The sequence below is a fragment of the Hesperophylax consimilis genome, chromosome 17, assembly GCF_061612785.1.
Source record: "Hesperophylax consimilis isolate HC1 chromosome 17, BYU_Hcon_1.0, whole genome shotgun sequence".
Lineage (NCBI taxonomy): Eukaryota > Metazoa > Arthropoda > Insecta > Trichoptera > Limnephilidae > Hesperophylax > Hesperophylax consimilis.
In genome coordinates, this window is record NC_142852.1 from 32071141 (window position 1) to 32333013 (window position 261873).

At 34.9% G+C, this 261873-nt stretch overlaps 3 protein-coding genes, 1 long non-coding RNA gene and 1 pseudogene across 8 annotated transcripts; 4 read left to right on the forward strand and 1 right to left on the reverse strand.

The window, feature by feature from the left end:
* Positions 1 to 7962: 7962 nt before the first annotated feature.
* LOC149416434 (uncharacterized) lies at positions 7963 to 191375 on the forward strand. Of its 5 annotated transcripts, XR_016303542.1 has the most exons (22): positions 7963 to 8059; positions 18861 to 20660; positions 42096 to 42170; positions 43802 to 43966; positions 44872 to 44941; positions 121577 to 121680; positions 122429 to 122614; positions 149472 to 149641; positions 150823 to 150917; positions 151971 to 152122; positions 153081 to 153180; positions 164408 to 164554; positions 165358 to 165475; positions 166306 to 166390; positions 171633 to 171768; positions 174971 to 175108; positions 176237 to 176316; positions 178274 to 178414; positions 180424 to 180597; positions 181816 to 181927; positions 183462 to 186502; positions 186571 to 191375. XR_016303542.1 is itself a non-coding variant. In XM_089641675.1 (21 exons), the coding sequence occupies exons 2-21, from the start codon at positions 19509 to 19511 to the stop codon at positions 183545 to 183547; spliced, it is 3477 nt and encodes a 1158-aa protein (XP_089497801.1). In that variant the 5' UTR covers positions 7963 to 8059; positions 18861 to 19508; the 3' UTR covers positions 183548 to 191375. The 5 variants fall into 5 exon arrangements, 4 of the variants coding, with proteins under 4 accessions (XP_089497801.1, XP_089497799.1, XP_089497802.1 ...); XM_089641675.1 differs by having other exon boundaries at positions 176237 to 176317; positions 178284 to 178414; positions 183462 to 191375; XM_089641673.1 differs by having other exon boundaries at positions 183462 to 191375.
* On the forward strand, positions 63991 to 65652 carry LOC149416435 (uncharacterized). The gene is made up of 4 exons (XR_016303543.1): positions 63991 to 64058; positions 64581 to 64720; positions 64998 to 65144; positions 65324 to 65652. It is a non-coding gene; the product is annotated as an uncharacterized LOC149416435 (long non-coding RNA).
* A 28238-nt stretch (positions 191376 to 219613) lies between the features above and the next one.
* LOC149416436 (uncharacterized) lies at positions 219614 to 221550 on the forward strand. Its single transcript, XM_089642151.1, has one exon. It carries the CDS (start codon positions 219738 to 219740, stop codon positions 220701 to 220703), a length of 966 nt encoding a protein of 321 aa, XP_089498277.1. The 5' UTR covers positions 219614 to 219737; the 3' UTR covers positions 220704 to 221550.
* An 18496-nt stretch (positions 221551 to 240046) lies between these two features.
* LOC149416437 (uncharacterized) lies at positions 240047 to 241500 on the forward strand. Its single transcript, XM_089642152.1, has 2 exons — positions 240047 to 240101; positions 240315 to 241500. The coding sequence occupies exon 2, from the start codon at positions 240363 to 240365 to the stop codon at positions 241425 to 241427; it is 1065 nt and encodes a 354-aa protein (XP_089498278.1). The 5' UTR covers positions 240047 to 240101; positions 240315 to 240362; the 3' UTR covers positions 241428 to 241500.
* Positions 241501 to 252437: 10937 nt separating this feature from the next.
* Positions 252438 to 261286, reverse strand: LOC149416438 (ubiquitin carboxyl-terminal hydrolase isozyme L3 pseudogene; annotated as a pseudogene).
* Positions 261287 to 261873: the final 587 nt, after the last annotated feature.

Sequence of the window (261873 nt, forward strand, 5' to 3'; positions counted from 1 at the left end):
GATAAGAAAACCTTTAATTTCTCTAAAGCACATTTTTTGGTATTCATAATGTACACCAATCCGTTATAAAGATTAATCAAAATAGTGAATTGGCATTAAGCTTCGCCGAGAAGAATTCTTCTTCTTCAGAATTCTTCAGAGAATATGAACAATTCATCAAATTTCAACGTTAATTTCTGGGTTCTGTGAAAGTCCTAATTAAGTTTTGATACTATATCATTATTGGCTAGTTGCTTGACAGAACTAAAATGAAAACAGAACTTTAAAAAAATCTTTCGCAGAACTTGAAAATGAACGTTGAAATTTGATAAATAGTTCAAATTAATTTTTCCAGGTAGATTACAAACGAACGGGCCCGTGTTCTATTGCCTACTTTACCTTATGGCCAGTCCGCCTCTGGTTACTTAGTGTTTTCATGATCTTTGAACCTGACTGTTTTTATTGTTTTGCGACGTTCAGAAGTTCAGATTGCTTAGTGAGGAATTGTAAATTCCGGAGACAAGAAAATACAAGTATAGAATATTTTGTTCGACGTACTTTGTGGCCAAGCGGTTAAGGTCTTAGACACATTACGCTATATTGTACATATTATATGTTGGGCTGACACACTACGGTATAATCTTACTCACGAGAGGGGGGCAGATCAATTGGGGAACTGCCGCGGAGTATCATTTCTTTGTATGGGATTTGTCACATTTGACAGATGACAGCCGTATAATTACGGCGCTACTTAAATAGTTCTGACCCATAAATAAACCACACACTTCTGACCCGTTCTCCTGCCGTAGGTAGGTAGGAAACTCCTCTAATGTCATCCCATTAGAGAGAAACGCGTATATGTTCGCGTGGGTGTACGCGATTGCCACCAAAAGTTGATAAAATGCATTGTCATCGGCAAAGATTCCATCTGCCGAGTTACAGCTCGATCGGATGTCAAATTGATGTCAAAAGATGTGTCATTCAAATAGTTATTATTAGATACTATTTTTCAGAAAAAAAATTCCAAACATGGAATGTATCTGGAATATCAAAAAGATAAATGTTTTTTGTATAAATTTGCATCGCATTTTCCTATCAATTTGCTCAGCTAAAATTTGTTCATACAAATGGGGCAAAACAGGAAACTTTACTAAATTGGGCGAGACCGCTCTAAAAGCCACCTGCAGGGCCTAGCAGCAAAAACCAGCTTTTTAATTGATAGTTACAATTATTGTTCTAAATGAGACAGAGCGCGTGTCGCGTTAGGCTTATACCCAGTGGTTACATGTCCATGTTTACTACAAACATCCTCAGGAATCTCTGTACAAAATCCTAGGGTACAATACACCCTGATGAGTACCCGGAGTTGCTAGGGGTTATTCTTAAGAGATAGACATATACCGCTGAGGACTTTTCTGTAGGCCTTTTTAAGATATACAATTTCGTAGTACATTATATTGATGTATCTCATAAGGTTTAGCCAGCGTTAGCAATGTAAGCGCCCTAAAAATATTTTTTACGACTTTATTACAAAACATCGAGTTTTCTCTACTTTCTTTAAATATAATTTACATGACGTATTATAACGGGTTTTCTAATAAGAGGTGTTATTTTGATATTCAATCGTAAAAGATCCATGGTTTCGTTGCTGGTGTGGCACGTAGCGCCGTCTTGTTGAAAGTAAACGTTGTCCAGATCAATACCATCCAATTCCGGCCATAAAAAATCATTAATCATCTCTCGATAGCGCAATCCATTCACCGTAACTGTTGCTCCAGCCTCATTTTGGAAAAGGTAAGGTCCAATGACTCTGCCGAACCATAATCCGCACCAAACAGTCACACGTTGAGGATAGAGAGGCTTTTCAACAATAACTCTTGGGTTTTCCGAGCCCCAGATGCGAAAATTTTGCTTGTTGACGAAGCCACCGAGGTGGAAATGGGCCTCATCACTCAAGATGATTTGCATTTGATTCACTCAAGTGAATTTTAATAATTTTAATGCGTTGTTGAAGCGTGTATCGTTCCATTTTTATTAATGGCGTAGTTTCTACGTGTCAAATGTCAAAAAATGACAGCTTCAAAAGTAACATCTACCGAAATAGCGGGCTATTCAAAATAACACCTCTTATTGGAAAACCCTGTACATATATATAAACCTCCCAAAAGAATTTCTCTAAATGATAGTGAAAACCCCATAAAAATCCGTTGCATAATTTAGAAGAACTAAGCGCACAAACAGACAGACGCGGATAGTCACTTTATTTTTTTAATATTTAGAGATTAAACGTAATTTTAGTATTATTCCACTATTAAACAATATGATTCTAAGTTTGAGTATGTTGAAAGGCTAAAACTAATGGAGAGGAGAAGGAGATGGGCTAGAGGATGGTGGAAAAATACCTGGCTATTCAGATAAGCGGAAAATTTTGCTTGTGTTGTGATGGAGGACTTAGCCAGCCAAGGAATTGAAAACACACCCAAACGCAATTTCAACTCATTATTTTATTTTTTTGCTATTGGTGTTACCATGTTTTTAGATAATGTTAATAAAAAAAAATGTCGGCACTACGTTACATCAATAACACTGAATAATCACACCGAACATAGATAACGCTTAGATAACATTTAGATAAATAATACCTTGATAAGATTAGGTCACACAGAGCGTTTAATTTGTTATCTATGTTATTATTACATACGACGCGCCATTGACAACAAAATTATTATTTATTATGACATAAAGTATTTTTATCTGAAATACAAAAGGATGCCAATAGACAAATAGTTCTGTAAAATATTATTGTTGTAGATCTTGCGTCAGGGTAATTTGTTCGTCATTTTAAACAGCTAGTGTACTTCTCATACAAATCGTCGTGTTTCCCTTACTGACATGGCGAGAAATATGATCTAAGCGGTGTTACAAAGAGAAAACATGACACTTTATATTCAAATCTAGAAGTTAACCACAGAATAATCAAAATGTACACTTATATGCAACCAAAATTTACCGATGTAATTTGAGAAAAAAAATGAAATGACAGTAACGTTCATATTGAGATTTTTTTTGTAAGCAAACGCGTTAATTTTTGTAATTTAAGTGATTAAATTATTTAAGTCGTTAAATTATTTAGGCGGGTATATTATTGGGTGGTTAAATTAATTAGATGGTTAAATTATTTAAGTGATAAATTATTTAAGTTGTTAAATTATTTAAGTGGTTAAATTATTTAGGTGGTTAAATTATTTAAGTGGTTAAATTATTTAGGCTGTTAAATTATTTAAGTGGTTAAATTATTTAGGCGGGTATATTATTTGGGTGGTTAAATTAATTAGATCGTTAAATTATTTAAGTGGTTAAATTATTTAAGTGGTTAAATTATTTAGGTGGTTAAATTATTAAGGCGATTAAATTATTTGGGTGGTTATATTATTTGGGTGGTTAAATTATTTAAGTGGTGAAATTTTTTACGCGGTTAAATTATTTGGGTGGTTAAATTACTTAGGTGGTTAAATTATTTCATTGGTTAAATTATTTAAGTGGTTAAATTATTAAGGCGGGTAAATTATTTGGGTGGTTTAATTACATAGGTGGTTAAATTATTTAATTGGTTAAAGTATTTAAGTGGTTAAATTATTTAAGTGGTTAAATTATTTAAGTGGTTAAATTATTAAGTGGTTAAATTATTTAGATGGTTAAATTATTTAAGTGGTTAAATTATTTAGGTAGTTAAATTATTTAGATGGTTATATTATTTAAGTGGTTAAATTAATTAATTGGTTAAATTATTTAAACTAAAAAAGATATCGATATTCTGTCAAAAAAATTCTTTTCCTCCGTGGTAGAAGGGTAAGGCTCTCGACTAGCAAGCTGGAGGTCGCGGGTTCAATTCCCGGCATGAGCAATTAAATTTTATTCACGTTCTACGTTTTAGGCACGTTCCAGAGTGGGAGATACTCATATGAAACGTTGCTTGAAATGGCTTTGGCTGTGTATTTCTCCACCTTCCTCTTCCCCATCTCCTTCCGCTGACCACTAACTTCAGCCTCGTAGCATACTCCAATTGGGGATATCATAGTCTCACTGAATCCAGACAAATATTATGACAAATGATTTTTTCAAATTCTGACAGGAAAACGATTTAAAAATTTGATCATTATTTCTCTTAGCGTGATCGACTGCGGCGAAGCAATTTCAATCTTATTGCTACCAACGCATTTATACCGTGGTCACGTTAGAATTTTAATGTAATTTTAGAATAAGCATCTAGATTTAGTAAAAAATATCACCTTTTTTCAAAACGGAACGTTTTATATGGACTCAAAAACCCTAAAATATTAATAGCTAGCCATCGTGCATCCGGCGTTGCTGTGGGTTATCCTCAAGAGATAGACATATACCATTAAGGACTTTTCTGTAGGCCTTTTTATGACCTACAATTCCGTTGTACACTATTTTAATGTATCTCATAAGGTTTAGCCAGCGTTAGCAATATAAGCATGCGAAAAAAATATTTTTTTCGACTTGATGACAAAACATCGACTTTTCTCTACTATCTGTAAATATGATGCGCATGTATCATATATATAATCCTTCGGGAAGAAATTCTCTAAATGATAGTGAAAACTCTATTAAAATCCAGTGCGTAGTTTAGAAGAACTAAGCGCACAAACAGACAGACGCGTATAACGACTTTATTGTATAATATTTAGAGAGATGCCGCTAGAGGCGCTGGTATAGTATATTGTGATACTTAAATTTCTTTCAATGGCGGCAAATTGAATATAATTTAGTACTAGGTGTCGGTGTTTTTGCGTTTTCTAATTTATATTTTGATAAAAATATATTTTAAAAGTGTCCCAAAAAGAAGTTTATGGTTTTTGCAGTTCACAAATATAATAATTACAAACAACAAAAACACTTCCGTTTCAGGATGCCAAAAAACCTTGACATGTTAATTTTACTGTGGGAATTGAATTGAATTAATAATCAATAATTAATTAATCCCTAATAAAGCGAACAAATAGAATTATTGATAATAATTATAATTATGCTAAGCAAAACAGTGAAATCTACAAATAAGAAATTTAAGAAAAATTCAAGCTTAATGCTAAATCACTATTTTGATTAATCTTTAAAACGAATTGGTGTACATTATGAATACCAAAAATATGCTTTAGATAAATTGAAGGTTTTCCTATCGTTTCGCTTGAGTAGAATACAAATAATAAAATAAATTACTCAATAAAAAATATAAATGTAAACTACTAAAAAAGCCATTTTTAAATAGAAATGTATGAACGCGTAAAGGAAACAACTTTTTAAAAATACAGTATTATAGCTAAGATTATCTGTGACAGTTTCACTTGATTAACTTTTTTGCTTTCTTATAAAATTATTTACAAAATAAATAAAAAACAGTTTTTGGCTTGAAATCGAACGTTTCTAGACTCCGTTTGTCAAGCGATTTTAATGCCTATTACCTACGATATAAGGTATGCCAAGAATATACACATTTTTGGCTTGTAGCTTCCTCTTAAGGCACACAATTCATGCCGCTAGGCGGCGCTAGTGTAGCATGTTGCCGTCGGAATATATGGGAAAATAAGAGTTATTATTAATACTTTACTAACGCACTTTTTGGGAGCTTTTTACTTGTGAATAATAAAAATGATATATTAATACTGTACATATTTATTATGCATACTAAACTGTCTCAGTAACAATATTTTGTATTTGTTGAGTGATAAATTAAAGATGTCTACTGACTCGGTATAATATTTCACTTCATAAGTATTCTGGGCGGTGAGGAATACATATGGTAGTTAGTCCCAGAATTTCTGCACTGAAATAAATCCTGACTTCTAGTGTTACGTTCTGGAATCCAAAAGCTTATCACTGCAAGCAATTGTGGTTCATTTAGAATTTTATATAGAAATACCAAGTCAGTGAAAATCCTTCTGTCAGACAATTTGAGTCGACTTAAGATTCTAATAACGTAGGTTTGCTCGACGCTCTCTCACATTCTAATTATTTATGATGAACGTATTACTAAAATCATAATTCATATTTAAGAATAAAATAAACAGGACCTTACCATTAATCCTTCAGGCCTCGGAAGGACATTACTGGCCACAAACATCATATTCCTTTATAGCTTCTGAAGAACAGATCTGACTGGAGCGTCAATACATTATAAAATTATTTTCATCTTTTTTTCTATAATGCTTAGAAATTTTATTTGTCCGTCATTAGAAAGATAAATAATTATTCTTCACGGTTTGTATCAAATATTTATACATTATTTCATGGTTGAATTTTAAAAAAATGTCAAAGTGCATAATTACGAATTGGCGGAATTTTTTCAGTAACAGTTTAAATTTAAAAAAATATTTAATTTTTTTTATTGTTTGAACGGCATAAAAAGTGAAATCACAGTTTTATTACTGATTAACTACACAAAAGAAATATGTTTTATAAATATCGAATTCTTTCAAAATTATGGACGTTCCGCGTCAAAATGTCCTGGTAAGTTTTTTTGTTAACATTTTCACGTTTGATATTAAAAATGCATTGTTTATAAAGATCAATGTTTTTTTCAAATGAAAACATTTGAAAGATAATTTAATTTAGTTTCTAAAATAGTATTTCTTTTAATGACAACTTCAAAAATAAGTAAAATGTAGCACATTTTGAGTAACTCGGGAGTTTACAATATTTTATGCAAAACGGTTTTAAAATTTTATAATTCGAACTCGGTAAGCACAAGAATTGATTTTTCTAGACGATGAATTAGTAACTATCCCTGTAGAAAAATTTGAGAATTTAGTAATACGTTCATCTCATATATAATAAAACAAAGTCCCTATCCGGGTCTGTCTATTTGTGCGCTTAGTTCTTCTAAAATACGGAACGGATTTTGATGGGGTTTTCACTAACATTTAGAGAATTTCGTCCGGAAGGTTTATAGACAAAATACAAGTTTATTATATTTATAGAAAGTAGAGAATAGTCGATGTTTTGAAATAAAAGTCGTTAAAAATATAATGTCGGGCGCTTTACATTGCTAACGCTGGCTAAACCTTATGAGATACATCAAAATAATGTACTACGGAATTTTATATCTTAAACACACCTACAGAAAAGTTCTCCATGGTATATGTCTATCTCCTAAGGAAAACCCACAGTAACGCCGGGTATAACTCAGCTAGTCCGAAATAATTAAAATAAATCTCATGAAAAGATCGATTTTATAGGCCTGCTAAGGCAAAGTCGACCGTAGGTCCGTCAATTATGCCGGGTCGTGCGCCGAATATTGTTTTTACACAACTTCATCATTTTATTTTAAAGATTTTCTAGGGCAAATTCAACCGCAGTTCTATCCAATACATTAGGGCTGCGCGATGCATATTTTTGTGCACGGCCACTTCACTTAAGTCGTTAAGATTCTGGCTTCATTTTAGGGTATTGTCTCGTGTTGCATAATATTCATTTCATTTAAAAGTGTTGCAGTTCATAAAAAATGCCCATTTTAAAACTTAGAAAACGTAAACATGTTTTTAGAATTCTTTCAATAGCTTGTACATGAATATTATAATGTGGGTTCCAGACGGGAGATTTGTACTCAAGTTGACTTCGAACAAAGGCAAAATATAAAGTTTAATATTTGTCATAGGTTATTTGATATCAGTCCTTAAAATGGAGCGAGTTTGACATACTTTTATGTATTATGCAGACGATCGCAATTGGAACTAAAACTGCGATCGTCTGCATTTTTTAATTTGCCTAGACTTTTGAAATAAAATCCCTAAAAACATTGAAAATTGGTTTTAAATTTGCCTATTTATATTTTATTATTTTACGTTGGCAATACCGGCCGAATGTTCCGTCTCTCTATCTGGGATAGCTCCGTCTCGCTCTACCTAGTGACGTCTCGATCCGCTGTACGATGTACACCGCAATGAAGTTAGTCGCGATTCGTCAGTCAAAGTAGAATTTTCATGAATATCGTCGTCCCGCGGATGCGCAATTACGCGTAAATATTGTGAAATAAGTGATCAGTGACGACTGTAATGGCTAGGTAAATGTTCAATCTACGTTTTGTGACAGTTTCACGCCTTGTAATGGCGTAAAATCAGTGAAATTTGTGATTGAATGTTGTGACATTTTTGGGGTTAATGTTAATCTGACATACTCCAAAGGTATGTTGGATCCGCTGTCATGGCCCGCATTTCAAACGATTCAGTTGTTAAATTATGTGAATTTCGTTCTAGAAAATGGATTCAAAGCGTCACGCTCGTGTGGTTAATATAAAAGTGAATTGTCGGCGAAAAAAGCTGCTCGAATGAAAATACTATTACGTTTCTGTTTGGATAATTTGCGATACTAATTTTAGAGTTTCTTTGCAAACAAAGAGATCTTTGTTTGCTTCCAGAAGCTATGTTTTGACATTCAAGACAAACTTTAAAATGACCGATAAACATAGACATATGAATATTAGTCATATGTCTGTGCCGATAAACCTTTAATACCTCCACAATGATGTCATTTTGTTCTGTTTTATCTGCAATTAAATACAGCTGTTCTGATGCAGTATTTTTGGTTAGCAAAAAGTTGCAAAAACCGTTGGTATTTACGATCAGTTTACGCCCTGGTTAAAGACGCCTATTCAGATTCTCAACCTTCATCTACATCATCTCCTTTCTTTCCCTTCAGCATTAAAATATACCATCACATTTGGCGATGGTTCTATGATAACTCATAGAAGCATCCCCAATATCATTTTTAAAAGTATGTTGAATTGTCATTTTGATAAGTTATCCGGTAACCTTTGGGGATATCGTAGCAATTATCACATTATATGGGTATGTTGTGAGGTTGTAGAGAATGGAGAAGCGAAAGAGGATGGTTAGAAAGTATTCGATTCTGAATAATACCGCTCGGAGATGGATATATGAAGGTTTTGTTGACATTATTGTCGTTTATCTACTATTGAATGCATCAGAATGATACATTATAAATACATGAAACGTTTTGATGTTATTTCTGAAACGCTATTTCAATACGAATATTGAAAAATATTATAATATTTTTTTTTCGCGGTCAACGCTCCCGGCCAGTTTTCCTGTTGTAGCAGAATCCAACTTGACTCAAATTTGACTAAATTACAGCTAACCATATCGCCGTTTCTCCTCTGGGGTAGGCAGAGAGGATACATCGCAACTAGCTTCATCATTGACTCATTGTCTCATAAATACTTATAATACCCATCTCCTCATTCCTTCGTGTCACGTTTTTTTGCCACGGTTAGTTAGTTACGCACATACGCCTCAAAGATCTCATTTCTACAGTATTCAAACTACAAGGGTTGGAATCAGCGCTCCATTATGAACTGATTATCACAGACTTGTTATTTATTTTCTATTAACACAGATACGTCTAAGAGATGTGATCGTTTTAGAAATAGATTTTTATTAACTTGTTTACGTTGTAAATGTATTTTAAATAACCTATACAATATAATTTATTATTAGCGTCAAATTTATACGCAATTAAATTTAATTCGGTCGCACTTTTGAAGCTATTGTGTATCTTGTTATGAACAAAGAACGTGTTTTGAACACGGTGAAACAATGCCAAAATGATACATTTATTATTATTTTAATGTGAATACAATACAAGAGTCCCAACACTCTGTAGCCAGTGAGACTATGGCATCCTCAATAAGGAACTTGAGTGAAAAATATCATGGCTAAAGGCCCCGTAGTAAGCGTTCAAACGGTTTAAAAGATAGATATGTAAATACGAATGCGCTAATGCGAAAATTGTGAAAATATTTAATAAAACACGACTCGTTTGAATTACAGCAAAAATCTCTCGACAAATGCTTTAGTTGCATTTAAAGATACGCTGTGAATTTTTTCATGCCTATAACATATCAAATAACAGAACAAAACGTGTTTTTAATAATAATTTTCGGAGCTTAATCTGCGATTTTTTTGTATCGAGGGAATTTTATATAAGTTTCGGCATAACAAATATTTTTTTTAGAATTAAACTTGAAGGTTTAAAGATAAACTTGTTATAAATCGGTATAAATTGGGAATGCTGGACTTAATGGGTAGAACACAGTATCTTCTTTGAGTATCTCAAGAATGATGATGTGTTTTTATTTATGACGGCATAATTACACTTTCCTGATGCATGCGAACACAGCACATGTTCTGCTAGTGAGGTGTTCACAAAACTTGTGTAAACTATATGTAAATAAAAAAGGTCAACAAACGCTGATTTTGAATATACAGGGTGTCCGGGAAATAAAGCGCACAAACTTCGGGACGTGATTCTATACGATAATCTGGCAAGAATTTCAGAATAATTCAAATTTTGACCCTACGTAGTCCAGTATTTGCATAAATTTTTGTGCCTATTCTCTAAAAACAATCCTTAAATATCACATCACTCTTTGGAAAGCATCTTGCTATCCAGATCTGGTCACGAAACACGCCCAAAGCCATTTCAAGCAATGTTTTGATTCTGAACGATTGTTTTTAGAAAGCAAAATCAGCAGTTCCTAGTGGAATTTTGACCGATTAATGCAATTAGTGACTAGATCTGATTAGCCAGGTAATTCACAACTTTCCGTAGATTGTGGATGCCATATTATGACACAAACAATTTAAATACTCATTTTGCATACATACAAAAACCTTTGTCTTTTTTTGTTTTTAATTATTATCGATATATAATTAAAGCATTCAGAAAGTTATTTCAAATTACTTTTGCCGTGTTTGGTGACCAGTTCTAAATAAGTCGGATAATTCTTACCCTCTTCTTCTTTTTCTTCTTCTTTTCGAAGCCATCGTCCATCCAAACAGTTGGGACTCTTGTATTCATATAAAAAAATAACGTTTTGATTTATTTATTTATTAAAGATAACCAAACAAAATTTTATAACTTAATTGCCTCAGTAACAATATTTTGTTACTAAACTGCCTCGGTAACAATCTTTTGTGACCATACTGCCTCGGTAACAATCTTTTGTGACCATACTGCCTCGGTAACAATCTCTTGTGACTAAACTGCCTCAGTAACAATATTTCATATTTTTTAAGTGACAAATTAAAGATCAAATATGATTTAAGATTTTGACAGCCAAAAGTATTTTTGTTATTTGTTTTTGGGGTGTTATGCCGTGTTGCGCTAACTCTTTTAGCCAACGTTGCTTGCCAACTCCAACTTTAGCTGTCCGAAACATTGGCTAAAGAAGGAGTTAGCGCAACACGGCATAACACCCCAAAAACAAATAACAAAAATAAATTAAAGATGTTCATTAGTATTCTGACCAATGAGGAATATATATTATGGTAGTTAGTCCCATAATTCTGCACTGGAATAAATCCCAACTTCTAGTATCACGTATTGGAAAGCTTATCGATGCAATGCAAGCATGTCTGGTCTTGTATTTTTAAAACAAACTTCGATTTAAAAACAGGTTTTATAGCGTTAAAAATATGTTTACGTATTAAATATTAGTATCTTCCTCTAACTGTTTAATGTTTTTTAAAATGGTTGGTCAACTTTGGACTTTGTTTTGAAGAGTTTTTTTACCGTTTGACAAGTGTGTTCAGTGTAGTATCATTTTTAGAATAAATTAAATATTAAATATTATAAATGCCTTGTACGTGCCAGTGTGACTTTTTCAAAATTGTAACTGTTTTCTTTAGGAAGATTTTGTTGGTTAGGTTGCGTTATGTTTCTCTAGGTTATGTTTCTGTTGGTTTAGGTAACTTTATAATGGTTAGGTTATTTTTGTGTATGTTAATTTATGTTAGTATTGGTTAGGTTATGCTTGTGTAAGGTTAGGATATGTTTAGGTTATGTTATATTTCTGTAAGGTTAGGATATGTTTGGGTTATGTAATGCTTGTGAAAGGTTAGTATATGTTTTTGTAAGGTTAATATATGTTAGTGTAAATTTATGATATGTTTGTGTAAAGTTTTAGTATGTTTGTGTAAGGTTAATATACGCTTAGGCTGTGAAATATTTGTGTAAGGTTAGGATATTTTTGTGGAAGCTTAGGATATGTTTGTGTTATGTAAGGTTTGTGAAAGGTTAGGATATGTTTTAGTAAGGTTAATATATGTTAGTGTAAACTCAGGATACGTTTGTGTAAGGTTATGATATGTTTGTGTAAAGTTTTAGTATGTTTGTGTAAGTTTAATACATGCTTAGGTTATAAAATATATTTGTGTAAGGTTAGGATATTTTTTGTAAGTTTAGGATATGTTTGGGTTATGTAATGTTTGTGAAAGGTTAGGATATGTTTTTGTAAGGTTAATATATCTTTGTGTAAAATTTGGATATGTTTGTGTGGTTCGGATAAGTTTGTGTAAATTTTGAGTATGTTTGTGTAAGGTTAATATACACTTAGGTTATGTAATAATTGTGTAAGGTGCTATGTTTAGGCTATGTGATATTTGTGTAAGGTTATGATATGTTGGTGTAACGTTAGGATATGTTTGTAGTGAGAATAGACGTTTAGTAATCTTTAAAAAAAGTTGGTCTGTCTGTTTGCCTCTTGGAGGTTCTGCGCAGTCGTTAAAATAGTGAACGGATTTAACTCGTGCAAAGCCGGGTGGTAACTATTTATAAATAGTATATTTTAACATAAATTTAATCGTTAATTATTTTATTCAACATATGCAGCCAACTACCTACCTACGTCTTAAGTTTTGGATTATAACCATGGTAATTGAGATCAACGGCCCATAACGGGTTCTAGGTACCAACACTAGCAGAGTCTGATTCAAATTGACTCGTTCATGCCATGCGTGGGTTTCCATCGCTAAATATACGTCGATTCAGACAAGTAACATCTATAATACCGAAATGAAAGAAATCCGATGTCGCCAGTTTTTTTAAAAGGTCGTTTGACTCCTGGGCCCCAGATAGGTCAATGAAATTGTTTATCCATTTAGTAAGGAAAATTGACTGAATGCTGTGCATTTTTCAAGCCCCGATAAAAGTAATTTCTCTTACGGTCTGTGTCATTTTTGACAGGAAGGGTTTTTAAAAGAAGGATAGACTTTTTATGTTAGTTTTGTTGTTTGTTAATGTTAGGTTTGTTTATTTATTGCATCTCACTATACATAACACACTCGAGTATCTAATTCACTTGATGGTGCCATGTCTTCCTAGGGCGTCCCCGACTTCTGCTACCATTCGCATTTGCATCATATATTCTTCTTACACTCCTTTCTTCGCTCACTCTTTCTTCATACATGGTTTTACCACACATACGCCTCAGGGATCACATTTGTACAGCATTCAGTCTACTTTGATCCTTCCTCTGCCAGTTCCCCGCCTCACTGCCATACATCAGAGTAGGTTCCAGCATCCGTTGTGGACTGCTACATATAATGCTGACAGCAACTACGTTCAGTCCTCCATGAATGGAGTTACCTGCATTTCCAATATCTCTGTCAGCCTTCCCATCTCTCTAGAACATACTTCCTAAATACACAAACTCATCCACCTGCGACAAGTATTCCTCAGCAACAACTATATTGCACACTGTTTTCGTACTCTCTCTTTCAAACACCATTACTTTAGACTTACTTACATTCAACATTAACTCATTCTTCATGCATACTTCGTTCATACTAGACACGAGAGACTGTAGAACTTCCATTCTGAAATCAGCACTGCATCAGACTGCATTCACTGGGCCAGCTATATTATATTGTTAAGAATTAGTTCAACTTATCTTCAATGTCCTCTTTTGTCACTGTTCACATTCAGGAATGTCATAAATCTTATTTCTATAGCAATACTATTACCAACTATAACATGTTCTCTACCAGTTTCGCGTTGCACAGTGGGCTGAAAATCGCCTTTCATAGACATAGAGACTTGAATTTTCAAGGGTATTTTTTTTGGCTAGAAATGGATTCTGCTGATAATTTCTATGCTATAAAATTTCGTACGAAGCAATTGCGTGTACAAATGAAGGAGTTATCATTTTTTAAAGAAAAATTTGTATGGCACTGACATTAAAAATGAGGCTATCTCTGGAATCATAAGGTTGGCCATTATATCCTTACACACAGATATACTACTATTTATTTGTATTTTTTTGACATACTTCGTATTATGGCGCAACTTGCGATTTTTTTTTTTAAATCCTCAAAGTTGAAAAAAAAACTTTTTTATGTTGATGATTCATTTTAATGCTTAAATGCTTTTAGGCTTGCAGTGTAAATAAAATATTCTAAACTAGACAAAGCATACTCATATGTAAAGCATTTAAGCATTAAAATGAATCATCAACATAAAAAAGTTTTTTTTTCAACTTTGAGGATTTAAAAAAAAAAAATCACAAGTTGCGCCACAATACGAAGTATGTTAAAAAAATACAAATTAATAGTAGTATATCTGTGTGTAAGGATATAATGGTCAATCTTATGATTCCAGAGATAGCCTCATTTTTAATGTCAATGCCATACAAATTTTTCTTAAAAACATGATAACTCCTTCATTTGTACACGCAATTGCTTCATACGAAATTTTATAGCATAGTAATGATCAGCAGAATCCATTTCTAGCCAAAAAAAATACCCTTGAAAATTCAAGTCTCTATGTCTATGAAAGGCGTTTTTCAGCCCACTGTGCGTTGCTTTTAACCGTTGGCCTCCCTCAAATCATCTTCTGTGTTCAAAGAGAAGATATTATCTTTTGTTTTCTATCTCACAAGCAGTACTAAAACACCCCAAAATGCAATAATAAATACAGCAAACTTGATCTGTCCCCTAAACAGGTTCCTCCCACGCCCGATCTGAGTAGCATTGCCTCACAAGAGACAAAGGAACGAGCAGAAATCCACTAGAAATGAGATATTAAATAACCTTGGAAAATTCCCGGTGACCTACATTCAAATTGTCCAACTTTTGTGTCATTTTGTGTGAAATCCGCGCGAAATTTTGGCGCACTATTTCAGAAGGACCTCTGATGTGTTTGAAAGATTCATCCGGCACGTTTTTCAATGCTAGCTCTTATTTTTGATGCATTCATAATTTATATAAATAAAACTGGAAATGTTTGTTCGTTCGTGTGTTTTTATATTCCTACATTATTTAGATGTCACCTGTGACAGGTAAAAACATTATTTTTTTAAACGTTTTTTTTTTTCGTAAAACTTTTTTCACTATTGTTTCTCTATCTGCACAGACCCACTGAGCAACAGCAACGCGTGGCGGGTTACAGCTTGTCTTTACATATAACCTCTCTTGTTTATTTTATAGATAAACGACATGAACCGTGTTATTAGTAATTCTTGTTTCCTATTTTACGCTGATGACATGAAATTATATAAATGTATTAGCTCCATAAATGATTGCGACCAATTGCAAGAAGACCTTGGTAAAATTGAGGAATATTGCAAAAACAATCAACTATATCTAAACATAGATAAATGTAATATTATTACTTTTACACGAAAAAAACATTCAATTTATTATACTTACAAACTAAACCATGTACCCCTACAACGAGTAGAAACAATGAGAGATCTTGGAGTAATACTAGATTCTAAAATGTTATTTAGGGATCATATTGAAAATATTCTAAAAAAAGCTTATAAGCAATTGGGTTTCATTATTCGCATTACAAAGCCTTTTACGGTAGCACACACCCTAATTCTGTTATATATGTCATATGTACGGTCACAACTAGAATTCGCCTCAGTAATTTGGAATCCTCAATATCAAACATATTTTGATCGTATTGAAAATATTCAGAACAAATTTATGAAACACCCATAGACATATGAATATTAGTAGACCTGCCCTAAGTGATTAAAAGCGTATTATCCCCACTCCCCATACCGGTTCCATTGGAGCCGGCTGTGCTCGCGTATGGCCTCAAGTGAAATTTGAAAACGTGACGTCATCATTCTTGTGCGAACTATGGTCGAGGCATCATCGGTTCATTTTACGAAATAACACGGCAAAATGTTGACTTGTACTATGAAAACTTGTAAAAATAGATGTGAAAAAGAGAACAAACCCAATTGTCGTATTACATTCCATATATAAGCATTATTTTACTTTATTTTAAGCATATTCACATCGTATAATATAGATCAGTTTTAGAAACATATACTATCACATCGAGAAACGTCTGGACGCGAAACACAAAGCTGGTTGGTTGCTGGGAAGTAAATTATGAACATTTATAAAAGTGTCTTAACTAAATACTTAAACGAAATATTCGACTCTCAAAATAGAACCGAATTTTTTTGCCGAATTTGGACTTCGCAAATTTGTTCATAAAGTGGCGAGTAATTTGCGCTCCCATGTAAAAATGTCTTTTCATTCAAAAGCAGGTTTTACTTTTAAGAAGTAAATGGTGATATTATAATGCGAAATGCCTATTTACTGTCAGATTGATTTATTGACGAATCACAGTCAGCCTTACTCCCTTCGTTCTTCAACAGTTGATTTTACCCCTCGCCATTATCTTCTCGTCTATTAATTCCTATGTCTGTGGAAACACCTATCGTATCGTTTTAGTGACCATCGATTTGTCCCTGTCACTTTATATAAACGCAGAAAAATTTCTGATGCAGATGCATTATTCTTACACAAAATCGTGAACTGCCTTGTTGATTCATCATATCTGTTAGAAAGGATTGCATTTCGTTGCCCCAAGCAAAACACCAGATCGAATGATTTATTTAGAATACCACGTTGTAAATCCAAATACGCGCAAAACTCTGTAATAGTACGTATCTGTGAAACTCACAATGCCTCTAGAGATGTAGACATGTTCAACCATAACTTGATATCATATAAAATTCAGCTTAATAAATTAATTAATTAAAATACTTTTATTTTATTCGATTTTTTTTTGTTGTGAAAATTACATTATCGTATTGAATAGTAGATACAGCTATGCGAAAAGTTGTATTTTTTTCTAATTTTTTTAAATTTTATGTATTTCTTTATTATGTTTTTTTTTTTGGCATTTAATATGTTTTGTAGATAAAAAATACTAAATCAACATTTAACTCAATGGAACTTAATTGGTCTAGAACATGTTATGAATGTTTATTGCTATAATTTTTTTACTGTACGACTGTTTGCTTCCCAAATAAAAAGAAATTAAAAAAAAATTAAAAAAATCAGCTTGCGTATGTTTGTGCTCGCAAAATTCGAAAAGTAGTCCACCGATATCGTTGAAAATTTCATAGTTTGTTCTTATTATATATCTTATATCCAGGAGTATTTAGAGAGCTGTTTGACTCGTGGAAGAAGTCGGGGATGCCCGAGGAATACTTAAAGTATTATCCCTACAGTGGAATGATATACGTAGTCTAATAAAAGTAAAAAAAAAAATAGTCTAATGGTTTAAGCCGTGTTTGGTGACCAGATCTGAATAGCCAGGTGCTTCCCTCCCCGCTATCTTCAGCCTCACAATATACCCTATTGGGGATGTCATATTGTTGGGAGCAATTTACTCTTGTTGCGGTGTTCACATTAAAAAAACAAACAAACAAAGAAAATTAGCCTTTAAAAGTATATTTTTTAAACACCCACGCTTTAGAAATCAAATTGACGTTGAAAAACTTGTCCCGTATGAACTTGGACGAGAAAATCGTTTTATTTTGTATTTCTATTTTTGACCGCCTCCTGCATTACACAGTTCAATTTGCAGCAAATTCAGACTGAATGTATTCACCGGTTGCATTCTGGAACGTCTCAACGTTCCAAACGTTCGATATTCAAATTCAAATAAATTATTAGTTTCAATATTGGAACGTTTTTGAAATGTATAGTGTAATTTTGTAGTTGAAAGCCTCGTCAAAGTTTAAAACTATTCTTTTGAAATTAGAACGTTTTTAAAAATTTATTGTGTTATTTTCGTGAGTCATAATTGAAAATCTCGTCGAATTTAATATTATTTGTTCGAAATTAGAACGTTTATTACTTTTATTGTGTTATTTTCGTGAGTCACAGTTGAAAATCTCGTCGAATTCAATATTAATCGTTCGATATTAGAACGTTTATTTTAATTTATTATTTTTGTGAGTTAAAAATCTTGTCGAATTCAATATTAATCGTTCGAAATTAGAACGTTTATTTTAATTTATTATTTTTGTGAGTTAAAAATCTTGTCGAATTCAATATTATTCGTTCGAAATTAGAACGTTTATTTTCATTTATTATTTTTGTGAGTTAAAAACCTCGTCGAATTCAACATTATTCGTTCGAAATTAGAACGTTTATTTTAAATTATTATTTTTGCCAGTTAAAAGTGCAACAGTTATCTTTGTGGTCGGAGTTATCGCTTGCGTAGTTCTTTTTGTTTACAATAATCGATAAATTGAAAAAAATGTTTATTTCGCTAATTCCTTATTTTGGCCGCCTGCAAAGTTGAGCGTGTCGAACTATATTTTCGTATTAGTCACAGTTGAACGTCTCGTTGTTCCAAATTTACGAATTCAAAATTAAAATTAATTCAAAGTTATTCCTTACGTACTTAGTTTTTTTTTGTGTTAAGCATTTTTTCAATTATTTTTGATAAGTTGAATTTATTTCTGTCTGTGCAGATAGAGAAACAATAGCGCGTTTTGCTTTTACGTCCAACAGATGGCGCTGTTTAAAAAAAAAGCATTTATAAAAACTGTATACAATTGGGTGAAACATTTAGTTATAATTTGACATTATTTAGTAGTCGAGTGGTCCAAAGATGTGGTTCCCACTGCAGTATTTTATTTTATACCAGGTTATTTGTCTTTATTCAAAACAATATTACCTACAAACAAATTGAAGGTAGTATGTATTTTCATTAAAGTAGCGTTTTATTCATTTTAATTACAGTTAAAAAAATAAAAAGTATATTTTTCTGAAATCATAATAACTTTATAAAAGTGTAAATTCAACAAGTGTAATCAAAGAAACTGAAGTGGTTTAAAAAGAATTCATTTTTATTGAATTTATAATTTTTTTTTGTAATGTTCTTAAAAAAAGTTAGAATGAAAGTTTTGACTTACTTCAGTGTGGAACGTTTTGAAAATATTTCCAAAATGGAGTCGTCGTGATGACATTTTTTCAAAATGGATCTCGATGTGAATATTGAATGCTGTATTTGACCGGAGTTGTAATCAGTTATTGAACAATAGTTTAGTGTTTTTTCAACGGTGCTATTTTAAAGTATTTCGTTTCAATTCGTTCTTTCCGAATGTTAACGAAGTGACCCGATTGAACTCTGAAACTGTTTGTGAAGTTTTGAATATTTGAATATATAAAACAGTTTTGCAATTCAAATCGAAAAGCAATACATTTACACCAAAGGATCTCATTAAATAGACTTAAGTTTAAGCCAATTTGAACTTATTGTGTAATATAATAGCATTTTTGCTAATTTGAAGACAAAACAACGAATATTCGTAATACTGCTAAACAAGACTGCAAAAACCAAGAATTGGTTGTGATTTTTTAATATAATTTTAAATAGAAAAAGCAAAGATGATTGCTTTAAAAAAACTCTACGGTGAAGAGCTGTTAAGGCTAGCATTGATGCTGTCTCTATTGCGAGCTGGACCAGACCAGTATCTAAGAGATGAAGCAAGAATATTAGCAGAAGGTTTGGTCAATGGTACAGATTGGGCGCCAGAAATGGCAAGCATCCACACAAGAACGAGATTCCTCCATCCAAAATCTCTGGATTCCATCTTATTGGACTATGAAAGAGACGTGTTTGAAGAACTGCATACTCTTGGCAGATGGGGTAACGCAGGAGCTACCAGAGAAGCTGTTCAGGCGTATTTACTTAACGGGGTGGAGAATAACAATGGACAAGCTGCAGCCAACATAGAACAAAACAACGCTGACGATCAAATGGCACACTACCAACTCTTGGCCAACAATCAATTAGAGAACGAAGATGTTGAAGAGTTTGTAACAATAAAGACAGAGGAACAGAACGAAGAAGAAGACGAAAGCGTCGATTCAAACGTTTCACGAATGCATGCAACACGAAACCCTGATACTACGATAACTCTTTCAGCATCTTTTATAAGAAATCTGACAAGCATCCAAGGACCTTTGTTGGAAGAAGACTCGGCTCAATCAGTTCCTTTCGACGTGTCGCAATTCTTCTCAAACCCGACTGTGATTAAACGCGAAATAAAGACAGAGGAGAATTCCACCAGTGTAACAGCACCAATCAAAACCGGCACGTTTTTGGACAATCGACCAACAACCAAAGCAGAAGACTTTGCCGACGACAATGCGATTGACGATTATATACCTTTTTACATGCAAGGCGGTGGGGACTCCATCACAGACCAGAACCTTGCTGACTTGGAGGATTTTGCTGAAACTGCCGAAACCTTGGAAGAGTTTAAAAGAAACATCCAGTTTCTGGACGTTAAGCAAAGCCAAGAAAACCTCGACAGATACCTGATTGAAAACACTGACTTAGACCTTGACGAAGTTAATGGGTGCTGTTTCGTAAAGCGTGAAAGAGCAAGCACTAGTTTCACTTCTGTCGGTAGTTCGAGCGGTGTTAGTGATGAAGCTTACGCGTCTTCTTCCTGCTCCAATGAAACACACACACGTGACATCAAGTGCGAAAGAGACGAAGGGCTTTACAGCGGAGACGAACTCACTCAAGAGGTAAGTTTTATTTTCGTTGTGTTGTAGAAATTTTGCCATTTTTTGTTGGTTTTCCTCGCGGTTTTGTTGCATGGAAAAAAACAATGTTATTTTGAGACGATAATCTCCATGCACTTTATAAGCTGATAACTTATTTAGATTTATTTTAGGGACTCCGTAAAATTTGAATAATAGTTATATTACCGGTTAGTGGCTGAGTTGGCATCGCGTTTGGGTCCCACCCAGGAGTTGTGCGGTCAATTACTCTGCTGGCTAAGTACTCCATTACGACACAAGCATTTTTTTTCGCTTACTGTTGTTAGCAGATTTTTAAATTTTGTCGGGTTTTTCTTAACCCGGGAATGTTTGTCATTTATAAAAAAAATTTATATATTTTTTTCAAAACTGTTGCTGTCATTGTCGCTGTTATCCCCCAAATACTGACAGAAATTTACAACTGCACCTTGAGCTGATTATCTCTAAATAGTATAAAATAAAGTCGTTATCTGCGTCTGTCTGTTTGTGCGCTTAGTTCTTCTAAACTACACAACCTATTTTGATAGGGTTTTCACTATCATTTAGAGAATTTCTTCCGGATCTTTTATATACACGGTGTCCGGAAACTCGTAGTACAAGCGGGAAACTGGAGAATCTACACCACATGGGGAACCCAAATAAACATAAAGTTTTTTGATTTGAGCATTTTCACAAAAAAAAACAAAAAATAATATTTTTCGGCTATTTTAGGGTTAAAGTTTTTTCTGGTGTTTAGGGTTGAACAACAGATGTTTTAACCCTGCAGAGCAGAAATATTTTTATGATTACACCGGATTAAATGAAGGGTGATTTCAAAATAATGCTTCAAATCCGAGTTTCTTCATTTGTTTTACTTTCAAATAGTTTTAATTAGTTGGGTACTTTGATCTTCAGTAATAATTTATAAGAATTTGATTAAAAAAAAAATCAACTTCTAACTCGATTTACTCGATAACGAAAGCTCAAATCAAAAAAATATAGACTACAAAATCGACTCCAAATGTGATGTAGATTCACCAGTTTCCCGCTTGTACTACGAGTTTCCGGACACCCTGTATATAATACATTTATATTATCTTTATATAAAAAAGATGAAACGATGTTTTGTATTCGAAGTCGTAAAAAAATATTTTAGGACGCTTACATTGCGAACGCTGGCTAAACCTTATGAGATACATCAAAATAATGTACTACGGAATTGTATATCTTAAAAAGGCCTACAGAAAAGTCCAAGATAGTATATGTCTATCTCTTAAGAATAACCCCTAGCAACGCCGGTAACACGACAGTATTATATAAAAAAATGTTTTCACTAGTGTCAAAATCCAGTTTGGAAATAGGGATATACGTTTGTATGGAAAAAAACGCCGCCCGCGTTTCCTGTTAATTTGCATTCTCTATTTTAAAAAACATTTCTTATCAGTTTAATTAAAACAAGGAACTACTATTTCAGACTTCGGAAAAGGAAAAAAATAATTTTAATAGCTATTTCTTTCAGTTTAACCTGGAGGTTTCAAAGTGGTCTATATGGACCACCAGGGGTCGATATCGGCTTGCTGGGGTCAATGTCAGCGAGAAAAAAAATTGGGGCTCCACGAGATTCAAATGGAGGTACATACGAGCGGACCCCCATTTACATCAAGTCAACATTTAGGAGTTACGCAAATGACACAATAGACCTAACACAAATATAATAGACTGAGAAATTACTTAATTGATATTTGTATTTTTATATTTCGTAAAGTTGTTAATTGAGGTATATAAATAGAGTCTACGTTCCTTTTCTCGTCAGAATTAATATATTCCTGCAAAACATTGCACATCGGAAAAAAACGTCCAGGGTAATAATGACGTTCAACATTTAAATGCACTTCACACAGACTTCAAAACTAAGTTTGAGGACATTTTTTACTATGGAAATGCAACAACAAGAAGAACTGACCGGAATAAGCGCTAACAAAGAACTTAAGGGCAGTTCTGTAGAGCCAGCTACAGAAAGAAATTCCCGTTGCTTATCCTGCTTCATTTTCATTTGGTGTAATACCTCACAAGGGTGCCCCTGTCTGCACAGTGTAAAGACAGAGGAACTATACCGCCACCCGGTTGTTGGGCAGGCAAGGGAAGGGAATATTTTTACTAAAAAAATAAATGATTATCACATGGGACGTTAATAGTTTTAGGAAAATTCAATATTCGGCAAGTGGTCTACGGGGCAAAAAAGTTTGGGAACCTGTGGTCTAGATACATAAAAATGACCCCCTCCCATTTGCCCATCTCATAAAGCACAATTTTGATACTTCTTGATGAAATTTTGCACGCTTGACGTTCAAAATAAGAGGAAAAATACTCTGTAGGCACATCAGATTTCGAAAAACTTATTTTGTAATAATTGTCTATAAAATAAAATAACCTTAGTCTATTTTTTTGCTCCTTTTTAGGAAATTAACGTTCTTTAAAGAATATAACATCTGTTTGTCTCCAAATCAGGAATATTTTAAATAACCTCTCAAACCAAAATCAACGTTTAAACCAGTGGTTTCCAATAAGTGAGTTTCTCAAAGAACTTCAAATTGTTGTAACCATAGATAAATTAGACAAAATTTCTTAGGACGGGTTGTTTCGGAGAATTTGAACAATTCTTCAAATTTCATAGTTAATTTTTCAAGTTCTATGTAAGATTTTTTCCAGTTCTGTTATTATTTAAGTTCTGTCAAGCAACTAGCCTATAATGATATAATAACATAACTTGAATAGGACTTTTAAAACCAGAAAATAAACGCTGAAATTTCATGAATTGTCCAAATTCTGAGAAACAACCCGTCCTTAATTTTCAAGCTCTGCAAAAGTTCTTTTCAAGTTCTGTTATTATTTCAGTTCTGTCAAGTAATTGGCCTATAATGATGTATTAACAGAACTCTAATACGACTTTCACAGAACCCGTAAATGAAGGTTTAAATTTGATGAATTGTCCATCCTTCGACAAATCGGCCATTTTTTGCCATTTTTGCGGTCCTCTTTAAACGCCGATTCTCGGCCCGTTTCTGCTTTTGTACAAATTGTGATGAGCAGTCAAGCGTATCAGTATTGCTGTTATGCCTGTAAGCTTATAAAAATTTGATCAAAAGCTGTAAAGGGCCGAGAATCGGTGTCTGAAGGGGGCCGTTTAAATATTTAAAAAAATAAATGCATACCATTGTGGAAACATTCTAATACCAAATTAACTTTTTACTGCTTCATGAAAACAGGCAGCATTTTTGCTTTATATTTTGCTGAAATGTTTTATTATAAGGAATTTTGTGAATATATTGTTTTTATTTAAAGTTAGGTTAGGTTAGGTTAATTGAATTTTGGAGCCACCTCTTAGCTGGAGCCCCAAAATACCTGATTAAGCTATTTGATTATGTGTCAAGGATGGCGTTCTCTAATGCAGAGACGCAATGTAGACACGCCGAGTCTGTTCTACAAGTATTTCAATGTGGCTTGCTCGAAGAAGCTAGCAGCATTGGTCCTTTGTGCGCGCTTCACGTACGCGAAACTCAACGGAAACGAACAGAACACCCGTTCAAAGTTTATGACGGCTTCAATGCATGTTTAAGAGGACGCTACAAGCCAAGAATGTGTATATTCTTGGTATACCTTATATTGTAGGTAATAGGCATTAAAATCGCTTGACAAAAGGAGTCTAGAAACGTTCAATTTCAAGCAAAAAACTGGTTTTTATTTATTTTGTAAATAATATTATAAGAATGCAAAAAAGTTAATCAAGTGAAACTGTCACAGATAATCTTAGCTATAACACTGTATTTTTTTAAAGTTGTTTTCTGTGCGCGTTCATACATTTCTATTGGAATTTTTTTTTTTTTTTCAGTATGTTACATTTATATTTTTTATTGATTAATTTATTATTTTATTTGTATTCTACTCAAACGAAACGATAAGAAAACCTTCAATTTATCTAAAGCATATTTTTTGGTATTCATAATGTACCCCAATTCGTTATAAAAATTAATCAAAATAGTGATTTAGCATCAAGCTTCGCCTTAAGTCGGCTCGTATGTTGAACGAGTTACTTGCATCTGTTATTCCTCCTTCAAACAATCCGGGCCTCTTCAAGACCTCAACCCGCCTCACAAAGCTGCCCAACCGAGTAGCACTCATGTGAGAAGAAATAAAAATATTTTTTTAAAATATTTAAAGTTTGGTAGGACCCTTAAAGGTATGCGAGTCATCTTACTGCGATGTTTGAACACCCCTGTTAAAAACCATTTCGTCTTGGTGGCCCTCTGCGCAAAATGTTGACGAGGTATTCGCTCCATGTAAGTACAGGTCAAATTGCGCCGCAGGCGAACTGGCGCATCTGGTCGGGAAGGCCTTATAAGTATGGGGATTCAATTTATTATTCTCGACAGCCCTTTTAAAGAATGTAGCATGTGGGTCATTGATTTTAGTTTCTATAATATTTTTACTTTCGATTATCCATATATGACTCCGTGGTTGAGTGATTACGAATCCAAAGATCGAGGGTTCAAATACTGGCGAACGCAAGTTTAGCATAGCCAACAATTTTCCATCTCTAAATTGTATAAAATAAAGTGGCTACCCGTGTCTGCCTGTTTGTGCGCTTAGTTCTTCTAAACTACGCAACGGATTTTGATACGGTTTTCACTATCATTTAGAAAATTTCTTCCGGAAGGGTTATATATATAATACATATATATTATACTTTTAGAAAGTAGAGAAAATTCGATGTTTTGTAATCAAGTCGTAAAAAATATATATTTTCGGGCGCTTACATTGCTAACGCTGGCTAAACCTTATGAGATACATCAAAATAATGTGATATGGAATTGTATATCTTAAAAAGGACTACAAAAAAGTCCTTGACGTTATATGTCTATCTCTTAAGGATAACCCCTGGCAACGCCGGGTACACGTCAGCTGGTATGATAATATTATGTATTTTTTTCGAGAGACGTTTTTGATGAACACCGTTAGTAAACTTGAAAAAACATCGTTCAAAAATTTTAATGAAACATTTTTTCTGATTTTGCCATTTAGAAAATTACCCAAGAATATATCAAACCACAGACAATCGAGGTATGTAAGTTTTGTAATACAGTATATTAGCACCAAGTTCCAGAGACGTAGATAATTTCAGAATTGCCCTGGCGATATACAGACCACAATTTAGAATCGAAACGTTGATTGAAATGGCTTTAGCAATGTTTGTAGACCAGATATGAATAGCCAGGTAGGTACGTACTTCCTCACCTTTGTCTTTTACGTCTTCCCCTCCACTAATTCAGCCTCAAAATATACCCTAATATAATTTTCATTTTGAGAGGCGGGTGTGGGTACCGCCGCCCCGGGAACCATTTATTAGGTCACCCCAAGTGATTAGCTATGTTTGGTGACTTAGCAGGGGTGCCAGGGTTCATGGATCGAGGGGAGACTGGTTAAAAAAGACCTCCAGCGGAACTCTCTCGATGGATTCATACTTCCGTCACTCTTGGACACATTGACACCAGATTTCTCTCTCAACTTCCTTTAGAACGACCCCCCACACAGCATCTCCAAAGATGAAACATGCTCTGAGTAATTTTTTTTCCCCAGGACCTTCTATGTACTGTGTGAGCTGTTGTAAAAAAAAATCACCCCAATTGAGGTTTCCATAGTCTCACTGGTTCCAGACGGTTGGGAGCAGTTGGGACTCTTGGTTTTGCTTTAATAAATTTAAATCTACGGTTTATCGTCACACCGTGCGCCGGTATTTTTGGCAGGCTCGCTACAGCAATCCGAAATAACGTTGCCCACACAGCATCTCCAAAGATGAAACATGCTCTGAGTATTTTTTTTTCCCCAGGACCTTCTTTGTACTGTGTGAGCTGTTGTAAAAGAAATCACTCCGATTGGGGATGCCATAGTCTCACTGGCTCCAGACGGTTGGGAGCAGTTGGGACTCTTGGTTTTGCTTTAATAAATTTAAATCTACGTTTTATCGTCACACCGTGCGCCGGTATTTTTGGCAGGCTCGCTACAGCAATCCGAAATAACGTTAATTATTATGCACAAACGCGCAAGGTGGGCGAGATGCGACGCTCGTACCGGTGCAGGCGTTGAACTTGGGTAGGACGCCCCGACCCCCACGGCGTCGTAGAGTCAAACAAGTCGGTGACTCCTCGAGACGGTTGGTGTTGGACGCGTGGGATATAGGACACAGCGATGCATTCACCCAGAGGGTCAGTGGATTCAGGAGTGACGATCGTCAATCATTCGAGAGTCACGGTTGGAGAGGTCAAAGGGTCTCCTTCTCCCGATCCGGCAGCCACGCTGCTGGTGGGCAGACGCAAACCTCCCCCCATGAACCAGGTCACCAGGTTTAGTTTGCCACTTGGGGTGACCTATGGCAGAGATGCTAGGCTTTTTCCTTCATTCACTGTCATACATCGTCTCATAAATGCAATAATACCGACTCTTTACGTGACCTGACTCGTTCGTTGTCGTTCATGTTGTCGTTCTCCGAGTTCTTCTACATTCATTCAAAACAAGAAATGTCTTTTAGGCGTAATTTTCCACGTACATCTTAATCCATAATGATGTTTTTTTCTCCGAATTTTTATATGAATCACACCTGCGTTCATCGAAGTATTGTAAACACTGCCAGAAAAATACTGAAAAAATAAGGAAAAATACAAAATAAAACATTTAACATTACTCGACCTTGCCTCTGCTAGAAATAGCGTTCTTGTACGACGCTCTCCGCTCGTTGCACGTAGAGTCGAAACGTCACTAGAGCTGGTCAAAAATATCTGTAAAAAAAAAAAAGGTAATCTAATGCTGCGAAATTGTGGGAAAGGAACGAAGCAACGGGAAATGGTGCGAAACGCCGCTTTGCTGTTGCTTCGTTCCTTTCTCATAAATCGAGACATGCGAAATGTATTCGCGGCATTACATGCACAACCTAACCTAACAAAAACTAAAATGAGTGTTTTATTTTATTTTTATTTAAACGCCCAAAGGGGTTTTACTTATAATAATGTATATCGTTATTTTTTAATTATACAGATTACATTTAAAAAAATCAGTGTTGACAAAATACAGATTACATAAAATACAAATAGTTACATAGAGTACAAATAAGTGAGACGAAATATAGAAAATCTGCCAAAATCCTCCAAATCAAGCAAAATGATAATAAGAAAGTATAACAATAGTTTAGTTAAAAATAGTTCACACATTCTCCGTTTAAAGTTTGCCAAGTTCAAATTATGGTCAAATACATTTATATTGTTTGAGTATTTGTTACCAAGACTGTGTAAACGTTGTATTGGAGAGTGAAAACTATAGTTGGAATGAGATGTATGTATGTAAAATGTTGATTGTTATATTTTACCCAGCCTAACCTGACTTAATCTAAACCTTACACAAACTAACCTAACCTAAACCATCCTTTCATAATTATACTAAACCTAACCCAACCTGACATTACCTTGCTCGACGATATTATTGTATTTGTTCCTCGTTAAAAATTGCGAAGTTGTCAAGATGAAAACTGCCAATTTTTCAATAAAATAATATTACTTAATTTCAAATATAGAATAATATATTATGCTACTATATATATATATATATAGCTGTAGTGTACCCGGCGTTGCTAGGGGTTATCCTTAGGAGATAGACATGTACCACCCTGGACTTTTCTGTAGGCCTGTTTAAGATATACAATTCCGTAGTACATTATTTTGTTGTATCTCATAAGGTTTAGCCAGCATTAGCAATGTAAGCGTCCGAAAAAAATATTTTTTACGACTTTATTTTGTACTGTTTTGAGATATCAATCTTATTTTTATGATCATCTTATGTATTTTGCCTGTGTTGGTTAATTTCCCTTATTTATTCTCAATATTTTGACATTCTCAGGCACCTATAAAAGATTCCATAATTCCAATACTAGGACAAATCATTTCCCGTTTTAGTTACTTTATCAGTTTTGCTAAAAAATGCGCACGAGAAGAGAAAATGAGATTCATTTATTTATTAGATACTTAAAACTACAATTACAGAATAATTAATTGCATTCGAATACGTGCGTGTTTTCATATACCTATATTATAAAGGTGTCACCTGTGACATGTAAAAGCACGTTTTTTTTTTAATCTGTTGGACGTAAAATAATACACGCTATTGTTTCTCTATCCGCCCAGACAAACTGAGCCACTGCAACGCGTGGCGGGGTACAGCTAGTTGGATAATAAATAGTCTGTAAACAAATGTAATAAATAAATAAAATAATTGAGGTTGGGCCCTTTTAAGAGTCCTAATATCCGGAGAGTATGTTTGAGACGATGTATGAATGTGAGTGAAACAAGTGTGTGTGCAAAGACAAAGTTACGTTTAGTTAAAATTGTAAAGTAATAATTTTTTGCTTATATAAAATTCATATTATTTTTGACCAGCTTTTGAAAATTTCCGATCCTCTGTGCGCTTAGCGCGATCTCTCTTTCACTCTGTTCGTATTTAAAAATAAACGAATTTCGGCTCGTGTTGAGTTGTGTGGGGTCAGTTACCCGTAGAACAGACAATGTCAGGGGCACAATTGAGATTTATCGAGCGGCGTGGGTGATTTAGGTGGTGACGTATCATTGTTTTTATGCCGTGTTTTTAATAATGTCGTGTGACAGGTATTAAAAAATACGTCACGCGGTTTTAAATGTTGCGTAAATAGATGCGAATTTGTAACTTTTCGCCGTTTCTTCGCAGGGCTGGACAGAAAATATAGAAGCCAAACAACTGGCACACTCTTTGCTTCAATTACATTCATACGTCGTCTCATACATACAAGTCTATAGGTACCTAATATGTCAATCAAGGCAACGGACTATAATACCATCAGATTGTTTCTCCCCAGTGGGAGACAGAATGGAAGGAGCGCTATACAACTAGGTCTTGGCCTTGACATACACTCCTTGCTTGGTTCTTAATAAATTAGCAATACTCATTTTTGTCCTTGCGGAGATGATTGCGAGCAGTTGGTAATCTCGTACAGCATATTGTAGCTTCTTAAGAGGAAGCTACAAGTCAAATATATGTATATTCTTCGTATACCTTATATTGTAGGTAATAGGCATTAAAATCGCTTGACAAACGGAGTCTAGAAAAGTTCGATTTCAAACACAAAACTGGTTTTTATTTATTTTGTTAATAATTTTATAAGAAAGCAAAAAAAGTTAATCAAGTGAAACTGTCACAGATAATCTTAGCTATAATACTGTATTTTTTAAACGTTGTTTCCTTTACACGTTCATACATTTCTATTGAAAAGATGTTTTTTTTAGGAGTTAACATTTAAACGTTTTATTGAGTAATTTATTTATTTTATTTGTATTATACTCAAGCGAAACGACAGTAAAACCTTCAATTTATCTAAAGCATATTTTTTGGTATTCATAATGTACACCAATTGGTTATAAAGATTAATCAAATTAGTGATTTAGCATTAAGCTTCGCCTTAACCCTTTCACACCCGCATTATTGTTTCCACATATATAAAATATGATAATACTTCAGAAAATGATGTGAAAATTATTAGTATTTAATTTTTTTAAATTATTCTATGTTAATTTGGCTTATTATTGGACGTCAGACGGTAATTTTTATATAGTAAGGTAAAATAAACAGTACAAAAATAATACAAATAACTGTTTCATGTCAAAAATGCACATTTACAATGTAGTGATAATCTCTAAGGCTTGAAACAAGTAACATTTTAACTAAAATTCATTCAGAAATAAAGAAAAAATCTAGGATAATAATAAAATTCGCCATACTAGTCGAAAATATGTCCAGTGTTAATTTCAATGAACATTAAAATTCATTTACGATTTTCTTGCAAATGACTGTGAACAGTGAATTGTACTGATGTTATTATAATAGAACATATCTTTATGCGTTAAAATATTTGTAATTCGAGTAGAAAATATTGATATCTCACCTTAAATGAAGTAATCAATGACGGATGAAATTCGATGAAACTCACAATCAGCAGATGTTAGAATATTTATCGTTTTTGTGGCGGAAATAAGGATTTTAAGTGAGCGAAAAAAATAGACGCAACATAAAAGATTACAAGCTATAAGAAAACAAAAACATGGCTTTTCTAAATCGCTACCGTTACGGTAAAAAAAATCACAAAGTTCGTGTTAATTTGAATTAACACTGGGGATGAAAGGGTTAATTCTTGAAAAATATTCTTTTCATCTGCCCTAGGCGAATTTTGAGTCAAGCCTGGCCTGTGCTCGATTTGGTAATTGCCCCTGGGAGAATTTATAATACGAAATCATATCATTCCGTTTATCGGCTTAGCCAGTCATTGGGCGAAAGTTCACCTACCTGTCTAGACTGCAATGTCAAGGAACGTCCTTGCCCAAATGTGGGGTGGGGGGAGATATAATAGGAATAACCCACCTTCAATATATTGGGAGATCTTTGTTGAGTGTTTGCTGTAAAAGACAATTGTTTGTAATAGTACTACTAGGAGATACAGTAGGAATAACCCACCTTTAATATGTTGGGAGATCTTTGTTGACTGTTTGCTGTAAAAGACAATTGTTTGTAATATTACTACTAGTACCGGCGGTAGTTGGCCGGGTTGGAGCGGTCACTAGGAGATACAGTAGGAATAACCCACCTTCAATATATTGGGAGATCTTTGTTCACTGTTTGCTGTAGAAGACAATTGTTTGTAATAGTACTACTAGGAGATACAGTAGGAACACCCACCTTCAATATATTGTGATATCTTTGTTGACTGTTTGCTTTACAAGACAATTATTTGTAATATTACTACTAGGAGATACAGTAGGAATAACCCACCTTCAATATATTGGGATATCTTTATTGACTGTTTGCTGTGGAAGACAATTGATTGTACTAGTACTACTAGCTTTTTTTACATTAGCTTCCATACAGGAGGCCCTGTATGGAAGTACCTAAAAACTGATAATTAAATACCATTATTGTATAGACACTTATTACCATTATTGTAACAAGAGTGTTCCTCGGGCGTTCTCGACTTTGCCTACCATTCAATTAATCTAGTAGCCACATTGTTGCTGTTGAAACTTTACATTATATCGTTTTTAATTCAACCACTTTTTCTACCTTCGAACCACTGTCTAAACACTATTGACACTTATAAAAATAAACTTTTATATTTTTAGCGAAAACAGTCCGGCAGTTTTTGATTCTATAGGTGACAAACAAAGAAACAGTAATTTTTATTTATATGATAGCTACGGTATCCGACTTCGCTCAGGGAACATTCCAGATCATTCCCGAACATTCTACAGCATTCCAGAATGTTCCTGGATGTTCTGGAATGTTCTAGAAACTTCCAGCCCTTATATCTTCAAAAGTACACCCTTCAGGTTGAATAGGGAACCTTCTTCATGGATGGGGGATAGCGGGCTACCACACCATATAACTCACTTGATCGTACCATATCATTTATCTATTGAACACTTCTTGTATCTTCCAGAATGCGACTATTACATATTGCTCAGTAAAATTTAACCTTCTGGCCAGTTCTCACAATTCGTATTTTTAAAGATAGTGTAGCTTCCCACATTTGCAGATTCGACCCTACAATAAAACAATTCATTGGCCTGGTATTTTTATAAACATATTGCCTTGTTTGTATCATTTATGATTTAAGAATTAGTGACATTTTACTGCAAGCAGCGGCAGCTTTCAAATAGGGCTGTTCGCTTTATATTTTATGATCACCCTAGTTAAACCATTATGCCTAAAAATATTTGCCAATACCTTTCCCACCCCTGTCCCATAGTAATAAAAACCCCAAATAAAGTTTCATGTCCCTTAAAATAATCCCTTTAAAATATTTGTATTGTTTAAGTCACGTTTGTATCATTAAGAATAGTTTAGTGCATTTTATTTTATGTTAAGAATGTTGTTTGCCAACGAGCGGGTGGAACATCTTTATTTTTGTAAAACGTCCTTCAGAATTTAGTTTAAATACAGATACCTCCCAGAAAAAGGACAGTATTAGAGTATTGCTATAACGGGTAGGTACAGACGTACCTACGGAGGAGCGAGTGTTGCTATAACTGGTAGGTACATGCGTACCTAGGCAGTCAGCCGTGAGATAATTACTAGGTTTATGTAAACCTAGGGAAAACTGAAGAATAGAGGAAACTAGACCTTTATTTCTTTCAGTTTAAGTTTTAGCAGAGGAAAATAAGATCCTCTGCAATTATATTGTGAATTAATAAATTTATTTGTCAAGAAGAAGAAGTGTTTTCCTGCATTCCATCTGACGGCGTGTTCTCGTACCACGATAGCAGAAACATATGGTCCTTCGAGCCGCATCGGGAACAGCAGTATCATGGAAGCGGGACAACACACAAAGACGTCATCTGTCTGCGGCAGCAAGGCGGGAACCAGCAGGAGCTGGAGGGAGGCTCAAATAAAAGCTTCAGCAACCAAGGTGCACATCACGAGACAAAAAGCCCGCCTACTTACGGAGATGGCCGAAGCAAAGATGGCTGCTTCCGAAGCAAAGATGGCTGCAGCAATGTCAATATTGGAAGCAGAGGAGCAACATGCGGCGCTCGTTTTAGAAGCTGCATCAAGGACTTCGCAACGGACTCTCGAGGATAGAGTCAATGACTGGGTGGACCAGTCACATCACAGTTCATCATCAGAACTTGAAGATCACGATGAACAGCCTCTTCGAGTTCAAATGGAGCAGCAACAGGAACTGCTCAATGATGGGCGGTTATCACTACAACCGCCCACAAGAACTGCACAGCAACAGCCCTTGGCAGGGCAAACTCTCCCGTCGCAAATGGAGCCTCGGGTAGAGCAGGCTCATCCGCTGCAATTGGAACAGCGGTTGGAGCAGCACAAGGGTGGGCGGTACGCATTACTCCCACCAAAAGGATCATCAGAGCAGCAGCCCTTGGCAGGGCAGACTCTCCCATCGCAATTGGAGCCTCGGACAGAGCAGGCTCTTCCGCTGCACTTGGGACAGCGGTTGGAGCAGCAGCAGCAGCGCGGGCGGTACGAGCTACTCCCACACAGAGGAACATCACATCAGCAGCCCTTGGTAGGGCAATCTCTTCAGCTGCAGTCGACGCAGCATCAGCAGCCAAGCAGTAGCTGCTGGGAGCTGCCTACATCAGAGCAGCCATTCAACTTAGCAGCGCATCGCGACGGGCAACAGTGGCCAGAGTCGGAGGGCCGATTACAGGGACCAACACCTGCTATAACTGAAGACCGTCTCGCGGAATCAATTGGTAAGGCAATGTCTTTATATAATACCAGGCCCAAAGTTAATGATCTTCCCACATTTAACGGCAATCCAATTGAATGGATTGCGTTCAAATTAATATTCCATCATACCGCAGACTTCTTAAAAGTATCTGACAGCGAAAATTTATATAGATTACAAAAAACGTTAAAAGGAGAGACGCGTGACGCGGTTTCTTCCCTTCTTATAATTTTTGGCGCAAAATCATCACCTTGTTCGGCGCAATTCGTAAAAAATAAAAACGCGGATCAATTTTTATCTCAGTATCCCCAGGCCGTCAAAGCGATAAAAACAAAACATTACATGGACGACTATTTAGATAGTGTAAATTCATTAGAAAGTGCGAAGAAATTAATACAAGATATTACATACATACATGCTCAAGGCGGGTTTAAGGGTGGAGGTGAATGCGAAATTACCTACTACAATCATTTAGTCATAAGATATACATTTTTTACGGAATTTCTAGTTTTAAGACATTACCTACTACACAATTTTTAGTCATAAGATTTACATTTTTTACGGAATTTCTAGTTTTAAGACATTACCTACTACACAATTTTTAGTCATAAGATTTACATTTTTTACGGAATTTCTAGTTTTAAGACATTACCTACTACACAATTTTTAGTCATAAGATTTACATATTCCACGGAATTTCTAGTTTTAAGAGTAGCATAAATATTTGTATTTCAGATATTTTAATAAATTTAACTGGTAATTTTCGTAGACAAGCAGTAGGTACCTAATAAAGATAACAGTCGCATTCTTTGCCTATTTTGTGAAGTACCTTCACGGGAGGAGGTATGTATCTTCCAGAATGCGACTATTACATATTGCTCAGTAAAATTTAACCTTCTGGCCAGTTCTCACAATTCGTATTTTTAAAGATAGTGTAGCTTCCCACATTTGCAGATTCGACCCTACAATAAAACAATTCATTGGCCTGGTATTTTTATAAACATATTGCCTTGTTTGTATCATTTATGATTTAAGAATTAGTGACATTTTACTGCAAGCAGCGGCAGCTTTCAAATAGGGCTGTTCGCTTTATATTTTATGATCACCCTAGTTAAACCATTATGCCTAAAAATATTTGCCAATACCTTTCCCACCCCTGTCCCATAGTAATAAAAACCCCAAATAAAGTTTCATGTCCCTTAAAATAATCCCTTTAAAATATTTGTATTGTTTAAGTCACGTTTGTATCATTAAGAATAGTTTAGTGCATTTTATTTTATGTTAAGAATGTTGTTTGCCAACGAGCGGGTGGAACATCTTTATTTTTGTAAAACGTCCTTCAGAATTTAGTTTAAATACAGATACCTCCCAGAAAAAGGACAGTATTAGAGTATTGCTATAACGGGTAGGTACAGACGTACCTACGGAGGAGCGAGTGTTGCTATAACTGGTAGGTACATGCGTACCTAGGCAGTCAGCCGTGAGATAATTACTAGGTTTATGTAAACCTAGGGAAAACTGAAGAATAGAGGAAACTAGACCTTTATTTCTTTCAGTTTAAGTTTTAGCAGAGGAAAATAAGATCCTCTGCAATTATATTGTGAATTAATAAATTTATTTGTCAAGAAGAAGAAGTGTTTTCCTGCATTCCATCTGACGGCGTGTTCTCGTACCACGATAGCAGAAACACTTCTTTTATAATATACTAGCTGACGTTTACCCGGCGTTGCTAGGGGTTATCCTTAAGAGATAGACATATATCATTAAGGAATTTTCTGTAGGCCTTTTTTCGATATACAATTCCATAGTACATTATTTTGATGCATCTCGTAAGGTTTAGCCAGCGTTAGCCATGTAGTCCTCGAAAAAGTATTTTTACGACTTGATTATAAAACATCGACTTTTCTCTACTTTCGCTAAATACAATATGCATGTTTTATATATGTAAACCTTCTAGAAGAAATTCTCTAAATGATGGTGAAAACCCTATCAAAATCCGTTGCGTAGTTTAGAAGAACTAAGCGCACAAACAGACGTACGCGGATAGCGACTTGATTATTAGATGTGATGTAGGTTATTTTTTTTTTGTGCTTCTTAGAAGGAAGGAACGTTTTATTGAAGCCTGAATAATATTCATCTTTTACAAGGGCGTTACAGACAGTATCTACAACTCTTGTGAATGATCCTAGAGTATTATATAAATGCGATGTACATGTAGATAATCGGCAAACTAATCGTATTATTACGTAATTTTCCAACTAGCATTACAAGTTTTTCAATAGCCGCTCAATTGACGGTCATTTGAAAAAACTGGTTTGTCACGGACCTGTCAAATGTTTTATTAAATTAAATATAAAAATATTCCATTCGTTTGATTTAATTGCTTGACTGCTAACTGTTGAACGATGGTATGACCAGTATATTGTATCATTGGCATATCATTGTTTCAGAAGGTTTTTTTTTTTTATAGTGAATACCTCACAAGAGTCCCAACTGCTCCCGTCTGGAGCCAGTGAGACTATGGCATCCCCAATTGGGGGATGTTGTGAGGCTGAAGGTAAGTGGGGAAGGGAAAGAGGAAGGTGGGGAAGTACCTGGCTACTCAGATCTAGTCACTAAACACGGCTAAAGCCATTTGGAGCAACGTTTCAATTCTTAATGGTGGTCTTACACCAGGGCGATACTGGTAGTATCTTCCACGACATGAAAGAAAAGTGAAGGAAAAAAAAAACCCATAACGTAAACTCGACCATCTGGACAAATCGGCAATATTTCCGGGCAATTATGATTATGCGTTGTTTCACAGATTTTGAACAATTCATTAAAGTTTATTTTCACGTTCTGTTATTATTTCAGTTACGTGAAGCATCTGGCCCATAATGATATAGCGACAGAACTTGAATAGAACTTTAACCGAACTTGATATTTGACGAATTGTTTAAATTCTGCGAACAACCTGCCCTTGATTATTGATGTCGGCCGTTACTTGGGATTTGATCCTGACGTCCTGGGAAGACCCGAAACGCATCGAGCATGACAAATTACAGAGATTGATATCCACAAAACCTCATTAATATTAATATAGATGACGTGGGGCAGCTTAATCGTTCTTGGTATCCGTTACTAGATGGCTACACCAAAACTAAACGCCGAAAACCATATTAAATTTTCTAATTATCATAAAACTCGATATCGCTGCTACATACATAAATACACACTCGCACACATCTGCCCTGATGATGGCCAATGTAACGCTGTCTGAAACGTTGGTTAATGATGGAGGAAGCGCAACACGGCATAATAACCCAAAAATGAATCACGTTCATACCATCATGCCTGGGTAGGCAGAGAGTACCTACCGCCAAACAACTCCGTCTTGGCACACACTTCTTGCCTCATTCACATTCATACATCGTCTCATACATACTCTTCATTCTGTCTCTTGGCATGGCTAGACTCAAGTATCCTGTTCACTTGATCGTGCCATGTCTTCCATTTACATTTGCGTCATATATTCTCCTTGCACTCCTTTCTTCGCTCATTCTCTCTTCATACGTGGTTTTTACCACACATACGCCTCAGGGCTCTCATTTGTACAGCATTCAGTCTACTTTCATTCGTCCTCTGCCAGTTCCACGCTCACTGCCACACATCAGGGTAGGTACCAGCACTCCATTGTGGACTGCTGCATATAATGGTGACACCAACTGCGTTCAGTCCTCCATGAATGGAGTTACCTGCATTTCCCCTTGTTTCAATACCTCTGTCAGCCTTCCCATCTCTCTAGAACATACTTCCTAAATACACAAACTCATCCACCTGCTCCAAGTATTCCTCAGCAACAACTATATTGCACACTGTTTTCGTACTCTCTCTTTCAAACACCATTACTTTAAACATACTTACACTCATCATCAACTCATTGACACACGCGTCAGAACTATTTTCATCCTTCCATTACATGCCATAACATAACCTAATATTTTTATCATAATCTCTTTTGACACTGTTTCTTTTTTTATCCTGTTACCATGCCAGAAGTAAAATCAATAAAAATTAGCTGTGAAATTTTATTGAATTTTTTCCAACTAGGAAAATACAGGTTAATTGATTACAACAGCATTTCTGGGGCCTAGGAGCCTAAAGGTATTATAATGCGAATTGGCGATGTCCGATTTCTTTCAATGTTTAAAAGATTTTGGCGATTCTTTTCTCTGTACAGAAGAGTCCTCAATTTTCTCTATTTATGTGAAATTTGATTTGAACACAAAATTATTAAAAGGAAATTATACCTAGTGATGTATGTACGTAGTATTTAACACATTTAGTAAGAAAATCTCCCCTTTATAGTCGTATAAAACATATTAGATAATACTTATTGCAAGCAAAATCGTTCGTTTACAGACATTTTTTTGTAATTTTATTAATATAGCAAAGACGCTATTTTTGTGCGTCTCTGCTATCGTAAAGCTTTCAGCCGCATTCAACAGATGACACTGGTGTTATTAAACTAAATTCGTCTTCAATGAAAGGTTCGCGTCTTGGGTGTATTGCTTATTTATTCTGTCAATAGATGCCGGTAGTGATATTTGGTGCAACATTATACATTTTATTTTGTAATGTAAATACTGTACAATAGTCTCAACTGTCCGAAATGTGATATTTCGCCAGGGTTTTGATGGAAATGTGGGGATATCTAGCATTTGTTATCAATTTTATTGATTTCTCAATGGAGATATAAAAAAAATAAAAATTGTTATAATAATGTACTTGTAACATGAAATAGATAACATATTTCTGACTGATTAGTGAAGTCTCTGTCTTATATTTTTTACCTGTGATACTTTAAGCATTTTTTTTTTTTAATTTTCTTGGAAACATTTTTTTTTTCAAAAAATGTATTCGTTGAAGATAATTTTCAGAAATGTATTTATGTAATGTATACGCCTCTGGGATCTCATTTCTATAGCATTCAGTACATGTGGAACTAGCATCATTGTGTTGACATTAGTGTTGACTTAGTGATAAATCACTATTTTGATTAATCTTTATAACGAATTGGTGTACATTATGAATACCAAACAATATGCTTTAGATAAATTGAAGGTTTTCTTATCGTTTCGCTTGAGTATAATACAAATAAAATAATAAATTACTCAATAAAAAATATAAATGTAAACTACTAAAAAAATATGTTTCCAATAGAAATGTATGAACGCATAAACGAAACAACTTTAAAAAAATACAGTATTATAGCTAAGATTATCTGTGACAGTTTCACTTGATTAACTTTTTTGCTTTCTTATAAAATTATTTACAAAATAAATAAAAACAAGTTTTGTGCTTGAAATCGAACGTTTCTAGACTCCGTTTGTCAAGCGATTTGAATGCCTATTACCCACAGTATAAGGTATACCAAGAATATACACATTTTTGGCTTGTAGCTTCCTGTTAATGAAAAAGAAAGCGGTCGCGGGTCACTTGGCTTGTTTAAAATGGGGTCGCGACACGAAAAAAGTTGAGAACCACTGAATAGAATAGCCCCTATCATCACAATATCAGTAGAAGGTATATCCCGTCACGAGGGGAGATATACCCATTGTAACTTTGAACATAGAAGCTCAATGATTGGCTGGATACATTGATGGTATATATTATTCATTTTTTTTATATTGCTAGGGGAAAAACCACCACAATATATTTTTATATTTGAGGGTGCATTTTGTATTGGAAGCGGGTAACTAACTAACTCTAACCATTTCTCCGCAGGGGTAGGCAGAGGATAGACTGCCACACCCTTATTGCTTCATCCACATTCATATTCTAATGAAAATATATACTTTAACTGTCTAATTAAAATTGCGCTATGTAATCTTATTTTTTAATTTTCCGTATAAACAAATATTGTTTTAGAAACTACATAAAATTATATTTCCAGTGTATTCATTTAAAATAAACATTACTATTTCTAAATAATAAAATTTTAATATGAAACGTTAAAAATGTTCTCAAAAACGCACATTTTTACATAATTTTTTTACTCCAATCATAGAAAAATGGAAAAAAACCTCGATATTTAGAAAACACATTCGTTTTGTTTTGAAGAATTTTTAAGAAAATTGTAACTTTACTATTATTATCTCAATCATATAACAAAAAAATAAGCAATATTTTTAAAAGTAAAACCGATTGTTACGATAGCGGCGCCAAATATGAATAATTGATTTTGACTATTAATGGATTCCAGTATTTTGAGGCAAACTGGAAAGAATTGTTATTTATTTTTCTAATGTAAAATTATGTATTTTTTTCATTAAGAGGAAGCTACAAGCCAAAAATGTGTACATTCTTGGTATACCTTATATTGTAGGTAATAGGCATTAAAATCGCTTGACAAACGGATTCTAAAAACGTACGATTTCAAGCACAAACCTGGTTTTTATTTATTTTGTAAATAATTTTATAAGAAAGCAAAAAAGTTAATCAAGTGAAACTGTCACAGATGATCTTAGCTATAATACTGTATTTTTAAAAAGTTTTTTCCTTTACGCGTTCATAAATTTCTATTGAAAAAAAAAATTTAGTACTTTACATTTATAAATTTTTTATTGAGTAATTTATTATTTTATTTGTATTCTACTCAAGCGAAATGATAGGAAAACCTTCAATTTATCTATAGCATATTTTTTGGTATTCATAATGTACACCAATTCGTTATAAATATTAATCAAAATAGTGATTTAGCATTAAGCTTATTAAGGTAGATAAATTTTGGAAAATTATAGCAAGCGCTCGCATAACACGTTTTGCAAACTTGGAATAATTTGCCAAAAGTCGTTCCAGTGGATAATATGATTACATTTTATGATGGAGGGAGAGAGATAGCGAAACGGCGTCTATAAAAGTAGGTACTGAATTGCTTTCAGTATCCCCATGGCAACATTAATAACGTTTTTAAGGTGATACCTCAGTTCCAACTGCTTCCAATTATCTGGGGCCAGTGAGACTATGGCATCCCCAATTGGGGTATGTTGTGAGGCTGAAAGTGGTGGGGAAAGCAAGGAGATGGGGAGGATGAAGGTGGGAAAGTATCTGGCTATTCAGATCTGGTCACCAAACGCAGCTAAAGCCATTTAAAACAAAGTTTCAATTCTGAAGGGTCTTATACCACGTATACTATATTTATTTATTTGTAAGAAACAAACAGCTTTTATATAATATACAATGATAGATATAAATATAAAAGTTAACTGAAGTCAAGCCACAGAAGTGTCTTATGTTAAAGTTCATTGGAAATGAAGTTTTAATATCTTTAAATTAATTTGGTGTTAAAGGAAGGGGAGAGGAAGAGGAAAATAGGAAGAGGATAGGAGATGCTGCCGATACATTCCATACTCTCATCGTACGCATTACTTCATATCGATATTTCTTTAGGTTATTACCAAAAATGTCAATGCTGTAAAATTTAGTATTATATTGTGCACATATACGAGGAATTGGGGAATTTTTTCGAATGTTTGTTCTACAAGAGGGTAGATAAAATAAATCAGATTGTCGGGTTGATCTAGACGGAATATGAAGATTTATTAAATTGGTAAGTTCTGGTGAGTCCAGACCATTATTTAGGATTTTAAACAATAAGATTTGATCAAAAATTAGACGTCGTGTTTGGAGGGAGTAAAAATTATGAAATTTAATGGATTCGGTATAATTTATATACATTGTGAAATAACACAAATTAATCAAATATTAATAAATTTACTTGCGCACCCCGGTATTTGACCCGCTTTCTGGTCGAGAGCGTTACCCGTCGACCACAGAGTCCCTCAGAATATTACTGATCTTTTTCGATTCAACAGCAATTCTTGTGTGCCCATTTTTCGGTGTTTTTTTGTCTTAGTCACAAAATTGATAAAGTTATTTATAATAATTATAATAGGTAGGTACCTATATATATTATTTATACGAGTCACAACTACTCCCAATCTTCTAGAGCCAGTGAGACTATGATATCCCCGATTAGGGTAGGTTTGTTATGGGGCTGAAGTTAGAGGGATTCGCCATGTTGCATATTTGTGCAAACACATTTATTCCTGTGATATTAATATATTTTGTATCCTTTGTTGCAGGACATGGACCTTATCGAGGTTCTCTGGAAGCAGGATGTGGACATGGGATTCTGTCTGGACAAACCAGTGGCTCCGGTAAGATATATATATATATTTTTTAAAATATTAACTCCACACAGGAGGCCCTGAAGAAAATAATTTCCCTCAGGGCCTATGTCATCTTTGGGGATGCTGTGTGGAGGGTCTTTTTGTGGAGAGGAAGGAGTGAACATGGGTCTTGAAGAGTCCCATGTTGTAGGAGGGAGGAAACACAGAGGCCGGCAGTTCGTTCCACAGCCGAGCTGTTGAACTTAAGAACGAATCGTAGAAGCGACCCGTTCTCATGTGACAAATGTCAACCGTGTACAAATGTTGGGCGCGCGTTTGGCGTGTATCCCGACTACGCACCGGTGCCGAAGGGATCAATGACGCTAGTTCCTCAGAGCATCTTCCATTGTAATACCGATAGAACAAGGACAGCATACCTACCTGACGCCTGTGCTCTAAAGATTGCAGTCCGTTTGTTAAGATTGGGGAATCTATCAAACGGACCGCCCGTTTTTGCACAGAGTCAAGGGTTTTTTTCAGGTATTTAGGGGCTCCGGACCAGAGATGGCTGCCAAATTCGACAGTAGGGCGCACTTGCGATTTGTACAGGGTCAGCAGTTGTGTACTATTAAAGTATCTGCGGGCCCTGTACAGTACGCCCAGCTTCTGAGAGGCCAGCTTTACTCTGGCTTCGATGGAGCCCCCATACCTGAGCTGGTCACTTATAGTTACACCAAGCATATCAATGGAAGGCCTGTTCGGAAGATTGCTTCCGTTGAAGAAGACTAGATTATCATTTGGATATAATAGATAACCCTTTACTATAAAGTAACCCCTAAAGCCTCTGATATTTTGCAATGCGAACTGTCAAAATGCCAACTCCACACTCTCAGGAAAATAATTTCCCTTTTGGGGTGATGTGTGGACGGTCTGTTTTGAGGAGAGGAAGAAGTGAGCATGAAGAGATCTAACTTCACCGGTCGGTGTTGACATCGCGTTTGGGTCCCACCCATTCGTAGTGTGTTCAATTCCTCTGCTGGCTAAGTCCTCCATCACGACACTAGGAACATTTTCCGCTTACTGTAGTGGTAGTAGGAGATAGATTTAACACGATTATAATAAATCATCCGTACGCATTTTTATCAGTGCAGAGGCTGTCAAATCGTTCCACAGCTGCACTGTTGAACTCACGAACGAGTCGTAAATGCGACCCGTTCTCTGTGACATATGTCAACCATGTACATATGTACCGGTGAGAAAGGGATCAATGACGCCAGTTCCTCGAAGTATCTTCCATTGTAATATCGGTAGTCAGCTTACCCACCTTACCAAAGATTGCATTCCGTTTGTTAAGATAGGGGAACCTATTGAATTAAGTATTTTTTCCCAAGAAGTCCCTTACAGGTGTGGAAGCACCTGCAGCCCAACACGAAAACAGGTAATTTTTTCTCTGTGTTTCCTCCCTCCTACAATAAGGATGTTCACTCCTTCCCTCCTCCAAAAGACCCTTCAGACAGCGTTCCCAAAGATGAAATAGGCCTTGTAAAGATTAAATTAGGCTGTGAGAGCTACTTATCCTATGCGTGAAGGACCATATTTTACGAGACGCGAGAATCCAGGCTTATCTCTGGAAGATAATAATGATTTGTACTGATTACTCTGTATGTTTTGTTGTGCAGGTCGATCCCACCAAGTGCGTTCTGCCTTCCACGCAGTCCTTTGGCTCCTCCGTATCGCCCCTGCAGACCCCGTGTACCCTGACCACGCTGGGCAAGGCTGATATGGATGAGATAGACCGTCTCAAGGACGAGCTGAAGCTGGAGTGCGAGGCCAAGGCCGGAAAGGTAAGGCACATTACACCACTACTTCATTGTTTCACTTCATCAGGTCGAACCATATATCCCATTACATCACTGCTTCATTGTTTCACTTCATCAGGTCTGCCCGTAGATCCCATTACATCACTGCTTCATTGTTTCAATTCAACAGGTCTACCCATAGATCTCATGACGTTACTGCTTCATTGTTTCGCTTCATCAGGTCTACCCGTAGATCCCATTACATCTTCGCTTCTTTGTTTCAATTCATTAGGTTGACCCTTATAGATTACATTACATAACCACTTCATATTTTCACTTCATCAGGTCGAACCATATAGATCCCATTTTATCACTACTTCATTGTTTCAATTCATCAGGTGGACCCATATAATATTTGGCTAATTTATATAGCGCCGTTTTCGTGAGAAATCACCTCAAGGGCGCTGTTCTATTACATCACTGCTTCACTGTTTCACTTCATCAGGTCGACCCGTAGATCTCATTACATCACTGCTTCATTGTTTTAATTCATCAGGTCGACCCATATATCCCATTTCATCATTGCTTCTTTGTTTCACCCCGTCATGTCAGGTGGATTCACAGATCCCATTTTATCACTACTTCATTGTTTCAATTCATTAGGTCGACCCATATAGATCCCATTACTTCTTGTTTAAGTTCACTAGGTTGATCAATTGATCCAATCGTACTAGTCCCAGGTACTAGGTCGTTCGTAACTTCTAGTATCTTCTGTTTCCTTCGCTTTGATAGGAGACGCGTGAGAAAGAAGAGGACGATCAGTCTAGTATACACCACTACTTTAATTATTTCACTTCATCAGGTGGATCCCATGACAATCAATTGAGCTAATTTATAAAAAGTACCCGTTTTCTTATGATTCTGTTTTTCTCATGTGCTACGCCGAGCAGCCCACATCTTCAGATGACGTCACAGAAGACCCCTGGGCTGGGCTGGACTACACCGTAGACACCGAAACCGGTGAGTAATTCCTCTATTAAAACTGTGATTTGCTGTGTGAAACGTGTACCTTTTTTAGATCACCAACGACAAGTCTCTATACCTGTTTGGGACTTTTAGCACTTCTAAGGTTTTCCCGTTTATTTTTCATATTTTATGACATCCTATCGAGCTGAAACTCGTCAGATAGACTCGTTGTCGACGACAATGCATTATATCAACTTTTGGTGGCAATCACGAAAACATTTACGCATTTATCTGAAATAGGATGACAATCAATATCAACAGTCAATATATGAAATAAATTTCGGTCCTATCCAATTGGGATTTGGCTCAGTTGTTAGCGCGGACTCCAGTCCCAGGAATGTTTAATCCTCAAACAAAACAAAAATATATTAATACAAATAGATTTATTATAGTCAAAATGGGTTGATTTTTATAACTAGGACAATCATTATACAGGGTGTCTATTATAAGTCCACATCACTGATTCCTCGACGCAGCAGTGGAAACCAGACGCATTTGTCTATTCGGCTACGATTTACTATGCATAAGATGTTTTACAAGAGTGGGTTTCTTGTCCCATGTTAACTGTCAAAGCAATTTTTGATTTTGAAAAGAGAACAATTGCAATTTACATCTTTTGACAGCTGCATGACATGCTCAAACGCATGATTCGTGATATTTGCATTCTGCGAAGATGTATTTTTGTGCAGTTTTCGAAACGTTGCAACTCCGAATGATATTTCAGTCGAAACTGCATAGGTAATGCAACCAATGACAGGCGGAATTAACCGTTAAGGCGATGCACTACTTAGTAATTTAAAATCATGTGTTTTTGGTTTGAAAATTTGGTCGCCTAGAAATGTTTCAGATGCTTTAATTAAATACTGCGAGTAGAATACATCTCTTGGCCTTTGAAATAATCGAGTATTTTTTAGATAAGTCTTTTTATAAGCCCAGAAAAAAAATAATGTATTGGCCTATGAAAACTGCTTTAAAGTTTAAAATCTCCTACTTACGAACCCATTTTCGGTTATGGTTTTATTTTATAATGTGGCAAATTAAGTTATTTATAAAATTATCGAAAAAAAAATTAAATATTTATGCCTGAACATCCACAAAATAAAATAAAAGGCACTTTTTTGCCATGTTTTTTTCTTTCATAAATCAACACAGGTGGATGGTGTTAAGCGGGAATTTAAACCTTATCGCCATCTACGTAAGGTGTGTTATTGATAGCGGCTCGTTTCAAAATATTACACGACGTAGTGCATCGCCTTAAACTATTCATAAATCTACTGACAGCCCCCGTGGTTGAGTGGTTTTAAATTCACTACGAATCGAGAGGTAGCATTATTATATTTGCGGCTCGTTCCGGAGTGGTAGATACTTGAAACGGCTTTAGCCAACGTATTTGACGACCAGATCTGAATAACTAAATATTTTCCCATCTCCTTCCCTCCCAACTACCTTCAGACCAGGGGCGCATATAAGGGGAGGATTATGGGAGGGCTTAGAGGGTTCAACCCCTCCCCCAACGGCCTCAGTATTGCGTAGGAAAAAAAAGAGATTAGTACTCTTTCATTACATTTCTGGAAAATACAACTATATTATTTGTAATTGCGATTAAAAACGGGATTTCATAGGCAGGATTGAGACCGTGTACGAATGTTGGGCGCGCGTTTAGCGTGTTTTCTGATTATGCGTCAGAAGGAATCAATGACTCTAGTTCCTCGAAACATCTTCTATTCAAATACAGGTCGAACAGGGACAGCTTTCCCACAAGGCCTGTGCTCTAAACATTGTATTCCGTTTAGGGCCATCTATAAAACTGTTCATTTTGTTGCGTGATTATCTCACAAGAGTCCCAAATAGTCGAAGTCAGTGGGATTACGGATTTTCCCATTATTAGGGTAATTAGATATACTGTGAGGTTTGATGTAAGTAAGGTTGGTAATTACCTATCCAGTATCTATCTCCCTACCCTGATGTATTGCAGTGAGGCATGGAGAGTACACTTCATGCTGTTCAAATGAGATCCCTCAGGCGTACGTGTGCTGCAACCACGTATGATCTTGTGAGAAATGTGGAGATTCTTAAATAATGCAAGCGCAATGGGTAAAATCAGATAGTTTGGACATGTAGAGCAAATTAACGAAGAATGGAGTGCGACGAGAATAGTTATATGACACGAATGTGAGTGGCAGAAATAATCGGACACGATCAAGGCACGATCAAGGAACGATCAAGGTACGATCAAGGCACGATCAAGGCACGATCAAGGTACGATCAAAGCACGATCAAGACACGATCAAGTGAACTAAATACTTGAGTCGGATTATATCAAATAACAGAAGAGTATGTTTGAGCCGATGTATAAATGAAATGCGACTGACGCAACGATTGTGGCTGTCCATCCTATCTGCCTACCTCTGCAGACAAACGGCGTGATGGTTAGGACGTGTTGTCTCAAAGGATTTGACTAAATCGTCAAATTTTTAAGGTTAAAATACAAGTTCTATTCCAGTTCTGTTATTATTATTACATCATGGGCCGGTGGTTTCACAGAACACGGAGAAAAATGAGCATCGCCAATTTATTAAGAATCTCTTCAAATTATTGGAAATCCGGATAAAAACGGGATTGCAGGCCCTTGATGAATGAATGAATTTAAAGATATCCTTATAAACTTTTTAGTAAATTACGAATATATTTGCAGTACGACGAAAATTATTTCTATCGTCATGATATATTATCAAAGCAAATCGATAAGACATTCTTCAATTACTTATAAGGCCTGTTAATTATTAATAAGGCCTGTTAATTATTAATAAGGCCTGTTTATTTTCAATAAGGCCTGTTAATTACTAATAAGGCCTGTTAAATATTAATAAGTTCTGTTAATATATCGATGACTCTCCGTGCACCATCTGTTATTTAAATCACATTTTACAGCAAATAGGAAATAACTGTCGGTCCTACCCAATCAGGATTTGGAGCAATTGTTAGCGCGGTTGACTCTAGTCTCTTTAAGGATTAAGGCACAAACAAAAATAAAACATTTTTGATTTTATGTTTTAAAAGTTCATAGTAGTTTTAAAACAAGTCCCTGGGGAGAGGAAGATTCAATTCTCAGTCAACCTAACAAAAATAGTCTTTGAAATTGAATTTTTGAAAATATTTGATTCAGTTGAAACCCGTCCTCTGACGGGCGGGGAAACCTACCTATCACAACCCAGTCGCCACTCCATGTACCTTCCATCTTCCGACAACCCGTACCTACATTGGATGCCCACCTACTTATGTTAGGTTGGGTTCGTATCGACGATTCCACAAAAGTAGATGGGGTAATATTTTCGCCCAGTCATTGCGCGGCGACCCTCCTTTGTTTTCCGTGCTTTGTTCTCCCCTGGCGGCTGCTTCTCAAACTAAACAGTCCCCGGAGAGGCAGGCAGAGAAAAAGGAACTCAAGTGAAAAATTAAAAATTAATATGGCTGTAAAAAAAAATTATCTCTAAATAATATAAATTAAAGTTGCTATCCGCGTCTGTATGTTTGTGCGCTTAGTTCTTCTAAACTACGCAACTGATTTTGATATGGTTTTCACTATCATTTAAAGAATTTATTTTTGGATGTTTATATGTATAGAACATGGATATTATACTTTTAGAAAGTAGAGAAAAGTCGATGTTTTGTAATCAAGTCGTAAAAAAATTTCGTGCGCTTACATCGCTAACGCTGGCTAAACCTTATGAGATACATTAAAATAATGTACTACGGAATTGTAGGTCATAAAAAGGTCTACCAAAAAGTCTAAGATGGTATATGTCTATCTCTTAAGGATAACCCCTAGTAACGCCGGGTACACATCCGTGCGTATATAGATCGATAAATTCCGATTCTGAATATATATGTCAAATTTAAAATCCATTAAAACACGGAGAAAAGTGAGTGTTTCTGATTTATTGAAATCCGGTTAAAAACGGGACTTTTATTTTTATTTATTTATTCATAGATGTACATATATATTACAATACATTTCAAAATGATCCTTTGTCTGTCCAACTGGGAATGATACCCGTTTCAGGACAGCCAAATTGTATATTCAGTTCATAATATTTTTAACAAGGAAATAGTAAAAAGGTACAGTGAGATATGTTCTATCAAATATTTAAGATGAGACTGAATTGATAGGTTTCCTAATAAACTTACATTGTGTTATCGCGAACGCATGTTCATAAAAATTCAAATATTTTCGCATTTCTTCACAGTATATTAATAAGGGAAAACGCATGTGCATGAACACGTATTCTGGTATATTTGAAATGTACTACAGATATAACAGGAAACGGCCTGCAAGCTAGAAACGTTCGATTTCAAGAAAAAAACAATTTGTAAATAATTTTATAAGAAAGCAAAAAACTTGATCAAGTGAAACTGTCACAGATAATCTTAGCTAACGGGTTTTCCAATAAGAGGTGTTATTTTGGTATTCAATCGTAAAAGATCAATGGTTTCGTTGCTTGTGTGGCACAAAGCGCCGTCTTGTTGAAAGTAAACGTTATCCAGATCGATACCATCCAATTCCGGCCATAAAAAATCATTGATCATCTCTCGATAGCGCAATCCATTCACCGTAACTGTTGCTCCAGCCTCATTTTCGAAAAAGTAAGGTCCAATGACTACGCCGGACCATAAACCGCACCAAACAGTCACACGTTGAGGATAGAGAGGCTTTTCAACAATAACTCTTTGGTTTTCTGAGCCCCAGATGCGACAATTTTGCTTGTTGACGAAGCCACCGAGGTGGAAATGGGCCTCATCACCCAAGATGATTTACATTTGATTCACTCAAGTGAATTTTAATAATTTCAATGCGTTGTTGAAGCGTGTATCGTTCCATTTTTATTAATGGCGTAGTTTCTACTTGTCAAATGTGAAAAAATGACAGCTTCAAAAGTAACATCTACCGAAATAGCGGGCTATTCAAAAGAACACCTCTTATTGGAAAACCCTGTATAATAGTGTATTTTTTTAAAGTTGTTTCCTTTACGCGTTCATACATTTCTATTGAAAAAAAATATTTTTTAGTAGTTCACATTTATATTTTTTATTGAGTTATTTATTTTTTTATTTGTATTCTACTCAAGCGAAACGATAAGAAATCCTTCAATTTAACCAAAGCATATTTTTTGGTTTTCACAATGTACACCAATTCGTTATAAAGATTAATCAAAATACTGATTTGGCATTAACCTTAATTAATTCTATGAAACAATTGCCTCTTAGCTACAACAGTGACTTTAATTTGTCGTTCGCGCGCCCAGGTCTGAACTGTAATCGAATTTATCTTAATACCAAGTACCTACTTGCATGTCGGACGAACGTAGCTGTAACCAACAACACAAAAAACGTTATTCGAATTGTATGATTTACACTTTCCGCCCCACGTTTGCAGTATCGCTGTAATCCCCCTTCCAGAGAGGCATTATTAACTTGCCCCGCCCTTGCCCGGGAAATCGACGCGGTTCCCTCGCCGGTCTCACGATTCGCTGTAATGTTGCCGGCTATAGTACCTACTTAGCCAGTTACCGAAGGGTTCCAAAGTGGCATTAATCTTGACATACGGGTACTTTAGGTATCGCCCTGTTGGAATCTCTCTCTCTCTGGTTTCAATCCTGGGATTGGTTTGCAGCAATTTCATCTAATCTCCTCTTCCATTCTTCCCTGTCTTGTGCGGCTCTTTTGACTTGTGCATATGATGAGCAGCGCACGTCCACCAGCAGGTCCTCCAGGTACTCTCGGCGTGGGCGTCCCCTAGAGTTGGTCCCCTCGGTCATACCCTCCATTACGACATGCAAGAGGTCTTCTTGTCGTATAACATGGCCGATCCATCTTGCACGCCTTTCGGACAAGGTCCTGAGCAGGTGCCTTCCTCCTTCGATTCTTTGGAGAACCTCCTCATTTGTAACATGGTCTCTCCAGGAAATTCCTAACAGTCTTCTATAGGACCACATCTCAAAAGCCTCTAGTCTCCGTTTATCTCTTTCGGATAGGCACCATGTTTCGCAGCCGGACATCAAGATACTCCATACATAGGTCAATGTTGGAATACCTGCTTTTAATAACTATTTGTGAAATAGCGTCACTTTTATATCAATAATAGCTTACACCATTCATATATAGGTGAAAAACTGCTACAAATTTTGCAAAATTTCGTAAATTATGTCATATATTTTCCAGCAAACGTCGTATTCTCTTCTTTTTTTTATAGTAAGTTTCGGATTTTCTTGAAAATGTTCTGTAATCCCGTTTTTACGAGGAAGCTACAAGCCATAAATGTGTATATTCTTGGTATACCTTATATTGTAGGTAATAGGCATTCAAATCGCTTGACAAACGGAGTCTAGAAACGTTCGATTTCAAGCACAAAACTGGTTTTTATTTATTTTGTAAATAATTTTGTAAGAAAGCAAAAAAGTTAACCAAGTGAAACTGTCATAGATAATCTTAGCTATAATAATGTATTTTTAAAAATTTGTTTCCACATACATTTCTATTGAAAACCTTTTTTTTTAGTAGTTTACAATAATATTTTTTATTGAGTAATTTATTTTTTATTTGTATTCTACTCAAGCGAAACGATATCAAAACCTTCAATTTATCTAAAGCATATTTTTTGGTATTCATAATGTACACCAATTCGCTATAAAGATTAATCAAAATAGTGATTAAGCATTAAGCTTCGCCTTAAACGGTATTATCGATAATTTTAAGAGATTCTTAATAAATTAGCTACAGTCTGTTTTCTCCGTGTATTTCAACTCCCACTTCACCACAATCTGCCCTGATGATGGACACTGCAATGCTGTCCGAAACGCTGGCTAAATAAGGAGGAAGCGCAACACGGCACAATAACCCAACATTTAATCAACTGAAATAATAACAGAACTTGAAAATGAACTTTGAAATGTAATGAATTCTTCAAATGCTTATTTATTAAAATCCGGTTAAAAACGGGACTGCAATATATCGGAACAAGTTTTCATGCAACTGCGTTTGTCCTGATAATATACATTGAAGAAATGCGAACATATTAGAATTTTTATGAACACGTGTTCCGAAATCGCGATAACACAATCATGTTATATTAGGGTACATCGAATACTTATATTATGTAATTAATAACCTACTATATTGTGTAATTATATTATGTAATTGTTATATTATGTAATTCGTGTATCTTTTTTTACTAATAAAAAAAAACTAAAAAAAAAAAAAAAAAAAAAAATGTTTTACTGAAAGTTAATTATCAAACCTGTCAATTCATTCGTTAAGGGCCTGCAATCCCGTTTTTAACCAGTTTTATCAGTAATTTAAAGAGATTCTTAATAAATTAGCCATACCCAATTCACCACAATCTGCCCTGTAGATGGACACTGTGATGCTGTGCGAAACGTAGGGTCAAGAAGTAGGAAGCGCAACACGGCACAATAACCCAAAATTTAATCACGATAATAATACATTTGTCTCCATCATCGTGATAAGACTTTTACTCCAGAATTTTGCTTCGTATTCATAATATTGTTGTTATTATTTACGTTGGGTTTCCATAGAGAAGTATTTGAGGTATTGATTTTGTCTATGGCATGACATGGTTAAATTATATTAACCATCATCGTGATTGGATGTTTTCAATTCACATCTAGCCGTATACTCCGTTGTCATCGTGACATTTTTTTCGGCCAATCTCGTCTGTCTAGTTGCAAAAGATTTGATTGAAGTTTTAGAAGAAGTTGTTGACTAAACTGTCTGACAGTTGATGGGATAGTTATTTCGAGTTCAATAGTGGTAGATTTTACTCTACTTTCAACAAATATAATATACATGCATTATGTATATAAACCTTCCGAAAGAAATTCACTAAATAATAGTTAAAACCATATGAAATTCCGTTGCGTAGTTTAGAAGATCTAAGCGCACAGACATGCGCGTATAGTGACTTCGTTTTATACTATTAATAGTTTAAAGATAAGGCCGGATTGTTCCACAGAATTTGAACAGTTCATGTGATACTGTTATATTCGAGTTCTGTGAAAGTTATTTTCCATGTAGATAAACGGAGAAAATGAATATTGCTATTTTTTTTTTTAAATCGCTTCAAATTATTGGTACGTTCATACAAGTGTTCCGACATCGTGATACTAAAAGTTTTGTTAAAAGGAAACTTGTTAATTTATTCATTCATTAGGGGTTCTGCAATCCTGTTTTTATCCGGATTTCGAATAATTTGAAGAGATACATCGTGTTCTATAAAACAACGGGTCCATGATGAAATAATAACAGAACTGGAATAGAACTTCTATTTTAACCTTGAAAATTTTACGATTTATTCAAATTCTGTGAGACAACACGTCCTAATCATCACGCCGTTTATCTGCAGGGGTAGGCAGATAAGATGAACAGCCACACTCGTTGCGTCAGTCGCATTTTATTTATACATCGTCTTAATCGTGCGTTGATCGTGCCTTGATCGTTCCTTGATCGTGTCTTGATCGTTCCTTGATCGTGCCTTGATCGTGTCTTGATCGTACCTTGATCGTGCCTTGATCATGTCCGATTATTTCTGCCATTTACATTCGCGTCATATAACTATTCTCGTTTCACTCTACATGTCCAAACTCTCTGATTTTACTCATTACGCTTGCATTATTTAAGAATCTTCACATTTCTCACAAGATCATACATGGTTTTAGCACTCATACGCCTCAGGGATCTGTTTTGAACAGCATGAAGTCTACTTTCCATGCCTCACTGCCATACATCAGGGTAGGTAGGTAGACAGTGGATAGGTAATTCCTAACCTTACTTACATTAAACCTCATACTTACCCTAATAATCGGAAAACTGTAATCCCACTGACTTCGAACATTTGGGACTCGTGTGAGATAATCACGCAACAAAATGAACAGTTTTATAGATTGCCATAAACGGAATACAATCTTTAGAGCACAGGCTGGTGAGAATGCTGTTCTTGTTCTACGTGTATTTCAATGGAAGATGCTCCGAGGAACTAGCGTCATCGATTCCTCCGGCACCGAAGCATAAAACACGCCAAACGCGTGCCCAAAATTTGTCGTTGTTGAGTTCACATGTTCACACCTTCCTCTCCTCAAAAAGACCCTCCACACAGCATCCCTTATAATGTAAATTATTAGCCTCACGACCTCCTGTGTGGAGTTAAATTAATTCCATAATTTTTCACTGGTTTTATTATAATAATAGGTATCTCTAGATATAACAAAGTCTCTATTCGCGTCTGTCTGTTTGTGCGCTTAGTCCTTCTAAACTATGCAACGGATTTTGATAGGTTCTTCATTATCGATTAGAGAATTTCTTCCGGAAGGTTTACATATATAATACATGCATATTATATTTATATAAAGTAGAGAAATGTCGATGTTTTGTAATCAAGTCGTAAAAAATATTTTTTTATGGCGCTTAATTGCTAACGCTGGCTAAACCTTATGAGATACATCAAAATAATGTACTACGGAATTATATATATTAAAAAGGCCTACATAAAAGTCTAGGATGGTATATGTCTATCTCTTAAGGATGTCCCCTAACAACGCCGGGTACACTACAGCTAGTATGAAAACAAATAATTGAACTAGGCACTTTCAAGTACATAAGCGTTAAAATTTAATCATTTCGTCTTCATCTTTATAAATATCAAATTGTATTATTCACGTTCATTATTCATTTTTCACCCAGCATGCCTTTCCAAGAATACAATAACATTTTGAAAATAAATCTAGAACAAAAATGAAATATGGTTTAATATCGAAAAATGCCTACATTATGAAAACGTCTGGGATTTTATTAATGGCTCTGCTGGGGTATTTTGTTATTTTCCAAATTGTTACAAGTCATGCAAGGGTGTTCTTAGTTTTAACGACTTGGTTTTTGTGTAACATTTTTATTTTTTAATTTGATTAAATTCCCAAGGCCTCTGGCATATTCTGTCAGAATTTCAGAATATTTCCTCTTTGTAAGAACAAAATCCAAATAAATATTTCTGAACTTATCAGAAAACTAAAAATTGTTTTAATGCTAAATCACTATTTTAATAAATCTTTGTAACGAATTGGTGTACATTATGTATACAACAAAATATGCTTTAGATAAATTGAAGGTTTTACTATCGCATCGCTTGAGTAGAATACAAATAAAATAATATATTACTCAATAAAAAATATAATTGTAAACTATTAAAAAAAATATTTTTTCAATAGAAATGTATGAACGCGTAAAGGAAACAATTTTTTAAAAATACAGTATTATATCTAAGATTATCTGTGACAGTTTCACTTGATTAACTTTTTTGCTCTCTTATAAAATTATTTACAAAATAAATAAAAATCAGTTTTGTGCTTGAAATCGAACGTTTCTAGACTCCTTTTGTCTAGCGATTTTAATGCCTATTACCTACAATATAAGGTATACCTAGAATATACATATTGCTAATGTCTTTCTCGGATGTCTCTGATTTCTTCTATCATTAACTATTGTAGGTATACCTCAAGGTTTCATTGAGGTGTACATTTTAATTTTTCTATGATTAACTTCTTGATTTGAATATAAAGCGTGGTATTTTGTTTTTCTCACCATGCCAGTGAGAGAGACATCACGATTTCTACGCGATCATATGAGCTGTTCACAAAAGTGAAAAAATTAGCCTGAGATGTCAAGGTTTTAAGGATATCTAAATAGTATAAAATATAGTCGCTTTCTGCGTCTGTCTGTTTGTGCGCTTAGTTCTTCTAAACTACGCACCAGATTTTGATAAGGTTTTCACTATCATTTAGAGATTTTCTTTCGAAAGGTTTCCATATATAATTCATGTATATTATATTTATATAAAGTAGAGAAAAATCGATGTTTTGTAATACAGTCGTAAATTTTTTTTATTGCGCTTACTTTGCTAACGCTGGCTAAACCTTATGAGATACATCAAAATAACGTACTACGGAATTGTTTATCTTAAAAAGGCCTATAGAAAAGTCCTCAATGATATATGTCTATCTCTTAAGGATAACTCCCAGAAACGCCGGGTGCACGACAGAAAATTATTTTATATATTTTGCTAGCCGTTTGACCTTTGTGACCAGGTCTGAATAGCCAGGCACCGATACCTGGATCCTCACAGCGTCTTACCACACATTTCCAGTAGATCCACATCGTTGGAAGCAGTTGGGACTCTTGTGCGATAATCACATAAAAAAGGCGCAACATTCAAAGTTTCAAAAGAATTATATTGAAAGATATTTTTTTGAAAAATGATCTTATTTGTCGCGCATGCGTACAGCTTGCAACTGTGACGTCTCAATCCCCAGGGGAATAGAGGCATAACTCCTCACAATCGTCACGGAATCGAACCCTTGCCTTTGTGTACATAAGTCCGCACAATAAAAGTATGACGAGGTAAAAATATTTCATGCACATTCTATACTGTAGAATTGCTTTTATTATTGGAGACTTTGAATTGGAGTTTTATTATATGGGATTTAATTTATGATGTTTAAATTTGGTTTGGGAATTTTGAAAAATTAATTAATCATATTTATCAGGGACGTACGTGTGTTTTCAACTAAGCTGTTATTTTTTTTAACCTCCAGCGTTTTAGGGTCGTATATGACCGGACGTCCATATTAAAAAAAAAAAAAATAGTAAGAAAACTATAGTTATTTCCAGTTTGCCTCAAGTATTTTTATACTGGAATCAAAATGAATAATTCATGTTTATATCGTAACAATCGGTTTAACATTAAAAATTATGTTTTGTTATATGAACGTGATAAAGGTGAAGGTACAGTTTTCTTACAAATTCTCCCAACAAAATGAACGTGTTTTAGGAATATCGAGTTCTCTCACTTTTTCTATGATTGGAGTAAAAATTTAAGTTAAAATGTGGTTATCGTTTTTGACAACATTTTTCACTTTGTTGTTAAAATTTTATTATTTAGAAATAGTAATGTTTATTTTAAATACATACACCGGAAAGATAATTTTATGTAGTTTCTAAAACAGTATTTGTTTTTACGGAAAATTAAAAATAAGGTGTATATGGCGCATTTGAAATACACAGAAAACATTGCAAACTGTACAAAATTGATGGAAGTTCTGAAAGGTTAACTTTCGGCCTTACTAGATATTAAAATTTTGCAATAGATAGAGTATTCTATATATTATAATTCAATCGAAGTTTTAAGGCTATCCACTTCGACGTGTGAATTAAAATGTTTTCCCAAAGAATAGAAAGAATTCAAAAAAAAATTTTAAACACATAAATTATAAAATAAACTTACACTTCTCAAATTATACCGAATCCATTAAATTTCATAATTTTAACTCCCTCCAAACACGACGTGTAATTTTTGATCAAATCTTATTGTTTAAAATCCTAAATAATGGTCTGGACTCACCAGAACTTACCAATTTAATAAATCTTCATATTCCGTCTAGATCAACCCGACAATCTGATTTATTTTATCTACCCTCGTGTAGAACAAACATTCGAAAAAATTCCCCGATTCCTCGTATATGTGCACAATATAATACAAAATTTTACAACATTGAAATTTTTGGTAATAACCTAAAGAAATATCGATATGAAGTAATGCGTACGATCGATTATTAATATGAGAGTATGAAATGTATCGGCAGCATCTCCTATCCTCTTCCTATTTTCCTCTTCCTCTCCCCTTCCTTTAACACCAAATTAATTTTAAGATATTACTACTTCATTTCCAATGAACTTTAGCATAAGAAACTTCTGTGGCTTGACTTCAGTTAATTTGTATATTTATATCTATCATTGTATATTATGTAAAAGCTGTTTGTTTCTTACAAATAAATAAATAAATAATATAGGAAATATATTACTGTTATTATCTTAATAACTGAATTAAGTAATGATTGAATAGTACGCCACTGCGTTCCAGGATCAAACAGGCAGATATTGGTAGAACTTTAAACGGAAATGTAGTAATAAAAAAACGTGGCGACAGATGTACCTATCTGTAACAATTTTGGCCTTACAGAATTTTGACTCTTAGAAGTTGATGACGTATTAACGCCACACAGGATGGCTTATTTCATATTTGGGGATGCTGTGTGGAGGTGAAAGGACGTGGTTAAAAAGAGTCTTGAAGATACCAATATCGTAGGAGGGAGGAAATGCAGGACGAGTGGTATAAATGAAATGTTTTCGTGCTGGAAAAAAATGAGCAATGTAAATTTATTAATATAAAAATCTCTTCATTATTGGTAATCCTGTTTAAAACTGGACTGCAAGCCGCTTACTGATAAAGTGTTGGTAAATTCGTAATAATATCGAAACACGTGTTTGAACATCGTGACAAAACATTGGTATTTTACTTAAAGTTTCTCACGATATATAAATCAATTCATTCGTTAATTGCGTGCAGTCCCGTTTTTAACAGGAATACAATTTTTTTTCCTGTGGTACAGCGAAGCGCCGGCAAGGCAGAGGTCCTGGGCTCAATTCCTATTTGCGACTGTTTCTTTTTCTGTTTCAAATCTTCCTTTCAGAGTTGCTAATAATGTCTTCAACGTTAAATATTACTATTAGAGGTTTTACTCATTCTGTTACACCAAAAATATTAATAATCTCTTAAAAATAATATTAATTCGCAGGTAGAAAAGCAAAAGACACGTGTTTTTCAATCGAAAAACTTTATTTCTGCAAATTACACATTTTAAATACATCCCGATGTTTTTTTGTCTATCATTATTTACCTCTTGTTCAATCTCGCTTTCGCACTACTCAAAAGAACCGGCAAAAGGGCCACGAAAAAGACACAAGTCATGTTGGCCGAAACGCAGTCGAAACAGCGGTGGATATTATAGGTAGATACTATAAATTCACGTTTCTGACTTGGTGTCGAACCCGCAGACAGTGACTTGTAAATATTTTTTACCTATCGGCCATGACTAGCAAATAGTATTTATCTATAGGAACAGAAACCCCTGGAAAATATTGTAGAATCGATACATTTTTATTGATTACTGGCTGTGCTTCGCCACGCGTTGCTGTGGCTCGGTCTGTGTGTGCAGATAGAGAAACAATAGCACGTGTTGCTTTTTACGTTCAATAGATGGCACTGTTTTTTAAAAAAAAGCATCTTTTTACCTGTCACAGGTGTATTTTGGATGATTTGTATGGCGCCGTTTTTGTGCAAAATCACCTCAAGGGCGCTGTACAAATATATAATACATTTCTACAATGATCTATATTATTAATAACTATTTATGGAGATAATATACAGTAGCATACTTACCTGGTAGGTCACTTGAGATTAACATTTAATTAACATTATCTAATTGTTTATAGGCGAAATTTAGATACAGGATTTAGGACATAATTGGATATAACTGGACTTTCTCTCAGGAATGGTATCTATATTTAATTTAAGGCTATGACAGTTTAAAAAGGTAAGTTTTTAGTTTAGATCTGAATTCTGTTGGACTTGTTATCGATCTTAGTTCCGGAGGGAGTTTATTCCAAGCCTTCGGCCCAGATACTCCGAAAGCGCGATCACCAAACTTAGTATTTGGCTTGCGCTTAGGTTCTATCAGTCTGCCTACAGCTGATGATGTTGCTGATCTAAGAGTTGACTGCCTCAGACCAGTGTTTTCCGGGACGCATAGTTCAGAGATGTAGTGTGGGGCCATTTCATTGATTATTTAAACACCATCCAGCACAATTTGTACTGGATTCTTTCAGGGCACTTGAGCCAGTGAAGGTTACGAAGGTGTTCTGAAATGTGCGAATATTTAGAAACCCCGGTTATGAGAATGCAAAGTTGTGTCAAAATTTCAAAGCAATCGGCGAAGAACTTTCGGAGATTTAAGATGTTGAACAAACGTAGAGTCCCAGAGTTGAAGATACTACCAGTATCGCCATGGTGTAAGACCACCATTCAGAATTGAAAAGTTGCTCCAAACGGCTTTAGCCGTGTTTAGTGACTAGATCTGAATAGCCAGGCACTTCCCCACCTTCCTCTTTCCCTTCCCCACTTACCTTCAGCCTCACAACATCCCCCAATTGGGGATGCCATAGTCTCACTGGCTCCAGACGGGAGCAGTTGGGACTCTTGTGAGGTATTCACTATAAAAAATAAAAAAAAACGACATTTTTATTTTTACAGGTAGATTTTATTAATTACTATACAGGGTGTATCGGCACGTACCCGACAAACTTTAACCAGCTATTCCTTAGCACATTTGGAGTAAAAAATGTTATGGGCACTTTGCTGTCCGGTAACATTTTTTTCTTTTAAAAACAAAAAATAAATAAAATTTCCACACCCCGTTACTGCCCCCAGTATAGGGGTAAAGTACTTGGCAACGCCGCGCTACTGTCATCTCTTTCACACGTATTCTGTCTCAAGTCCCGTGTGGGCTGTTATAAGCAAGTGTGTCGAAAACCATCTTCGCTCTTTCCTACACACTAAATAATAATAGTTAAAAATGAGACGAATGATGCCATACCATTGTTATTGTAAAAGCGCGCCAATACGTAAATATACAACGAAACTCGAATAAGAATTGCCAGGTGGGTTTTTTAATCGCTTTAATCTGACTTCAAACAATAATTAAACACGTAAAAATTTATTAAAATATTTCCAAGTATTATTTAATATAATATTACAGTACAGTACTTTGAACCTTCGCAATAAATTTATTTGATTTTAAGTTTAGTTTGTAGAACTCCATTTCAATTTAGAGATTTTTTTAAATTTTTAATAGTCTTATTATTAAATTTATAAAAACAGTGTGTTTATAAACAAGTTCTGCTAGTTGTAATTATTATTACGCGTGACAGCTGTTTCACCTTCTGACGGCATTATCAAACTGTGGTGAAGCCACTTACAGACGACGTAAGTGATAACTTTCTATTTTTATTATCCTGGCTTTATTGATTTCCGAGTAAATTGTCGTAAATTATTATTTGCTAATTCCTATTATTGCATTGTTTAAAATTTCACTTAATGTCGTTGGTATTTCCAACTGATGACACAGGGGTTTATTTCCCTGAATAATTAAGTATTTTGGGGTCTAATTATCATGCATTTCATTACATCCGATATATCTACACAATTTTTATGTTGAATTGGGGAAAGTTTTATGGCTAAGGGAAGGAGTGGAAGGTGAGGAAGTACCTGGATATTCAGATCTGGTCACCAAATACGGCTAGTCATTTCAAGCAACGTTTAAATTCTGAATTAATTAATCAATTACGAAAAAGCGTGGGGTTAAGAATATTTTTTTAAATTATAGTTGTAATATATTGTCGAGTTTTTAAAAAATTTGCGATGTTTTAAATAAAATTTAATAATTATTATGTAAATTACTTAGCAATCTGGCAGCATTCATTTGCCAGATGTGTGAGTGTGTTGCGCAGCAGTTTTATATGAACCGTTTTTTGATTCATCAGGATTGTTTTTAAAACTATACATTCTTTGTACCTTCAAATTAGTGGAAATAAACTTAAGTGTGTCAAGCTGCTCGTTATGTTCCGGTAATTCTGGAAGGCTTTTAACATAAGCAATAATATTCATAAATCACATTCCGCGAAGTTGTAAATAACTAAATTTATTAAAAAATATACGTTGTAGGATAGCCTAGCAAGTAACATTTTGACAGAGCACTTACGGTGATTTAAAAAACAACGGCGCTGTTCAAATAATCCAATTATTATTATTGATAAGTACCTAAGTGAGGAAAATTGTTTTTAAAAGTGCTCAGAATTATTGGACTTCGATTATAAATTCAGGAAACCTACCAATTAGTTTCTTAGTTTCAAAATTAGACTATTTAATACGTGAAACGCGTAAGAGGTGAAACCAGAGCATTCCAGAGGTGAAACAATTTAGGTACAAAAATAAAACTGATGTGTACAATACAAGAAGACAATCAGTGATTCGCATACGAAAAATGTGAATTATCATTATTGTTAAATAAAATATTTATTTTCTGGTACTGGATTATGTAATACGGGCTTCGTTCGCAGCGACACGCGAGTTGAGTTGCGACGTTGCTTTCAAACTTTGACAAAGGATAAAACAGTGGTGACATGTGGTGAAAATATGTTTAATTAATTTTTTATTAAAAAAAAACGTTACCGGACAGCAAAGTGCCCATAACATTTTTTACTCCAAATGTGCTAAGGAATAGCTGGTTAAAGTTTGTCGGGTTAGTGCCGATACACCCTGTATAATTGAAGTATAATTCTTTCACCAAATACAAAAACCTTGTCTCTGTATGGTGAGGAAGGGTTATTTTTGTTTTACATTATAATACTGCGTGACACGTAAACATTGTATATTTATTGTAAAAAATACAAATTTTAAATTTACAAAAAAAAACTGGAATCGAACACAGGATCTCTTGTATTACCGAAATTGGCGTCTTAAGAGGAAGCTACAAGCCAAAATTGTGTGTATTCTTGGTATTCCTTATATTGTAGGTAGGTAATATGCATTAAAATCGCTTGACAAACGGAGTCTAGAAACGTTCGATTTCAAGCACAAAACTGGTTTTTATTTATTTTGTAAATAATTTTATAAGAAAGCAAAAAAGTTAATCAAGTGAAACTGTCACACATAATCTTAGCTATAATACTGTATTTTTTAAAAGTTGTTTCCTTTACGCGTTCATTCATTTCTATTGAAAAAATATTTTTTTTAGTAGTTTACAATTATATTTTTTATTGAGTAATTTATATATTTATTTGTATTCTACTCAAGCGAAACGATAGGAAAACCTTCAATTTATCTAAAGCATATTTTTTGGTATTCATAATGTACACCAAATCGTTATAAAGATTAATAAAAACAGTGATTTAGCATTAAGCTTCGCCTTAATTAGATAAATTAGCAATAGTCAATACCGCCGTATGCACACTTAAAATTCTTCGACATACTTAAATGTCACTGTCTCAATCTTTCAAATGGCAGCGTCTCTTTCTACGCAAGGAACGTGAGCTATTTCGCATGGATTATTCACGAGAATGACAGGGTCTCGCTCTCTCCGTATGGAGGCGTCCCTCTCGCACACCCCCCCTTTAAGAAAAACGCTCCCCCTTTAACGTATTGGGCGTATAACGACGTTTTCAAGGGGTGTTTGGTTTTCAGCCATTTTGGTGAAATACACACCATGAATTATTTGTACTTGTTCTTATGAGGTAATAACGACTCTCCACAATGATGGCAGGGCACCTAATTAAAAAGGTTCACTTGATCGTGCCATGTCTACACTCGGGCGTCCCCGTCACATTCTACCATTTAAACGGAGAAAACTAACTGATATATTAAAATTTTGGTCAAATTCTTCGTATTCCTGTTAAAAACGGGACTGACGGCAAAACGCGAATTTTGTTTTATTAGGATGTCGAAATTTTAACATTGTGGCATTTCGACATTATACACTGAAAAAAATGAGTTAGCTAAAGTGTTAAGCTAATTGAAGTTGTGTAACCATCGCCTAAACTTGAGCTACTAGTACCAAACTACTTTATGTGCAGATACCGTCGTTGTTTAGTAAAATGTGCTTGAGCTATTACAACCAAACTTTAATAATAGCATACTAAAGGCTTACTTACCTAAACAAAATAATCGGTTTGGTTAATTAAGCTAAAGTAATTTACTAAACCTATTTCACTTTAGTAACTCAAGTTTATGTGTTACTTCCCAAAGTATTTAGCTAAATTTAACTAAACATCTAGTTTGGTTAAATGTTGTGTTCTTATAGCCAAACTTAGGTTGGAATATCTAAATTTGGTATTTTTACATAACAATTAGTTGCTTTGCACAAACTTGAGCTAATGCAACAAAACTTTAGTTAAATTTCCCGAACTTTGGTAGATCTTATCGTTATCGCTAGCGGATACCGCGATCACGAGTTGTTTATTTACGACGCAGTTGTCCGTTCGCCACAGTTCGCACCATACTTGAATTGACGTTTGTTGCTAGTGATAATGGCAAACAAAACCGTGGAGGATTATTTAATTTCTTGGAATCTGGAAGCTTACATAGAAACATTTAAAGGTGAGTTTTTTGTTCATTTTTTTATTGATCTAGAATTTAGATCATGGAACTATGATATATTTTACGATAATATCCATTCTTTTTGATTTAGAAACTGGCACCTTCATTATTCACGACTCAAGTATGCAATAGATTTAGTAGATTTGTATTTATTATGTACCTAGTTTGAAGAGTGCGTGTGGACGCTACAACCAGATTATGTCAGGAGTCATGACACAGGTTACAGAGAATGGTATATAAAAAAATAATAATAATTGGATGACTTGTATAGCGCTGTTTTTGTGCAAAATCACATCAAGGGCGCCTTTATTTCTTTGTTCGTTTCTGCCAGTATTATTTTGTATTTAACGAATGTTGTTTGAAACTGCAGTATTTTCTAAGTTACAGTTTTACCCTAGCCTAGCCTAGCCTGTATAAATATACATTTTTTTAATGAATAATTTTCATTCCTTTTAAAAATAATTTTTTATTTTCTTATTTGAAAATTTTTGTATTTTCTCGTCGTTTTATTCTTTATTTCAGAACAAGCCATAGACTCAAAAACACTCCTGATAATATCTGAAGATGATATTAAAGAATTGATTCCGACTGTAGGGCACCGGGCACTGTTTACAGCACACATTAATGCGCTCAAGTATGTTATTAATCCACCTGTCATAAGTGTAAGTTTTTAAATTTTAATTCATCATTGCTGCTTACAATATGTCATCATTACTGCTTTTTAAAAGCAGTAATGATGACATATTGTATACCTAGGCTAACCATTTGGAAATAGTTGTACCAGACGCGATTTTGATACAAAAATAATAGTATTTAAAATAATAATTCCTGTAATTAATGAATAAATCGACTGCCGGGGGGTCAAGCAATTCCAAAGGGATAAAAACAAAGCTTGACCCCTTCTTTCGCCTTTGTGTACATATCTGCTTTTTGTTTCAGATTGAAGATATACCTTCAAATTCCAAACAAACAACGCCCATATATTATTAACACGATGAATTCGTTGAAAATGACATTTCCTTGTTGGAAAATATAAACAAATCACAAAGAATAACGCAAGAAGCTTTTGAAGAGCAAATTTCGAATGTAAGTTAAATAATTTTAGTAGGTTTCAGATACCTAAGTAACATAGGTTAATTGTTTTATACATTCCGATATGTGTATTTTAGTAGTGGCAGCGTAGAATAGCCGTCCTGTGACTGATATTATGATGATTATAGAAGTGGTTATTAGTTATTTAATCAATATGCAATTTTGTTTTCTAGGACATCATCTCCTATCAATCAATGAAGGGCAAGAACTTTTAATGCAGTTTGAGTCAAAGGGTCTGTTGGAAAATTCTGCCAGACTGTGCAGTACTATTATAAGTAAGGAATTGCAGGGTAATCCAGATAGATCCATTACAAGCAAGAGATTTTATGAATTTGCTTTTCAAATCACCAAAGTCTTTAATAAAGAAAGCGCAGCTGTGTATTTCACCCCATATGTGTGTTTTGGGCCTACCCAAAAAATTGCTGCTAAAGGTAAATTACTAGACACATACAGGCAGCGCCGAAAAGAATTTGCCAAATCAGGACACAAACAATTTTTACTATATTTAAGAAAAAATTATAATAAAAAATGATAATATAAGTGTGTGTATGATCAAACATGTTTTCTTTTTTGAGGCTTTGCTGGTAGCTGGAAACAATAGAGACGATTCTTAACAAAATATCTTTTATATGAATGAGGTTTTTAATAAGTACATTCTAGTCTTACAAAACATAATATTTATTTATTTAGGTTTCATCTCTCAAAAGGGTTGTAATAAACTACCTGCAACTCAAAGTATTTAACCCATGATTCTGAATTATGGGTATAATCGTTCGAGTTGATGGTGGTTACATTTACACCCTGTATTGTTTTCAGCTAAACTGCAAAGCTGCACTTCCTATTTAATATAGATAATCTAACCAAAAAGCTAAGCGACAGTACCTAAAGCTAGCTAGCAGTAGAGAGGTAAAACACCTATATCGGTAGGGCTATTCCAACCGAAGTTTAGTTAATCAACCTAACCATTTTGTAATATTAACTAAATAATAAGGTTACTACATCTAAACAGTTATGTTTTTCTAACCAAACACTACAAAATGGTTTAGGTATAAAATTTTTAGTTTAGGTAACACAACTAAACACAGAAAGCTGTCTCAACTGATTAGTTTAGCTAGAATATCTGAATCGTTAAGCTGTCATAAATACAGTTTAGGTAACACAACTAAACACAAAGCTGTCTCAACCGATTAGTTTAGCTAGAATATCTGAATCGTTAAGCTGTCATAAATACAGTTTAGGTAACATAACTAAACACAAAGCTGACTCAACCGATTAGTTTAGCTAGAATATCTGAATCGTTAAGCTGTCATAAATACAGTTTAGGTAACACAACTAAACACAGAAAGCTGTCTCAACCGATTAGTTTAGCTAGAATATCTGAATCGTTAAGCTGTCATAAATAAACTGCTGTTTAGCAAACAGTAGCTAAAAGTTCGGCAGTCACCACAGCAACTAAACTGTTTAGTAGATAATTACTGAAAATGTAGTAAATAGTACCTAAACATTTCTTTCAGTGTATTTATATTATCTCACTTCAAGAGAAACCTGCGAAACTAAGCGAATCTAAAAGGGATCCAAATGATAATCTAGTCTCCTTCAACGGAAGCAATCTTCCGAACAGGCCTTCCATTGATATGCTTGGTGTAACTATAAGTGACCAGCTCAGGTACGGGGGCTCCATCGAAGCCAGAGTAAAGTTGGCCTCTCAGAAGCTGGGCGTACTGTACAGGGCCCGCAGATACTTTAATAGTACACAACTGCTGACCCTGTACAAATCGCAAGTGCGCCCTACTGTCGAATTTGGCAGCCATCTCTGGTCCGGAGCCCCTAAATACCTGAAAAAACCCTTGACTCTGTGCAAAAACGGGCGGTCCGTTTGATAGATTCCCCAATCTTAACAAACGGACTGCAATCTTTAGAGCACAGGCGTCAGGTAGGTATGCTGTCCTTGTTCTATCGGTATTACAATGGAAGATGCTCTGAGGAACTAGCGTCATTGATCCCTTCGGCACCGGTGCGTAGTCGGGATACACGCCAAACGCGCGCCCAACATTTGTACACGGTTGACATTTGTCACATGAGAACGGGTCGCTTCTACGATTCGTTCTTAAGTTCAACAGCTCGGCTGTGGAACGAACTGCCGGCCTCTGTGTTTCCTCCCTCCTACAACATGGGACTCTTCAAGACCCATGTTCACTCCTTCCTCTCCACAAAAAGACCCTCCACACAGCATCCCCAAAGATGACATAGGCCCTGAGGGAAATTAATTTCTTCAGGGCCTCCTGTGTGGAGTTAATATATATAAAAATAAAAAAAATCTTTAATGAGGACGGCGGAACACGTGTTCGTACAAATTTTAATATTGTTGCCTTTCGTCGTTATATTTTTCAGGAAAATAACACCTGCATGAAAACGTGTTCCTTCTTTATAATTAATATTTTATTTTAGTTTGTGATTATGGCGCTCATTGTTAAATCTGAAGTTGAATAATGGTGTTTGGTACGCACTTGGTACTGACAGGTACATATATACTATATAGTCGACACGGGCTCATTCTGGGCCACTCTACTTTGAAGTTAATTGTCTTCTTGTAAAAGTCCACATGGCAAACTTTGCCCGGTGGCTAAGAGGTTATACACTTGACTCTGGATTCTAAGTGCTCACACCCAAAACAAACATTTCGTATTACTCATCATTAATTATTTGCTAGATGTACACCGTCTCTCTGTCTGTGCTGATACTGTACATCCAACACATAGCGGTGTTTTAAAAAAAGCATGTTTTTACCTGTCACAGGTGACATCTATATAATATAGATATATAAAAAACATACGCGTATTCGAATGTAACGTTGTGCCAAAATTTCAAAGCAATCGATGAAGACTTTCGGAGAATCAAGATTTTGAACAAACGATCATTAACATTTTTATTTATATTAATGTATGACAAATCAACAACGAATTTTATTGTGTTTACATTATAACAAAAATATATTAATACAAAACAAAAACCACACGGAGAAGTATGATCCTGTTAAAAAAGTGATAAGATGCCAATTTCCTGATAATATTAGTCATTCAGAATATATCGAGAACTCGCGTTATTTTTCTAACTAAATCACGACGAAATGCGACAATATCAGTCGTCAGTATTTTTATGAACACTTAATAAAACATTCGCTTTTAACTGATACTTTGTTAGGAACTCTGTCAATTCGTTCGTTGAAGGCCTGCAGTCCCGTTTTTAACAGTAAAACTAATAATTTGACCAGATTTTATATCAGTAAGTTATCTCCGTCCCAATATGCCAGAAAAACCTTTTTTCGATTATTGAAAACAATATTAGCGATTCCCAAATGAAAATTTGAAAGAAAAATCAGAAAAAGATACGGTCACATCTAGAACTTGAACCCAGGACCCTTGACTTGCCGGGGCACTGCTCTACCAACTGAGCTAATGGGACCCTATCTCCTTCGGTCATATTTAACTGTATCATACTTCGTTATTATCTTTTGTCTGTTATTAATTTTTAATAACTTCTTGACACTCGAACCACCATTTAAGGCGAAGCTTAAGGCGATGCCATACGTAGTAATTCAAAATCATGTGTTTTTGGTTTGAAAATTTGGTCGCCTAGAAATGTTTCAGGTGCTTTAATTAAATACTGTCTACTATTGTCTACTATTACTACGTCTAATATTTTAAATTGAGCCGCTATCAATAACAACCCTTACGTAGATGGCGATAAGGTTTAAATTCCCGCTTAACACCATCCGCCTGTTTTGATTTATGCAAGAAAAAAACATGGCCAAAAAGTGCCTTTTATTTTATTTTGTGGATGTTCAGGCATAAATATTTTTTTTTCGATCATTTTATAAATAACTTAATTTGCCACATTATACAATAAAATCATAACCGAAAATGGGTTCGTAAAGTAGGAGATTTCGAACTTTAAAGCAGTTTTCATAGGCCTTTTCATTATTTTTTTCTGGGCTTATAAAAACACTTATCTAAAAAATACTCGATTATTTCAAAGGCCAAGATGTATTCTACTCGCAGTATTTAATTAAAGCATCTGAAACATTTCTAGGCGACCAAATTTTCAAACCAAAAACACATGATTTTGCATTACTACGTAGTGCATCGCCTTAAATGAAGTAATCGATGACGGCTAAAATTCGTTGAAACTCACAATCAGCAGATGTCAAAATATAATTATCGGTTTTGTGGCGGGAATAAGGATTTTAAGTGAGCGAAAAAAATAGACGCCACAGAAAAGATTACAAGCTACAAGAAAACAAAAACATGAATTTTCTAAATCGCTACCGTTACGTTAAAAAAAAATCATAATCTTCGTGTTAATTTGAATTAACACTGGGGCTGAAAGGGTTAAACCAGGCTGTAATAATCATTTCAAGCAACGTTCCGATTGCTAAAATATAAAAATTCAGAACCAACTAAACTTGTTTAGTGAGCTTCCTCTTATCCATCTCCCTTAGTGTCACAGACTCTAAAAATTGAGACTCTTAGTTAGATATCGACATGAAAAATTAACTGTTTTTTTTTTAAAATTTTTATTCAAGGGCCAGATGTATTGTACACGTGTAACGCCGGGTATAGATAAAAATTAATAATTAATCATTTGACTCCCTGGAGAGTTTTCCCAACCGTTGCCACATAGGACATCTCTTTCTAACACAAGCAAGCCACCATCGTTCCTGTCTCTATCGCACGCTTTTCTACGTTAAATGTTTCGCCTCTCTCTCTCTTACGCACACGAAATAATACAACAACGTACCATCTCTTTCTAACTCACATCGCTAGCATCACAATGAAAAGAGAATTAGACATACGTTACAATTATTATTCGTTTCTTTCTTGCACATAACTTCGTCTCACTCTCTCCGTTAAAACGTATGTCCATTTTTTAGCAAGTAAGCATTATAGCAACCCTCGTAGACTAGTATTTCTGCCTCGTTCTAACGTTTAAGTTTGTCTCTTTCTAGCGTAGTTTAATTCGATATCTACCTAGGTGGGTACTTGCGCCGACTATTTCCGCAGTATTTATTTCAAAACTGATTACTATCAGTATCGCCCTAGCAAACATACACCCTACATAATGATTGAAAAACGATTATAGATATTATTAGATAGGTATTTACTTGCGCAGACAAAGCAGTCCCAATTTCGAAAAATGACTAACAAAATACCTTTCTGTTAAAATATTATATTGCAGGTAGGCACTTTATCGCATGATGTCTGAATTAACGCACCATCAGTTCCAATTTTTAAAATAACACTTAAATTCAAAGCGAATCTTATTTAAAGAGTTCATTGATCCAGCGTTTCGCACACTGAGAAAACTCAATTACATAAAACATTGCTAATTTATCAAAAATCTGGTCAAATTCTTCGTATTTCTGTTATAAAGGGGACTGTAGAACAACACGAATTTGCTGTGACACGTGTTCATAAAAAATATATCTATATATATTTTCGCATTGTGTATTATCAGTACCAAGGCAGGTGCATAAACACATGTTCCGATATATTTTCAATGTATTAAAAGTTTATTAGGAATCGGCATGCTATCCTGTTTTTTACAGGATTTTTAATAAATCAGCAATAATCACTTTTCTCCGTGTAGCATTTTTTAAATCTTTGTTACGTATAGATTAAGGTAAAAATATAACGCCATATTAAATGTGGTAGGTAGGTACTGCAATAGAGTGACATATTTAACTTTGCAGTCGTCGGGCGAGGATTCTAACAAAGATATTTCTCCCAGCTGGACAGGAACTCGTAAAATTCATTCTGTCTCATTTATTATTACGGTGAGTTATATATGATTTAAACAGTGTTAAAAAGAGAAAATACTACGCTTTGTATTTGCATTTTAAAGTTTGCAATAAACGCTATCGAAAAAAATTGAACAATCTTTCGGCAATTGAAAAATGAAAATACTGATATTTTCTTTAATAAATATTTTTATATGAAACGAAAAAAATGTAAAAAAGTGACAGTAACTTTTATATAACCTTTGTCTAATTAAACATGTTTTTTAGTTTCGTGTCGAGTTGTAATTACAGTTTAAACGATAAAAACCATCGGTAAAAGTGACTTTAAAAACTTTATCGATGTTTGCGTTTAAAATTTTAATATTTTTAATTGTATTTGCCGATTTGTAATACTAAAATCTGGTGGAGTTTTAAATCTGCTTTCAAAATCGGTATTTAATTTTGGTATACATTAAAAAACAGCGAATCTATTTCAAAATTAACGTCTTCGAAAATATGTCTAAATAATTTTCAAATCCCATAATTTTTAAATGGTAATTGAAGAGAATTTCACTGTAGTTACAAGTGTAGTTAATCCACACCTGCCTTTTGCCTCCTAGGCCCTAGACTGTTAGATTGACATGGTTTTAGCTCACAGTTATCTCATTTGTAATCCATTGTGGACTGCTGGCTTCGCTTCTTTAGACAATCAGGTACTAAACAATCGCAAAACGGCGCTATATAAATTTAACCAGTGTTATTAAACCATCTCTCTGCCGTAAATCTTCCTTTATACCAGTGTTTCTCAATGTGTGGGAGGCACGCCTCACTGCTGGCAATTTGAAACCCTTGATAAGGCAACACACAAATTAATCAAGTATTTATTATAAATTAGGAATTCCAATCGAAGATCTTAAATGGACTAGATAAACTTAAGGTAAAGCTTAATGCCAAATCACTACTTTGATTAATCTTTATAACGAATTGGTGTACATTATGAAAACCAAAAAATATGCTTTAATTAAATTGAAGGTTTTCCTATCGTTTCACTTGAGTAGAATACAAATAAAAAAATAAATTACTCAATAAAAAATATAAATGCAAACTACTACAAAAAATATATTTTCAGTAGAAATGTATGAACGCGTAAAGGAAACAGCTTTTAAAAAATACAGTATTATAGCTAAGATTATCTGTGACAGTTTCACTTGATTAATTTTTTTGCTTTCTTATAAAATTATTTACAAAATAAATAATAACCAGTTTTGTGCTTGAAATCGAACGTTTCTAGACTCCGTTTGTTAAGTTATTTTAATGCCTATTACCTACAATATAAGGTATAACAAGAATATACATATATTGGCTTGTAGCTTCCTCTAAACCGGCGGATTTCTCGGAGAAAAATCTTGTAAAATTATTCGTTTTCCTGTTAAAAATGGGACTGCATTAACGAATGATTTGATATATATCATAAGAAATTATCAGTAAAGTGCAAATATGTTATGGGGAAGTCGGAACACGTGTTCAAATTAATAATAGTTTCGTATCGCGTCCATTATACAGGTCGGGCAAAAATAATCACTCTATTGGAAAACGCTATAACTTTTGCAAATGGCGCCAATTGTCAATTCGGTTTTGACATTTGTGAAGTAAACAAACGCAGAATACAAATCGACAAGACATGAATCGGTTTACTCCGCAAGAACGCGAAATAACAAGCAGTTCCAAAATTTATCAAAAAAAAATTACAGCAAAAGAACATCGGGTGATTACTTTTGCCCCACCCTATATTTATTCGTACACCTGCACGAACACGTGTTCAGATGTATTCTGAGTGACATTCATTTGTATTTTGATAAAAGCCGTACTCATTTTTTCACTTGTGAATTTGACGAGCATTATCGCCTTGCGCGATCAAGTGAATCAGATACTCGAGTCGGGCCATGTCGAGAGTCAGAATAATAGTAGAGTATATATGAGACGATGTATGAATGTGAATGAGGCAAGGATTGAGTGGTGTGACCGAGTTGTTTGGCGGTCTGTCCTCTCTGCCTACCCCTGCTGGGAAACGGCGTGATGGTTAGTTAGTTAATGTACCTACGCGTGAGACACGACTGACTGTCGTTTGGTTTCACGTCATGGTCTCACGTCATGAACCTGGGCACTCCTGCTTAGTCACCAAACGTAGAGAACCACTCGGGATGACCTATGACAGAGGTGTTGGTCATCAAATGAATGGTTACCGGGGAGGCGGCACCTATACCCGCCCTCCAAAATGATTGGGTTGCATTGTGATTTTTGAAGTGGAGCTATTAGAGAAATGGGTACATCGAAAATAAGGTTGAGAACCTCTGCTCTATATTGTCTATGCTTACATACTTTAATATTGCCTACTATAGCTTTAGCTATGTACGTCTAGTGGCATATCTACACGGTACACACTCACGCGTCGTGTGAGCTGACATTGACTAATGACTCGCTCTCTGATTGGCTCTCCCACTGCGTAGCCGTTCCTAATTCAAATTATTCCACATACAGGATGCTCTTAAAAACGCCCAGACTTTTATTATGACGATTAATAATAATTTTTAACCATATATAGTTTTAAAATGTGCATTTCGCCTTCAATTCACATTCTGTTTAAAAAAATCGTTAAATTGAAAATATTTGATCAATTTCGTCAGAAGTAGTCGGGTATACCCAGAGTGGTAGATAATTTTAGTATTGCTTTAAATGCCTTCAATCGTGTTTGGTAACCAGATCTGAATAGTCAGGTAGGTACTTCTCTACCTCCCTCTTCCCCACTTCCCCGTTTCACTGGCCCCTGACCTGTCTTGGAATTTTTAATTTCAAAGGGTAAAAAGGTAGTTTTTTTTTACAAAATTTGTGGGAATTCGTACATTTTGGTCAGTGGCCAACTGATGTATCTATCTGGCTATAGCACTGTATATCAGTATTCTTTAGTAATTGCATCACTAGGCCTGTATTGCCAGGTCTCCTACCAGAGAGAGCAACGTGACGGACGTAAATCTCTCTCATAGCGAACATAAATCGGGCCTGTACGTCAGTTGCAGTTTAAGCTTCGCTTGAGAGATATTTACGTCAAGCTGTTCTCTGGTAGGAGCTATGGCAGGATAGATAAGTGTTGGGAAGTGAGTTAGCTAAGAGTTTCACAGATGCACTCATAGAGGGCAGTGCAAAGAGCTTGCTTGGAAGTCCGCAAGATGGCAGCTAGTAGTCAGTAGTCGCCAGGGCCAGACAAACATGGTGTTTGCAGATCTCATTTAGCCAGCTCCTAGTTAGGTCGACTATCGAGTCACCATTGTAATACGCCAAGTATTGAATAAATCCCTGATTTTATGTAAATAACACAGCAATTAGCCTAGTATAATCTCAATACTAAAAAAATACTGACATAGGTACTGGCTTTATATTTAATGAGTGTCGCTATTTTTTTATCATTTAATTTCAGTTTTGTGGGAAATATTTTTGTAAGAACTATCATTAAATAATATTGTTTAGGCAAAAAGGTTAGAAAATAAAACTTATAACAAGAAAATTTCCCCCCTCCGCACGACGAATAGCGGTTGCGCCTGTTTTAACCCCAATTAATTTTTCTGATTTGGGGAGTTTTTATGAAATTTGGGGAGATTTTATGCAATTTGGGAAGTTTTTATGAAATTTGGGGAGATTTTATGCTATTTAGGGAGTTTTTATGAAATTTTTGGAGTTTTTATGAAATTTGTTATGAGTTTTGGCGACTAAGCTAGGGAGATGTATTTTTTCGGCATACCATCATACTCGTTGTATTAAAACTCCAGTAAAGTTGAAGGTACCTTTGCCGATTGTGTTTATATTTGACTGTAACCCCTCGAAATAAAATAGGACATGCTGTATGTATGTTAAAATACATAAGTATACAGTATGTACCTAACTGGTCCCCTCACCACCACCCGGTACCCACATCCCCAGTCCCCCTAGGGGCGTGCAGAGAGGGGGGTCCTCATTATTATTCCGAGGGGGCCCGCCATTGGATTAATGATAATTAATCATTTTTTTATATATTGTTAATCCATTTTGGTATTTTTCTTTCTTTAGACTTTTTAAAGGGGCAAGCGAAGCCACTCCCATGTTTTACTGAATTCTTTTATATCTTTAGATATATAATAATTATATATCTTTTTAACTATCTTTTATTTATTTATTTTTCTTAATATATAATAATAACGTATCACTGTGTTTAAACACGCTAATCTCTTAGATCGCCTAACCGATTTCAATGAAATTTTTTAAATGTTGATTCCAGCTTTAAGAGGAATCTACAAGCCAAAAATGTGTATATTCTTGGTATACCTTATATTGTAGGATATAGACATTAAAATCGCTTGACAAACGCAGTCTAGAAACGTTAAATTTCAAGCAATAAACGGGTTTTTATTTATTTTGTAAATAATTTTATAAGAAAGAATTAATATATCTGAACACGTGTTCATACACATGCATTTGTCTTGACAATATATATAAACATGAAATGCGAATGATACAGTTTCGTATTTTTAAAAGTTTAAAAGTTTATCATGAGAACTGTTAATTCATTCGGTCCCATCCCATTTTTAGATTTTTAATAAATTAGCAATACTCATTTTACTTCGTGTGTATTGTGAGGCAGAAAGTAGAGGTGGGGAAGTACCCACCTGGCTGTTCAGATGTGTTCACCAAACACGGCTAAAGCCATTTGAAGCGACGTTTCGATCCTGAATGGAGGTATTTTACCAGGGAGATGATGGAAACATCTACAACTCTGCAAAGTAGAGTGTGTCATGCTGTAGATATATAATGCGATGGAGAAGCAAGCCAACGGAAGAATGGAAATATTAATTATTATTTTAATTTGATTTTGGAATCCCTGCCGTTCCGCGTTCTTAATTCGAATTCTTAATTATTTGAATAGGTCGGATTTTACAGCTCTTTTTCTTTTTCAATTACTTTGTTAGTTAGGTACTTCTGTGTGCGTTTACAAAGCAACTTGACACGCTTAAATTTGCAGTCCGATGGAAATAATTTCACTCAGAACCTGTGCCATCTTTGGGAATGCTGTTAGGCGGGTCTTTTCGAGGGAAGGAAGGAGTGAACATGGGTTTTGAAGGAGAGAGGCCTGAAAATCATTTCAAAATAGTGTCGGGGACCTTAGGCCTCTGGCATATTACAGACAGAAGCTATAAGCCAAAAAATGTGTATATTCTTGGCATACCTTATATTGTAGGTAATAGACATTAAAATAGCTTGACAAACGGAGTCTAGAAACGTTCGATTTCAAGCACAAAACTGGTTTTTATTTATTTTTAAAATAATTTTATAAGTAAGCAAAAAAGTTAATCAAGTGAAACTGTCACAGATAATTTTAGCTATACCTAATAATGTATTTTTTAAAGTTGTTTCCTTTACGCGTTCATACATTTCTATAGAAAAAAATATTTTTTAGTAGCTTACATTTATATTTTTTATTGAGTAATTTATTATTTTATTTGTATTCTACTCAAGCGAAATGATATTAAAACCTTCAATTTATCTAAAGCATATTTTTTGGTATTCATAATGTACACCAATTCGTTATAAAGATTAATCAAAATAGTGATTTAGCATTAAGCTTCGCTTTAAGATGCTGTCAGAATGTTGTGTGTGTTTCCGTTTCTTAATAGAATCCTAATAAATGGGATTTTTTTTTTTTTTTTTTTTACAGTAATACCGCACAAGAGTCCCAACTGCTCCCGTCTGGAGCCAGTGAGACTATGGCATCCCCAATTGGGGTATGTTGTGAGGCTGAGGGTATTGGGGAGGGGAGGGAGATGGGGAAGAGGAAGGTGGGGAAGTACCTGGCTATTCAGATCTGGTCACCAAACACGGCTAAAGCCATTTCAAGCAACGTTTCAATTCTGAATGGTGGTCTTACACCAGGGCGATACTGAGAGTATCTTCCACTCTGGAACGTGCCGCAAATATACTACTATATATTATTTTAAATTAATTAATTGTGAAATAACACAAATTAATCAAATAAAATTTATTTGCGCACGCCGGGTTCGAACCCGCGACCTTCGGATCTGTAGTCAAAAGCGTATACCACTAGACCACGCCGGCCATGTTTTTGAACGTATCCGAAAACTAAACATTGTCGTGAAAGGTGATAAACATATAAGTTTTTAAGTATTAAAATTTTGGTATCAATCATAAAAAAGTTTAAAAAATGAATCACCTTACCTAAGTTTTTTCGTCTAAACACTCAGCTAAAATTACTGGTAACGAAAAAAAAACATATTTTATTAGACAAATTTAATACCTATAGACGTTACTGTTACCTCACTTATTGTTTCATATAAAAAATATAAAAATCGTAAAATTTCATGTCGATTCATTTCAATCCGTGTAAATTTTAATTATTCTATGGTTAACTTCTGTATTTGAAACTTCAAATAAGATATGTTTTTAAACAAGATTCCATTCAATGTACCTGCGCGTTCAACACGCTCTTGTGTCCTGTTCAGGGTGGATCAAAGCAAAACGAACTCTAAGCAGAATTCTTGCCTGAACAGACTATGCAATAATTACAATAGCGTATTATCCAAGGTTGATATTTTCAGTTGCGAACTTACCAAATACAAGAGGTTCAAAAAAGAATATTTCTCTGATGGTTTGTGAATAATGTTTATGTCTCTATTGTTTATATCTCCATGGCTATAAATGTATTGTTTTGTAAATTTTCCGTTTTTATAATCTTTGTTTTGTATAATTTATTTAAATAACTTATTCCATATTATGCTGTCTCAGTGGAGGTAAAGTCACAAGGAGGAAATCCATAATTGGTTTTATTTTACTATTTAATACTTATGTACAAACTGATTGAATGTAAACTGTCGATTTCCTGAAAATGAATAAATAAATAAATAAAGACGCTGTCTAGATTGCATTTAGTTCGGATTGAATCTTGCGATCATATATAAAGATAGTTGCTTATAAAAATTTGCGGTGAGAAAAATGAAGACTGGTAGTTCTCATTCGAAGTATGATACAGTTAAATATGACCGAAGGAGATAGGGTCCCATTAGCTCAGTTGGTAGAGCTGTGCCCCGACAAGGCAAGTGTCCTGGGTTCGAGTCCTAGATGGAACTGTTTCGTTTTTATGAGTTTTCTGTTTTATATTTTCGTTTAGGAATCGCTAACATTGTCTTCAATAATTAAATATTTTATATTTGAATATAAAGCGTGGTAAACAACAAAAAAAAGTTTTATCAATTCTAGGTAATTTATGAAACGATGTCTGCGATCACCTTTCTCTCTCATTCACACACTAGTGGTATTGAAAGCGTGCGAAAGAGTCGACATTGCAATTACTCGCTTGGTATCCTCATATATTCTTATCGGTGCGTCGTGGCGACGACCTTGGCGATGTTGTATGCTGTCAAATACTTACAGGATGATTTCTTTCAGAAAGATTTCAATGGTGGTGCTATTTTAAATTAGGTATAGGAAGGTATAATTTTTCTTCCTAAATAGTTTCCCTCGTAAAGGCTGATGATTATTGCCTCCGGAGAGACTAGGCTCTTATTTATATAAAGTATCTACATTTGTTACACGTTGTTTTCCCTGGATTGTGCCAGTATTTAGCGTTGTTTTGCCTAGGTTTTCCAGTATTTAGCGTTGTTTTTCCTAGAGAGTTGTTTTCCCTACATTGTGCCAGTACCTATTTAGCGTTGTTTACCCTAGATTGTGCCAGCATTTAGCGTTGTTTTGCCTAGGTTTTTCCAGTATTTAGCGTTGTTTTTCCTAGAGAGTTGTTTTCCCTAGATTTTGCCAGTATTTAGCGTTGTTTTTCCTAGAGAGTTGTTTTCCCTAGATTGTGCCAGTAGTTAGCGTTGTTTTGCCTAGGTTTTGCCAGTATTTAGCGTTGTTTTCCCTAGACATTGCCAGTATTTAGCGTTGTTTTCTCTAGATTTTGCCAGTATTTAGAGTTTTTTCCCCTAAATATTACCAATAACTATTAGTCCTTAATTATTTTGCAAGTATTTAGAGTTTTTCCCCTAAATATTGCCAATAGCTATTTAGCCTTGTGTTCCATGGATATAGCCAATACTTTGATATCCCTAGATTTGGCCAATATTTAGTGTCTTTTTCCTAGATATTGCAAATATCTTTTTATCGTCGTGTTCCCTAGATATTTAGCGTTATGTTTCTTTGATATGGCCAGTAGGTACTTGTTAACGTTGTTTTCCCTAGATTTGGCCAGTATTTAGCGTTTTTTTCCTTCGATATCGCCTGTATAACGCGCTGTTTTCGCTAGATTTGGCCATTTTTTAGATGCATGTTTTAGGCCATGATTTTCCTAGATGTTACCAATATCTATTAAGCCTTGTATTCCCTAGACGTGGCTAGTATTAATGTTTTTTTTCCTCTATATGCCAACGTCTACTTAGAGTTGCGTTCCCTAGATAATATGACCAGTAGGTACATAGCGTTGTTGTCCGTAGACATAGCCAGTATTTAGTGTTTTTTGTTCAGAATTATATTGCCATCATTTTCATTTCATCCAGATAATGTAGCCAGTATTTTTTGTATTAGTTTTCTCCAGATTGGTTAAACTTTAATTTTTCGTTGTTTTTCCTATATGACATTGTTTTTAGTGGTTTTGCCAAAATTTCTTTGTTTTCTTCAGATATACCTACATTGTAACGACGTACGTATTACGAGTATTTTACGTTGGTTTCCCCCACATTTGACTATTATTTTCTTAATTTCCCAACACGAAGAAAAATGAGTAAATAAAAAAATCTCTTCAAATTATTCGCAATCCTAATAAAAATGGAATTGCAGGCCATTTCCTAATAAGCTATTGGTAAATCCCTAGAATATCAGAACACGTGTTCATGCACCTACCTGCATTTGCCTTATTAATATACAATGGCGAAATGCTATAATATTAGGATTTTTATGAACACGTGTTCCATGATAATAATAGTTTTTCGTGATCATAAATTCGTATTTTACTAAAAGTTTATCAGGAAACCTATCGATTCATTCGTTAAGGGTCTGCAATCCCGTTTTTAACCGGATTACGAATAATTTGAAGAGATTTTTAATAAATTAGCAATACTCCGTGCAAAGGTGCAAAACTCATCAATACATCAAAATTCTGCTTTTAGAGGTGGGATGGGATGACGTTCCTCTTGTTTTTTGTTGGTCAAGTGTGCAAAATTTCATCAATCTCGGAATAAGGCTGTAGATTGTCTATCCTACATTGATCTGAACATGATCCTGTTAAAGAAAGTGATGAACTCTGTGAATTCATTCGTAAAAGGTTACATTCCCGTTTTTAACAACGAATAATTTTACCAAAATTTTAACACATTAACAGTTTTGTTCTTGTACCTCTCTACATTCTGTTATGAAGTCTTAACACCCTGTTCAATTATGAACGCAAAGCCTACCAACCTAGAAACTCTATATATAGTTATATATAATACCGCAGCACGATGGTATGATAGTATTAGTACCTTATTACCTTAGTGTAATACCGCCACCACGGGGTGCCAGCACAATGGCGTCCCGCACAGCCTTTGCCTTCTGCTCGTCTTTTTATGCCTCCATTCTTTCTTTTTTTTTCTGTTTTTTTATTATTTATTATTCCGTAGTGTAAAAAATACAAACTTCATCGATCGGGCCGGGGAGGTTGTCAGTACCTAAGTAGCTACTCTGTTGTCTAGTGATGTCGCGACTATGCGAATCGACATTTTAATCGATTTTTTATTTACACTCTTTTGATTTTTATTAAAAATTGTCCAAAGAAGCGAAGTTAGCAGTCCACAATGGAGTGCTGGTACCTACCCTGATGTATGGAGTGAGGCATGGAACTGGCAAAGAAAGAATGAAAGTAGATTGAATGCTGTTGAAATGATATCCCTGAGGCGTATGTGTGGTAAAACCATGTACGATCGTGTGAGAAATGTGGAGATCCGCAAAGAGTGCAAGGCTGATGTAAGCGTAATGAGTAAGATTAAGAAAGGAACGCTTAGATGGTTTGGGCATGTAGAGCGAATGAGTATGGTAGCAGAAATCGGGGACGCCCGAGGAAGACATGGCACGACCAAGTGAATCAGATACTTGGTTCGGGCCATTTCAAGAGACAGAATAATAAAAGTAGGTATATATGAGACGATGTATGAATGTGAATGATGCAAGGAGTGTGTACCAAGACCGAGTTGTTTGGTGGTCCTTTCTCTCTGCCTACCCCTGCGAGGAAACGGCGTGATGGTTAGTTAGTTAGAATTTACCTTATTTTTACTTTCAATTAACACTTTTAAAGTGTCGTATAAACAATGGGGCATTTTTTATGTAGTTTAATTGAATATTAAAAAAACTGTAAATTCAAATACAATCCAAGTTTCCTGTTAAATGCAACGCATTGCTGTGGCTCAACCTGTCTGTGCAGATAGAGAAACAATAGTGCATGTTGCATTTACGTCCTACGTATGGCGTTGTTTTTTTCTTTAAAAAACACGTTTTTACCTGTCACAGGTGACATCTATATAATATAGGTATATAAAAACACACGCATAATTCGAATGCAAAGTTGTGTCCAAATTTCAAACGAATCGGTGAAGAATTTTCGGAGATTTAAGATTTTAAACAAACGAGCATTTAAATTTTTATTTATATACTATTAAGTATTAGGTACCCAATATTGTGCTTAGTGTACCTTCTCGATGTCGATTCAAAACATTAAAAAATGTTTAAATGTCGATTATGTAACGACCCCACCCCTATTTCTCCAATCCAATTCCGTCCCAGACATAATAAATGATTATATATTTTTTCATTAAATCTCGCCACGCCGATGTGGCCCTTACTGTACGGAAATTAGTATGGGAGAAGGTCTGTTTTCCCTTGCCGCGTGCGTAGAACAAAGGTCGCCCTTTAGACACGCCCTCGCCTCTCTGAACAAAGAAAATGTTCCCTTGAAGTTTGAGATTAAAGAATTTTTTAGAGGTTGTGTTATTTTTTTTTTTGTTTAAATATTTTATTGACTCGGCGTATCGAAGTCCTGTTTGAATCTCGATTTGCATTGCGCCTGTATGTCAATTTATTTGTACGTTCTGTTTTCCTTTTAAAGATGGTGGTCTTTTTAATGTTTCAGTAAAGATTTTTGTGTGGTAATACCATTTATGATCGTGTGAGAAATGTGGAGATGCGCAAAGAGTGCAAGGCTGATGTAAGTTTAATGAGTAAGATCAAGAAAGGGACGCTTAGATTCTCTGGGCATGTAGAGCGAATGGCCAAAAGAAATAAGTTTAAGGAGAATATATGATGTAAATGCGAATGGTCGGGGACGCACGACCAAGTGAATACAGATACTTGAGTCGGGCCATGTCAAGAGTCAGAATAATAGAAGAGTATGTATGAATGTGAATACGGCAAGGAGTATGTGCCAAGACCGAGTTGTTAGGCGGTCCGTCCCCTCTGCTTACCTTTGCGGAGAAACAGCGTCACGGTTAGTTAGTGTTGTGTGTTTTAATATTCTTGTTTTGTCCTGTTGTTATTCTACGTTTTGTCATCACTTTGTATAAACAGTGTATTTAGTGTTATAATGTTCGATCTGTATTGGGTAAGACACACTGTCGGAATAATTTTAAGAACCACTAATACTAATACTAATTACCATGTTTTAAGTTTGTTATACGAGTAGTTAAGCGCACTTGAAGTGAAATGACACTAAACTGCGCTATATAAATGCCATGTTATTATTATTATTATTAGTGTGTTCCCACAAACAGTTATCCAACTCGTCGTGGAATGAGATTATAAATATATGGTTCTTTGTGATAAATCAAGGATTTATTAATACTTCGCGTATTACAATGGTGACTCGATAGTCAACCTAACTAGAAGCTGGCTAAATGAGATCTGAGAACAGTAAGTTTGTCTGGGAGCATTCCCACTGGTCCTGGCGACTACTGGCTACTAGCTGCCATCTTGCGGACTTCCACGCAAGCTCTATGCACTGCCTTCTATGAGTGCATCTGTGAATCTCTTACTTCCCAACAGTTAGTTAGTTAGTAAAGATTTTTTTCTAAATGTAAAATCTTCCTGATTATTTGAACGTTTTTAACTGGATTACGAATATTTTTAAAAGATTCTTAACAAGTTACCAACACTCATTTTTCTCCATACGTACAGTGGAGGAGAAATGTTTTTGAGTTTATGGATATGACTGTTTAAAGAGGTATGTTTTAAGTGTAGCTCTGAATTTTGTCGAGTTTTAATTCAAAATATTTCATAAATTCCATGTTTCTTTTACATTTATATGATCCTTTTCTGAAAATCAGCACCTGAAATGTGATATGTCTCGCTGCTCGAACAGGCGATTTACGTCCTTATTGTTGCATGATTAAACGTCAGATTTGCCTGGCAAGATTGATGACAGTGTCTGGAACATAGGGTGAACATTATTTTTTATTATTAATTATTTTTTTTATTTAATTTAATGAAATTTTTTTTGTAAAGATAAATTTTTAATTCAACTATTTTGTTATAAACCACTGAGATAAACTAGAAGAATTATACGTTTTATGGGCGTGTCAGCGTGTCCGAAGTCAGATCAATTGTATCGTAGTTATCTACTTGCACAGAGAGAAATAGTTTTTTGCCCTCACAATATATCATTTTAAGAATATTTAATCAATTTGCCCAAAACAAAAATATTCGGTTTTTCATGAACACGTGTTCATAAAATTCGCCACTTCACGACAATATATTCGTAATTTACCATAAGTTTATCAGGAAGTTAATTAATTGTCACAAAACATGGTTAAAGCCATCTCAATCAAAGTTTCAATTCTGAATGTTGGTTCTTCAGCGTATTTTCAATTCGTGTCACAAATTTAATAAACGTATATTATTTTCAATTAATAAATTGTAAAAAATTATCCAAAATTAATCAAATAAAATTTCCTTGCGCACGCCAAAATTTTAACTCGCGACCTCCAGATTGCTAGTCGAGTGCCTCACTGCTTGATCACCAAGGCCGTTGAAGTAAAACACTATTAAATAATTTTTGAATTTCGTTTTTGTTCACTAGAATGAATAATTCTAAATCTTGGAAGTTGAATTTAACCCACTTCCCGACTTCAGTTCGAGCTGAAACTCGTCAGGTACACTCGTTGTCTATGGCAATGCTTTCTACCAACTTTTGGTGGCTATCACGCTTACACATTTCTCAGAAATTGGATGACATCACAGCTGTTAATATGCGAAATAAATGTCGGTCCTAACCGATCGGCATTTGGCGAGATACGTAGATTTGTCGACTCCATTCCTCTGGGTAGGTTCAATTCTCGGTCAAACCATTAGACTCTTTGTAGACAACAATTCCACCAATTTATTTTTGATTTCATTTCTCTGAAATTTGATGATGTTAGTTACAGGTTCAACCCTCAGTCAAATAAAATATATACCAGTTGATTTTTTCGCTGTTATGTTATTTCATAGAATCAAAAAAATAAAATAATTACTAATAATTGAACAACATAAAAATTACTTTCCTACTATGTGAATATATTATTATTTGTCCTGTCCATCCTGTGGTGCTCCGTTTACCTCTCTGCCCCTTCCCTCGCCCGCTCCACGCTCCTCCCCCACCCAACATGGCCGCGGCACGCCCCGCCCCGGGTCCAAGATGGCGGCCGGCCGCGCGTCACCAAGATTCGAACGCGTTCCGAATTCAAATAATCGTTTTGAAACCCGCTCCCAGACGCACCGCGCACGATGAGTCGGTAAAATTAAAAAAAAAAAAAAAAACTGCTAAATTCGCGAAATTCGAAAAAAGAACATCGTCGCGTTCGATTCTGCTATTTGAAAATTGAATTTAAAACCGTACCTTAGTGAAATTTTGTTAAATAAAGTGTTCGAATTTTAAATAAATATTCAACAATTTGACAGTTTTAATCAAAAATTCGTATTGTTTTTGCTCAGTTTTTAATATTTGCATAGATATAAATTACATTTACGAGTGCATCGTTTTGAAGTGTTTTTTATTGATTTAAAACAGTGTTTTAAGCGTATTTTAATTTAAAAGTCGTGTTTTTAAATGTGTTAAAGCTGAAAGTATTGATTTTGGAAGCATTTAGGCGTGTTTTATAAATGATTTTACGTAGAAAACGTGTTTTTTAGTGAGTTGTAAGATATGATTGTAAAGTTTTATGTAAAGATGAAAATTAACCGATCGAAATCTTGCTTAAAACACTACAAGAATAGCTAAGTTGCGTTCTATCCGCTGATGAGACGTTAAAAACGATCAGAAAATACGCGTTAGTTATATTAAAACAGATTATCAGTGATTTAAGTTATAAAATATTGGTTTTTGTGAGTTTTCTTTGTGCAAATGAAAATATTGATATCAAGTTAACAAAGGAATTCTCGATATTAATTTAATCACGAAGGTAAGGCATACATTTTTTTGCTCTCTCTGGTTTATAAGAACTACGCAATGGATTATCTTGATTCATTTTAGTGTTATTTTGCCGTGTTGCGTTTCCTCCCTATGTAGAAAACGTTTCGGACACGTTATAGTCAGCAGTGTTCATTATCAGAGCACACGGAGAAAACATACTGAAAATTGCTAATTTATTAAGAATCTCTTCAAATTATTCGAAATCCAGAAACGGGATAACATGCTATTTATTAACGATGACATTGTACGTAAATGCATGAACACGTGTTCCGATATTATGTTTATGTATGTTGAAGTTAAATATACTTATACCTTCCTACCTTTAATCCTCTTAATGTGGTTTTCTGTGTTTAGTTTCGGTGTAGCATTTCGATAATTGCCTCCGAAATTAGGCGCGTTAGATTCGTTTTTTTTATTGGAGTGGGGTAAGAGATGGGAAAGCGTAAGGTGGGGAAGTACCTGACTATTCAGATCTGGCCGACAAACACGTCTAAAGCCATTTCAAGCGCAACTTTTCGATTCTAAATGGTGATTGTCTTCTAACCAGGGCGATACTAAAATTATATCTACGAATAAATTGTGGAATATCGCAAATAAATTTTTACTGCCCACGTCGGGATTTGAACCTCGATTTCTACGTCGTAATCTGCGAGAAAACAGTAAATGTATGTTAGGTGCCACTCGTCGGCTTTTGTGTTTTCTCCCTCATTTAAAAAAGTCTTAAGTTCACTCCTTTCTGTCCTTAAACAGACTCTCCGCAAAGCATCCCAAAAATCCTTCCCTTCTGTCCGAAGGTAGGTATTTAATATTGAAAATAAATATATATCTACGTATATTTAACAAGTTTTTAATCAACCAAATATTTATTATTCTTTGTTGATTGAAAATTATTTTGAGTTTCATTTTTAACTTGAAAATATTATTATTGTAATAAATTGATAAAGATTACTTTTATATAGGTATCATAGATTTTAAGAACAGAATATACCTAGTGAGCTATCGAAATTATGCTTTTTTTTTAAAGCATGAAATTACGTTAAAGTGATCAACTGAATATAAAACAATATTAGTAAAACATGTAACAGTAACCTAAAATAATACCTATAGATACTAGAACAATACTACACATAAGACGAATCACTAAAACTAGTACATTACCAACGCTACTATAATTTGTAGGATTCAACAAAGTGCTGGTACCTATAGATAAATATATCAATACCACCCCCATACTTGTTGCCCAGATCATGCATCCTATTGGTCAGTGAGTGTGTCTGATAGTTGATTGTGTATGCATTGCAGAAGAATGTTACACTTTGTCTTGTGTTCCTAGTCATTTAATATTAGTGGCAACGGTGGCAGGACTGTCAATTAAGTTGTTAACGACTCTGTGTAACACAACCAGGTCTGAAATAATTCTCCTGTCAGACAGTGTTATTAGATGCAATTGATTCATCGAATCGACATAATTAATGTATTCAATTGGAAAATTTACTTACCTAAGAAATTTGTGCTGAACTCTCTCTCTCTATATTATTGGAGTGAACTTTATACAAAGGGGACCAAATAGGTGAATTATATTCCACTTGACTTCTGACTAATGGAATATAGAGGATTCTCATACAATCTATGGACTTAAAATGAGTTAAAGTTCTGCAAAGGAAGCCTTATTAGTTATATAATAAGGCTTTAAAATTATATATTTGTATTGGTATATGCCATGTCTTCCTCGTGCGTATCCTACTTCTTTTTATCATTTACTGCCTGTAGTACCTATAATGAATCCCTCATTGTTACTGTTAAATAAACTACATTATACATATTTCATCCCACTGCAGAGATAGATGCCTAAAATCTTCCTCAGACGTTCCCGACTTCTTATTACATTCACTACTCTATACCACATTCTTGCTGTTAAAAAAAACTACACCATATAGACTTCAATTGGACTACGTATCCAGAGATGTGCAAAATGGTACCCAAAACCATTTGAAATGCAAAATGGAAATGGGTCAAAACTTCTCCATTTGAAAATGCAAAATGGGTTTTAGAAAAGCATTTCAAATGCAAAATACCTATTTTCAAAATGCATTGAAAATGCAAAATGGTTTCTCAGGTCAAATTAAAATAATTATAGAATTTTTAAACAATTTTGCCATTTAATAATGGACATCAATGTAAAAAAACACATTACATGATGGTAAATCCAAAAACACCACGACTACAGATTATGAAACCACAAAAAAATTGCGCGGGACTAATGTTGCCAACGTAAAAACATATAAACTGCTATCTAACATTTAATATAACAGCGTCATGGCCCCATGTTCAGTACCTATTTGAATCAGTATTTTTTGCAATGGTATCACTCAATTGCCAGGGCTCCTACCAGGGAACAACTTGACAAATGTAAATTATCTCTCATAGCGAGGTTGAGGACCGACTGATATTTGGGGCTTATGAAAAAAAGATGAGTGGAGATAGTAGGAAGAATGTTGCAAAAAGGCATTTAAAACGGAAAATGCATTGAGAAAAGCATTTAAAATGCAAAATGGTTTTTATAAAAGCATTTAAAACGCAAAATGGAAAATACCCATTTTGCATTTTGCATTTCCATTTGAAATAAAGCACATCTCTGTACGTATCTCATTCCATTGCAGAGAACCCCTGAACCCATCTAAACACCCCCTGACACTAATAACAACAAACTTTGAAATTTTCAGCGACACCGGTCCAGTAGTTTTTGAGTCTATAGAGAATAAGCAAAGAATCATTCATTTTTATGTAAATAGATTAGTACAGCGCCCTTGGGGCGATGTTCACAAAACGGCGCTACACAAATCATTTAAATATTATTATTATTATTTATAAAATTAAATTAAGGCGGAGCTTAATACTAAATCACTATTTTGATTACTCTTTGTAACGAATTGGTGTAGGTACATTATGAATACCAAAAAATATGCTTTAGATTATTATTAGATTATTTTCTAATCATCCAACTATATTATAAACTTATAAACTACCCTTCCCATTTTTTCTACCTTACAACTCCTGTGGTGATCTGTCTTTTTATTTTATTACTACTATCTGGCTGTTATTTACTTTACCGGTTTTGTTTTATATTAAGTACTAAATTATAATATGAACTAAACTTGTCAATTTGACTGGCTTAAAACAGGATCCATTCCTAGTTGGCTAGTCAAAGTTTCCGCATGTTTTATTGTATGATTTTTATGTGAATTTTTTTTTTTTTTTTTACTTCCGATTTTGTTGTCCGTGTTAAATCTTCCCCATAGGAAAAACTAAACCCTTCCACTCACTTTTCCACAAATGATCATCTAGTCAATCAACACTATGTAAGTGCATTATATAAGTAAAATAAATACAAAATAATACAAGAACAACAACACGTCAACTCACCAGATATCAAATGGGAAAAAAATTCACCGTCTCCAGATATTTTCATATCAGAGGGTTCGGCTCGGTAGAACTTCTAACAGGGCCTATAAATCCTACTGATCCCTCAACATAAATATTTAAAAAATCTTTTAAATTTTTATTATTATTATTATAGATAAATTGAAGGTTTTTCTATCGTGTCGCTCGAGTAGAATACAAATAGAAAAATAAATTACCTACTCAATAAAAAATATAAATTTAAACTATGTACTAAAAAAAATATATTTTCAATAGACATTTATGAATGCGTAAAGGAAACAAATTTAAAAAAAATACAGTATTATAGCTAAGATTATCTCTGACAGTTTCACTTGATTAACTTTTTTGCTTTCTTATAAAATTATTTACAAAATAAATAAACACTAGTTTTGTGCTTGAAATCGAACGTTTGTCAAGCGATTTTAATGCCTATTACCTACAATACAAGGTATACCAAGAATAAACACATTTTTAGCTTGTAACTTCCTCTTCACGATAGGTACCTATAAATATTTTAAATCACTGTTTATTAAATTTAATAGAAAATAATCAAATTAGGTATATACGGATATATTTTTTAATATTCCATGTGTAATTTATCTCTGTATGGATTGTGAATTTGTTTGTCAATATTTTGAAATGCGTTTGATCGATCGTTTTTTTTTAAATTTTATTTATTTCACAACGAAATTAGCCAAGGTCGATCTGTCTTTGAAAAATGTCAAAACATATAATGATTTTCTATTTTTTTTCTCGTGCGTTGTAAAGATATGTATTATCCCAAGGGAGTAGAAACGTCTAACTAACCATCACGCCGTTCCTCGGCAGGTGTAAATGGAGATAAATTAATACATATTGCTAATTTTTTAAGAATCTTATCATTGTATAAGAAAATAATGCTGACACAGAAAAATAAAAAAAGATAACAGTCTTAACTGGGAATCGCACCCAGTAACTCTGTATTACCGGGACAACGTCTTCATCCACTCGACCATTGGGAACTACGTCATATTTGTCGATCTTATATTAAGAATCTCTAAAAATTATTCGTAATGCTGTTAAAAACACAGGTTTGCAGGCCTCACTAATGATTTAAGAGGTTTAGCGAATTACGAATATATTATCATGATTATTATATTCAAGTATTTGGTTCGCTTGATCGTGCCTCATCTTCCTCGGGCTTCCTCGTCTTCTTATACAATTAAAATTCGCGTAAATAATTCTCCTTGCACTCGTTGTTCATTCCTTTGCTCTTCATGCCCAAACCATCTAATCGTTCCTTTCTCAATCTTATTCATTTCGTTTATCTACACCACTCTTTCATTTTTAGCGGATCTCTACATGTCTCACACGAACATTCATAGTTTTACACACATACGCCTCAGAAATCTCATTTGTAGGTACTAGCACTCCATTGTGAACCATTTTTCGCTAGCGCCAACTGAACCAATTTAAACATTAATAATTTTTAATTTGTTATCCGTCGAAATGTTTTAGGTACCTTATAATAAGAAAATATTGTTCCCAAAGTAAGGTCCATTATCCCCTGATTAACTCTTTCAAATACCTACCTACACAATGCAATTATTTCTTAAACAATTTTTTTGGCTAGGGTAGGTACTTAAAAAAAATGGTCCTTCGAGCCGGATATGAACCATCAGCCTGTGAATTTACAGTCCACGTAACCGAATTCTCATTCTGGTAACTTCGTGTAATTTGGCGACATGGTTTTCTTTTGAATTGGCATACCTACCTATGTGGGTAGGTAGGTACCTAGATAATACATATAATTGATTTTAATTTGATCTAATTGTTTTACATTTCGTCTGTAATTTATTTTGTAGGAAACCTATCTATGTTTCGTTTATGTTTCAAGATGGTGGCCGTTTTTTAATGGTGCATTATAGATTATTTTTTGAAAATTCAAGAAAGCATCAATTTTCTATTTCTGTTTTTTTTTTTACTTATTCTTATTAGCATTTTTTTCAATATTATGGTAGGTACCTACTTATTTTCATTCAGGTGGAGATGTTTCATGTGACAAATTTTATAATTCCTTATTTCAAATTTAAAAAATGTTACATTAAATATATCTATCTATGGTTTATAATACCTAATTAAGTGAGAAGGTATTTGATTATCTATTTAAAAAATTGATGATTTCAGAAAATTTGAAACAAAAAATTAGACACATCAAAACATGAAAATGAGAAACAAGCTTTTTTAGAAGCGAGGTCCTGAGGAAAATGATTTCCCTCGGGCCTATGTCATCTTTGGAGATGCAGTGTAGAGTTTTTTTTAAGGAAATGGAAATTTAAGAAGATCTGCCAAGGAAAAGTGTATGAAGCGTGGGTAGGATTCTGGCGTCAGTGTGTCCAGGAGTGAAGGACGTTTGAATTCATCCCTCCCACCGCGGTGCAAGGCGATGGATCGAGAGAGTCCTGCTGAAGAGGTGAAAAGGTCTCCCTCAACCAGTCTCTCAAAGACCTGGACAAACCTAATCCCATGAATCCTACGTTTGGTGACTTAGCGAACCACTTGGTGTTGTGTCCTATGTCTGAGGTTTTGGTTATGCAATGATTGGTTGCCGGTCCGGCGGTACCCATACCCGCCTCCCAAATTAATTCTCTCAAGGAGGACACTGTGTTTTTGCTTACCTCGGCAGTAACTGTTCACATTAGTTATTTTCCTGTTAAATATACGTAGGTAGGTACCTAAGGATAGTCAGGATGCACCTGACGGCATATTTCCGAACCTCCAGTTTAAAAATGGAATTCAAAAAATTAATATACCTATATAAATAAAAAGCTACGATTTTATTCAATCAAGGATGTGGGATCCAATCTAATGTTACTTTGGAATGGGTCGTCGAATTTTTACAACTTTTTCCAGGCCTTCTCAAACTTTTTAAAGAAATAGTTTCCTAAACCTAATCTGATTTAGGTAATTCTCAAAATTGGAACTGATTGCGTGACGAATTCAGACGAGCGATAAAGTAGGTACCCAGGGTGAGAGAGGAAACGCGGAGAATATTTACTGATATGAAATATTGTTAATTGAAAATGTGTTCAATTATTCGTTTTGATGTTCAAAATAATAATATTTTCATTTGATTTTTTTGGGGGTATTATGCCGTGTTGCGCTACATACTTCTTTAGCCAACGTTTCGGATAGCATTGCAGTGTCCATCATCAGGGCAGATGTGTTATCTACACAATAATGATTACACATCTGCCCTGATGATGGACACTGCAATGCTGTCCGAAACGTTGGCTAAAAAAGAGGTAGGGCAACACGGCGTAATACCCCAAAAACAAATCACTTTAAAAGATTTTCGCTTCTCATAAATTAATTTTTTTTTATTAATTTGTTTACTTTTCACAATTTATTCACTAATTTCTTCGTTTATTCGCTCCACATGCCCAAATCATCCTAGCGTCCCTTTCGTAATCTTACTCATTACGCTTACAGCAGCCTTGCATTCTTTACAGATCTCCAAATTTAACTATATCTTGTTGGGAAGATCCTTAATGAATGAGACAGTTTTGGAACAGAAAGACACGTCCCATTCAATAATCGTTATTTTGACCCATTCAATATGCAAACCACATTATCCAAAAATGATTGCTGACATCTAAAACACTACAACTTAGGCATGAATTATGTAGGAATTGTAATGTTAGTGATCACTGTCGATTGAAACATAGAAATATATTTTGCTTACCTTTTTAATTTTGCTGCTAAATCAGAAGAAATCAAATATTTTTTCAAAACCACTTTCTGCTCTCCAATACTCAACAACGTCCGACGCCAACATATGCTTAGCGCATCTGGTGTATAGCGAATATGTTGGTCTGTTGAATGCGTGCGTGTAATTCCCATAGCTGTAGGAATTTGAAAATCCTATCATCGTCGCTTCTATGGGAATCTGACTTTGTCCCATTCATTAAGAATCTCCCCTAACTACCTCTGATATAATATTTTTTTTACCAGAAAATTATCTACTGATAATTCTATAACTAGGTAGATATTTTAGATGAGTACATTTTTCTTTTGTTTAAATTTCAGTTTTCTTTATATTTTAATGGTGTTATTTTTTTTTAATTTTCAAGAAAGCGTTGTTTTTCTTTGCAAGTAGATTAAGTGCCGGGTGTATCGGAGAATTCAAATAATTCTTCAAAATTTAAAGTCAATTTTCAAGTTATGTGAAAGATTTTTTCAAGTTCTCTTATTATTTCAGTTCTGTCAAGCAACTGGCCTATAATGAAATAATAACAGAACTTGAATGGGACTTTCAAAGAACCCGAAAATGAACGTTGAAATTTTATGATTTTTAAAAATTCTATTTACTGTTTTTAAGTTTAATTTGTAGAACTCCATTAATTTTTTTTAATTTCTTTTATGTACTCAATAATATTATTATTCAATTTATAAACAAGTTCTGCTATGTAATTATTATTACGTTTGATAATGCCTTCAGAGCGCGAAACAGCTGTCACAATTTTTTTTTAATTTTTCCAAAAACCATCCTTACAAATGAGTTTTCTCGGGTCTGCGCTCAGCTGGTTGGTATATAACTAAATTAAATAAACATTTTTATAAAACACACACATTTTTATATAATTGTAGGTACATTATAGTACTATAAATAAACTTAGTAGATAGCTGCCTCAACACAGGCTAAGCCTAGTGAGGCGGGCTATGATAAACCTTAACACATAACTACATTAACATTTCTATTATTTACATTTATTTTACCTACTGTTTATATATTACTTTCCGTTGATAAAATTATATACTCATCTAATTTATAAACCAATGTACACAAAACAGTCTTTCGTGTATTTCTATAGTTATAGTTTGAAAATTTGTCACAATAAAGATATTATAGTGTTATTATTTAAAAGCGCACAGATTGAGAATCAGTGACTATCCGCATTTAAAAAAGGAACAGGCTTTGGTGCCGGCCGCTGATTGGCCGTCGCGTTCAGCGCCCGGCCGGCCCAGCCAATGGGAGAGAGGCACAAAGGGTCGGTGGAACAAACGCAACGCCAGTTCAAATTACAGCCATTATTTCATTTTCACCTACTCGTTGACGGGACAGGATTCAAATACGCCATGTTCCATTTTATGTCTTTTTTTTATTAATGATTTCTATAATGTTATTTTTTTATTGTAAAAAGCTGTTAGGTAGGTACTTTGTGGCTGGCAAGAGTGCAAGAGTTCCAACTGCTTCAAACCGTCTAGAGCCAGTCAATCAAGGAGTATGTACCAATACCGAGTTTTTTGGCGTGCGCAAGTAAATATTATTAGATGAATTTGTGTTATTTCATAATTAGTACATTTAAAATAATTTGCGGCACGTTCCAGAGTGGAAGATACTATCAGTATCTCCCTGGCGAAAGACCACCATTCAGAATTGAAACGTTGCTTGAAATGGCTTAAGCCGTGTTTGTTAGCCAGATCTGAATTGGCAAACATCCGCAATAATAGGGGTATGTTGTGAGGATGAAGATAATGGGGAGGGGGTGGAGGTGGGGAGAGTACCCTGCTATTCAGATCTGGTCACCAAACACGGCTAAAGCCATTTCAAGCAACGTTTCAATTCTGAATGGTGGTCTTACACCAGGGCGATACTGATAATATTAAATTATGAAATAACAAAAATTCATCCAATAAAATTTACTTGCGCACACCAAAAAACTCGGTAGGTTTTGATATGCATTGTCCCGTCCCGCGCATTTCTACTCGTGTGATAATAATGGAACACGTTTCGACGACATATAAGAACTTACGCAATAGCGCCTCTATGAATATCCCGTGATTTCCCGCGGGTCTGCGCTTTGTACTTGAAGATAAATTACTAATATTGAATGATACTGATATAAAATATTGATAATTTATTAAGAATCTCTTCTAATTATTCGTAATTCGATTAAAAACAGGAATGCACGCCCTTAACGAACGAATTGATAGGTTTCCTAATATAAATTTTAGTAAAATACGAACGTTTTATCACGATGTAGCAACACGTGTTCATAAAAAACCTAATATTTCCCCATTTCATTGCATCAAGTCAAATGCAGGTGCATGTATCCGTTTTTCGATATGTTAGGATTTTACTAAAAATATATAAGTAAACGGCCTGCAATCCCGTTTTTAACCGCATTGCCTACCAATAATTTGAAACGAACTCCTAATAGTATAAAATCAAGTAACTATCCGCGTATGTTTCTTTGTGCTCTCAGTTCTTATAAACTACACAACGGATTTTGACAAGGTTGTTTATCCGCCAGTTAGCAATACCTATTTTCCTCCATGTATTCCATAATTCCGTAGTACATTATTTTGATGTATCTCGTAAGGCTTAGCCAGCGTTCAATGATCACTTGATTACAAAATATCGAATTTTCTCTACTTTTTATAAGTATAATATACATGTATTATATATATAAAACTTCCGAAAGAAATTCTCTAAATGATAGTGAAAACGCTATCAAAATCCGTTGCGTAGTTTAGAAGAACTAAGCGCACAAACGGACAGACACTTAATTTTATGTTATTTAGAGATATCGTCATAGAACAGTAAGATTCTCACCCGTCAAAAATTGAAGATAAAATAAAACCTTTAAAAGCCTCAATGGGTCAGTGATTTCATTGGAAGACGTTAATGAGGATTTTTTCTAACACTTTGAGACCTTTCTGTGCGACTCAACACCCGCACACTTAGCTGTGGCGGCATTGTGACTAAGTGGACAGAGGGACTTAAGATGTTATCTGAAATTTATTTCACATTCGTTTTAAAGATCTGGAAACTAAGGGTGTTTTGTAGAATGGCCAACAGACTCCGTGGTCCAGGGGTACGGATCTCACCTAGCAATCTGGAGGCAGCTGGTTCAAATCTCGAAACTTATTTCATCATTGAAGGCAATATTAGTGACTGTCCAACGAAAATCTAGGAATTGAACCCAGGACTCAGGACCTTAGCAGAGGTCCTACAAGGCTGTTCCGACATTATCTTCAATGATTAAATATTTCATTTAAATTTCTCATTTAAAATATTATATTTGCGGCACGTTCCGAGTGGCAGATACCCCAAGTATCGCCCTGGTATAAGACCACCGTTCAGAATTGTAACGTTGCTTTAATTGGCTTTAGCCGTGTTTGGTGACCAAATCTGAATAGCCAGGCTCTTCCCCACCTTGCTCTCCTCATCTCCTTCCAATCCCTACTACAACATACCCCAATTGGGGATTCCATAGTCTCACTGGCTCCAGATGGTTAGGAACAGCAATCAAATAAACTACTTTAAGGTACTTTAACAATAATAATAATTGGATGACTTTTAAAGCGCCGTTTTTGTGCAAAATCACCTCAAGGGCGCTGTACAAATATATAATACATTTCTACAGTGATCTATTTTATTACTAACTATTTACGGAGATAATAATATACAGTACAATACTTACCTGGTAGGTCACTTGAGATTTACACTTAATTAAAATTAACTAATTGTTTATTAGCGAAATTTAGATACAGGATTTAAGACATAATTGGATATACCTAACTGGACATTCTCTCACGAATGTTATATTTAATTTAAGGGTATGACAGTTTAAAAGGGTAAGTTTTTAGTTTAGACCTGAATTCTGTTGGACTTGTTATGGATCTTAGTTCCGGAGGGAGTTTATTCCAAGCCTTCGGCCCAGATACTCCAAAAGCGCGATCACCAAACTTAGTATTTGGCTTGCGCTTAGGTTCCATCAGTCTGCCTACAGCTGATGATGTTGCTGATCTAAGAGTTGACTGCCTCAGACCAGTGTTTTCCGGGACGCATAGTTCAGAGATGTAGGGTGGGGCCATTTCATTGATGGATTTAAACACCATCCAGCACAGTTTGTACTGGATTCTTTCAGGGCACTTGAGCCAGTGACCTTTCCCACCAACCTCTTCCCATCTCCTTCCCTTCCTTATTACCTTCAGTCTCACAAGATACCCCAATTGTCGATGCAACAGTCTCACTAGCTACAGACAGTTAGGAGCATCAGTCACATAAAGAAATGTCATTATTACCATATACTTTCAACAAAATTTACTTACGCACGCCGGGATTTGAACAACTACCGCCAGGGTAGACATCACGACTTGCTCTATATTCCAAAATGCAGAACGGACGTTTCCGTTAATGGAGAACTGAACGCAGTTGGCGCTAACAAAAGATTGTCTAAAGAAGCGAAGTTAGCAGTCCACAACGGAGTGCTGGTACCTACCCTGATGTATGGAAGTGAGGCATGGAACTGGCAAATAAAGGATGAAAGTAGATTAAATGCTGTTCAAATGAGATCCCTTAGGCGTGTGTATGTTAATACCATGTATGATCGTGTGAGGAATGTGGAGATCCGCAAAAAATGCAAGGCAGGTTTAGGAATGACGAGAAGAGGGTGAGAAGAATATATGACGCAAATGCGAATGGTAGCAGAAGTCGGGGCGCCCGAGAAAGACATGGCACAACCAAGTGAATCAGATACTCGAGTCGGGCCATGTCAAGAGTCAGAACAATAGAAGAGTATGCATGAGACGATGTATGAATGTGAATGAGGCAAGAAGTGTGTGGTGTGACCGAGTTCTTTGGCGGTCCGTCGTCTCTGCCTACCCCTGCGGGGAAACGGCGTGATGGTTAGTTAGTTAGTCAGAACGGCCCAGTTCTGGCCCAGCATAGCATGACAGGAGGTGCTGCTAAATAAATGACTTCTCTACACTGAAAGAAATGTTTGGGTACTATTTACAAAATTTTCAGTAATTATCTACTAAACAGTTTAGTTGCTGTGGTGACTGCCGAACTTTTAGCTACTGTTTGCTAAACAGCAGTTTATTTATGACAGCTTAACGATTCAGACATTCTAGCTAAACTAATCGGTTGAGACAGCTTTCTGTGTTTAGTTGTGTTACCTAAACTGTATTTATGACAGCTTAACGATTCAGATATTCTAGCTGAACTAATCGGTTGAGACAGCTTTGTGTTTAGTTGTGTTACCTAAACTGTATTTATGACAGCTAACGATTCAGATATTCTAGCTAAATTAATCGGTTGAGACAGCTTTGTGTTTAGTTGTGTTACCTAAACTGTATTTTTGACAGCTAACGATTCAGATATTCTAGCTAAACTAATCGGTTGAGACAGCTTTCTGTGTTTAGTTGTGTTACCTAAACTAAAAAATATATACCTAAACCATTTTGTAGTGTTTGGTTAGAAAAACATAACTGTTTAGATGTAGTAACCTTATTATTTAGTTAATATTCCGAAATGGTTAGGTTGATTAACTAAACTTCGGTTGGAATAGCCCTACCGATATAGGTGTTTTAGCTCTCTACTGCTAGCTAGCTTTAGGTACTGTAGCTTAGCTTTTTGGTTAGATTATCTGTATTAAATAGGAAGTGCAGCTTTGCAGTTTAGCTGAAAACAATACAGGGTGTAAATGTAACCACCATCAACTCCAAGAATTGATTCAGAATCATGGGTTAAATACTATGAGTTGCAGGTAGTTTATTACAACCCTTTTGAGAGATAAAACCTAAATAAATAAATATTATGTTTTGTAAGACTAGAATGTACTTATTAAAAACCTCATTCACATAAAATTTATTTTGTTAAGAATCGTCTCTCAAAATATTATTTCCAGTTACCAGCAAAGCCTCAAAAAAGAAAACACGTTTGATCATACACACATTTATATTATCATTTTTTATAATAATTTTTTCTTAAATATAGTAAAAGTTGTTTGTGTCCTGATTTGGCACATTCTTTTCGGCGCTGCCTGTATGTGTCTTTGTGCTTTTCTACGACAGTATTGAATGTTAAAATTTCTCTGTTTATCAGAAAAATGAAAAACTTTGTTACATGTTGTGAAGTATTTTTATTTTATTTCACTAATATGACAAAAACAAGAAACACAAATAAATTTATAAGCACAAAACACATTTTAAATGTAAACCAAGTCTGCGACCGAATCTTTATCTGGTTTAAATATTCATTTGAGTCGCTAATATTGTTCTAAATGATTAAATATTTCAATTTGAGGTTTTAGTCATAAATTTATTCAAAAAATAATATGAATACAGCATTCATGAGCACGAAACACATTTTAAGTGTGTAACCAAGTCTGCGAATGAATTTTGAACCTCACTTAGCACGTTGAAGTTAATATGAGGCATAGATACTGCTGTTTTTTTTAAATTTTCAAATAAATTTTGATTAATTCCCGGTTTTAGAGATACTGAAGCTAATTCATTTTTCAGGGTCAAAGGCGAAGGTAATGCAAAAATTTTAGATAAGAATCGATAACATTTTGGTCCTCCCTTATATACAGCAAGTGCAAAAATTAATCCGCGCGACTATATCTTCGACCCTTTTTTTGACCGGGCTAAGCTTTGATTGTGATAAAATGAATTTAGAGAGTGAAATGAATTAAAGAGAATCTTCCAAGCAGGTTCTATTTCTGTAACGAGTTGCCATAGAGAGGCGTTTCTTTAAATAACAATTTTTACGCTGGACATACCGCAGCTTCCGCTTGGTACCTAAAATCTCCAAACGCATTTTCTTCTTCCTGGGAGAAAGAGCTGCGGTTGACCCAATGTAACCTTATATGCTCTTCCTTTTACCTGGAAAACACACAATATTTCAAGCTAATTATTACATTATTCAAACAAAAGGAAAAAAAATAATGATTGTAAAACAAAAAACTATAAATATTCTTACGCAGGGAAGAAACGTTTTTCCGTGTGGCTGAATTACTGCCGCCGATGTCTGAAAAAAAAATTATCTTAGTGGAAAGGAAGAAACGATCAGCATATTGGATGATCAAAATTTTGAATATCGTCGGCTTAGAGTGTAAACCTGCTAACGGCCAAATAGGTAACTTTACAGGAGAGACAAAAAACGTTCTTAAAAAAAAATAATTAATTTTAAGAAACGGTTCTAATACAGTATTGTGTATTTTTTTATTCTTTATAATATAAATCAAAAGAAGAGTTAATAAATTCAGTATTTATTTAATAATTAACACATTTGTGATATAACAGGTTTTCGTAGTGCAGTAACATTATTAATAAAGGATTTGGCAGTTTTTCACTCTTCAAACTACTTCATTTTTTTTTTTATTAAAAGTAATGTTTCTAAATACAACGTTTTGTTAATATAGATTAGGAACACCTTTTTCGGTCTCAATATTATAATATTGATAGATTCTATAACTTTGGAAAATTATCACGTAATTTAATTCTAAAACTAAATGCTCTACTATAATAGCTTCTCTTAAAAACAAAATTTCTCTCTTATCAAAAAAATATTGAACTCTTTATATTTTACTCTCTAACATAAAGTAACAGTTACACGTTGAAAGTTTGTAACCTGAATATTTCTAAAATAAAATCAAAATAAATCACATTACACACCAGTCAGTCTCAATTATTACTAATACGAGTAGTGACTAGTCATGAAGTAAATTATCATAATAATAACGATAGTCTTCAGGTAAAATGCTTTTTAAATATTGCAAGTCTTCAAACTTCCTTTTCGTAATTTTTATTTTTGTTTGAAAGTGATTTCTAAGGAAATCAAAAGGCTATGCAATTGAAGTCGGTGATTTTCTTTGCGGTAGTATTTTCCATACATCAGTGAATCTCAATTTAAAAAATACGTCACCGTTTGGAGTGTACTGAAGAGCTCTAATATCAGTAACTTTAGCGTCATCTTTACCACGTCCAGGACGAATGCTTTTTAAAAAATTTACTTCATCAAAGCTTTTGAAAAAAGTATGGTTTAAGTAAGTTACATCATAAGGTCTAGGGTTTTTCCTTGCCGACCTGCAAATAGATATATACTCCGCAGGAACATTGATGTTTTTAATTTTTCGAAGAAAACTTCTTCGGAAAGGTTTTCACTTTGTGATGGCATTATTTATTTTAGTAAAAACACAAATAACTTTGTTTACATCACTTTATTTGTACACAATCCTGAAGAAGTGTACATTGTTCATGAAGCATGTTGATTGTGTACAACTAAAGTGATGTAAACAAAGTTATTTGTCTTTTTATTAAAATTGATGTTTTAGTCCATCTGTGTGTGCCCAACTTCTAGAAACTTTTGTTTTATGATTATGTTGTGGTTTATAGCAGGCAATAGCAATGCATTAGACGTTACACAATTCATGTTTTGATACGTGCAACCATCGCTATAAACAATGATTTTATGTGGTTTTGCTTGTTCATTTTGTCGTAAAACCTTGTTCTCAATTAAACTGACCCATATACTTGCAAACTCTTTCGAATTTAAACCTTCTTCGGTTTCATTCCATAATTAGCAATTGCCATCTTTGTTCTTTAAATTAAGGCAAGATTGTGTATTTGGAGCTTTGTTCTATAGTATAAACTACTCTTTTTTTAACAATTATTTTACAAGCAATAATTGTTCGCCTGAAACACTCATCCACATTGAAAAATCTCCTGATAAAAGATACATGACGCCAACGGGACTCGAACCCGTGTCCCTTCGATTTCCGGTCGACAGCTCTGACCACTGAGCTATGGCGGCTTATCTCTTACCCGCGAAATTATTCAATATAATATACTAGTGTTTCATTCAACAATTACTGCTTGTTACATTTTTCACCTGAAAACAACCAACTTTATTTTTTATATGAGAAAGGCATTGTAAGTGCTAACACCGAATTATGTCATTATTTGTAAGAGCACGCGTGCTGTCATCGAAAACTCTATACAGAAGGCGGTTAAGATGGACTTAGCAGCAGACTTTTGACGCAATGGATTTGGCAGTTTTACGCGTTTTTGTCAATTTAAAGCCAAAACTGACACTAGCTGTTTTTCCTAGCTTGTGTATTTTTTTTCTCTTTTGAATGGTATAATAAACGTAAAAACAGTCAAAATGGATTTAGCAGGTTTACACTTTAAGCCGACGATATTATTCCTTATCAAGTAACATAGAACAGATGTAATCTTACCTACCGTGATCCTTTTGACAGGAGGAACCAAACTGCTGGTACCCGGTAAGATATTAAGCTCTGGAATAAACATATTTATCGGGTTAACCAACGTCTGTGAACACATAGCATATTATTCCTTTTCAAGTAAAATAGAACAGATTTTTACCTCTGCAATTCTGCATGATCCTTTTGGAAGGATTTATATTTTCCATGATGTAATTATGGTCTTTGAAGACATCGCACCGTCCTGGCGGAACACAACTTCAATTAGCTTAACACTTTAGCTAACTCATTTTTTTCAGTGCGTGTTTCCGTTTAGCGACTGAATTACTGCAGCTGGGTCCCACAGCAACAGGAACACTGATGTCTGAAAACAAAATGATCTTAGTGGTCAAAGGAAAGAAAGAAAAGATCTGCATATTGGATAACAAGTAACATAGAAGAGATGTTTACCTTTATAATTTTAGATGATCTTTTTGGCAGAAGGAACCACACCGCTGAAACCCGGTAAGATGTTATCAAGCTCTGAAATAAACATATTTATCGGGTTAACCAAAGTTCGTGAACTAAAATATCATATTGCAAGTAATTATGGTCTTTTATGACATCACATCGTCCTGATGGAAAACGGATGGGGTCTAAAAATATATTCAATTCTTAGGTGAAATTAAGTTACACATTGCATGGAACACTGGAGACAAAGGGATATTCACACCTGTATTTTCGTCATAACGGGTGCGATACTGTCTTAAATCTGGATAACTTCCGATGCCGGGTAGATTTAAAGTGGCAGTGCAGAACTTGCAGAACTTGAAACGCAGCGATCCATTGGGCTTTTTGTTTTTAATAGAGAAATGGCAGCCGCTAACTAACGCATATCTCGCCATTATAGGGTAGGATACGTATTCGATTCTATCAATTCACCAGGCCCATTTACCCTGATATACTCCGTGTTTACTGTCTGTCACTACAGCCCTTCACACAACACGGCTTGATAACTTTATCCACTTTATCTTCAGACATTTTAAAAGAACAACAACACAAAACACGCAAATATCTGAACTGTCAAGATGGCGTCACATGCGGTGGCGGTGCGTACTAAGAACTGAAAACTGCGTCATCGCGGCTACACGACAAAAAGGCCGGTGTGTTTGGTTGTTTTAACTAAAGTTTTGTTATACTTTGCTCAAGTTTGTGCAATGCAACTAATTGTTATGTAAAAATATCAAATTTAGATATTCCAACATCAGTTTAGCTATTTGAACAAAAAAATTAACCAAACTAGATGTTTAGTTAAATTTAACTAAATACTTTGGGAAGTAACACATAAACTTAAGTTACTAAAGTGAAATAGGTTTAGTAAATTACTTTAGGTTAATTAACCAAACCGATTATTTTGTTTAGGTAAGTAAGCCTTTAGTGTGCTATTATTAAAGTTTAGTTGTAATAGCTCAAGCACATTTTACTAAACAACGACGGTATCTGCACATAAAGTAGTTTAGGTACTGTAGCTAAAGTTTAGGCGATGGTTACACAACTTCAATTAGCTTAACACTTTAGCTAACTCATTTTTTTCAGTGTACGTATCTGGACATTTTCAGCATTGGCCTTTAAGGTTGCAAAAGAAGATAGAAAATAGAAGATGAAAATTAAAAATACATAATACCTTAAATGTAACAATAAATGGTCATTTTTATACAGCGCCGTTTAGAGATTGAATCGCTTCGGAGTTATTTAGTGATAATTGAATAAGTTCGTTCTCTATGAAAAATAACTACCTTCCTAATCCCTTCATCGCATTAACCCATTAAGGGATTACCACCCTTAACTGTCTACAACCCTTAACTTCCAATGGAAGCCTAATACTTGTGACAATAATGTCTCTAATCTGCCCTTTGTTAAGTGGACCAACGCCGTACCTACCACTGCCTGTATCTGCCACTGCATCCATAGTAATAAAAATTAAATTAAGGCGAAGCTTAATACTAAATCACATCACGAATACCAAAAAATTTGCTATAGATAAATTGAAGGTTTTCCTATCGCTTCGCTTGAGTAGAATACAAATAAAATAATAAATTACTCAATAAAAAATATAAATGTAAACTACTAAAAAATATTGTTTTTCATTAGAAATGTATGAACTCGTAAAGGAAACAATTTAAAAAAATACTGTATTATAGCTAAGATCATCTGTGACAGTTTCACTTGATTAACTTTCTTTGCTTTCTTATAAAATTATTTACAAAATAAATAAAAACCAGTTTTGTGTTTGAAATCGAACGTGTCTAGACTCCGTTTGTCAAGCGATTTTAATGCCTATTACCTACGATATAAGGTATACCAAGAATATATATTTTTGACTGCTTCTATCATTTAAATTACTCTATAAACGCTAGTGGTAGTAACAAGAACAAACTTCAAAATTTTAACAGTATAATATATTTATTTCGGAGACTTTTATCCACTTTCTATAAATATAATATGCAAGTATTATACATATAAAGCTTCCGGAAGAAATTTTCTAAATGCTAGTTAAAATCCTATCAAAATCCGTTGCATAGTTTAGAAGAACTAAACGCACAAACAGACGCGGATAGTGATTTTGTTTTATACTATTTAACTATACAATCTACAATCGAATATTTTATTTGTATGCCTTTCTTGAAAGAATTGATGTAACGGACGATTATGTCCAGTACAATTGAGTTATTATGTGCACAAACTATTTATTCATATTCTTAATATTGTAAAGCCTAACTTGCAAAAGGCGTATTTTAATAAAAAAATATATTTATTTAACGCCATCTACGAACGTGTAGATTATAACGAACATTACGTTTACCCCTAAAAAAAATAATTTTACAACACATTTTAAACTTCTGTCAAAAGTCTTGATTTGATCATTTGTCAAATTGACCATTAGCAAATGGACCGAGGTGCACCGACAAAGGTACAAAAAGTCGGTGGCAACCACAAGCGGGAGGTACCTACCTGTTCAAATTGTTACCTGTCTCTTGTCAAAGGGTTTTTTGAAAAAAATACAAGTGTTTTCCCTCGGGGACTGTTTTGATTTGTGCTATTGTGCTGTGGTAGATTTTCGGGGACTTTTTGAATAGTTTGCTAATGGTGTTATTTTAAAAGACAATCTTTACGCTTTTGTAATGTTAAATTTTAAAACTGGTAGCCGATTTTTATCTCTTGGGAATTTAATAATTTTTGACTTAAAGCTCAGTTTTTGAAGGATTTACTATCAAGCAGATATTCTCTGGTTTTAATATAATTTGAATTTGAACTCAGCAAAACATTACAGTTATGTTTTTTTTTAATTTTTCTGGTTTTCACTCTTCAAGGGTGTTTGTTCTCTAGGTCAACATTTCAAATTATGGAGAGAGAGAAGTTGAATTTGGCAAATATCAATACTATATCTAAGATTGTAGTCGAGTTCAGACTTAGAAGAGATGAGATGTTGAATGGAGGGGAGGCAATTTTTAGATAAGGCTTGATAGAAGAAAGGATATTTGTTTAGACAGGGACAACCAAAAAATATGTGATCTAAAGTTCTCACTTCTAGACCACAGAATGTACAATCTGAGGAGTCAAGCAATTTTATAAAGATGTGAAGGAATTGGGGAATTGTTGAAACCACGATCAATTTATTTAAAATCTGATCAAATTATTCGTTTTCCTGTTCAAAATGGGACTGCAGGCCTATAACGAATGAATTAAAAGCGTTTCTAACAAAGTGTCAGTTAAAAGTGAATGTTTTGTGAGGACGGCGGAACACGTGTTCATACTGATATTGATATGCTGATATTGTCACATTCCGTCATGATATGTTTGATGAAAAGAACACGTGTTATCGATATATTCTGAATGACTGATGTTTTATCAGAAAGTTGGCATGTTGTCACTTTTAGAAACTCTGTCAATACATTCGTCAATGGCCTGCAGTCCCATTTTTAACAGGAAAACGTATAATATGATCAGATTTTTAATAAATTAACATTATTTCATATCAGTAGGTAAGTTTTTTTTCCGTGGAGATACTGCGTCATGTTTAAATTGAATAATTATTCATTTTTATCGATGTGTTTTTTATCGATATTATTTTTATCGATATTATTTTTATTGATATTATTTTTTGGATATGGCCAGAGTCCAAACTACCCTTAGCCAGTTACCTACGTATTTTCATATTTCGCCAATCTACCATAGACAAGAAGCTTAGACCATTCTGCGCTTCCATTTAGGTTTGCAGTAGGTACCTATTAGAATAGTGACAAATGGTCTATTGACAGGCTGTCATGTCTCGTACCATTGTTTCTCTGCATAACCCGGCAATCCCACGCACAGGAGGTCCTGTAATAGTACCTTTATTAACTCTTGCAAAGATACCTGAGATAAGAACGAAAAAAAATTAAGGTATTTTCGAATAATACTTTGACAAAAGTTCACTCGATCGTTCCATGTCTTAGTCGGAAGTCCCCGACTGCTTCTAATATTCACATTAGCTTTATATATTATTATCTTACATGCGTCCCTTTCTCGATCAATACGCTTCGAATCTCCACGTTCCCTACATGGTTTTAGCAGACATGGTCCTCAAAGATCTCATTTATACAGCATTCAATCCACTATCTGATTCTTCCTCTGCCGGTTCCACGCCTAGCTGCCATATATCAGGGAAGGTACCAGCGCTCCATTGTGGACTGTTGTCTTCGTTTCTTTGGATAAGTTTTAGCTAGCGCTAACCTCCATTTTTTAATTTTTTTTTTATTTGGTACAATATTTTTACATTTCAAAGTTTTCCAGTAATGTTGGCCTCACTGGGTGGCTTGCCCGTGCTGAGGCCTTCATTTTATAATATGAAAATATAATCTACATAATACATTTAAAAAGAAAATAATACATTTAAAAATATAATCTTGTGTGTTACGTGTAGGTTTTATTTATTATTTTATGCTGTGACATTTTTGTAATATTATCTTTTTTGTTCTTTAAATTTTGTAATTTTGTGTGTGAATTTATTTTTATTTTCCTCAATTTTAATTTTAAGTTTTACACTGTTGAAAGCTTTTATAGCATGGTATTGGTAGTGTCTTTGTCCAAAGCTTGAATTTACTGTCGGAGTTTTTATGTTTTCTTTGTACGCTTGTCTAACTGGTCTGTTAGTGTTATTTTGTGAATGTTGAAATTTATTTTTTTTGTCAATAATGTAGTTTAGTAATGTTTTAACGTATAATTGGCGTATATCTAGTACGTCACAGCTGTTGAATATTTGGTCTGTATAAGTCAGTCTATGTTTTTTTACCTTTTATTACCTTTGGCGATGCCATACGTAGTAATTCAAAATCATGTTTTTTTGGTTTGAAAATTTTGTCGTCTAGAAATGTTTCAGATGCTTTAATTAAATACTGCGAGTAGAATACATCTTGGCCTTTGAAATAATCGAGTATTTTTTAGATAAGTCTTTTTATAAGCCCAGAAAAAAATAATGTAAAGGCCCATGAAAACTGCTTTAAAGTTCAAAATCTCCTACATACGAACCCATTTTCGGTTATGATTTTATTGTATAATGTGGAAAATTAAGTTATTTATAAAATATAAAATACAAAATAAAATAAAAGGCACTTTTTGGACATGTTTTTTTTCTTGCATAAATCAAAACAGACGGATGGTATTAAGCGGGAATTTAAACCTTATCGCCATCTACGTAAGGGTTGTTATTGGTAGCGGTTCAATTGAAAATATTACACGACGTAGTGCATCGCCTTAAGATCGTTTTCTGTGCGGTTTCTATGTAAATGATAGCCAATTTCTATTAATTAATTAGGTAATGAAAGTTTCCTGAATTTACCATTTTTTTCTATATCCCCACCAGTCTTAAATACAGAAGGATTTGTATGAGACGATGTATGATATTACATGAAGCCAGGAGTGTGTGCAAGACTGGGTTGTTTGGTGGTCCATCCTCTGCCGTCTGTTTGTCTATTTGGTGTCATGAATTAACAACGTTTTTCATTGCCTGTACATAGGTAAATTCTTGGTGGCTATTATATCTAGGTTTTGTGAGCGTTCAGTCGACCGAAACAGCAGAGTCAATGGCGCGTTAACTGACTCCAATGTCGTACCTCGTAGCCGTGAAAATTATTTATAAACAATGTCAAAGGTTTATGAACAATCTGTTTATTGTTCGTTTTAAACAGGTTATTATAGGTTAGATAAATGATATTCAATTTGTATCATTGTGTTCCTCTCCGATTAATAATTACAGAAGAAATTGTAGCGAAATACGCCGCAATTCACTCCTTCCTCTCCACACAGCATCCCCAAAGATGACATAGGCCCTGAAGGAAATTATTTTCTTCAGGGCCTCCTGTGTGGAGTTAATATATAAAAAAAAAGATTCTTAACAAATTAACTACATAAAATTTACTTGCGCACGCCGTGATTTGAACACGTTTTTTTTAAACTTTACTATTTATTTGCATAGATATATTTGGGACGATAGCCAAATGTTAAAATGAATTTAAATATTAGCTATGTTCTGTCTGTAAATGGGTGATTAATCCGTCGTATAATATGAAGTCTTACAGTAAGACAAGATGGCCGCCTCTGTGGGCGCGGCCTAAAACTAATTAAATATCTGATATATCTACCGCACATACCTGGATAGATTATATTATTCTCGTTTCGCTTCTAATACGTTCATACGTCGTCTAAATAATATAATGATGTGGGTAGGTTGATATTGTTAGAAAGCAGTGGCGTTCCGTGATATTGCAATTAAAAGTGTCACTTTTGTGACGGCTAACCCTTCAAGCTAACTTGTTCGGTTTTGCGAACAAACAGCTATTACCGTAGAGTATATTTGTTCGCTTTTCGGAACAGCTCATACGGGCTCATTTTTTTTATTTCACTGCTTTTGATTTTTGAATGTTCCTCTTCTATAGAACATTTAAGTTTTTATTTATATAGAGAAGATAACAGAGAAAAGATATACAGAAATTGAAAGGAAATTTTACTTCTATGAATTTTAAATAATAGTGCTATTGATTTATTTATTGACTCCATTTATAGAATTGCATAATCTATACCAACACTTTGTCGAATCCTACAAATTAGAGTAGCGTTGGTAAATTAGTTTTAATGTTTTGTCTTATATGTAGTGTTGTTGTAATTTCTTTTTTCCTTTTTTTATATTTTTTCTTCATTTTTTTACACAAAGAATATATTAACAGATAGTACCTATATAATAACATAATATAAAATACCAAATAGTATAAACAAGAAATGAAAACCCACTAAGGTATGCCTGAGTATGGGTAATACAAAAACGATTACTATTTTTCCAAGTACCTACCTAAAGAATAATACACATAAGTAGAAAAAGTTTTTATTTTTTAATTTTTTATAGTTATTATAAAAAGTAGGTAGAGAGAAAACATTATGTATAACAGTTTATAAAGTTTCAGCAAGTGAGTTGTAGTAAGGATCAATAAATTTATAGAATAAGTGTTTCAATATCTGCGTCATTCAGCCATAATTTTACCTCTTTATCATATTCTATCTTTTTATTTATCATTTGAGTTTGTAGTGGTAGAAGGTTAAATGTACGAGGACCAATGAAACTGCTATGTGTCTGCATTAATTTAGTATTTGTTTGGGGGGTGTAAAATATATTATTTGTTCTTTTGCTCATTCTGTTTTCATTTATTTTGAAATTATTTTTGTTTTTAAATAAATATTTCATAGTTTGTAATATAAATAATTTACGAATGTTAAATAATTTAGATTCTTTGTATAATAGGTCGGTCGAGAATGTTTTATTTTTGTTATATATGACTTTAATTATGTGTTTTTGAATTATTTGTAGGGGCTTAATAAATGTAACAGGTGCACCACCCCATCCTATTATGCCATAAGTGATTGCAGATTGCACCAGAGAGAAGTAGATCATTTTCAATTTTTCAGCGTTTAAAATTTCCTTGAGTCTATAAAATATGTAGGTAAGATATCTTAGTTTAGAAGTGATTTGAATTTATGTTACTCTAACGTTTTACTAATATTGCTTAATGTTTTCTCATTATAACTTGTAATCACAATTTTACAATTGTGTATTTTGTACCTACTTTACAATGGATTACATCTATTTACTGTCAGTATCTCCTGTATAATACAGCTATCCTCCTATGCATACTACATTATACATTCTACTGCATCATGTATCACTTTTATGTAAAAGCCTTTTTGGCGTATATGTAAATAAATAAATAAATATATCGCACGTCCCTGACTTTCGGTCCAGACCTTAAACATCTGCGGGCGGTCCTATTAGTTACATAGACTTTTAATGAGATTTCTATTTTAAGGGTCGAACCTTTAAACATACATAGATAACAAATTTTGATCTCGTAAATTGAAGAGGTGTTTTTTATATCGTAGGGTAAATGGCTGGGTTATATAGTCTACATAGTGAGCCTCTAATACCTAAAGCAATGGAGTCTGAAAACAGATTACAATTACTTAACTAACTTGCAAAATACACTTTGATAGATTTTCCCATATAAAAACAAATCGCAATCTTTGAAACACGACCGTGAGTTAGAAATCCTTGTTCTATCGGTATTTTTATGAAAAATGATACTAGGAATGTAGGAACTAGCATCGTTGATCCCTACAGCCCGTGCACAAATACAGGGTTTTCCAATAAGAGGTGTTATTTTGAATAGCCCGCTATTTCGGTAGATGTTACATTTGAAGCTGTCATTTTTTTACATTTGACAAGTAGAAACTACGCCATTAATAAAAATGGAACGATACAAGCTTCAACAACGCATTGAAATTATTAAAATTCACTTGAGTGAATCAAATGCAAATCATCTTGAGTGATGAGGCCCATTTCCACCTCGGTGGCTTCGTCAACAAGCAAAATTGTCGCATCTGGGGCTCGGAAAACCCAAGAGTTATTGTTGAAAAGCCTCTCTATCCTCAACGTGTGACTGTTTGGTGCGGTTTATGGTCCGGCGGAGTCATTGGACCTTACTTTTTCGAAAATGAGGCTGGAGCAACAGTTACGGTGAATGGATTGCGCTATCGTCGGAATTGGATGGTATTGATCTGGACAACGTTTACTTTCAACAAGACGGCGCTACGTGCCACACAAGCAACGAAACCATTGATCTTTTACGATTGAATATCAAAATAACACCTCTTATTGGAAAACCCTGTAGTATACACAATATATACACGGAGAACATTAAAAATAAAACTTATTTCTCTAAATAGTACAAAATAAAGTCGCTATCCGTGTCTGTCTGTTTGTACGCTTAGTACTTCTAAACTACGCAACGGATTTTGATATAGTTTTCACTATCATTTAGAGAATTTCTTCTGGAAGGTTTATATATATATAATACATGTATATTATATTTATAGAAAGTAGAGAAAAGTCGATGTTTTGTAATCAAGTCGTAAAAAAAAATATTTTCGGACGCTTACATTGCTAACGCTAAAAAATTATAATTAATATTTGACAAGTTCTAGTATCTTCACCAAAAAATGTAGACAATTTGTCTCGACGCCATCTAGTGAGAGAGTTAGCACTTACAATGCCTTTTTCATATAAAATAAAGTTGGTTGTTTTCAGGTTATTTGTTGAATGAAACACTAGTATATATTGAATTATTTCGCGGATAACAGATAAGCCGCCATAGCTCAGTGGTCAGAGCTGTCGACCGGAAATCGAAAGGACACGGGGTCGAGTCCCGTTGGCGTCATGTATCTTTTATCAGGAGATTTTTCAATGTGGATGAGTGTTTCAGGCTAATAATAATTATTGCTTATTAAATAATTGTTACTAAAATCTGTTTGTGCGCCGGATTTTGATAGGGTTTTTACTATCATTTATAGAATTTCTTCCGGAATTTTTATAAATTAGAAATACCTAATCATTTTTGTCTGTGTACGATATGCATGAAATATCTCTAGCTGCAAATATTCTCATTTTCTAGTTAGTTCCCTTTCTCTGCGATTGTTGGACTAAAATCCATCGTCACGATCACGGCGACCTTCGATAAAAACTCTAGATATATTTCTTTATGTCTGTCGGACCTTATGTCTATGTCAGCATGACGAGACGCTTTGAATTCCGCCGGTCTTTGCTTGTTCAATTTCTTCAAATCACTCCCTTCGCCAGACTGGATTGTAATGCTTTCCGTCAAAACTTAAATGTCATTGGTTTATTATTGTTGTAATTTGTGTCCTATCGGGTGTTGCATAGCTGGTCCAGTTTCTTCACCACCTAGGATTCTTTCTGCAGAGTCTCCATCTTCTATCTTCGTCGAACGTCACAGCGGTGCTGCCAAGGTATCTCTGAGAGGATATTGTGTCAGCGCTTTATTAGCAGCAAACACATACCTGGATGGATGACGAACCTCGCGTTAGCACTGTTGGTGGACTCTCTCGCTGCAGCAGCTGGTCCAGTTTCTTCACCACCTAGGATTCTTGCTGCAGAGTCTCCATCTTCTATCTTCGTCGAACGTCACAGCGGTGCTGCCAAGGTCTGGTATCTATGTGAGGATATTGTGTCAGCGCTTTATTAGCACCAAACACATACCTGGATGGATGACGAATTTCGTGTTGGCACTGTTGGTGGGCTCAGCAGTCTCTCTTGCTGCAGCAGCTGGTCCAGTTTCTTCACCATCTATGATTCTTGCTGCAGAATCTTCATCTTCTATCTTCATGTTACCTGTTCCTGTTCTTCATTTGACTTTACTTTATTTTGGTAATATTTATAATTTTTGTAATACCTGCATCAACTGTAAAGCGCCCCTGAGGTGATAACTCACAAAAGCGGCGCTATAAAAATTGTCCAATATTATATTATTATCTTGCATCCCTGCAGAAAAATGTGTAGATGTGATGTCTGTATGAATGTGTGTAATTGCGAGCGATATAGCATGCTTGCGAGATGCTATATAAGGCGATACATACAACGATTGTCCTCTTTTGTTACAAGCAGCTCCCTAATAAATACCAGTACGTAGATCAAGTAGAGTCACGTGGGGTAACCGTACGCGGAGTGTAAGTGTTCGCAGTGATGTTTCCGACAAGATTGTGCCTGTTAAGCGCCCGCGCGTTACTTAATTCAGTAGCCTTCTGGATCGCGCCGAAGCAGGACATGTATACAGTGGATGCTGATTTGTCATAAAAAACTGGTAGGTAAATTACTTTTTTTCGTGCTTTTCTTAAATTTTTCATCTCTGTTACCGATGTGTGCTATTGTGTAACCAGCTGTGTCAGAGCGACGTGGTCTACGATAATTTTTAGTGAAATATTGTTAGTTAGACGGGTGCAAAGTGATCATTCTAATAAAGATAACGACGAATCTGATTTTTAAAGTTTATTGAATTTTGGTGTGATGGGGTAAGTGTGCTGGGGTAAGTGTTCGCAGTTGGACGAGTGCGAACACTTACCCCAATAGATAAAATTGATTTTATAGCATAATTTTTCAACTCTCGTTATTTTTTACAGTGAAATATGCCACGTGTGTACGTGAGAAAGCACCCGGAGAGGTAAGTTTGCACTCAAGAGCAGATTGAAACTGCAAAAAGGCTTATGAAAGAGGGGAAGAGTCAGCGGGCTGCTGCAGATATTGTTGGGATCAGTGAAGCCACTCTGCGCAAACGCCTAAAACTAAAATTAATATCAACTTCAATGGGGAGATATCGTCCGACATTTACATCAGATAAAGAGGTAGATTTTCAGATAAATAGATGCTCAATTTATCGTGCAGATGTCATTTTTTTGTGAAACTACTGATCTAATAATTATTCATTTATTTTCAGGCCGAAATCGTTGATTATTGTAAAAAAACTGACGAAATGTTTTACAGCCTGACTATGCAAACAATGAGAAAAATTGTTTACGAGTATGCTGAAATCAACAAGATCGAGAACAGATTTGACAACATTACAAAAACGGCTGGCAAGGATTGGGTGTATGGATTTCTAAAACGTAACCCTGTTTTAGCTTTAAGACAGACTACTCCCACAAGTATTGCGAGAGCTATTGGGTTTAACGTTGTTCAAGTTCGGCGGTTTTACGCAAACTGAAAAATGCTTGCAAGTCGGAAATAATTACCTCAAGTCCCTATAAAAAGAAACTTCAGCAGAAGCAGAGAGATGCAGATGCAAAAATCGTCCGAAAACCAATATTTAAAACCATGGAAATCGGACGACCACCTCTTTACAAGAAAGTCATACCACAAAGAATCACCACAAAGCGTTAGGCGGGAGATTCCAGCGTGCATAACTGTTTAAAGAGAGCACAAAAACAGGCTTCTAAGGACTATTTTTGCCCACAATGCAAGGAGCAATATCGAGATCCACCAACAGAAGATTAGATAGAATGTATTGTGTGTAAAGCATGGTGGCATGAGAACTGCACAGACTACGATAAGGGGCAATTTAAGTGTGATAATTGCAATGGGGGGTAACTCTTCGCGGTGCGAACACTTACCCTACGGTATGCGTATACTTACCCCGCACACGGGGTAAGTGTACGCAATCGACATGTATGTAAACTTTTTTATATAACTTTTTGATTTATGAACCATATGAGGTTTTTATGGTTGTTTGAGATGCCTTAATAATCGATCATATTAATAAACAAAAAAATTGCGTAAAATACCTAAAGCTTTTAAATACAAAAATCCCAATGTAAAAATTGCGCACGGTTACCCCACGTGACTCTACCATTATTGTGTACGACCTTCACATACATCACAGTAGATAATGCTTAATTCGTAATAATATCGGAACACGTGTTCATTCACCTGCGTTGTTCTTAATAATGTATCAGGACGAGATAAAACATTGGTATTTTACTTGATTTTTTTAGCATTCCTTTCAATTCATTTGTTAATGGTCTACAATCCTGTTTTTTTAACAGGAATACGAATAATTTGAAGTGAATTTTAATAAATTTGATTTTTTTATCAGTAAGGACGGGTTGTTTCGGAGATTTTGAACAATTCATCAAATTTCAACGTTCATTTTCAAGTTCTGTGAAAGATTTTTTCAAGTTCTGTTTTTATTTCAGTTTTGTCAAGCAACTAGCCTACAATGATATTATAACAGAACTTGAATAGGACTTTCACAGAACCCGAAAATGAACGTTGAAATTTGATGAATTGTTCAAATTCTCCGAAACAACCCGTCCTTAGTGTGTTTGTACAGTGTAAAGTCAGGGAAGCTAGTCGCCACATGGTTGGGCAGTATCGCGAGGCGTGTTAAGGTAGGGGCTGTAGGAATGGATGTTTTAATGCGGGTTTTGAAGAGACCCCGATTATATGAAGGAGGAAAACGACTAAGTTTCACGTGATCACTAAGTCAGTGCCATCGAGCAAACGAAATTTTGCAATGTCTGATTGCTGTTGATGCTTTGTGTGTTGTTTTTCCGCAAGCTCCAAATTTTCTAATTTCGGTTTGCTGTGATGATGTGCTCTTTGAGAAATATTCCTGCGTAATGTAATAATAATAATAATAATTTATGTAGCACCGTTTTTGCGATCACTTCGAGGACTGTACAATTTACTACCGAGTTCCTAGTCTCTATCTAATTTTATTATTTTCAAACAGATACAGAACACTTACCTGGCAGGTCATTTTTATTAAAAACTCGCTGATGTTTACCCGGCGTTGCTAGGAGTTATCCTTAAGAGATAGATATATACCATGCAGGACTTTTATGTAGGCCTTTTTAAGATATACAATTCCGTAGTACATTATTTTGTTGTATCTCATAAGGTTTAGCCAGTGTTAGCAATGTAAGCGCCCAAAAATATATATTTTTACGACTTGTTTACAAAACATCGACTTTTATATATTTGCACAGCGCCCTTGAGGTGATTTTGCACAAAACGGCGCTATACAAATCATTCAAATATTATTATATACCTATCTGAACTTCGATACGTGGAGTTACATGCAAAAGACATCAACGCGTGGAGATGCTTTGACCAAGAAAGAAACCTGGTTTATTCTATCATTAAGTCATTTATTCAAAGTTGACAAGAAATTAAAACATTGACACACCTGGATATTGGGTAGAAATTTGTTTTAAATTAAGATTCCCACTTAACTTTAGAGATTTTATAGAGCGGTCGCTTTATAGCTGAGTGATCCAAAGCTACGCGTAAATTAATTATAAAAGTTAGCAGATGAAAACTTTAACGGTTCTTTTTTTAAATAACAGAGGGCGCCACTTCCGTTAACAACAATCCGAAACTGTACTGTAATTAAGATAATAATACAATTAGATTATTTTGATTATAACGCGATATCAAAACTGCGTTTACGAATTACAATAGAAAGTTTGACGCAAGTGAGATATTTTAATACGATTGTTAGAGGGAGCGCGCTAATAAACGATAATAATTAAGAGAAAATTTTGAAAATATTTAATAAAACATGACTCGTTTGAAATAAAGCAAAAATCTCTTGACGAATGCTTAAGTTGCATTTAAAGATACACTGTGAATTTTTTCATACCTATATCATATTAAGGTGATGCACTACGTCGTGTAATATTTCAAATTGAGCCGCTATCAATAACAACCCTTACGTAGATGGTGATAAGGTTTAAATTCCCGCTTAACACCATCCGCCTGTTTTGATTTATGCATGAAAAAAACATGGCCGAAAAGTGCCTTTTATTTTATTTTGTGGATGTTCAGGCATATTTTTTTTTTTCGATCATTTTATAAATAACTTAATTTTCCACATTATACAATAAAATCATAACCGAAAATGGGTTCGTAAGTAGGAGATTTTGATCTTTAAAGCAGTTTTCATAGGCCTTTACACTATTTTTTTCAGGGCTTATAAAAAGACTTATCTACAAAATACTCGATTATTTCAAAGGCCAAGATGTATTCTACTCGCAGTATTTAATTAAAGCATCTGAAACATTTCTAAGCGACCAAATTTTCAAACCAACAACACATGATTTTGCATTACTAGATACGTATGGCATCGCCTTAAGACAATACCCCAAAATAACGGCAGAATCTTAAACGGCGTAAGTGAAGCAGCCGTGCACAAAAATATGCGACGCGCAGCTCTAGTGTATTGGACAGCACTAAGGTTGAATTTGCCCTAGCAAATCTCTAAAATAAAGTGGGAATCTTAACGGCTTAAGTGATGAAGTCGCGTAAAAACAATGTTCGGCGCGCGGCCAAGCGTAATGGACGGACCTAAGGTCAACTTTGCCATAGCAGGCCTTAACAATCCATTTTTACGTGGGATTTATGATGAACGTATTACTAAAATCACAAATGTTTCTAGAGGGATCTCTCGGGAAGTTACTAATTCTTTTTATAGAAATATTAGATCTGGTGCTTCCCGCTAATTTTATAGCTGAAAAACGTTTTATAATATTTTAAAAACGTTTTAAATAAAATATTTTAATGGAAGGTCCTGTTTTTATTAATATTAAATATAAATAATTTACATCCTCAGGGATTCCTCTAGAAACATTTGAGATTTTAGTAATATTTTCGTCAGAAATAATTAAACTGAAATTTCCTGAAAATCTTCAAACAAAAAATCGAATTTTTGACAAAATAAAAAAAATTGTTTTGACCTAATATCATCATCAATAGTGTAGATTTTTTCCAACTTTACACTATCAGGCTCAAAAGTTACGAGCCACCACTGCTTTTATACATCCATTGGTATCTTGTATCTTCTTTTATATATAAATAAAAAATTAAATGTTCGTTTGTTCAAAATCTTAAATCTTCGAAAGTTCTGCTGACCGATTGCTTTGAAATTTTGACACAATGTTACATTCGAATACGCGTGTGTTTGTATATACCTGTATTATATAGATGTCATATATGACTGCGCCATCTGTTGGAGGTAAAAGCAACACGAAATATTGTTTCTCTTTCTGCGTGAATGTTCGTTGACATACCTTCATTTTGACTGAATTATGTGTCTTGTGTGTGATATATATATGGAATCCTACAGTAGTTTTTGGCATACAATTTTAAAGACTAATACGAGTATCTGTCGAACAGGTAATATATCAACTAGCACATATAACTTGAGTTCGTAAACACGCACACGCCTGCAATGCACTTCCAGCGGTACAGTATTCAGTGGTAATTAAACTACACTCTCTCCAGTTAGAATTGAATCTGTAAATACAATTTCTAGATTAATTGAAATTATTTACCTATGCCGGTAGGTATATTATAGCATAGTATTAGAGGTATCTCTCTCTGCTTTGTATACACACACCACTATTTAATCAATGTAATGGACATATTTTAATTATTATCGGCATCTAAAGTCAGCCAGAGTAAAGTTGGCCTCTTAGAAGCTGGGCGTACTGTACAGGGCCCGCAGATACTTTAATAGTACACAACTGCTCACCCTGTACAAGCAAGTGCGCCCTACTGTCGAATTTGGCAGCCATCTCTGGTCTGGAGCCCCAAAATACCTGAAAAAAACCCTTGACTCTGTACAGAAACGGGCGGTCCGTTTGATAGATTCCCCAATCTTAACAAACGGACTGCAATCTTTAGAGCACAGGCGTCAGGTAGGTATGCTGTCCTTGTTCTATCGGTATTACAATGGAAGATGCTCTGAGGAACTAGCGTCATTGATCCCTTCGGCACCGGTGCGTAGTCGGGATACACGCCAAACGCGCGCCCAACATTTGTACACAGTTGACACTTGTCACATGAGAACGGGTCGCTTCTACGATTCGTTCTTAAGTTCAACAGCTCGGCTGTGGAACGAACTGCCGGCCTCTGTGTTTCCTCCCTCCTACAACATGGGACTCTTCAAGACCCATGTTCACTCCTTCCTCTCCACAAAAAGACCCTCCACACAGCATCCCCAAAGATGACATAGGCCCTGAGGGAAATTATTTTCTTCAGGGCCTCCTGTGTGGAGTAAATATAAAAAAAAAAATCTGTTTATCCTCATTCATATAAGCTGGGCATCATTAATAAATACCTTCTTGCATCTCCTGTATTAATTATATTCCAAAACTGTTAACAAATTGAGATACCTAAAATATATATTTAAAAGAATGAGTAATGTAGTAAATATAAAAACCATGAAACTAGTTTATGACTCACTAGCTCAATCATCTCTTTCCCATGGAATAATTGGCTGAGGCGGAACTTTCAACAATCATGTAAAACCACTAGAAATTGCCCAAAAATCAATTATTAAGATAATGTACCAAAAAACTAAATCCTATCCCTCTAAACAATTGTTCCAAGAAACTGAAATTTTGGACCTTAAGCAGACCTGTAGTGCTCAATGTATAAAATTTATTTACACGCGACCAAACAACTTTATTAAAAATTTAAATCGTGCCAGCCAACGACATGGCGCTTGTGAATATGCTGTGCCTCACTGCAAAACCAGGTTGGCCCAATGGCATATTAGTTTTATTGCTCCAAAAATGTATAATTCTTTATGTACAACCTTTAAAAGGGCCACGTGTGTAAACCTTCAATCTTTTAAAAAGTACATCAATTCTTGGCTAAAAAACACTGAACTAGATATTTTTTTCTTATAGGTTTTAGCAAAGCTCTCTGTAACATTTATATCCATGGAGAGATTATTTTTTATTATTTCACATACATACAAAACAGCGGATATATTTTATTGTTTGTAATGCTTTGTCTGCTAATTCACTTTTTAAGATGTCTTCTTTAAAAACTAGTATTTACCTTATTTTTTGTGTTATTTTAAAACTTTTACATATTTCATGATTTAGTTTCTTGTATTGCATCTCTACAGTAACTCTTTTAAAATAACTTAAATTTTTATTTGATATTGTATCTCCACTTAAAGCATTAAATTAAAATAAAAATTCTTAAAATACCCACACTGCTTCGCCTTCGTAGGATTTTTTTAAAAATTATGAACATTTATTACAATATTTTTTATACATGTTTCAATATTTTATGTAACTATCCACGTATGTATAAAAAAAAATCAATAATAATTATAATAAATTAATAAAAAACCCTCCCAACAACGCTGGTTAGTAAAATTTAATCTCTGTAACTATACTTAATCCACCTATATTGATAAGAGGTTAACTTATATGTGCCTAACAAGTTTACTCGTGGGAGATCCTATGCACTTTTTTATGCTCCGAAAACGAGGACTTCTATCTTGGAGTCTATCACGGTGAAATCGTTAGGCGTGACTACCGATGATTTTACGCCGATTTCTCTAGCACGGTCGCACTATTGATATATGATACCGATGCTGTTAACGGAATAAATCAGAATCGATGTAAACTGGCAACACTGGTAGTGTCAATTAGTAAAATTACTTATAAATTGACAATGTCCAATTAAAACATTAACTTTAATATAAGTTGGTAGTCCACATGCATGTTTTTGACACTAAAAACGGAGTCAATAAGTTCATAAGGTCATTAGCCATAATTAAGAACTTTTGTTTCTCGAAACTGATAAATGAAATTAAGATGAATTAATTAAGTCTATGGATCGTGTATACGATTTCTTTCAATTCTAAGAGCTTCGTTAGTTCACCTCCATTAATTAAAAAGCCAGTTATTTTGCATATTGACAGCTTATCCGACAAGTAGGATGCCGCGCTAAAAGTAGCGACCGTCGGAATCAGACCGTGTTCGCAAATATCGCTAACTGACATTATATTGACCATCGATATTGTCAACGTAACTAGCAGACAGTTCATCTACTGTCTTTTGACGTAAAAATATTTAAATTGCCCCTATAACCTTTTTATACAGGTTTTCCAATAAGAGGTGTTATTTTGATATTCAATCGTAAAAGATCAATGGTTTCGTTGCTTGTGTGGCACGTGGCGCCGTCTTGTTGAAAGTAAACGTTGTCCAGATCAATATCATCCGATTTCGGCCATAAAAAATCATTAATCATCTCTCGATAGCGCAATCCATTCACCGTAACTGTTGCTACAGCCTCATTTTCGAAAAAGTATGATTCAATGACACCGCCGGACTACAAACCGCACAAAACAGTCAAACGTTGAGGATAAAGAGGCTTTTCAACAATAACTCTTGGGTTTTCCGAGCCCCAGATGCGACAATTTTTGCTTGTTGAAGCCACCGAGGTGGAAATCGGCCTCATCACTCAAGATGATTTGCATTTCATTCACTCAAGTGAATTTTAATAATTTCAATGCGTTTTTGAAGCGTGTATCGTTCCATTTTTATCAATGGCGTAGTTTCTACTTGTCAAATGTCAAAAAAATGACAGCTTCAAAAGTAACATCTACCGAAATAGCGGGCTATTCAAAATAACACCTCTTATTGGAAAGCCATATACTTATCTAATTTGTAATCTTCTCTGTAATATTATACTAACTGACATGAACCCGGTGTTGCTCGACTTCTCTCTGCTTTCTATAAATATAATATGCATGTTTTATATGTATAAACCTTCCAGAAGAAATTCTCTAAATGATGGCGAAAACTTTATCAAAATCCGTTGCGTAATTTAGAAGAACTAAGTGCACAAACAGACAGAGACTTATACTATTTAGAGATTAGTGGATAACCATTTCATGGAAGGAAAGAAATAATTAAATATACCGGCTTTTGTTGTTGTTGATAATGCCTGTTTTTTCTTCTATCTCATCCATATTTCTTTTCTCTTTCGCAGGGGAGTATGTTCTATCAGCTGAGCATCCCGGCTCCGAGAGGCTCAATAACCTGTTAGAGGAAGCTCTTCAACTAGTTGGCATCGACGATACTCAACAACTTGAGGTTTGTTCATTGTTTATTGATCGTTTTTGATCATTAACTCCACTAAGACGAAAATAACATTAAACCGGGCATGTTTCACCTTTGGGGAAGCTGTGTGGAGGACCTGACAAACAATAATGTAAAAATATAACAACATTTACCCATGAATAGCCAACAAAGGCATTATACACTACGGACCGCCAAATAACTCGGTTTTGACACACACTCCTTGCCTCATACATGCTCTTTTATTATTCTGACTCTTGATATGGACCTACTCAAGTATCTGATTCACTTGATCGTGTCATGTCTTCCTCAAGCGTCCCCGAATTCTGATACCATTCACATTTGCGTCATGTATTCTTCTCACCATCCTCTCTTCGCTCACTCTCTCTTCATGCCCAAACTTACAGCTTCTCTATATTTCTCACACGATCATCCTTGGTTTTACCACGCATACGCCTCTGGGATCATCCAGTTCCATACCTCACTGCCATACATCAGGGTAGGTACCAGAACTCCACTGTGGTCTGCTGCATGCTGACACCAACTGATGAATGGAGTTACCTGCATTTCCCCTTGTTTCAATATCTCTGTCAGCCTTCCCATCTCTCTAGAACATGCTTCCTAAATACACAAACTCATCCACCTGCTCCAAGTATTCCTCACTCACAACTATATTGCACACTGTTTTCGTACTCTCTCTTTCAAACACCATTACTTTAGACTTTATGAATACTTGGTTTATAAATATTTAATATCCTTCCAGGACGTGAAACCAGGCGAGCAGCAGACAGAAGGGGAGACTTCGGTAGAAGACGACGAAGCAGGAGCCATGTTAGCCGGAAGGTACGCGCCCTCGGGTGCCGCGCATGCGCACCACCACCACCTGGCGCAGCACCACCACAGCCAGCATCACCACCACCAGCAACTGGCCGCAGCCTACCATCACCAAGTAAGAAACATTTTTTTAGTTTACTCAATTTTTGTAATTTTTTCAAGATCTATTTGAAATGAATATTTGTATTTTTGATTCAAACAATTCGTGGTATAATTCCATCATAATAATATAATAAAAAATGTTTTTAACTTTTTTCCACTATATTTTATTTTTCTTCTATATTTTACTTTTCCACTATATTTTACTTTTCCACTATATTTTATTTTTGTGCTATATTTTATTTTTCCACTCTAGTTTATTTTTCGCCTATATTTTATTTTACCACTATATCTTATTTTTTAACAATATTTTATTTTTCCTGTATATTTTATTTTTCCACTATATTTTATTTTTCGACTATATTTTATTTTTCGACTACATTTTATTTTTCCAGTAGATATATTTTATTTTAGGACTATATTTTATTTCTCCACTATATTTTATTTTTCCAGTATATTTTATTTTTCTACAATATTTTATTTTTTACCGTAACTGGTTTCCTCCTGTTATGGCGATCTCCAGAGTGGTACAATTATTTCATAACCTTTGTCATATATAATACTTAAAATATTTTAATATAATACTGCGATGCACTAAGTAATGCAAAATCATGTGTTTTTGGTATGAAAATTTGGTCGCGTAGAAATGTTTCAGATGCTTTAAATAAATACCGCGCGTATAATACATCTTGGCTTTTGAAATAATCGAGTATTTTTTACATAATTCTTTTTATAAGCCCAGAAGAAAATAATTTATAACGCCTATGAAAACTGCTTTAAAGTTCAAAATTTCCTACTTACGAACCCATTTTCAGCTATGTTTTTATTGTATAATGTGGCAAATTAAGTTATTTATAAAATGATCTGAAAACATTCAAATATTGATGCCTGAACATCCACAAAATAAAATAAAAGGCACTTTTTGGCCATGTTTTTTTCGTGCCCAAATCAAAACAGCTGGATGATGTTAAGCGGGAATTTAAGCCTTATCGCCAACTACGTAAGGAGTGTTATTGATAGCAGCTCGATTCAAAATAGAACACGACGTAATGAATCGCCTTAAAATATTTTAGTATAATATTTGAAATTTGTGCTAATTTTTGAATATTTAAAAAAAAATTTAACTTTTGAAATTGTGTATTTTTTTCAAGAATTTTTGAAGAAATTCCTATGCCATCACGCGTTGTTTATTCTGAGATATTTATTTAGGAAAAAGTTGACATAACTACTTACGCGTATTTGCTACTGTTTGGGAAGAAACCTTAGATTTTTTGCGACTTATCAAGAATCATTGTCCAAAACAAGGGGCCCATTTCTCAACCTTATATGTCCTTGTCATTTTTTTTCAAATCTCTTATTTAATAATTGTATTCAATATATCATAGTTTGGGTCGTTCGTACGTAAGGGTTGGTATCAAAACACCTTCGTGGACTGTTTCCCTCGCTTTTTTAAATACATCTACTTGAATTTATATTGTTTTTCGTGAATGAAAAGCATGCAAATCTTGGAAGAGAAAATTAACCTACTTGCCGACATTTGTTTGAGCTGAAACTCGACAGATGGACTCGTTGTCGATGATGGCAACCACGCACACATACACGCAGACATAAACGCATTCATTGGATGACATTACAGCAGTTAATATGCGAAATAAATGTTCAAATGTTGGATTTGTTTTTCGTTTGTTGTGCAAATGCAGTTCGTTGTTTTTAAACCAATATTGTTAATGTCTTTCTCAGGCGTCTCCGACTACCTTGACCATTCACAAGGTAGTGTATTTTTTTATAGTGAATACCTCACAAGAGTCCCAACTGCTCCCGTCTGGAGCCAGTGAGACTATGGCATCCCCAATTGGGGGATGTTGTGAGGCTGAAGGTAAGTGGGGAAGGGAAAGAGGAAGGTGGGGAAGTACCTGGCTATTCAGATCTAGTCACTAAACACGGCTAAAGCCATTTGGAGCAACGTTTCAATTCTGAATGGTGGTCTTACACCAGGGCGATACTGGTAGTATCTTCCACTCTGGAACGCGCCGCAAATATACTATATATTATTTTAATTAATTAATTGTGAAATAACACAAATTAATCAAATAAAATGTATTTGCGCACGCCGGGTTCGAACCCGCGACCTTCGGAATGGCAGTCCAATGCGTTACCACTGGACTATGCCGGCCTTCAAATATATGTATACCACAATGTTACTGTTAAAAACTACATTACATCCACTCCGTATCTTATTCCTGTGCAGTGATATTGCGTTCATTATTAAGGCGATGCCATACGTAGTAATGCAAAATCATGTGTTTTTTGGTGTGAAAATTTGGTCGCCTAGAAATGTTTCAGATGCTTTAATTAAATACTGCGAGTAGAATACATCCTGGCCTTTGAATTTCAAAGTATTTTTTAGATAAGTCTTTTTATAAGCCCAGAAAAAAATAATGTATAAGGCCCATGAAAACTGCATTAAAGTTCTAAATCTCCTACTTACGAACCCATTTTCGGTCATGATTTTATTGTATAATGTGGAAAATTAAGTTATTTATAAAATGATCGAAAAAAAATTAAATATTTATGCCTGAACATCCACAAAATAAAATAAATGGCACTTTTTGGCCATGCTTTTTTCTTGCATTAATCAAAACAGGCGGATGGTGTTAAGTGGGAATTTAAACCTTATCGCCATCTACGCAAGGGTTGTTATTGATTGCGGTTCAATTTAAAATATTACACGACGTAGTGCATCGCCTTAATACTTCTTCTGCTTTTCAAACCACCTTCTAAACACTTCTGGCACTAATAAGAACAAACTTTGAAATTTTCTACGATATCGGTCGACTACTTTTCCAGTTACAAGAATCAGTTTTAAACGAAGCGAATCTGTTTTAAATTTAATAAATAATGGAAGAATTAAGGAACACTTGGGCACATTATGTAGACACGCCCTCGGTACAATCCTACCGTTGTACCTCTTCTTTGCTCTTGAGTTTAGGGTTCTCGGTTCGAGTGTTGGTTTAGGTGAGTTTCAAAGGAAACGAACCCTGGCCTCTATAGATGACAGGTGAGTCCTCGTGATGTGCGGAATGTTTTCAAAATTCAAAATCAATATTATTTAAAAAGTGGATTCTTCACAAATTCCCTGGGAACTCGACAACAAGTTGATTTGAGATTTTTACAGCCGAAAAATTATTAAGGCGATTAATCTTTATAACGAATTAGTGTACATTATAAATTGAAGGTTTTCCTATCGTTTCGCTTGAGTAGAATACAAGAAAAAATACACGATAAAAAATATAAATGTAAACTACTAAAAAAATATATTTTTCAATAGAAATGTATGAACGCGTAAAGCAAACAACTTTAAAAAAAATACAGTATTATAGCAAAGATTATCTGTGACAGTTTCACTTGATTAACTTTTTGCTTTCTTATAAAATTATTTAGAAAATAAATAAAAACCAGTTTTGTGCTTGAAATCGAACGTTTCTAGACTCCGTTTGTCAAGCGATTTTAATGCCCATTACCTACAATATAAGGTATACCAAGAATAAACACATTTTTGACTTGTAGCTTCCTCTTAATATCGTGTATTGATTTTTGAGTTGTCATGCCGCGTCGTATTGCGCTTTCTTCTTCTTAAAACAATTATATTACAGTATCCTGATATAAAATATTGCCAGATGGGTTTTAAAACTTTGACTAATGATAAAACATTGGTGACATGTGGTGAAAATATGAATAGTATATTTTTTATTGAAAAAAAATGTTACCGGACAGCAAAGTGCCCATAACATTTTTTACTCCAAATGTGCTAAGGAATAGCTGGTTAAAGTTTGTCGGGTACGTGCCGATACACCCTGTATGTTTTCCACTATACATTTGTTTGTATAATGTTATGTTTTTCTTCCATTATTTCGCTTTATAATTTACCTCTTGTATATTTTGAACGTTTACAAAAATGATCGTACCAAAAAAACTTGGCCAAATTTACAATCAATAATTCACACAAATAACCATGTACAATGTGACCTTAGAATAGGGTACACCATAGAAAGATCACATTATTTTCTAGAAATTAAAAAAAATATATTAAAATAAAAACTTGGCAATGTCTTTGAAGATACCGGTCAAAGATACCCATCGATAAAATGTTGTACAAATAAATACCACGATTGCTTTTATCTGTATCGACAAACCGACATCGGGAACAGACAATCAATCTTATAATTCGACCACCTTGCACTTGTTGGTGGTAGAATCGATTGATTTCACGATTAATTTAATTGTGGCGCTCTAGAGTTGACTTGATCGTGCCAGGTCTTTTTAATTAATTAATTGATATTTGGATGATTTGTATAGCTCAGTTTTTGTGCAAAATCACCTCAAGGGCGATGTACAAATATATGATACATTTCTACAATGATCTATGTTATTATCATCCTCTTCAGCAGGACTCTCTCGGAACATTGATCCACACGTCCATCACTTCTGGACATTACTATCCACCTCTCATACCCTTTTTTACTTCTCAGAACTTCCTTTCCCTAAAAAGACACTCCACACAGCACCTCCGAAGATGACACGGGCCCGGAGTCTCCTGTGTGGAACCGATATAAAATTTAAAAAAATCGGCTTGGAATAAACTCCCCCCGGAACTAAGATCCATAACAAGTCCAACAGAATTCAGGTCTAAACTAAAAACTTACCTTTTTAAGCTGTCGTACCCTTAAATTAAATATACCATTCCTAAGAGAAAGTCCAGTTATATTCAATTTTCCAATTATGTCCTAAATCCTGTATCTAAATTTCGCTAATAAACAATTAGATAATGTTAATTAAGTGTTAATCTCAAGTGACCTACCAGGTAAGTATTGTATTGTATATTATCTCCATAAATAGTTAAGTAATAACATAGATCACTGTAGAAATGTATTATAAGTTTGTACAGCGCCCTTGAGGTGATTTTGCACAAAAACGGGGCTATACAAGTCATCCAATTATTATTATTATTACCGTCCTAATGACATATTATATATTTATAGATATAGAGCCTTGCAACTAAACATACTTACATTTTCGATTACAAAGCTTCGATTCTTATTTCTATGTTGTTCCTTTGGCGATACTGAGAGTATCTTAAATTAGGATCATCATATTTCAAACGCACCAAACAACAAACTCTGACAAATGACACACAAATAATAAATGAAACGTCGATACTCGGTGAGAATTGTTAAATGTTTTTACCGCCCCAGTCGTCACATCATTAATAACCTTATATCTGATAATACAACAATACTAATCATATGTCGAGATCATTAGTCGCCGACTAGCCCCTGCTAGACGGGTCCTCCCGCCGCGCAGCGCTCTGGCGGTAGAAACAAGAAACGGAGCAACGAAAATAAGATTGAAAAAAAAAAACACTTGTCAAAAATTGTGGGGACAATTAGCGGTGGTTTTGTTGCTGTTGGAGAAATACAGCGTGGTTAGAAAAAAATTGTCATTTTTCAATTTTAAATAACAATAAATAAATTCAATTACTCTGCACACTTTGGGGATGCTGGATGGATGTTGTTTTAACTTCCGATTTTATGTACGGGTTAAATCTTCCCCATAGGAAAAACTAAACCCTTCCACACACTTTTCCACAAATGATCATCTAGTCAATCAACTTTATGCAAGTGCATTATATAAGCAAAATAATTACAAAACAATACAAGAACAACACGTCAACTCACCAGAGATCAATAATGGGAAAATAATTCATCGACTCCAGATATTTTCATATCAGAGGATTCGGCTCGGTAGAACTTCTAACAGGGCCTATAAATCCTACTGATCCCTCAACATAAATATTTAAAAAATCTTTCGTTATCCTTCATGTATTCAAAATGACCGACTTTTGCATCTTTATATATAAATTTTTTGATAGATCTAATACGCTTAAATTTTTAATGAGAGAGCTAGGTATAATGCCAGTAGCCGAAATAACGAATGGTAATATTTTTATAGTCTGAGAATGCCAAATTATTTTTATCTCATTTCCTAAATTTGTGTATTTTCTTATTTTTTCATTAACAGATTTTTGAATATTACAGGAATTTGGGATAGCGACATCAATGATATAAGTTATTTTTTTAATTTTGTCATGTAAAACTATATCGGGTCTATTATGACTAATCGTTCATTCTGTTAGTATAGTTTTATCATAATATATTTAAAAAAATAAGTTTTCTAAAAATTTGGTTCGTTTACATAATATGGTATTATTTTACGGCAGTCAATCAATTATTAATATTATTGAATGAGCAGGCAGCATTCAGCGCCCGAAAATATATTTTTTACGTCTTGATTACAAAACATCGACTTTTTTCTACTTTCTATAAACATAATATGCATGTATTATATATGTAAACCTTCCTGAAGAAATTCTCTAAACGATATTGAAAACCCTATCAAAATCCGTTCCGTAGTTTAGAAGAACTAAGCGCACAAACAGACAGACGCGGATATTAAATTTATTTTTTACTATTTAGAGATTACTAAGAATAAAATTAAATCGCGTATTTTATCACCTTTTAAAATTTGTTTTTAGTTTTCGGATACATTCAGAAATATTACCTTCTGTCAAAATATAACACTTTTCGGTCACCCTGTGATAATAATCTTTCTGTTCAATATTATTATTGAACTGCTGTCGAGAATAACAAAAACTCTGAGGGGGCTGTCAACTTGTTCGGACATATCTTTTTTTCACATTTTTTTTTAGTTCTCCTCACAAATGATCTCCTCAAAAATGGGCCCAAATAATTTAAATCTAAAAAATGACAATTCCTGCCTACGAGCTGTAGATATATTTTCTTAGGTCGGATTGTTTTGCAGATTTTGAACAATTCATCAAATTTCAAGGTTGATTTTCAAGTTCCGTGAAAGTTCTGTTATTATATCATTACTGACCAGTTATTTCACAAAAATGAAATAATAACAGTACCCGAATAGAACCTTCACAGAACTTGAATATTAGAGAAATAACGGCAGTCAGAATCTTAAATTTGTTTAAAATGGGTTTAGGCGTGTTTAGTGACTAAATCTGAATAGCCAGGTGCTTTCCTAACCTTTGTAGATACTTTCAGTATCGCCATGATGAATTAACGCCATCCATAATAGAAACATTGCTTCAATTGGCTCTTTACTGCTGTGATCTTTTTAAATGAAAAATAAAATAAAATTGGTTTAACGGAGGATTGAACCATCCTCCCCAGGGACTGGAGTCAACCGGGTTATAAGCTGAGCCGAATCTCAATCGGGTAGGACAGAAATTTATTTCGTATATTAACTGAACAGTTTTAGCTCGATGACAAAAGTATTAAAAACAATGCTTAATTTTTGCTTACATATTAACTCACTGAGTGTACGGAGGCATCATAAGGATGCACTATTCCTGTATAAAGTAGTTAACAATAATATTCAATGCCCAGAGTTGCTAAACAAGATTCCATTCAATGTACCTGCGCGTTCAACACGCTCTTCTGTCCTGTTCAGGGTTGATCAAAGCAAAACGAACTCTAAGCAGAATTCTCGTCTGAACAGACTATGCAATAATTACAATAGCGTATTATCCAAGGTTGATATTTTCAGTTGCGAACTTAACAAATACGAGAGGTCCATAAAAGAATATTTCTCTGATGGTTTGTGAATAATGTTATGTCTCTATTATGATTTGATTTATATCTATAACCTCTCTCCATGGCTATAAATGTATTGTTTTGTAAATTTTTCGTTTTATATCATCTTTTGTTTTGTAAAATTTATTTAAATAACTTATTCCATATTATGCTGTCTCAGTGGAGGTAAAGTCACAAGGAGGAAATCCATAATTGGTTTTATTTTGGCTATATAATACTTATATACAAACTGATTAAATGTTAACTGTCGATTTCCCAAAAAAATAATAAATATTGGCAGAGAGTAGTTGTGGTTATTGTTTGTCAGTTAGGGGTGCGGTAATCCACCGGCCTTGACAGCCTGTGCGGTGTAACACACCGGTAGTAGTTGACACAGGTAGATAAGTATTTGTCCTCAGGTGATTCATTGTGTAAACCTTCGAGGGGCGCGAGAATATTCCATTTTAAACGATTTTTAAATAGTTTGGGAAACTGTGAAGTATTCGATAAAGCGATAAATCAAAAAAAAAATTAAAGATTTATTGAAACATTTTGACTGATGGGCGTTATAGTCGCAATATTATTGTACGCGAATTATTTGCAGAGTTTTGTGGACTGTAATCAATATTTGACACAACTATTGAAGTAGCCGTGGTTAACAGTTAGAATTGGAAAGGAATTGAAAAAAAAAATTAATACCACACAAGAGTACCAACTGCTCCCAAACGTCTGGAGCCAGTGAGACTATGATATTCCCAATTGGGGTATGTTGTTATGCAGGGGAAGGGGTAGGTGGGGAAGCACCTGGCCATTCAGATCTGGTCACCAAACACGCTGATTAAAACCATTTCAATTCTGAATGGTGTCTTACACCAGGGCGATACTGAGAGTATATTCCACTTTAAAACGTGCCACAAGTATACTATATATTATTTTAAAATAGTAAATTGTGAAGTGACAAATTCATCAAATGAAATTTACTGGCGCACGCCGGAATTGAACTCGCGACCTCCGGATTGCTAAGCGAGATTCTTATCTTATTCATACCAATTTGGGGATTCCATAGTCTCACTAGCTCCAGATGGTTAGGAATTGCAATCAAATAAAAAATCAATCCATTTTAAAATGTCAAATCTATAATGACTCCTGATCTAAGTTTGTGCCATGTCTTCCTCGGGCGTCACCGAGTTCTACCATTCACTTCAAAGTCCGGCAAGCCGATCACCACATGACTAATTACTTTTTATCATACCTCAACACCTCATCAGATCGTTTTAATTTGCTTCAATTGTGTTTTTCTGTCTAATTTCTCCAACACATATTTTTTTACCAACGGCATTAATACCTAATAATATATATAGTTACACGAATACAAATAATATTATATTTCAATAAATAATTACTGTACACAGCGTCCGGTAACAAGTGGCACAACAGGGAAACTGGCGAATCTACGTCACATTTTGAGTAGAGTTAGTGATATAACTTTTTTTGATTTGAGTCTGATGTTTTTTTACTATAATTGTAGGATTCAACAAAGTGCTGGTATAGATTACGCTTAAGAGGAAGCTACTAGCCAAATTGTGTATATTCTTTGTATACCTTATATAGTAGGTAATAGGCATTAAAATCGCTTGACAAACGGAGTCTAGAAACGTTCGATTTCAAGCACAAAACTGGTTTTTATTTATTTAAGAAATAATTTTATAAGAAAGCAATAAAGTTAATCAAGTGAAACTGTCACAGATAATCTTAGCTATAATATTGTATTTTTTAAAGTTGTTTTCTTTACGCGTTCATACATTTCAATTGAAAAAATATTTTTTTTTTGTCTTTTACATTTATATTTTTTATCGAGTAATTTTTTATTTATTTGTATTCTACTCAAGCGAAACGATAGAAAAACCTTCAATTTATCTAAAGCATATTTTTTTATATTCATAATGTACACCAATTCGTTATAAAGATTAATCAAAACAGTGATTTAGCATTAATCTTTGCCTTAATTATATAAATGGATTCGGTAAAAATACGAATAGTACCCCCAAACTTGTTGCTCAGATCGTGCATCATATTGGTTAGTGAGTGTGTCTGGTAGTTGATTGTGTATGTATTGTAGAAGAATATTACATTTTGTCTTGTGTTCCTAGTCGGTAGATGGAATTGGATAGTGGCCACGATGGCAGGGCTGTCAATTAAGCTGTTAATATTTTGTGAAAACAGTTTTTTTAACCTTTTAGTTTGCGAAAAAAGTTTTTTTTTCTTTGTGTTTTTTGTTCTTAGATTTAGCAGTTTATCGCTTGTAGCACTAGTTTCCGAACACCGTGTATATAGTATAATAGTAATTAGTGCAAATTTCTCCATAACGATCAACTTTCTACCGGCGCAAGCCAACTGTCGTCTAAATATAATTTTGTACGGAAATAGAACCACGTTTTTCTGTTGTAGTTTTGTTATACATTTACTTTTATTATTGGTTAGGAGATTAGTTAGAAAATAATTTCCCTCGGGGCCTTAGTCATCTCCGGGAACGTTGTGTGGAGTTTTTTCTTTAAAGGAAATGACTGAGACGATGAGAAGTAAAATTTATGAGGGGTGTGAGGGTCTGTGTGTCCATGCGTGACGTATCTTTCCCACTGAAATTCGAGTCGATAGTCCGTCTCGAGAGGCCAAAGGGTATCCATCAACCGGCCTCTCCCGATCCAGCCTTTAACAAACATCACCCCATGAACCTGGGCTCCCATGCTAAGTCGCCAAACGTAGCCAACCACTTGGGGTGACGCTTTGGCAGAGTTCTTGGCTATCCAATGAATGATGGATTGTATATAGTTCACATAAATTTAATAAAATTATCTGATCGTAGAATTATTTCCGATTCAACCTGTTTGTATAAAATCATTAATTCAATGTTTGATACCCCTGATTTATTATATGTAATCTCTTTTCATACTCCAAGCAGGTCGGTTACAAGACAGTACCTACCATATTATTGTAGCAATTCTATATCAACGTCCCAATATCACACTCCTAAGCGACGGATTCAACAGCTAGGAAACAAATACTACGATGTTGTTGATATATTTAGTACATCAATTTCAATATATAAGCATACCCTATTGAAGTTTTTTTCATCAAGTAAGGGAATATTTTTAAAAGGGCATTTAATTTGATTTGACTAACACATAATAATTTTGTCAACTGAAACAGAAAAAAATATTTCTAATTTTTTATGTTTTGTGCCTGCATGCTGTGTAGATTAAGTTCAGTGATATTTTGACTTTATATCACAGACATAGGAATTAATAGACGAGAAGATAAAGGCGAGGGGTAAAATCAACTGTTGAAGAACGAAGGGAGTGAAGCTGACTGTGATTCGTCAATAAATCAATCTGACAGTAAATAGGCATCTCGCATTATAATATCACCATTTACTTCTTAAAAGTAAAATCTGCTTTGAATGAATAGACATTTTTACATGGGAGCGCAAATTACTCGCCACGTTATGAACAAATTTGCGAAGTCCAAATTCGGCAAAGTAAGGCAGCTTCTATATTCAGAGTCGTAGTTAGTTTCAGAGTATTTAGTTAAGACACTTTTATAAATGTTCATAATTTACTTCCCAGCAACCAACCAGCTTTGTGTTTCGCGTCCAGACGTTTCTCGATGTGATAGTAACAACTGATTCATATTATACGATGTGAATATGCTTAAAATAAAATAAAATAATGCTTATATATGGAATGTAATACGACAATTGGGTTTATTCTCTTTTTTCGCATCTATTTTTACCAGTTTTCATAGTACAAGTAAACATTTTGCCGTGTTATTTCGTAAAATGAACCGATGATGCCTCGACCATAGTTCGCACAAGAATGATGACGTCACGTTTTCAAATATCACTTGAGGCCGTACGCGAGCCCAGCCGGCTCAATGGAACCGGTATGGGGAGTGGGGATAATACGCTTTTAATCACTTAGGGCAGGTCTACTAATATTCATATGTCTATGCTTTATATTTATTTTTCTGAAATTGTTTTAAATAGTCGTTTCCTGCACTATTTTCGTGTATAATTTCGTAAATATTTTTATATATATATGTATTTAAAAGCCTTAATAGGCATGAAATAAATAAATAAATATGTTTTCACTCTGGAGCTTCCTGCAAATATATTATTTATAAATTGAAATGAATAAATTTTGATATGGAATAACTTTATTTGCGCAAGCCGGGATTTGAACTCGCAACCTCCAGATTGCCTTACCCTTCGACCATTAAGGACGTCAAAACGTCAAAGCCTGGTTGTTTTGCGATTCCTTGCGCAACGAGGCCCTAAAACAATTATTAAAGCGCTGACTAAAACTACGATTAATAAACCAGTCTCTCATCTTTTATCGTTTGGTCATTCATTAATCATCTTAATCCATTCGTATGAAAGATGTACAGATCTTGCACTTACTTTACTTATAGTATAGCCATTATAAATCACATGGAAAGTGCTTCGGTTCGCATCTCTAAGGGCCGGTATATCAGTCAGTCCGTATCCTCGCTATTTACGACGTTCCTCGCTCAAATTTAAGCCGGCTAAATATGCCTTGGTAAGCCACAGAATAGTTAATTTTTTAGACGCCGAGGTGCTAGCAATAACACATGTCAAATCTGACATTAACTGGAAGACGGGCTGCCTAACGACTCGGTCTTGGCACATTCCTTGGCTCATTCACATTCATACATCCTCTCGTACATACTCTTCTATCATTCTGACTCTTGACATGGCCCGACTCGAGTATCTGATTCACTTGATCGTACCATGTCTTCCTCTCAAACCATCTTACATCAACCTTGCTTTCTTTGCGGATCTCCACATTTCTCACACGATCATGCATGGTTTTACCACACATACCCCTCAGGGATCTCATTTATAAGGCATTCAGTCTATTTTCATCCTTCCTCTGCCAGTTCCATGACTCACTGCCATCAGGGTAGGTACCAGCACTCCATTGTGGACTGCTAGCTTCACCAGCCTTGCAGCGTTTGCGGATCTCCACATTTCTCACACGATCATGCGTGGTTTTATCACACATACCCCTCAGGGATCTCATTCAGGGAAGTGGGGGAACTTTACATTACACCCACCAAAAAAAATAATCGCCATTACATCACAGAGCATAGATATACCACTCACGTAGACCGAATTTAGGTTTTAGATTGAAAAAAGAAAGCACATTGTGTTATGTAGCATTGCTGATATCTAGCCTTACGGCCTATATACGGATTATGTTCTAAGCCGCGCTTATCTCGACATTTCAACCAAGCCAAGCTTAAAATCAACTGATATACCGGGCTTAAGACAACATTATATTCTATGCTAAGGAACTTTCCTACAATCTGTTAAATAATTTAAAATATTTATTAATTTCGGTTTAATGAAATCTAAAACTTTTGCTTTGAATTTAAGTGTCATTGTTGTTAAACTTGAGCGTTTTTTTAAAAGATTTTATATGAATTCAGAGTACAAGATACTGTCAGTATCGCCTTGGTGTCGCCCCACTATTCATAATTGAAACGTCACTTGAAATGGCTTTAGCCATGTATGGTGACCTCCTCTCTACCTGCAGCCCTACGATTTTACATTTAAACAAATAATCTTTACTGAATCATTAAAACATCCACCATCTTGAACCGGAACCGGAACCGGAACGTAACACACAAAATTACAGACAGATGAAATGCCAAGTGGTCGAATTAAAACAAGACTTCGCTACGCTAAGTCAATTTATTTTAAATTAACAAACTGACAATTAACATGAATTAGTCAAATAAAATTAACTTGCGCACGGTCGGCATTTGAAACCGCGACCTCCGGATTTGTAACCAAGTACTTGAGTCGGTGATGTCAACAGTCGGAATAAAGCACGGAGAAAACCTACTGATATAAAATATATTGCTAATATATTAATTCGTATTCCGGTTAAAATCGGGACTGCAGGCCTTTAACGAATGAATTGAAAGATTTCCTAATAAACTATCGGTAAAACACCAATTTGTTATGGCGATGTTGGAACACGTGTTTCTAATAATTTTGCATTTCGTCATAGTGTATTATCGGGACAAACGCCGGTGCATGAACACGTGTTCCGATATATTACGATTTTTTTTTTACATTAGCGCCAAACATAAGGCCCTGAGAAAAAAATACCCCAGTGCCTATGTGATCTTTAGGGATGCTGTGTGGAGGGTCTCTTTGTAGAAAGGAATGAGAGGAAGATCTGGCAAGGAAAAAAGGTATGACGTGTTATGGGTGGGAAGGTATCTGGGAGTGACGGACGTACGATGACGGCGATAGGTCGAGAGAGTCCGTCTGGAGAGGTCAAAGGGTCTCCCTCTACCAGTCTCTCCCGTTTCGGCCCAAACGCGTCCTAAAAAAAAAACAACACCTCATGAACCCGGGCACCACTGCTAAGTCACCAAACGTAGCGAACCACTTGTTGTGAGTGCCCATGGCAGGGGTGTTGGCCGTCCAACAAACGGTACCCATATCCCAAAATTGAAATCCAAATGGGCACGCTATCTAGTTTTTAACAGAATTTTAATAAATCGGCAATATACTCATGTTTGTCCGTGCGTAAGAGTACGTATGGAAGTGATTTTCCACATCCGTAGTCGACTATCTTGACCACTCCTCGGCGGAGACCTTGCCTGTTGTAATAATAATCAATACTCCCTGGGTATACTGACAGTACCGTAGTGCTGTAGTACTGTTCGTTCAGAGTAATGGAACTGTACAAACGGTATAATTATATATTATAAGTAGTAATGATTGTAGGCAATTGGCCATATGTCAATGTGGGGGCCGTGTTTGTCAAATTCAGTTTAGATTTTTTAATTTTAATTTTATTTTATATTATAGAAACAAACAGTACATGATTTACAGAGATGAAACAATATACAGGATTAAGATACTTCATGTTGTGTACCTATGATATGTTTCTTTGTAATGTCTGCTAAGTGGTATGTTTATTCCTTAATTACCAGGTGACGTGTGTAGTATATAGGTGTGTGTGTGTGTGTGTGTGTGTGTGTGACTGTATGTATGCGCATTGAATTCTTTAAATTATTGACATGATGCCACGTTTGAATTTGGGCAGTGAATCCGAAAAAATGTCAATGTTAGAGTTAAGACAAATATCATTTAGAGTATGAAGAGCTCGGTTAATTGTCGAATTAGATTCTGCATTTGTTTTATAATTTAGCGTGTGGAATAGCACTGTATGTATAATAATAGTTTTTTTTTAAAATATTTATATAAATATATTTTTATTGTTTTTCAATTTATTAAAATCAAAAATTATTTTTATAAGCAAGTTCTTCTAATTATTGTAATTATTATTACGCGTGACAGCTGTTTCGCATTATGAAAGCATTATTAAACTGTCAGTTTGATAATGCAAGCGAAGTTAGCAGTCCACAATGGAGTGCTGGTACCTACCCTGATGTATTAAATTGAGGCATGGAACTGGCAAAGAAAGGATGAAAGTAGATTGAATGCTGTTGAAATGAGATCCCTGAGGCGTATGTGTTTTAAAACCATGTATGATCGTGTGAGGAATATGGAGATCCGCAAAGAGTGCAAGGCTGACGTAAGCGTAATGAGTAAGATCAAGAAAGGGACGCTTAGATGGTTTGGGCATGTAGAGCGAATGAGCGAAGATAGGAGTGTAAGGAGGAATTATGATGCAAATATGAATGGTAGCAGAAGGCGGGGACGCCCGAGGAAGACATTGCACGACCAAGTGAATCAGATACTTGAGTCGGGTAATGTCAAGAGTCAGAACAATAGAAGAGTATGTACGAGACGATGTATGACTGTGAATGAGGCAAGAAGTGTGTGGTGTGACCGAGTTGTTTGGCGGTCCGTCCTCTCTGCCTACCCCTGCGGGGAAACGGCGTGATGGTTAGTTAGTTAGTTAGTTTCAGTTTGATAATGCCTTTGTCACATAATGATAATGACTTCAGAAGGCGAAACATATGTCACGCGTGATAGAATTACACAGCATAACTTGTTTTTATAAATTGAATAATAATAATTATTGATATAACGGAATTTTTATTTTATTTTTACGTGGATAAATAAATTTTCTAAAACGATTAAAAACGTGTCGTTTTTTAGTTGCAGTCAAAACGGCATGTAAGTTGTTGTCAGTGGATATGACGTTGTTGACTAAGTCACCAAACGAATGACCTATGACAGAGGCGTTGGTTATTCAATGAACGATTGATGAACATCACGAGAAACTCTTGCAATTAGTTTGATAGTTATTTTTTTAATTTAAATTTTAAAATAATTCACTCGTCGAACCGCGATGATAAAACTGGCCTCATAGAAAACCATCTTTAAAGATTTTTCCCATTAGAAATATTAAACAGTGACGAAAGAAACGTTAAACCAATCGGTCTTGTTTAAATAAATTATTCTATAATAGTAAAAAAAACAATATATAATTAATAATCAATATTTAAAAAAACGTTAGTAAATAATATTAAACGAAAATTTGTGTTACGTTTTCCAAATTGGAACTACTGATTTTGTATGTGTTGTGAAAATTCTGTAATATATTTTGCAAGATGATATATTTTTTTCTAATTTTTAAATAATGTGTTATTTCTGTAGAAACAAAATTTGTCAATTTTGTCAATGCTTGTCAAAATAGTGATTTTTCAAGAAAATTAGTTCGTGAAAAGTTTTAAAATTTGTATTTAAATGATTTTTTTCTCATATTGTGATAAAACATTGTAAATTACATCCCTATGAATGAGTGTATATGATTCTAATTTCTAATAAAGTGCAAACCGGTTTCGTTACAACCGTTTTTATATATGAATCCAGCAAGATGTACGTGTTAGTACAACTTTTAAGCCTTTCGCGATTTGTTTTTCTTCAATTTTGTGATGTTTAGCAATGTGTGTTAATTTGGTGACCAGATCTGAATAGTCAGGTACTTCTCCGCCGTCATCTTTCTCATCTCCTTCCCCTCTCGACTACCTTTAATCTCACAACATACCCCAATTGTGGATGGGAATTGGAAGTAGTTGGGACTCTTGTTCGATGCTCGCATAAAATTTATGGATTAAAAGTTGCGGATTCAATTCCACTGCTAAGTCGCCCATCACTGCACAAGCAACATTCACAACCAAACTGATGTATTGCGGTGAATAAAAATATTGTCAATGTATTTGTAACCAGAGAATGTTCATATATCTTTTTATACGCAATTAGTTAGCGCTAAGGCTATACTGACAGCAGATACTTTAATAGTACACAAAAACTCGAACTAGTGCGTCCTACGGTTGAATTTGACAGCCACCTTTGGTCTGGAGCCCCCAAATACCTGAAAAAAACCCTTCTGCAGAACCGGGGCGGTCTGTTTGATATATTCCCCTACCTTAAGAGGAAGCTACAAGCTAAAAATGGGTATATTCTTGGTAAACCTTATATTGTAGGTAATAGGCATTAAAATCGCTTGACAAACGGAGTCTAGAAACGTTCGATTTCAAGCACAAAACTAGTTTTTATTTATTTGTAAATAATTTTATAAGAAAGCAAAAAAGTAAATCAAGTGAAACTGTCACAGATAATATTAGCTATAACACTGTATTTTTTTAAAGTTGTTTCCTTTACGCGTTCATAAATTTCTATTGCAAAAATATATTTTTTAGTAGTTTACATTTATATTTTTAATTTAGTAATTTATATTTTTTATTTGTATTCTACTCAAGCGAAACGATAGGAAAACCTTCAATTTATCTATAGCATATTTTTTGGTATTCATAATGTACACCAATTCGTTATAAAGATTAATCAAAATATTGATTTAGAGCACTGGCGTTAAGTAGATATGCTATCCCTGTTCTACAGGTATTTCAATGTAAGATTCGTCACAAATCTTTTGTACACTGTTGACATTTAGATCGTTTGTACGACTCGTTCTTGAGTTCAACAGCTCGGCTGTGGACCGATCGGCAGACCCCTGTGTTTCCTCCCTCCTACAACATGGTATACATGCTCAACACAGCATCTCCAAATTAGTCTTTTGTCACATAAGAACGGATCGTTTCTACGACCCGTTATTGATTTTCATAACACGGCTGTAGAATTCTTTTCTCCCTCCTACAATATGGTATACCTACATACTACACACAGCATCCCCAAAAATGAAATATGCTCTGAGTAAAATATTTATTTTCCTCATGTGAAGTTTGTAATAAAATAAATATAAAAAATTTAGATTTTTTTTCTTTTGAAATACGATTAGTTAGCACCAGGGCGATACTGACAGCAGTGGCCCACTGCCGTTGCTTAGGTAGGTCAGTCTGTAGTGAGAGTAGTGGCTAGGTTCCATTAGCAACGGTGATAACCGTAAGTTAAGCAACAACATGCGGCATATGGTTGCACGAAATTGCCAAGTTTTTCAAAGCTAGTCGTCAATTATAATTTAAAAAAAATATTTTTTTTTAAGCTTTTATAATAAAATAATTCACCCGTGAATTTGATCAATGTTGTATATTGTTAGATAAAAAAAAAACAAACAACTTCTTGTGTTATAGAACGCATGCACTACGTCGTGTAATATTTTAAATTGAGCCGCAATCAATAACAACCTTTACGTAGATGGCGATAAGGTTTAAATTCCCGCTTAACACCATCCGCCTGTTTTGATTTATGAAAGAAAAAAACATGGCAAAAAGTGCCTTTTATTTTATTTTGTGGATGTTCAGAGACAAATATTTAAATGTTTTTCGATCATTTTATAAATAACTTAATTTGTCACATTATACATTAAAATCATAACCGAAAATGGGTTTGTAAGTAGGAGATTTTGAACTTTAAATCAGTTTTCATAGACCTTACACATTATTTTTTTCTGGGCTTATAAAAAGACTTATCTAAAAAATACTCTATTATTTCAAAGGCCAAGATGTATTCTACTCGCAGTATTTAATTAAAGCATCTGAAACATTTCTAAGCGACCAAATTTTCAAATCAAAAACACGTGATTTTGCATTACTACGTATGGCATCGTCTTAAACGATGTTTTTTTTTCATACCGAAATTATGTAAGGACTTTCATGAAAAATCTTTGCTTAACAATATGATTATTTTCATGCATTTCGTACAGATAGTTGCCATTAGAGAAGAAATCATATTTTGGGACAGTTATAAATCATTAAAAGTAGTATTTACTTTCAATAGACTTTTTAACACTTTTTTTTTTTAACCTTTGGTTTCTGCAAACCGAGTCAAAAGGATATTTATTGAGTACATTAATTGCTGTAATGTCACCGGATTTCAGAGAAATTCGTATATGTTCGCGTGTGTGTACGTGATTGCCACCAAAATTTGATAATATGCATTGTCATCGACGACGAGTCTATCTGCCAACTTTCAGCACGATCGTGTGTAGGGAAGTCGGTTAATTTCCGCTTTAAAGATTTGCATTAATTGCCGAAAACAAAAGTGTAATTCAAAAATGTATTTTAAATTTTCAATATATTGAACGTAACTATAGATCACATGAAAGCATAATCTGTGATTTATTTGACTTCGACAAATCATAAAAAATAATCACACGTCAATTTCACAAAACCAAACAGTAATACAAGTTCACAATCAGTAAACTAAACGCGTTACAATAATCTTCCAGAGATCATAAAATTAATATATAGGGCCTTTACCGGTGCCCTCACCCAAATTCTAAATTATTAATCTAACAATAATAATGAGTATATTATATTATAATATAAATGTAGGTTTATTTATATGTATTTAAATTAACTTTTAAAATTAGTGTCTCAACACAGGCTAGCCGGTAGCCTAGTGAGGCAGATTATGAGAAACCTCAACTTTAACCATTTGTTAACATGTATTCTTAGTTAATAAGAGGTGTTATTTTGATATTCAAAGAAAATATAAATAATCGAATGTTTATTTCATTATAAAGAGGAAGGTATGCCGTTAATAGTGAAAAATAACATCAGTCAAATGACCACCACGACCACGCCTACAGGACCATATCCTTTTCATGAAATTTTCCATAACCAAATCGCAAAGTATGCCTTATGTCCTCGATAGCCTCACGAATTCCATCTTTGAGGTCTTGAATCGACGCTGGGCTGTTGGCGTAGACCTTCTCTTTCACGTGGCCCCAAAGGAAGAAGTCGCAAGGTGTTAAATCACAAGATTTCGGTGGCCAATTGTGATCACCTCTTCGAGAGATAACACGGTCCGGAAACTTTTCCCGTAAAAGATCAATGGTTTCGTTGCTTGTGTGGCACGTAGCGCCGTCTTGTTGAAAGTAAACGTTGTCCAGATCAATACCATCCAATTCACTAATAATTAAATACACATAACACCTCTTATTGGAAAATCCTACATAATTGTCGACCATCTCAAACTGTACGAAAATTGGTACCAAAATTAAACACGTCCATTTCCATATGAAGTCATCCAGAATCCATATGAAAAAACTACCCGTGTTGACGAAAGAAAGCATCGTGCTAACACCCATAACTTTTTAGGTTTTTGTCTTGATTATGTCATCTTTGAGGATGCTGTGTGTAGGGTATTTTTAAGGAAAGGAATGATAGGAAGTTAAATGTATGAGGGGTGGGTAGGAATGTGTAAGTCTGTGTGTCCAGGGGTGATAGACGTATGAATCGATCTCTCCTACGACAAACCTCACCTCATGAGCCCGGACGTACTTGCTAAGTCACCAAACGTAGCGGAGCACTTGGGGTGACATAAGGTAGAGTGTGACGATGAATGGTTGCCGGGCGGCGGTACCCATGCCTCCTAAATTTACCTCGTTTGCTGCGCCTATGGCTTTATAGAGTCACAGTCGCGTTGCTCTCTGGAAACAGGCAACAGTGTGCAAGATTCATAACGCCAAAGCTCACAGTTGGAGAGTTAGAACACGGCTCCAATAACCCTAAAAAAATCTATTAATTATTCTTATGAATTATGGCAGTTTTTAATCATTTTAAAAAGTATGTTTTTAAAACCAACCCGTCGAAATTTCCCGATAGAAAATCAACAGATGTCAGGCGAACGAACACTCTCTTTGGTAGATCGGGTCAGCCAAGTCACCTGATACATTTTATAAGAACAATTCAATAATGTACGCTTTAGCAATACAGTTATTTGTGATTATTTATATTCGTACGATCTAGAATAGAAATTGTCAAACTTTCACTATTTTATCATTCAGTGTCAGGTGGCAATGCTGTCCCTGCTCTACCGGTATTTCTATTGAAGATGCTCCGATTGTCTAGCGTCATTGATCACTTCACATGGTTGGGAAAAAATTTAGCCGAAAGCAGTTGAAATTTTTCACGTTAGAATGAGTCGTGTCTATGACTCGCTGTGAAACGTTTTGCCGGCATCTGTGTTTCCTCCCTCCTACGACATGGGTCTCTTCAAGACTTCTCATCGAAAAAACCCTCCTTACAACATCTTCAAAGGTGACATATCGAGCCGGTAGAGTCGCTCGGTATTTTGATTAATTATTTTTATTTTGAATCATTAAAATTACTAATCAAGGCCGATAACGCGACTAATTACCTTCGCAGACGTGCGTGACAAGTTTTTTTTTAGTAAAAAACACAGCCGTAAGTGAGTTTTTCAAAATTTAGAAATGTTTTTCAAATTCAGACTCCATACGGGTATGAGACTGTTAAAACACGATAAATCTTTTCCAAAACGGACAAATATACGGAAATATTTTGAAAAACGACAGATATGACTTCACACTGCCGATATATCTTCGATTCGACCCTATATAAAGCGTTAACGAGACGTTATGTGATATTATTAATTTGCCGTGTTTGAAAACGATGTATACGCGGTTCTCGTCGCGCGAGATACCTCTCCTCGCGGTCTAGAGGCAGAGCGTTCGACACTCGTTATGCAGGACCCGGGTTCGAATCCCATATTTTTATAACTTTTAATTTTTTTTTATCACATGCTACTTATAAATATGTCAATAGACATAAAAAAAGAGAGAATGAAATTAAAAGAGAGAGAGAAGAATACTAAAAGTTTCACTTCCGCCGTGCGTAGGCTTGCCACACACTGTATTTTTTTTGTCTCTTTTTAATGTGCAAATATCGCACACTGTCCGGAGCCTGTGTGACTGTAGCATCCTCAATTGGGTTATGCTGTGAAGCTCAAAATAACGGAGAAGGGAAGAAGAAGGTTGGCAATTACCTGGCCATTCAGATCTGGTCACCAAACATTAAAAAATGATTCCAAACATCACTTTGTAATTTGCTTTCTGAAGCAAAACTTATTTTGGACAGATAGTTACACAGCAATACTTACAAGCTAAGTGACTGCCATCGTTTGAAAGCAAAGACGAACTTTTGCTAGACATTGTTGTGTGAGTTAAATATTTGTGCTATCGTGTGTAAAGTTAGCAAAACTTTTGCTAAACATTGTTGTGTCAGCTCATGATGGTGTAGAATGGATCATGGAGCATTTCTACTTCCTTACGACTTCGATGAATATCAGGTAATTAAAATTATGTTCTTATTTCTTTTTTTTCATGTCAAGTTGACACAAGATTCTATAATAACGGGGGTTTGCTTTTCAATCACATTTTAGTTAATTCCATTCCATGAATTCGTAACTAACAAAACATCACGCCGTTTCCCCGCAGGGGTAGGCAGAGAGGACGGACCGCCAAACAACTCGATCACACCACACACTCCTTGGCTCATTCACATTCATACATACTCTTCTATTATTCTGACTCTTGACATGGCCCGACTCGAGTATCTGATTCACTTGATCGTACCATGTCTTCCTCGGGGGTCCCCGACTTCTGCTGCCATACTCATTCGCTCTACATGCCCAAACCATATAAGCGTCCCTTTCTTAATCTTACCCACTACGTTTATATCAGCCGTGCATTCTTTGCGGATCTACACATTTTTCACATGATCATAAATGGTTTTAACGCACGTACGCCTCAGGGATCTCATTTCTAGAGCCTTCAGTGTACTTTCATCTTTTCTCTGCCAGTTCCATGCCTCACTTTCATACATCAGGGTAGGTACCAGCACTCCATTGTGGACTTCTAGCTTCACCAGCCTTGCAGCATTTGCGGATCTCCACATTTCTCACACGAGCATACATGGTTTTACCACACATACACCTCAGGGATCTCATTTCTACAGCATTCAGTCTACTTTCATCTTTTCTCTGCCAGTTCCATGCCTCACTTCCATACATCAGGGTAGGTACCAGCACTCCATTGTGGACGGCTAGCTTCGCTTCTTTTCGCAACGATAATATTTATATATTTTAGATCGATAGTTTTTTGTAAAACTGTTTGTAAGTTTTATAAAACGTTTTTCATGTATAAAACGTTTTTCATGTATAAAATTAGCGGTAATGACCAGATTTAATTTTTCTAGACGATGAATTAGTAACTTGCCGAGGGATTCCTCTAGAAACATCTGAGATTTTAGTAATACGTTCATCAGAAATAATTAAAATAAACCCCACTGTAAGATCAATTTGCTGGGGCAAATACGATCTTAGGTCCGTCCATTACGCTGGACCGCGCGCTGAATATATTTTGACACGACTTCTTCACTTATGTCGTTTTGATTCCTTAAAAATGCTCCTTGCATACTAAAATAAATGTAATTCGTTTGGCAAGGAAATAATGTATCTTAACACTATGTGGTCGGGCATTTTACCGCCAAATTGGGGGCGAAGCGCGAGTGTTTTTTTAAATTTTAGCGCCCAAATTAGACTTTCCGCAAAATATTCAAATCTTATGATCTATTTGATATTTTTCGATGAAACTTTCAGTGTTTTACTTTAAAAAGATGTCTCTATTTATTTACTTAGCAATGTATGTGTAGTTCCTTTTTTTATGAACAAAAACTTTCTACTTTCTTGGGAATCATAGAAAAAACAGTATTTCACAATCGAAATACCTAACATATCAAAATTTATTCATACAAAATTACAAGATTATTTAGAAATTTTCAATACATATTGTCAATTTGACTGGCCTAAAACAGGATCCATTCCTAGTTGGCTAGTCAAAGTTTCCGCATGTTTTATTGTATGATTTTTATGTGAAATAAATTTATTATTATTATTATTATATAAAAAAAACTATAACCTAATAGTGCTTCAATGTGTGATAGCGTTCGAAACACTTTCCTTTATGCAGGGGCACATTGCAAAACTTGCACATGTACCGCGTTTCACTGCGTAGTTTGTGAGCGGTACATACGCGACAGCGATTTTATTTTTTTGTTGTGTTTCAAACTCATTGTATTGACAGGTAGATAGATCGGGTACCGCCGACAATAGAAAACACATGACCCCGCACCCATTTAAAACTCCTTGTTTACAAGTATCCCGCTCCTTACCGCTTTGCGCAACATAACGAATAAACTCGTCTCCCGCGTCTTACTGTAAAAAGGCGTATGACGAGTTTTCTCGTTTCCCGCAAAGAATGTGTTAATATTAATCTAGCTCCATTTAGTCACTTGCAAACATGGTTTTTTTAACTGTGAAAAGATGCGTCGCAAATTCCGTGTCTAATGTCAAAATTTTAATTTTCAAAAATGTTTACTGTGTTATTTATTTACAGGGAAACGTCACGTGACTTATTTTTAAATACTTCTATTTGAATATAGATTTTGTTTTCGCGAAATAATGAATGTAAATCTTTGAAGTGGAAATTAACCCCCTTCCCGACATATGATCGATCTGAAACTCGGTAGATTAACTCGTTGTCGATGACAATGCATTCTATCAACTTTTTGGTGGCCGTCACGCATACACACGCGGGGACATACATATATGCATTTATCTGAAATTTTATTAAATAATGGTCCTATCCAATCGGGATTTGGATCAGTTTTTAGCGCGGTTGACTTCAGTCCCTGGGGAGGAAGTTTCAATCAAGTCAAACAAACAAAAATATAAATATATACGTATATTGATAAAAGTATAAGTAATATGTAGAATATTTTCATGTCTTCGTTAAATTATATTTTTTATAAAATTAGAGAGAAAAAAAAAGATATTTCTCTGAATATAAGTAGCTATCCTAGGTAAACTACGAAGGATAAATATATACAATTTTTATAAATATATAAACACATCTGCTAAGACGGTACAATATAGAAAAACATCGTTTTGAAAAAAAAAATTAAGTTGAAGCTTAATGCCAAATCACTATTTTGATTAATCTTTATAACGAATTAGTGTACATTATGAATACCAAAAATATGCTTTAGATAAATTGAAGGTTTTCCTATCGTTTCGCTTGAGTAGAATACAAATAAATATATAAATTACTCAATAAAAAATATAAATGTAAACTACTAAAAAAAAATTTTTTCTATAGAAATGTATGAACGCGTAAAGGAAACAACTTTAAGTTAAGATTATCTGTGAAAGTTTCACTTGATTAACTTTTTTGCTTTCTTATAAAATTATTTACAAAATAAATTAAAACCAGTTTTTTGCTTGAAATCGAACGTTTCTAGAGTCCGTTTGTCATGCGATTTTAATGCCTATTACCTACAATATAAGGTAAACCAAGAATATACACATTTTTGGCTTGTAGCTTCCTCTTAAGAAAGGACAAGGATGAAAAAATATTACGACAATCGTCTGTCAATACAAACTCTTAACTAACTTTTTATTGTTATTGTGTATGGTTAAACTTCTGTAGTGTAAAATGTACAGTCCTTCTAATAGCACGCGGCATCTGTGCGTACATGACATGGTATTAATCGAAGCTATTACCTGCTAATGACATGTTATTTCTTGGCTCTGGTCTGTGATCAACTCCGGCCTTGAAGACGGGCTGTGCGGGCAGGCGAAACTCTCGTTTTGTTAGGTCAACGGTGTGTGACATTTACATTCCCAATATTGTACCACTTGTTACTATGTTATTTTTTTTTAATTTTTGTTTTATTTTATTTTTTTCTGAAGCGCTCAGCGTAGCCAGGGTCGTTACACGGAGAAAAATGAGTATTGCTGATTTATAAAAATCCGATTTAAATCGGGATTGAAAATAAGAAAAAATTAACTGTTGATATTGTATATGTATGAGTTTTATATCAAAAGATTGAAATATAAAGGAATTTAAAAAGAATAAAAAAGTGTAGAATATAACACATAGTAAGAATTAAAGAATTAAAAAAAATATATAGAAATATACAGAAGTTATTAAAGTTATATATATGTAGCATCAAAGTAAGTATGTCTAGGTAAGCAAATGTAAGTATGTGCGAGTTACAGTGACATCTGTGGATAATATTGCTAATTTATTAAGAATCTCTTCAAATTATTCGTAACTGGTTAAAAACGGGACTGAAGGCCGAATGAATTGATATGTTTCGTGTTGCTTTTAGTAAAAAACACGAATTATAATATTTTCGCATTTCGTCACTATACAGGGTGTATAGGCACGTACCCGACAACCTTTAACCAGCTATTCCTTAGCACATTTGGAGTAAAAAATGTTATGGGCACTTTGCTGTCCGGTAACATTTTTTTTTAATAAAAAATTAATTATTCATATTTTCACCACATGTCACCAATGTTTTATCCTTTGTCAAAGTTTGAAAACCCATCTGGCAATATTTTGTTCAAGTTTCGTTGAATAATGTACGTACGTACCTACGTTGGCGCGCTTTTACAATCACAACGAAACGGCACAGCACCATTCGTCTCATTTTTAACTATTATTATTTAGTGTGTACGAAAGAGCGAGGACACTTTTTGACGCACTTGCTAATAACAGCTGTTGAATGCGAGAAACAATGCAAATGACAGTGACGGAGTGTGGATTTTTTATTTATTTTTTGTTTTTAATGGAAAAAAAAATGTTACCGGACAGCAAAGCGCCCATAACATTTTTTACTCCAAATGTGCTGAGGAATAGCTGGTTAAAGTTTGTCGGGTACTTGCCGATACACCCTGTATAATAACAGGAAAAACGCAGCTGCATGAACACGTGTTCCGACATATTATGAAAGTACTAATAGTCTATTAGGAAATGGCATGCTATCACGTTTTTAACAGTGTATGAGCATACTGAATCCCTGAGACTCTGAGACAACTACACCAATATAGCAAGCATTTGACTATATGAGCAACTGTTTGTATTTTTACAGAACCTCGTGCGCAGCATGTCCATGGAACAGCGGTGGCAGGATCTGGCCACACTCCTGGCCCTGCCCGCCCAGCACCATCACCACCAGCAGCATCAACAGCACCAGCACCATCTTCAGCAGCAACAGCAACACATGCAGCACGAACAGCACGACCTCTACCAGAGCCTGGGGTGAGTGAACTGCTTGTAATTACGTGTGTGGCGGAGAGACAGATGACAGACCTGGCCACACTGATGGCGGGATTCATACTTACTGAGAGAGACGAGTGATAGACCTATTGAATAACCGATTGTGACAGTGTGTGGAAGAGAGACGGTTGACAGATCTGGATTCACTGATGGCAGGATACATACTTACCGAGAGAGGCGAGTGACAGACCTATGGACTAACCGATTGTGACAGTGTGTGGAAGAGAGACGGGTGACAGATCTGGCCACACTGATGGCAGGATACATACTTACCGAGAGAGACGGGTGACAGACCTATTGAATAACTGATTATGACAGTGTGTGGAAGAGAGACAGGTGACAAATCTGGCTTTACTGATGGGAGGATACATACTTACTGAGAGAAACGGGTGACATGGCTTTACTGATGGCAGGATACATACTTACTGAGAGAAACGGGTTACAGACCTATTGAATAACCGATTGTGACAGTGTGTGGAAGAGAGACGGGTGACAGATCTGGCTTCACTGATGGCAGGATACATACTTAATGAGAGAGACGGGTGACAGACATGGCCACACTGACGATAGGATACATACTTACTGAGAGAAACGGGTAACAGACCTATTGAATAACCGATTGTGAAAGTGTGTTGAAGAGGGACGGGTGACAGACCTGACTACAGTGATAGCAGAACATGGATACTTACTGAGAGTGACGGGTGACGGACCTGGCCACACTGATGGCAAAATACATACTTACTGAGAGAGACGGGTGACAGACCTAATGAATAACTGATTGTGACAGTGTGTGGAAGTGGCACGAGTGACAGACCTGGCTACAGTGATAGCAGAACATGGATACTTACTGAGAGTGACGGATGACAGACCTATTACGACAGTATGATGATCTATGAAAGAAAGACGGGTGACCTTGCTGGCAGGACATCACCACAACCACAATCAGAGCCTGGGGCGAGTGTGGATGAAAAATAAAAGAGAATAATAAATGACGCGAATGTGAATGAATTGTTAAAGAATTCGGAACGCCCGAGGAATACACGACACTATCAACTGAATAAAATACTTGAGTCAAGTCATGTGTCCTACCACCGCGGGGAGACGGCTTGATGTTCAGTTAGTTATTTAGTGATAACCATGATGTAATTTATCGTTGCTTGCAGACACGGATCAGAGATGTCACCCGGCTACGCAGTTCCTCCGTACGCACCTCTGACAGCTGAAAAACCTGTCATTCCTTCGACAGCCGATTTATACGGTAAGTTAACTCTTTTTTTTTGTTTTTTAATACTGCACAACAAAACAAATCCCCTCAATTGGTATATAAATTTTCGTGTCCCTGTTAAATCAACTCGACTCCACCATCTTTTCCACAGTGACAATCATAGCACTAACTATTTGTATCATTCACCGTTGGCGCGTTTTCACCGCACTGCCAACACGTATACAGACCTTTTTGATATTTTCAAAACCTCACCGTCTTGCATCAAGGCAAAAATACTTGGTTATGAATGTAACTGATATGTTTGTGAAATGTTAAATGTCTGTTTGTACTGCATCATACTGACTGTTGTGTTCTTCTTTATGTGTAACATATATATGGTGTTCTATACATTCCACATATATACATATATGTGAAATGTATATGTATAGCATCAATAAAAACTGCTTGTGGATGTATTATTTTAATGAAAAATGCTATTTCTAATTGTCAAGTCTCTGACAGCCCTGAACTGTGTACTTATAATCCAATGTTTCACATTACTGTAAAAGCCTTTTATGGCATTTAATAAATAATATGAGGCTGAAGGTAGCTGAAGAAGATGAGAAACCTGGCTATTCTGATCTGGTCAATTGACACGGTTATAGCAATTTCAACATCGCTTTGATTCTGAATGGTGGTTTTTCACCAGGGGGATACTGAGAGTATCTCCAACTCTGAAACGTGCTGCAAATATATTATTTTTGATAAATACATTTGAATATCGTAAATTACTCAAAATAAATATACTTACGCACGCCGGGATTTGTATACATGCGTATGTGCACATGACCTACGGATTCGTAGCCGAGGATCGTAACCACTCTACCACGAAGGCAGTGAGGAGTGTGTGCCAAAACAGAACCGTGCGATGGCTTACCATCTCTGCCTACCCCTGATGGGGAAATGGCCTGATAGTTAGTTAATTTGTATAATGTTTTATTGAAGAAATAAAAAATTGTGTTTTTAGTGACCAGGTCTGAATGGCCAGATATTATCAAACTTAGTGTTTAGAGAGATAAATAATGTTTGTTTGTATGTTAATGTCAGGTGCCGGCGCTAATCTGGGCTCGGCAGTGGCGGCGTCCATGAACATCCCGCACGGGCCGTCCGCCGGGGGGCCTGGGGCGCCGCCGCCCTCGCCGCCCTTCTACAAGGCCGAGCACGGGCCACAGCACGACCAGGACCACATGTACTACCAGGTAGACAGAGACAGCACTTTAATCTTCACTGTTTACTCTTCGTTCTACACTCTTCAATCCTTTGACCTTTATAAATTCACTTTTCAATATTATCTCTCCACTCTTGTCTATTCACTTTTCATTACTCTATCTTATCTCTTCGCTGTTGACTCCATTCTTTCTCCGTTCTTCAGTCATTCTTCTCTCTCTTCTTTCTTCCCTCTTCACTATTGATTCCACTCTGTTCTCTTATACGAAGTGTATACTGAATACTCTTCTCTATCGACTCCACTCTGCTGTCTTATGTATTCTCTTCTGTGTTCACTGTTCTCTTTTCAATCTTCTCTCTTAATTCCTCCATCTTCACTATTGACTCCACACTATTATCTCTCTTCATTATTATCTCACTCCACTCGATTATCATTTCTATTCTCTCTCGTCATTCCTCCTTCTTCACTATTAACTCCACTTAGTTATATTCTCTATTTACTCTTCTCCTTTGTCTTAATTCATTCCCCCCCTTCAATATTGACTACACTTAACCTAACAACTCTTCTATACTGTCTCTCTTCATCCCTTCCCATTCACTATTGACTCCACCCGATTATCTCTCTTAATTCCTCCCTCTTAACTATTGACTCCAATCTATTATATTCACTATTGTCTCTCTTCATTCCCCTATTCAATATTGACTCCACTCTGTTCTCTTCTATATTCAATATTTACCCTTTAATGCTCGATCTTCATCATCCTAGTACTAACAAATGTACATAAGTATACAATTACATATTTGAAAGACTATCTCAAGCTAGAATAAACGTAATACAAAATAATGCACCACCTCTTTGCATTTACAGACATAATATTTCGTCCCATACGACATGATACACACATCTGTGCCTATATTTCGTTGTACTGTGCAATCTTGCGCATTGTTGTATTTCTTATCTAAAACAATAATTGATTGTAACTTTCCCAGCAGAATACAACTACAGAGCTAAATGGAACACAGGATGGTTTTCTCTCCTCTATTCTGAATGACGAAGACCTACAACTTATGGACATGGCTATGAACGAAGGTAGGAATCAATAACAAATACATATTTGCTAACTGTACCGTGTTCCGCGTTCTGACCGTTTGAGAGATTCCAAACAGATTGCAATCAGAGCACAGGCGTCAGGTGGGAATACTGTCATTGTTCTACCGGTATTTCGACAAAAACAAAATATATATATAGGGTGTCCGGAAACTTGTAAATCTACAACATCACACTTGGAGTCGATTTTGTGGTAGGTTTAACTGCATTCAATTTGAGCTTTGGTTTTCAAGTAAATCGAGTCCAAACTTGGAAAAAAAATCGGTCGCTTGTGGGTTAATGTCAGCTTTTTGTATTGTCTTTTAAAAGCGTAGAACCGGTTACAAAAGTTTTATATTGTCTTTTAAAAGCGTAGACCCGGCTATAAAAGTTTTATATTGTCTTTTAAAAGCGTAGACCCGGCTATAAAAGTTTTATATTGTCTTAAAAGCGTAGACCCGGTTATAAAAGTTTTATATTGTCTTTTAAAAGCATAGATCCGATTACATAAGTTTTATATTGTCTTTTAAAAGCGTAGACCCGGTTATAAAAGTTTTATATTGTCTTTTAAAAGCATAGATCCGATTACATAAGTTTTATATTGTCTTTTAAAAGCGTAGACCCGGTTACAAAAGTTTTATATTGTCTTTTAAAAGCGTAGACCCGGCTATAAAAGTTTTATATTGTCTTTTAAAAGCGTAGACCCGGTTATAAAAGTTTTTTAAAAGCGTAGACCCGGTTATAAAAGTTTTATATTGTCTTTTAAAAGCGTAGACCCAGTTATAAAAGTTTTATATTGTCTTTTAAAAACATTGATCCGATTACATAAGTTTTATATTGTCTTTTAAAAGCGTAGACCCGGTTATAAAAGTTTTATATTGTCTTTTAAAAGCGTAGACCCGGCTATAAAAGTTTTATATTGTCTTTTAAAAGCGTAGACCCGGTTATAAAAGTTTTTTAAAAGCGTAGACCCGGTTATAAAAGTTTTATATTGTCTTTTAAAAGCGTAGACCCAGTTATAAAAGTTTTATATTGTCTTTTAAAAGCATAGATCCGATTACATAAGTTTTATATTGTCTTTTAAAAGCGTAGACCCGGTTATAAAAGTTTTATATTGTCTTTTAAAAGCGTAGACCCGGCTATAAAAGTTTTATATTGTCTTTTAAAAGCCTAGAACCGGTTACAAAAGTTTTATATTGTCTTTTAAAAGCCTAGAACCGGTTACAAAAGTTTTATATTGTCTTTTAAAAGCCTAGAACCGGTTACAAAAGTTTTATATTGTCTTTTAAAAGCCTAGAACCGGTTACAAAAGTTTTATATTGTCTTTTAAAAGCCTAGAACCGGTTACAAAAGTTTTATATTGTCTTTTAAAAGCCTAGAACTGGTTACAAAAGTTTTATATTGTCTTTTAAAAGCCTAGAACCGGTTACAAAAGTTTTATATTGTCTTTTAAAAGCCTAGAACCGGTTACAAAAGTTTTATATTGTCTTTTAAAAGCCTAGAACCGGTTATAAAAGTTCTATATTGTCTTTTAAAAGCGTAGACTCTGATGCAAAAGTTTTATATTGTCTTTTAAAAAACTTTTCTAGCCTTCTTAAAAATTATACAAGTAACAGATTGACCAACTGCTAACTCTGCACAAATCTCAAGTGTCCCCATCGATTGAATTTGGGAGCCACCTCTGGGCTGGAGCCCTGCAATACATGATAAACCTACTTGATTCTATTCTATTCACACTCAATAAAATAAATCAAAATAAATCAATAAATCACAGGAGGAAAGTTCGTCTGATTGACAATCCATTGTTGAGAGACCGATTGCCATCATGCACAGACGCAATGTGGGCATGCTGAGTCTGTTCTACAAGTATTTTCATAGAGCTTGCTCTTAGGAGCTAGTAGCATTGATCCCCGTTGCACCGGTTCACTTGCGTTAAACTCCACAGACACTTCATGAGAACTTGTTGTCTCTTCGACTCGTTTTTTGTGTAGGTCGCCTCGTATGTGGAATCTGTTTTTTATCTTTATATAATCATACTAATATATTTGAACTAGCTGACGTGTACCTGGCGTTCCTGGGAGTTATCCTTAGGATATAGATATATACCATCGAGGACTTTTCTGTAGGCCTGTTTAAGATATACAATTTCGTAGTACATAATTTTGATGTATCTCATAAGGTTTAGCCAGCGTTAGCAATGTAAGCCCCCGAATTATATATATTTTTTTACGACTTGATTTCAAAATATCGGCTTTTCTCTGCTTTCTATAAATGTAATATGCATGTATTATATATGTAAACCTTCCGAAAGAAATTCTCTAAATGATAGTGAAAACCCCAACAAAATCCGTTGCGTAGTTTAGAAGAACTAAGCGCACAAACAGACAGACGCGGAAAGCGACTTTATTTTACACCATTAAGAAATTATTTCAATTAGTACGAATTTCGTTTGCTTTTTATCTCTCGTAATCCTTAGTAAAGATAGGACTAGGAATATATATGTAAAATTTGTCATATTCCTACATTTTTTTCTAATCTAAACCAGCGACTGTCAAACGTTTTTTTTGTTTTTTTTGAAATTTTTTTTTAATGTTTTTTTTTTTTTTTTGTCATTAAGTACGTTTTGTTTTTTTTTTTGCTTTAATAGTTTTGCTACCCGGTTTCGTATAGATATGCATACATACAATGGTACGAATTAGGAGATTTCATGTTCAACTCCTGACGCAGTCGAGTAAAGTTAAATATGTGCAACATTATAAAAAAAAACTTTGAGATGTAATCTCTCCTACTTATGAACCACTTTTCGTAAATTTTTACGTTTTTTATTGTATAACTGGCGCGTTGCTGTGGCTCAGCCTGTCTGTGCAGATAAAAAATAATAGCGCATGTTGCTTTTACACCCAACAGATGGCGCTGTTTTTTTTTAAAATAAGCATATTTTTACCTGTCACGGGTGACATCTAAAGAATATAGGTAAATAAAAATACACGCGTATTTGAATGCAACGTTTTGTCAAAATTCCAAAGCAATCGGTGAAGAATGAGAGATGATTTAAGATTTTGAACAAATGTTACGTTTACATTTTGAAAATGTTTTAATATTTTGTAACTCAACTTCAAAAAATTAAATAAAATGAGTATTGCTAATATATTAAAAATCTCTAAAAATTATTCGTAATCCGGTTAAAAACGGGATTGCAGGCCGTTTCCTCATAAATTTTTATCAAATACCTAAAATACTGGAACACGTGTTCATGCATCTTCATTTGTTTTGATAAAATACAATGCCGAAATGCGAAAATATGAGAATTTTTATCAACACGCGTTCCGACATCGTGATAGTGCGTTCGTATTTTGCTAAAAGTTTATTAAAAAATCTATCAATTCATTCGTTAAGGGCCTGCAATCCCGTTTTTAACTGGATTACGAATAATCTGAAGAGATTTGCAATATCAAAAACCTTATCTCCATCTGGGTAAGGAGTGCATGATTTCGCTTGATTCCGAAAGTTAGAGGTTGAAGTGCATCGCCTTAAAATAAATATTTTGCTATAAAAAAATGTCATTTAAATTGGACAAAGAAAATTGTTAATAAATCTGGATATTACGATTTTAAAACAATTATTTTTTATTTTTATTTTTTAAAAAGAAAGACAAACGTTCCCGGGTTACGAATAACCCAACAATGTTTGAAAATCTCCTACTACCACCACAGAAAGCCGAAAATGTTGCTTGTGTTGTGATGGAGGACTTAGCCAGCCGAGGAATCGAACACGCGACGCTCGGGTGAGACCCAAGCGCTATGCCCACTCAACCACTGACCGGTCAATTATCTTATTGCAAAAAAAAATCATACATATAATATAATATTACATCTTGAAACGATTGAGAACCGCTTTTCCACAGCGAAAATCCTTATCAGTTTACTTTTCCTGCACAATACGACGAATCGCCAGTACACGACGAGCCATAACGACGCCTTAACGTTCTCGCGAGCCACCAGTACCCCCCTTGAAACCTTCCAACGTGGGGCAGATTGACCTGTGACGTCATTTGACCCTCGCTTATCAGCACGCCATATTTGTTGATCGCGTCATCAAAAAACCAACAGACAGTCGATTACAAATACAATATATATATATATACAAAAAGTTGATTGTTTACTGTTTTTCGACACGTGAAAACCAATTGTTGCTAATAATAATTGTTATTGTGGCAAGGACTTATCGGATTTAGTGGATGGTGCAACTGTGGAAAGTGGTTAAGCAATACATTAGTTTTGAATTCCGGTGCTTTTGTCAGTTTTGACAAATGAAAACAAATTTTTATTGTGGAAAAGGATTTTATCACCATTTATTGGATGGTTGCAACAGTGGAAATTTGTGGAATTCCATTGTTTCAGTGTGCAAAACACCTGCAAACACATTGTTGTGGATAAAAAGACAGTAAGGAAGTGCAAATTGTTGTAATTCCAGTGTTTTTGTCAGTTTACACGTGAAAACAAATGATTGCAACTTCGGAAAGTTGCTAGAGACATTTTTGTTTCGATTTTTTAAGAAGTCCAGTTATTTTTTGTGAATCTTGAACAATTGTCCAGTTCTGATGTTTATTAAAGAATTCAGAGACATGTTATTCGAAATCACAGTTGACCTTTCCACAATGTCAAGGCGTGTTGATTTCAGAGACTGTTGTAAAAGTGGGCTAATAATTTGTTGAGGTTAAACGAAAATATATAGCATGTTAGAGTAAAGTTACGATTGGACAAACAGTTTATTTGAAAAAGTATTATCTATGCGACTAGCTAGAATATATCAAGTGAATCATATTTAAATAACAGTGGACTAGAGAAGCAACCTTGTGGACACCCTGCCAAATTCCCAAAATGACCCATTGTAGATATTTAGCTGTTGCAAGGCCCTTTGAACTACAACACTATTCGGCTTTCGGAAGTTTCAAGTACCGGCTGTAATAAGAGACATATGTACATTGAGGTGTATAATCTCTTACCGTATGATCTGTTAGTACTTATTTCCTAGTCATTTTTGGTATTAAAAAATAAAAGACTGATTTTTAATGATTTGTTGACTTTATAAACTTTTTAAAAGTGTTTGCATCGCCTCCAGTAAGTCTGTGATAATCTTACTATAATCGAAGTAAGCTAGTGTACGTTATTATTATTTATTGACAATCAAACTGCATCCCAATTATAAAACGGCATTTTTCAGTTGTAATATAATAATTTTAATAAAACTGTGATATTTCGTATTACGCAAAGTGACAGTTTTGCGAAAAATGTGGACTATTCACGAATTAAAAGACTAATAAAACATTTGCCGCGGCACAAACCTGTGAAAATACTGTATCAAATTCCACACAAAAAGACTCATTTAGTTGCTTTTAAGAAGAGAACTTTTTAAAAAGCGTAATTCGGTTGATATCGTTGTTGTTGCTTGAATAATTCTTGCAAATCACCGTGACTGTGTGCTTTGCGTTTATTTACAGACACCTTTTTCATGCTATTATAATTTGTTGGGTTAAGATAGCTATCAGGGAAAACACGTTGTCATTGTGTGGGTGGCTAATAATAATTGTCACGCGTCTGAAATGTAGCGATAAGATAAGGAATTGCTGAAAATATTGGGGACTGGAAGAATCGAAACAAGTTTCGAGGTATCTCAAAACCAAATAGAAAAGATCTCTCCCAAATAAATAGAACAGACATCATCCAGTTTGACGGATCTCTCCAGGTTTACGGCCTGCCTCATCGTTGGATAACTTCGAAGAAAGAATCTGCTTTTGTATTTGGAGAAAGATTGAAAAAAGTTCAATCCAAATTAGGAGAGAATTGCAGAATTGCTTGAAGATTTCATAATGAACGCGATATCGAATTACATATTTAGTAGAGTGGTTTTTTAAAAGGTCAAAGTACAACATTTATTGGTGCAATTGAAGGAACGTCAAATGATAAGTTGTTTGTTTTAATCAATATCCCATCATACCCAAAAGACGTAACAAAATTCTGATAATCAGGGTAATAAAATTGTGATTATTATAAGTCTTCATTGATAAGTGACGCATTCTTATTCGACAAGTGAACCAAAATATGTATTAATTTTTGGACTGTTTGGGAAAAACAATCAATAATTACGTGCACATTTTCACATAACTGCCGAATAATGATTTCGGCTTATTGTGGACTGATTAAAATTGGTTTATCTTCGATTTGGTGATACACAAAAATTTTCCATGACGTTGCCGTTATTTTAGACTGCAATCTTATCACCGTTATATGGCATGAATATCGCGTGTTTTCAATAGTTTTGTGACAGTATCTGATTGTTTTAATGTCTAATAATCAAATAGATTAGATAACAGAAAAAAAGTTGTGACTGCGCCAAAAGTTACGGAGATATTTCTTCGTCTGTGAATTTTTGGTTGAATTAATCTAAAAAAACTATAATAATGATGTGTAAACACGGTGAAAAGAAAACATTTTTGATCAAAATAATGTAATTTGTTTTCTATACAACAAACATTACGTGTATTTTGATCTGGTCTACGATAAAAAACATTCTCAATTTGTTATCAGTCGACAAATTATCGATTCATTAATAATACTAATTTGATATTTTTATGATAAAATTATCTCACTGATAGTGGAAGGAGCGCTCCTTGCTCATAACGACCGATCTATATATAAAGTAATTATTTTTAAAAAGATCGCGCGATGTTTTTATATAACTTTATTATCTGAACGATTTAAGATAAATTAATAAAATAATTGAGTACTGCGTGAAAATATAAATATGAAAATATTTATAAACGTCTTCAAAGTTTCATAAAATAATTTCTAAACACATTTTTTGGTGATTTTAAACAAAATATTAATTTTAAGTTGTCTTCGTCATTTCGTAAATCTTCGTCTATCTTCGTCAAATCTTCTCCGATTTTGGTGTTGTTTTCTTCAATCTGTTCGTCTGGACCCATGCAATCGTTCGCGTCTGCAACGGTTGCTCCAACGTCTTCGCTTCTCCCTACCAGCTCAACGATGCGCTTCGTCCAGGGGATGGACATCGGCCTCTTGCTGCCGGCGCCCATGATGCACCCGATGCAGTTCTACCCGCCTCCGATTTACTTCATTCCTCAGGAATATATAAAAAGTACGGACATTAACTAAAATTTGTAATGATTTCTTGACAAAACAGAGCAGTGACAAAAGAAAACCTTGAAGAAACCTTTGCCTAACCTAACCTGTTGTTATGGTGTACTGTTTTGTGACTGTTCTGTTCTATCCAATTATCATCGAAAGTACCTATAATTGTTATGTATTATGATATTAAGGCAAATCTCTAATGGCTCATTTTTAACCTCTCTTTCTTTTTCATATAATACACTTAACAGAAAAATAGGTTAAAATTGAGCTCTTGGCGTCAGGACAATAACGTAGTTATTATAGTAGAAAGATGAAGCCTGGCAAGACCAAGTAAATCAAATACAGTGTCGGAAACTAGTGGTACAAGCGGGAAACTGGTGAATCTACTTCAGATAACTCAAAAAAACATTTTTTTTCGATCTGTTAGATTTTTTTTACAACATTTTTCGGCAACTAACGCGTTATAAAAAAAACTTTTGGAACTGGGTCTTATACTATCTGAGGATATAACCTCCTAAAGACCGATTTTTTTTCAAATTATACCTGCCTAAAAAATTATACCTACCTAAAAAAATATACTTACCTACCTAAAAAATTATACATATCTAAAAAATTATACCTACCTAAAAAATTATACCTTCCTAAAAAATTATACATACCTAAAAAATTATACCTACCTAAAAAATTATACCTTCCCAAAATATTATACATACCTAAAAAATTATACCTACCTAAAATATTATACAAACCTAAAAAATTATACCTACCTAAAATATTATACATACCTAAAAAATTTTACATACTTAAAAAAATATACCTACCTAAAAAATTATACATACCTAAAAAATTATACCTACCTAAAAATTCTAACATCGGACTCGATTTACTCAAAAACGAAAGCTCCTATCAAAAAAGTTATATTACATGATCGACTCCAAGTGTGAAGTAGATTAACTATTTTAGCTTGTACTGCGAGTTTCCTAGAATATACCCTCAGTATCGCCCTGGTTAAAGACTACAATTCATCATCACAACTTTCTTTCGTGACCAGATCTGAACAGGTAGGTATTTTCCCATCTTCAATTCCCCCAACTTCTCTCCCTCCCTGCTACCTTCAGCCTCACCCCATACCCCAATAATTGGGGATGCAATAGTCCCTCTGACTCCAGATGGTTGGGAATAGTTGGACGGTTTTATTTATTGAGTCGGTGAAACAAATGTGTATGACTTTGAATGAAACAAGGTGTTGCCATAACAGAGTTGAATGTCTGCGTACTTCGGCAGAGAAATGTGGTAGTAAATTAGTCGATTGTATTGTGTTGGGATTTATAACTAAGTTAACTAGAAATTTCAACAATATTAAAGTTTGTTAAACTGTTATTAAGTCAACTTGATTACAATTCTCCCGTCTGGAACCCACATTACAATATTCATGTACAAGTTATTGAAATAATACTAAATAAATTCTAACGTTTTTTAAGCTTTAAAATGGGTATTCCAGCAATTTTATTGAACTACGACACTAATCCTAATAATGATCTGACAATGATCTCCGCTTAAATTGTCAGACAGAAGGATTTTCAATATTTTTTTATTATTTCTACTAGATGCGTTGCTCGACTTTTCTCTACTTTTTATAAATATAATATGCATGTATTATATGTATAAACCTTCCGGAAGAAATTCTCTAAATGATAGTGAAAACCCTATCAAACTCCGTTGCGTAGTTTAGAAGAACTAAGCGCACAAACAGACAGATGCGGATAGTGATTTTGTTTTATACTATTTAGAGAAACCAATGTATTGTCACGATTACGAAGTATAGCTAATTTACTAGGGTATAGCCAGCGTTAACAATGTAGTGTCCGAAAATATATTTTTACGACTTGATTATAAAACATCGAGTTTTCTCTACTTTATATATTTAAAATAGGTATGTATTATATATGTAAACCTTCCGGAAGAAATTCTCTAAATGATAGTGAAAACCCAATCAAAATCCGTTGCGTAGTTTGGAAGAACTAAGCGCATAAACAGACAGACAATATAAAATTCTAAATGACACATTTGGTAATCCAGAATTGCTTGCATTAGAATTTCACTCCGAACGTAGAAACATCAATAATCAGAATCGGAATGATGTTTGTTACTGCTTTAGCCATATTTAGTGATCAGATTCGAATAGCTTATAATTTTTTTTCAAGTTTTGTGGTGTTATTGCAAGAGATCGTGTTTTTAATACATCTGTTTGAATTTTACGTTTGTTTTCGGCAATGAATGATTGCAAATCTTGGAAGCTGAAATTAACCCACTTCCTGACATCCGATCGAGATGAAACTCGGCAAATATACTCCTAGTCGATGACTATGCATTCTATAAAATTTTGGTGGCAATCACGTACATTTATCTGAAATCGGACGGCTTTACAACAGTATCTGTTCATATAAAATTCAAATTTAAATGTTCGTTTGTTCAAAATCTTAAATCTCCGAAATTTCTTCACCGATTGCTTTGAAATTTTAGACACAAAGTTGCATTCGAATACGCGTTTATTTATATATACCTATATTATGTACATGTTAAAGACATTTAAAAATAGATATGTATTATATTTAAAAAAACATTTTTTTTACGTGATGATTTTTATTGATTGTGTTTGTTTTATATATTGCGTAAATTTTGACAAGACAATATATAGTTCGCCAATAGGCAATACGCGGAGAAAACTTACTGACTAAAGTATTGCTAATTTATTAAGAATCTCTTAAAATTATTGGTAATCTGGTTAAAAACGGGATTGCAGGCCATCACCGAATGAATTTGATTTCCTGATAAACTATTAGTAAAATACCAATGAATTGTCACGTTGTAACAATACGTGTTCATGTACATTTTCGCATTTCGCCATTATATATTATTAAGACAAACGCAGGTGCATGAACACGTTTTCCGATATGATTACGAATTTTATAACTTTCTATTAAGATTGTATTACGATCGTATTATGATTGTATTAGGACATAGGTAACTATGTGTCTTTAGATTATATTGTGATTGTATTACGTTTCTATTATGATTGTATTATGATTGTATTATGATTGTATTACGATTGTATTACGATTGTATTACGTTTCTATTATGATTGTATTATGATTGTATTATTATTGTATTATGATTGTATTACGATTGTATTATGATTGTATTAGGACATAGGTAACTATCTGTCTTTAGATTGTAATGCGATTGTATTTTGATTGTATTATGATTGTATTACGATGTTATTACGATTGTATAATGATTGTAAAGCTATTGTATTACGATTGTATTAGGACATAGGTTACTATGTGTCTTTTGATTGTATTATGATTGTATTACTATTGTATTATGATTGCATTACAATTGTAATATGATTGTATTAGGACATAGGTAACTATGTGTCTTTAGATTGTATCATGATTATATTACAATTGTAATATGGTTTTATTAGGACATAAGTAACTATGTGTCTTTAAAAACTTTAAACCAAACCACTGTGGATTCGGTCACACCTAATTCTCCGATTGAATCATAGAATTTGGCTGCTAATATTGATTAAATATAATTTGTTCCAAGGAAATTTTTTGACCGTATTAGGAAAACCACAATTAAATTTATTTCTCTTTATCGTGAAAACGAAACACGTTAATTTTATTGGTTTTCCTTATAACCTGAATAACACAAATGTAACTATTCAATAATATGTTTTCCTTCTAAACATTACAATAAACTTCACGCGTTTACTGCAGGGGCAGGCAGAGAGGATCGAATGCCATAAACTTCTCAAAGAAGATAAACCTTTTGTGTGTCTTGTCTACCTCGGGATATACCATCAGTATCGCCCTAGTGAATCGAAACTTTGATTTTAAAATGCATTAGCATCCCCTCCCCTCCCCACCCCAAATTGGCGATACCACTGGCTCATTGACATTTAAAAATAGCTTTATCTTCAAGTCTTCTTCGTGTCATATATTCTCCTGACAGTCCTCTCTCCTTCCATCCGCTCTCTTGCACCATTCGAATAAATCTATTTTCTTTTCTAGGCATGTATACTATGCGCATGTTGGACCAGCCCCATCAGCAGGCCCCACAGCAGCAGGCCGCTCCTCTGCACCCTCCGGTGCACCCTCACCATCAGTCCCACCTTCTTCACCACCAGCTGGCTTCCATGAACAACAACACAGGATCAGGTCCATATTTTCTTCTTTCATTTTAGAATATTGCTTGGCAAATGTTCTCCAATTTAAATGGGGACTTCTGCAAAATGTTCGCAAATAGCTTAGATAGCAGTTTTGCTAAAAATAATCTCAGTAGCATCTATGCTTAAAAACTTTTTAATTTTGACTTCTCAAATATGGTTTTAAAAATGTTCTTCAATTTTTGAAGTGATCTCTGCAAAAGTTCAAATTGACGTTTTATATCAGTTTGCGCTGAAAATAATCTCGGTAGCATTTATACTTCAAAAGTCTTGTTAATTTTGTCTTAGGAATATCATATACAATCAAATGCATTGATTTCTTCTGTTCAACCTTCTGGCTTCCATGAACAATAAATAACACTGGATCAGGTCCATATTTTCTTCTTTCATATTATCATGTTGCTTGACAAATGTTCTCCGATTTGAATGGTGATGTCTTCAATATGTTTGCAATTGGTTTAGCTATCAGTGGCATTAAAATTTGTCTTTTAAGCATCTGTATTTATGAAGTTGCTCTTTTTTATTTTGAAAAAAATATTTTCAAAATAGGCAAATGACAGCAGTAAAATTATTTGCATTTGCATTAAAAAATTAGAACATTACCTCAAAATTATGTACAAAAAATATTTTCTATTCTGTCTTTAAGGCATGTTTTAATATCTGCAATGTAGTTTGATCAGCATTTAAAATAGATAACCCCAAATATAATAGCATTATCACCCAGATTAACAAAGTTACCTTTTTCGTGTGAAATATTTATATGTACCAATTAATTGTTGATTTTGGCCATTTCAGAGCGCATTGATGCTTCTTCAGACAGTGCGGTGTCTTCGATGGGATCGGAACGCGTACCGTCTCTCTCTGATAGCGAGTGGTGCGATGGAGGTAGTGACAGTGCCCAGGATTATCACACGTAAGTACAAACAAATCATTTTAATAGAGGTCACCAGGGTCCCCAATATATCACAGAGCAATCGTGTCTCTTAATATTCCTTTTGCCCTTTCCAGTAATTAGTCTCAAATATTAGTTTACCATCTTCGTCCAGTAGTCAATCATTAAGTTATGATTGACTGAGTACCTATTGATTAATCATTTGTACCCATGTTGCCTATTTTATGTCTTTGTATTATATTAATATGTCTTTGTAATGTTATACTAACTACTATCTCAATTTTCTATATTGTGGTTTCTCGTTATATTTGTGCTTTGGTGTTATAATTATTATTGTGATATTGACCTGCTAAAAAACTGCTTTGCCAGTTCAGCGGGTGTTAGCAAATCATGTTCATATTGGTGTTTTGACCCTTTCCAGTGATAAATGCACTTTTTACGTTCGCACTTGTGGCTAGGAATTTAAAAAGAAGTAATGATAATTCGAGGGGATGGAAGAGGAGAGTAATTTTATCAGAATATCTTCAAAAATAGAAACAATGAATATATTTTATAAGATTACTCAAATTATGCAGCGTGTGATGTGAAAAACAACTTCAGATATTGCACAAAACTCTCGTTTGGGGTAAGTTTAATACCATCCTCTGGTGCATTGTTGAATATATTTGTGAACACCATTGTGGTTCGAAATAGCTTGAAGGACATCTGTTTTTATAACAAAAATTATTTAGTTTAAAAATAGAAAATTGATCAAAATCACCCTATTTAATGGTATTTGATATTTGTAACGCGTATTCTGATATCGCCCACATTGAGAACCACTATCTAATGGAGTGTTGTATGTATTTCAGGAAGATGAGACCGTGCGAGGACTCTCGTCAGCAGCCGCTGGTGGCTCAGAAGAAACACCACATGTTTGGAAAGCGCTGCTTCCAGGTACGGAAAATCAAAATACATTGACATAGAATCCATTATCCGTCAGGATATCGCCGTTCAGGTTTAAATGTCATAAGCAGTAGTGCAATCATTCTCATGTGGCCACGATTCTTCAAAGATGATGTGATTTATTTTACCACAAACTTGTCTTCATACAAATTATCTGTGTTGAGGTATGTTTTGAGATTTTCATGGCCAAAATTATTATCGTGATTAATTTTTAGCCATTGTTTCGGATGATGATGAACCCTGTAACTGTAACACTGTCCATCTCTTGAATTCACTGGTCGACATTTATTTTTTTAAGTGCAGTCCCTTAAGCATAGCTAATTTTTTTATATGTATTTAGTATCCATATACACGAAATGAAACAAAAAATAAAATTTATAGCTCAGGTTTTTTTATTATTTAACAATTTTTTTTTACATAATTCTTTCATAGTATGACGGGTACTTACTTAACCCCTCCGACATTTCGCGAACTTGAAGCTAAGATGTCTTAACCGAAATGTCAATTTCACGAAAACGTTGTCTTATTACCGCCTCACAATCAAAGCTCTATAAATGAAACATTACTGAACGGAGCCGAATAGTAAAAACTGTTTTAGAAAGGTTACAAAATAGGCTTTCAAATTGTTGTATCATAAATAAATATTAACATTTGTAAATATTTAAATTTAGAATGGAAACATGAAAAATAGGTTAAAAATGACTCACGTCATGTTTTTAGGTGAAAATGGTACTAAAATCACAGATTATGTAAACAAAAATATTTATTCTATTGTATATATGTGTAATAAACACTTTTATCACCTCATTTTTTTATCATTTCATATAAAAATATTTTATAAAAATTTAATATGTGAAGCGCGCGGCGCTACCGGCAGACATTTTGCGCGGATAAAAATTTTGTGTCAATTATGCGACTGTCAGCAGATTCCTGTTTTGTATTTCCATAGACAACTTGGTAGTGATGTGTAGCTTGATCTATAATCGACCTTTTAGTTTTTGTTTGAGGGATGTAACTAAAATAATAACGGAGTAAGAACGATTTCTATGGAGAGACACGCGTTGACGTGTAAACACGCTTATTGTACTTGACTGCTGTCGTATTTTTAACGCATATATCTGCTTACGTTGCTGAGGGGTTAACAAAATTTCAAAACTAATTCAATTTAATTTTTTTTGCTCCTGATTTGCGCTTGTGAGTATCTTGGGAGTCTCTCGGCAGGGTTCAGCAATAGTCTGCTAGCATAGATGGACTCCACTTTCCTTGGTATCGCTTTTCCATAGCCACAATGTCCTGGTGAAATCGTTCGCCGTGCTCGTCACTGACATCTCCCATATTAACGGGGAAAAAATTCAAATGAGAGTGAAGGAAGTGTATTTTTAGTGACATGTTACATCCCATATTTTATAGGCCATGAGAATTTCAGACACAATGCTGATATAGTCTTCACTTTTATGACTTCTAAGAAAGTTCTCGACAACATTCTTGAAGGCTGACCAAGCGGCTAGCTCGACTGTTCTCAACACTGTTATAAAATTCGGATCAGTCAAGATCTCCCTTATTTGTGGTCCCACGAATATTCCTTTTTTGATTTTTGAGTCGCTGATCTTAGGAAACTTTTGCTGTAAGTAAATCATGCCATTTCCATCCTCAGACAAGCCTTCAAAAAAATTTTCATCAAACCCAATTTAATGTGTAAGGGTGGAAGTAAGATATCTTTAGATTTTACTAAGCGAGCATGTTGAACATTCTTCGTGCCAGGTTTAAGGTGCTTTCTAGTAGGCCAGTCCTTGGTCTTTCCTGTCTGCTGTCCCACTCGCACAGAAAACAACAATACTTTGTGTATCTCGCTTGCAGTCCTAGTAGGAGCCCAATTACTTTTATATCACCACATATTTTCCATTCGTATTTTACATATTTAATTTTTGTTAACAGCAGCTTCATGTTGTCATAGTTCTCTTTCATGTTTGTGAGATTCAAATGACATTCGAGCCTAGTTTTGCCATATTATAAAAAAAATCAATGATAACTCACGAATAAATATGAATTAATACACATTTAAGTAAAACTTAAAACCCATAAAAACCTGACGTGATAGAAACAAACTAATCACATATCTGAAATCAGCGTGAAATTTCCTGTCAGATTTGGCTACTTTCGTTAAAGGGACAAAAAATGTGTTGACCAGTGATATTTAGACATCTGCTGGGGAGAACCTTTTTTTTCCCTAGATACGACGATAGTGTGAACCATGTCAAACAACAACAAAAAACTAACATCGGTGAGGGATCTTTGGGGAGTGGAGAGAAAAGTGAAACCACCTTGGCGAACTCTTTCCTTGTGGGACCTTCAGAGAATCCAAAATTCCAATGGAAAAACCCATACTGTTATAGGAACCTCCAGGGGAAACAGGGACCGTCACTGGATCTGCAAACAAATTCAAAGACATGAGGTGAAACGGGATATAGCACAGAGGGCCAATGGCCTGAGTAATCACAGGAACTATTCGTAAACCGTCTCCGCTGTAATAAAAATAAATCATTTTTACCTACTGGTCTTAATCAATATATTTTATAAGTAAATATACAACGAGTCTCGGTACGATCAAGGGAGTTATATGGTGTGTTAGCCCTCTATCCCCCATCCATTAACCACTCAGAACATTAGAACGTCAAAAGACGTAAATATGATAATAGCGGTCAAGACATTAGAACGTCTTTTCACGTAAACGCGCGAGATTTTACAAAAATCGATTTATTTCCATCACTAGTATACGGATTGCCATGATTTAAAAAACAGAGTATCGATAATGAATAACGCTACGCGTCTGTATTCAAGAATATCTATGGAACGTAGAGGTGCATTATCTAAGCCGATTGAATCTGTCATCTTGTTCGTTCATAATTTATTGCGTTTCTAAATAATTTATTAAAAATATTTTAGTTTGAACGGTTAATATTTTGAGGTGACTAATAGTTTTTAATTATATTTCTTCAATATATAAAGTGTTATTTCTTTATGATACTCAGAAAAAAGTACATTTTTCAAAGCTTTGAAATAATTGTAAGCGATTTTTACATATTTTTGACGTTTTCATAAAATGTATATTTAGAAACGCAAATATTTACGTATTACAACACAATGCGATAGTGGATTTCATAATCTTTCCAAAAAATTTTTTAGAATGAGGCTACGTTTCCCAAAACGTGAGTTATGAAGCTTTTAGCAAAACTCGTAAATAACACAAAAATTATCACGTTTTGACAGTTCTCAAAGGAACACATAGTAAATAAAAGTCTTTGTCTGAGAGGTTAAGAAAGTTCCCGATTTTATCTGAAGAGCATTCTTTTCAAGTTTCATCCCCCATTCGAGAGTATTTGAGAGCATTCCACAACGTTTCAGAACATCCCAGAACATCTTTGTGTTCGGGAACATTCCAGATCATAATGAACTGAAAATGGGAGTACAGGCCGTTTCCTGATAAACTTTTTGTAAATTGGTAATCGTGACAATACATTGCTATCTCTAAATAGTATAAAATAAAGTCACTATCCGCGTCTATCTGTTTGTGTGCTTAGTTTTTCTATACTATGCAACTGAGTTTGGCAGGGTTTTTACTATCACTTAGAGAATTTCTTCCGGAAGGTTTATATACAGGGTGTATCGGCACGTACCCGACAAACTTTAACCAGCTTTTCCTTAGCACATTTGGAGTAAAAAATGTTATGGGCACTTTGCTGTCCGGTAACATTTTTTTTCAATTAAAAACAAAAAATGATAAAAAAATCCATACTCCGTCACTGTCATTGGCATTGTTTCTCGTGTTCAACAGCTGTTATTAGCAAGTATGTCAAAAAGCGTGTTCGCTCTTTCATACACACTAAATAATAATAGCTAAAAATGAGACGAATGGTGCCATACCATTTCGTTGTGATCGTAAAAGCGCGCTAATGTAGGTACGTTCGTATATTATTCAACGAAACTCGAATAAAATATTGCCAGGTGGGTTTTCAAACTTTGACAAAGGATAAAAATTGGTGACATGTGGTGAAAATATGAATGGTAAATTTTTTATTAAAAAAAATGTTACCGGACAGCAAAGTGCCCATAATAACATTTTTTACTCCAAATGTGCTAAGGAATAGCTGGTTAAAGTTTGTCGGGTACGTGCCGATACACCCTGTATATAATACAATGCTTCTTTTGTTGACATTTTTCGTACATTTGTACAAATTTTGTTTATTTTTGTCTAGCGGTCACGAAACGACTGTGTCATAAACTTTTCTTTTTTAGGTTTAAATTTAATGTTATTATTATATTAAGTTTACATATATGTATTGTTTTAAATTATATAATTGTAAAGCTGCACATCTTGATACAGGAATGCCCTAGTGAGATGTGCAGAGGACGTTTTTTATGTTAACCTCTCAGACAAAGACTTTTATCTACTATGTGTTCCTTTGAGAACTGTCAAAACGTGATAATTTTTATGTTATTTACGAGTTTTGCTAAAAGCTTCATAACTCACGTTTTGGGAAACGTAGCCTCATTCTAAAAAATGTTTTGGAAAGATTATGAAATCCACTATCGCATTGTGTTGTAATACGTAAATATTTGCGTTTCTAAATATATATTTTATGAAAACGTCAAAAATATGTAAAAATCGCTTACAATTATTTCAAAGCTTTGAAAAATGTACTTTTTTCTGAGTATCATAAAGAAATAACACTTTATATATTGAAGAAATATAATTAAAAACTATTAGTCACCTCAAAATATTAACCGTTCAAACTAAAATATTTTTAATTAATTATTTAGAAACGCAATAAATTATGAACGAACAAGATGACAGATCCAATCGGCTTAGATAATGCAACTCTACGTTCCATAGATATTCTTGAATACAGACGCGTAGCGTTATTCATTATCGATACTCTGTTTTTTAAATCATGGCAATCCGTATACTATTGATGGAAATAAATCGATTTTTGTAAAATCTCGCGCGTTTACGTGAAAAGACGTTCTAATGTCTTGACCGCTATTATCATATTTACGTCTTTTGACGTTCTAATGTTCTGAGTGGTTAAAAACTGTTTTTTTGAATAAATAAATAAATACATGAATTTTATATCTATTTAGAGTAGAGAAAAGTCAAGCAACGCCAAGTACACGTCAGCTTGTATCAAATAACTTAATGCTCCAATAGTTGAATGTGTTGTTTTTTTAATATAAGGAGCAGCCCCCGAGTGTGATACGTCCCAGACCGTCTGAGCCGGAGGTTCTGCCTCCCCCGCTGAAGTTTGAGTACGGACATGCGCCCCCCCTGCAGCAAGCTGGATATGCACCGGACGTGGGACACCTAACACCAGGTACATTACCGTGTTTATCACACTAAATTCCTTCATAATAATACTTTTTCATCATTGACGCATATAATATCACTCATTTTATTCACAAGCAACATTTTCCCACTGTAATGACGGCTATAGGAGGACTTCGCAGATTGTCAGGTTATTCGTAACCCGGGAATGTTTGTCTTTCGTTAAAAAATAAATAATATATTTCTAACGTCAATATAATAACCAAATGTATGTTGACAAATTTTCGTCAAACGAATGGTTGAGTATTGGAGAGTTGAGCGCAGAAATAGAAGGATTTATGCTTGCCATTCAGGATAGAGTCATTAATACTAAAAATTATAGAAAGCATATAATCGAAGATACAAATCAAATAGATGGACACTGCCATCTCAGGAGACACATGCAACTGTTGGGAGTGGAAAACACCAACATCTGTAGGAAATGTGAAGAGGAGGAAGAGACTCCAATTCACCTATGGTGCCAATGTCCCGCTCTGCTGGGAATAAGGCTCAGATACCTGGGAAGACACAGTGTGGAACCAGAAGACATCGCCACATATCCAATGACAGCCCTGGTGAACTTCATAAAAGGGACCGGGTTACTGGCAAGGGAATGAGGTAAAATGGGAGATAGTACAATGGGCCTATGGCCTAAGTGCTCGCGGGGAACGTAAGTAAACCGCCTCCGACTATAAAAAAAAAAAAAAAAAAAAATAGATGATTTGTGTAGAAAATGTTTGGCTTTTCCGGAAACTATAGAACATATTATATCGGGATGTTCTATATTAGCACCGTCCGAGTATACATTTAGGCACAATCAAGTTTTAAAAATAATTCACCAAAATTTGGTAATTAAACATAACTTGATTGACTGCCGTAATATAGTAGCATATTATGAATACAAACCAAATTCATTTTTAGAAAACGAATTTTATAAAATATATTATGATAAAACTATACTAACAGACCGAGTGATTAGTCATAATAGACCCAATATAGTTTTACATGACAAAATTAAAAAAATAACTTATATTATTGATGTCGCTATCCAAATTCCTGTAATATTCAAAAATAAGAAAATACACAGATTTAGGAAATGAGATAAAAAGAATTTGGCATTCTCAGAATATAAAAATATTACCATTTGTTATTTCTCTCTCATTCAAAATTTAGGCGTATTAGATCTAATCTAATTTATGTATAAAAATGCAAAAATCAGTCATATTAAATACATGTAGGATAACGAAAGATTTTTTAAATATTGTTGAGGGATCAGTAGGATTTATAGGCCCTGTTAGAAGTTCTACCGAGCCGAACCCTCTGATATGAAAATATCTGGAGTTGGTGAATTATTTTCCCATTTGATCTCTGGTGAGTTGACGTGTTGTTCTTGTATTGTTTTGTGTTTATTATGCTTATATAATGCACTTGAATGATGATCATTTGTGGAAAAGTGTGTGGAAGGGTTTAGTTTTTCCTATGGGGAAGATTTAACCCGGACATAAAGTCAGAAATTTAAAAAAAATTATCGTTCTGTTCCTACAGATGAAATAAATAAAACAATTACAAAATAACAGAACACGATAAATATAATATAGGTTAGGTTAGGTTTTTTAATGTGTTTTTTTTGTTTTTTTCTTTAGAAACAAACCGTGCATAATTATACGCTCAGGCCTCTGGCATATTGACCATTATATTTCTTAAAGACGCTGTCAGAAGGTCAGAGAATTTGTATATATTTCGGCTTCGCAATAAAATTCAAATACATGGAATATTTCTGAACTTAACCAAAATCCTAAAACTCCCTTTGAAAAGTGATGAATTACGCTTTCAAATTTTATTATTAGAAAAAAACATACAATTTTTGAAATCGAACATAAAAAAGTTTAAAAAAATGGCTCACCTATGTTTTATCGTCTAAATACTGAACTAAAATTACTGATAACGAAAAAAAACAAATTTATTCTTAGACAAATGTATTACAAACATTACTGTCACCTTAATTTTTGTCATTCAATACAAAAATAATTGTTTTAAAAATTCACAAAATTTCATAGATTTTTCTCAACTTGCAGTTGGAACCTTTTGTTTCATATAGGTGTACATTTTAATTCTTCCGTGGTAAACTTGTAGATTTGAATATAAAGCTTGGTGTTTTCTCTTTCTTACGCCATTTAGATCATATTTCTAACCTTATGAGCTGTTCTCAAAAGTGAACATATTGACTCGACGGACAATTGCTGTTTGTTAAAAAATCAAACATATTTTTCTAATGGGTTAAAATTAATGGTAACGTCACAGTTTACGAGATTTTAAAAATTATTATTACAAGGATCGGTACCAATGACAATCTGTTGATTGTTGAGTGATTCTAATAAGCATTTTACCGGACGGGGCTAGTACAAGCTAGGGAATGATTTATTTTATTTATTTATTTAACGCCCAGAGGGCTTTTACATGGTTGGTAGTATAATTTTAATTTGACAGATACTTTGAAACATAAAAAATAAGAATAAAATTACATTTGATAAAAGCTATGCAACAAGTCATACAAACACAAGAAACAAAAACAGAAAATTACAGCTATTTGTAGGTTTACATGATGTGTTTAGGAGTATTGTTGAAATAAATGTTTTAAATGATCCACAAAACTTGCCAAGTTGGTATTGAATATGTCAATATCACCCAAGTAATGATTTCCCATGGTGTGAAGTCGTTGTATCGGAGAGTGGGCAATGTAGTTACGCTTATGTGTGCTGCTGTAGAATATTGTATTTTGTCGTGTTGTTACTGTGGGTGTATGTATGTTTATAAGTTGCAGGAGTTCACAACAGTCGAATTTAGAGCTAAGTATTTTGAATAAGAACGTTAAATCGTTTATTTTACGTCTATCTTCTAATGTATGTATTTTTAGAGTATTTAATAAGAAATTGTATTTTAAGTCTTCGACAGGGATATTTAATTTAAAATTTATAAAACGTAGAAATTTTTTTTGTATTCGTTCAATGTTGTTAATGTGAATTTTGTAAGATGGAGACCAAACTGCTGAGTTATATTCAATTAGACTTCTTACTAGAGATACGTATAATAGTTTAATGGCTTTGATTTGATGTAGAGATAAAGTTAAATACTTACGTACTTATAAGTATGAATTGTGTTGTGTTTTTCTTAAAAGACGATGTGTTAATTATGAACTTTTTGTCTGTCCCCAGAGATGAAATACTCGTGCACGATGGAGTTCAACAGTGGGCTGGGTCCCCCGGGCGGTGCGGCTAGACACAATCACACGTACAGCCTGCCGCCTGCGCCTCCGCTGGCCCCCCACCGCCCGCTGGTCAGGGACAAGAGAGGTCAGTACTGTCAGAGACTCGACTGTCTCAGACAGATGCACCGATTTCAAATAAAGCATATTTATGGAGGCGATTTTGAGAACTGCCGCCCCCGGAACCATTTATCGGCCGGCGATCTAGCAGGGGTGCCTGGTTAACTCTTTGCACGTGGCCGTATCAACTGTTGTTACGGCAAAAAGTCCATACTCATACGCGGCTGTATCAAAAGTTGATACGGAAACTTTGAATGCCGATATTCCAGCGGTCATTCGACATAAATTTATTTCCCGCTCGCTTGAACATTCGTAGAACTATCACGATGCTGACATCTACAAGAATTTCTCGAAAATAAAATTGTATTTCATTAAAAAACATCGATAATCAAGTGAGCCTCTTTGCGCCTTCGAGTGCTATAGTTTACAATTTTGTCAACGGATGGCGTTAGTCCAATTTTGTTATTATATTATGTGACATAAAATTTACGTGTTCAGTTTTAGAAAAAGTTTTCATAACTAAAAATGATAAGTGCTCATGGTGTCCCACTTGTGTCTATCACCTAAGTACACACACGCCGAGTGAATGGCCACATGTGACCACATTCAAAAGATACGGTACGTCTTTGTATGAAATTTTATGTTTTTGTTTTTATAAACATCTAAGAGTGTTGACACACGAGGATTTGTTATCATATTGTGGAGAATAATCTGTTCTGTCTATATAGTCCAATAAATCATGCTAGAATGCTTTAATTTGACATTTAATTGCGTGCATAGGTATTTGAAAATATGTACCGCGTACGGGTATAGATAAAACGGAGCAAATTAACGCGGTTAAAAGGTTAAAATCCTTGACTACGAATATGAAGGCTGTGGGTTCAAAAACCGGCGTGTGTAAATTAGTTTCATTTGATCAAAGACCACCGTTCAGAATAATTGAAACGTTGCTTGAAATAGTTTTGGTTACCAGATTTGAACAGCCTCCTACCCTACCCCACTTGCTGATGCTGTAGCCTCGCTGGTTCCAGACAGTTGGGAGCGATTGGGTTCTGTTGCGCTTTATCATTTGGGAAACGCTGTACTACCCTTCTGACCAATCGATTGTTTTCAATGTTTCACAGTTTTAAAAGTGAATTTTATCGTTTGTTTTTAGGTCGCCGAGGTTTGGACGGACAGGGTTCCTGCAGCGGCAGTGGTCCCATGTCGCGTGACGAGAAGCGCGCCAGGCAATTAGGTAAATTTCACATCTATACATGGTGTCCAAAAACTAATGGTACAAGCGGGTCAATCACATTTGAGTTTGATTTTGCCGTATAATTTTTTTTGATTTAAACTTTTGTTTATGAGTAAATCGAGGCCGATGCCAAATTTGAAAAAACATCGATCGCAAGCAAGGTTAAATTCAGCTGTTTAACCCCGCAGGACTCTGGCATATTGACCATTATATGTCTTAAAGATGCTGTCAGAAGGTCGGAGAATTCCTGAGTATTTCCGCTGTGCTAAAAACTAAAAACAAATTATAATTTTTTTAAATATTCAAATTTTTAACGCAAACATTAATCGTTTTTTCTTCTAAACACTGAAAAAAAAAACGCATTTTATTAGACAAATATATTTCATATAAAAATAATTTATTTATAAATTGTCGGAAGAAAAAAATAAAAATCTTTTTCATATTAAAATTTTTCTTTTTTGGTTCTCTGCGTGTAAATTTACCAGATTTTAGTTTGCACCACTAGTTTCTGGACACTGTGTATACTGCGCTTGTCTTTCCTTGTGAACTATTAGTCTGCTCTCATTTTGAATACAGTAACCAACCATTTATTATATTCAAAATGATATTAATTTACATAAAACTTCATCCTGCCGTTTTTATGTGAATCCTACTTATCTATAATAAATTTTAAATCAGTATATATAATAATAATATATGCTTCCTATACTATGCTACTAAACTCAAATAAAAATCTGGATACACAATATAGGGAGATCAGAAATAGAAAATATACTGAGACCATAGACATATGAATATTAGTAGACCTGCCCTAAGTGATTAAAAGCGTATTATTCCCCACTCCCCATACCGGTTCCATTGGAGCCGGCTGGGCTCGCGTATGGCTTCCCGTGAGTCTAGAATATGTGACGTCATCATTCTTGTGCGAACTATGGTCGAGGCATCATCGGTTCATTTTACGAAATAACACGGCAAAATGGTGGCTTGTGGTATGAAAACTTGTAAAAATAGATGTGAAAAAGAGAATAAACCCAATTGTCGTATTACATTCCATATATAAGCATTATTTTAAGCATATTCACATCGTATAATATGAATCAGTTGTTACTATCACATCGAGAAACGTCTGGACGCGAAACACAAAGCTGGTTGGTTGCTGGGAAGTAAATTATGAACATTTATAAAAGTGTCTTAACTAAATACGTAAACGAAATATTCGACTCTGAAAATAGAAGAAATTTATTTTGCCGAATTTGGACTTCGCAAATTTGTTCATAACGTGGCGAGTAATTTGCGCTCCCATGTAAAAATGTCTATTCATTCAAAAGCAGATTTTACTTTTAAGAACTAAATGGTGATATTATAATGCGAAATGCCTATATACTGTCAGATTGATTTATAGACGAATCACAGTCAGCTTTACCCCCTTCGTTCTTCAACAGTTGATTTTACCCCTCATCTTTAATTTCTAGTCTATATATTCATATGTCTGTGATGTAATACCTTTATAATTATTTCAGAAAAAACACTAAGATATACTTCATATTATCCATACTACTAAATTGTGATAATATTTAAATGAAATCGTCAGCACTGGAGATCCCAGAAAAGATATTGATACGTTTGCTTGAAATGGCTTTGACCGGGTTTGGTAACCACATATGAATAGCCAGGAACTTCCCCACCGTCCTTTTCCCCATCTCCTTCTCCTTCCCACTACCTTCAGTCTCACAACGTGCCACAATCGAGGATGCCGTAGTCTCAATGGCTCCAGACGATTGGATGCTGTTGTGCGGCTTCACATAAAACAAACAAAACAATATAATATAACTAAAAATTATAGATGGCAGCACTTCCGTTTGTAGCTAGCACATGAAAAATCAACATTCCCTTTTCTCGTTGTAAAAGTGTTTATGACCGTAATTTAACTCAATGTTTATTGTTTTGGGATGCGTTGGCGTGGCAGGCATACCGATGAGCGTGCACGACATCATCAACCTGCCGATGGACGAGTTCAACGAGCGCCTCAGCAAGCACGACCTGAGTGAGACGCAGCTCTCTCTCATAAGGGATATACGCCGCAGGGGAAAGAACAAGGTGAGGCCATTGTTATGTTTGAAAGGTGCGTAAATATAGTATTGAATTAACTCTTATTTCTGCACTGGAATGACAAGTCGAGGACGCCCGATAAAGACGTGGCACTTATTATAATAATTGAATTTCCACTTTTAAAATTGTATAGCGCCGTTTTTGTGCAAAATCACCTCAAGGGCGCTGTACAAATATATGATACATTTCTACAAATATCTATGTTACTACTAACTATATATGGTGATAATATACAGTACAATACTTACCTGGTAGGTCACTTGAGATTAACACTTAATTAACATTAACTAATTGTTTATTAGCGAAATTTAGATATAGGATTTAGGACATAATTGGATATAACTGGACTTTCTCTCAGGAATGGTATATTTAATTTAAGGGTGTGAGAGCTTAAAAAGGTAAGTTTTTAGTTTAGACCTGAATTCTGTTGTACTTGTTATGGATCTTAGTTCCGGAGGGAGTTTATTCCAAGCCTTCGGCCCAGATACTCCGAAAGCGCGATCACCAAACTTAGTATTTGGCTTGCGCTTAGGTTCCATCAGTCTGCCTACAGCTGATGATGTTGCTGATCTAAGAGTTGACTGCCTCAGACCAGTGTTTTCCGGGACGCATAGTTCAGAGATGTAGGGTGGGGCCATTTCATTGATGGATTTAAACACCATCCAGCACAGTTTGTACTGGATTCTTTCAGGGCACTTGAGCCAGTGAAGGTTATATGTATATGGTTATGAGCCGTGCTGCTGCATTAAACACTGATTGAAGTTTGTCAATTTGATATTTTGGAAGGCTGGCATAAATGCCGTTGCAGTAATCGAGACGTGAGACTACGTAAGAGTTGATAAGTAGTTTTGATGCTTCTGTAGAAAGGTTTCTTCGGACAGACTTGAGTTGTCTTAGGTGTGGTCTAAAGACAGTACAATTACCAAAAACATAATTTTGCAATAAACAAGTAAGTTCTTATGAAAACTTTGCATTTGCATTTGCGCTAGAGGAACACTCAATATCAGTGTTGCTGATGTATAGTTCTAATATACCCACAATAAATGTTAAAATTCTCCACAAAATCCGCATAAGTTTCTGAACCTCCACTGTAAAAAAAAACTTCTATTGAAATTAACATTCATTTTTTATTATGTAGTCATTTTAGAATTTTCTCTTTCGTTCAGGTTTTTAAAAATAGACATTGTTTTAAAAAATTGTTGCGAAAGAAAACGAAATATGGTATGTTCTTACAATAGGGAATTCTCGTGCATTTTGTAAATAATTTATTTCAATAAAGATAATTATTTTATTATGTGCCTCTTTTTTTTCTTTTTTTTTAAATGCATTTTCATTTTTTTGTAGTTGTTTTAAAAATTGCGTGCTATTTCGGCTCTGAAAACGGTCATGCGCCATCTTGACCGCTACGTCACAAGTGCTACGTCACACCTTTGCCGCCGCCGCCGCCATCGGTTTGCAGGATCTACTCAGGCCGGTCAACAGTGACGTCATCGTTCGCCCTTGAACGCTTGATCAATCACCGGGCGTTCTTAGCTGCATTGAAATATTTCGTTCGCGCCTGTTTTTAAAGTCATTATAACTTTAATAAATGATTTTTGTAATTATAAAAACTATGTATTCTTGTGTCTGAAGTGTTTCTACATATGAATAATTTATAATAAGTGATTTTTTGGTGTGAAGAAAATTCCCTATTATTGCATGTAAATATTATTTTTCGAAACGGTTGGATAATCAAGAAATGCCCAGAATCTCCACATTTTCCCCCCAAAATACCCAATTCTTGAAAAATGTTTGAAATTCTCCGCAATTTGGGGAATTCCCAACGAATCGGCAACCCTCCTCAAGATGCACTCCTAATCCTTCAGAGTGCGAGTAGGATCCCCGACACCAGCATTTGTACTTGTTACTGTTAAGCCTGGTTGCTCTGGTTTAGCTTGACCTAGCTTTGGTTAACAATATGTTTGTTTGCTAAGTTAGTTTGTGTGTTGTGTCGCCAGGTGGCAGCGCAGAACTGCCGCAAGCGCAAGCTGGACCAGATCACCAGTCTGGCGGACGAGGTGAGGGACGTACGCAGCCGCAAGCAGCGCCTGCACCGCGACCACCAGATGCTCACCTCTGAGCGCCAGCGCACCAAGGAACACTTCGCAGCGCTCTACCGTCACGTCTTCCAGGTTACTTGAATTATTATTATTATTTAATGAGCGGGCAGCATTTTGCTGATGTGCTCAAGTTTATATTAGTAGAATGGATGACATGTTGTGGAAGTTAGTTCCATGCTTCCACTACTCTACTTGCAAGGAAGTGTTTCCTAGGATTGGATGCAAAACATGTCCATGAAGATTTACATTTGTGTTGGTGGTGAAGGTTTCTTGAATACTAGGGACCCAATTTTCATTTCAGTAGAAAACTGCTCGCATGCGATAATTATCTACGTTGTCTATGGTTTTTCTATCATCGAGTAATTATCTACTAATTTTCGATAGAAAGCGTATTTAGGAATTTCTAATAGATAATTATCTATTACAAAGCAGTAGATAATTGGACTATTGGTTTTAGTAGTAGTTCAACTGTCAAAAAGTGTTACTTGTACGGTTTGCGTGTGTCGTATTTTTGTTAATTATTATAAAAATGGTGAGTTTTGAAGATTTGACGCACATACAAGCCATCGAAGACATGGAACAGGCCGAATATTTAACTGAAAGGCCAACAAGAAATTTTTTTTCAACTAATGATGCATTTAGTCTTAGTAATGAACTGTTCATAAAAAATTTTCGACTATCTAAACAATTGGTGCTCAAATTAATTGATCTATTGTCGCCTACTTCTTCAACGAACAACAAAGTGAATTGAAAATTGACAGTCTTAAACAGATGTATATAGAAAAATGTATCAAATCTATGGAGTTAAATACACGGGTTACCATATAAAAAATATAATTGGTACATTTTTATGTTGGTATTAATATCGGTTGTTTTACATTATCTACGACGGTCGAAAATACGCATTTATCGAAACAGCAGATAATTTATCGTGCGCGATCCTCGCATGCGAGCAATTGTCTACTGAAATGAAAATTGGGTCCCAGGACTATTGTAATCTCAATCAAGTCACCAAGTTTCTCTTCTTTATTTTAATGTTGGTAATCTTAGTTCCTTGAGTCTATCTCCATATTGCCGGTCTTTCAAAGCTCTTGGTCTGTGTACTCTCTCTATTAGATATATATTCTTGGCAAAATATGGAGTCCGTATTTGTAAAGCATATTCCTGAAGAGGTTGCACATATGTTTTGTATATTTTAGTTAGTTAAAGGACGGCTTTCCCGATTTACCCCTTGGGCAATTTTGGAAGATATAAAAATGTGTTTCTAATGTGTGCTTTTTCCGATTCCAGCATCTGCGGGACTCTGACGGTAACCCGCTGTCTTCGCAGCAGTTCTCTCTGCAGCAGGCGGCCGACGGGGCCGTGGTGCTGGTGCCAAGGGCGCCTGCCTCCAGGAATTCCGGTAAGTCGAAGATACTATCAGTAAAATCCCGGTAAGAGATCATCACCATTCAAAATCGTGACTAGATTTGAATGAATACCTCCTACTTTCCTACGTTCCTCTGTCCCCTTTTCTTCACCTTCCTTCATCATCATCATCATCACTTTTGGCTCTACAACCCCTGGTGGGTCTTGGCCTCCTCAAGAGTCTTCCTCCACTCATCTCGGTCCCGCGCCAGCTCTCTCCAGTTTCGAAGCTCCAAGGCAGATAAATCTTTGAGGACGTTGTCGCTCCATCTTAACCTTGGCCTTCCCAGGCTCCTTCTGCCTATCGGTCTTGAGCTCAGCAGAGACTTTGGTTCTTGATGCTCAGTCATTCTCTCCACATGACCTAGCCACCGAAGTCTTCCCAGTTTTATGAATTTTGTGACGTTTAGCTCCTTAAACAGAGTATAGAGCTCATTGTTATAACGTCTGCGCCAAAATCCATTTTCTAGAACCAGTCCGAAGATGCGCCTCAAAATTTTCCTTTCAAAAACATCCAGTGCTCGCTCATTCTTCTTAGTCAGAACCCACGTCTCGGCTGATTCACCTTCCTTCAGCCTTACAATAATACCATAATTCCACAGGCTCCAAGTGGCTGGAAGTAGACGGGCGGTATTCAAATACTTGCAAAAACAGGTGTTCAGTTTGATAGATTAGCCCATCCTTGGGTAATGATTCCTCGATTCTTTGAATTGTCGATTCTTTGATTTCTTCATTCTTGATTCGTCAATTTGTCAATCAATTGATTCATTGATCTGTTGATTCTTTTTTTCATTTGCCTCAGGGATCTCATTTCAGAAGCAATTCCATCTGCTAAATGATATTTAACCTCTCAGACAAAGACATTTATATACTATGTGTTCCTTTGAGAACTGTCAAAATGAGATAATTTTTGTGTTATTTACGAGTTTTGCTAAAAGCATCATAACTCACGTCTTGGGAAACGTAGCCTCATTCTAAAAAATGTTTTGGAAAGATTATGAAATCCACTATCGCATTGTGTTGTAATAAGTAAATATTTGCGTTTCTAAATATATATTTTATGAAAACGTCAAAAATATGTAAGAATCGATAACCATTATTTCAAAGCCGCGAAAAATGTACTTTTTTCTGAGTATCATAAAGAAATAACACTTTATATATTGAAGAAATATAATTAAAAACTATAAGTCACCTCAAATATTAACCGTCCAAACTAAAATATTTTTAATAAATTATTTAGAAACGCATGACAGATTCAATCGGCTTAGATAATGCAGTTCTACGTTCCATAGATATTGTTGAATACAGACGCGTAGCGTTATTCATTATCGATACTCTGTTTTTTAAATCATGGCAATCCGTATACTAGTGATGGAAATAAATCGATTTTTGTAAAATCTCGCGTGTTTACGTGAAAAGACGTTATAATGTCTTGACCGCTATTATCATATTTACGTCTTTTGACGTTCTAATGTTCTGAGTGGTTAAATAAATAAATTAATAATTTTGAATGTTCTTTTATGTTCCAGACCGCCATATGAGCAGTTCGAACGGAACGTCCGAAGACGAACTGGAGCGAATCAAAATCAAGCAACGCAAGAGCTTCGACCAATGAGAGGCCTCACTCGGGCCAAGATGGCGGACCAAGATCAACAAGATGGCCGGCACCCCACGTATATGTGAAAAATATACGTACAGTGATTGACGCGTTTACTGAATGAGTGAACGCCGGACATTTGGGAAGTAGGAATAATATTGTCGTATCGGATGTTGGTACTTTATTTTTTTCATGCAAAGTGGAACGTTGATTGAACGAAATTGATTCTTTTTTAAAAGCAAACCAGGATTTAGGGCATTTTTATAATTTTACTTTTACGAAATGATTCTGTTTCTAGTTGCACTTTTGATTGATTCATTAATTCCGTGATTCATTAGTTGATTCTTTCATTCATTGATTCCTTGATTCTATTACTGATTCATTGATAATTTGGTCAGCAGATTCATCCATTTATTGATTCATTGTTTCTATGATTGTTGCTCCTCTTGACAATAGTTGCTCAATTTCAAGTAATCATCAAAGTAGGATAAAATTTTGCTTATTCTGTTAAAACAAACACGCCCATGACACGATTCTACCGATTTTAATCTTCAGTGTCTATAGCATCAAAACATTGTATCACTAATTTTATTTATCAACCAATTTTGGGCTCAAGTATTTTTTTTAAAGTAAGGTCTGTTCAAAACTAAATAATTACAGTATTTTAAATTTAAATTGACCTCGTTGACCGCCGACTCTCAGCCCGTCAGCTTTGATTAAATTTTGATGACCTCTACGCTTGACAGCTTAACAATGGCTGATAAAACCACCCGGCTTAAATTTGATCACGCACCGACGGGCCGAAAATCACGCATCAAATGTCAAAAAATTGAAAATAGAACCGCTTGTGACGAGACATCTCAATTTAGTCTGTGAATTTTTTGAGGTGACAGCATTTTTTTTTCTTGCCATTTTTATTTGTTTGTACTAAAAACCGTCGTTTGATTGTAGTCCTTATTGCAGCGATGTTTAAGAATCAAAATCGCTTAAAAATATATTAATTACACTTATGTCATTCTTAAGTTCTGGATGTTAAGTTAACCATTTAAAATATTGTAAATACATAGTTATATGTTATTATTATATTGTACATTTAAAAAATATATATATAATTTAAAACAGAGTTTAAAAAATGGCATTTCTAGAACAGTCGTGTATATTTTGTAAGCGTTAACTCAAAATAAGAGAAATTTGAACACCATAGAAAATAATGTGTAATATTCAAGGATTTTAAAATCAGGGAATTAATTTGGTATTATTAAAAATATTCTCTAAAAACACTAAATATATTTACTGTCAATCTACGTCATTGATGATTGACATTTGCGACTTGTCGTTGACGGCAGAATGACGGGTATTTTGATTGAGCCCATAGACAAGTTCAATTGACGCGGCGCACTCGTCGTTTCGCCATGCTCATTCAATTGCTCTATTCGAGCCATTTGGAATTCATTTTCATCGCGGAACGGGATTTGTTTTTACTTATAATTATCGCATTACATCGCTACTGTCCAGAGTTGTGGATAGTAAAATAAAAAAATATCCTGACTTACATTTTACTTACTTATTTACAGTATCGTTACAGCAATGTAAACACCTGAAATTTCACAGTATGATCGTAAAACAATATGTATAATTCTACAAAAAATAATGACTGTTCTATGAAAATTTAACATTTACGTTCTGCCATGGTAAGTAAAAACACAGTATCTTTTTTTGAGAAAATCGAAATAAGTAAAAACACAGTATCTTTTTTGAGAATATCAAGATAAGTAAAAACACAGTATCTTCTTTGAGAATCTCAAGATTACGTAAAAACACAGTATCTTCCTTGAGAATCACAAGATAAGTAAAAACACTGTATGTTCCTAAGAGATTCTCAAGGTAAGTCAAAATACAGTATTTTCCTTGAGAATATGAACGTAAGTTAAAAAAAAACAGTACATATTTCTGAAGATATTGTAATTTTACTTACCAAGGCAGTATTAATGTATAAAAATTATTTACTTACAAAAGAGTTGAATTTTTTTCTCCTATTCTAGAGAAAAACCACGTCAATATTATCTAACACATGGTTTTTTTTTTTTCATTTTATTTTTTTTTGCATTGCGAAAAATGCCCGGTGCATATTGCGTACTTTTTTTTTTTTGATTATCTTTATTTTATTTATCTCTAGATTGTAACATACGAGTATATATTTAATATTATATATACATAACATTAAAACTTAAAACGCTCACATTAGTTTTAAATGTACCATCTTTGGTATGTTATATTTTGAATATTGTCATTTATGCTTTTCTTTTATTAACAAAAATGTTGAAAGGAATGAATCGATTCACTTGCTCTGGAAGGTGACACTTTGAGTTCACCCTGTTACATGTGAAATAATAGTAATGAATCGATTCATTTGCCCTGGAAGGTGACCCTTTGAGGTCACCCATTTACATGTGAAATAAACGCTAAAAGGAATGAATCGATTCATTTGCCCTGGAAGGTGACACTTTGAGGTCACCCAGTTACATGTGAAATAATAGTAATGAATCGATTCATTTGCCCTGGAAGGTGACCCTTTGATGTCACCCTGTTACATGTGAAATAATAGTAATGAATCGATTCATTTGCCCTGGAAGGTGACCCTTTGATGTCACCCAGTTACATGTGAAATAATAGTAATGAATCGATTCATTTGCCCTGGAAGGTGACACTTTGATGTCACCCAGTTACATGTGAAATAATAGTAATGAATCGATTCATTTGCCCTGGAAGGTGACACTTTGATGTCACCCAGTTACATGTGAAATAATAGTAATGAATCGATTCATTTGCCCTGGAAGGTGACACTTTGATGTCACCCAGTTACATGTGAAATAATAGTAATGAATCGATTCATTTGCCCTGGAAGGTGACACTTTGAGGTCACCCAGTTACATGTGAAATAATAGTAATGAATCGATTCATTTGCCCTGGAAGGTGACACTTTGAGGTCACCCAGTTACATGTGAAACAAAAGGAATGAATCGATTCATTTGCCCTGGAAGGTGACACTTTGATGTCACCCAGTTACATGTGAAATAATAGTAATGAATCGATTCATTTGCCCTGGAAGGTGACCCTTTGATGTCACCCAGTTACATGTGAAATAATAGTAATGAATCGATTCATTTGCCCTGGAAGGTGACACTTTGATGTCACCCAGTTACATGTGAAATAATAGTAATGAATCGATTCATTTGCCCTGGAAGGTGACACTTTGATGTCACCCAGTTACATGTGAAATAATAGTAATGAATCGATTCATTTGCCCTGGAAGGTGACACTTTGAGGTCACCCAGTTACATGTGAAACAAAAGGAATGAATCGATTCATTTGCCCTGGAAGGTGACACTTTGAGGTCACCCAGTTACATGTGAAATAAATGCGTTTGGTCCAAAATTTGATGTAAAAACCCAGTTATTAATGATTTACTTTAATTTTCCATACTTAGTTATAAGTCTACCTGATTTTGTTAAATAATCTTTTCTAATGGTGGCAATTAAGTGTTTAGTTATAGTAATTTAATGTTAAATATATTATTGTACTGTAGTTATTATATATATATATTATATTCCTATTATTATATTGTAAATTTTAGAGTTTTCTAAGAGTGGCTGCTGTTGATCGATTCGCTCTGTTTTCAAAATTAAATTAATAATTTTTTCATAATTCATCTTAACATGTCAGAATAATTTGTCCGGTTTTGCGAACAAACGGCAATTATTATCCGTAGAGTCAATTGGTTCGCTTTACGGAACAGCTCATATGATGTCATACAAATCGTTGTATCTCACGGTTATAAATATGAATTAAACGGTGTTAGATCGAAAAACATCATGCTTTATATTCAAATCAAAAAGCCATTTTTATAACTTTTTATGTTTGATTTCAAAATTTTTGTATTTAAAAAATTATATGTTTATATCTAATAATAAAATTTGAAAGCGTATTTTGTCACCTTTCAAAAACAGTTTTTAGTTTTCAGATACGTTCAGAAATATTACATGTATTTGGATTTCATTGCGTATCTTAAGTACATACGAATTTTCCGGCTTTCTGACAGCATCTTTAAGAAATATAACATTCAATATGCCAGAGGCCTGAGGGGTTGAAATTGAAACCATTTTATTTTTATGTTATTCATAAATAAATTATGGTCTTTATTATTTCAAACTTAATTTGAAGTTCTTTTTATTTCAAAATTAAGCTGATGTTCTTTATTTCAAACTTATCCGGAATTTTTCTTATTTCAAAATTAAGCTGATGTTCTTTATTTCAAACTTATCCGGAATTTTTCTTATTTCAAAATTAAGCTGATGTTCTTTATTTCAAACTTATCCGGAATTTTTCTTATTTCAAAATTAAGCTGATGTTCTTTGTTTCTTACTTAGCCGGAATGTTCTTATTTCTAACATAATTTGATGTTCTTTTTATTTCAAAATTAAGCTGATGTTCTTTGTTTCTTACTTAACCGGAATGTTCTTATTTCTAACATAATTTGATGTTCTTTTTATTTCAAATTTAAGCGGATGATCTTTGTTTCAAACTTAACCGGAATGTTCTTATTTCTAACATAATTTGATGTTCTTTTTATTTCAAATTTAAGCGGATGATCTTTGTTTCAAACTTAACCGGAATGTTCTTATTTCTAACATAATTTGATGTTCTTTTTATTTCAAATTTAAGCGGATGATCTTTGTTTCAAACTTAACCGGAATGTTCTTATTTCTAACATAATTTGATGTTCTTTTTATTTCAAATTTAAGCGGATGATCTTTGTTTCAAACTTAACCGGAATGTTCTTATTTCAAACATAATTTGATGTTCTTTTTCTTTCAAAATTGATGTTTTTTTGAACTTTTCAGACTTATTTTTATCTTTTCTAATCAAAATGGATTTTTTAAAATCATATTTCAAATATTATCAATTAAAATCTAAGAAATACAAGAAAAAAATTGTACAATGTATAAATTTACGGAATAACTTGATAATAATGATGTACTTAGGAATAAATGTTTTTTTTAATTGGAAAAATAAATTATTTACATTAAGTCGATGCGTCGCGACGTGGAACATTTGGAATCGGGCCGCTAACAATAACACTCGTTATGTAGATGGCGATAAGGTCTAAATTCCCACTTAACACCAGCCGCCTGTAAAAAAACATTAGCAAAAAAGTATGTTTAATTTGGTGACTGGATAACTCATCAAAATGACAATTCACTACACCTATATAAAGTGTTATAAAGTTATGAAAAGTGATGAAAAACTAGGTTAAATATGTAACTGTTTAACCTAGTTTTAGTTTCATCACTTTTAATGACTTAACCAACTTTTGAAGTTGTATTGAATTGTCATTTTGTGGAGTTATCATGGAACCGTTTTATTTTATTCTGCGAAGCAAAAACACAACATTTTTTCCGATAATTTTCTAAAGAACTTAATTTTCCACATTATACAATAAAAGCATATCCGAAAAGTGGTTCTTAAGTAGGAGATTTTGCACTTTAAAGCAGTGATATAAAAACAAGAAATTGTTCGATTATTTCAAAGAAACACATCTAAGTCTAGTATTTAATGAAAGCATCTGAACTCAAATATGATTTAAGATTTTCACTTTTCAATCTTTCGAATATTGTATGCTTTAAGCACCAAATTAAAAATGATTTCACATTTTCCACAAAAACCTTATTGAGTCACGAAAATAATATAAGCACCGGTTTATGATATATCTTTATTATTTATTATACTTCAAAAGTTTTAGGTTTTTTTTTTCTGTTTATTAGATTTAATTGTTAACAAGAAATAACAGAAAACGAACCTAACCTATAAACTATGATGTCAAGTATTAAATCATATATTTTGGTGATCGTTTAATAAATAAATTTGCGCTCAAAATTGATTTACAACGATGGTGTAAAAATGTCATTTATTTATCCGTCTGATTAAATTATCGTAAGCAAGCGATACTTTGAGGCCCGTTTAGTTTAAATTTGAACAGAAGTAAATTTAAATGTTATTATTTCTTGTACAATTTTTTTTATTTATTGCATTGTTAATTGAAATAACGATTCAACTTAATGAAAATAATAAAAAGATTTTTTTAACTTTTACGGACATGAAAATAGAATTCATTAAAAGGTTATCTGCGATATATATAAAGGCACTTTTTGTAATAGTTCCCAACCTTCATCTTTTCCATCTCTTTGCCTTATAAAAGTGCCCACTTCAGCCATACAAAATACTCTAAATTCTCATACATATGAAATACCCCCAATCACATTTAAAACATTGTGATAAGAAACTATATCTGAATAGCCAGGTACTTATGAATCTTCTTATTTCACATCTTCTAAATTTCCGAGGATGCTTAAAATCAAATATGAGACGTCAGTAAATGGTTGTTGTAAAGATATAACTTTTATTGAAGCTGTGCAGGAGGCCCTGGGGAAAATGATTTAGGTTGACTTTATGATATTTGGAGGGTCGCAGCCAGTGGACTGACCGCCGCTAAAACCTGTACAAACCTCATTCCATGAAACCCGGCATCTTTACTAAGTCACCGAACGTTGCGCTGGTGACCTATGGTAGAGCTGTTGCTTATCCGCCATGCTCCCGGGGCGGCGGTACCCGTACCATACCTCCACACCATCTAACTATAGGGTTTTCCAATAAGAGGTGTTATTTTGAATAGCCCGCTATTTCGGTAGATGTTACTTTTGAAGCTGTCATTTTTTGGCATTTGACAAGTAGAAACTACGCCATTAATAAAAATGGAACGATTCACGCTGCTACAACGCATTGAAATTATTAAAATTCACTTGAGTGAATCAAATGCAAATCATCTTGAGTGATGAGGCCCATTTCTACCTCGGTGGCTTCGTCAACAAGCAAAATTGTCGCATCTGGGGCTCGGAGAACCCAAGAGTTATTGTTGAAAAGCCTCTATCCTCAACATGTGACTGTTTGGTGCGGTTTATGGTCCGGCGGAGTCATTGGACCTTACTTTTTCGAAAATGAGGCTGGAGCAACAGTTACGGTGAATGGATTGCGCTATCGAGAGATGATTAATGATTTTTTATGGCCGGAATTGGATGGTATTGATCTGGACAACGTTTACTTTCAACAAGACGGCGCTACGTGCCACACAAGCAACGAAACCATTGATCTTTTACGATTGAAAATCAAAATAACACCTCTTATTGGAAAACCTGGTATTAGTTTTACAAATGCTCCTTTATTTGCATTATGTTGCCTTTCTTACAACATGTCCAAAGTTAAAAAAAAAACAATAACATTGCTACATTAAGCATTTGTATATAAGTTAATGATTATTATTTAAGGTTCTATTCATAGATAATAAAAACAGAGAGATATGACATGCTCGTGCCGATTGTCGCCGAGCTACTACCAAATTGCACCACAATCTAACAAAGCGTTTGGTTGGCATGTAAAAACAAACGACTACTAATAGTTCATCGCTTTGTTTCTATTATCTGTAATTCTAGTTAAGATTTTATTTTTATTTACTGATAAAGATGTTAGAATTAAAAAGATGGATAATTGTCCTTGTGGCATTGTTTGTAAGAAGAATTGTACATTTGTAATAAAAGGAAGTAGATTTATTTAGTATTAATTTATGGTTCTAATTACATTTAATATTGTATTTCACGCTAAGTTAATTTAATTAGGTGAGGAAAACATGCATATATATATTTTTCAAAAATCTAAAACAGTGTATTGTCATTCACTATTGTAATTTAGTTGAAGAACAAAATATATTATAATTTGAAAACACACGTTTTTTAAACAGCCAATAAAATAAAAATATTTAAAAAATGTTGTTTTTTTATTTTATGTTGGTTTTAACGGTGACGTCATCAAAAATGACAATTCAACACACCTTTAAAAATTGATATTGTATCAGACGCAAGTCCTTGGTCTTCTAGTCGGTGAGCTGCTTTATGTTCAGGGCCTGTTCCGGTTGCTGTGATGTCGTATATACAAGGAGAGAGCAGTCGGTAGTCTGAAGAAGCGCAAGGTCAGAAGTCAAAGGCGGTTGTAGTGGTTCCAGCGGGAGAAGCAGTCCAGAGTGAAGCGGTCAGAGTAGATGTCGGAAGAGAGAGACTTAAGATCGCTTTACGCGCGGTATATACAGGAATAGCGGGAGCGTACACACATTGGTGTGCGCGCGTCAGAACCAGAGATGTACTTTATTTTAAATAAATCCATTTCTAATGGAAATGCAAAATGCAAAATGGGTATTTTCCATTTTGCATTTTAAATGCTTTTCTAAAAACCATTTTGCATTTTGCATTTTAAATGCTTTTCTCAATGCATTTCCATTTTAAATGCTTTTTTGGAACATTCTTCCTACTATCTCCACTCATCTTTTTTTCATAAGGGGCCGTTCAAGTATTACGTAAGCAGATTTATTACAATTATTTACCCCCTCTTCCCCCTTGTCACCAAAAGTAAGCAAAACTCTTACCCCCCCCTCTCATGCTTACGTAAAAATTGGTACCTATATGCATTTTTCTGTTAATGTATTCTGTTTTTTTAAGCGAGTACCTAAACGTATTAATTATTTGTGGGAATAGGGATTCGGGGGAATATGTATTCGGTTTTCAAACATAGACAATATGTGGGTTGCCAATGTGTAAAACAAAATAACTACTGCTGAGCAGTGCTGACGTAATCACTATCTCGACCCCCCCACCAAACGGCCCCTAAGCCCCAAATATCAGTCGGTCCTCAACCTCGCTACGAGAGATAATTTACATTTGTCAAGTTGCTCCCTGGTAAGAGCCCTGGCAATTGAGTGATACCATTACAAAAAATACTGATTCAAATACTGAACATGGGGCCATGACGCTGTAATATTAAATGTTAGATAGCAGTTTCTATGTTTTTACGTTGGCAACATTTGTCCCGCGCAAATCTTTTGGGGTTCATAATCTGTAGTCGTTGCATTTTTTGATTTACCATCATGTAATATGTTTGTTCTACATTGATGTCTATTATTAAATGACAAAACTGTTTAAAAATTCTATAATTATTTTAATGGTTTGACCTGAGAAACCATTTTGAATTTTAAAAATAGGTATTTTGCATTTTGCATTTTCAAATGGAAAAGTTTTGACCCATTTCCATTTTGAATTTCAAATGGTTTTGGGTACCCATTTTGCACATCTCTGGTCAGAACTGCCCCACGTTAACGAGGTGCATTTTTGTGCAGCTTTGTGTGCTTTCACATGACATTAATAGTCAATATTAAAATTATTTATTCAATAGTACTCTTTACGCCACTTCATCTCATGAAAACTGTTTTTCCCCTAGCATTTTTAATGTTTTTATAATAAATTGTACAATATCTTCTCAAGTGTTAAAGATTTCATTAAAATACTAGTGTAGCTTGGCTTGGGATCATTTTCTGGACAAGGTTGAATATCACGCTGAAAATATATATATTTATGTAAAATAATATTTTATTTTAAGGTTTTAGTTTAAACTTTTATGCATTTGGCAAAAACATTTGTTTATTAATTTATTAATTTTTGGGAAATCGACAGTTTACATTTAATCAGTTTGTACATAAGTATTATACACGGTGTCCGGAAACTCGTAGTACAAGCGGGAAACTAGAGAATCTACACCACATGGGGAACCCAAAAAAACATAAAGTTTTTTGATTTGAGCATTTTCAAAAAAAAAAAAAAAAACCAAAAAAAAATATTTTTCGGCTATTTTAGGGTTAAAGTTTTTTCTGGTGTTTAGGGTTGAATAACAGATGTTTTAACCCTGCAGAGCAGAAATATTTTATGATTACACCGGGTTAAATGAAGGGTGATTTCAAAATAATGCTTCAAATCCGAGTTTCTTCATTTGTTTTACTTTCAAATAGTTTTAATTAGTTGGGTACTTTGATCTTCAGTAATAATTTATAAGAATTTGATTAAAAAAAAAAAAAATCAACTTCAAACTCGATTTACTCGATAACGAAAGCTCAAATAAAAAAAAATATATACTACAAAATCGACTCCAAATGTGATGTAGATTCACCAGTTTCCCGCTTGTACTACGAGTTTCCGGACACCCTGTATAGCCAAAATAAAACCAATTATGGATTTCCTCCTTGTGACTTTACCTCTACTGAGACAGCATAATATGGGATAAGTAAATTAAATTTGTGAGAAAGGAATATGAATTAAAAAATTATTAAAAAAAAAAGATTATATAAAACGAAAAATTTACAAAACAATACATTTATAGCCATGGAGAGAGGTTGTGGATATAAATCAAATCATAATAGAGATATAAACATTATTCACAAACCATCAGAGAAATATTCTTTTATGGACCTCTTGTATTTGATAAGTTCGCAACTGAAAATATCAACCTTGGACAATACGCTATTGTAATTATTGCATAGTCTGTTCAGGCAAGAATTCTGCTTAGAGTTCGTTTTGCTTTGATCAACCTTGAACAGGACACAAGAGCGTGTTGAACGCGCATTGTATACGTATAATGTTTTTTTATAACGTACTATGTAACGTCTAGTTTATTATCAACCACGAAGGTATTTATTTATTTTTTTGCTCCACACAGGAGGAGACCCTTACGAAAATAATTCCTCTCAGGGCCTATGTCATCTTTGGGGATGCTGTGTGGATTAATTAGTATTATTTCACAATGTATTGATTGGAAATATTATATAGTACGTTTGCGGCACGCTTCAGAGTGGAAAATACTCTTAGTATCTCCCTGGTGTAAGACCACCATAATTTTTGCTTCACACTTTGAGACTTCTACAGCGCTTTTGTTTATTTTAACGTCATTGACTAAAATGTATTATTTTTTAATTTAATTTTTGTATTTCAAATGAATATTTGAAAGACAAGCTAGCAAAGATAGCTGCTAAAAAAATATGCGGCAAGAAAATGAAGATAATGTCGGTAGTTCTTATTTGAAGTATGATACAGTTAAATATGACTGAAAGAAATAGGTAGGGTCCCATTAGCTCAGTTGGTAGAGCTGTGCCCCGACAAAGTCTTAGATGACCCGTATCTTTTTCTGATTTTTCTAGTTCAAATTTTCGTTTAGGAATCGTTAATATTGTCTTCAATAATTAAAAAAAAATATTTTATTACGCAAAAATTAATAAAAATTGCCAAAAGTACTTACGTAAAAACATATTACGAATATTTAATTTTTTAAACTGGCAACACTGATCTCAAAGTGACAGCGTCTTGAGTTGACAGCTAGTGTATTTATATCGCGTCTCAAACAAAACATCTTCATATTATTACACAAAAAAACGTAATTATTTAAGTACGAAACATTATTTGCACTATTACCATTACTTACTTAACTTTATTCAACCTTAAAACATCAGTTTTATGTGATAATTGTTGTTTTTTGGATACTGCTTTTCGCCCCCAAAGTGACAAGATACACGCTACATCGAATTTGTCAACATAATTTGATGTTTACTTATTATTGTGATTGATTTTTGGGGTATTATGTCGTTTATTGAGCTTTCTCCTCCTTTAGCCAGCCTTTCAGGCATCCTTGTAGCGCCCATCATCAGGGCAAACGTACGATTACACTGAAACGTTGGCTAAAGAATGCAAAAATCAATCACAATAATAGATTTGGCCGTTAAAATTTTGGGTAAATATTAACCTAACCTAACCGCACTTTTAATAGACACTGATTGAGGAAATTACTCTTACTTAATTACTAAAAGAAAAAACTATTTACATCGGGAGAGATTGTAAAAGATCTATTTGAATTTAACTTTTGTTTCCGGCAATGAATTAATGCAAATCTTGGAATCGGAAATTAACCCACTTCCAGACTTTTTCAGATAGAGCTGAAACTCTTCAGACAGACTCGTTGTCGACGAAAATGCATCCTATTAAATCACACTCACTCACGTACACACACGCGGATATATTTGCATTTAATTGAAATCGTATGTTATTACAGTAGTTAATATACGTAATAAACGTTTGTCCTACCCGATCGATATTTGGCGAAGTTGGTAGACTTGTCAACTTCAGTTCCTGGGGAGAAAGGTTCAATCTTCATTCAAACAATTTTTTTTTAATGTTGTCTTTTGAGAAATGAGTTTTTTTTTAATCACTGGGAATAATATATTATCACTAAATTATTTATTATCACTAAATCAATAAAATATATAGCGAAAAACGAGTTGATTTTTTTATACAGTGAAAATTAATTTTATTTTATTTTTGTACGGAGTGACATTTGCAAATGTTTCCTTTCAATCTAAATTATTTAAATCTAAACCAAACTAGATCCAGCGAGAGCTTGTACGAACGTTATCAACTTCGTCCTTTTCCCTTGCGTCTTGTTTGAAAACATAAAAGACAGAAGATACTAGAATGATTACATCAGGTACAATCTCTCGCTGGGATTGACGCTGAGTTTAAGAACCTATTTTGTACGTGTGTGCAATGTGTAATTTCTACAATCTGTGCCTAAACGTGCGGCCGTTAGGGAAATATTTCTGCAATATTAACCAGAGATGTGCAAAATGGGTACACAAAACCATTTGAAATGCAAAATGGAAATGGGTCAGAACTTTTCCATTTGGAAATGCAAAGTGCAAAATGGTTTTTAGAAAAGCATTTCAAATGCAAAATGCAAAATACCTATTTTCAAAATGCATTGAAAATGCAAAATGGTTTCTCAGGTCAAACAATTAAAATAATTATAGAATTTTTAAACAATTTTGTCGTTTAATAATGGACATCAATGTAGAACAAACATATTACATGATGGTAAATCCACATCACGACTACAGATTATGAAACCACAAAAAATTTGCGCGGGACTAATGTTGCCAACGTAAAAACATAGAAACTGCTATCTAACATTTAATATTACAGCGTCATGGCCCCATGTTCAGTATTTGAATCAGTATTTTTTGTAATGGTATCACTCGATTGCCAGGGCTACCAGGGAGCAACTTGACAAATGTAAATTATCTCTCATAGCGAGGTTGAGGACCGACTGATATTTGGGGCTTATGAAAAAAAGATGAGTGGAGATAGTAGGAAGAATGTTGCAAAAAAGCATTTAAAATGCAAAATGGAAAATACCCATTTTGCATTTTGCATTTCCATTTGAAATGGATTTATTTGAAATAAAGCACATCTCTGATATTAACTATATTAAACTGTTAGTTCTGTAAAGGTTCTATTGAAGTTTTGTTATTATATGAAGTGGTAAATGTAAAGAACATGAAAAAATCTATTACGCCTTTTGTCATTCTTGTATTGAATATGGAATTATAGGATGGGGATCTACTGTATCTAAGTATATACATAACCTGAACACAATTCAAAAAGGAATCATAAAGACCATACTGAAAGTACCCATAAGAACGCCTTCGATTGAAATTTTCAATAGTTTTGATATACCAAATGTACAACAAAAATTTGCTAAAAATATATTATTGAAACTATTCAAAAATACTGAATCCTCTACAAAACAAGGTCAAATCACAATGACATAAAAAATATTCCAGGTCATAAAACCACATTCGGGCAAAGAAATTTTATTTATTTTGCGACGAAATTCTATAACGTCCTTCCGCCTGATATGAAGCGAATAGAAAATTTTAATAATTACAATTCAAGAATAAAAATCTGGCTGAAAGAGATTAATGAAAAAAACTCTGTAAGAACATTAGAAGCGACATAAAAAACTAATAAAACAGAAATGTATAACTTTAGTCCGCCTCAGCACAGGTCACCCTAGTGAGGAGGACTAAGGAATACAATATACTATACATATATTTAATATCATATTTTGTATGTACATTGTTTAAATAGTCGCTATAATAAAAAATATATATATATATTACAGGCCAGCCGTATCACCTATCTGATATAATAACATACGAGAAACTCGTAACTTGAATTACATTCAGAGAACATGAAAATTACCTTTAATAATGATAATAATAATATTCAAAAATCTGTTAATGAAAAAATAAGAAACATGAAACACAGATTTAGGAAATAAGATAAAAATAATTTGGCATTCTCAGACTATAAAAATATTACCATTTATTATTTCGGCTACTGGCATTATACCTAGCTCTCTCATTAAAAATTTAGACGTATTAGATCTATCAAAAAATTTATATATAAAAATGCAAAAATCAGTCATTTTAAATACATGTAGAATAACGAAAGATTTTTTTAAATATTTATGTTGAGGGATCAGTAGGATTTATAGGCCCTGTTAGAAGTTCTACCGAGCCGAACCCTCTGATATGAAAATATCTGGAGTCGGTGAATTATTTTCCCATTTGATCTCTGGTGAGTTGACGTGTTGTTGTTCTTGTATTGTTTTGTATTTATTTTGCTTATATAATGCACTTGCGCAATGTTGATTGACTAGATGATCATTTGTGGAAAAGTGTGTGGAAGGGTTTAGTTTTTCCTATGGGGAAGATTTAACCCGGACATAAAGTCGTAAATATAAAAATAATTTTGATTCCAGGATGTGGGGAGGTTAGTGCAATCCCACACGTCCCATATACATATGTTTTGTACAATAGGTATGTGAAAAATGAAAAAATATATGAAGAAGAATAAATTAACAACAGAGTAATTAATAACTATGCAGGGCGTGGTCTTGAGTGAGCTTGCGCCCAGTGCTCACTCAGGAGTGGCGCTTGGTGCTGGTAGGCTGTAGTCACCAACGTGTTGGCGGAAGCCATTAGCCGCATCCTGGCTCCAGTGACCCGGTGTCTCATCAGGCCGGCAAATCCATTTAGGCCTAATTACGTGAACATTGTCAAATATGATTCTACAGGCGTCATTCTATTGAACTCGGAGTGGTTCCATCGAGCAAGTTCGGTAGTGACACCATGTCTCACACGTATACAGGCCAGTATAGAATGCGTTGAACAGTAATTTTTTAACGGTATTGCTGCATTTGCAAAATCTGTGGGCAATCATATTAGACACTATGCTTAGGCTTCTCCTTTGTCGTACGATATCGCCTTCGTCTGATAGGTCTTGATTAATAATGTGCCCCAAGTATTTTACGTTCGATCATGTATTTATTCTTGCCTTGTTAAGGTATACGGGGAGCATCTTACTTGCATCTTGCTTCATCTTGCATCATTGATAAATTGTTCAAATTCTGTTTTTAGTTCGAAGTGAACTTGAGTCACCTTGTTCTGTTTCATGTTTCGTTTAGATATATTATATGTATCTTCTTCTTCAATCATATATTACATTGATGGATATAACCTTAAAAAAATATGTTTGTACTAATCAACGTGTTTTTGTTTTAGGTCTCTCATTGTGAGTTGATTTCAACTTGTATTATAGTACTTATTTGACTCTAATACACTTACTATGGAAATTCCTGAGACGGACATAAGTGATATAGTTAAAACTGACCTAGTTACGATAGAAGGAGAAAAAATACCGCTTAAAAATTTAAGTGAAGACCAAACGAATATTAAAAAGGATTTTTGCGGACACGTCGAATGGATGGCAGGTAAAAATAGTTAGTTGAAAATTTACACAGAAACATTTTTAGTGAAAAAAATAGTATCCCTTTGCATAAAAATACAACTAACACATTTGTTAAGTGCAATTTGAAAATTCAATTTAAGAAAATACTCCAGGTTAATTATAAGATGGAAAGCAACAAATTTAATGTCTGAAATTCTAACAAATTCTAGATGAAATAAGTCATGTAAATTTGCCACAAAATGTTTATTTACATAGTCGGTATTCTTGATAAATGCTTTTCAAAACACTTAATTGTTTTTACTTCACTTAATACATGTGTGCGCTAGGGCATCGATAGAGATGGCAAAATTTAGCATTAATTTTCAGATTTTTTAGCATTAACAATTGGAAATTTAGCGTTTTATAGCATTTTGAGGCATAATTTAGCGTTTTGTAGCAAAATAGAAAAAATGTATATCCTGAATGTTTTTAGCGCATATTTTAAGTATTTTTGGTCAAATATATGTTTAACCTTCATTTGCAAGTATTTCCATGTGAAAGATTATAAATAATTAATTTTAATATTAAATTAATAAGGAAGGAAACTCTAAGTACGGGTCAAACACAAACACAACAAATGCAGATTGCGATTAACATCAATAGGCGTCATTTATTTCGCACAATTTGTGTAATGTCAAAAAGCAATTTTAGCCTACAGTACAAAAATATTAAATATTTACACATAAAATAGTAACAAAATTATAAAAAATCGTAATGTAAATATCGATTTTTTGAAATTCTCACATATTATTTTAATACCCGGTATTTTCGGGAAATTCGCGCCTATTTCGCTAAATAGAATAATTTAGCTGAAATACGGCCAAAATCACGTTTTTCGCGTTAATTCGCGAAATAGAAATCACTGGAAACACTTTCAAATGCCTTGAAACGCAAAGAAAACTTATAAATGCCCTATTTTCGAAACATGAATATTTTTTCGCGTTTTTAGTTAAAACGAAATTTTGCCATCTCTAGCCATAGATAATATTCACTCGAGCGATTTTTAGCATATTATGGCAAGTTTGCAAAAACATTTCGATCGATCGCTTGTCAAAATGTGATAAATTTATTGAACCTAAAAATATGCGATAAGCGGCGAAATGTAGGCGGATTTATTGGGTTTAAACTACAGTAGGTAGTTCATATGTTTCCATGTTAAAATTTTGATAATATGGTAAATGATATATGTACAACCAATCGCTGTTCTACCGTTATTTTAATGGAAGATGGTCCAAAGAACTAGCGTCATCGTTCATTTGTCGGGAAACACATCAAAAGCACGCCCAATATTTGTACATGGTTGACAATTGACACACGAGAACAGGTCTTTTCCACAACTTAGATAATTTGCCGGCTTAAGTGTTTCCTCCCTCCTATAAAATGGGATATTATTTACTAATAAATATTGTAAAAATTATAGAACGGCAAATTCAGCACTCAGTACGAATAGTGAAGCCCACATTGTCAAAGTATGAAAATAAATAAATTCTGAAAATACATTTTTCTAATTTTTGCACAAACACAATAAATGTAAGTAATTATTTTTACTAGTTTATTTTAAAACTAGTTGTTAATTTTTTAATTAGAAAGAAAAAAATAAAACACTAAAATTTTATTTAATTTAATTAAATAATTTAATAATTTAATTTTAAGGTCATTTTCAATACATGTAGGATAACGAAAGATTTTTTAAATATTTATGTTGAGGGATCAGTAGGATTTATAGGCCCTGTTAGAAGTTCTACCGAGCCGAACCCTCTGATATGAAAATATCTGGAGTCGGTGAATTATTTTCCCATTTGATCTCTGGTGAGTTGACGTGTTGTTCTTGTATTGTTTTGTATTTATTTTACTTATATAATGCACTTACATAATGTTGATTGACTAGATGATCATTTGTGGAAAAGTGTGTGGAAGGGTTTAGTTTTTCCTATGGGGAAGATTTAACCCGGACAAAAAATCGGGAGTTAGGAAAAAAAAAAAAAATATTTGCCGACACCGGGTTTAAAAATGCGAAATTTTCCGTCATAAGTAAACGAAAAAGAATATTAACATAAAGTAGGTAAGTAGGTACCGAGAAAAGCACATTATTCCAATCGAAAATTCCAAAAATCTGATAACGATACGATAGTGAAATCTATAGATATTTTAGTAATGTATGGCTCAAAGCATTCTTTCTGCATAATTTTAAAATTGGCTTCAATCTATGCGTTACGTATACAGTGTTTTCCAATAAGAGATGTTATTTTGAATAGCCCGCTATTTCAGTAGATGTTACTTTTAAAGCTGTCATTTTTTGACATTTGACAAGTAGAAACTACGCCATTAATAAAAATGAAACGATACACGCTTCAAAAACGCATTGAAATTATTAAAATTCACTTGAGTGAATCAAATGCAAATCATCATGAGTGATGAGGCCCATTTCCACCTCGGTGGCTTCGTCAACAAGCAAAATTGTCGCATCAGGGGCTCGGAAAACCCAAGAGTTATTGTTAAAAAGCCTCTCTATCCTCAACGAGTGACTGTTTGGTGCGGTTTATGGTCCAGCAGAGTTATTGGACCTTACTTTTTCGAAAATGAGGCTGGAGCAACAGTTACGGTGAATGGATTGCGCTATCGAGAGATGATTAATGATTTTTTATAGCCGGGATTGGATGGTATTGATCTGGACAACGTTTACTTTCAACAAGACTGCGCTACGTGCCACACAAGCAACGATACCATTGATCTTTTACGGGAAAAGTTTCTTTGAATATCAAAATAACACCTCTTATTGGAAAGCCCTGTATAACTAGCTGACGTGTAATAACAAAATAACACCTCTTATTGGAAAACCCTGTATAACTAGCTGACGTGTAATAACAAAATAACACCTCTTTTTGGAAAACCCTGTATAACTAGCTGACGTGTAATAACAAAATAACACCTCTTATTGGAAAACCCTGTATAACTAGCTGACGTGTAATAACAAAATAACACCTCTTATTGGAAAACCCTGTATAACTAGCTGACGTGTAATAACAAAATAACACCTCTTATTGAAAAACCCTGTATAACTAGCTGACGTGTAATAACAAAATAACACCTCTTATTGAAAAACCCTGTATAACTAGCTGATGTGTAATAACAAAATAACACCTCTTATTTGAAAACCCTGTATAACTAACTGGCGTGTAATAACAAAATAACACCTCTTATTGGAAAACCCTGTATAACTAGCTGATGTGTAATAACAAAATAACACCTCTTATTTGAAAACCCTGTATAACTAGCTGACGTGTAATAACAAAATAACACCTCTTATTGGAAAACCCTGTATAATGGAAAATGTTAATTTGGGGACAGATACTTTGTGCCTGTCCCCAAATTCTCCAAATGTCCCCGAAGTATAGGCGCGATCGAAAAAATCCTCATTCCAAGTTTCCCATATACAGGGTGTCCGGAAACTCGTAGTACAAGCGGGAAACTGGTGAATCTATATCACATTTGGAGTCGATTTTGTATTATATATTTTTTTTATTTGAGCTTTCGTTATCGAGTAAATCGAGTTTGAAGTTGATTTTTTTTTATTTTTTTTTTAATCAAATTCTTATAAATTATTACTGAAGATCAAAGTACCCAACTAATTAAAACTATTTGAAAGTAAAACAAATGAAGAAACTCGGATTTGAAGCATTATTTTGAAATCACCCTTCATTTAACCCGGTGTAATCATAAAATATTTCTGCTCTGCAGGGTTAAAACATCTGTTATTCAACCCTAAACACCAGAAAAAACTTTAACCCTAAAATAGCCGAAAAATATTTTTTTTTGGTTTTTTTTTTTTTTTTTGAAAATGCTCAAATCAAAAAACTTTATGTTTTTTTGGTTTCCCCATGTGGAGTAGATTCTCCAGTTTCCCGCTTGTACTACGAGTTTCCGGACACCGTGTATATATATCATTTTTGTAACATATATCACTTGTCTCATTGTAATATAATGTTTTTTTTCACAGGTAAACGGAGCGTATTGAAAAATAAATCATTGAAAAGTCAGACTCAACTAGTTGTAATGAACGTTTTAAAGTATTTCCAACAAGAATGTGAAAATGGAGGACCTTTTCTACCACTCACAGCACTCAATGAGGTAAATAAATATATTAAATTAATCTATCAATTTGGGAGGCGGGTACGGGTACCGCCGTCCCGGTAACCAATACCTCTGCCATAGGTCACAACAAGTGGCGAAATACGGCTGGCCACTTATATCTTTTCATTCCCAAAACTGCTTATTCTTAATTTCCTTAAAATACCCTACACACACAGCATCTCCAAAGATGACACAGGCCCTGATGGAAATTATTTTCCTTGGTGCCTCAGTATTGTGTTTTTATTTACCTATATTATGTAGATGTCACCTGTGAGAGGTACATGTTTTTTTTTTAAACAGCGCCTTTTAACATAGCGTCTTTTTTGAAGATATATCTCCCAGCCTGACACGGTCTCATAAAAGTTATGCTATCTCATTTTGTATTATGGTTAGAAATACGATTTAAACAATGTTAGAAAGAGAGAACATCGCTCTTTCATTTTGCATTAAAAAAATTTACCGTAAACGCTCTAATTCTATGTAACAGCATTTTGCATTTGAAGAATATTTGTCAAGTTTTGCAAAGTCTTTCAAGGTTCTTTGTATTTTTCTCTCTCTGTTATTCATTGTTTTATATTTATTTCAGAGGACGGCAGCGGCCTGTGGGTTAACCCTTCACAGCGTGTCCATGACGAAAAAAAGGATGAAAAATGGCGGTGATAAAAACACATTAATAAATGTCCCACAGAAAAAAAAACAACGCTCTAAGAAGAAAGCAGCCGATTTAGAGTGGGACTGAAATGTGATTAGTTTATTTATGTCTTATTTATTAATTTTATTAGGGAGATAAAGTGTTGAGAAAGAGAGAAAGATGACATCGCCAATTTATACATAAAAACCTTTCGAATCCTAGGCCTCAAACAGGCCAATGAAATTGAATTTAGGTAAGAGCGTTTCGTAGAAACTTAATGTTAAAGCCGATTGGAGACGATCGATACGAATTTTCAATAGTTAACGTCAATTTACGTCTTTTATTTTTATATAAACACATTGTCGTCGGGACACGGCAAATGCCGTTTTTGTCGACTGTCGGTTTTTGGCGAGAAACGGCATTATACGGGTTTGTTATCAGCGTGAAATACTATGATTCATAAGTGGAATGGGCTCTTCAATTAGGCGAGACAACCGCAAAAGACTCTTTTTTGACAAGAAGCAATTAAACATATGAGTTATTGAGTGTGCGCCTTCGACCTTAGGCGACACTGTTCAATTTACGCGATCAGATTTCACACATCCAGCGATTGTAAAATTGCCGGCATGGCAAATATATATTATTATTTATTATATAACTATATGATATGATTAACCTTTTAACCGCGTTAATTTGCTCCGTTTTATCTATACCCGTACGCGGTACATATTTTCAAATACCTATGCACGCAATTAAATGTCAAATTAAAGCATTCCGGCATGATTTATTGGACTATATAGACAGAACAGATTATTCTCCACAATATGATAACAAATCCTCGTGTGTCAACACTCTTAGATGTTTATAAAAACAAAAACATAAAAGACGTACCGTATCTTTTGAATGTGGTCCCGCCATTCACTCGGCGTGTGTGTACTTAGGTGATAGACACAAGTGGGACACCATGAGCACTTATCATTTTTAGTTATGAAAACTTTTTCTAAAACTGAACACTTAAATTTTATGTCACATAATAACGAAATTGAACTAACCCCATCCGTTGACAAAATTGTAAACTATAGCACTCGAAGGCGCAAAGAGGCTCACTTGATTATCGATGTTTTTTTAGTGAAATTCAATTTTATTTTCGAGAAATTCTTGTAGATGTCAGCATCGTGATAGTTCTACGAATGTTCAAGCGAGCGGGAAATAAATTTATGTCGAAAGACCGCTGGAATATCGGCATTCAAAGTTTCCGTATCAACTGTTGATACAGCCGCGTGTGAGTATGGACTTTTTGCCGTAACAACAGTTGATACTGCCGCGTTTAAAGAGTTAAACATGTTATCTTTTACTTGGAATTTTCAAATATTGAATGCTATTTACTGAATTAATATCAGGTTTTTATATTCAGCTTTGAAATGTGGTGAAATTATGATGTAATCAAAGCAATTATAATTTATTTTTGATGATCAAATGTCATATATGATTTCTTTGAAAATTTCAATTGAAAATATTATTTGGTTTAGAAATTGTGTCAATTTTAGGAAAGCGATATATTTATGCGCTAATTGCGAAAAACACTCGCTATAGGCTAGAGTCTATTGTTTGTAGCGCCCGACTACAATGTGTTAAGTAAAGGAAGGAGCTCTAGGAAGGAAAATGGTATGATTGGTGGTTAGGATTCTGGGTGTCAGTGCGTCCAGGAGTGACAAACGTATGATTCCATCCCTCCCACTGCGGTACAAGGCGTTGGGTCAAGAGAGTCCGGCTGGAGATGTCCGAGCATCTCCAGCCGTAGCTTGCAACTTGGGGTGACTTATGGCAAAAGTGTTGGTTATCCGACGATTAGTTCCCGAATTGGCGACGCACAGTGGGCTGAAAATCGCCTTTCATAGACATAGAGACTTGAATTTTCAAGGGTATTTTTTTTGGCTAGAAATGGATTCTGCTGATCATTACTATGCTATAAAATTTCGTATGAAGCAATTGCATGTACAAATGAAGGAGTTACCATTTTTTTAAGAAAAAATTGTATTGCACTGACATTAAAAATGAGGTTATCTCTGGAATCATAAGGTTGGCCATTCTATCCTTACACACAGATATACTACTATTTATTTGTATTTTTTTGACATACTTTGTATTGTGGCGCAACTTGCGATATTTTTTTTTTAAATCCTCAAAGTTGAAAAAAAAACTTTTTAATGTTGATGATTCATTTTAATGCTTAAATGCTTTACATGCTGAATCCATTTTTAGCCAAAAAAAAGACCCTTGAAAATTCAAGTCTCTATGTCCATGAAAGGCGATTTTCAGCCCACTGTGTGGTGATGCAATCGATGTGATTGATATTTGCGACATCTCAGCGATGTGAGAATGATAGGTAGTTAACGCATAACGCATTGTATCAACTTTTGGTGGCACTCGTTCAAACACACGCGCACACTTTTTCTGAAATTGGATGACATTATATTTACAGCAGTTAATATACAAAATAAATGTCTATCCTACTCGATTGGCATTTGGCGAGGTTTTATAGAATTGTCGACTCCAGTTCCTGGGTATGATGGTTCAATCCTATGTTAAACCATAATTTTTTTTTGATTTTTTCTTGAATAATCATCCCCTTTAGTTTCAACTGCTCCCAGTTGTTTGGAGCCAGTGAGACTACGGCATCCCCAATTGGTTTATGTGGTGAAGCTAAAGATAGTGGGGGGGGGAATGAGATGGAGAAAGTGGAACCTGGCTATTTGGATCTGGTCACCAGACATGCCGAAAGCCATTTTAAGCAACGCTTCAATTCTGAATGGTGGTCTTACAACAGGGCGATACTGAGAGTATTTTCCACTCTGAAACGTGCCGCAAATATACTACAGGGTTTTCTAATAAGAGGTGTTATTTTGATATTCAATCGTAAAAGATCAATGGTTTCGTTGCTTGTGTGGCACGTATCACCGTCTTGTTGAAAGTAAACGTTGTCCAGATCAATACCATCCAATTCCGGCCATAAAAAATCATTAATCATCTCTCGATAGTGCAATCCGTTCACAGTAACTGTTGCTCCAGCCTCATTTTCGAAAAAGTAAGGTCCAATGACTCCGCCGGACCATAAACCGCACCAAACAGTCACACGTTGAGGATAGAGAGGCTTTTCAACAATAACTCTTGGGTTTTCCGAGCCCCAGATGCGACAATTTTGCTTGTTGACGAAGCCACCGAGGTGGAAATGGGCCTCATCACTCAAGATGATTTGCATTTGATTCACTCAAGTGAATTTTAATAATTTCAATGCGTTGTTGAAGCGTGTATCGTTCCATTTTTATTAATGGCGTAGTTTCTACTTGTCAAATGTCAAAAAATGACAGCTTCAAAAGTAACATCTACCGAAATAGCGGGCTATTCAAAATAACACCTCTTATTGGAAAACCCTGTATATATTATTTTAAATTAATAAATCGTGAAATAACACAAATTCATCAAATACATTTTCTTGGTCACGCCGGTATTTGAACCTGCGACATTTGGATTGCTAGTCAAGAGCCTTACCCCTCTACTACAGAGGACGTCAACCGACCGAGGATGTATTTAATTACATTTGGCTGTAACTCGTTTATGTCAATATCCGAGACACTATCTAAGTTACAAACCAATTCTTTACAACTTTGTAATCATTCAATAACATTTTAAAAACTTTTGATGGTTAACCCATCAATTTGATGCGGAAAAAATTAGTTGCGAGATAATATTGTTAATTCTGAATTTGGCATATTCTGTTTCATGTTTCGTTTATATTTATTAGCATTATCTTTTTTTCAGCAAATATTTTTGTTTCCTAAATGTTTTTATTTTGTAAAAAAATTTCAATTTATTTACAAAGTTTACCGTATCATTTTTTTTTCGTAAGTTTGTAAATATAAAAGTTTTTGAGAAAAACTGTATAAATGTCAAAAACAAGTATAAATATATTATATTATGGATAAAAATTGTGAAATTTATCCTCTGTAGCAGTTTTAAAATAATTTAAAAAAATGTTGTTTTCTTAGCTTTAAAAATGTTTTTAAATAAATTATTTTTGGTTTCATAAACTTATTAAATATAGATTAATTTTTTTAAACTATTGTGACTGAGTTAGTAAATATGTATTGATAAATAAATTTAAAAAACTTTAATATCATGTTTTTATTTTGAGATTTACCCACAATAGTGCATTTATTTAACAAATTAAAAAATAAATTATTCAATTTCAAAATGAGCTCTCATCGATAACTACGAGAACTATTTCCACAGTAAGAGCGTTTTCACGAAGATAAATTTCTACCTCAAGCGGTATTTTTAATTTATTCTCTGCGCATCTGTGTTTCCTCCCTGCTACAACATAAAATAGCATCGGCGTCAGCACAGATCCTTGTGGCACCCCTGCATCGATTTTGTGTTGATAGGAACAAGAGCTGTCAACTACGGTTTGAATTGTTCTTCCTTTGAGAAAGCCCGCAATCCAACTATGCAGGGTTGGATGGATACCATACCATGGTAAATTCTGTTTCAGATCCTATCCAACCCGATGGTTTTAATTTCTTGAAAACGTTGCAAGTACCGCCCTCTAAATTTATTTAGAGCGGATACGGTTTACATATACATAGTTCCCGTCAGCACTTAGGCCATAGGATCATGGTGCTATCTCCCATTTTACCTCATTCCTAATACTTTTATCCTTTACCTGATCCCTTTAATAAAGTTCACCAGGCTTGTCATTGGATATGTGGCTATGTCTTCTAGTTCCACAATGTGTCTTTCCAGGTCTCATCTCTCCTCTCCACTCCATTTTGGTTCCCTGAAGGCCACACAAGGGAAGAGTTAATGGAGGTAACCTCAGCTCTGCTCTCCACTTCTCTTTGGTTCCCTGAAGGCCCCAAAAGGGAAGAGGGTCTCATCTTTCCTTTCCACTCCTCCTTGGTTCTCTGAAGGCCCCACGAGGGAAGAGGGAGTTTTCGAATGATCCAATTTTCGTCCCACGAGTATCTAAGGAAATAGAAGGTCTACTCCAGTAAAACCCCCAGTGCTGGGGTAAGGTCTAAATACTCCAAGATGCGACCCTGTTTCTCGGAGGCATCGTTCGTGACACTGTTCCCCAGGTCATTCAGCCTGAGCACGATAGCTCACACCTTAGCTTGGGATTGCTATTGCAGGTAGTGTTTCCACTCCATGAGCGATGGGTTCACCACACTCCCTACGCTATACCCGCCCCTAAATATGGGTTACACACCCGACCAGATCGCCACACGATCGGTATCGAAGAAATCCGTATTGCCGATCGCTTGGAATTTTTTACTAAATATATAAATATATTACCATTACATTTAGAAATACAGATAGTTTGAGGCTGATTGCCAAAAGGGTTTTTATAACGAAACTGAGAATGTGGTTCTCGTGGTTGAATTGGGGAGTGGCGCCATTATAGTTTATAAGGTATTGTTTTTTCTCGAGGTACGTGAGCAACCTGTTATTAACCGCCCTTTCCAATACCTTTGAGTATGGAAGAGATGGCCATGGGGCGGTAATTGAAAGAATCGTAGCGGTCCCCCTTAGGGATTGAGCGGACGATCGCCTTATTCAAAAGTTCTGACACTTTTCCACTTTTGAGTGAGAGTTTAAATAATTCTGCAGAACACCTTAACCTTTCAGCATTTAAAATATTTTTACCTTCAAGTCCCAACGACACGGTGAAATTTCATGAAATTTCAAAATGTTCCCGAGTTATCTAAAATCGTAGTTGTCGTTAAAAGAAATACTATTTTATAAACTGGATACAACTATCATTGAAATTTTTGTACTTGAAATAGTCAATGATATTTTAAAAATATTTATTTTTTTATATAAAACATGTATATGTTAACAAAAAAACTTCGGAGATGTTTTGACTGGAAACGCCCATAATTTTGAAAGAATTCGATATTTAGAAAACATATTCCTTTTGTGTAGGGATTTAGTAAAAAAAAATTTACTTTACTTTTTGATTTTCAATTGCCAATCAAAAAATTCCGCCGATTTAAAATCATTTAAAAAAAAATTTATCCATGTAATCATGTATAAATATGTGAGACAAACTAATAATTATTATTATTTTTAAATGATAAACTAACATTCATAAGACAAGGTTTTATGCATAGCATAAAGGATAACAAATAATTATAAGCTATAATTAGTCATCCGATTTACTAATACAAATTGAAAAAATAAATGCCGGTGAAAATTACAGGTGAAAAAATATAATAAGTAGTAATTGTTGATTGAGGTACTAGTACATATTGAATCATTTGGCGGGTTGGAAATAAGCCGACATAGCTCAGTGGATATAGAGCACCTGACCGGACATCAGAAGGTACGGGTTCAATTCCCGTTGGCGGCATTTATTTTTACTCGGAAGATATTTTCAATTTGTATTAGTATTTCGGATGACTAATTATTGCTTATAATATTTATTATTTACCTTTCCAAAGATGAATAATCACATATCTACGCATTATAGAAAAAAAGATAAAAATACTTTTATAATGTATTGACGCCTCGGACAGATCTGTCCTTCAGAGCCTCTATCTCTAACAGAGAGAAACCTTTTTCATGTTCCGAATGCGAATATTCATGTGCTCAAAAACAGAATTTAAAAAGGAATATGTTGAAGCACTCAGGAGAGAAACCTTTCACATGTTCTGAACGCAATGGTTTAATCTCTCAGAAATGTAATTTAAAGATGCATATGCTTACTCACTCTGGAGGGAAACCATTCTCATGTTCCAAACGTGGTTATTTATTTACACAAAAAATACATTCTTACGCATGCCGACTCTGTGGAGAAACCATTTTTTTTAATTTATTTTTTTTTAAAGAAAGACAAACATTCCCGGGTTACGAATAACCTGACAATATTTGAAAACCTCCTGCTACCACCACAGTAAGCTGAAAATGTTGCTTGTGTTGTGATGGAGGACTTAGCCAGCCGAGGAATTGAACACCCTACGCCTGGGTGGGACCGTTGCGATGTCAACTCGGCCACCGACCGGTCATTTTTTAACCATTTTGTTGTTGTTGTTGTGTGCAACGTCTCGTTCTCTCAAAAATCTAAATTAAAAAATCACATGCTTACGAACTCCGGAGAGAAATCATTCTCGTGTTCTGAATGCAATTATATGTGCGCTCGTAAAGTGGATTTAACGAGCCATAGTTTTACGAACTCTGAAGAGAAACCATTTTCGTGTTATAAATGCACTTATTCATGTTCATCATTTAAAGACGCATATTATTTTAAGATACTCAAGCGGATTTAAATATATTTGTGCTCGTAAATAGGATTAAATGACGCAATGTTAACTGTTGTTTTGGGTATTTCCTTTATTCCCTTTCGATCAGCTTCTGTAGTATGACGACCTCATGGTTTGTATTAATATATACCTACTAGAAAAAATCCCATCAACACCAATCATATTTAACAAATATACATACTAACCATTATTCAATTTGGTATCGACCCTCACAAAGTGCATTTTTTGGTATTCGAGGTTTCAAACGTGTGAGTTATTTTATGAAACAACATAGGTATTTGTATTTGACCTACAGCAGAGGTATTCGCGTTTCCCAAATTGAAAGGTATATTCAAGTCAAATTACTTATGATGTTCGCAGAGGGAACGGTACAAGGTTAGATGCGCCCCAGAGTGGTCGGATTGCTTCCGGAAAGCCGACAATACTCTCGTCCAGATTGTCGCCATAGATGGAGATTTCCCCCCAAGACATGGTGATACAAGGTACAAGTAATGCTAAATATGCATTTTTTATCATGTATTTGAAAGAATATACAAGTATTATATATATTTCTTTATTTATTATCTGTATATTGCAGACAGAATATTGCACCCTCTTTTCTGAAATAAACAATATTATTATAATTTTAGAAAAGATCAACGTCCTTCATTTGCTTGGGGAGAACTACTTTTTGCTTTTTAAATGGATTATTCGCCTGTGTTTGTTCAATACTCCAACCTGAGTGAATTTCTTACCACACTCCTCGCAGGTGTATGGCCTCTCACCGCTGTGCGCGCGTTCATGTCTCTTTAACGTCGCAGAATGCTTGCACTTGAAGCTACACTGAACACATTGAAACGGTTTCGAGTCAGAGTGTGATATATCATGAGATTTTAAATTCCAACTACTGTTGGTAGTAAAACCGCACTTCAAACATGAGAACACTTTACTAGGCACAAAGTTATTCTCGGCGTGCGTACGACTATGCACATTTAAATGCTGTTTTCGTTGAAATTTTTTATCGCAAATATCGCATTTGTGTGGTCGCTCGCCTGTGTGTACCCTTTTATGAAGTTTTAATGAACCAGATTGCGTTGTGGAATAATCACAAACATCGCAGGAGTATGGTTTTTCACCGCTATGGATCAGTTTGTGTCTTTTGAGATTGCCGGCGCCAGAGCACACGAAGTTGCATTCATTACACGCATATGGTTTTTGACCAGAGTGGACACGCTTGTGTTGATAGAGAGCGCCGGAAACGTGCGAAGCGAAGTCACATTCAGAACATTGAAATGGTTTTTCTCCAGAGTGTGTGCGTTTGTGAGACATTAGCGCCCAGGCTTTAGGAAACACTCTTTGACACTCGTCACATGTAAATGTAATCTTCATAGGTACGCTTTCTTCTTGCGTCAATAGGTCATTAGTTTCAGTTATTTCATCAGATTCATTCGTTATCTCTTCAATACGTGTGTTTTTTTCTACGTCATTTGGTCCATCGGTTTCAGTTATAACTTCTTCCTTGATGATTGGTATTACCTTAATTATTTCGTCCATCATGTCAGGTTTGTAAACTGCGATGAATTGATGATGCTACCATCCGAGGCATCTGAAAGGAAATTGAATCATTAATATAATTAATTGTTATAATTTAATTTTTTGGAATAACTTATTGAGTAAATCCTCAAACTGGAATATTTAATTATTGAATACAATATTAGCGATTCCTAAATGAAAATTTGAAATAGAAAAATCAGTAAAAGATACGGTCACATCCAGGACTCAAACCCAGAACCTTTGCCTTGACGGGGCACAATTTTTCTGTTTCAAATTTTTGTTTAGTAATCTCTAGTATTGTCTTCAATAATAAATTGTTATAACACTACTCCTGTACAAAATCTCTTCCGATATCGATATAATTTTATGTCAGCGAGGATAGAAAGATTAACATGATCTTCAGCAGAACTTGATTTTTGTTGTTCTTAAAAACTGAAACCTTAGTAAGTTTACCCGTTAATTTGCATTACCTTTGTAACACGAAGCTCCCGCAACCAAATACTCTGTAATGTTCCTGCACTGTCTGGGTGCGTCGTTAGAGTATAGTTTCGTAATAAATTAATTGATTTTTGAAAAAAAAGTTTTTGCAAAATGTATCTTCTTACAAGATAATGTGTTCAAATATTTATGAACGTTGTAAACATCTATTATAAGCATTTTCTAAGAATACTTATTTATATTCAGTTAAAGGATTGTTTCTCCCTCTTTTTATAAACAAAAGTTGAATTAAGAAAACTTAAGATATTTTATTGTATTACTAGATGGCGTGTAACCGGCGCTCCTGGGGGTTGTCCTTAGGAGATGGATAAATAAACCATTTTGTGGATGTTTTTCCATCCCCCTAGACTTAAATAGTTGCGTATTGAGTGCATCGAAATTCGGTAACTTTACATTTTTTTTCTCGTATTAAGAATGCAAGGATTTAATTAACTCCAAATCTATGCCTATGTCATCTGTAGAGATGCTGCATGGAATTATTTTAAGGAGAGGAAGGAGTTGACATTGTTTATGAAGAGACTTGTTGTAGGAGAGAAGAAACATCGTTCCACAGCCGAGCTGTTACAATAGAAACGACTCAATCTCATTTGACTGATTTCAACCGTGTACGTAGGTTGGGCGCGCGTTTGGCATGTTTCCTGACTATGCAACGGTACCCAAGGGATCAAGGACGCTGGTTCCCGAAGCACCTTACGTTGTCATACCGGTAGAACAAGGTCAGTATTCCTACCTGACGCTTGTGCTCTAAAGGCAGCAATCCGTTTGTTAAGAAAGAGGAATCTATCAAACAGACCGCCCGTTTCCACACAGTCAAGGATGATTGATGTAAGCGCAAAAGACAAAATAAGACCATTCCGAAAAGTGAGCGGGTGAATTAAAAAAGAAGTGACAGAAGACTATTTTACGAGGAATTGAATGTTAGAATAAGTCTGGGACGCTCGAGGAGACATGGCAATTCAAATATTTACTTGAGTCAGAATGTATCAAACAGCGTTTACCGAGATGTGGTGGTAAATTATCTGTGTATTCCCCGGCGGGGAGATGGTTAGTTGTTAGTTTTCAGAAAATACATTATTATTTTCCCGTGTCAACTTCTATTAGTTTCCAATGAATTCGAGTTTTTTTTAAATAATTTTACTTAAACTACTTCAGGTTAAATATAAGTCTTTATATATAGCATCAGAGTATCTATTCTACTTACATAAAATATTGTTTTCAAAACGCTTCCAAAGGATGGTTGAATAATATTAATATAAAAATAGTGTAAACGTCAGCCACAGTGAAGCATCAAAAGTTAGCGAGAAATTGTTTGCCACAGACAAAATTATTTTGTAGTAGCACCTCCATGATAATCTATACATTATACGAGTACATTTATCTGTGGAAATTTGCTGTCTATCGATTTGATATGTCCCTAGGTATCCATGTGACTTGAATTCACAGAAAGGCCAAAGCAACCACGTGCGCCTGCATCTGTCTCTGTGATTTTACACGCAGATGGAGGCGGCAGTCGGATATTATTAGACCTAAATATTTAGTCAATAGCGTGGCCGGAAATCGCAATAAAAAAATTAGAAAGCTAACTTGGAAATACACCCATTAGTCGGCAGATTTATCTCTAGACCCTCATTAAGTAGTAATTCTAAAATGGGAACGTTGAGCCAGCGACCCGGCAATAAAACAAACCTTCGCCCAAGGCTAGGCTAAATTGTAATTGTTTGAAGGTCATATTTAAAAACGTAATTTTAAAATATTGAACATTAAGTATAAATCTAGATGTAAGAGTAATTGTCAACTTAGATTAGAAATTTAATTGCAACCAGATATTAATTATGTGTATGCATGCATAATGTTAAGATACTTAAATATATATTAAGATTTTGAACCGTAAGTTAGTACGAATCAGCCAGACAGCGCAATCTAGTGGTGAGAATGGCGATGCCAGCGCCACGGACTCAGCCAACGCACCGAAGTGGTGTAAAGCGGAACCACTATAGTTCAGCACCCCACCACAGGCGCGCTACGGTCACCGGATTGCGCGGGTGAATACCACTGATTCAGCTCTCGACAGTCACGCTCTCGCCTCTCAGGAGTCACCATCTCGCGTCCGCCGAGAAACCTCTTGCCCTCCCCCTTGGAGCGGTCACCGAGGCTCCTCCCGTAACCCCGCGAACTTCCGCCCAGGAAGCCAGAGTGGTCGCCAGACTTCCGCCCAGGTAGCTGCCCTCTCAGAAATCGCTGCCTGCCGACTCCGCCCTCCGGAGCCTTGGCCCAGGCTGAACTGATTCCGCCCTTCGGAACCAACCCAAGTTGCCGCTTTTGTGTATCAGTGATAAGTGCGAACGTGGAGTACGTGGTTCCAGAATCATCGTAAAGGGAAGTGCCTAAACAATTTTTGCATATTTATCTCGTAACGTGACCCAACTTTTAAGACATTGAATGAACAATAATTTAGGATTAATAAAAAGGACAATTAATTTTAAGAATTACAATTTAAAACTATCATTAAGCTAGATTAAGACCCTTCTTTATACATTTTTTTAAATAAATTTTAATCGTGTTCGAAATGAAGTAACTTCTTTTTTTTTGTACTCGTTCCTCCTTATCTTTTACCTGAATAATATTAATTATTAACTTCCCTTAAGTAGAGTTGTAACAGATTCATTGGTTTGTTACTCGTTTGGCTTAACGCTTCCGACGGTGCGATTTTAGTTGAACGACTTTTATTGAACGACAAAAATTGCACAAGATATTGATAATCAAGATGGCGTCACCTTAAATTCTTCGTGCGTGCATCTCTATAATTTCTGACATTTTGCGTAACGAACTTGAGAACATGTCATTGAAAAAGCACAAAACGTCATATTTGGGAAGGAAATTAATTCTAAGAATAATTGAATTAGGTTCATGTAAAACTATTTTGAGAGAGATAGAATGAAAACATTAAAAGATACAGAAGGGTATCGAAAACATTTACGAAATTCGAATAAAAAATTTGGTAAAGTAGCCTAATTCCTTTACGCATTCATACATTTCTATTAAAAAATATTTTTTGTTGTAGTTTGCATTTATATTTTTTATTGAGTAATTTATTTGTATTCTACTGAAGCAAAACGATAGGAAAACCTTCAATTTAACTAAAGGATATTTTTTGGTTTTCATAATGTACGCCAATTCGTTATAAAGATTAATCAAAATAGTGATTCAGCATTAAGCTTCGCCTTAAAACGTGTTTCCCTACCTTTAATATTAACTCAGAATGCAGTTGAGAAAAATGTAACATTAATGCATCTTTACTATCTCCCCCGAAATAAATAGTTGTTTCTTGCAGTAATAATTAAACAAACAATTACATCGTACACGACTGTATTTTAAAAAAAAATATTAAATAAAAAATTAGATTAAATAAAAAATAATTAAATGCCAATATCAAAAGAATTTCGTTTCATTCTGGGGATAAAAGAACTTTTGAGGAATTTGAACATCTGTTGTGGGTATTTTAGAACATATGCACTGGTAACCCTGAATTCAACACCGATTGGTCAATTCATAAAGTTTGTCTATGGAATTAGTTGACAGTGACAGCGACATTTAGATAGATTACGTCATCTCTGCGTGTAAACACTAAATAAGTTTTCTTGTTTTATAATGTATTCATTTACAACAAAAAAATTATCGGTGTGAGCGAGGTAATTTTTTAAAACATTAGAATCGTTTTTTGCTCTATAACCTATAATGCTTTGAGAATTCTTCGGCAGCTTTTAAAAATCCCCATTCGCTTCTGTCAGTCTGCTTCTTAGGCCTTTCGTACACGGAGATACTTACAAGCTACATGACAGTGACGCAAACACATGTAGACTACCGATTTATTAGTCTTTTTGGTTTCTGTTACGGCGCTACCCGATATATACTGAAATTGATCATTTTTCACGTGCAGCCGTCTAGCTAATATGATGTTAAGTAACTCTAACGACAATAGTCAACAATATTGTTCTTCTATATATTTCCAAGCAAAAAATACCAAAAAAGAGATGGAAACGAGCAGTAGATACGAATGCAACTCGCGTAGCGCGCTACCAGCACTCTCAATAGCGTGCAACTGACGTCAAACCCGTATTCGACGCGTGGCGTCGTGTACGAATACCAGCAAAATAATATGGCAAGTACTCAAGAGCGATGATTATGCTACACGCACGAAAATCGAGTTGCTTCTAAGTATGTCCATATACGAATGGCCTCGTAGTTATGGTTCTGTTCCTGGTATAACAACGAATCCAGTGAACTTATTTCATGATTATCTTTTGATCATATTATACTATTATTATTGAATTAACATCAGACGTACCTAGCCCATCTGGCATCATTTTTTTTTGAAACGTCATTATTTGTATGTTTTCTTACATGGCTTTTTGCGGACAAGAATAAGATCTTAAAAATAATAAAAATAAAAAAACCTACGATGATCCTTTCTTTTCAATCGGGCAATGACTCATTCAAAGATTTGTAAAATTATTGCTTAATATGCACATTCTGTTTTATAAACACTAATATCAGTTGGATAACGTGGTTAGCTTAGGATCATAGCTTAAAATTTTGGGTTAAATAAGAAAATAATAAAAACTAACCTTTAAACTTTGACGTCAATTCCAATGGCCGCCAAATGAACAATCGATTTTAAGTAACTATTAAAATGCATTATTTTCCATTTTCGGATATGAAATAATTACTTCTTTACTTTACTTTAATTATCTCACTACCTACTAAAAAAAGTTTTAAAAATAAAATATGTTTTGACGAGATGTATAAAAGTCATTCCATTGATTTGACAATGTCATCATTGGCCTCCTTCAAATCATTTGCTAACAAGACTTAAAGCAACTTAAAGCTTCCTATCGTGTTGTTCTAAAAACTTATTACTCTTATATAATGTATACCTAAGTGTGTGTATGAATGTAATGCATAGGTGAGTGTGAGTATGTATGTGTGTATGCATGTATATGTATGTACGTGGATACATGTACATTATTCTATACTTATGGTGTTCTTGTTGGGTGAACACGCGTGTTATACTGTGAAGCATATTTTCCATTATGTTATCATTATATCATCCATTATGTCATCAATGTTGTGTTTGTCTGTAATTAGTGATAGTATCAATCATGTTAAATGTAATTGTATTTGCGAGAGTTTGGTATGAATCACTGTTGACAAACCACCTGTTAAGACACCTTTGTTAAAATTTAGCCACCTCACACAGTTACATACCCTTAACACACTTCACCCGATGAATCCGGGCACCCCTGTTAAATAATCAAACGTAGCGAACCACTTAGGGTGACTATATCAGTGGTGTTGGCTATCCAATAAATTGTTCCTGGGGCGGCGGTACCCAAAACCGCCTCTTAAATAAATATTTTTCCTTAATCCATACATCATCTTTTACTTATAATTTACGTTATTCTTCTATTTCGTGTGACTTGTTTCGTTAATTGGAAGCAAGTCTGAAAAATAATTACTGTTTTTTTTTCTTTTCAGACTTGGGGTACTACCACCTTCAATTCGTTACACTCCACAAACCGCCGCGATGAATGAAGTTATGGAGGTTCCATCGATCATTAAAGAAGAAGTCATTATTAAAACTGAAATTATTGAATCTGATGAAGATGACGCTAACGATCTACCGCTAAAGGTTCAAAGTGGATCGGTAAAAGATGTTTTTAAATGTGATGAGTGCGAAAAAACATTTCCAAAAACCTGGGCGCTAATGTCTCACAAGCGCACGCACTCCCAACAGAAACCATTCAAACATACATCAACCGTTAAAGAAGACATTATCAAATCTGAAATTATTGAATCTGATGAAATTAAAACTAACAATCTCGCGGTAAAGCTTGAAAGTGTATCGATCAAGAATATGTTAAAATGTGATGAGTGCGAAATGAAATTTCTTAAAACCTGTGCGCTGATGTCTCACAAACGCACGCACTCCCTACAACATCCATCCAAACCTACACCGATAGATAAAGAAGTCATTATTAAAACAGAAATGATTGAATCTGACGAAATTGAAGCTAACCATCTATCGGTAACGGTTGAAAGTGTATCGATGAATAATATGCACTCCCGACAGAAACCATTCAAAGCTACGTCAATCATTAAAGAAGTCATTATCAAATCTGAAATGATTGAATCTGATGAAATTGAAGCTGACGATCTACCGGTAACGGTTGAAAGTGTATCGATGAAGAATATGCACTCCCGACAGAAACCATTCAAACCTACATCAGTTATCAAAGAAGAAGTAGTAATCGAAGGCAATGGGTTAACTGAAGTTGAAGAAAATTATAAGTGAAACGTTTGCATCTGATGCAATTGAAGCTGTTGACAACCTGACAGTAAATGATAAAAATGTATCGTTGAAGCATAGATTCAAATGCGATGAGTGTGACAAGGCGTTTGCCGTACCCTCGTTGCTTGTTTATCACCAGCGCATGCATACCGGAGAGAGGCCATATAAATGTTCTGAGTGTGACTTTGCTTGTAGTAGGTCCAGCGGCTTCCTTGAGCACAAGCGAGTACACTCTGGTGAGAAACCTCATGCGTGTGACGAATGTGACTACGTCTGTTCAAGGTCCGCTAATCTCAAAACACATAAAATGATTCACAGTGGGGTAAAACCGTACTCCTGCGATGTTTGCGATTATTCCACAACACATTCTGGAGCACTCAAACTTCATAAAAGGGTTCATACAGGCGAGCGGCCTCATCAATGCGATCTTTGCCAAAAGAAATTTCAAAGCAAACAGCATTTAAACGTGCATAGACGCACGCATACCGGAGAGAAGCCATTTAAATGTTCTGAGTGTGACTTTGCTTCTGGTTGGTCCACCGGCTTACAACAGCACATGCTTGTCCACTCTGGTGAAAAACCTCATGCGTGTGACGAATGCGACTTTGTCTGTTCCAGGTCCACTCATCTCAAAACGCATAAACTGACCCACAGCGGTAAAAAGCCGCACTCCTGCGATGTTTGTGATTTTTCCACAAATTATCCTCAAGTGCTAAAACTTCATAAAGGGGTTCACACAGGCGAGCGGCCGTACAAATGCGACTGTTGCGATAAAAAATTCAAAAGAAAACAACATTTAAATGTCCATAAACGTACGCACACCGGTGAGAAAATTGTGCCCAGTTGTGTGTTCTCTTGTTTGAAGTGCGATTTTACCACTAACATCAAGGGAAACTTGAATGCTCATCAAGCGAGGCACTCTGAGGCTAGGCCGTTCGTATGTAACCAATGCGACTTCAAGTGCAAAGAAAGGGGGACTTTGAGGTCACACGAGCGCACGCACAGCGGCGAGAGGCCATATACCTGTGGGGAGTGTGGCAAAAAATTCACGCAGGCTGGGACTTTGGCAGGACATTTGAAAAAAATTCATTTAAAAGGCAAAAAGTAATCCCTGTTCGTGCTGCCTGTGCTGCGATCTCATACGAGGCTAGGGACAAAATGTTAAAAAAATACGACGCAACCGAAACTACTGCCATAGAATTGAATTAAAAGTTTATCGTGTCAAAATAATGTACAAACATACCTTAGTTAGCAGCCTGCGAACTAGAAACGAGATTGCAATGGTATTAATAGCATAAGTTGCTCAACGGACACATTTGAATTCCTGATTTTCTGGAGCGTATTACGTTTTATGTCCCCGATAACTTCATCAGAGCTAGGCAGCATAGGCTAGGCCATGAGGCAGGACCAATATGCCAACCTACCAGCCTGTGGGGAGAATGACTGCGCTTTTAAACCAACTTCCTTCAGAGATAGATAAGTCATACCTAGGGTTGCCATCCGTCCCGATATATCGGGACTGTCACCTTTATTGAGCTATCTCTCCCGACAAAAGCCTTAAATGTCCCGATTGAGAGTGCGTCCCATAGCCCGTACGTGCCGTGAAGTGCCGTTGGACGGCACTTCACGGCAGGCAGGTAAGGCGGCCGGTGGGTGGCAGGTTGGGGAGAGAGAGACGAGAGCGCCGCTTCGCCGCTAGTTAGTCGCTCTTTGAATGCCAGCCGTATAGAACGATTGTTTTGATTTTGAACCGCGCAGTGTGTGAGTTTATTCATTTATTTACGAAAATGTCTGCAGTAAGAAAGAGGAAGTGCCATTTTTCGGACGACTATACGAAAGAGTGGGGTTTTATAAAGAAAGGACTTACTAATGAAGAAACGTTCTGTGTTACGTGTAATAGTTTTATATCCATTAATCATGGAGGTAAGGCTGAAGTAAGGCACCAAATTTCTACGACCAATCACAAAAAAGGTTCGCTGTTGCATCTACATCACTTCACTTGACTGTAACGTAAAACTGAATGCTACAATGTATCCCGACTCTAAAATCGCAGCAAAACAGTCCACAGCAAGAACCAAGGCTACAGCAATTGTTAAAAATATTCTCGCTCCACATTCTGTGTCACAAATAAAAGAAAAATTGCAAGAAGTTTGGTATTATGGAATAGGCACCGACGCGTCGAATCACAAAGCTGAAAAGATGTTTCCTTTACTTGTTCAATATTTCACTGAAAACGATGGTATCCAACAGAAGCTATTGAAGTTTGATTCTTTAAAAGATGAAACATCGGACACTATTTCCAAATATTGTCTCGACACTTTAAGACAATTGACAGACTGAGCCACAACAACGCGTGGCGGGTATAGCTAGTTTATTTATAAAATAAATGTTTTTTTCAGACGTTTACAGGGCATTGATTTATTGTATCACCACACTAGGCAACTGCCTGTTTCATGGTGACCAATACATTATACTTATTTTGAATAAAAGGTAACCAATATATAGTAAGATTACGGGCCTTACTAATAAACGTGTTTCAAACCCTACACAACTGATAACTAAGCATTAATGTAGAGTAAATGGTTGTTTCTCTGCTGCACAAAATCTAAAACATGCCCCTTAGTAGGGGATAAAAATATATACATAAGGATTAGATGTAGTTTTAGATCTTGTTAAAATTAATAATTGATTAATGTACTGTAATTTGTTAAAGCTGTGAAATGTTATTGGAACTTACAAATAAACAATGCTCGCTGCTGATGCTCACACTTAGTAACTCAAATCCCGGCGTGCTTTGTAGTTCAAATCCCGGCGTTCGCAAGTAAATTTTATTTGATGAATTTGTGTTATTTCACAATTTATTCATTTGAAATAATATATAGTATGCTCGCGGTATGTTCCAGAGTGGAAGATACTCTCAGTATCGCTCTGGTGAAAGACCACCATTCAGTATTGGAACTTTGCTTGAATTGGCTTTAGCCGTATTTGGTGACCAGATCGACATAGCCAGGTACTCTCCTACTTTCCTCTTCCCTATCTCTCTCCCCTACCTACAACCGCCAGCTTCACAATTTACCAGAATTGGGATTGCCATAGTCTCACTGGATCCAGATGGTTGGGAGCAGTTGAAATTTTTTTCAGAATATATATTTAAATTCAAAATTCAAAAAAAATATATATTTTTTGCAAAAAAGAGTACAAAGGGTATAACTTATAGGTTACATCCTATTTCTTCCAGCTAACCCAACGAATACACATTATATCACATAACCCAACAATTACATGTTAAAAAATAAATAACAGTAAATAAAATATAAAAAAACAGAGGTATTTAATTCATGTAAGGTATTTATTCAAGGTGTAGTGACATTTGTTTAAAAGGAATGTTTTTAGTGTTGATTTAAATTTAAGTGTGTCGGTTATTTGTTTGATGCTGCGTGGAAGGTTGTTATATATTTGAATGGCCATGTAGTGTGGTCCTTTTTGAAAAATAGTTTTGTTTACTTTTGGGATTAATAGGTTTTCTGGGAACCTTGCAGCGTGTTTATGTGTTGAGTTTTTTTGTGGGAACTTTTCTGGAGATGATCATACTATCTAATATTAACGGTGTACCCCATAATAAGGAATTTGAGTAAATTCCAAAAAAATAAATTATAACAACATTAGCCCGCCAAAACGATCGCAATCCGAACGATAAAACGTCTTGTGGTTGGTTCCTTTTTTATGGAGATTTTTAAAATTCTTTAGGTCGGAATTCCAGATTTTTTTCCAGATCAATGTTTATTGTCTAACTAAATTACAGGGTTTTTTTAATATCAAACTTTCATACAGAAATTAATTTTCAACGTTAAAATTTGTGATACTCGTCAAAACATCACCAGGTAAAGCCCGTACACTGAAGTCTAAACGGTATCATCGATATACGTAGTCAACGCGCGGCAGTATGGCGGGCTCTCGCCAGCGGGGTTATTGTCATTGCTTTTACGTAAATTTGAAATGAGATCCTACTTACACATTTTTACAAAAACCTTAAATCGGCAATATGTTGATGATTCTATTCGCGATCGCGCTAGTATTTTTAAGTTACACTATACAGGGTTTTCCAATAAGAGGTGTTATTTTGAATAGCCCGCTATTTCGGTAGATGTTACTTTTGAAGATGTCATTTTTTGACATTTGACAAGTAGAAACTACGCCATTGATAAAAATGGAACAATACACGCTTCAACAAAGCATTGAAATTATTAAAATTCACTATTATTAATAATTAAAATTCCATCGAAAAATTTCGAGTGATGAGGCCCATTTCCACCTCGGTGGCTTCGTCAACAAGCAAAATTATCGCATCTGGGGCTCGGAAAACCCAAGATTTATTGTTAAAAAGCCTCTCTATCCTCAACGTGTGAGTGTTTGGTGCGGTTTATGGTCCGGCGGAGTCATTGGATCTTACTTTTTCGAAAATGAGGCTGAAGCAACAGTTACGGTGAATAGATTGCGCTATCGAGGGATGATTAATGATTTTTTTATGGCCGGAATTGGATGGTATTGATCTGGACAACGTTTACTTTCAACAAGACGGCGCTACGTGCCACACAAGCAACGAAACCATTGATCTTTTACGGGAAAAGTTTCTTTGAATATCAAAATAACACCTCTTATTGGAGAACCCTGTATTATGGAATAGCTTCAATTTTATCGCTTTGAATTTAGCAAAATCTTCTCAAATGTCAGGAGATGTAAGATAAAATAATCAATAAAATTAAAAAGACAATCACAAATCATTTCAAAACATAGATCAACATACCTAACTGCACAATATAAAACTATAAAGCCACCTCTCCATCTTATTATCAAAGTACACATCTAACAGAAAGAGATGTTTAATGATTTTGTTGTAATAACTTAACACAGAGTACATTTGACATTAGATTTCGTTCGATCAATCATGGAGCTTATACACAGTAAAGATTTATTAAATATTAAGTGATTTATTAATTCTTGGAGTAAAAATTTATTCAGAATCAGTGTTTTTTTTGATATACATGTATATATTTTTAAAAAGTCAAAATATTTTTTTACTCAAATTCCTTATTGTGCCGAGCTTGCGTGTTATATGTATTATTCATTTATTTTTAATTTCACGCCCACCAAGGCTTATACATGTTTATCATCTGCAAAAGAATAACGTCACACAAGCAAAATACTCCACCAGACAATGCAAGATGAAACAATTAGGAATACATGTTAAAATAAATAAATTAAACAATAGCTAGACGGTTTGTTGATCTGATTTCTGATACAAAATCCATTAAGACTTGTTTTTATTTAGTGATTAATACGTTAAATATATCAACAACATCCTTATAATCACCATCCAAATTCTATATAAGATAACGGGAGTATACAATTGTGATCCCTTGTTGAAGTTCCTACAAATTCTGGTGTGCCGCAGGGATCCAATTTAGGACCCCTATTGTTTTTAATTTTTATAAACAATATTCGGGGAAAGATTAAATTCGTCCGTTTTCTACTTTTCGCCGATGATATCAAACTCTTTCTGAGAATAAGATCGATAGAAGACTGTAGAAAGCTCCAGGAAGATATCGATGCATTATTGACTGGAATATTGATAACAAACTTGGGTTCAACTTCCAAAAATGTTCAGTCATGTGCTTTACAAGGGCACACAAGACCATATATTTTAATTACAAAATGAAAGATACGTCACTGAAGCACATGGTGACTTGCAAGGACTTAGGAATTGTGTACGACATTCGCTTAACATTTCACGCTCATATTGAAAAGATCTGTAAATCAGCCACTAAGATGTTGGGTTTTGTCATACACAATTCGAAAGACTTGACCAACCTTGCAGTAATAAGGCTGCTTTACTTTAGCTTAGTGCGTAGCATTCTCGAGAATGGATCTCAGGTATGGGGGCCAGAGGATACTGTCTATGTACTAATGGTCAAGAAGATACAAAAAAAGTTTTTACGATACCTCTACATGAGAGAGTTTGGTTATTACCCATGGCTGTTTCCAACAGCATTTATCTTGGGAATGCTGGGTGTATGCAGCCTTAGTTCCAGAAGGGATGTTGCATTACTCCTGATGGCGTATAAGCTTCTAAACGGTTTAGTATCAATACCAGACATTCTGGCTAAAATAGGATTCTATGTCCCGGATAATTTTGCGCGAGGCCGCCGACACAGGCTTTTGATTCTTCCTAGGTTCAGAACTAACTTACCAATGGTGATGCCCTTGGGAAGAATTACTATGTTAATTAACTGCCTTGCAGGAAATGTGGATATTTTCCACATGTCCTACAACGTATTTAAACGTGAAATATTATTATTCAAGACTTAACATTGTACCTGAACGAAGAACGAACAGGGGTTGGAATAGCCGCCCTTTACAGGGCTATTCCACACAGATAAAGTATAAATGAATTATATAGCTTGTGACAGGCGATGCGAGAACACAATGCATAACGTTAATTCACAATCAACTTACCGGGAGGAGATGGTAAAATCTGCATAGTGAGCATCATCTGTCAGCACTGGAACGTTTAGCGTGGTTGTTAGCACTCGTTATTTAAAATTAAATTGCGATAAGATACGTAAGATAATTATTTCGATAAAGAACCGGCAATGTTGTTTTGACGGGACGAACGGTTTTGAGCGACTGGCTCGGCTCACGGCTCTCCGTCGTTTTAGCTGACATTGCCAACTTAAACTATACAGTTTAAATTCTGACGATACGATTGGTTATTACACAGCCTGTCAAAAGCAATCGGCGTTACGGAACAGTACCTAAACCTAAATTTGAAACCTTTTTCTTTGTCCCACTTGTAAATGTATTTGTTATTCACTTTTTTTTTAATTTTAATTATCGATATTGCAATGTTCTGGTTTATACTGTTTTTGCAAATAAATAAGTCGTCACAATAATACGGTAGATATTTCCTCAGTGTTGGTTTGCGAGGTATGTGGAAAGAAATCAAGTTTTATAAATAGTTCAGGGTTGCAATTTTGAATTTATGACGCTGTATAAACAAGTTAACCCTTCAGGCCTCTGACATATTGACCGTTATATTTCTTAAATATGCTGTCAGAAAGAAGGAGAATTTGTGTTTTTCTGCTTCTCAATAAAATCGAAGTAAATGGTGTATTTCTGAACGTATCCGAAAACTAAAAACCGGATCCAAGCTTCACACCATATAAGAAGTTACAGAAGGTCAAAAGTACATTCTTCTTTGAAACACAAATAAAACAAAACTTTTTATGTACAACGATTTTATAATTGTCGCTGCATATTTATAATTTATTTCGTAATATTAGTTATAAAAAGTTACAAGATATACATAATATTTCAACAAAATAATAATAGGATAATTTTTATATCGCCGTTTATGTGCAAAATCAACTCAAAGGTAAGCTCTACAATTTATTACGAATTCTAAGTCTCTATCTAATTGTATTATTTACAAACAGATTCAGAAAAACATACTAACCTGTCTTGTCACTTCAGATAAACACACTTTTGTTAATTTTTTTACGGCTTTGCACGCAGAGGACACTACAGTAAAAACATTGGACAGTGATTGCTATTTTACCCTCCATTACTATTGCTATTATAAATATTAAACAATCTTACATTAAAGCAGCACTCAAACCACAAACTTGACAACGACTGCCACACTAGGAACGCGAAAGTGGTTTTACGCCAAAGTGCGTTGTTTCAAGCAATTGTTTCTTTAGCACTAGAATTGTTCTATGTTAAAGTGCGTAATCATATATTGCTTTGAACTCGACTTTTGAGAACATGAATTACAACATTAAGAACACGAAAATAGTTTCACGTCAGAGTGCGTCATTATATTATGTTTCTTTAAATTTGACTTAAGAGAACATGAAAAACTACGTTTTACGGTTTACGCCAGTCTGTGTCATCTTATGTCGCTCTAAACGTGACTAAGTTTAGATTTATTTTTATGTGACACCTTACAAGAGTGTCCCTGCCTGTGCAGTGTAAAGACAGGGGAACTATGTCACTACCCGGTTGGGCGGCGTTGTGAGGCGGAATAAGGTAGGGGCTGTAGGAAGGGATTTGTTAATGCGGGCCTTGACGAGGCTCGGATTATAGGAGGGAAGAAAAACAGATGCCGGTAGCTCGTTCCACATACGAGCCGACTTACACAAAAACGAGTCGTAAAAACGGCCCGTTCTCATGAAGCCAACGTCAACCGTGAACGGGTGTTCAGTTCGTGTCCGTCGAGTTTCGCGCAAGTGCACCGGTGCATCAGGAATCAATGCTGCTAGCTCCTTGGAGCAGGCTCCATTGAAATACCTGTAGAACAGACACAGCATGCCTACATTGCGTCTATGCATTAGAGAAGGCAATCGGTCTGTTAACAACGGATTGTCAATCAGACGGATCGCTCTCCTTTGCACAGATTCAAGCAGGTTTACTAAGTATTTTGGGGCACCAGCCCAAAGGTGGCTCCCAAATTCAATGGTTGGGCGGACTTGAGACTTGTACAGGGTCAGCAGCTGGTCACTGTTGAAGAATCTCCTAGCCCTGTACAAGACACCCAACTTTTTGGAGGCCTGATTTACTCGGGCTTCTATGGATCCCCGATACTTGAGCTGGTCTGATATAGTAACTCCAAGCATTTCAATGGAGTCTTTATTGGGGAGAGTGCTCCCATCAAATTGCACCAGACAGTCATTGATCTCCCTCTTTGCCGAAATCAGACACGCTTGGGTTTTTGAGACGTTGAAACTGACCAAGTTGGCCTTACCCCAGGCACGAACCATCTCGAGGTGGTGGTCAATTTTTTGCTTCAAAAATTCCCGAGCTGTTCGGACATCATAGGTGGAAGGGGGCCTGTCAAAAAGATAACCCTCGTGAACGGTGCTGTCATCAGCGTAGCAGTGAATTGGTGCACATTCAACGAGATCGTTGATGTGCAATAAAAACAGCGTCGGAGACAGCACAGATCCTTGTGGCACCCTTGCATTGATTTGGTGCGGTGAGGAAGAAGAGCTGTCAACCACGGTTTGAATTGTTCTTCCCCTCAGAAAGTCTGCAATCCAACTATGCAGGGTTGGGTGGATCCCATACGATGGTAACTTCCCGATAAGCGCCCGGTGCCAGACTCTGTCAAAGGCTTTGGAGATATCCAACCCAACGGTTTGAGTTTCACCAAAACGCTCCATGTACCGCCCCCAAATATGCGTCACATATCCGAGTAGATCGCCACACGATCGGTTTCGACGAAATCCATATTGCCGATCGCTTAGGATATTGTTATTCTCGAAATATGTGAGCAATTTGTTGTTAACCACCCTTTCTAATACCCTCGAGAGTATGGAAGTGATGGCTATGGGGCGGTAGTTAGAAGGGTCAGAGCGGTCCCCCTTTTTTGGGATTGGGTGGACGATTGCCTTTTTCCAAAGATCTGGCACCTTTCCACCTTTGAGAGAGAGCCTAAATAATTTCGCGAGCACTGGAGTCATTTCTGCAGAACACCTCTTGAGGACCAAGGCAGGTATTCCGTCCGGCCCACTGGCTTTGTCGACTTTCAGCTCGTTTAAGACTCGGAGAACCTCTCTGTTCCGGATCTTCGGTTCCTCCATTTGAAAACCGCAGTGCGGAATGGAAGGGAGAGTCTCTCCGTTATCTTGAAGAGTTGAGTTTTCCGCGAAAATTTTGCCTAATAATTCAGCTTTCTCGTGGGCCGAGTTAGCCAGCCGACCATCAGGCTTGGTCAGAGGTGGGAAAGTGGTTCTGCAGAAATTTCTTCCGATCGAGCTAGCGAGTGACCAGAAAGCACGGCTACCAGTGGGGCAGTCAGCCAGCTTTTTCGCAATTCTCTGGTCGTGATCGCTCTTAGCTCTATTTAGAACTCTCTTACAATCCCTTGCCCGTTTTCGGTATTCCGAAAGGTTATTCATGGAGCTAATCTTCCGGAGTGCATTAAAAGCCGTATTTTTGAGTCTGACAGCTTCGGCACAGCGATGGTCAAACCACGGTTTTGTGCCCGCTCCAGAGGATTTGACGGAGAAGGGAATGTAGCAATCCATTGCTGATGTGATTACTTCTCCTACCTCGCGTGCACAAATTGATGGGTCCTCGGAGCTAAAGCATACAGTACTCCAAGGAAAGGCGCCGAAGGAAGACCGCATGCCGTCCCATTTTGCTGCCCTGTAGTGCCATACCTTCCTCTTTACATGTTTGTCGGGTTGACGGTTCATGGAGGATGGGACAGAGGTGGTAATCAGGCAGTGGTCAGAGGATCCTAAGGGCGCTGTCACCGCCACTCTGTACCCGAGTGGCTCACTAGTGAGAAACAAATCGAGTAGGTTGGCTCGATGTGATGGGATGTCTGGTATTCTGGTCGGAGATTCTACGAGTTGGCTTAGTCCATGGATAAGAGCAAAGGATTCCGCTGATCTACCGGAAGAGTTTGTTGGGCCCGAGAACTTCAGCCATTGTTCATTATGAACATTGAAGTCCCCCAGGATTAGAAACTCGGCCGATGGGTAACGGGGCAAGAGAATATCTACAGTGTCACTCAAGTATTTAAACAACTCAACAGTGTCTGATTCGGCAAGGTTTGGTGAGCGATATAGGCACGCATAAATTCTCATCATACCGGTGAGATCTACACGTACCCATAACACTTCGTGTTTTGCGCTCTCGATATTTGCGAGACGAGCGCAGCTGATGTCAGCACAGCTGTAAAAGCAGAAACCTCCTTTTGGCCTGAAAAGGCTTTCCAGATGATATCCTGGGCAGTTCGGATAGGAGGTATCTGGGGGCTCGGCAATCTGTGTTTCCGTAAGGAAGAGGAGATGGGGATTTTGAGAGAGAAGGTGGTGGTGGATGGGAGTTAGGTTGGTGTGTAGACCGCGAATGTTAGCGAAATTCACCTTCATTTTCGGTCCACACTGAGGACTCCTACTGTTCGCTGTCGCTGAGTTTATATTAATTTGTTGTGAGTTCATAGTTTTTAAGTTTGTTTTATTTGTTTGTGAGATTTAGGATGGGTTGGGAAGGATTAGGTTAAAAAGGTTGGGTGGGGAGTTGGAGAGTGGAGCAACTGGATACACGAAATGTAAGGTATGTTCTTCTGACTGCGGTTCCAGGCAATGGGCAGGAGATTCCGGCTGTGGAGGTCGCCCAGTGCGCCCCAAACGCTAGATGCTGGGTCTTCACCGGTCACGAACCGGCACAACATCAGCGGCAGGGTTTTTTCGCTGGCTGATGGGGCAGCCCACCCTTGGTCGTGAGCCCAAGGGTCGGGCCCCTGTACTATCCAGCGGCCCGGACAGCGATAACCGGTTTACTGGATCTCCCTCAACCGGCCTCTCCCAGCCCGGCCCGCCCCGCAGTAAGTAGGCCGACCCATTCATCAGTGTGATCCAGAACGCACAACCCTCCATGAGCTCCACCCCTGCCTGCACCAAACGTAGCGAACCACTTCAGGTGACCTGTGGCAGAGGTGTTGTTAACCCAGAGCATGGTTCCCGGGGCGGCCGTACCCATTGACCACCTCCCAAATTAAGAACATGAATAACTACATTCAGAACACGAAAACTATTTAAAGGCACATTGCCTTAAAAAATGTTTCTTCAGATCATACATATTTGAACAAGAATAACTACATTTCGGACACGAAAATGGTTTCACGCCAGAGTGCGTCATCATATGTTGCAATAATCTGGACTTCTTAGAACTTGAATAATTACACTCGGAACACGAGAATTTTACGCAGTTGTGTATAATCCTGGACTTCTTAGAACTTGAATAATTACACTCGGAACACGAGAATTTTACGCAGTTGTGTATAATCACATGTTTCTTTATACGCGATTCAGTGTAACATGAATAACTACATTCAAAACACGAAAATGATTTCTCGCCAGAGTGCGTCGTAATATATTGCTTTAAATTCGACTTACGTGCACTCGCATAACCACATTCGGTACACAAAAATGGTTTAACGCCGGAGTGCGTTATCATATGTTGTTCAAAATGCGAGTTATTTGAAAAAGCATACCTACATTTTAAACACGGGAATGGTGTTTCTTCAGAGTGTTTCATTACACTGCTCACGAGTTCAGAACAGGGAGAGTAAGCCTCAATCTTCGATTCATGAATTTCTTCTTCGCGGCTGGTTGGATGAGATGTATTCAGACTTACTTCAGCACCTTTACCAAGAACTGGAAAAATAAACATTTAACAGTCTAAGTAAAATAAAACAGTTTTGCGGTTGTTAAGTAATCGATGGCAACAATTCAAGATAATATTCGTCTTTGTCTAATTATTTCACAAGTTTGGTTAGTTTTGGGTCTGCACACTTTGTACTATCGTTTGAAAATATTTTACATAACCACGTGGCCGAAGAGACAACAAACACAAAAGAACGCAAAACAACGTTCTGATACAGATCTCAAACCATGGATCACTGCTGGAATTTTCAACTTTATCAGAAAGCGCTATAAGCTTCATAACTTAAAAAGGAAAAACCCTGGCGATTGTGCACAGCTCATATTCTAGATCGCTTTCATCTACAAATTTATTCCTTGATCCATTCCTTGGATCACTAGACTCCATACTACTTCAAGAACGAAATATCAGGAACCTGTTCATCATTGGGGACATCAACATGAACATACTGGATACCGGAAGAAATCACCAACCAGCACAGGATTATCAAATAGTCCACTGGATGTCTGCCGCAATAAATGAACCAACAAGAATAGGACATAAAATGAATAAATCAACACACACGAAAACTTGCATTGACCACATCAATCAACATCAATCCACCACAACGGATCATTACACTTTAATCCTTAAAATTCATTCAAATAAAAACCGTACATCGACTCAAAATCAATTCTGGAATAAACATATTATGGACTATGAAAAACTAAAAAAATCAATACTCCACGGGAGACTCCAAAGGAAATCACACAGCGCCCTGCCCCCAGCATTCCTGGCCAGCGCTACATCGGATCATCACAGCGCCCTGGTTCCAGCACATCTGACCAGCGCTACACCACGCACCTAGACCACGCGGCATCCTCACTGGTCTATACATCTCCCGCACAACCACCGATCAGGTCCACAGCACCTTCGGCTTCCCTGTTCAGCACTGGAGCACCCGGAAGACCCATGGTCATCACCAGTACCTGATACGTCAACGAGTTTGGTTACCAGCAGCGGCGTCAACTTAAAGGCCCCATTGACTAGCACCTCACCGCCTGCATCCGAAGTCTTCATCATGAATTGAATCATCGGTCCTGAAGTCAACTGATATACGGCACCCTGACTCAATAAAACACTGTGAACTTCACAACCTCTTTCATTTCGTGTCTCCTCACCAGATCCCCAAACAATCATTGTACAAAACTGAAGGCCTAGATGTTGCTTGGAACATATTTATTGAACACCTACAACTAAAAATAAAAATAAACCATTCTTCAATAAAAACCTACATGGATTACACTTGGCCTACTTCTGTGTATACAAAAAAGGATCAAACTCCATCAACAAGTAAAAAACAGTCCTTACGACCTTTCCCTGAAACTATTCTACAATCACTCATATCATTTGAAAAAACTAGACTATATAGGAAATACTGATAATGAATTGACATTTTTAAAAAGTTATATGGAAAATAGAAAGCAAACGGTAAAACTTAACAAAATAAGCATCGAGTTTGTTGATCTCAAATTCGGGGTGCTTCAAGGAAGTATTTTGGATCCAATCCTCTTTTTAATTTTACATTAATAACCTTTGCCACATGGAATGTGAAGGCGAAATATTAGTTTTGCAGATGATACACTTCTTATAATAAATGGGAATAATTGGGCAGAAACACTTAAGAAATCAGAAGACGCACAAAAAGAATCAAAACATGGTTAGACTACCATTCACTTACACTAAATGATAATATAACTAAATTCATCACTTTCAAAAGAAAAAAATACAAAAAAATCGGAAGGAAACCTGAACTTAAACACAAATTACTCCCACTTGGCATTGCAATAATTGTCCCTCATTGGAAAACGTTGATAATATAACTTATCTAGGTGTAAAAATTAATAAAAATTTTGTATGGACTAAGTATATTAACTATTTAAATAATAAAATTTAAAAAAACATATTTCTTCAAAACCATCAGAAATGTCGTTAGTAAAAAAGACTTTAAAAAAAATCTAGATGACAATCGCTCTTAGAATACGGCATAGCGCCCTTGAGGTGTCTTTTCACGAAAATGGCGCTATATAAATTGGCCAAATATTACTGTCGAACAGAGAAGTGCAAATGACAGTAACCTAAAATCACCAATTGAAACCCAAAAATCCACTATGAAAATTATTGTGAAAGTCCCCGTAAGAACTAGCACTGGCAAAATTTTCAACAAACTTAACATCATGTCACTTAAAAACTCTATTCTAAAACAATACTCCTTTACATTCATAAATTCAAAACACAATAAATAACAACTAACATATATATTAGAAAAACTAAATCTCAAGGTCAAAAACATATCCAACAAGCAACTACAACATACCACATTTGGGCAAAAAGGCTTCCTATACTATCGTACTAAACTCAACAATGGTACAACGAAATCCCGCTCTATATTTTTACATTTAAATCTCAAATAAAAAGCTGGATACAAAAGATAGGAAGATAAGAAATAGATAATAAACTTACACGAAATACATATTGAAACAGACACCACTGAACTGAAGAAAAAAAACATCTTGTAATGTATTTATACTTAACAAATTATTATAAGCAATAGCCTGAAATACAAATATGAATTGAAAAAATTTTTCGAGAATTTGTTATCCTTTGTACTTTGCATAAAATCTTGGTCTTGCAAACATATGTTTAACTATAATAAAAAATATTTATAATTACTTTTTATTATACTAAATTTTAATCATTTGTAAAATGAAATCCTCAGCACCGGAGATCCCAGTGAGGATATCATTATATCTATTTGTCACAAAAAGATAATACAACACTTATTATTATAAAACAAAATCATGATGTTTCACCATACTCTGGATGCATATTTTTTTATAGAAAGACAAACATTCCCGGGTTACGAATAACCTGACAATATTTGAAAATCTCCTACTACCACCACAGTAAACTGAAAATGTTGCTTGTGTTATGATGGAGGACTTGGCCAGCAGAGGAATTGAACACACTACGCCTGGGTGGGACCCAAACGAGATTTCAACTCGGCCACCGACCGGTCAAGTCGGTAATATCTTTATTTATTAAAACATCTATATTATGGAAATTACCTGCCGTTTGCTCAACGCTTTGGGAATATTCGTTGCACTCCTTCTTTATATCCTGTAGGTCTATATCTATTTCCGTGTACGACATTTCCCCTCCGTCTGGTCCTCGAGTCCCTGGTTCCGTTTTGATGGTCACACTGTCTGTGTCAGAGAGATCCATGGCACGACTTGCAGAGCAAGCAAGTCAGGTAGATGGGTACCACGTCTTTGAAGTCAGCTCAAAATATGATGCCTGAAACAAGTCCAAGTAGATTATTTAATTACTATCTGACGTGTACCCGGTGTTGCTGAGAGTTATTCTAAGGAGATAGACTTATACCGTCGAGGACTTTTCTGTGGGCCTTTTTATGATATATAATTCCGTAGGACATTATTTTGATTTATCTCATAGGATTTAGCCAGCGTTAGCAATATAAGCGCCCGAAAGTTTTTTTTACGACTTGATTACAAAACATCGACTTTTCTCTACTTTCTATAAATGTAGTATGCCTGTATTATATATATAAACCTTCCGGAAGAAATTTTCTTAATGATAATAAAAACTCAATCTAAATCCGTTACGTAGTTTAGAAGAACTAATTGCACAAAAAGACAGACGCGGAAAGCGACTTTATTTTATACTATTTAGAGATTTATTTACAAACCAACGCTACAATGCGCTTTTCAATATATTATGAAAACAATTATTATATCTAGTGAAACAGTAGAACATACTAAACTCATACACGCAGTAAGAATGGGAGACAAAATAGTATATTATTTTTTTTTTTTGTTTAATATAAGATCCGGTTAGGTTATGGGGGGGGGGCAGATCCAGTGCCTGATTACATTATATTATTAATTCTGTTTTTCATAATTACGCGCCATATAAATTTAACCCACGAAGTCGGCTACAATCGCATGCAGCCGATGTCAGTATTAGGTCTACCAACACAATAGTGACAAAATATGGCGGCGGACTGTCGTAATATCTTCATAATATCAGATCGCGAAGTGCAATTTTATTAAATTTTGATCGGCTGTATCTCCCTCAATTTATTCTTCCGCGCCTTAATTCTTTTTTTAATGAGTTTCTACACACTTTTCTCATCTAGAAAGTGCATTTTTATTCAATTCCCAGAGTTTGGCGTAATCTGCATTCCTCCCGTTTTCTCATTAAGCTTGTTACTTTAAGTTAAAATAATTTACCGGTTAATGTGTGATCGCGTGGCTTATACAAATGTTTTTACTCGAGTGACTTTCGATATCCTGTGATTTCTGCATACAGCGCCATTTTTAATGTTTTAAAATTCGACCGTTCACTGTTAAACGCAAATTTTTTTCCATACGGCGTTTCATTAAATTGTTTTCACGCATCAAGCATGGAAGCATGCCTGTTATGCTTGATGGTTGATTACTGATAACAACTCGATCAAAAGCTGAATCGAGCTGAGAATTTATGTTTAGGGTACCGTTTAAATGTCAACATTTCAATACGGCTTTCTAACTAACTATCACGCCGTTTCCTCGGATAGGCAGAGAGTATGGACTACCACAGAATTCTGTTTTGGCACACACTTATTCTTTTATTTACATTCATGCATCGTCTCATAACTCTTCTGTTATTCTGACTCTTGATATTACCTGACTTGGTGTAAGAGTACGTAATGAACAAGGTTAACGAAATATGCTGTATTTTGAACATGTGGAACAGATGTAAGGAGAAATAAGCGCCAAGAGAGTATTCAAGGCTATTATTAACGGTAGAAGTCAGGGACGCACGACGATGTCACAGCTAGATCAAATGATTCAAATACTTGAGATGGGTCATGTCAGAATAATATGAGTATGTATGAATGTTATTATGATTTTAGCGTAATAATATACTATGATTTAAGATTTTCACGGCCAAAAGTATTTTTGTTATTTGTTTTTGGGGTGTTATGCCGTGTTGCGCTAACTCCTTCTTTAGCCAACGTTTCGGACAGCATTGCAGTGTCCATCATCAGGGCAGATGTGTTATTTAAATATAGATGTGTTATTTAAATATTATTTCTCCTTACATCTGTTCCACATGTTCAAAATACAGCATATTTCGTTAACCTTGTTCATTACGTACTCTTACACCAAGTCAGGTAATATCAAGAGTCAGAATAACAGAAGAGTTATGAGACGATGCATGAATGTAAATAAAAGAATAAGTGTGTGCCAAAACAGAATTCTGTGGTAGTCCATACTCTCTGCCTATCCGAGGAAACGGCGTGATAGTTAGTTAGAAAGCCGTATTGAAATGTTGACATTTAAACGGTACCCTAAACATAAATTCTCAGCTCGATTCAGCTTTTGATCGAGTTGTTATCAGTAATCAACCATCAAGCATAACAGGCATGCTTCCATGCTTGATGCGTGAAAACAATTTAATGAAACGCCGTATGGAAAAAAATTTGCGTTTAACAGTGAACGGTCGAATTTTAAAACATTAAAAAAGGCGCTGTATGCAGAAATCACAGGATATCGAAAGTCACTCGAGTAAAAACATTTGTATAAGCCACGCGATCACACATTAACCGGTAAATTATTTTAACTTAAAGTAACAAGCTTAATGAGAAAACGGGAGGAATGCAGATTACGCCAAACTCTGGGAATTGAATAAAAATGCACTTTCTAGATGAGAAAAGTGTGTAGAAACTCATTAAAAAAAGAATTAAGGCGCGGAAGAATAAATTGAGGGAGATACAGCCGATCAAAATTTAATAAAATTGCACTTCGCGATCTGATATTATGAAGATATTACGACAGTCCGCCGCCATATTTTGTCACTATTGTGTTGGTAGACCTAATACTGACATCGGCTGCATGCGATTGTAGCCGACTTCGTGGGTTAAATTTATATGGCGCGTAATTATGAAAAACAGAATTAATAATATAATGTAATCAGGCACTGGATCTGCCCCCCCCCCATAACCTAACCGGATCTTATATTATTAATTCTGTTTTTCATAATTACGCGCCATATGAATTTACCCCACGAAGTCGGCTACAATCGCATGCAGCTGATGTCAGTATTAGGTCTACCAACACAATAGTGACAACATATGGCGGCGGACTGTCATAATATCAGATCGCGAAGTGCAATTTTATTAAACTTTGATCGGCTGTATCTCCCTCAATTTATTCTTCCGCGCCTTAATTCTTTTTTTCATGAGTTTCTACACACTTTTCTCATCTAGAAAGTACATTTTTATTCAATTCCCAGAGTTTGGCGTAATCTGCATTTCACCCGAGAAAACTTTTTTATTAATTTCCTACCTTGAATGATAAATATTCCTCTTAAAATAAAATATTTTCACAATTCACTGGTAACAGCATACAAAGGGAAATGTCATTAAATAAGTCATAGATAAAAGCACATTTTTAAAGATCGACGATACCTCTTGGAATAGATTCGCGTAGGTACTGTTTTTCAATGAGCCCGGAGATATAAGAAAAAATGATGTGCTTATTTAAAAAAATGATGTTACAACATTTTAACATTTCAACATGTTTTAACATTTTTTATTGTAAATGTACAATAAAAAATGTTAAAACTTAATAATAATTTTATAACATATAATAAACAAAATGTACCCCTAATGAAGCTGAGCTTATAAAATAAAAAATAAATACCAACATATTAAATACTACTGAATTGTCTTTATTTATTATTTCGTGTATGTATTGTTTAATTCCATAAAAGTCTGCGTTTTTTTGACAAAATTACAGTTTTGTTTTTAAATATATTTACTTCATATTCTTAGTTTGAGGTATTCTATAGAAATTTACAAAGTGATCAAATAATGGCCCGTCAACGACATTTTTTTAGATTTGATGGATGGGTTTGTAGTAATGGGCACAATAGATAATCATCGATTATTAACTCGATCTTTTTGAACATCGAAATATTTCGCTTAGTTATCATTGACAAATCGATTTTGACAAAAATCATCACACAGTCCGAGACAATTGTTTTGAAACGTCATCGAATAAGGAATTTATTATGTCAAAAATCATTCCCAGCCCTAGACAATAGTTTTGAAACGTCACCGAACGGGGAATTGATTCTGCCAAAAATTAATACACAGTGCGGAACAATCGTTTTAAAACGTCATCGAACAAGGAATTGATTTTGTCAAAAATAATCACACAGTCCGAGACAATCGTTTTTTTAAATCATTCAAAACCACAGCCCAGCCATCACAGAAATCACTCGATAATCGATTCCCAACTATGATAAACGTAGAAAGTATCTCGGATTGCTTGACAAACGAGACATTATTCCCGTGGTACATTGTTTTACGTACAACCTTATATGATTGAATATACTCGGGGAACTAGGATTACGCAAATATTCTCTGCTAATTGTCAAATGTTTAATTATGATAGCATCTACCAACCAAAGAAGCTACGATTTTGTGAACACATATAAGATTGGAATTTACGACGCCCGTGCATTTAGTGTGTTTAATAAATGGCACACTAACTTATAATAAGTTGGCAAGTTTATTAATAAACATGAGTTGATCATTTTTAAAGCGCGTTTTTTAAATGAAAAATAACATTGGGGCGCTCCATAAATAATCTTAAGGTTGAATGTATTTTTTGAGATTTTTAAAGACGCAATTGGCCCGATCTATATAAATATTATATTCGGTATTGTTTGAGTGTCCATGTTTTTATGTCCGCGGGGATGAAATATTTTCATTATTTCTTCTATTAAAAAAATATTTCACGGAATAATGAGAAATGTGAGGAGATTTAAAATTTTCAGTAGGAATATATTCAAATATATCATATTTCCTTATAATTATAAGTAGGTACGAAACTCATTTACATTGTTTATTCAGTTTTAACGTAGATATTAGCAATTTAACGTCATATGTAACGCATTCAAATCGTAGTCATTCATGTCTATGTTACCTTGCTTTCTGCAATTAAACAATAAATGCAGTACTAACCTACCAAAATGTTGCCATACCAATATAACATACTTTGCAAATGTGCCCCCCCGGCCTTCCTACAAAGACACAATCGATCACGCCCATCACTATGAACCTGATCGATTGATTTATTTAGAAAGTTTGTCTATGGATATCAATTAGACAATGACGTTTAGATGGGTTATGTGATATCCACGTGTTAATATTATTGTAAGTAAGTTTTCGTGCTTTATAATCATTTAATTTTCAACAAAAACATCATCGGTGTTAAGGAGGTTATCTCCACAAACATTATACACATTTTCTGCTTTATAACCTAAAACGCTTGGAGAGTTTTAAGCAACTTCTAGTGATCCGCTAAACTTCTGCCAGTAGTTTAACACCGAGTCAGATGAACTAATTTCATTATTTATTTCCTTTCAGCATTGGATACTACCTCCTTAAATTCGTAACACTTTACAAATTTCCCAAATGGACGAAGATATGGTGGCTCCATCGATGATTAAAGATGAAGTCATTATCAAATCTGAAATTATTGAATCTGATGAAATTGAAGCTAGCGATCAACCGGTTAAGATTGAGAGTGTATCGATGAAGAATATGTTAAAATGTGATGAGTGCGAATGTACGTTTATTAAAACCTGGGCGCTTATGTCTCACAAGCGCACGCACTCCCGACAGAAACCGTCAACATCTACATCAGTCGTCAAAGAAGAAGTAGTTATCGAGGGCTATGAAGTTAAAGAAAATGCAGAAATTAAAAGCGAAACGGTTTCATCTGATGCAATTAAAGCTGTTAACAATCTGGTGAAAGATAATGAAAGCGTATCGTTGAAGTATAGATTCAAATGCGATGTGTGTAATAAGATGTTCTCCGAAGCTTCGATGCTTACTAAACACAAGCGTGTGCATACAGGAGAGAAGCCATTTAAATGTTCTCAGTGTGATTTTGCTTCTAGTTGGTTCTCCAGCTTACGTCAGCACAAGCTTGTCCATTCTGATGAGAAACCTTTTGCGTGTAACGAATGTAGCTTCGTCTGTTCCAGGTCCGCCAATCTCAAAATACATAAAATGATCCATAGTGGGGTGAAACCGTACTCCTGCGATATTTGTGATTATTCCACTTCGCATTCTGGATCGCTAAGACTTCACAAAAGGGTACACACAGGCGAGCGGCCTTTCAGTTGCGAACTTTGCGATAAAAAATTTCAACGAAAACAGCATTTAAATGTGCATAGTCGTACGCACGCCGAGAATAACTTTGTGCCTAGTAAAGTGTTCTCTTGTTTGAAGTGCGGTTTTACTACCAACAGTAGTTGGAATTTAAAATCTCATGATATATCACACTCTGACTCGAAACCGTTTCAATGTGTTCAGTGTAGCTTCAAGTGCAAGCATTCTGCGACGTTAAAGAGACATGAGCGCGCGCACAGCGGTGAGAGGCCATACACCTGCGAAGAGTGTGGTAAGAAATTCACTCAGGTTGGAGTATTGAACAAACACAGGCGAATAATCCATTTAAAAAGCAAGAAGTAGTTTCTGCCCAAACAGATGGACGAAGTTGATCTTTAATAATAATTATAATATTAAATGAAAACTAATTTGCTAGAGTTTTTATAATAAATATTATGTAATCAAATTAACATAATTAAAAACCAAATAAATTTAACCTATATCTTACATTTAATTTGTTCCTGTAACCCCGTGTAAACAATCAGAAAAAAACTAAATTTTTCATAAAGGTTTCCATATCACTGTTTTTATAACTGAAAAAGATATTGAAAATAACGTAAAAAGTCTAAGAGTATCAGCAAGCCCAGGATATAACACTATGACAATGTTGAAAGCCGTACACAAGAACATCAGCAAACCAATTGCCAGACCCATTTGCTAAAAACAGAATGTCAACCAAGTTGTCTTTATCATTTATTTTGTTTCAACTAGGGAATAATGATTAATAAGTAGTAATGATTCAAATGATTTTACAATATTCTGTCAAATTAGCCATCTGGTAACACATATAATATATATATATCTCCTCTGTTTTTGAAATATTTTATGATTGTATTGTAGTATTACTTTATATTTGTGATTACTCTATGTTTTTTTTCCCTCAAATGTAAATTGTTAACCTGGATAAAGGCTTAGTACTAGTGAGGTTGATTTTTATGAGAAAAAACATGATTTATGTAAAGTGAGATGCAATAAATAAATGAACATCAGCTAAAAATAGTCATATTTCTGAATAACCACAAGAAATCTATTGTCAATCCAGTTTTATAATCTGGTGATGAAGAAAATATTTCTATCTACAGTCTCATAATGACTCCGCACCAATTTGGCTTTAGGAACAATACCAGCACCGAGGATACAATTGCTAAACCAACGTCAACAGAAATGGAAAACACTATGTAAATATAGTGTTTTGGGATCTTCATTGACCTCCGCAAGGAATTCCATAACGTATTTCATTCCAAAGTCATAAAAAAACGAGAACAAATTCATATAGATGGATAAGCGCTATCATTGTTCAAAAATTATCTGAAAGAGAGATTTTGATACGTCAAAATAAATATTAAGTTTTATTAATAAATATTAAGTGAACCCAAAAACGAATTACTATTTATTTATTTAACATACAGGAGAGTTACTGACAGTCATAGTACACATAATATAACACACGTTTTAAGTAGGAAACCTTATAAGATTGATACATATAAGTAAACAAAAAAATAATATACATTGGGACCAAGTAAAATCAATAAAAAAGAAAAAAAACTTATTATGCAGTGGCTTCGTCAAAATATACACTGCTACAGTGTTTCAACGCCCTTGAGGTGATTTTTCACAAAAACGGCGCTCTACAAATTATCCAATTATTATTATTAATAATAAGTACAGCTTTAAAAATTAATAGGTGTTTAGTATTGAAACAGTTTTTTTTTTTTTTTTTTTTTTTCTTTTTATTTAGGAAGCAAACAGTCGTACAGTAAAAATTATAACAATAAACATTCATATGTTCTAGACCAATTAAGTTCCATTAAATTAAATGTAGATTTAGTATTTTTTACCTACACAACATATTAAATGGCAAAAAATAAACATAATAAAGAAATACATAAATATAAAAACAAAAAGAAAAAATACAACTTTTCGCATAGTTATACTATTCACTACGGGTGATAATAATGTACTTTTCACAACAAAAAAAAATTGAGTAAAATAAAAGTATTTTAATTTATTAATTTATTAAGCTGAATTTTATATGATATTAAGTTATGGTTGAAAATGTCAACATCTCGTAAGGCATTGTGAGTTTCACAGATACGTACTATTACAGAGTTTTGCGCGTATTTGGATTTACAATGTGGTATTCTAAATAAATCATTCGATCTGGTGTTTTGCTTGGGGCAACGAAATGCAATCCTTTCTAAAAGATATGATGAATCAACTAGGCAGTTTACGATTTTGTGTAAGAATAATGCATCAGAGATTTTTCTACGTTTATTTAAAGTGACAGGGACAAATCGATGGTCACTAAAACGATACGATAGGTGTTTCATAAATTTGTTCTGAATATTTTCAATGCGATCAATATATGTTTGATATTGAGGATTCCAAATTACTGAGGCCAATTCTAGTTGTGACCGTACATATGACATATATAATAGAATTAGGGTGTGTGCTACCGTAAAAGGCTTTGTAATTCGAATAATGAAACCCAATTGCTTATAAGCTTTTTTTAGAATATTTTCAATATGATCCCTAAATAACATTCTAGAATCTAGTATTACTCCAAGATCTCTTATTGTTTCTACTCGTTGTAGAGGTACATGGTTTAGTTTGTAAGTATAATAAATTGAATGTTTTTTTCGTGTAAAAGTAATAACATTACATTTATCTATGTTTAGATATAGTTGATTGTTTTTGCAATATTCCTCAATTTTACCAAGGTCTTCTTGTAATTGGTCGCAATCATCTATGGAGCTAATACATTTATATAATTTCATGTCATCAGCGTAAAATAGGAAACAAGAATTACTAATAAGACGATTCATGTCGTTTATGTATAAAATAAACAAGAGAGGCCCTAGATGGGAGCCTTGCGGTACCCCTGAGGGAATAATTATAATTTGTGACATGTAACCTTTTAAAGCAACAGCTTGACTTCTATTTTTAACATATGAAGAGAACCATCTCAGAAGATTTCCACATATACCAATCTTCGAGAGCTTGTTTAACAGTATGTCGTGATTAACTTTGTCAAAAGCCTTAGAAAAATCTGTGTAGATGGAATCTACCTGTTTCCCATTATCCATAGAGTTAAGAACAAAATCAGTAAACTGTCCTAGGTTCGAATCAACAGATCTGCCTTGAAAAAAACCATGTTGATGCGGGCTAATAATAGTATTTTTGCATAAGTCAAAAAGTTGGTTATACACGATTTTTTCCAAGATTTTACTTAAGATACATAGTTTAGAGATAGGTCTATAATTTTCAATGTTGTGTTTGTCCCCTTTTTTAAAAACAGGTGAAACAAAAGCTTGTTTCCAAATGGTAGGAAATACACCTTCTTTAAAAGATTTTTGGAACAGTAGTGTTACAGGAGTAACTAGTGTTTCAGCACAATTAACAATAAAAATTGGGTGTAACTTATCACAACCGGCACTTTTTTTAGTGTCCACATTTTTGAGATGTTTTAACACTAATGGTGCAGTTATATCAATTGAATCAAAATTAATTGAATTTATGGTAACATCATTACTTGTATCAACAATATTTGTGGAAGTATTATTAGTAGTTTTATCGGGGATAAAGACAGATTGGAAGTAATCGTTAAAAAGATTGCAAATTCGTTGACCATCACTTGAGGAAATGTTTTTGTGATACACGTTATTAGGTACTTCAGAAGATGACTGTTTTGATTTCACAAAAGTCCAAAAATATTTCACATCTTTCCTTATATTTACCTCGGCTTTCTTTATATAATTAGTATAACACTCTTTTTCTGTTCTTTTTTGGCGAGTCCTGAGTAATGAGAAGGTATGATAATCTGAGGGGTGTGAATAATTTTTAAACTTTCGGTGATACTTTAGCTTTTCTTTGATGATTTTGATTAGGTAGGGAGTGTACCATGGGGGATATTTGGGAGACAGATAAATGGTTTTTGATGGTACGTAGTGATCAATAGCTTCATTAATAATTTCGTAGAATTTATCAGTTGCTTCTTCCATACCCCTTGAAGAAAAAATATTCGACCAGTCAAATTGCTCCAAAAACTCGTTAATCTTGACGTAGTCAGCTGAATTAAATAATAAGACTTGTCGTGGTTGATGTATTAAATAAGGTTCGTTTTTTAGTCTTATTTCTATTTTGAAAGATTTGTGATGCAAATCTTCAGTTAAAAGGGGTGGAATGCAAGGTTGTAATGAGCAGTTCATGTTGCTAATGGCTAGGTCAAGAACACGTTGATTTACATTTAAGATGTTATTATATTGAAAAAAGTCACAAAGAGATAAAAAGTCTATAACAGTAAAGCTGGCTTCGTCAACAGGTATTTGTGGTATCATCTGTCTTTCAGAATTTAGATTCCAGATAAGTCTAGAAATGTTATAATCACCTACCATAAGAAAGTCATCATCAGGATAGTTCAATCGGAGCTGACTAGCGGACTCAAAGTGAGCTTTAAGATTTCTAATATGATTCGTACCATGGGGATGGTAAGAGCAGCAAATGTTAATATTTTTATTAGAGGTAGTTGAAGTAATAGTTACCCATATATCTTCAGCTTCTAGTGTGGACCAGCTAGTTTGATGAGTAACATTATATTTGGACTGGACAGCAATAAGAAACCCCCTCCCAATGTTTGACCTGTGAGATTATAGTTTCTGTCACGTCTAAAAACATTATATCTGTCGTCAAAAATCTCCGGATCACAAATATTATCGAGAAGCCAAGTTTCTGAAATACATATAATATCAAAGTCATTGTTTAGAACAGCCCTTAGAAAATCATGCGTCTTTGTGCGCAAACCACGTACGTTTTGATAATATATAGTTAAGGAAGCCATATTGTATTACAAAGATAAAATATCAGAAAAATACATTTTCCATAATAAAAATAATAATAATAAGTAAGTATGTGAGTTCGATTCATATAGATAAAAAGTGATCGATGCAGATTCAATACCTCACGAGATGTATAGCATGCCATAATCTGATTGAAAGTAGTTTTTTTACTGACAGTTAGTATATAAAAAATGAAGTATAGTTTAAGTTTAAGTTCTGTATGCGATTTAATAATATTAAATGCGAAACTAAATGAAAAGAAAAAAAATACTTTTTTTAGATAATGTAAGTGAAATAAAATTAAAATGCGAAACTAAGTGAAAAGAAAAAAGATTTTGTTTGAATAATATAAGTGAAATTATTACAGTATTTATAGAGAGTCATGCTATTTTGCTTATATCTGCTTCAGAGGAAATTCGAATGACAGGAGAGCTGTCACTTTTTCTCATAAATATATTGCAATTTTTTGTCCACAGATATTGATATTGTTTTTCAGCTTTAATTTCCCTGGCTTTCTTCATCAGTAGCTTGTTAGAAGGCGTGAGGTGGTCGTTGAGGAATATGCGCATGGCTGCTCCTGGAAGACCAATATCTGCTGAAGTCAGGGTCCGGTGGCGTCGAGCAGCTGTCAGCAAAGCATCCTTATAATCTCGCCGAATGAGACGTAGAATAATGTTGGACGAAGATGTAGGTGTGGGTGTGATTTTGGGAGTTGCCGTTGACCTAGGCCATTGGCGAACTCTATGGATGAAATCAACGTCTTCTCTTTTTATGGGGAATCCTACTTTTTGGGATATATTGCCAATAATGTCGTTTAGATTCTCTTTTTCTGAGGTCGGAACTCCATTGATTTCAATGTTACAGGATCTGTCCCATTGATCCCTTAGATTGTTTTTGAATTCTAACATCTTTACACGTTCATTCAGGGTTATTATTTCACAATCAAGGGTTTTGACTTTAGCTTCATAATCGTCAATTTTAGTACAGCAGAAGTCAATCGATGTTTTGAGGTCGGTTAATTCGTTTTTGAATTGTTCTTTAATTGATTTAATAAAGAGTTCACTCATTTCTTGAAATTTCTTATCTATATATTTGATTAATTTGTTTGAAGAAACATCATCTTCGTCTGTGTCACTCGATGTCACTGTTTTTTTCTGCATTTTTCGCTGTTTACTCATATTGTACTTGGTTAATTTGCGAATTTAGAGGTGCGATGACAAGTTGAATTCGTTGGTTTGTTTTTATTCCGCAGTAGCGCCTGTTTGCCACAATCAATTGAGCACTAAGCAATGATGACAACACTTTCAACCAATGATAAACGAGATGACGACACTATCAACCAATGGGGAACCGAACCGATTACACTTATGCTTGCGCTTGCGCGATTAGATTGTTATTAATTACGGACAATTTATCTGGAATATTTTTGATTATAGATTCACAATATAATACTGTATTCGCTATGATGCAGAGTTCTAATTGTTTTGATACGTCAAACACCAGATTAATTACACTTTGAAACACTTTTTGTAAAGTTTGCTTGCAAATCGCTCGTTTTTAAGTAAATTTAATGTGGAGTGTATTTCACTGCCACACACACGATGGGTAGGTAGTTGTTACTGATAGGTAGTTGTTACGGATAATATCTACCATTTTTCCCATGATATAGGTACCTACTGTCATACCTATTATCCACTTCCTTCCTTAAAAACAGCCTCAACCATACTTGAAAACAAGAAGATTTTTTGTTGCATTGTAAATTGTCGCAAGTACAACATTCAAATTCGTGTCGTGTAGCAAGAAGGTGCAATCGTCCTGTTCTCGTCGTATTATTCACGTGCTTTGTGCTCTGTTTGCAAATATCAAAATCATATTAAAGATTAGGTATATCGTTTCGGAGGAAATTTCACCCCGTGAACAGTGCAAGTTCGTTGAGAGCCCTATTGCCAGGATTCTTGGGAGTTCAAGGTAGGTTGTTCCTTCATTCCATTTTTTCCCGTGATTTTTCAAAATCAATTGAATGAGTTTTACATTGTCGTTTTATTGTGGATTTGATTTACAGTTCATTTACGTGTAATAGAACACGTTACAATAGGCATATTAAAAACATCAGCTAATATAGAGTTAACAAAGGTGAGTAATCTATTCGTAAGAGAATTGTAGATTGAAACCGTAGAATATCTGTGACAATAATACATACAATGGAACCTTGGTCTATTGATAGGAAATGAGATTGAATCAACATTAATATATCGTCTATCCAATTGACAATTTTATATAAGATCAAAAAAAATTCTGTTGTGACGGGACTTGGTAAAAAATCATAATCTATCGATTCTAAAGGAATTTCAAGTAAAATTATAAACAACAATTTATTATTATGAAATCAACTGTCATATTACAGAGATTACCCTCAGAAATACACACCGAAACAGAAACGTCTCAACTGCACAAAAAAAAACTAAATAATAATAATATTTACAATACAGCTTTATATTACATATCATGACATCGTAATATTTAAACGAAAACCTAAGCACGGGAGATTGCAGTGAAGAAATCATTATCTCTCCTTATAATAAAACATTTATGTTTATAATACAGGGTTTTCCAATAAGAGGTGTTATTTTGAATAGCCCGCTATTTCGGTAGATGTTACTTTTGAAGCTGTCTTTTTTTGACATTTGACAAGTAGAAACTACGCCATTAATAAAAATACACGCTTCAACAACGCATTAAAATTATTGAAATTCACTATTATTAATTATTAGAATTCCATCGAAAAATCATCTTGAGTAATGAGGCCCATTTCCACCTCGTTGGCTTCGTCAACACGCAAAATTGTCGCATCTGGAGCTCGGAAAACCTAAGAGTTATTGTTGAAAAGCCTCTTCATCTTCAACGTGTGACTGTTTGTTGCGGTTTATGGTCCGGCGGAGTCATTGGACCTTAATTTTTTGAAAATGAGGCTGGAGCAACAGTTACGGTAAACGGATTGCGCTATCGAGAGATGATTAATATTTTTTTATGGCCGTAATTGGATGGTATTGATCTGGACAACGTTTACTTTCAACAAGACGGCAGTACGTGCCATACAAGCAACGAAACCATTGATCTTTTACGGGAAAAGTTTCTTTGAATAACAAAATAACACCTCTTATTGGAAAACCCTGTATAACTAGCTAACGTGTAGCAGGCATTGTTTGGGGTTGTGAATAATTTTAAGTAAAGTTTTGAGATTGTGACCTTTAAGATAAACATCGACTTTTTTCTACTTTCTACAAATATATTTATATTTTTAATTGTAAGGCTAGCTTTAGACTTGTAAGTTTTTTCGTAAATTTACTACTTCCAGCCAATGGGCATAAAGGATTTTCAAATTGCAATATGCCCATTGGATAGAAGTCGTAAATTTACGAAAAAACTTACAAGTCTAAAGCTAGCCTAATATAAGGAATATAGAACATAGATAAATAGAAGAAGCGGAGAAGTTATATGGGTACATAGGTTTATTTGTGTATAGAAGAATAAAAGTGATAGAATATACATTTAGGTATACTGATTAGTTTTAAAATGAAATATATCACCCAGATCAGAATATTTGTTTCCGAGATTGTGAAGTCTCGGAATCGGAGAATTTTGGTAAGCTAGTGTCCTGGTGTTATTGAAGTAAAAAGGTAAGAAATGTCGGCATGATTTTTTGGGAACATGGATATTAATAAATTGAAGTAATTCGGAAGAGTCAATTTTAAAATGTAGTATTATATGTAACAGTATTATATTCGGTGTTGTTTTAGTGTCCATGTTTTAATATCCGCGGGGATGAAATATTTTCATGATTTCTTCTATTAAAGAATTATTTCACTTAAGAATTAGAAAAGTGAGGAGATTTGAAATCTTCAGTAGGAATATATTCAAATATATCGTATTTCCTTATAATTATAAGTAGGTACGAAACTCATTTAAGTACATTGTTTATTGAGTTTAAACGTAGATATTAGCAATTTAACGTCATATGTAATGCATTAAAATCGTAGTCATTCACATCACAATAATAATAGTACGATCATTGGTTTGCTTTCTGCAAGAAAACAATAAACATCATTGCCACATATGCCTATGGACATGAGTCGAGCTGATATCATACCAATCTTGAAATCCAACCAACTGGATGCATCGATACTAGGAAACTACCGACCTATTTCCCTAGCGACAATGATCTCAAGACTATTTGAAAAAATTCTATTCACTCTAGTAAAAGACAAGCTATTTACCCTAGATAACCAATTCGGCTTCGAAGGCGCCTCATCAACCGATATGGCCATCTATGGAGTTAAACAAACAATAGAATACTACAAAAAAAGAAAAACCACCGTTTATGGGTACTTTCTCGACCTAAGCAAGGCCTTTGAGCGTGTTTCTCATAAATTATTATGGGAAAAAACTCATAAAACGAGATGTCCCAGCAGCAGTGGTTAATATGTTGGCTATTTGGTACGGACAGCAGAAAAATTACGTTCAATGGGCAGGAGCTTCTTCAAGACCCTTATTCCTAAAAAGCGGAGTCAGGCAAGGGGGTAATATGTCTCCTATTCTATTTAATGTGTACATTAATGACCTCTTACAAGAACTGAATGATACACGAATTGGTTGTCATATCTGCGGTCAAGACAGTAACAACATTAATTACGCGGATGACATGGTGCTGTTGGCGCCTTCGATTAAAGCGATGAGACGACTTGTTCAAATATGCGAAGAGTCTGCAATCTCACATAACCTGCTGTACAATGCAAAAAAGTCAGTAATCGTGGTTTTTAAATATAACAAGGAGCCAATAAATATTCATCCAATCTGTTTAGACGGAAAAGAACTACTTGTAGCCTCGCAGGTTAAATATCTGGGACATATCCTAATCGAAGATATGAAGGATATAGAAGACATGGAACGACAAAGAAGAGCAATCAATATACGGGACGGAATGCTCTCAAGGCCGTTCTATCACTGTAGCGATGATGTCGGAAAATTACTTTTCAAGGCATTCTGCACTGCACTGTGGTGACACATATGAGCTGTGGGTGCGCCTGTTCTCACATTGCTGGAGGGTTGGGGGCGGAGCTACGAAGTTTGCCGAGTGAACACGAAGGCTCAAAGCGGCTCGGAACTACGAAGTTTGCCGAGTGTACACGAAGCGTGTCACATAAAACAACTTATTGTAGGTAGATATAGAATTGACAATAATGTTATGGACATGGACCATTTTACAAAAATTTGAAAAAATAGTAAAACTTTTACAATCGAATGTGTAGGTAGAACATTAAGGTAAACTTATTAACACATATTTTCAAGAAGACATACAAGTTCATCATATTAATGTCAATGACAACTGGTTACTACCTACTCCTATAATCCAAATAAAAAATGATTTTGGCAGAGTAAATAACATTCTGTAATCAAATATTTTGTGCATTCGGAAAGCTGCTTCTTACTGAAATTTAATTTTCTTATACTACATATTAGTTTAGATTAGATTGAAAAGGATTCAATATTATGATGATTACATAAACAAATCCATCATCACAGTACTTACTGTGTAAAGAGCCAAAAGTGTAATCAGAGGATAGACTGCACATTAACTATTGTCTAACCATTTTTCAAGTTATAAAATGAGGTCCCTGAGGCTGTTTTCCGAATTTTGATTACCTATTTGTGAAGATCCAGACAGAATGTAAAACTAATGTAAGCTTAATGAATAAGTTTATAAAAGGGATGCCATTAAATACTATGGTTGGGACAGGTCAAAAGGATAAATGAAGGAAGTCACTTGAATCAGGTCATGACAAGAGTCAGAAAAACATAAAAGTAAGAATGTGAAAGAAGCAAGAAGTGTGTCCCAAGACAGAGTTGTGGTTCAACTTATTCGGTAGATTACAAGTTGTTCAAAAGAAGTAGTGTTTACAGAAAATATCAAGACAAATAAAATAATCAATCATATTCATAAAAGCGACTTTATTAGGTAATAGAAAATGTAAAAAATATAATATTAAGTATGACAATCATTTACCAGTATCACAATGCCATGAAATACAATATCCATCATATTCCTAGTACTAAGCAGAATCATGCAGAAATCCAACCAAAATAGAGTTTTTTTCACAACATAAAACAAAAAGCTAAGAATAGCCATCAAACCTTACAACTATTGTGACTTGCACAAAGTGATATAATTATTGAGATTTTTAAAATTATGAGTTTGAAGATGACAAGCAGAAAGCAGTTTGAATCCAAGCCACAAACATTGAACAATGGCGATAACTTAAAAATAGCATTTAAATAATGGCAAAACTAATGTGATTTACGTACATACATAATGAATCACATAAATAAAAATAATAAAAATCAACTGGCTCAATGTTAATGGTAGATACGGTGGAGGTAAATTCAGTCACGCTTGATTCTTGTCATCCTGAAGATATATAATTTATTCAGACAAATCGGCAGCGCTCAGAGCAACCACCGTGAAGTTGACATTGCTGGGATCCCTTTCCATGAAGGTGCCTCAGACCTTGGCAGAGTCTTCCAGGAGCGTCTCGGGGGTCGCGTCTCCATGGTTAATCGGGAAGGACTTGCGCCCGTCCAGCTCGTACAGTTTGCCATCTTTGTGCACAAACGCGATGAAGTGGTGGTTGACAGGATCGTTTTCTCCGGGAGTGTTGGACTGGCCTTCCTTGGCCAGCTCGAAATGGGCAGAGACTACTCCCTCGCAGTTTTCAAGCAGAGAACCTCTGGCGGTGGAGTCCAGTTCTTTGGCATCGTCCAGGAATTGCTTCAGCCAGCCGTCGAAGAGTTGGATATTGTCGGTGTTGTTCGCGATGCACAGTGTTTCGTTTCATACAAGCTAGACGGAAAAAACTCTTTTATATTTTTAAAGTGTTTGGAACCCTCTTGTGGGGAGTATTTAATCTGAATGTATTAAAAATTTGGGTTGAAAGTGATTAATTTAATTTTTTTCAAAAAAAAAAAAAAAAAATCGGAAAAAAATCAATTAAATAATTAATAACAGTATTAATACCGTATTTGAGGTTTTTAAAGAAAACAAATTTAAAAAGTTAAGAATATGTCTATTTTGAGAAAAATAAAAATGTAAAACCACAGTCAAAAAATATAATACAAATCACGAAACAATTGCGAAAGTATAAATAAATGATAAAAAATAGCTAAAAAATGGTCAAAACAATCATTATTACTAATCTAGGAAAACAATTTTAGTCATATTTAGCAACAGAACTTAATAAAAACAAGCATTAGTTGCAGAAAGTACAGTCGGAAAATAAAATAATAATATCAAAAGTTATGCAAGAACAGTAACGAAACAAAAAATTATTACTTATCTAATAAAGTGCTATTTGAGTCATTTGCGGCGAGAGAAATTAATTGCACATAAACATCTTTAATTTTTTTAAGACAGAGTACAGAACCAATAGATTTGTGAGAAAGTGCTTAAACATAATGCTTATTGAAACTAGATGCTATCTGAGTTATGATCAGAGGAATCATCAGAATAATGTTCAGAGGAGTCATCAGAATATTGTTCAGAGGAGTCATCAGATCGCAAACATTGTGTTCTTGACTCGGAATTGGGTGGAACAAGTAAATTTAACACTTCAGAGGGAAGTGAGCTCGATTTTTTTCTTGGAACCTCTCTAAAACTATTTATTATTGGATCTGATGTAATTGAACATGGTTAACATATCTCTGTTTGTTGATGTTCGGTCGATTTTTCTGGTGTGCAATTACCTAAATCTTCTACAGTCTTTATTTCGCGCCTCTTGCGCCTCTTCTGACAGCTGCCCAATAGGTACAATGCACGAACTAATCGCATCAAATGAATGGTATAATAGTTTATGAACAGTTGGTGGCATGGTATACTAATCATATAGGTTAAGATATAACTCCTTAGTGTCATGCACATACTGTTCAAAATGTTCGATGTTAATGATTTACCCAGAAGCTATTGTTCTCAAAATTATGCAAAACCTCTTGATGAGCCCCGCATCTACACCCGTTATCTCGGCTCTCTTTTCGTGCTCTCGAAAAAACCAGTGTTTGTGTTGCCAAACCCAGGTTTTGGCTTATCTACAATTAATCTCATTTCACTTTAAAACCGTTCCTGTAATTCTTTTTTTCTAGTACTTAAAATTAGTTAAAATTTAAAATTTGCATCCCCTCTGACTTTTTTTTTTTTTTTGGTTTTAGGCATTTCACCCTGAAAAGAGTGCTTTGTGCCGGTAACAGTTAAAGTGGATAAAAAAATTCGGTAATTATATGTATTGGGAGAATAATAAAACAAATTAAATATTGGACTAATTTAGATCACTAAAACAAATTAAATGTTGAATTCATTTAGGTTAATAAACTTATATAAAGCTGTATGAACACGAGAATTGTTAAGAGATAAAAGGTATGCAATGTTAAGGGGGGACTGGTGTGTGATTTTAATAAGCCGGCGGTATATGTTCTTGAAAGATGAATGGTTTTTACAGTTAAAGAAAACGTGGTCGAGGGTTTCCTCTTCCACACCGCACTGGCAGACCGGATCATCCAAAACTCTAATTCTAGCCAAGTGAGATGCAATTGAACAGTGACCAATTCTCATTCTCGAAATACATGAAATGAATCGTTTTGAAAGTTTTTTACCGTGAAACCATGGCTTAGCAGGGATATGGTTTTGAATTCCAGCATAGAAAGATCCAGTTTTTATTTTGGAGACTGCCCAATTTTCTTCCCAGGCACGAGTCATGTTGGATTTTAGAATCGGGAAGACATCGGAGATAGGAATTCTAAAATTTAGTGGGATAGTTCCGGAATCTGAACCAGATTTGGCGAGAGAATCGGCCATCTCATTACCCTCTATACCCAAATGGGCAGGGACCCAGGCCAATATCGTCTCAAACCCAGATTCACTTAGAGAATTGAGAAGATTTTTTATTTTACATATAATACTGTCTTCCGGATAACATAGAATATTTGACATAATTTTAGTTAGAGCACTTAGCGAATCAGTACATAGTAAGGCTCGATGAATGTTGAGAACCTGGATTTGATTTAGCGCTTGTTCAATTGCAAAGCATTCAGCTGTAAATATGGAGACTTCTTTCGGTAATTTATAAGTGAGATTGATGTTGAATTCTGGACTATATATCGATGCTCCACAACTTTTATTTTCAAATTTGGAACCATCTGTGTAAAGGATGGAAAATCCAGGGAATTTTGAAGCCACAATGCTTTTAAAACAGTCATCCACATTTTGAAATTTATTTGGGGAAGATAAAATATTCTTCCGAAAGTCTGATGTTATTGTGTTTGGCATAAAAGTGATTGCCTTAAATGGAATATTGTATATAGGGAGATTGGGAACTTCTTGAAGATATTGGAGTGAAGATGACAGAGAATTATAGAGATGAAAACTTTTAATTAGGAGAGGAAAACATTTTTTTTCTCTCAATCTTTTGTTAGAATTCAAATTAACACTTAACCGATTAAGACTTTGTTTAATAGGATGATGTGATAACGATAAAGCCTTGAAAATATATTTATTGGCAAGGAATTGCCTTCTGAAATATAATGGAGGCTCCCCACATTCCACCTGAAGCGCATTAATTGGAGAAGATTTCATAGCTCCAATAATCATTCTGAGGGCTTTTGATTGAATTCTTTCCATTTTCTTATCTAAATATTTAGGGAGGGGGTCAAAAAGGAATGAGCCATAATCCAAGTGGCTCCGAACTAGGGAATTATACATTAATTTAAGAGTGGTAGGATGAGATCCCCACCATACTCTGGAAACTGCTCGCATCATATTAAGTCCCTTTTCACACTTTGTAGAAATTATCTGAATGTGTGGAAGCCAGGATAATTTATGGTTCAAAAGAAGACCAAGGAATTTGATTTGAGTAGCGGTTTGTAGAGGCACATTATCAAAAGAGATTGAGAAGTGGGGAATTTTTCTTTTGCGCGTGAAAGCCATGACCCTTGTTTTAGATGCCGCCAGGTTCATCCCATTTATTGACAACCAGCTTTTAATATATTGTAAAGCCAAATTCATTTCCTTAGCTGCAAGAATAATATTTTTATGTGACAAATATATAAGGATATCATCCGCAAAGTAAAGTCGCTTGATAGAAAAAGGAATGACTGAGTCTAGGTCGCTCATATAAATATTAAACAACAGAGGACTGATAACAGAACCCTGAGGTAAACCTCTCCATAGTTTGCGCCTTAAGCATTTAGAGGAAGACTCAATAATAATGGACCTATCTGTGAGCAAATTAATAATAAATTGGACCAATTTCGGGGGGATTTGTTTTTTGATTAGCTTCTCTTTCAAAACATTCAGTAAAACATCATCGTAAGCTGATGAAAGGTCAAGGAATGTGGCCAATGTATAAGAATTTAGGGATTGAGAAACTCGGATATCAGTTGTGAACAAACTTAAATTATCCATTGTAGATTTCTTTTTCCGAAAACCATACTGATTTGGTGAGATAATATCTTGACTTTCAACAAACCACTCTAGTCTGTTTTTTATCAAACGCTCCGCTACTTTCATCAAACATGATGAAAGAGCAATGGGCCGATAAGACGAAATTTCAGATGGATTTTTTCCAGGTTTTAAAATAGGAATGATTTTTTGAGTTTTCCAATCATCCGGAATTAGTCCTGTTTCAAACATATTATTAACAAGAGATAAGAAATATTCAACCGCCATATCAGAAAATGATTTAATGAAACTATAAAATATTCCATCGGGACCCGGAGCAGAGTCAGAAAGGGCTTTTATCACTCGTTTCATCTCATCAATGGAGAAAGGAGCATCTAACCAGTTAGAGTGGGATGGATACGGCTTAATAGAAGGCATTTCTTCACATCCGGCAACTGATGGGGGGGCTATTTTATCCGCAAATCCTATAAGAATTTCTTCTGATATATGTTTGATTCTCGGCGGAGAATACGATGATCCGAATTTTTTTAAGCTAGACCAAACTGAAGACTGGGGAGTTTCCGGAGACAAGTTCTCACAGAACTTCCGCCATCCAGCGCGCTTCTTATTTTTCAAAATTCGTTTGGTTTCTGCCTGGGCTTTTTTAACTGATAAAAAATTTTCTAGTGACATGCACTTACGAAAAGAGGAAATTGCTTTTTTTCGAGAGTTGACGGAGCGAGTGCATTCCTCGTCCCACCACGGAGTAGAGTGTTTTATTTTAATGTTCGCATTGCGTTTCGGGATGGATTTTTCTGCTGCATTTATAACCATAGAAGGAAACGTCTCACATTGCATTCTGATGTCTCCCGGGGACGATTTTGTTAAATTAATAAGGTTATCTAGTTCAGAAGAGAAAGTGCTCCAATTCGCATCTTTCGTTCTAAATTTGAGATTATTTTTAACTGGGGGGGAATAAGTGTTGAATTGATGGTGGAAGCGGATTATAATTGGGAAATGATCACTAGAGAGGGGATCGTTTAGGATGTCCCAAGAGCATTTAGATGCTAACGAATACGAACAAAGAGATATATCAACAGCACTTTTCCGTTGATGAGGGGGGGTGAATCTGGTTGGAGATCCGTCATTTAAAAAACATAGGTTATGGGTATCAATAAAATTTAAAAGATTGCGGCCAGAACGATTTGTTATTTCGCTACCCCAAGAAGGGGAATGTGCATTAAAATCTCCAAGGATCATATAAGGTGAACAAATCTGGGTTAATATTGGTGCCCATTCATTTTCAATAAAAGTCGTAGAGGGAGGAATATATATTGACAATATTGTGATATCAGATAAGACAGCTGCTATTATCTGGATATCGTCTGAGGGAGTATGAATGTTAATTTGTTTAAACGGGATAGAATTATGGATTATCAGAGCCGTGCCGCCTTTACCATCCGGATAGAATTATGGATTATCAGAGCCGTGCCGCCTTTACCATCCGGTCTGTCGTGTCTGAGACAATAATAACCTGGAATTCTTAAATGAAAGGAGGGTTTTAACCACGTTTCAGAAATGGCGGCTACTGAAACGTCGTGTTCGTCGAGTAATTGAATTAGGTCAGATTTGTTAGCGAAGAGGCTTCTACTGTTCCACTGAAGAATTTTGTTCAGTTTCGGAGCCATTGGGGAGGCAAGATAATAAAGATTTAATGAAATCGGCAGCGTTGGACGGTACAGTATTGTTGTTTGTGAGGATAGAAATTAAAAGGGTAATTAATGTTTGTATAAAAGAATTATTATTCATTATTTCGGGGAGAGCAGGAGGGGAAGTATTGCCATTAATGGCACACCCATTGGGCGTCTGGGATTTGGCATTCCCATTCGGGCTGGCCAAAATATTATTCAATTGTTTTTTATCAAGGTAAGGTGTATATTTTGGGTTGGGTTTGACTGGCTTGAGAATGGTTTCTCTGTGAGAAGATGACGTTGAATTTAAAAAGGTGGTTGTTTGGAAAGGAGCTGAGGACGATGTCATCTCTGCGAATGATTTTTTCGCAGGAGAGATTAACTTTGAGGCCTGGAAGTACGAAATGTTGTCGGTAGCCATTTTATGTTTTATATTCTTCTGTCTTGTTAATTCCGGACAGGCTAGACTGACCGCGGTATGTGCACCCGAACAGTTAATGCAAATGGGATCATTGGAAGATTTCGGACATTGATCAAATGGGTGACCTTCTCCGCAATAGTAACAACGTGGGGGGGAGCGGCATACGGATTTCGAATGTCCGAACCGGCAGCAATTGAAACATTGAATTGTTGGAAATTTATAAACTTCGAGGGGAAGCGAGGTATAATAAATTAACACACGAGGCGGTAGGGATTGTCCCTCAAATGTAACAACAACAGACTGGGAAGGTTTCCAGATCGTGTTTCCATCAGTAGAATCCTTGTAGTTCAGTCGACGTGCTTTTAATACTTTCGGGGTTCCATGAGAATTATTCAAAGCATCAACAATTTCAGCCTCCGGGATATCCGCGGGAATTCCTCGCACAAGACCCATTCTCGAAAGGTTAAATGTAGGGATAAACGATTTATATTTATGATTTGAGAGCGAGTCAATTTTTTTTACAAATCCATTTGCGGAAGCGGCAGTGTTAAACTCGATAGATAATTTATATCGCCCTTCCGGCTTAATTGAACCGTTAACAATACCAAGGTTATTATTTTTTGAGTCAAATACGAATTTTCCAAAATCTATAGGATGAATAAGTTTTCCCTGTTCAGCTCTCTGAACACTAACGATAAATGGACCGGAAGCTGAAGCAGGATAAAGTAAGTCAGTACTTTTTGCATTATTGCTAGTTAAAGTACTTGGCTGGATGTTACTATTTGTGTTAAGGTCGTTAGAGGTCGAGGTTTGTTGAATCGGTGGCATAGATTTAACTTTCGATGGAATGTGAAGGCTACGCGATGGTCGTCGTTTTCGAGATGGGAGCGTAACAGAAACCTGGCTCGTATTAGATTCCGAATCAGATAAATCCAATATCGACCCTGGGTCGGGAGGCCTATCCTCGTGTTCCTCCATTATATAAAAAAAACTTAACTTTTAAAAATTAAACTGAAAAATTAATACGCAGTCTATTTCATTGACTGTACAAACAAAAACGGATTAGCCGTAAGCAGGAATGCAAACAAATAGGTATACGATAAACAAAATTAAATAAAATGTAACAATAATCTCTTATCTTTACGCGGCGCAGGAACGGGCGAATGGCACTATGCAATAGTAAGGTACACACAACCACTGTTGACCGCGGCTCGAATCGGACTCCCCCCTCTGACTTGCCAGAGTTGTATTCGGTAAGCGATATGCAAAAAACATTCAAAAGTTTTTATCCAGGCATGCAATGTAGATAAGCCGAAGGAATAAAATTCTTGTCGTGGAACTCTATTGATAACCGTAGTATTCATTTCACTGGGTTTGGCACCACAAATATAACACGACATAGTCGACTTGTTTACAGTCATTACATTGCAAATTTTGCCATCTACCATAGTTGATAACATTTTAAATTTTACATTCAAATCTACATCTTCAATGTTTATTCTAAAATTTATCAAATCCGAGAAGCTGCGAGCCACTTTTTGGTTGTATTCAAAGATATTAACTGTACTTGGCTTTTCAAATTTTTTTCACTGCTTGCACTGAGATTTTGACGTTCAAATTTACTTAAAATATGATTATATATTCCTTGAAACCTTGCTTTCTTGGGTAAAGTTCTCCGCGTCTCGAACAATTCCTGCCTGGAAATCTGGTATGTGGTGCCTGTGAAATGACAAATTATGATTGGTGAGCATTAATGAGCAAAAATATCGAAACTGATTTGAATAGAAAATTAATTGTTCAATCTACAAAAAAAAAAAATCACGGAACCTTATTGATACTTTATCCGAAAAAAATTCTCGAGAAGTTAGATATTGAATATTTTTAAACCACAAAAAAAATACACAAGTTAAACATTATTTTTTTAAATAACTGTAATGTTTTATATTAAAATTTTACAATAATAACATACTACATACCTTCCAAAGTAGTTTCCATTTTTTTTAGAACCAAAAGACATTATTTTAAGCACATAAACAAACTTACAGCTCGCGCGACAAGATGCGAATAAAAGCAACTGATAATTCATTAATTAATTTACCTAACTTTGGGGCTTTGGTATGAGTCAACCCGTGCATTAATTACCCAAATTAAAAAAGCATTTATCACACTAACTACCTGTTAATACCCCCATGACGTCATTTTTAAAGAATTCCAAAGTGACTTTTTTCCGTCTAGCTGTATGAAACGAAACACAGTGCGATGCTGTGAAGCAGGGCGACGGTTCCACACGCATTCTGAACAGTTTGCTTCATGTGGAAAACGTTCTCGGATATAATTTGAGCATTTTCAGTTAGTTCAGATTCCTCCTTCTTCCTTAAATAATACAAACATAACCTTCAAATATCAATACAAACTACGAGCTAGCTACCTTCGTGTACACTCGGCAAACTTCGTAGTTCCGAGCCGCTTTGAGCCTTCGTGTTCACTCGGCAAACTTCGTAGCTCCGCCCCCAACCCTCCAGCAATGTGAGAACAGGCGCACCCATGAGCTGTGGACACAATACCCAGCAGCGCAATGGGACAAGCTGAGGGTGTAATGCATACAGGCAGCTCATGCAACTACCGAGGTTCTGCAGTGCCTCCACAATGTTTACTGAAGGGAGGGTGCACTCATTCCCCGCCTTACTTTGCCACCGACTAGCCAGCTTCTGGGGCAGGACTCGGAAGTCAACCAACATTACGCTGATGACATAAAAATATTTGCCATTGTTCGGAATCTAAACGATTGTCTGCTCATACAAAGCGACTTAGTAAGGTTCGAAACGTTTTGCAATGAAAACAAAATTTACCTAAGCTACAATAAATGTAAACAAATAAGTTTTACTAAAAACCACAACGCTATCAAACACAATTATTGTATTGGTAATTATTTACTCGAGCGCGTTTACTGTATAAGAGATCTAGGCGTTCTTTTTGATTCCAAACTCCACTTCGATGCGCACATTGATAATATTGTGAATAAAGCTTACAGCATGCTAGGATTTGTCATCAGAAACAGCCGTGAATTTCGAAAACCTGAAACATATCTTCTTCTTTACCACACTCTGGTCCGTTCTCAACTTGAATACTGCACCTCCATATGGAATCCACTTTACGATATCTATAAAGAAAATATTGAAAGTATTCAAAAGAAATTTCTGCGTTGCCTCAATTACAGAATGAGCGCACCCAAACGCGGGTACATAAATATGCTCTCGAGTTATAAAGTCTCCACTCTATCTAACCGGCGAACATACCTTGATCTCATGACTCTGTATAAAATCTG

Coding starts and splice junctions, on each gene's coding strand:
- LOC149416434 (XM_089641673.1), top strand. CDS start 19,509: ATGATTGCTTTAAAAAAACTCTACGGTGAAGAGCTGTTAAGGCTAGCA. Junction 150,918..151,970: donor TTCGACAGCCGATTTATACG/GTAAGTTAACTC, acceptor TGTTAATGTCAG/GTGCCGGCGCTAATCTGGGC. Junction 166,391..171,632: donor TTGGAAAGCGCTGCTTCCAG/GTACGGAAAATC, acceptor TTTTAATATAAG/GAGCAGCCCCCGAGTGTGAT.
- LOC149416436 (XM_089642151.1), top strand. CDS start 219,738: ATGCATACCGGAGAGAGGCCATATAAATGTTCTGAGTGTGACTTTGCT.
- LOC149416437 (XM_089642152.1), top strand. CDS start 240,363: ATGGACGAAGATATGGTGGCTCCATCGATGATTAAAGATGAAGTCATT.